Here is a 288,358-nt window from a genome sequence, read left to right on the forward strand (position 1 = left end):
CATTTAGGGAGGCAGTGAAATATAGAATTGTTTATGTTCATGCTTAACAGTTACATATTTTTTTACAAATATTTTATGATGCTATTTAATTGTGCTAAACAGATAAGTGTTGGACTGGGTTATGGATGTGAAAATCTCTTTATGAACATAATAAAAACGTTTTCCCCGCTGTATTTACAACTAGTATTTTACTTTATGTATATATTCTAGATAGAATATAGAATTGGCAATCCATGGAAGGTGAGCACATTCTTGCACATTTCTCGTTTTTTCTCGAGTCATTCCTATTAGTGGTACGTCTGTGAACACAAGCTCACAGGCCACACCTACTTTCTCCAGCGCGCGTTCAGTTTGTCTGTGTGCGCGCTCTCAGTCTGCTCGATACCCGATACGCACAGCTCAGCATCAGCAACGGTACGTCGGATCCGTCATTAATATTTTTAAATGTTTGTTTATTGGCATATGGTTCAAATATCTTTCTCTCTAACCGAGGTTATGCACTCATCAGAGATGCAGTAATGATCGTCTAGTCCTGTGTTAACCTCTAACATTGGTTGTCTTGGTATCGCCTTCTGGCTTCCATAAAGGTAGTCATCTGTCTTTCGTGAAGACTGTGTCGTTTAAAATGTTCGTTTGCATTCATTTTTGTAAGTAGTGGACAATGTATGATCGATCGGAAAATCAAGAAACAAGATTTACATATCAAGGTGATGAGGAAATATCTCCGACCGAGAACAATGTTTAGTTTATTTTCATACTTTTGCTATTTTATTGTTATTTTAGGTAGTTTCAGTGGACATACATATTTGCTTATTTTATCCCTTACATATCTCATGTATCAGTCTAGGCGTGTTGTCAGTAATGGGCATTGAATTTGGTGAAATTGGTCATATTGAAATAACAATGTGACCCAGATCTTAATTGTGACTCTTTGATTATTATGGGATGCAGGAAGCTGTGCACGTGTCGCATACGCATCCGTCTTTGAGATGAAGAAAAACTGAAATTTCACAGGCCATACATAAATCTCATAGATGCGTTTTTTAGATATCTTATGTCGTGTACACTATAAAATGTAAGCGTTGCATTTTGAGGGATGCTCATATATCCCAAATGATTATGCAAATGGTGTGAGCGCCTGGACTTCGGGATTTATCTTTGACATACAGTATTTCAATTGGACTGAGACATAACCAATCTTTGGTCATCTTTCTTTGTAATGCTTGTTTTGAGAATGTCATTGATTGAAATATATTTACTAGTTAAGATGTTTACTTTATGTGGAACGCTGTAAAGATGGCCTGGACATATTTGCTTTGATAAGGTCAGCTGTATTGATGGAGAGGAGGAGGGTTTGCTTCAGCACCACCCTGTGACTTAACTGTTGGTTTTGATGTAATCACTTCCTTGCTTGTCCTTTTCACCAGTTTATGTCAAGGTGTTTTTGTAAGAAGACCAATGCATAACATTTTTGTCATTGGTTATTTATGTAATTATGAATACAATTTATTTCTGTATAATGTTGTCTCTTGAAGCTCTGCACAAGCATGTTTTAACAAGTTATAAAATGGACAATTAAGGTACTGGTGCCCCTCTGTGTTTTGTTTATTCCTTTCTGTAATTTACTGCATTTAAATGAGGCATTTGTATAAACTGTACCCATTCTCCGTATTCATGCAGGCCAGCTGTTCATAGCATAATGGGTCCATTACACCACCGTAGCACATACATATAAATGAGAGCTATACCCTTGTCTTTGCTATAAAATGTTTTTTTTCTCAGTATGACCCTACTTGTTACCAAACAATTAGATTGACATAAACTTGTTACAGTGGTTTCACAGGTTGGAATTTCAGTGCTGATACATTTGAGAAGCTTTAATAAGATTAAATACAGAAGTCTACTGCTAACTAAATCACTACCATTAGATAACTGTTTAAAAAGTGGGACGCACCTCCTCTCTCTCTGTTTCTGTTCCTGTCACACACAGCGTGTTTTAAAGGCAGCTGAACTGTGGTCGGGGACAGGGAAAAGATAGAATGAGATAACATTGGCTCAATGATATGTAATACTTTTCTTGTACGATCTGTTCAAGGATTTGTGATGGACTGGAAATATAATTGCTCGCTCCAACTAACAATGATTTTTTGTAATAATGATGTGTTGCAGTGTTGGCATTCAGCCCTTAGATGATATAATCACATTTACACCTCATTTTTGCCATGAGTGAGAAATGAGCCATGCAAGTATAGTTTCAGCCGTCAGAATCAAGTGCCATTACAGTTTTATTCAGTGTGATAAAAGAATTTTAACTGCTTGCACAAAAAGGCATGTGTCAATGTTACAATATAAGAAGAAGCCTGTTCTGAATAACAGTTAGTGAGTTAAAAGGCAGATATTAAGAAAGACTTGAAGCAGAAGGCAGATATTAAAGGGATAGTTCATCCAAAAATGAAAGAAAAAATTCTGTCATCATTTACTCACGCTCATGTCATTTCATACCTGTATAAATTACTTTGTTCAAATGAACACAAAGAAAGATATTTGGAAGAATGTTAGCAATTTTCATTTCTGGGACATCATTGACTACCATAGTAGGAAGAATTAAATGGTAGTCTAAGGTGCCCCCGAACTCTTTGTTTTCCTAAATTCTTTGTTCAACAGAACAAAAAAGATGTTTTTCCTACTATGGTAAGGGATGATGTCACAACTGAAAATTGCTAACATTGAACAAAGAAATGTATACAGGTTTGAAACAACCTGAGGGTGAGTGAATGATGACAGATTTTTCATTTTTGGATGAACTATCCCTTTAATATCTGCCTTCTGCTTCAAGTCTTTCTTAATATCTGCCTTTTAACTCACTAACTGTTATTCAGAACAGGCTTCAACTTATATTGTAACATTGACACATGCCTTTATGTGCAAGCAGTTAAAATTCTAAAATCACACTGAATAAAACTGTAATGGCACTTGATTCTGACGGCTGAAACTATACTTGCATGGCTCATTTCTCACTCATGGCAAAAATGAGGTGTAAATGTGATTATATCATCTAAGGGCTGAATGCCAACACTGCAACACATCATTATTACAAAAAAAAAGATTGTTAGTTGGTGCAAGCAATTATATTTCCAGTCCATCACAAATCCTTGAACAGATCATACAAGAAAAGTATTACATATCATTGAGCCAATGTTATCTCATTCTATCTTCTACCAGATTTTTCATTTTTGGATGAACTATCCCTTTAAGAAAGACTTGAAGCAGTTTAAGCCTGTGAGGCAGTCAACCCCACACATTTTTTTCCACAAAAAAACATCTGTCGGTTGGCAGAATTTTGGGTATCATATAATTTAATCCCAAAGGCCAAAATTGCTTGTGAAGATTAAAATGCATAGATTAAAGGTCTTCCTGCGAATGTCATCAAATCTTAGACTATGCCAAGTTAGTCTCAACAAGTGTGAAATACATCTGACCACATTTGTCAGTGTTTTACATTCTCGGGTGACTTAGTGATACTCAATTTGCTAATTTTAGACACCATCTGCTGAGCTACTAAATATCCATGCACATGATTTAAATACATCAAAGCATCTATGTTGTATGATTCCCTGAAATTAATTACCTTTTAAAAAATATTTTTTCATGTTATTTTTGAGGAATGTATTGTTTTTAGCCCTTTTTAGCCCTTAAATAACAAAATTTCCTAACTTTCCTACAAGCAGAGCATATGTTCACTAGGGTTGGGAATCGAAAATCAATTCCAATTTGGAATCGAAATCAAAAGGCTAGGAATCGGATCGGAAACAAAAGGAATAGGAATCGGATACTTGAGATTAAAATTTGAATTCCTCTTATCAATTTCTGTGTGCATATTTTCAGAAAAGTACACGCGTTGCGTGATCTGCTGATATCTCTATAAAAGCCCTTTTAAATTAACAATATTTTAAAATTAGCAATATTTTTACTATAGTAAGCATAGTTTAACTATAGTATTTGCATTAAAAAGCACAGGAACCACAAATTAACCAAAGTTTCATTATAGGTACCACAATTTAACCATGATGCACTGCAAAAAATGACTTTCTTACTTAGTCTTTTTTTCTTGTTTTCCAGTGAAAATGTCTACAAATTCTTGAATCAAGATGCATTTTCTTGATGAGCAAAATGACCTAAGAAAATAAGTCTTGTTTTTAGTAAAAAAAATGAAATTTCAGTGAATTTGTGCTTAAAACAAGCAAAAAAATCTGCCAATGGGGTAAGAAAAATAAACTTGAATTGAGTGACTAAGAAAAAGGTCAACCTTAATTCAAGATTATTTTTCTTACCCCATTGGCAGATTTTTTTGCTTGTTTTAAGAACAAATTCACTGAAATTTCATTTTTTTTACTAAAAACAAGACTTATTTTCTTAGGTCATTTTGCTCATCAAGAAAATGCATCTTGATTCAAGAATTTGTAGACATTTTCACTGGAAAACAAGAAAAAAAGACTAAGTAAGAAAGTCATTTTTTGCAGTGTGTAGTTCAACTATGGCAAAACAAATTTGAATAAATCAGAAAAAACATGGTTCTATGTGTATATTTACACAACAGTGTAACACAACAGTGTTTTTGCAAACAGGTGGCTAAATGAACATACAGGTTGATATCTAAATGTTTTACTTCAACTGTGGAATCGAAACTGGGAATCGATAAGAATCCAAATCGATAAGCAGGATCGCAATTGGAACCGGAATCGATCAAATTAAAATGATTCCCAACCCTAATGTTCACTGCAGTGACCTGATTATTGTATCTATTCTTAACTAAATTTACTCCAAGCCAGCAACTTGCTGAATTCGTATGCAACAACAGTTTTTTCTTTAAAGGGACACTCCACCCAAAAATTACAATTCTGTCATAATTTACTCACCCTCAAGTTGTTCCAAACCTGTATGAATTTCTTTGTTCTTGTAAACACAAAGGAAGATATTTAGAAAGAATGTCAGTAACCAAACAGATCTCATCCCCCATTGACTCCCATAGTATTTATTTTCCCTACGAGATTTGGTTACTAACATTCTTCCATATATCTTCCTTAGTTTGGAACAACCTGAGGGTGAGTAAATGATGACAACATTTTTGGTGAACTATCCCTCACAAATGCAAATGTGCATTGAAGCAAAGCCAAACATTTCTATACTCCATGTATGTCAAAAAGCATTCAATCAAATGTAAACATCCATGAAAAACACAAATCCCCTGTTTACTTGTATGTGTTTATAGGGCTGTCTTGCTCAGTCTAAATGTTTATGCTAAATGTTCATGATTGCTTCGGCATGTTTTTTTGTATAATCATCAATGGGTCCTTCCTGGGATGATTTTTGTTAATATAAATAAATAAATATGCTTATTTGTGTCATTAGACATACTATTAGTGTTTTACCTATAGGAGAACATTTTCATATAAAACATAACCTATACCTAAGTAAAACTCACAAATCTCATCCTCACACAATTCCTTGTATGTTTATGGATTAATGTAAAGTGTATGACAGTAAGGTTAGACTGTCATAGAGCTATAATGGCAGTAAGGTGTAGATGAAGGTTTATGAAATATGGCCACACATATTGTCCATATGCTCAATGTCACAGGAGACCATGCAGCCAGATTTAGCTGCTCATAATATTTTCTCTTGTCCTTCTCGTAGTGAAAGCACATCTGAAGGTCATGTTGACAGCTGTCCCAAAGCTTCTTGTAACTGTACACAAATATTAATCCCACTTTTGGTTCAGAAGGAAAGGATGTCAGAATGTTCCACTGTTGGGATGTCAAAATGATGTCAGCTTCCTGGAGGGTCAAACTCAACACATAAAGGGCCAGATTTATTTAGAATGAAATATAACAAGCAGCTTCTTTTCTCTTAAAGCTTTCCAGTTTTAAATAGCCTAATCATATACAGTAAATAGTTTGAAAAACATTTGCAGTATTGCAATATTTTATTTTACATGAAAAAATGAGATCACCTTAATTAACCATGTGAGTGTGTATTGACCTAATAGTACAGTATGTTTTTCTTTCTCATTTCAGTTAAGACAAAATAAACACATATAAACACTGGATGAGATAAAAAAGGTTTTCAAAGAGAAAAATTGACTAAAAGATATAATATATTACAGACTTAATAACTACTCTAAACAAAAAGAATACAAATTATCGTATAGTGAATCAGATTTAAATAAATAAAATCAGCAGGCTTCTCTGGATTCCCACCAAGTGTTTGTGGTTGAACTGGGTTAGCATTGTTTTTAGTTCATTGCTTCCATCAGGAGTTCTTTATTTAATCTTGAAGACTTCTCAGCTAATAACCACCATATGTTAGATGTTTCTGTCAGTAAGCTACTGTCTCATCATCTTGCATTTTCATTCTTCCCCAGCAATTTATCATATTTTCAAATATTAAATTTAAAAAATATTTTTATGAATTGTAAAAATGCTTTTTCACACTGATCACACGTACCGTATGTTAAGATGCTGAGAGTGTGGGAGCATCTGCTATTGAATTCTCAATCCCCTTGTTCCTTTCTCACTGCTGTGAAAATGCTCCTCTATAGAAACCCCTAAAGAAAGATCTGAAGCAATTTAAACAGCCAATGAGAGATGTTTTCCTAATATAGCCGAATAATCCACTGGGTCATGAGTTGGTTTGTATGTTTCTACTGTGCACTGCTCGCATTTATATTTTAAGCGAGGGGATTTTTTCACTCTTTTCAGAAATGCTGCAATGCGTCGCACAGCATCAAGACTGGGTCAGTGTAACGCGGCTGGCGGCAATCGCCAGCTCACTGTCCCCATGGCAACAGCCAATATATTTGCTTGCAGGAGCTTTGCAATATTGTTTTGATTGCATGGAATTCAAATCCAGCGTTCACAGGATTAGTAATCTCTTGCACAGCAACAGGAAAAGACAAAAATTGTGATAAAACAAATGCAATGCAAAGAGGCAGGGAATTCATCATCCCAAATATGGTGCAAGTAACCCTATCTAATTATTCTCAAGTTAAGGAACAATATTCTTTAATGACTTGTATTGTCAATAAAAGTGTGTAGAATTAGGAAAATAGGAGTTGTATAACAAGGATGGAAAGTTAGACATGCATCTGGTCATATTTATGTGCATAATTTTTAGTCTTTTAACTATTCTTATCTTTTTTAGGACAAAGGCTTTTGCATTACAGGAGTGATATTCTCGAGACTGTCGTATTAGTGAACCCGTCTGAGGAGAATATTAACATAGAGGTGTTTTTTCTTTTTTATTTGCATGTAACAGCAATGTATGTAATAGACATTATTCTAATATTACATTTTAGAATAATTACAGTAATTATGTCAACTACAATTATAAATGCACTCTCTTCTATTTCATTGTAGATCAGAACACTACTCTGTGACTCAGCAGGGCACAAGTTGTTGATCTTTAGTGGACAGAGTACTGAACAGGGTGGTGACATTATCCTGAAAAGTGGAGTTTTTGGCTGGAAACAGTTCTCTGACATCATCTCAAGTCGTAGGGTAAGTGCATATTGCACTTTTACAGATCCCCCAAAAAATAAGCATTGCATTTTTACTGACACTTTTTTATTTATAAGGACATTTTTATTTCCTCATAGATTAAAGATCTCCTAAACCAGTCATCTACAACTCAGAAAGCCTGTTTGACTGTGTCCTGTAAAGGAGAGGGGGGCTGGAGCTCCCTAGGGTGCGTAGAGGAGCAGAACCTACTGGTGTACAAAGTGAACCCTGAGCCTGTGCTGGCTGAGATGGAAGGCGTGACCGAGTTCACAGATTATGTCTCTGAGACGGTGGACGTTCTCTCTCCTTTTGAGCTTCTGGAAGCACCAACCTCAGGAGGGTTCCTCAAATTATCCAAGCCGTGCTGCTACATCTTTCCTGGAGGGCGGGGAGACTCTGCTTTGTTTGCCGTCAATGGATTTAATATTTTGATCGATGGTGGATCTGACAGGAAGTCTTGCTTCTGGAAGCTGGTCCGACATTTGGACAGGATCGATTCTGTTCTCCTCACCCATATAGGAGCAGATAATCTCACTGGCATCAATGGACTGTTACAGAGAAAAATAGCAGAGCAGGAAGAAGAGAAGACGCATGAATCAAATGCCTATGGAGAATGGATGAAAAACCTGATCTCACCAGAACTTGGTGTTGTGTTCTTAAATGTTCCTGAGAAGCTAAAGACGCCGGATACCACACTGAAAGCAAAGAGAAGCATTGAGGAGGCCTCTCTCACATTGCAATACCTTCAGAAACTGGGCATCAAACCTGAACCTCTGTATAGAGTTGTGAGCAACACAATTGAGCCTTTAACACTCTTTCACAAACTGGGTGTTGGCAAATTAGATATGTATGTTCTAAATCCACTCAAGGACAGTAAAGAAATGCAATTCTTCATGCAAAAGTGGGCTGGTAACAGTAAAGCAAAGACTGGTATTGTTCTGGCCAATGGCAAAGAGGGTGAGATTTCTGTTCCTTACCTCACATCAGTAACAGCTCTGGTCGTCTGGGTACCTGCAAGTCCAACTGAAAAGATCGTCAGGGTACTGTTTCCCGGAAATGCCCCACAAAACAAGATATTTGAGGGACTGGAAAAACTGAGGCATCTCGATTTCTTGCGATATCCAGTAGCCACTCAGAAGGACATGTAATCTGGAGCTCCACCTCCACTCATCAAACAAACTAAGATGAAGCTGAGAACAGGTAGCAAAGAAAGTCTTAAATCCTCCCCTAAAATGTCTTCCACTACAAAAGCAAGCAAGAAAGAGGCAAATGAAGACATTGAGTCAAAGAGTGACTCAGTAATGGAAAACAAAGTGGAAAAGAAAGAGAAGAAAATTAAAGAGAGTGTTAAAGCACCAAAAACACTGAAACCCAAGACGCTGTCACCTGAAAAACAAGAGAAAAAGAAACTGCTGAGGGACAAATCTCCTAAAAAACTTTTCAAAGAGAAAGCTGCCAAGTTGGAGGAAAAGAAAGATCAAGAAAAGAAAGAAACAAAGAAAGAAAAGACAGATGTCAAGAAAGAGAACTTAGTTAAAAAAGAACCGAAAATTAAAGACGAGAAGAAAAAAGATAAACCTAAGCCAGAACTGAGAAAAATCACTAAACCTGACTTAAAGCCTTTCACCCCTGAGGTCAGGAAAACTTTGAACAAAGCAAAGGTTCAAGTAAAACCTAAAGCAGAAAAAACTAAAGCCGTAAAAGAACAAGAAAACAGACCGGCTGCCAAACAAGCTTCAGTCGAGAAACAGGAGAGTGACAGGTCCATAGTGTCCTCCCCAGAGGATCTAACCAAGGATTTTGAAGCCCTGCGACTGGAAGAGCAGCTTTCCAAACCCACAGAAAGCAACATTTTGTCTCTTCAGTCTTCTGATGCTGCTGTCCCTCACATTGAATCTCCAGATGATGGAATAACTGCAACGGATGTTGAGGCAGAATCCCCTCATGAGGAGAGGGTACCAAATGAAGAAAAGACCTCTAAAACTGATATATTTGAAGATGAAGGTGCCGGTACAGAAGATGACATAGAAGATGAATATACCACAAAACTAAAAAGTGCTAAAACGTCTGACTCCGTGGAGAGGCTGGATGATACAAAATGGCAAGAAAAGGCCAAAGAAGAAGAAAAGGAATTTGAAGTGAAACCCAAAAAAAGTGAGAGTGAAGAGGATGAGGATGTGATTGAGAAAGCAGAGCTAGAGGAAGCAGAAGATATAGTTCACGAGGAGGAGCTCAAGTACAAATCAGATGAAGCCAAGAAGGAGAAACTGGAAAAGGATTGGGAGATGAAGCAGAGTGAGGTGAAATCTGCCAAACCTGTGGGCGCTGCAGAGCATGTTTCTTTCATCCAAGATGAGACCATTCCAGGTTACTCTGAGACGGAGCAAACTCTCTCAGATGAGGAGATCAACGAGGAGACAGAAGAGCGTATCCCATATGACGTCAGCTCCTATGACATCTCTGTTCCTGATGAACTGGGGACTTTTGACAGCGTCCATGGTATGAAACCACCAACCATATCTGTTGCTTCTGAGTTATCCTCAAAAGGGTTTGCAATAGACCAAGAGCCAGTGCTGTCGGCTTATGCAACCAATATGGTTGCGGCTCCATTGGCTGAAGAAGAGCATATATCTTCAGCCACCTCGATTACTGAATATGACAAATTATCATCATTTCCAACATCCGTTACTGAAGACCAGTCTATAGCATCCGTGACAGCGCCACCTACTGAAGATGCAGGAAAAAGTTCTTTACTCTTGGATACCGTGAATAGCATACCATCCGTTCAGACAGATGCCACCCAAGGTAAAGAATACCTTCACTCAGCAGGAACTATTTCACCAACTTCTTCCCTAGAGGAGGACAAATGTTTTAAATCGCCTCCTTCAGAGGAATGCCAACCCATTGTGTCAGAACTGGAAACTAGTGGGAAGGCGGCCCCTCAAACAAATTATGAAGATGAAGAGGATGAGGAAGAGGATGAGACACCAAATGTTGACGTGCCGCTTGGAAAGCTCCATGAGGGTTATGCATCTGCTGCCTTGCTCCAAGACAAGGAAAAAGTTCCAGAGAAAGCTCCATCACCGACGTCACCTCTTTCTCCTTGCACACAACAAAAAGATGAAAGCGTTTTACTATCCAAGGATGAGCCTAAATTAGCCACATTTGACCATAGTTTGTCCTTCTCGCCACATTTGCCTTCCACTTCAGTGACAAGTGTTGCCTCAAAGAGTGATGAAAGGTGTGTCAGCCCAGATGACAGCACTATGAGGTTTGCCTCACCCACACCGTCAGGTCCGACCAGCAGTAGCTACTCTCCAACTGAGGAGAAGACACAAAAGCTACTAACTGGGGACAAAGACGACAAACTTGACAAAGAGAGTTCTGAATTTCAAAATTATTTGACTCAGGATGTTCCTGCTGACAAAAAGTCTATAAGGATAATTGATGATGAGGTGGACACTTTCAAAAAGGGATTCTCCAGCACAAAGGCAAAAATATGCGACTCGTATGAAGAAAAGGAAAGCGAAGATGATTCTTATGAAAAGGAGAGCAATAAAGTGTGTGGGAAAACTAAATACAAAGAGGAGAGAGAGAGCACTTTCCTGGATGAAGAAGACACCTGTAAAGCAGCCGATAAGAAAGATAATACACAAATTTTGTCTCAAGAGCACAAATCCCAGATGCAGAGCTCAGGAGAGGAAGATGAAAGTGAAACTGAGGATGATACTTACTCAAGTGTAAAAGCACCCCAGAGCACGTTAGATTCCACATTAGCAGACCAAGGCAAACAGGATGTTTCGTTCTCAGAGATAAATGACCCAAAACTGATCTCTAAAGATAGCGATAAGAACGTTCACTTCAACTTGTATTCCTTCCCTGAGTGTGACAAAGGCCTCAAAGGAGATTTTGAGAGAGTGGTTAGGCAAGATACACCATATGTTGGAAAGAGTTTTACATACGCTGATGTATACGACAGTAAATCAAGTTCAGTAGATTTGTACACTCCCAATCTGCCACCAGACAACACATTCGATGATACAGACATTGCTGTAAAGACAACAGAGAAAAGGGATTTTGTGGATACTTCTGCAGGAAAGACCCCTGACTTTAAAGCACCACAGGAAAAGGAAATATCTCCAGCTTTATATAGTGACAAACACAGTATCTTTGAGGCACCGCATATGTCTGGAGGAACGTTCTCTGAGAAAACAAATACAGTTGAACAGGAGACTGTTGAGAAAACCTCTTCTTCTATTTCAGCAGAGAAAAATCCATTTTCAGTTCAACTTGAAAAGCCTGATTTAAGTGCAATGGCAGCAGGTGGTGCAACACAATCGGTCCGTTATGCAGATGACAGCTTCATCTCTGAATACAGCATTAAAAGCACTGCGGTAGGCCAATCCACTCTTTGCACAAAGAAAGCAATGGCTGAAGACATGAACATGCTTGCTGATGGAGAGGATGAAGATGACGATGAGGAGGATGAGGATGAAGATGATGATGATGATGAGGATGATGTGTATGAGTATGGAGAGCATGGAAGTGATAATGAGATGGAGAAAGGAGCCAAAGACAGACAAGAGAAAGATCCCCAGAGCCCATTGAGTACCATCACATATACCGTACCAACTCAATTCCAGGATGAAAAGAAAGACACTGTTACACATGACTGTACATTTGGATCTGACACTTATGGCAAACTAAGTTCATTAACATTTGAATCAAGCCACGAGGACCCTAAGGAATCATTGCAAACTGCTAAAGGTGATACCCCGCCTACTGAAAGTCATGTTACAAGGTCTTTTAAATTTGAGAATTCCTCCAGTGAGGAGAAAGATGAGTTTGAAGAAAAATATGAGAAAGATGTTCAGTCATATTTGCCTTTATCAAGCAAGCCTGTTGAGGATAAATATCACTATGAAAGCAAAGATGTAGAGTTTGACAAGCAGAAGACACCGGAAGCTGTAGAGAAAAAAACAGATGACTCTGTTGCAGTGGGTTTTAGTTATACTACTATGTCAGCAACAGCATACTCGTCTTCTTCTTCCTACAGTCATTCCTCATCAGCATCAGCATCTCTGTCTACTAGCCGGCAGTTTGGAGATGAGTTAGAAACTCCAGCTAGTACTGGATTTGAGTATTCGTCTTTCAAAGATGAACATTCACCAGTAATAGACTCGTCATTCTCTACTTCAGGTGCGCATGTTAAAGATGAATATTTAGAAGTTTCAGAGAAGCTGACGCCCACCACCACAACAGCTGAATCCACCTCTAGCCTTGCAAGATTCTCACCATTATCACCCTTCGAGGAAAACAAACCATTCTCTCCTCAAACTGCTTCTTGTATAGTTGATAAGAAAGACCCGATTAACTCTACAAGTTCTGTTTCAGATCAAGGCCCACAGAGTCAGTGCTTTTATAAGCCGGAATGGGATGATGAATCAAGATTACTAGCTAAATTTGGGGCAACTGGACCGAGTTCTACTGTCCCTCAGGCCACACAGAAAGACTCCATTCCTGAAGGTCTATTTGGGGCTTCATCAACACTTCAATACGAGTGCCCTGAAAAACAATACTATGAAGACACCGAGAGTAGTGAAGAGGAGGAGGATGATTATATGAATGAAACTGAACAGGACAAACTGCAATACCAAAGATCTCCACTCGCAACCCTGACAGAAAAGAAAGATGCCACCTATTCCTTGAGTGAGAAACTAACAATGGACATGTCTTCTGCTATGGGAGGCACCATTCCCAATGTTTTAACCTCATACACCTCCTCTTTCCCCGAGCCCTCAAAACCAGACACAACAAATGGGCCCGCAAAAGTTAGTGTGAGTGCACCGGAGAGCTTTGGTGGAACCGTCAAAGTGGAAACAGGTCTGTCAAAAATAGAAATGAAGAGCCAAGAGTTTGACATCAAAACAATTCAAAGCCCAAATGAGTGGGAGATGCAGCAGCAACAAAACATCTCCCTGCCTCATTGCTGTCATGAGGATGTGTATGAAGAAGAAGAAGAAACTGAGTCGGAGCTCCCGGCACGTCCTCTTTCTCTCTCATCTACAGACCAACCTTTCCAATCCTCCTATTATGCAGACGACCCAAGCAGACACAGCGATGACTCTGACTATCCTTCAGATGTTGCCGTTCGTCCGCACTCATCCAAAGCTTCACCGGGTTATTCATCTAGTGAGTATAAACAGAGGAGAGGAGACACATCTCCATCCTTTATCAACCCAAGCTTTTGTCAACTTTCAAGCGATGAGGACAATGAAGAACAGAGAAGTCAAGGATCTGATCAACAGCAGCCGGCTGGTAAGACAAGATCTCAAAAACAACCTCTTCACTACTCTCACGGTTATCATGGCGAAGAAAGTGAATCTCAGCATCTCTCTGGAGCCATGGCTGCTGGAGTTAGGGCCAGCGGAGAGGACACGCCTCCAACCTCTATCAGTGAACCGTTACATTCCCAATCAGAAGAGTGTCCGTCAGTCAGGGCAGAAGGGAACTTTGATTCTGAGGAGGATGCAGACTACCTCCCTGTAGATAAATCATCTGGAGCCTTTGGGGGAAAACATTTCTCATCTAGGTCACCAAGCCACGATCCCTTCCCCTCACCGATGATGGACCCCGCCCCTTATCCCCCTCATCCTGATGTGTGTATGGTAGATCCTGAGGCTCTGTCAAGCCTGACAGACAAGAAAGACACCAAAACAAAGGGTTTACGTAAATTAGGTAAAACAAAGTCCTCATCTCCGGCTAGGAAGTCTGATCCAAGGCGGAAGAGGTCCCCGTCCAAGGACCCATCTTCCTCTAGGAAGAAGAAGGACATGGAGGACGATCTCTCAAGGTCAAGCCACAACACTGGTAAAGGGCTTGTCAATGGTCTTAAGAACAGTGCAGGTATGAATATGCATATTTGAATAAGCCAGTTTAAACAGATTATGATTTCCTGACTGTCTGTGAATTTTCAAATTCAGCTAAATCCAGTGCGGCTGTGCCACCCAGCCCTCCTATCTATGTGGATCTGGCCTACATTCCCAACCACTGCAGTGCTAAAAATGTAGACCAGGAATTCTTCAAACGTGTTCGTTCTGCATATTATGTAGTGAGCGGAAATGACTCCAGCAATGGAGAGCCAAGCCGAAGTGTACTAGATGCCTTGCTTGTAGGAAAGGCACAATGGGGATCCAATCTACAGGTATTTGTTGACATGATCTCTTTGGGGTAGACATCCACAGGGGTGGATTTTTGATGTTTCAGGTATACGGTATAGGATTTAGTTTAAATGTTTCTAAAAAAAAAGGTTTAACCCTCGTGTGGTGTTCAGGTATTTTCAATGTTTACTAAGTATGTTTGCTAATATTTTTCCGGACAAACATGTTTTTTTTCACTCATATCATAGATTTCTCCATTTAGTAGTTAAAAAAAAAAACGAATAGTACATTTTCATAATTTTGGTAAATTACAAAAATTAACCATATGTGACCCTGTCTGTGAAATCCAGACTGAAGTCTCATAATATGATTAATTTCTAATCTAAAGTCTAATTTCACTATAACTTCAGTCTTTGATATGGTTTTAATCAGTCAATATTAAAGATATATTTAAGAGGGTTATATTTTCACAGAATGTTAAACAGAAAGTTTGTGGCGAACAAATAAATGCAAATGTAATGTAAATGAAGACCATACAAGGGTTAAAAAGTAACGGACTATACCATACTGTATTATTAAAAGCATACCGTACAAATGTTTTACTTTGTCCTTATTTTAGGTGACGTTAATACCTACTCATGACACTGAAGTGACCCGTGAGTGGTATCAACAGACCCATGAGAAACAACAGGAGCTGAACATCATGGTCCTGGCCAGCAGCAGTACAGTAGTGATGCAGGACGAGTCATTCCCAGCCTGCAAAATAGAGTTCTAAATTCATCGTGGCTCCCAGGTTCACGTCTTTACTCTCAAATGGTCCATTACAGCCTTAAGTGTGGTTTTTAACCCTTTGATATTTAACTGCCCTTGTTTTAATGCAGCACATGTTATTTACTGTCCCAAAACCCCAATTCAATAGTGTAAGCATTGATGGTTGTTTCGCAGTGAGAGCAGGAGAACAGAAGGAACATGTGCCTTTCTCTGTGTATTTTTCAGGGTGGCTTTTCCCTTTAAGTTATACAACACACGCATACATACATAAACATACAAATGAGAATCTAGAATTCTTGACCCTTAGATTTCAGGTCTCATATTGTTTAACTTTCACATGGTCTCATTGCAAGCTGCAGTTTAATTTTGAGCGGAGTAAGTGAGCAACAATACAAACAGATCAATGTTATATATCCTTGTTAACAATGATATTTAACTAAAGCACAAGGATACCTCTTGACTTCATTTTAAACAAAAGCACCAGAAAGTCCCTGAATACTGCAGCTCACATGGATGAGAGTCTCCTGCTTTTAGCTGATCAGTTTATGTATCATTCTCATTTTACAGTTACTAACACATCTTGCACTCACACATTGTTATATAAATATCTGTTCATCAAATTAGGATGTCTACTGTGCAAAGGGCAACTGAGGTTATACTTCAGCACTGATATCAATAAATATGGGTGCCAGAAATAAGGGTGTAGTCAACAAAGCAGAAGAACATGTTATTTAAATGATTTGATAAAATTAATTTACATTCCAGCACTCAGAGATTAATGATATGAATTATAATTGCTATACATTTCATTTGTATAGTAGATAAGAACATCAACAACAATAACATTAATAATATTAAACATAAAGATCCAAATGCTGAGAAACAAAAGACAAAAGGATGGACTTGTTTTGTTGTACGAACATCCGTTTAGAAGGCGAGTTCGTTTATTATCAACATGCTAAAGAAATAGTGGAGTCGAATTTTATTTTTGTCATTAAATGATGTATAAAGTGTATGTTGACAAGAGTTTGAAATAATTTTTAGTGTTTTTCTTTTAGTTTAAAAGGATGTTTCATTACTGATGTCATCATATTTGCACTGTAATGATTTTCCCTAGTTTCAATTCCAAAACAATGTATATATAAGAAAGTGTAAGAGGATTACGGTTGATGACTGTAAAAGAATGGAAACAAGATGACTGAGATTATTTAAACCAAATTTGCCGGCAATAGAAATGCACGGTGTTCAGTGAATTACTGACTTAATGGAAAGTATGAAATGTGTGTATGAAAGGCTGACCGTGTTTACATTTTGAATAGGGTTACAGTACATATTAGAAAGATGTCAGATGTGAAATACTGTGTGAATAATGCACTTAAACCTACTCCATGCAAGTGAAGAATGGAAAGCTCATCTTTACCCTAAATCCTTTTTGAAACCTATTCTTATCCAAATATTCAAACAATTAGGCACAACTCATACTTTTTATATTTTTGTGTGTTTGTTGCTTTTGTCGATTTGCAATGATGTACAAGAAACATGTTGTCCTGATTCACTCAGAATAACAGATTTGTTCACTTTCAATAGTGTGTATGCAAGGCTTAAGTTTGATTACTCTCTGTAAAGAGTACTGTATGCACTGCATGGATGTTATCATAAGTTGAAGGCTGAACATGCATTTGAGTACTGCTATGCTTCGAAGTGCTTGGCAAAATGAACTCCTTGATTTTCAAAGGAAGGCTGCAGATGAAAATGAAAATGTTTTCATTTTAAATAGTCAAAATTCTTTTAATTCTTCATATTTCACATGCTTAAATATTGTTTTTTTATTAAACTTTACTTTAAAAGATCTTTATCTTACTATTGAAAAACAGTATTTATGTCTAGACAAGGTTACAGAATACTGAAAATGGTTCAGCATTGTCCTTCACTCTCCGAGGAAAGTAATACGGTCATTTAATGTTTGCCTCAGATGTTTTTAAAGTGCTGTAATTTGTGAGTTTCTGGTTATTTGGCTGTGCTGCAGAGATGTTCTGCCTGACATGGTGAAACCCAGATGTGACGTCACAGTACCACAGAATGAAACAAACATATTAACACACAAATACCAGACTGCAGACTGCCAGATCACGTGACTAGATCACTGATCACATTTTATAGATTTGTAATTGTCTTTGTGATTTTATTTTATTTTTTTGAAGACTAAATGTTTCAAAAATATACGAAAAATAAACTAGTCATGATGTGCTTTGCAAAACATCCCGTTAGTTATGAGCAATGAGTTTGATAGCGACAAATTTTGAAACATAGCATTCCATTGAGCCTAGCTACTGCATGTAATCTTAAGTTGGAACTTGTATCTAACAGTTCATAGTTCTATTAAATAAAGTAATATTTTAAACATATATATTTAGATGCTAAATGTCTTAATTGTACTGGAAGGCACATATTAGCAGGCTGCGCTATCATTTCCAGCTTGTAAAGCTGTGTTGTAAAATGATGTCCTTTGATTTCTGTTAAATTTGATTTCATTTTTGCTTTCTTTTTTATGTGCAATACTCTGTATCTTTCTTTAAGCTAAATGAGTGTCTTCGGATATGTTGTAGGTAAACCTGATAAACACTAATAAATAATGTTAATGGAAAACAAATACTTGATCTGTGAGTCAGTGGTCAATCACTAAATGCTGAGAATAGAGCTTCATTAACTAGAAAAAATTTGACCAAATAAAAGTAAAATTAATGTATATTCATTTATTACTTAGAACAGATGTCATTTTAATCAGATTCAATGTAGAAGTTGGTACAGTCAAGTAGTTTTATTTCTATAACTCTCTTTATAATACTTATGTAATGTTTTATGTCCTCAGTGAGCAAACTAAAGGCGACTGTGCCTAAAAAAACAGATTTTTTATATATGTACATATGAAAAATGTTATTAGGTTACATAATATATATAATACAGTCTGAAATAAAGCACTGTTCTGTGCAGCCTCAAATGAATTATATTAATATTTTTATGTAGCAAAGATTTTTCAATTCTTTAACTATGCACAGTAGATTTATCAACAGTCCTGCACAAAGTAAAAAAACATTTCTAGAATCATTCAACACATTCTTACAAAAGTTCTGATAAAATAACAGCACTGTTGCAAGGTTAAGATTCAGCAGGTTGCAGGCATTCTAAAGTGAGCAGAATTCACATGACTATGACATCACTGTCTGGGTCACATGCCTATTATCTATTAGTACCCGTCTTTTCTCCCCGCCATGTCTGTTCTTCACGAGAAAAGTAGCAGTGAACAATGCTCTTGTGTTAAAGAAAACAGAATGCACTGCTTGGCACAACAGCAGACAATGCCCCACTGTCCTGTGACCAAATCACGTGGAAATACATATCGCATAATAGTTGCTAGTGGGACTAAATTATAGATGAATTGTTTAATGCTAGCTGCATTTTCTGTCTATACGTGTTTTCTTTGGGCAACTGTGGCTGACAGAATGAAAACTCTCAAGGTGATTATAAGAAGCTTGTTGTCATGCCAACCCTTCACAGTTTTAAACCAGAGTGTGAGGATGAATAACAATAAGAGCTATAGATGCATATGCAAGTACACATATAACCATAAGAAAGATGTTATTGATATGTTTTGTGGTCAAGAAACATATTTGTACAAATAAACATCAAGGGAGTAAGACTGAGAAACAAACAAAAATGCTCAAAAAAGTGAAATATTGTTTTCTATAGACAAAGCCACTTTTATTGTCAACACTGTAAATCAAAGTGCCATTAATTACGACTGCACAGACTGCATACAGAGCACCGAACAGCACAACATATCTGAGCTGCTGAATCTATCCAAGGCAGACGCTTAATGTCAGTGAATACAAATGAAACTATTACAGAAACAGTTCTCAGTCAGTTCAGTGTACTTCACTGTACTCACAGTAAAGTAGAATTATTCACACACTGCTAAAGAGTGGAAATGAAATGCTCTTCTCTAGATTCTAGAGGTCTTACAGTTTAAATGTAGGATCAAAATGACAAGAATCTGATGCTGCACTAATATCAGAGTCTGAAACCTTTAGCCACAGCTTCTACAATGTCCACCATCAAGGTCAAAAATAATGACTGACTTTTCTCTAACAAATGTTTTCTATATCAATGGAGTAAACAGTACAGCATATTTCTCTGACCATTATGAAATAAAATCATTTGTCCTTATTAAATGTGCTCTGAAAACAAGAGGACAACGATAATGTCAGTATACTGCACTTTTCATTTGCTCAAACAGGGACGGTCACGGTACAAAAATAGTACGTCACTGTTAGAGGTGAATGCTACGAAGCAGAAGAGAAATGTTTGAAAAATAAGGTTCAATTTTTGAAAACCGTGACAGTATGCGTTACAAAAATAAAAACTAAAATATAAAAAATGAGACTGTTTATTCATTTGCCGTCTCACTGTTAAACAAGCTGCTTATTAGTCCATAAATATATATACCACATACATTTCATTATAAAATACATACATATGTAGTATATTATACATATATTTTATTATGACTTATTAAATTACGACAGTGGTGTATCAGGCTTTGGCAAATAGTAATAAAACCGTTAGCGTTTATTTAATATACATCTAGCTGTATAAATTATTCAAGAGTTTATCTTGCCTATTGCAGTCAAAGTCCTTCCCTAAACATAAGCTTGTATCAAACACGAAGTCCCTTAGAAAAATATTTTTTAGACTAGCCAATGATGAAAAATGCACACAGTAATAAGAAAGATAAAATGTGAACATAATAACTTGAATGTGGATCTTCAGTGCATCTACCAGCTTATGTTGGATCACTGGCCATTTCACTATTGCCAACTGCAACAGTAAGAAAAGGTCAACAGTTACACAGCAGACATCTCTGAATGACCACTACAGTATCACACACATAAATGTAACAAGTCAGGTAACAGGTGACAGATTGTATATAAGCAAGGCTTACATTTGCACAACGTTCTTTATGTACGCAAACCCCACTTTGTCCTTTGACTGGATTCGTTTGAGAAATAATAAAGGTCTCCAACGCACTACAGCGACAGCATGCTAGGTCACTACAGGGATGCACGGTTGACAAGATTTTCCTCATCTCCTTCAAGGCTCAGGCACATGCGGAGCTCCCACTTCAAGAGGAGTGCCGGGGTGAGGCAGTGCCCCTGGACTCACCCTCCACACCGCAACTGTTTCCTGGGTATCAAAGAACTCATCTGGCTCTTCAGGGGTGACAGGAGTTTGGGCACTGGAGCCTGCTTCAGAACTGCTCTCTCTGAGCTCGAGGAGCACGGGTAGGGATCTGGGCAGCCCACAGAAAGACTCCATCGGTGGGCTTTCTGCCAGGTGTGAACAGGGGAGACTGGACTCTTCGGGGGCTTCCTCGGCTTCACCACAACATGGGCTCTCTGTTAGACACTGGCCTGCAAAGTCTGTTCTGTCCACTGGTATCTCACTGGGTCTCTCCAGGATTGGAGATGGTGCTGAGGGATTTGTTTCCTCAGAGTGGAGGCTGTGTGCAGATGTGGAGGACACGCACTGGTTGGTGTTGTGCAGGGCCGGATGGATTTCCTCACTGCTCTGAGGGGTGAGGGTGACTTTCTCACTAAAGCTGAAGCGTGGGGAGGTGTCGGCCGTGGTGGGAGATGAGGGACCGGCGCTAGACACTGTACTGGAAGGACCACTGCTGTCTGTATGGAGAAATACACACACACATCAGGGTACATGAGCAGTTTGTGAAACTTGTAACACGTGGTACAAAGAAAGCAAGTGAAGTTGCAGCGATACTTACACCACGGTGGCCTATCAGAGCGCTGGCGCAGTGAAACAGATGAAGTCAGCACTCTCTGAGGAATGTATGAGTCCACTGAAGGTTGGATTTGGGAATCAAACATGGCTGAGAGAGCTGTAAATTTGGAGATGAGCACACACAGTATTACATGAACTGAAAGCATTCCAAAAGACTCTACCTTGCATGGTTTATGCGATGTCCCTCTATTTATAACTAATCCTAAAAATGTAAATTCTTTCATCATGAACTCATCATTGTGTCATTCCAACTCTGCATGACTTTCTTCTAAAGAACACACTGTGAAATATCCTTTAAATCAAACAAACTATCAAACAATATATAGTATGTATTGTGAAATAACTTTTGACTATGACTATGTATATTAGAGCTGAAGATCTTTGCCCGAACCAGACGGTTTCGGTCGGGTTCGGGCTTAATTTCTATCATTTTACACGGGCTCGGGCCGGGCTCGGGCTTGCGAGGTAAATGAGCAGTCATGTGATGCGTTCCGATTAGCACGAGAAAGATGCGAAAATGGATGCTGAGGAGGTGAAATGGAGGCTTGCCTCTGGCGATTACGTTTTGGTTGCACCAGCAACTAAAGCAAAGTCTGAGGTGAGGAAAAGTTTTGACCATGTGCATAATGAGCCAGTGGGATATGTGAGATGTTACGATGTTACAGAGGACTTATTTTATTTCTTTGTTCCAACTTCCAAGTGGCCTATAGCCTACGTTAGTCATTAATAAATTATGTTAAAACATGTATAAATGACGCATTCTTGACAAAAGCTGTGTGCGTGCGCACATTTGAATAGCCTAATGTCGGGCTGTAAACGGGTTCGGGCTTTTAAAAAGCTGTCAATCAAAATGTACTTGTCGGGCTCGGGCCGAATACTGTCGGGCTCGGACCCTGTCGGGCCTAACTTTTAAGGCCCGATTACAGCTCTAATGTATATACTGTATATATTATACATCATGCTGAAACTCATCTCTATTTAGATAATGTGTTTCAAAAAGTACTGCCATTTTATTACATTCATCCTACTGGATATTCATGAAATTTGCATTTCAAAGTCATCCAGCTTTTGAAAGGCATAAGGGTTTTGATGTGACTGGATGGTGGATGATTATGGTGCTGAAGGCATCACCTCTGGTTGTCCTAGTATGGGAATCCTCTGCATTCTCACACATGGCCGTCAGGAACTCATTCACCTGTTTCAGCGACAGGGAGTTGTGGAGGGTCTCGAGAGGGTAGATGGAGGGCACCATGGAGCAGCCTTCAAAACCTGCAGAGGAGATAAGTGATAAGAGCAAACAGTCCTGACATCAGTGTGCATCTAGACTGCCTGTTTCCTCATGTTCTGACACACAACAACAGTCTATAACCCGTGAAACAACGTGAATAGCCATTTCACCCATGGCCACACCCTTGTTAGTGATACAAGACACACGCGAATACATAAAAACACTTTTTTACCATTCATTCAATGGCACTCACTCATTATAACAGAAAACCACTGTGATCTAAATCACATTCAAAAATCAAGACAAACACAATATTGCCACATCCATACACACAACTGCTCACTATGGTTCCATTCATTAAGCAAAACAAAACAATAGGTTGCTCTCGTAACCCCGGTTCTCTGAAACATAGAGTGGAAAGATCCACCTATGGGAAGGGCATCCGTACCTGACCTCTGCAGATGCATCCAATTGAACCAAGTCTGGCTAGACAGACAGAAGCACGCAGCCAATGCCAGGTAAGGCCCTACCCCCTTACCTGAGAGCATATAAGGTCTGCCTGCGCTGCTGTTCTCCAGTAAGTATATTCGCTTCTGGTGCAGCAAGCGGGACAAAGCTGGTGGATCTCTCCACTCAATGTTTCAGAGAACCGGGGTTACAAGAGTAACCTTTTGTTCTCTTTCATCATCTCGTGTTCGAGATACACCTATGGGAGAGACATGGACAGCTCCCAGATTGCCCAATACACTCACAGTGAGGTTCTGTAAGCCAGAAAAAGACGGTCATCCCCAAGGGGGCGGTGCTCGACACGTCCCAAAATCATGCTCCTGGCAACCCTGATGCACACACATAGCTGCCGTGCACATGCAGGACAGGAAACATGTATGAGGCACACACATGTAATTAACCCAGCAACACATATATAAGACCCAGGCAGGAATGTGCATGGCCGGCCTGGAGTAAGCAAAGGAGAGAATGAAAAAATTGTTTTGTTTTGTTTTGTTTTAGACAGACAGACAGTTATTGGTTAGATACCGGAACAGGTATGTTTCAAGCTGTTCCTTATTACAATGTGTAAACAGAAGGTTAAAGAATGTAACAAGGAGGGGCTGCCTTTATCCATAATGTCCTGTAATAAACACAATATATCAGGAATTGAGCACTGATATCATGTGAGACCGCGCCCATCACACTACCCTTCAAACACTTGCCACTTACAACCATATAAGGACCGTGTAGAAATGGCCCTGGCAGTTTGTCCTCTCACGGGCCAGGCCCAGAGAGCCACCCTGTCTGGGTGTGGGTGATAAATTTCCCATTTCACCTGAGACAATAGGTCTGTGCGGAGGGGGAGGCGCCACGGTTGGGCATATAACAGAGGGATTATCTCTGCCAGCCACGGTGCTTTGGGCCATCTGGGAGCTCTCACACTCTGGCCAGTCTGGGAATTATCAGGCACAGAGGAGGAAAGGCATACAGCAGCACCTTGGGCCATGGATGGGCCAGTGCGTCCACCCCGAGGGGCTTCAGCCCTTCAGCGAGAAGAACATAGGACAATGGGTGTTTTCGCGTGAGGCGAATAGATCTACGGCAGCCTGTCCGACTCTCCTCCATGTCATTCCCACTATCTGAGGGTGTAGGCGCCAATCTCCGTAGAGTGGGTTCCCCCTCGATCTAAGGTTTGCGCCTCTGTTCAGAATGCCTGGAACATTAGTCGCGCAAAACTACAGGAAAAACCGCCCACTCAACACCAAAAGCTTGTGAGCTAGAGCGTGAAGTTTCGATGAGTGCAAACCGCCCTGGCGATTGATATATGCCACTGGTGTAGTATTGTCGCAGTGTACGAGCACATGAAGTCCTTGCTCAAAAAATAAAAGGAGCTCAAAATAAGTTTTGTGTTCTGAATGTAGTCTGCTCGGCCACAAACCGTTCACCATTCTGCCCTCCTGGGTTGCACCCCAGCCTGTTAAGGACGCATCTTTCATCACAACTTTCCGCATCACTACTGTCCCCAAACGGGTTCCCTGTGCGTAAAAGTCTGCGTCCCGGCACCACTGTTACAGAGCAGCAGAGATTGCGTAACAGGCTGAAATGTAGTGACTGAATGTTCATGAATGTTCTCATTTTCAGGAGTCCCAGAGGCAAAACCTGGATAGCTGAGCCATTAGAACCTGTAATCTGAGGCATGTGCGATACTGCACTCTCACCCCCTCTCTGAACTGTGACACACAGCTCATTAGAGAGAGAACGCTGTGCTCCTGGGAGAGACGCGCTCACACGGAGACCGAGTTCAGCTCCAAGCCCAAGAAAATCACACTCTGACTGGGTGTAAAATTGCTTTTGTTCACATTCACCCTGAACCCGAGGGATGTGATGTGAGTAAGCACACGGCAGGTGTCCTGCAGCACTCTCTCTTTCGACTCGGCTACGATGAGCCAATCGTCTATGCATGTCAAAATCCGCAGACCTGACATTCTCAGGGAAGCCAAGCCCACCTCCGCACACAGACAAAAAGTCAGAGGGCTGAGTATTCGTACATACAATACATATGCCTAGATAGTAAAAACTAAGAAACTTCCTGTGTGGCGGATAAATGCTTATGTGGAAAAAAGCATATTTTAGAACGACCGATGTGAACCAGTCATTCTGTTTTATGGCGCGGGCCAGAGTGCCGTGGGTTAGCATTCTGAAATTGTATTTCCTCAAATGTTTGTTCGACACTCAGAGGTCCAAGATGGGGTGGAGAGAACCGTCCCCTCCCTGAGAAAACCTCCATCTCTTGGAAAAGGGCTCTGGGGCAGAAAGGGAGACCGAAGAACTTGTGGCTTGCAAACGAGGACTCCGTGCCCCAATGGTCGAACATCAGGCCGGCCGCTTGCGTTTCGAGTCAGTGGGGGGGTTCTCCTCATCCTCTGAGACCCCAAGAAGGCCCACATCGTCATCATCGCCAGAACTGGCCGGTTCATCGGCAAACTGGAGGTTGCCCGTGAAGATATCCTCTTCAGGGAACGCAGGATTAGGCAAGTCAGCCCAATTAAGTGATGTCGCACCCCGGGAGCCCCCTGGAGGCGCGTCGCCATCACCGTGTCCCCCATCCGAGTCAGAAAGGCTGAGCTCGACACACTGGATCGAGGCAACTTTGAGACGACACCGCAGGAGCTTTTTAGGCAGCACAAGGCAATGGCTGCAATGCTCCGGGTTCTCCAAAGCCTCTTCTGCATGCTTGAGGCCCAAGCAGACCACACAGAACTCGTGAGAGTCCTAAGCGGCGATAAGAGCCCCACACACAGACATATTTGTGAGAAACTCGGAAAAATCAGTGGCGGGCAGCCGTGGAAAGGGGAGCAAGTGAGAAAATTACATGAGCGTGGGTGGCTCAGGATGCAAACACAGCTAACCTGGCCGAAGCAGTGACTATCCAACCAAACTGTGTCCGTGCAGAGATCGCGAGAAGCGAATGTCAACTGGAGAACAGCAGTGCAGGCAGACCTTATATGCTCTCAGGTAAGGGGGTGGGGCCTTACCTGGCATTGGCTGCGCGCTTCTGTCTGACTAGCCAGACTTTGCAATTGGATGCTTCTGCAGAGGTCAGGTACGGATGCCCTTCCCATAGGTGGATCTCGAACACGAGATGATGAAAGAGAACAATGTTAATAAGTTGTTAGAGTTTCTATGTGCGTCATTTAGTTGAAAAACCAAGCTCAATATGTGGATTAAAGCAACACATGTAAATTAGGAGGCAGAAACACATGTAACACGTCAGTAACGCATCTGTCAAATACTTGAAAAACAGCAAGAGAAATAATGAACACAATGAATGTGAGAACAGCACATACAATCATTGCATAATCAGCACATGAATTTTATATAAGGGTCCTATATGGCAATTCATGGCCAAACATTTTTATGTATTACTGATGAAAACAACTATGGATTCAAGAGGAAAAATAACACTACATATTATGCATGGAGTATGACAAATCATAGTGTCTGAACTTATAAAAGACGTAATAAACTAAACTTACACTGCCTCCTCATTTATGATATTCCTCATTTTGGGGCAATTTCTCTAAGTGACATTTGGAACAGATTTCCTTTTTTTTTTCGAAATCTCTCGAGGCCTGTGGCATGCAAACCATTTGCCACAATCATGCATGTCAGTCACTGTTTAATAGTTCACAGAGCTGTAAGCTGATGCCACTGGCATGCGTCTGCCACACCACATACCCCATCACATAGCAATACACTCTACATACTAATTCAACCATGACTGTACTCAGTGCTCACCATACAATGACAATAACATACTTTTAATTAAAAAATACTGTGGCTGCCATAATGTTAACCTTTGTGAATAAACACATGTAATTAGCGGTGGTTAATTTATTCAAATCAGTTAACACTAGGAGTGTTACAGTATTCCAGTACTGATAATAACGCTGATATTAATAACCGTAATTATCATACTACACATATGATAATATCGTAAATAATTTGGCGCCAGTGTCTGGTTGACAGAATGTAGTAGGTGGGGGTTTTTCACCCTATTTCCTTCAGAGCCACAAAGGTTGCACACTAAATTAAACATGAATTTGACTGATAGCATTATTTACTTGTATTTTTCCATGATAGATTCGAATCAACAGATATCGCATATCTATCGTGAAATCTTTCAGCCAAAATAATCCTAAACTGATATAGTAAAAAATTCAGTTATATTCAATAGCTGCTCTAAATTGCAAAAAGCCAGCACAGATATCTATATTTAGACACAACAATGCCTTTTATTATACACTTTTATTAAAAGCCAGCTGCAGTTTTAGTATTGTGGAATCTATTTTTCATCAACAGCTAAGCTAGTGCTTCACTACCACCAAATACTGCATATTATTTGGTTCCCCTTCATTAAAGGGACAGTTCACCCAAAAATGAAAATCCTTCCATCGTTTATTCAGCCTCTTGTCATTCCAAACCTGTATGACATTCATTTTTCTGCAGAACACCACAAAAGCTATTTTGAAGAATGTTGTTAACCGAAAAACACTGAACCCCTATTGACTTCCATTGTATGGACACAAATCCACACATTTCCTCAAAATTTCTGCTTTTGTGTTCCACAGAAGAAAGAGTCAGAAACAGATTTTAAACCCTATCAGGGTGAATAAATGATGGCAGAAATTTTATTTTGGGGTGAACTATACCTTTAAGAGAGAAGCTGAATGCATACTACTCTACGACATTTTGAAAAAGAAAACAGGCTCATTTAATATCAGCATTGCTGCCCAAAACACATGATTATTTGATTCTTTTTTTAGTTCATTGACAGCCCTCAAGCAACACTCTTCCTAAAGTTAAAGAAGTTAAAAAACATACAAGTGCCGAGTCAATGCAAGCTGCTTTTCCCAAAAACACAAGCATGCTTCAAACAGCTATAGCGAAGCCATTACTGCAGTCACGGCACAGCAGGGCATGGAGGGACCTCCGCAGGGCTGACCGTAGATGTACTCTAGCGAATCCTGGCCAGAGATTAACCAGTTGCGGAAGAGACGGAGATGATAGGAGCACTGATGAAGGTGGTGGGCAAAAGCGCTGTCCAAAGACAACGGGTGGCCAATATTGGGGTCGGTGGAAAAGCGCCTCAGCAGCTGGGCTACCTGATGGTCCTCCAGGGGCTCTGAGGAAGAAGAGGCAGAGCAGGGAAGAAAAGTGTGTGGAGTAGAAGATGGCAGGTCTACAAAACCGAGCCATGGGGCCAATGTGAGCAACACTTTTTTCATAATGTACTGTAGCATGCTATCAGGCTAAACTCCCCACAAACAGCAGCTTTTCCATATTCTACACTCTAAACAAAGATGAGTGACTCCTGACTCCAGTCACCGGCACGTGACCTTCCCAAGCAGACACACAGCGACACTTAAGTCTGTAATAGGGCTGGGCGATGTGACGATGTTATCGTATATCTCCGATGTCTCGCAAATATCCCGATGTCGATTACAACAAACAGATACCAGACGATAATCGATAATAATGGAAAATACGTGTTATATAACATTTTCATGCGATGTAGGCTTTAGCTCGAATGTTAATGTTTACATGCAGGCAGGCAGTAACAGTGACAGAATTTTTGAAGTGCTGTTTTGTTCGGTCAGTTGAAAGTGCTGCTGTTTTCTGGCGGTCGCTGCACAGATAGACCAAAAGAAAGACGAGCTGCATCGGCAAAGCAAAACCTCACGCTCGTGGGGCTGTACGGTGTTCGAATTGTCCTACCCTGTCAGATTTTCCAGACCGCAGGGCAAAACTTAATATGATCGAAACCACATCAACAAAATAAACAGGTAGGATGATTTCGCAATGCAAAATACCCTGTCAGACAGTCCTACCATCTTAAAATAAACACATAAAATAAATTTACAGTGTAAATACCCTGTCAAATTAATCTACCAGCATAAAAGAAACATGTAGGATTAATTTACAGCGCAACACCCAATCAAAGTGTACTAGTATTAGATAATATGTAGAATGATTTAACAACGAAAATATACTATCATATTCCCATAGCAGAATAAAATAAACAGGTAGAATGTGATTTTATAGCGCAAAATAATGACGTAACGTTGTGCGCATACCTGGTAGGACAATCTGACGGGTAGGATGACATTTCAGGACACCTGCAACATTTTTCTACTGCATAAAAGCTTTATGGTTTATCTACGTGCTTTACCTGATGAAAGACGTCACTGCAACACTGGTTTGTGTGCGTGGCGCGCCTGTGTGTGTTTGTGCGCGTGGCGCGCATGTGTGTGTTTGTGTGTGTGTGTGTGCGTGTGCATGCGTGCGTGTTTGTTTGGCACTTGGCGGGTCCGGAAAGAATTCCCTCCCAGTCCGTATCCGCAGATTGATCATCTGCGCAACGTTGCATGAAGTCAAACACACCCGATATTATCGGGTATCGCAATGATTTTAAAATCGATTATTATTTTTAAACACATCGCCCAGCCCTAGTCTGTAATCCACTGCCTTAATTCAGATAAGTATGCACATCCATCGATTAAGGCACAAGACCACAAGGACTCAAGGAAGTCATTAAACTGTAAATTCCCATGCTACATTCACACTGAACTGTTCCTGTTCACACTGACACTACATAGTACAGCGACGCCCAGTCGATTCATTCAATCGACCCGATTGGTTTAAAGCTGCAGTAGAACAGTACCTGAGCCAGACCACCACAGAGGAGGTTTAACCGCCACGGTAGAAATATCATCTTGTGTGCCTAAAGTGAACAAAGTGCTTTTGGAGTCAAACATTATACACTATTCTATATGGCGGCCACATCAATACAATTCTCATCAATACAACTTAACATGTGACGCTGAATGAACAAACTTGTGTCAACATAAAAATCACATTGAAACAACTGCAAAACCATTTTACAGTGTATCCAAAATAAGACCTGATGCACACAAGAATTTAAGCTTTACAATATTTTCAAACATACACACACATTTGTTTTTTTAGGGCTGTTAAACGATTAATCGTGATTAATCGCATTCAGAATAAATGTTTGTTTACATAATATATGTCTGTGTACTGTGCATATTAATTTTGTATTTACAAACACATACACATACATGCATATATTTATGAAAATAATAAATATAAAAAATAATAAACATTTATATATAATTTCAATTATTGGTAAATATGAATAAATCCATCTAAATATTTCCTAAATATATATACATGTATGTGTATGTTTTTGTGTTTATAAATATAAAATGTATATGCACAGTACATAGACATATCATGTAAACAAACTTCTGGATGCGATTAATCGCCATTAATCATTTGACAGCACTAGTTTTTTTTTTATCATGATGGGAAGTCACTCACTTCTAATGTTTACAAAACCAAGTGTGAATTCTGATATTTTAATGAGGAATCATTTAGATGATTTTAGGTTTGACCCTCATTGTGGGGACATTTGATCCCCACCAAAACAAACTCTCGCGCATACACACAATACACATGTGCACACACACAGTCACAGACAATTACTAGGAACACACAGAAATATAGGTAAAATCGACTGAATTTGTTTGAAAGAGTATTTTCAGAAATATTAAGTATTTCTTAGTAACTACAGAGACAGAATTAGCATGGCACTAGCATGGCTCCACCGTGAAAGGTTTTTGAGAGCTAAATGGCTAGGAATGTGTGGTGGGTGGAGTGTGTGGGATCCAGCAGGGAGTGTGTAGGTGGAAGTGGGACAATCTTGAAGCTTTCCCTAAGATGTACTGTGAACACATGCAATATTTGTCCAAATACACCTACATAAATATCCAGTACAGTTATTCAAATTGGTTTATGAGGATTTCAGTTGCATTGTTCTTAACCTGTGGTATCACATGTACGTTTTCTACAAACCAACAGCCTTTAGGCATCTCCTTATACAAACATTCAAACAAAACTGCGTGTTTGTGTCTGTATCGACAGACACACACATATACTGAAGGAATATAAACCCTCACTTCAATCAAGAATTCACCTGACATTCGCACCATACCAACATACACAACAATTCTGAAAATGAAAAACACTCGTCATCTCATCAAGCATTAAACCAGTTACACACAGCACATTTATTTATAAATGAAGACCAAAGGGCCACAAAAGACACCAAATTAAATAGAAAAGACTTTTTTGTCCTTTGTGGTGTTTCAAAATCCCAAAGCATCTTAATGAAACCTAACATCTACTTATACTGTATATATAGTTAAGATCTACACAAATATTTTAGGCTGGCTCCTGCAAAAGATTAAAAAAAAATTGTGTAAAACACTCGTTGGAGTAGTTTGTAGTTCGACATTTAAAACATTGAACATACAGTGATTTCAGTTAAAGGCACATGACGCAGAATTTCAACAGAAACTAGAGAAGAGTGATGGCGTAAAGGAGTGACGGATGAACCATTTCCCTGTAAACAATCACAGCTGCTAACATTCGAATGTTGTGTATAACATTCTCTCAATAACATTAGAGACATGAAAATTGCTAACAGGAGAAGGGTTTAATCACTGGCGTGTTGCCCAGTAGTGCTTCAGATTCATTCTCTTTAATGTAATACACCCACTTATCCGCTTGTGCATACAGTTTGTGCACATGAAACACAAACAGGTGCTCACATTCATCCATACAGACAGCCATCAGTAAACTGATCGACACTGGGTGATAGTGAGAGCTGTACGCAAGAAGTCACAGAATGTGGAGTGGATAGTGGAGAATGGGGAGGGGTCAAATGAAGAAAAAGCTGATGAAACTGGAAGGGTTGAAAGAAACAGTGGCAGTAATAACGTGAAAGAAAAGCAGGATTTTCCATCAACATGCAAAGTAAGGGAGGTGGAGAAACAGGAAATATACTTGAAGAGAAGCAGACGTACCATTAGTCGGATGCTTTGCAATCGACACAGAAAATCGTTTTACTGCCGGCATAGACAACAACTCTGAGGAAATAAAAAAGGTCACTAGAGTTACCATATTTGACAGTACACCTGTACAGGATGGGGATGGTGTTCTAGTGCTGAAGGGGTGTGATGTTTAAGCTGCTACTGTGCCTACAGTGGGACAGAGAGCAGGAAGAGCGGGGTCTGGTTTTGTGTTTTATTGTGTATTTGAAATTCAATATTCCCTAAATAACGGATGTCATAGTGCACTATATGGTGAAGGATTAAATGTAAATAAACAGATTCTCTGAGCCTATTTAGACAGAGAACACTAAAGCTGTTGTAGAAGTAACTTGAAAATTCTGTCATCATTTATACACCCTCAAGTTGTTCCGAACCTATGTAAATGTTGTTGTTCTGCTGAACACAAAGAAAAATAACTTAACATCAGTGCCCGTATTCACAAAACATCTTAAGGCTACGGCCCGATTCACATTTCGCGTCCTTTCCACGCGCATATTCGTTATTTTAAATGTAGGCACGCGCAAATAGTTGGGCGACGTGGTCCATGACATGGAGTGCATGTTAAAAGTGACCAATCAAAGGATCGGAGAAGTCTGCCATTGTCCCACCTCCAAAGTCTCAGAAGTCAACTCGACGAGCGAGAAAGTGTTGAGCAGTTGCGAGAGCATAGAGAGAATCGCACGCGTGCTCGTCAAAGCCTCTGCTCGCAGACTGCTCTCGCAAGGATTCTTTTCCGTGCGCGCATACTGTTCTGCGCGCATAAATGCATAAATGCGCTCTCGCGAGGGTGTGTTTACACTCGTGGAACTGTTCTACGCGCGTGTGTGGTTTTCTTACGCGCGAGTTTTGTGTCTGAATAAACTCCATATCTTTCTGTTCCTTAGTAAAAGTTGCTCTCAGCAGCGTTGTGAATAGGTTTTAAGTGGAAACTCTTAACTAAAAACTTTTACTGCTGTTTAGGAGAGCTCTTGGTGTTTACTGTTTAAGATAAAATGTTTTGTTAATACGGCCCTGGGCACTAGACATCCATAGAACAATGATTTTTATACAGTTTTGAAACAATTTGAGGTTGAGTAAATGATGAAAGAATTTCGATTTCTGGATTAACTTTAAATAATAACTTTACATTTACTTTATGTAACTCTACTTGAAGACTTATAGACAGATTTGTGGTTTTATTTATGATATGGTGACACAATAAATTGATCAAATTTAATCATAGTAAAAGTTCATTTTAAAGAGATACAACAATATTTACATAGAGAAATCTACAAACTTTCTCTTCCTCTTTTTAGCTTGGCATTTATTTATGCATTAGTTTATTGGCCATCTAGCTTTGGTGAGTATATGTGAATTGTACATTATAAATCAAAGTGCATTATGGCTTATAAAAAAAAAGAGTTAAATCTATTGAGATATAAGTTTGCTTAAAATTTAGATAAATGGCCAACACCCCATATAGTGCACTACTACATAGGGAATAGAGGGAGACACACTGAGTGCAGTCTGAGACTGTGTAAAATGCTCATCTCAAAGATGGGTCTACTGGGCTTATAATAATAATGAAGCAATCAAAAAAATCTTCTTAGCAAAATTGCTTTGCCTTGTGGGTTTATGGGCACTATATAGATGCAATATTATTAGACATTATCTCAGAGCAAACCAAAAAATGTATGAAGACCTAAAAGGCTGAGGTGGACATATTTCACTTTAGCAACATTAGCAACTCTTATTCCCTCGCAACACAACCACACAAAACACTGAAGACAAAGAGACTGAGGATTGTGTTCAATGACCGGCATGTCAAATCTACACATAAAAACAAATGAAGAGGTTTCAACTGAATGTAATAAAGTTAACTGATCTATGAAAAGCCCATGTATATGGTAGAAATGAGTGAGAGAAAAGGCGTTTATAATTAAAGAGCAGTAAACAAAAGACACAGTAAATGATAACTGAAACAGTGAGATCTCTGCACAGTGTCACACTGACACCTTGTGGGCAAAGGTTTTAACCATGAACATTCCAGAAGGATTCTAGATATCAAAGCGCTTCAGACCAGAAGGATAATACAAAAGTGCAATTTTCCAAATTATACTGAAATCTAATACAAATGGTCAATTATTCAATCTACTAATAACTGTACTTTCTAAATAATAATATAATGTTTTAAGAGTAGCAAATGTTGACCAATGCACATAATATAGAGCAGTGGTTCTGTGGTACACGTAGCACTATTGGTACTTGAAGAGACCTCAGTGGTACGTGACACGACAGAAAACTTTATAGGCTATATTAATTAATATTTCGTGTTTTAAATACAAATGTTTAATACATGATTGATAAATACGGAATACATCTCAGCCTATGTGCAATTTTAAAATAGTTGTATGACTTATTGTTATTTATCATTCATCGATGTAACTCAGGAGCGTGAAGGGCAGCTCAAACACAAAGCTGAAGCAGACAGGCGATTGTGAGCAGTGTTGGGTGTAACTAGTTACTAAGTAATTAGTTACTGTAATTTAATTACTTTTCCCTTGAAAAAGTAAAGTAAGGGATTACTCTTATTTTTTCTGTAATTTAATTACAGTTACATCTGATGTAATTAAACTAAATACTTTGTGTAATATGTGTGTGTGCAGAAAAGGAATTGACATCAAAATTCAAAGTCTAACTTTAAAATCCGTGCTTTAATGTATAATTCTCACATTTGTAATTAATAATACTACTTTATGTAGTTTTATATGATTTATTTGAATGAATTAAAAGAGCCGTTTCGTGTCTATCCTTGAATCACTTAACTCATCAAGGTTGATGTAGGATATAGAAAGTAATTAGTAATAAGTAATTAAATACTTTTCGAAGAGAGTAACTTGTACAGTAATCTAATTACATTATCGAATATGTAATTAGTAACTAGTAATTAATTACTTTTTCAGAGTAACTTACCCAACACTGATTGTGAGTCCCTCACTCTCTCTCTTTCGACGAGCTGCGTGCAAATGAAGTTTCTTTTGTATTTCTGCACTTGAATCGCTGTTTAAAGCTGTAGTTAGCGATTTTGCTAAAAGGCATTTTTTCAGATTTTTTAAAAATAGCACCATTAAAATAGCCGCTTTGTGTATTAATAAAACTTGTGTTTCCACTTCAATTATATCAAAACCAAAACAATGGTCACAAAATATGATGACAAAAAGAAACAAAGACAAAACTTCTGAAACACGGTAAATGGCACATAGGACTCCATGACCTTTCAGACACAGGACATTCACAACCGTGGAAATGAACCAGACGTGATACAACATCAGGAAATGATGCAACAAGAGTTCTTCATCTAAACTCTACATTACTCACATTTACAGGAAGTGCCCTGTTCCTATACTGTCTAAGCTCTCGTATTGGAGAGAAGGAGCTGGACAAAGCACATACCGTCTTTATAGGTCAAACTGCCCGAGGAGAATTTTTTGCGGTGTGTACGTGCGTAGTCCTGAAGGTTGGGGGCACTAGACGAGCCCCCCAGGACGGTGGTGCTGAAGAGACCAGCGCACTGTGAGCCTGCAGAGGGGGTTAGATCATGAAATCAGTGTGCACACCAACCACATGCATTTACTGATGTAAACAAAGCAGTTACTGCAGGGCCAGTGAGTAATTTGTAATTTATAAGTCATAACATATGACTCGTGCCAAAGCCAGTGAGGCTTGGCGGACATCAGTGGCAGAGGCTAGCCGAGCAAAAATCTAATTAACAAAACACAGAAGCAATGTTCTTGTCAGGGAAATGTTTATGAAAACATATATCCGTTATGAGCTATTATAAATAATGCCAGATGTGTGGAGTAAGATTTTATTAAACATTAGTGTGTTTACATTTCATGGATAAATAGTCAATCAATGTAATGACACAAATGAAAAACGTTTGAACGCTAAATGAATGGTTAGGAATAATTTCTGACTACATGCAGTATTATTTTGTTTATTTACACCCTTGTCCAAAAGCTTTAAAGGAATAGTTTAATGAAAATGTCTGTCATTAAATACACACACCCTCAAGTCCTTTCATTCAAATGCTAAAATGTTATACTGTTGTACTATACAGTATACTAGTCATAGATTTTTTGTGATTCTCCTTTGGAGTTCCACAAAAAAATATAGCAAATAACTTGTACTGTAAATGACATGAAGGTCAATGCAAAAAATGACAGAATTTACATTTTAGGGTAAACGATTCCTTTCGAGTTTCAATACCGCAAAAAATTATTTCCTACAAGCATTACCTTTGTGTACAGATGAAAAAACGAATGTCTAAAATTATGGTACTATGGATCTTGAACCAGAAACATAACAAAAATCAATTACATCCCACTACACACAATATCATCTAAATGTCATCGGCTTTACAATATACAGTTGCATTAGATGCAATAGACAATTTCTTGTCAGGGAATACAAATAAACCGCAGCTGTCAAAGCTGAGAGAAAAACAGACAAAAATACTAACCTAATCCACTCTGCTTCATCTCTGGAGACTGACGTGAGCAGGAGGGGAAGAGGCGATAGTTTCCCCCTTTATAGAATGAGCTCTCTGACAGGACCTACAAACACAAACATGGGTGCTGCTGAATCCCAACAAATAAAACCTAGTCTGATTCTGTCAATCTGACACTACCAGGATTTAAAGATGATGTAACATGCTATTTCATGCATTCTGACTTCTTCACACTGTTAAACGTGCTGGCTTCTCAAGTTTAACATGATCAACATGTCATAAAACGAGTTGAACGTATGACATAGTATTTCTGGGCTTGATTCACTCCGCCAGGGTTCGTACAGGTTTCGGAAAGTTTTTTTCGAACATGGATTCCCGTTTCGTAACAAGGGTTCTTACCCCCTTATTGGACAATTCTCCTGGAAAAGCACGCCCACGCGTCATCCAGCGAGCGTGAGAAAGAGCACGCCCATCAATGCCACTTCACTCGGCTGACAGAAGTTTAGCTGTGTTTGTTAGCTCACTGCATTTTGGTGATGAATCTTATATAAACGATGGATATAACGCTGGATTTGGAGATCGTTTGAAACTGATAGATGGCGCGGTGCCAGCGCTAAAAGATGCCGGACATTAACAGCACACGGTAAGACAAACAAAGTCATATGTTTGTGTTTTGTTGGCAATTGGCGTGTATGTGCATAATGTAAACAGCTCAAACTTATAGTGAATCAATGCGATGATTTATTGTGCGCTCCTGCTGTAGTTCTTTTATAAATTTGATCAAACATACGAAGTATGCAATACTACTGTATAGGTACTCAAGATTAATATGAGATTGGCAGAAACTGTGTGTTACCCCGTCTTTAATAAGTAATGCATTATATAACGTTCAAAACACAATGCACAATGGCTGGTGACTGTGGTACCTCCATGGAGCCAGTCTTGCGATTCCGGATCAGCGGGGATTTCCTCTGGGTGCTGATGGCATCTGAAAGAGGCAAGGCTCGGTCGGGTTCATCTTGTGCAAGGTTTTCCAAACTCCCAGGGTCTGTTTGCTTCTGGTCATTCTATGCCAAATACAAACATATGGATAAAAGAGCCAGCACAGATAGGGAAACTTGCAGGAATAAACACAAACTATTATTAATGATAAAATGGATCATGTGAAACTTTACATACTTCAGCTGAGGCTGGTCGAAAGCCAAAGCCCATCGGAGCACTCTCCTCCTCTGTTACTTTAACCCCCGGGCTGAAATGCAGCTCCACATGGAAGCGCTCCTCAGTGGATGGGTCCTGAGTTAACACAATGTCACACTACTCTCCTGAGACTGAACAGAAGCCTCTCAAACATAACACATTGCTCATTTAGGTCAGCTTAAACTTTCAGCGAAGAGTCAGCGAGAACAAGATGTACCTTATTGTTGTCTTCATAGAGCATGATGACAATCTGGGTCATGTAGTTGAGCTCAGACACTGCGGCTAGATAATCCATGGCTCTCTTCCACTGCTGATCTTTCTCCTCCTAAAACCCAAACAGAATCCAATGGTGAAATCTCTGGCTGTGACTCAAAACCTAGCGAGCTGCCTACCTAGACAGCATATTTGGCCGGATTCGTATGTCGGCAGCATACAGGAAGGCCTATGCTATGTTTTTGATCAGAGCTTCATTGTGCTTCACTCAAATCCTCCATTTTTGTCATCATCTCTTTTTCTATAGTGCCGTAATACTTACATTCAATAGGCCACCATAACGGAAGATGCTAAGAAGGGAGTGGACGTGACTCTCGCTCGTGAAATACAGCCGAGTTCGGACATGCCTGCCTGGAGACAGGACTCCACGTGAATATCTGGAAGACAAACAGATGGAGTATTGAGATCTCATACTCGATGGGGAAGACTAAAGAAGTGAAATAATAAGAGACGGTGAGAGAATCTCACAATGGATGCAGCTTGTTAACAGACTCGTCCTCGTGTGTCCTCTGTAGGTCCAGCTGAATCTTCTTCACTAAAGGCAGACAGTAGGCATACGCAATGTCCAGCTTCTCCACCTTATTAATGCCATACTCCTAAAGCACATATTTCACAATAACTTTTGTCCCCTGTACATTTTTTAGCAAGTAAAAAGTTCTTTAGTTCTTAAAGTGACAGTTCACGCAAAAGTGAAGTTTCTGTCATCATTTACTAACCTTCTTGTCATTTCAAGCCTGTATGACTTTCTTCTGCAGAACACAAAAGACATTTTTAAGAATATTGGTAACAAAACAACGGTGGTACCCATTGACGATTGATGTACTGGTTGTGTGTCCATACAATAGAAATGAATGGGTATCGCAGTTGTCCGGTTACCAACATTCTTCAACACATCTTCTTTTGTGTTCTGCAGAAGAACGAAAGTCATAAAGTTTGAAATGACAGAATTTTCGTTTTTGGGTGAACTATCCCTTTAAGACTGAGGACAGGGTACACAGGTCTACTTTTCTGAGTTTTGTCACAAACCTGTGGTATAACAATGTCAGCTAGCGCCCTGGAAAGCTTGAAGAGTTCCACCGTATCCTCCAGTACCAGGGAAGCATTGTGTTGCACGTCATACTTCACACAGTCGTAAATATCAGGAATTTTGCTTATGTCGTATCGGCCGCTCTTCATACGGAAGTCCCTTTCCAATTTTGACCAGCGCTGCAACATCATCTCCAGTGTCTCGCTGTGGTACAGCTGTAAATCTGAAAGAGCAAAAGATTTAACTTGGGTCATTCTTTCAAAGGTTTCTCAGTGTGAGCTTGCTTGAGGGGTTTCTGATGTAAGCACAAAACAATCACCTGCTGATTTGGGATCTTCAAGTCTTTTGCGGATCTGTGAGGTGAGGCTCTGGATAAGGGTGTAGACTTTATCACATGTACTCACTGGATTCTCCACAGTCTTCATAGAGTTCACCAGGGAATTACTGTTTGTTGGAGCCAGCTGAAGAAACAAGAGATAAATTGGGCACAGATGTGCGTTTCATATAGAGGTCCAAAAGTCAGCAAACATACAGCCTGCAGTTCAAAAGAAGCTTAACACTGCGGTTTACCCTGTCAAAGTCTTCTTCTGTGAAGGTTTGATCTTTCTGCATGGTCTCATGCAGTCTGGCCTTAACCCTCTGCTGACAGCCGCTGAGGGATTCAATATCATTATCCAACAGGCCGTTCATATTTGCACTTTTTACCATCTGGACCAGGATGGGTGTCAGCTCCCCTTCTAACGCCAAGAGACCCTGCCAGGCACACAACCAGCTGCAGTTTAGTAACTTCCAAAGACAACATTATACAATATAACTCAATCTTAGAATGCCCTGTATTAGTTAACAGGTTTGGGCTGTGTACCTTAGCGAATGCAGCAGCAGTCATTTGCACCCTGCCCTCATCAGAGGCGTAGATCTTGAGGTCATGCCGGTATGTGCTGTGTAGCCTGAGAAGACCGCAGCCTGGAAAGCCAGCGTAATCCCCTATAAACAGATAGAGCATAACATAATCGCATGCATGCAGAAACACAATACAGTCATGTGAACTACTACTAGAATTTTTTGTTTTTGTTTTGAGCATAACAGAAATCATCATACACTATTCCTGTATGGAAAAGAAGCGCAGATGTTCTGCCTCAGATCTTTGTGTTTCACAGAACAAAGAACAGCATGAACCACCTCTTCAATGAGGTCTCAGTATGCTTATTTGGTCCACTTTGGTGTGAACTCGAGTGCGATTACTGCATTCACACCTGCCCAAACGAACCGCACCAAGAAGAAATACGAACTCTAGTGCGATTCAACCGTACTAAATGAGTCAGGTGTGAAAGCACTCTTACTCTTATTTCAGAATAAGCATATTTGTCATATGTTTGTCATAGCTTTCCCGTGGCTCAGTGGTTAGAGCATGGCGTTAGCAAGGTCATGGGTTCGATCCTAGGGATTGCATATACTTAGAAACAAATGTATAGTATAAGTAAGGGATAATCCACAGCTAGCCGTGCCTTTAAAGGGTTTTAATGCACGACGTGGAGGCCAAGAACCACCCGACGCGAAGCGGACATGAAACGGCTTTACTTCATTCAAATAAATAATAAATAACTACATAAATTATTCTTATTAACTGACCAATGTATACAAATGTGAGAAGGATACATTACAGCATACATTTTAAAGTTAGCTTTATAATTTTTATATCGTTTCCACTAATGAATATATTACACAGTATTTAGTTTAATTACATCAGAAGTAACTGTAATTAAATTACAGAAAAATAAGAGTAATCCCTTACTTTACTTTTTCAAGGGAAAAGTAATTAAATTACAGTAACTAATTACTTAGTATCTAATTACACCCAACACTGTACGCTACTGTAATGAAAATGAATGTAACTCACTCTATATCTAATAAAACGGGAAAATTCACGACTTTAAATAGTTAACCATTTACATGCTTAAGACATTTGCTGTTGTACGAATGTACTGTGAGACTTTAGATATAAAAACGGGGACTGGTAAATTACTGTTTTATCATTCATATGTGATAACTCCCTATTCATTTAATAGAACGTTTGGGCATACCAACATGGCCGCGTGGTAGCTTCAGTGTAATGACGTCATGAGCGAGTCATTTATATAGATCAGTGGTTTGACCTATTAATGACTGTAAGAAAATGTATAGACGGTTTCATCTTAACAACATAAATAAACATTACTGCGCATGCGCACTTTTGTTACCCCAACTAAACTTACGGTATACATTCACAAACAAAGGTCCAGATTATTTCTGATAACAATCAAAAGAAACCGAGAAGAACCGTTACTTGGCTAAACTTGCCTCTCCAGTATTTAGTATTTAGACTGCGATACCAATCTCAACCGCTAGATGTCAATGTACCTTACGGTTTCTTTAAATACGACCAAACTACAGGACCCATTCAACAAATCGTTTATTTAAAGGGGTCAATACGTGTTTTTCTGTGTCTTTGGTGTGTTATAAGTTGCCCATGCATGTATTAGAGACGTAAAATTGCAAAAATTAAAGTGTCGGAACAAAAGATGTATTCTATCTAAAAGCGAATGCTCACCCAGACCTGCCTGAAACGCCTTGTGTAACCAAACCCCCACAAATCTACGTCAGTTCGTGGTATGATTTGACTAAGACTGCCCAATTGTATACGCAAGTAAGGTGGGCGTACCTGTCAGTACAATTGCTTTGGAACCTGATGTTCCAAATATGGTAAGAAGTGTTACATTTCCATCACACGCTTGCAGTATTCGACCAATCACTACGCACTGGTTAACTGGCCAATCATAGCACACCTCGCTTTTCAGAACGATGAGCTTTGTAAAAAATCTGTGCGTTTCAGAGAGCGTTTTTGAATCATGTATACACATTGCATTACATCTAAAACAAGCGATAATATTCATTTTAGCCGTGTCATATGACTCCTTTAATACAATTATTAAACAGTAAAATAATAATACAAATTAATATGAACATAAATAAAATAAAATATAAATAGTAATATTATTAGACACTAGCCAAACACAAACCGAAAGTTAACTGGGGGACATGCGCGTCTATAATGTATATAATAAACATGAATGTGTGTTCATAAATCAGTTTTGTAATGCCTATAGGATAGAGAAGTTTTGATATAGAGCTAAAAATACATTATTAGGGTTAGTTAGGGTTAGGGTTGCTGTTTTTCTTTTAATTTACAGAAACCCATGGAGCAAAACATGAAGTGTAAAATAATAGACACATCCAGTGATGAATGTCTGTGTCCTTACAGCTATAAAAGAGACTCAATACATTACAGTTTACAGGATGAATCAACAGAATAGAGTAGAACAGTCTACCTTGACCTCCAGGATACATGCAGCGGAAAGCTCTACCCAGTTCTTCAGCCTGAACTCTGCCAGCTGGAGTCAGCTCTCCTCCCCACTTAAGCACCAGCAGTATAGATGGGCCCTCCTTACGGGTATCTGTAAACAAAACAAACATTCACCAAGTATCATTTACCTTTAAAGTGGTAGAATGGGAGTGAATGGGGCAATTTTTTGAAGCTCCAAAAAGTGCATCCATCAATCAAATAACTGCTTGACACAGCTCCGTGGTCTTAACAAAGGTCTTCTGAAGCGAATCGATGCATTTGTTTAAGAGAAATATCCATATTGAGAGTGCTATTAACGTTAATCTCTAACTTCCGTTATCCTCGGCTGTGCGTGAACCTGAGGACAAGCACCGTCATTTGCCAGATAAATAAGCCTCTGGTTCACTCGCAGCCGAGGGATATGAATATTTCTCTTAAACAAACACATCGATTCGCTTCAGAAGACCTTTGTTAAGACCACGGAGTCGTGTCGAGCAGTTCTTTGATCGATGGATGCACTTTTGCATTATTCTTCAAGAAAGTCATATTCAGTCCGGATGCCTTGAGCGTGAGTAAAACATGGGGAAATTTTGTTTTGCCTCCGAAATATCCCATTAAATAACATCAAGCGTCCCATCAGGGTTTTACAGAATAGTTTTACATTGAGGTGTATCTGTGACCCCGCAGTGTTGTGATGATTCTAGAAAACCACATTCATATGTAGTCTTCATACCTTCCTCCTCACTGGATGTTTTGGGTTGTCCACGCGGAAGGTAGGTGAGCTGTACTTTCCTATTGATTCCGGAGAAATGGCCATACCTGAAAAAAACAACAACAGCATGACTATAGGGGAAATATTACACACTTTAAAAAAGCGTCCATCTTATTGTTCCTGATTGATGTCTATATTAACATGCCCCAAACAGCTGCCAGATCATCTGCTCTGAAATTCATCCAGTGTGTACTGTATATGCCATTCCTGTCTGCAGAAATGTGACACTGTTGTTATATTGTGTCAGAGAATGACTCTGAGTAATGAGATTCTAATAATACTGCATGTTGGAATCATCATTGTGCATAGCGTTCATATCCATTTACTGAGTCTCCTTTAAGACATCTACAGATACACTTGAAATCGAAAAATAGCACTCAACTGTATACATTAATGTAAAACTCTAAACAAGATTTATAAGTCGTGCTTAGCTATGTAAATGTTTCTGTAGAAAATGTCTGAAGACAGGCCACATAAGTACATTGCAAGTGTGCCCGTTAGCATGACCCAGTTACCATCCTACGTTCGCTTACATTTCTAAAACGGTCTTCAGTTGTTCAAGTTTGGACTTCTTCTCTTCAATTTCACAGTCAGTATGCTGTCCCATATCTGCCAACAGTGTTCTGGTAATGTCCAGAACTTCCTGTGGGAAATCACACAGACGTGGGGTGAATTTGACAATAAATTCAACATTTAACTGCAACAACATTATAAGAAAATGCAAGGAAATCGTTACCTGCAGTTGCTTGGGTTTCTTAAGCTTCAGTTTGCCAGTTTTATAGCCACCATATTTTTCAAAAATTTCAAAAAACCTGCAGAAAGAAAAATCAGTTTTTGTTCGCTATGTGAATCCACCAATGATGCTGTGACTGATGTTCTGATCAGGTGACAAGAGCTCACATGGGGTTCCGCACTTCCATCTTCATCTTCTGTTTTGGCGTTCGATCTCCATGACGGATCACAGCGATCACACAGCGCAGCTCCATCCTTACCAGAGAAAACCACAAAGTCATTCTGATATAACCCAACAACAGGAGTCATCTACAGAGGTTCAACAATGTCATGATAAAATGTGTACAAAATGAATACAAATATGCCATTTTTTTATCTAGTCCAATGAGATTAAAAATATTTCACAAATAGAGATTGCGTTAGTGTATTTGATAAAAATAAAACTGATATATAAGATGGGACCTAAATCATACTACCATTAATGAATAGCATAGACTAATTTAGTAAAACAAAGGTCAAAGTGTCAGAGTGGCATGTGATTATTACATAGTGCCTGATGTCGTAGGGACAATAGGAATATCCTCTGCCTCTGTAGGTATGGACCAGGGGATCTGGAACTGAGGAGCCAGCTCCCTCATCACAATATTTCTGAAAGAAAGTACATCAAGCCCTAAATCCACACAAATAATCAACTTGAAAAAATGTTAAACCTTATCTGATTATAATCACGCCTTACCCTAGAATCTTTGCACAGTCGTCATAGTATTTCATTGAATTCTTCACAAAGCTAAAGCCGTTGACATCACAGACATATGAATGACCGTTTGCTCTGAGGAGGTCGAATCCACACACTGTTTGCTACAAACAAGTTTTTGAGAATAAAATTAACATGGACAGTTTTAACTGTCCAAACAGTAATGACAAGTAATGCCTAAAGCCCAAGAAATACATAAAGCATAAACATGAACATTTTGTACTTCTAGAAGCAAGAACCAAGAAGTTTGTCTGACCTTGAATGCCAGACACACTTTACGGGCCACAAGTTTCTCCATAGCAGTGAGCATGACCGGGTAGCGAATTTCTTTGCCTTCACTGTCTCGCTCAACTTTGCCGTCGAGAGCAGGAGACTTACGAGCCTCTGCGTGAGCATAATCTGGCCCTACTGTGTACACCTGTACCAAAGAAAAATGAATATTTTCCAAAGTAAAACTGTAAAAGGCTATTTCTATCCCAGCCTATGAAATTATGCAAATTAATGAATAAAAAAAAAACATTTCTCAATAAAAGAAGACCATATACAGAACAGGGAAAACCAGTACCTTCACATCTGTGCCATCAGTTGGCATGAACTCTTCATAAATATAGGAGCCAGTTTTCCTCACACTGCTTTCTGGAGAGTAAACACTACTTCTGCTCCCAATCTGAAACAGTGAAGCATTCACATGTAAATAATGTTTCTCTACTGTTTTGTGTCAGTGTGCTATGAGTAATAAAATATTATTCACATTATTGTAGGCAGCATAAATGGCAACACTGTTACCATTTAAAGGGACAGTTCACCCAAAAAATGAATATTCTGTCATCATTTACTCACCATCAGATTGTTCCAAACCTGTATTCTGATGAACATAAAGGAAGATATCTGGAAGAATGTCAGTAACCAACAGATCTCTTCCCCTATTGACTGCCATAGCACAAAAAAAAATACTATGGAATTCAATGGGAAATGAGATCGGTTACTGACATTGTACCAAATTTCTTCCTCAATCTGAGGGTGAGTAAATTATGACAGAATTTTCATTTTTGGGTGAACTATCACTTTAACTATTGTATCAAATGATACAGCTAAATTATATACCCATCAAATGATATATCTTACTAAAAATTATACATACATATTAATAAACAGCAGTAGTTACCAAACAAAATACAAAAGAGAATATATCAACTACCATGCAGGGACTTCTTGGAACATAAAAACAATGATGAAGCCATTGGTCACACAATACTGCTACTTGTAAAAAAACATCCAGTGTAAAATCTCTGCTATTTTAAACACACATGAGCCACTGTCTTGCCTCTGAGAAGTTAGTAGCATATCTAATTATAGTTACTCCCCAACACTGATTGTAGGATAAACTCTGCAATTATGTCTTTATCTTTAAAAACAGCTGACAGACGCAGCCAGAACAAAAAGTCAGCATGCTCTTCTCTGCTTCCCAGCATCAAAGTCTCTATTTTGGGTCCAGGATCAAATGATATGCCTGTATGGGTTAAAGCATTACGTGTGGGATAATACGCAAAAACAAAGACCTTTCTGAAGAGGCGTTGGCTGCCTCCTCCAGCTGAAGTTGGGTAGTAGATGTACACATTATGGTCCTCTGCAGAAACTGGCTTCTCCACAAAGGGTTTGAGAAAGACTTCGCCATTAACTTCAACTTGGTCTTCTCCCTCAACCAGGCTGCATTCTGCATTCAAAACACAGAAACAATATCAGAACAGATGAACGCTACAACAGATTCCTTGTTTAAGATATGACTTTATACTTGGGTAAATATAACACTTTGAGTCACTGGGGTAGAGGAGAGTCAATTTGTTTAGCTATCCACCCTCAGAGGACTGTCAGTTGCCAGGATCATAATGCCTCAGCGGATGCCGAATGTTCACATCGCAGGCCTTAGAGTGATATTTGCATGTCTGGCCTCTAAAACATTTAAATTTGCTCTACATAAAGGGGCTACATTTACTCAGAGACTTAAATAAATCAGAGCAAAGACAAAGAACAACACTTGGCTAGGATAAAAGATTTGCAGGATGACAAGAAGACAAATGCTTGAATACATAAAAAATCTTTAATAACATACTAACAATACATCACATCAAGCTCTAACTGACCTTCAGGTTTGTCAGGGTCGCGATTTAACACAGCATAGCGTGGCAGATCTATTCCCTCCTCTTGCAGAATACGATATACCTCCCGCCTACAAATAATCATACAGGATGCTGAAATGTGTGTGTACACACAAGTGGAAATATGCAAAACTGTGGTTTGGCTTGTGAAGAACGTGGTGAGTTCCTCAATGGTGTACCTGTCCTGTATGTAATACTGCATATTAAGGTCATTGATGAGCAGCGGACTACGGAGTTTTGCATAACTCACTGCCTTATCCAGGGGGAAACCTAATTCAAGAGAAAGCATTGCTGTTGATTGTATGGAATAATAATAATAATACAGATATTAATATTCAAGTACAAAACACACAACCAAAAAAAGGGTAGACAGATTTATTTTAGTCAGGGGATGCAGGAACATGCACCTAGAGGAGCACCCTCTATCAAAGATCATCATACTGAAGCGAGTTCAACCACAAATGAACACTGACCTCTGTATGACTGTGGAACACAAAAGAAGATATTTTGAAGAATGCTGGTAACCTTTTGCGTTCCACAGAAGAAAGAGTCATATAAAGGTTGCAAACGACATAAATAATGACAATCCTTATATTTGGGTGAACTATCCTTTTAAAGCTGATTTATGAGCTGATTTAACTCATGTTATGGTTGGGGTTTCACTGAAGAAACCTGAACCAAGACCAGCTCAAAATGGCAAGCTCACACAGAGCACAAGGCGTACCTTTCGAGTGAAAAGAGATCAGGCAGTCACAGAGCGGCCACTTTTCCACCGGATCATTGAGTATGACGTCCTCAGGAAAGATGACCACGGTGATGTACTCAAACTTACATAGACGCTCCAAGATCTGAGTCATGGGTTTGGACTTTGATTTCTTCATCATACAGCAAATCCCCACCACGATCTGACACTCTGGAGGCTTGACAGAAATAGCAGGGGTTTAAGTGAGACATATCCGAACATACTCAACTCTGAAGAGTGAGGGCAGAAAGACTGAGCTGCCAGTTTAGAAAGGATTACAGGAAGACTCATTTTCTAAAACTGCATGGCTATGAAGTAGTTACTGTTTTTCTACTGTTGCATCGACTGGACACTTTTAAAATACTACACTGGCTTGGGCCCGGCAAAGGGCACATCTAGGGTTCACAGAGGCCATAAAGAGAGCACTCATGAGCACCCTTTCGAAACCTAAAACGACAAATGCGACACACTTTGGCCATATCAAGTGTGGCATTGGGACACTATCAATACCAAAGCTACTGTTCTCGGACTACTAAATATCCAGGCACATTAAGCACTTCCTGCGACATCCTACCATCAGAAACATCTGCGCTATATTCATACCGAGTTATTCTCCAGGTCATCTTCGTACAGCTCCATGTCTGTCCTCATGCTGGCGTAGTCGTCCAGGCCTTCGCTCTCATCCTCCGCGCAGCCCACGAAGAATCTGGGAGCGCCGCGCTGGCTCTCGCCGGGGCTGCTGGGCTCTGACATTACAGTCCGCAGCGGCAGCAACCCTCTGCTTCCTGCCGCCCCATCTCACACTAACACGCAGTGCTGGAGGGGCACGCGGCCAGACCAGCTCCGTACCCAGCCTGCAGGAACGACAGTGGGCTCACCGGCGGAGAGTGCGTGTGTCAGTTTGTTGAAAATGTGGCTGAATGAGGATTGGCCGGGTGCAGGTGAATGGTTATTGGAATGTATGAATACTGCTAGACTGGTTACACGGACTCATTTTTTTGGAAGTTGTTTATTTTTCAGTATAATTCAGAAGAACCTTTTTCCAGATCACAGAACGACCAAAACGAGGAAATGAAGCATCTTTCCTACGAGAAAAAATACTTGATCAATGAGTGATCCAGTGGACGCATAAACAGTATTGTATTGATATCTATGATAGAACTGGTGTTTATTATGCTGACTTGTGGCCAACATAGTCCTAGTAAACTAACAGAATTAAACAGCTAATTTTCATTATTATACTCACATTCATGTTACACCTCTAGCCCTAACGTCAGCAAATTTTCCAGACTGGCCACAGGCCACAGAGCTGTTCTCTATTGTGCCATGGCATCCAACTTGTGAGATGAGGCAATCAACACCCACTTCCACTAAATTTAGAATATAGATAACCATCTAAACATATTTTAAATTTGTGCAAGGAAAACGTCTCTAAACAATGCCCCAACAATAACCCTAACCCAACACCAACAAGTACCAATTTATTGTATGTCATAGTGCTTGAAAGAATTATGCCTCTTCCTCTCTTTACTAAACTGTAAAAAGTATGTTCTACTTAAACAGTAAATGTAATAAAGTTGGCAGCAAGAGTTAACAAATATGCAGACTTTGTAAGGTCTAATAAGCCTGAATAAGCAGAAAACCTCACATCAGTACAAATGAAAAATACGAGATTGAAGACATCTCTGAATTCAGATCACACTGTACATAAGTTTTAAAGGCATTGCTTAATGATATACTTGGGAACAGATAAACTAAGTAACAAATTCTCTTCTTTCTTCCCAAGCTTTAGAATAAATAAAACTTGTATTGTTTTTAATTATTTTGAACTGACAGTATGAATCCACTTTGGTCTTGGCACACTTTGGTAAAGCTAGCTCCATGCTTAGCACGATTATCCTTCAGGTACACAACGCATTAGACGTTCAGAAGCATTAGAAGCTCAAAATCTCCTACTTACACCTGTTCAATTGGTCATAGAATACTAATAAAAAAACAATACATAGAAGCCCTGCATGCTGTATTTATAAGCTATGTTCTTATCAAACAAATACTATATAAAACTTACACAAATATCACTCTGTGTCTACAAAAATTCACATTACAAATACGAGCAAAGCACAGCGATGATACAGCTTGAATAATAGTTAAAAATCAGTATTAAACATGTGCACGTCGTACGTGTCAAGTTCCTAGGTAACGTTAACAGTCTCAAAGCACTAACGTGAACACCACATGAGTAAACAGGCACATCAACTCAAATTACATAACAACGTGCACATCTAACCCTAAGAGCTACAAAGCAAAGGAGAAAAGAAACAATGCCACTTGAGATTTATAAACCTGCAAGAAATCACGTAACGTAAACGTCATTGTGGGCTTGTTAGTTAGCAACACGGCTATTCGTTAGCTCAATGTAAACACTTTCTGCAGCTGTTATAACCACAGAATGACAACCGCGGCTAGTTAACCTCAGTTTCAAAAATATTATTGCTTGTATGCAGTAACGCAGAGCTAAACGGCATTCATTGTGGTGACTAACGTTACTTACTAAGTGAAATGGGACGAGTTGACGGTTTCACAGCTGTCCTCGGATTTGACAGGTTGTTAATGAAACCGAACTTGACTTCGGAGGAAGAAAATAAACAAAAGGTTTAGCCAATCATAAAGCGCGATTTGAGGAGCGACAGCCTAAAATCATGCAAAGCGACAAGAAGGCGGGACATATTTGACAGCAGCAGCTAAACCCCGTAAATGTTTATGATGCGGTATTTTCAAGTACAGTTGTGCTCAAAATTATTCATACCCTAAGTAAATATGACCAAAGAAGGCTGTGAAAATAAACCTGCATCATTAAGCCTTTTATCTTTTATTTAAAAAAAATACGAAAATCGAACCTATTTTAAATGGTGTGGGGAATCTCATGAAATAAATGTTTTTCTCTAATACTCTAATTCTAATAAATAAATGTTTTTCTCTAATTCTCTAATAGCCTACTTATTGCAACCGTCTTTTTTGCCAAGATTACAGCTCTGAGTCTTCACCCATAATGCCTAATGAGTTTGGAGAATATCTGACAAGACAGAATCACTCCTCCAGGCCCTACAGATTTCTAGCGCCATATTGGTGCTTCTCGTCTGTGGTGTTTTTGTGAAAAACATTGAGATTCCCCCCATTTAAAATTCTTCTTCTCTAATGAAAGGTTAGATTTTTTGTAATAAAAAAAAAGATCATGTAACTTTCTATCTCATGGAACACAGGGTAACAGTATCTGACAGCAGAATTCTCAAATGTCAGATACCGTTCCCCCTGCTATAGCTGTCAAAATTTCGCCTTGTTGAGCTGCAGAATCAAAAAGGGTTGTCGAGTGGGCCAAGTGGTGTAGTGGTTAGTGCTTTTTGTTTGTGAGGGGCAGATCATTGGTGTGAGGCCTGCCTTCATTTTTTCTCACTGAACACAGGGGAACCTTATCTGACAGCTACATTCTTTTGTCAGAATATGTTCTCCTGCTTTGATTGAAATAAAATGTGAAAAATGCCTGAAACTCTGAGAACCTACTTCTTGTGGGTCTGAAAGACAGCAGAGTAAATGTGAGACAAGTATGAACTTTCTGTCTCATGGAACACAGGGGGAAATGTACAGTATATGACGGTATATAGCAGAGTTCCCTCTGCTATAGCTTACTAAATTTAGCCTTGATGAGCTTCAGGTTCAAGCTGGCCCATTCATAGGGTTGCCAACTTTGTTACTATGAAATACGGGACAAAATTTTATCTGTGCAGCAGTGCAAATTAGCATAGGCAAGACGTCATTGTGAGTGTGTGTGACGCAGAGGTCTGAGGAAGCGTGTGAGTGACTGATGCATGCTTTGCAGATTCAGAAACAATGCTGCATTTTGGCCTACTTTATGTAAACTGATGCGCGTCAGAGGGGCTGTGATTAAATGGCAGGTGTCAATATCATTCGCAAGTGTCTTGATCACCACCACTGCTGCTGCTGCTGCTGTTGCTTCAATCCGCGGAGCAGTCAATAAACGAGACATGGGAAGTCACGTACGGGACAAATCAGGCAGGCTCAATATATAGGACGTCCCGGCTAATACGGGATGGTTGGCAACCCTACCCATTCAGTAGGGCAAGTGGTGTAGTGGTTAGTGCTTTGGGTTTGTGAAAGACAAGTCGTTGTTTTGAGGCCAGCCCTTTTTTCTCATTGAACTCAGGCGAACCATATCTAACATTCTTCATTGACAGAATACGTTCTCCTCTTTGATTGAAAAATTCAGTGAAATAAGCCTGAAACTCTGAGAACCTAATTATTGTGGGTTTGAAAGTCAGCAGTGTAAATGTGAAACAAATATGAGCTTTCTGTCTCACGGTATGGAACATGGATGTCATGAATTAAGTGTTGAATGAGGATGGCAGGAAGTAAAGACAGTAATTAAATATTAAATTCTCATCGTACTTTAGTTTTGTTTTCATCACAATTTGTTAAAATGCATCAAATGAATAAACAATAAAACCAAACCCCGAAAAATAAACCTTTTTATTTAGTGTTTTAGTCCAATTAATACAATTTTCATCAAATAAACACACAGCAACATAAATGTCTTTACACTGATATAAATTAATAATTACGACTATTATTGTATTTTCATTTTAGAAACCATAATTTGCCTGAGCCACTGCAGCACTACCGTTTTTCTTTGATACCAGTTATTAACATTATTACATCACTGCAGCTGTTCTGACAGTTTGTGCTACCATCAGATTGTGCTGCCCTTTCATGCAAGTTATGTTTAGGGTTTGGGTTAGTCTTAAATTTTTTATGGGAAAATACAAAATATACTGCCACCAACAGTGGATCATGAGCCAATACTACAATACATGACATTAAATAAACCTATCAGAATCCTCTGGAGGTTTGTACAGCCCAATAGAAGCTAAAGTCACAACCACTTGCAGCTGACCCACCCATTTGCAGCGGGCTCCAACCTCCGTTTATAACTGACTCCGGCATTTTATCTCATTTAAACTAGTAACATTTTACACAACATAGACATTTATACAGAAATCAGAGAACATAGATCATTTCTAAAAACTTATCATAATAGTATGAAGTACAGTATCAAAAACTGAAAAATTTGTGTGCCGACATTGTGTCTAACATTTACTTATTGGTAAAAACAATAAAATGAAGCAATAAATCAAAGAAACTCAAAAAATCACCAAAACTCATTTTATTGTGTCCACATTCATTTACCAAACGACTGTATAAATGTGCAGAGTTTGGTAAATATATAGTCCGTTACTAAATACAACATTGTCTTAAAACAGACAAAAATGTTTTAATAGGAAGCAGCTGTTCAATACTTAATTGATCATTTCATGATTGAACTAATGCTACCCTTCAAAATGAAGTCTTATTCTGCAGCAGCGTGCTATTGTCCTGTCCTCCTGACAAATGAGTTCTTTCTTTATAACTTTGAAAGAGACAGGTGTCTGGGGATGGAGATTTCTTCAGCACACTCTGGTGGAGATATCCATTAAAGAAATCAGCTGCCGACAGTTTTTTCTTGAACTTCACTGATCTGAATCCAACCCAGCCATCCTAATAAAGAAATTACATGGAAAAGGAGATAATGCATTTCTTGTAATGAACCATGTAAATGTTGAACTCTGTATCACTTTAACACAAAATCAATAGATTGTACTATTTTAAACCATTAATCTAATCTAATACAGTGTAAGACAACACCTTAGTTACACCCACATACATAAATATATAGTACAGTGTCATATATCCTGAAACTCAATGCATGCGTGTCCACGGGTGAAAAGTAATTGGCACTTTCCAAATCGTTCTATAAATGAATTACAGAGTTTCAACACTGTGACATTAAAGCAATAGGCTGTGTGAGACCTTGCATTACAGTGATTTCAACACATGTAAAGGGAATGTTAGGCACAACATGGATTGGAGTGAACAATTCTACCTCAAGATAACACTGTTCATATACCTAACAATAATAGCAATGTTCAACTGTGAAAAATAAAAAAAAGGAACGCTTAAGAATTAAATGCTCAAACACACCTGAACAATAGTGACTAATACAGGCTATTGGGATTACTTGCATTTGTTTCAACTTTATTCCAGTATGAATGAAATTATTGACCATGTATTAACAGCATGGATAAATGTCAATAAAGAAAACTGCTCTACAATTTTGGGAGATATTGAAAGTATTACTGCTCCAGAAGACACATACAGTAATACATCTAATAACTTCATGGGCATACCTTGCAGCGAACAAGTAAAGCATTTGATTCTTTCTGATAAAGGACAGACCCTGGCACTGCAGTTAAGTATGGAGCAGCTGCAAAGAAAAATGCAAAAAAGCTTATTTTAGTCTTTTCAGTAGGACAACACAGTCATTTAATCACTGAGTATGTAATTCCTGTTACCTGGGAACATCACATTGCATTTGCCAATGAAGTCCAGAAGTTTAACAGGATTGCCAATCCACATGGTTTTCAACGGAAACTGATTCAACAGAAAAAAGTGCTGTTGATTAAAACAACATTATGGTCCGGTTTCACATACACGGCTTAGTTTAAGCCAGGACTATGCCTTGGCTGAATTAACATTTTTATGTTGCTTTTATAAAAATACCCTAGAAGAATACATTACTGGTGTGCATCTCGAGACAAAACAATGGCACTGATATATTTTAGGATATTTCTGGGCAAGTTATATTCAGTTAAGACAGGTCACACATTCATTTTAGTTTGGGACTAGCCTTAAGCCTGGTCTGTGAAACCAGGCCTATGGATATTAATATGCTGTAAAAAAATTACTTCTTACCCGAGATCCAATTGCACGAAACAGCCGATCAATATGCTCACAACTGTAGTCCTCCCATATTATCCAGGCCATTCTGGGACTAATTTTTGGGGCTGATGACAATTAGAATATTTGGTTATTGGGATGGTAGGTTTATGAAGATAAAATGTTTTATCATCATCCACAATACAAAGAACACACTTACCAAAGGTTGCACCCTCTTTAGATTGCTCTTTTTGGTTTGCTATCCTTTCTGGAAGATGTGCTAAAGTATCCATTAACTAATGATTAAAACATGACAAAATAAATAATAAAATGAATGTAAACTATTAATGGAACAATACTGTAAAGGAATAATGGAACAGTTTGAAATACATAAAACATCAGACTACTGTCTTATCTTAATGACATCCTTAAAAAAAATCAGTAGGTCGAGTTACACTTACTGATATGATAAATCTTAAAACTACAGATCTCAAAGGGGTGAGAGAAAGTTACCAGTCTGGCACCCACAACCGCCAAAGTTGCTCCCAGTTCATCTGCGGTACAGTTCTTTGGAACCTCACACAGCTCTTGATGGAGAATGGGGCCCACATCAAATCTGACATAAAACAAAAGCCACCAGACCATTTTTATCTAACATTTGTATTAGTACTGCTACAGTATACACAGTTATGTAAATTCTACCTCTTGGGTCTTATCTGCATAACAGTTACTCCAGTGACACTATCACCATGTAGAATTGTATGGAAGATCGGCGCTGGACCACGCCACCGTGGCAGGAGACTAGGGTGCACATTCAGGATTCCACTGAAGTAAATACAAACAAATCATTGGTTACTATGTGCTGAGGTCGCACTCTTAAAACATTTCAACACCAAAATCGTTCATTTGTTGCAAACAACCACTGTACCAAACAATGTATTTTCGGAATCATCATAGCTTACTATGCCATTTTGTTGATGAAGTTCTCCTTAATCAAACAGCCAAAGGACACCACAACGCCAACATCAAACCCTGAACTTAAATCCACATCAGGCCACTGGTGAAGTGGAAGTCTGTGCTGCTCTGCATACTTTCTGACTGGAGCATCTCTGGTCAAGGTCACAACCTCAATGGAATCTATGCTTTTGTATCCAGCTTTTGTGTCATCACTACGTGAAAACCAAAACAATAACATCAATAACAAAACACTCACAAATAGTGATTTATACCTGTAGATCTTAACCGTTTTCACATTAAGGACCCCATATTGTCAACATTACAATATTTCTACCTGATCAACTATTCTAGAGCTTGGCATAAATAGATGGGTGTACATTAGTTATAAAAACACACAAAAATATCTTAAGTCATCTTACGGCCCCATAGTGAGCCATGGCCGACGGTTAATTTTCTGTAACTGTTATTTCATTACCGGGATGCATGAAGTCGTTTCAATGACTCTACTGCGAATTCATCACTTCCAAAGAACAATATTCTCCAGGGTGGTTTAGAAGCAGACTGTAGGTGAGTTACAAAACGTCTCCCACGACTGGCATGACTTTGACAAAAACATGACGCCTCAGAACGTGTGATGCAGTATCCACGAAGTCTTTGGGATAGTAAACGTCCATGATTTATTACTTTTAAAGAGTTTAGATTCCGCATCCTCTGAAGGTAGGTTTCATTAATGCCACCAACGATCTTTAACAGTTGACAGTCAACACAAACATTGCCTCTCTATTAAGTTATCCGATAAGAAAGCAGTAGGCAGAAGACTCATTCACATTTCTTCCGTCATCCAAGCCAGTCCTTGCATAATCCGAAATAATACGTCCACATACTATTCACTAAATTAACCAGTTTTCGCAAACTAGCAGATCATTTTTGCAAGGTTACAGACAGGCGTTATAAACCCACAAACAGCAGCGTGTGTGCGCCGCCATGTTGAGAGTGACGTCATTTAACGCGTACATATAAAAAAAATGTTTTCTTTGTTTAGTAAAATTTCTGTAATTAACGACGTATTTAATGTTTAAGGTAAATGAAATAAACACATACGAATTGCGTTTATATTTCTATTATTGCCCATTGATAAGAACAGCATATCACCACAAGAGGGTGTTCTTCACCTAAAAACGTCAAATTGGTTGGAAAAAGGTCGAGTTAACGCTATTTCTGATCATATTATTGTTGTGAATCAACATGCCTTTTGCAAGTACAGAACGCTCGACTCGAATAAATGCGTTACAAAAGTTTATTACTGAATAAGACAAACAGTCTCTAAAAGACTCTACATTGCTTTCATTCTCGAGTAATGGAAGAAATGATCCTCTATCCAGGGTCCTATGAAATACGTAAACATGAAACAAAATCACTAAAATAATGAAAATAATAAAAACGTGAGGCATTTTACTGTTTAAAAGTACAGTATACTGAGAAATTGCTGAACTTGGTCTTTGTCCTATCAAAACCAAATCCAGTCCAAATACAGATCATAACTGTGGGGCAAAAAGATTTAAAACAATCATATGTATAAGAACATTCACAATCACTACCCTTGCAACACCGTTTCAGACTAGACACTGCATCTTAAAATTTATATAAGTACAGCAACATTAGACATAAGACTATTTACACAAACATAATGCTTTCATCTCATTTTGGATCCAGAATCGAAGTTCCTATTAATGTATATTTTATCAAAAATGGAAAGAGAGGCCACGAGAAACTCTGCTGCTTCTAGAGTCTTCCTGTGCTTCCAGAAATCCTTGTTCCTGTTTGTACTGGGTTACAGTTAACCATCTGTCTCCATTTGTGAGTTCTCAGTGGTGTTGTCCTCTAGGACCTTAGATGGTGTGAGGGGTTCCAGTTGTGAGTCCGTGTTCACAGACTCCGTTTCATCAGCTGTACACAGAAAGTCAGAGGGAGTTACCCCACCTTCATCAGTGAGGGAACGCACGGGGCTGACAGGAGCCTCAGAGGGTGAGTGAGGGGGAAGGCTCTTGGGTGATTTCTCTTCTGACACATTGGGTGTGGTCTCCACTGTCTCATCATTTAACTTATCCGAGTCCTTTTGCTCAGTTTCAAAAACCTGTGACCAATCATCTGCAGTCATGTTGTCCATGTTTGATATAGATTGTACATCAGTGATTTGAATAAACTCTGTCTCATCCTCCATTATCTCAGAATCTTTCTTTACGCAAAGTAGTTGGTCATAGTCTTTGGTCTCCAATGACCTGAATTATGGGTCAAACAAGAGAAAAATGAACAGAGATGAAAGGGAGAGTGATAAACAATGAATGCAACATTGCTATAAGCTTTTTAGATTCAATGTGTGGAAAATATCACAAACAAGATAAGGCCGCATTACACACAAAATAAAATAAACAAATTAAGAAAATGAAGCCTATGTCTCTGATCATTATATTTCTTGACTTAACTGACATGAAATAAAGTGTTTCACATTGTCACTTTAGCTTTTTTGTATTTGTGTAATTCCCACTGTTCTTCTGTGCAATTTTCATTAAAGTATCAAACGACTGTAATATTTTTAAGTGGCATAAATTAAAAGCAACATTATTAGTAACAAAGTATTACAACAAATACTGCAATTATATAAATGCTTAACAGTTTATTTATTTCATCCACATTACAGTAATAGTACAGGGGAAAAAACGTGTTTTTATTAAGAGTCTAAAGAATTAGAAAGAGGCAGAACAAACAGTAAGTAGTACAAATATTTTTATATGTCCCTCTCACAGCAACTCATAAGAACCCCTCTCCGTGGTCCACTCCACATTAATAAGAATGTGTTCTTCAGCCTTAATTAATGCCAAAACTCATGTTTTAATTTAAGCAAGGTCTCTCAAATACCACTTAATATGCATCCCAATTACACTAATGAAAAACAGACATCATTTTTTACAATAAATGATATTTCTAGACAATTCATAGGTCAGGGCCTCTCTATTCACACCCCTATTTCATCAGAAACGGTAATTTGTCTCAATCAGGCAAGCCACACTTCCCAGTCTATTTTTACTTCCCCTCTTTTTCAAAGCCCTAACCCCTACATTTAACAAAAATACAAATACGCATATGGTGTCATTGTACACCAATACATCATGTGCTATGCAACGAGAGCAAAGAAAAGCTGTACCAGAACTTCTTCAAAGAGACCCATATCAAGCTTAAACAATACACAAAACTAAGCAAGACAAATCAAACCCTTTTCCAATCTTATTACAACTAAACTTGTGCAAATAAACAAAAAACAGCATATTTTTATTTCACCTTCACAATAAATGGTGTATCAGAGCGTACTAAATGTTGCATATATTAATACAAACAAAGGATTTCTTACCTCTTGATTTCTGCTCCTCCATTGGCAACTTTAAAAAGCCAGAAATAAAACATTATAAAAGACCATTTAAAACACAAAAAAGAACTCTCTGTAGTTCCTTCATGGCCAAACATCATACCTGGCTCCATGATGACCTGGCAGGTGTGGTTTGGCCTGTTGAGCAAATGTTCAGTCATCTGGTCAGCGCCAGAGGCGTCTGCCAAAAAATCACACTTGAGACATACCAGCGTCAGATTCCTTGAACGGAGGAAAGAAAAAACTCTTTCACTTAAAGCAGTTAATAATCTTCAAACAAACTCTCAATCACTGTTAAACCGTGCACGCTGACAAATACACCTGAACTTACCGTAGACCATGCGGAGGCTTCCTCACTTTACCAAATCTTGTTTTTGAAGAACTGCTGTGAAACCTGCACATAAACATTGTATAAATGATCTAACCACTTTAATTTGTTACTATGAGTATATCCATGTTTTCTTATTTACCTGATCATGTGCTGTCCAAATGCATTCTGGCAACTTGTTCTGTACCTGCATATGGTGCACTTCAGTGTCAAAGGGTAATGAATGAAAGGATTCACAACCAAAGTGAGACACTCGGCACACGTATATTTCCCTTCTGGAAGTCTGTGTAAAATAAAAAAAAATGTTAATGTACATCTGAAGAAAATGAGTTTGGCTCACCACATTGAGACTAATAAGCACACTCACTTTAAACGTTTAAGCTCATTATTGTGAAGGGTTCGGTTCGACATTAATTGGTTTGTAGGTTGTTTTGTTTTTCCACCATTCAAGGTGGATTTGGCTGTCTTTGTTGTTGTTCTGCTGGAATGTTTGGTTGTTTCGGGACTTGTGGGCACGACGTAGGCCTTGCTCGAACTGTCGGAAAACATAGGCGTGCCAGTAAGTGAGGCCCGAACCGTCACCTAAAAAGATAAAGTAACACTAATGAAAAGTAGATTTTGAAAAATTGTAAATATAATTGAATCGCTAATCGTATTTTGTTTTAATGGGTGTGGTTTCAAACATACCTTGGTTCCTGGAGGCAGCCCTTCAAGTTTCCTTGGCTTCTTATGAGTTCGATGGAAATGTGTTTTGTGTTCCACTTTTTCCTTGTAGGTGAGAAAATTTAACCTGCACTTCCCACACCTTTGAATGCCTTTTTTCTACAAAACACAACCAGAAACATAGTACATTAATAAAAGTCACATTTAACTATAACTTATCCATGTATTTAATGTAAACACATACATTTTTCTTAGATCCATCTCTAATACACATCATTCCACACCATTGTTTTCAATTACAAGTCAGATCTGAAGTCTTTTTTTTCATCCTCCTGCCTGTCTTGTGGTTGGTCTGGTTTGCTGTTGCCAGGGAAAAGCCCTTAAGGAATAACCAAGGAAAGCGAAGAGAGTAGGCCGCCACTGTCAGATTGTTATATATTGCACCAAGGTGTTCGGCAGACAACCGAATCAATCCAACCTTGGCGTGAGAGCCAATGTGCTGACTTCATATCAGCGAAGTCTCGAGCCCCAAATCCATAGACAAGGAAACAGATGAAGCCTTGTCCAAAAGCATGTCAAAACGACATAACATACAGTCTTGGGTTCATAAGAGTATTCCTGTAGCTCAACTGGTAGAGCACGAGGTTTGCAGCTCAGAGGTCATGGGTTCAATTCCCCAGGCACACACAAATTGATCAAATGCATGCCTTGAGTCCACTGTAACTGGCTTTAGATAAAAGCATCTGCTAAATGCATAAATATAAAACTGTAGAATAGTAATTTCCAATTCCTAACCTGTTCCTAAAAAATTCAAATAAAAATGCATGAACTGAAACACTTACTTGATGCCTCATGTAGTGTTGCATGTACATATGGCCACTGCGAAGGACTTTCAGGCAAAAGGGACAAAGCAGGTCTTTAGTGTTTTCATGAACTGTGCGGAAATGGTTGTCCACATCAGAGAAGAAGGATGACCTGTAGTTGCAAACCTTTAAAAGAGAAGAAAAAATGTGAGAATCAAGTACGTGAATAACAATGTCACAGAACAATGAAAAAGCTTTACCTGACACATATAAGGCATTTCTCCAGGTTTGTGATTGTCCCTCATATGTTCCAGAAGAACTTGTTCCGTCTCAAAAGCCAATTCACATATTTTACAGTTTGCTTAGGAAAGAGAATATAACACATTTAAAACCTTCTTTTCAGCATTAACTTAACAAAAAGTGCAAAATATGCATATTGTGCGTAATGAACACGTTTCATCTATGCTTTTTATCACCATCTTGATTCCAAAGGAAATGATGGTAAAATGTACAGGGTGCCTGTAAAAACAAATTGCTTTGGTGGGACGCCAGTTAGGTTTCCCATCACCTGACAAGCTGTAAATGTGCTGGAATTGTAGTAGATTGTTGCCGACTTACTGGTGGACTCAAATGGACTGTGTGCACTCTCTATGTGACACTGGAGTTGAAATGGAGTTGAATACTGCCGGTAACAATGTTGACATGTAGTGTGACTCTCCCAGCTCTCACTGTTCTGCTTCTCCAACTCCAGGTGATGCTTCATGTGATTCATGAACCTGAGCGAGAAAGATGACAGCAGGACGAGTGTGTCAGTTAGTGAGACACGCTCAGCGACCAATGAGCTTCTCGCACTGAAAAACAGGCAAACTATTTGTTCTGCTGGATTTGAACTAAAACACAAAACCACATATGACAAAGAGTTTATTATCAATGTTAATTATGCATGTTGTCTCTTACAATTAATAGACTTTTTAAGAAAGTCGAGAAAATAAAGTTAGTGTTTATAAATGCATACCTTTAAGTAAACACATTTAAAAAACACACACACATTAAAGGTCCTGTGTTTGAAATTTAGCGGCATCTAGTGGTGAGGTTGTGAACTGCAACCAAAGGTTCACTCCTCACCCCTCCCCTCCCTTTCGAAGCACTACAGTGGCTGACACAGGACCAAGATGTCGTCACGTTTTCGCTTCTTTGCCAAAGGAGATAACGTATTTACGAATGCTCTGTAGAGCAGTTTGTCCGTTTAGGGCTGCTGTAGAACCAACATGGTGAATTCCATGTAAGGGGACCCGCAGTGTATGTAGATAAAAATTGCTCATTCTAAGGCTAATAAAACGCTTCATCATGTAAGGTCTTTATACACATCTGAAGACATAGTTATATATATATTATATTGCATTTCTGTCAATAGATCCTACAAGAAACTACACACTGGACCTTTAACTAAACTTGTTGAGTGTGACAAAAGTTTGTTAAACTGTAGCAAAAAAGCCAAAATGTCAGACATCCCCAAACAAAATGTAGTTGTTTCAAGACAGCTAGTGGGATGCCACCATAACAGAGAGTAAGAGTGACAAGCCATTGGGGACACCTGCAACCTGTGACATTAATGACACTGTGACTTAAATGACTCTCTCAACAGACACCTGCTGCCTGGAGCGAATTAGACACAAGCGACATAAGCGACACAAGCGGGACTGCTGTTGATGAAGGTGTTAGAACCAAACAAGCTTTTGATGTGTGAAAAGTGAACGTCAAACAGCTGTAGAACATTCAAACAGGTGAACCACTAAAAAGTGGAGTTTTTCCCAAAAGGCATCTAAAAACAAACACAGAGCATCCCCAGAGCACTGTGAATCATGCCGCCGTCTAAGTTCATGCCCTATTTTCTCAAACTCCAGCTTTGTCTATAAATTACATAGGAATCAGAGGGTACAAAAGAGCAGTGGCTTGAACTATCAACTCATATTCAAATATGTCTGAAGGGAGAGCGAAATGCCATGTAGATGCATAGCTAATGTGCAATGTCCTCTGAGAATACAACATAAAACGTATGTGCAATTTAAAGCAATTAGCCAGATTTCAAACATTCGCTGTTAAGTCACCTTTTAACAGTTCAAGGTCTGTGTTTGTGTGTACTCAAGAAGCACTTGAGCTCCCATGGGATTTAGAGAGACAAATTAGCAAATACTCTACTTAAAGTTCACATTCTAACTGTGCATAATAGGCATTATAATGCCAGCAATTATACTGCTCTTCTTCGTTTGTTTAATGATGTGATGCTCAGGCTGCCTCCAGCCTCTCTGCCTCGTCTGCCACTGGCGCCCTGACGTGAAGCGGCCCATTTTTCAGTCAGCACGTTCTGCAACCTCAGCTCCCCTAATAGGGATTTTTATGCGGCTGAACTGTGACCCCAGCTGCCAGAACTTGGGGTGCGCGGCGAACGCTCCTCCCCATTAAAAGAAGCTTACAGAGGCTTTTCTCACGCCGTGGCTGAGCAAAGTTATTTAATCACAGGAACAGTTCTTACAGCAGCCAAACTACCCTCCATTATTCATCTGGGGCCCCTAGAGGGAGTGGGGGTCTGATAATGTCATCCATCTGAGGGGGAATCCAGTGATGGGGTCTGAGAACGGCTGATTCTCCCTTGTCTCCAACTCATGTTCTCTCCATCTCTGGGCTCCTGTGGCTAATGGCTCTCATGAGCAATGTTTCCTCTAAGCTGCATGCATACTTGGCTGTACGGTGCTCCTGTGCAAACCCATAAACGATCTGCACAGAAGTTATCGAAACCAAGAAAACTTTCTTTGTGCGACAGAAAATAACAGACCGTGTACAGGAGATAACACAGTGGAGTGTTACGCATTGTGTTTTCGATAAAAATGAATACCTGATGTTGTTCTTGAGCATTTTTAAACAGCTGTTACACTTGAAGGTGGTTGTGGTTATCTTGACTTTTGGGATCAGAGATGAGTCCCCTTCACATCTCCCATAGTAGAAGTCTGAAACCAGCATTATAAGTTTGCCTTTGTCACATTCATTGACTTTTACTACAATTGCTGTGGCCGGTTTGTCGGGTTTTGACGTTGAAGGGAACACAGAGTCGAACAAATGAGGGCAGCAAATCTGAAAAATATAAAAGGGAGTTTGTCATAATATCTCAACGCTAAAGTTTCCTGCATATATCATAGTCTCTAGATGTTAATATTTAGATCTGGGCTTGCCTAACTGAACATGACAAACGTTACTATGGGCAAGATAGTAGCAGAAACAAGCAGAAACACAAGGAAACATACCAACCTTTATATGATTTTTTAAAGCCTGAAGCCCAAACATATTCTGACATCTCGGACATTTCTTTTTGAAGGGAAACTCAGAATCTGCAGTTGTCAATGACCAACAAGAGAAGAAAAGATTAAAGATCAGCTGATTTTGTTGTTTCTGGTAATACATAATTGACAAACGCTTACCTGTGTCGAGCTTTTCTATTCTGTTGTTTGTGTCATTTGTCACTGTGCCATTATCTGTGGATAACAAAAATGAAACATCACTTTAATGCAGGAGTGGGCAAACCTGGTCCTGGAGGGCTACAGCTCTGCAGAGTTTGGCTCCAACCGTAATCAAACACACCCGATCCAGCTAATCAAGGTCTTCAGCATTACTAGAAATTTCAAGACAGGTGTGTTGGAGCTGGTTGGAGCTAAACTGTGCAGAGCTGTGGCCCTCCAGGACCAGGATTGCCAACCTTGCTTTAATGTGTCAAAATGCCAAGGAAGTATATATATCATGGTTTCACTGTATTTTAGTCATGCATTTACAGCTCCAAATTGTGGTATATTTTAACTATTTGGGTAAAAGACAGACACTGAACATAAACCCGGTTTCACAGACAAGGCTTAATTTAGAACTTGACTATGCCGTAGTGCCTCAGACTGCAAAAATCTGAGCAGAAATTGTGCACTGTATGCCAGATTATCACCATTTTTTCTCTGTTATTGCCTGTGATTGTGGGCTGATGGATTAAAAGCATACATACCTCTGTTGTTCATAGTTTGTAGTGATGAGGTTTTCTGCTTGGCTAGACTTGCTGGAATAATACCCGGTTTGTTTTGCGAGGTACGAGCGGGCCGATGGTCTGGAGTGGTGTGGGATAGCTGAGAAATGTCAGCAGGAGCCCGTACATTGGACAAGGTCACCACATTGTCCTGGATAAGCTGCACCTGAGGCCTGTGAATGACCCCTGGCTTTGGTGCTGCAATGGCCTGCGGAATTATCTGCTGACCTGCTGCTCAAGAAATTAACATGCAATCACATAATTACCTTAGTTAAAAACTATGGTTTAGATATTTAAAACTGACATATTATCAATTAACAAAACAGCTCTACGGTGTACCTGGAACAACAGTGATAGTTGTTCCCACTGGATACTGTGACCCCAAAGAGGTGATGAATGAGCTGCTGTTGTTGAGATTGAGTGGTGATGCTACAATATAACCCTGGTGAAACAAACAAAATTTCACGACGTTACATTACCTGGGCCAAACAGTCCAGCCTCCAAAAAATCCTTTCTTTGGTCCAAAGACCGAAAAAAACAAGCTACACGTTTGAACTGTCTGTCACAGACAGAAGCTTCTTTGTGCTGCATCACTGTGAATAGCATTTACTTGGTACAAAACACTAATTCACATGGGAAATTTAAAAAAGCAGTGGCAGATAGATTGCATTAAAAAAATACCTGATTGTTAATAATGATGGGTTGCGGGGCTGTTTGAGAAGGGTTGATGGGTATGAGGATAGGGTTGCCTCCGGATGGGGCTGGACCTCTGAACATAATTGTAGGACCTGAAGCAACCCCAGACTGAGTCTGTGGAGTCTTTTGAGGCAATGCCAATGATGAGGGGCTTTGGATCGTCACATTACGCTGACTCTGCTGGTTACCAGCCCCTGATTATTACAAAAATGAGAAACACAATGATAAACATCATGAGTACAAGAGGAAAAGTTAAAGCAAGGAAAGTTAACTTTAAGGACATAAATGGCTGTGTGCAAATAAAATAAGAGCTATACTTGGCCTTGTGTTGACTGTAGGCTTAGAGCTACAGATTTCACCAACAAATATTGGTTCATCATCATCATCATCATCAATCAGATTGATTTCTGGTATCGCCTTCTGCCATGGCTCCAACTCCTCCTCCTCGCACTCCATAAACAGCTCAGACATCTGGTGGAAAGAGAGTTTTAGTGGCTTATATAACCATTTAAAAGGATAATTCACTCTAAAATGAAAATTGTCATATTTTTGCTCACCCTCATATCATCCAGAACCTGTACATGACTTGAAACACAAGAGAAGATATTTTAAGAAATGTATCAGTGGGTTTGTGTCCATACAATAGAAGTCAATGTGGGCAATGTTCTTTAAAATACCATTTGTGTTCTGCAGAAAAAAAGTCATATAGGCTTGGAATGACATGAGGGCGAGTACATGATTCACTTTTGGGTGAACTATCCCTTCAAGTTATCTACAAATGCCACAATGACAGTTTAACTAATACTGGGCCCAAACATACATAACTAAACCTAAACTAGATTACATTATTTGGGAAAACCAAGGTGCTATAAAGAATGTCACAAAATCTTGTGATTTTAACTGCACACAAAAGAGGATATAGATCAAGACTAGGTAGTGGGAAGTTTATAATCAAACAAACTATAGTGCTGCAGACCATGTGAAGCACCTCCAGCAAGCACACTATGAGACTGCAAGAGACTGGCTACTGCAGACTCAGACCGGCTAACTGGCTAATGCAGACACACCACGTTATCACTGAACTCTTTAACCACTAAAAAAATGTAATTTTAGGCAGGTGAGAAGCACATTAACGTTAAATCATCACAAACATTCATATATAGTCTCTATATTTGGTATGTTATTTAAAAATCTATTAAGCGGTCGGCTTTTCTGTCTAGCTGCTAACAGGCTAAAAAAACAAGAAAACTAGTAAGCGGCTTCGAAACGAAGCGAGGAAAAAGCTGTAAATGCTCACTGGTTTTGTTGCAACATAAAAAAGACAAACGACGAGAATTAAAAAGTGAAACTCGGCCTTACCTTCTAAAATCTTCGATTATTTATTTACAAACACCATCAGTGTGATTCAGAAACACACATAGCAGCATGAAGCGCTAAGGCTCATGGGAAAAAAAGAGAAGCTATTGTTGAGACCAGGAATCTATGATCTCCCCCAAAATTCAAGATTTCGTACTTCTGTAAGAAGACTGTCTTAGGTTATGTTGTTATTGTCTTAGGTTGTTATTAATACAAGTAATACGTTGGTAACTAAAAAATGGGGACAAAATGTATTCAAACAACGTTCGTACAGTATATCGATAGAGCACAGAGCATTTGCATTCATAATACACTATACATTTAAAGACAACTTTACGTTAAATCAGCTGATAATAATTAGTTAGCCTACATTTAAACAGTATGGGTAAATGTATGAATTCCAAAAAAAACATCAACAAATAACACTAAAATAACATTAATGAAGCAGTGATTGCTGGGGTGTGAAAATGATTGATGAGTTTACTGGATTGCCTTGTTTTTTTTTATAGAATCTATTTTATTATGTTATCCTGTTAATAAACAGGTCAATACAGCTTTTAATCTCGAAAGACTTCATTTAGGACTGTTTGTTTTGACCAACAGGTGGCACTATGAGTTTTGTGAAGCTTCATCTTTCGTTGTGACAATAAAATAATGTCATCATTAACCGGTCGAGTGTATGTATCCCTTTTCATTTAAAAGGTCAGAAGGGAAAGTCGTTTAGACCACTTTAGTCTATATTGTACGCTTTTCATAACTTTAGTCTAATAAAATTGGTAAAGTGAACATAATGATAAATATAATCACGCTCTTCAATAATCACGTTCCTGTGCAGCCCATGTACAATTTTATATACTTATTTACTCGTGTTTCGATATATATTGACAATACAGCTATGTCGTTGTAAATATGTGTACTATGTTATATGTGTAGGCAGCTACTGTAAGACCCATTGCTTTTGTTGAGCGCACATTTACTCCCAGTTTGCGCCAACAGTAGCGGATGAAAAAATAGATCCCCTGCAATGTGTTGTGTTGAGTTGACAGTTCCCATTCGATCACCTCCCGAATATATGTATTAACATTTTAATTATGTAAACGGTTTTTTTATGATTCAAATAATAAATAAATAGTTGTATATTAACTTTGTCAAACGTTATAATTGTCAAACTTCCGTTTACAATAATTTAACATATAAAGTGTATTTTATACATTTCGATGACAAACCTTGTGCAAGCACAAAACAATAATAACAAGTTAGGCAAGTATGCCAATATTAACACAATTAATAGAAACAAGTAAATGTCCAGGTTGATAATTAATATAAGGTTACGTCTATTTACGAAACGTCTATAAGGTTGACAGGTAGAATATAGTAAATCGCTGCCCATAAACCTATGTCATAGTTTGGGGAAAATATAAATGTTTGAAGTGTGTCCCCGCATGCATTTTAAGATGCTGCGTTTGTTTCAGTAGAACACCTAATGTAACTTTGTACCCGGCGTCTTTCTTTGGCGTTTATTTCAAATACCTAAACTCCCAATCCAACGACATTTGTGTGGCTGAACATGAGAGGTAAACCAAACTGATTTTAGGAGGCGCTCCAGTGGTCCTTTTCTCCCCAGCAAGGTTGTGTGTCAGGGTTTTGCCACTCACCATATCCATCCGCACCGTTGTGGAACAGTCAAGGACACGAGCGCTCGCGGAAGGATACAATTTTTAACGTCATCTCTGCGCTTTGGCTATCGCCAAGCAAAAATGTCTGCCTAAGGGAAACTCGCAAGTTACATAGTGGATATTTGCAAAATACAATCGCGAAAGAGAACGATTTCATTGTCTTTCAAACGCGAAACAAGGAAACATACGCCGTCACTGGCACACCAGATCGCCCTAGTTGGATTTATTACGGCAGAGGTAAAATATTGCCCAGAGTTTTTTGAGAGGTTTCGGACTGGGTGAAAGAAGTTGGGATAGAAGAAAAGACGGGAGCCGATTTTGGAGCTTTAGGGGTTGGCATTCGCTTAAACACTTTAGAAGGATGTCGCTTTATTCATTTATTGTGTTTAAATGTTTTTAATATCAGCTCTCGTGGTGGATTTTCGCTTACGTGCTGGTGAATTCGCACATTTATTATCAATAGGGTAACTGACAATTACCAACCGAGGAAAGCAGCATGTTGGTAAAGTGACCATTCTCCTGTAATGTAACAACAAAAGTGCGGCGTGTCAGATGTTTTGACAGCGCGTGTGTTTATTATGAGCTCATCATGACTTTTAAAACATTGTATCATTGGCGCATTGAGGAATCAAACACATTCAGTTGAAAAATGATGCTGCGGGTCCATGTGTGGTGACACCATCGAGCACAGCGTCTTTCTCAACATGTCCACGTTTGGTCATCACAAAAACCTATTAGGCCTGTTTATTACAGCAAAGTACAACCTGATTTTATTATGTCACTTGTCATGCGATTGCAATAGTTACCTTATCCCATGCTGCCAATAATGGTGGGGAGAGGAGGTCTTTGGGTATGCTGTCTCGATTTAGGATTATTCATTACTATTTGAATTGGGTTTCGTAAAGGGCAACAAAATTCTTCGATCGCCCTTGTAGTTTAAAGGTTTTAGAATAGCAAAAAGTTACGCTGCAGATGGGAATGTTTAGCAAATGTCAAACTGCGGATGTTCACAGATGTCATTTGCATAAACTGTGTTGGCTAGCATAAAGATACAGCACGCTCTCAGATTGAGGGGAATGATGTTTGTGTTTTGTAGGTTTAGTAAAGGATCGTAAGGATGAACCCTCAGCAGCGGATTGCCGCTATCGGGACGGATAAGGAGCTGAGTGATTTGCTGGATTTCAGCGCGGTAAGACAACCATCAATTCTTTTCATACCTTTTAAACAGCTCTCCTCCAACTGTTGTCATTATGTCACTCATTGCTAAAAATCTGTTATTCATTATAAAGTCATTTATAATATGTATATATATATTTATATATATATATATATATATAAATGTCTGTTTATTATAGTTTTTATTTTATCTTTATTTCTATTCATCTGGGAGTCAGTATGAACATTTTAATTAAATTTCTCCCTGGGATCAGTAAAGTATTAATATATCTAGCTCCAAAAGGTCTTAGTTTAAAAAATACTTTGTATTCATTAGAAATGTTTGTGTGTCTTCCTGTAGATGTTTTCTCCACCTGTAAACAATGGGAAAACCAGGCCGACCACCCTAGGAAGCAGCCAGTTCAGTGCACCAGGTAGGACTTCCCGTGGAAATCCTTTAATGAAAGATTGCCTTCCTCTCCTTGACCAACCACCTTATCTTGATTGCCACTAAAATCTGATGTTGCTGTTGTTTATGCTAACAAAAACCATCCAGAGATGTTTATCATTTTAGTCATATTCATTAATTTGTTTTAAATAGACAGAAATACAATATACCACTCTTGTCAGATATATGGCTGGAAACTTAACACTACCCATCTAGTACTGTATTTTATTTGATCATACGTATAATTTATTTCAGTGTTATTAAATAAGCTCCTTAGCTGAGCATTTCCTATGAGGTTGCACTGAGTTGTTTTGAGCATTGAGCATTCTTTTTAAGAAGACATTTTACTACTAGGTTTAGAGACATGTGATGAATTGCCTATATGTAAATCCTGACATAGGTGAACTGCTGCTGTAAAGTTCAACCATTGTCTAATCTGTCTGTAGAAGTAGGAAACAATCCAGCATTATTCCTTCTCAATGCTTGTTTTATTTAAAGTAACAATGCAGAGCCCTTGTTACACTCATTTCTATCTAGAGGACACCCTTTAGTGAAAGACTAGCAGCACAGAGTCTGCAATCGTTTGTAAACCTTTAAAAAAAGTTGATGAAAAAGTGAAAATCTTTTGTTTATTTTGAAAATCTGTTGTTTGCTTTGATTTGATATGATGCAGGATTTGATAAAAAACATAAAAAACAAACTTTTCTTGTTGCTTTTCCACGCAAAACAGCAGTTTTTTTAACATTAGTGTATATAAAGCATCAAGATTGTGGGGAAAAGGCATTTTGCTTTATTCCATGCTCTATTATTCAATTCAATATAGCTTGGCATTTCTGATTATCAAGTGACCTACATAGCCAGGGACTTGGGAACTATCTGATTCCTGAATTAGAGCATCAGGAGGACTATACTGTACTGTAGGAGGACTATACTGTTAAAATAAAACATGACCGATAATAAAAAATATTGATTTTCTAATAATAATAATTGACATATGTACAGTAAAAGGGTTTGATTGATGCACATGTATTAAGGGGCCAGCATTGAGTTTAGTTGTGTTTCTTGCTAATCTGTCACACCTTTGTAAAGAGCAGCCCTTGTGTGGGAATGGGAATATGCCCTCTGTTTCATCCACAGCCCACTGAGGCATGTATCACCTGTCTGATAACAAAATGTGCTTTTGTTGTCTGCAACACTGGTATTCCTCATTTTGTAGCTGCTGTGTAATACAGGCATGCAGCATTGTGCAAAGATAAATGTCCTTTGCTTTTGCATAAAAAAGGCTGTTGAAACGGACCCACCAAGAAGCATTTAAAACAATAGTGGAATAGTGCCATCAGAGGATATTTTTTCTCTGTTAAACCCAGAGCATCTTTATACATGAAGCTGTATAAAGCATAAATCAGATTAACTCATAAATTGTTAGAAATTTGACACATTTAATGTCCATCAAAAATGCGACATGTATAGCTCACTACTTGTCAATTATGTTGATTTAAAACAATGTTCTGTTTCTTTTTCTGCTTCATCCACAATTCTAGCTAGAGGATGGCTTCTTTTGAACTTGTATCTGAAGTCTTTCTCCGAGTGTGAGCTGAAAGTATACCTCAGTCATCACTGTCCTTATTGTCTGTGGATTAGGCTTTATCTTCTGATTAATAATTAATGAGAGGGAGAGAGTCTGAATAATTAGCATTCCCAGTTTTATTCTGCTCCAATATCCCTCTCTGTTAAAAGTCTCTGAACTCAGAAAAGCCTCAAATATTGAGATAATTTCAAGGTAGAGAAATAAAACTGCCCTGCTGTATAATGAAGATATTAAAGGTGACAAAACCTCACTTGAGCACAGCTTATCATCAAAGGCTTCTCTGCGGATTTGCGAGTTTTTAGGGCTTTTTTGTTTAAAACAATGACTGAGTCTCTCCCATTTAAGTATGTGTTTGTTTCTGAATGGATTATTATTTCAAATACTTGCAGCGTCTTCACCAGAAACTACTGAAAGCCACAGTTTGGTGGTTAAAGAAATGAACCTGTTTTGTTTCTCCGGAAGCCAATGTCTCTCGAGACTCCCTTAGCAAGCTTCTCTGTTTTTGGTGATTCTATATTCATATCTCACATATAGATTTATCCTTTTATAAAACTCTTATGCAAGTTGTAAGGTTTTGAAGATATGCATTAAAATTGTGCAACCATACATTATTCGACATAAAAGAATGTTCTTCTACTCTCTAAAAAATGCTGGTTTGTTTTCAATCCATGGTTGGGTAAAATATGAACAAAACCAATTTGGGGTTGTGTTGTAAATGACATATGTGGGGTTGTTGTTACCCAACCATGGGTAGAAACCGCTCAGCACTTTTTAGAATGTATCAAACCCCCTTTTCTGTCAGGAGTCTGTTTATTTTTAGCTAACCTGCTGGTAGCTGTGTGAACCGTTGGCCACATTGCGCATGTGATGTCGTCAGAACGGTGGCTTCCTCTGGCAGGCTGGTGCTTCCACAGCAGGGAGAATTCTGGGAGTTTTTTGGCTTGTGTCTTGTGCATGTATCACAGGTCAACTCATGGCTTGGTTATGGAAGATCATGCTGTTGCCATAGCCATCAAGGCCCTTTGAAGGAATGTTACTTGGCAGTGCGTGCATCTTTTGCAGCATTTCAGCAGATCTCCCTCAACAGCAGATTTGTTGGCGTTTTTGTTGATTGATTGTGAGTTTATAGAGAAAAAACAACTTTGATGTGACTTCAAAGAATGGGAATTAAACTAGGGCATATTTAGATTATAGTTATTCTTTCAATATATTTGAAAAAGCTGAGTTTATTCTGGCAGTGATGAATAAATATGTCTCTTGTGGGCGACAGCTGTGTTTGAAATAAAGAAGAGAAGTTGTAAACTTTCACATCTGTTGTGGAGCAGTCTGTGGATGTGGCAGGAGATGTCTCAGGTGTGTCAGCGGAAGTAAGATCAAAATAATAACAGGAAAACAATACAGAGCATTTCTACAAATTTGTTTATTTTGTGCTTTTGTAACAAATACACACCTTTAAATGCTAAATCCTTTCCGTTTGCTAATTAGTAGTAAATGTTCTTTTAAATATCCAGTGTGGTTTTGCACTAACCTTGTAACAGGAGAGCAAATGCATCTTTAAGTAATTTAGTCCATTTGATTCAATAAGACTGTTTGCATGTTTCATATTTTTGCTGTTCTTCTTTTATTTTTGATGGAAATCCCTTGTTGTGGGTGTAGTGAAACTACCAGCAACCTCCAGTTCTCTTTTTATACAGTGGCAAGAAAAAGTATGTGAACCTTTTGGAATTTCATGGTTTTCTGAATAAATTTGTCATAAAATGTGATCTGATCTTCATCTAAGTCAAGGGTATTGACAAATAAAATGTGTCTAAAATAATAACACAACTTTTTTTGATCTTTCATGTCTTTATTGAGAACAACCAAACAAACTCGTAGTGCTTGTGGAAAAAGTATGTGAACCCTTGAGTTAATGACCTCAAAAAAGCTAATTGGAGTCAGGTTTTAGCACACCTGGAGTCTCGTTAAGATAATAAGTTTGGAGGTGTGGACTACAGCTACTTTGACTGATAAAAAACCCTCAAACTTTTGGAGTTTGCGCTGCACAAGAAGAACACGCTTACGTGAGCCATGCCTCGCCAAAAAGAACGGTCAGAGGATCGACGGTCAAGAATTGTTGATTTACATAAAGCTGGCAAGGGTTACAAAGTTATTTCAAAGACTTTAGAAATTCACCAGTCTACAGTTTGGCAAACAATCTACAAATGGAGACACTTTGGGACTGTTGCTACTCTACCAAGAAGTGGGCGCCCAGTCAAAATGACACCAAGAGCACAACGAAGACTCATCAATGAGGTAAAGGAACAACCCCCGAATGACAGCCAAAGATTTGAAGGCATCATTGGAACTTGCTAACATCTCTGTTCATGAGTCTACAATACATAAAACACTGAATAAGCAGGGTATCCACGGCAGGACACCACTGCTTACTAAAAAGATCATTGCTGCACGCCTGAAGTTTGCAAAAGAGCACATTGACACTCCACAGCGGTATTGGCAAAATGTTTTGTGGACCGATGAAGCTAAGATTGAACTATTTGGAAAAAACACACAGCACTACATCTGGCGTAGAAAGGGCACGGCATATCATCATGAAAACATCATCCCAACTGTAAAGTATGGTGGAGGAAACATCATGATTTGGGCCTGCTTTGCTGCATCAGGGCCTGGCCAGTTTGGAATCATTGAGGGGAAGATGAATTCCCAAGTACGTATATCAGACAATTCTTCAGGATAATGTGAGAATGTCTGTATGTCAGCTGAAACTGTGTAGAAGGTGGGTGATGCAACAGGACAACGACCCAAAACACCGGAGCAAGTCCACAACAGAATGGCTTCAGAAAAACAAAATCCGCCTTTTGAGTGGCCAAGTCAGAGCCCAGACCTCAACCCAATAGAGATGCTATGGATTGACTTGAAGAGGGAGACGTCCAAAGAATATGACCGAGCTAAAGCAGTTCTGCCAGGAAGAATGGGCTAAAATTCCTCCTCAACGATGTGCAGGTCTGATCCACAGCTACAGGAAGCGCCTGGTTGAGGTTATTGCTGCCAAGGGGGGTCAACCAGTTAATTCTAAGGGTTCACTTACTTTTTCCACTGCCATATTGAACACACTCATTCAACATTCAAAAAAGACATGAAAGATCAGAATTTTTTTGTTATTTTTGTTAGACACATAATGTTTGTCAATACCCTTGACTTGGATGAAAATCAGATCACATTTTATGACAAATTTATTCAGAAAACAATGAAATTCCAAAAGGTTCACATACTTTCTTGCCACTGTATGTAGATGTCATATCAAAATTAAGCATTGATCGGGCAAGCGGTTTTCCTTTTTAAAAGACATATTCATAAATAAATAGATGTGCTATGTCTCTACATTTTATGATATTTTTTTTTCTCAAATTTTTGTAGTCAAAAATTAAAAATATATTAAATGACTAAAATGTCAAATTGGTGTAACCATTGAGTATGAAATAGTAGAATGTTTACCTTACATCTTAAACAAGCCTAATTTGTAAAAAAAAAAACTTTAAAATATTTTATAGTTATAGGGGATTATTTTATAAATGGTTTATACGTTTTTAGAATTTTAGACTTTACTACACTTTTTTTCTACAACAATATTCAGGGTGAGTTACCATATTTGTCGTTAAGTCTCATGTAATTTATTTTTCAGAAATTATTATTCCAAATTATTTGCTCAGGAATAAAAACGTTTTATTTTTGTAAGGCCGTTGTTCTCAAACGTTTTCGTTGTAAGGCCCCCTTTGTGTAGGGTACATCGCTTTGCGGCCCCCCAAATAAAGACTTATAATCTTAAACTTAGAATTTTAATTGAACCAAAAACATATTCAGTTATACAATGCTGGAACATCAATTATTTTGGTTGGTGGTCTTTTCTGATGTTTGATTGCTTAAAATATATAAATATAATTCATAAAATGCCACAAAATCTGTGGCTCCCCTAGATCCATCTTGGGGCCCCCAATTTGAGAAACGCTGTAATAAATAACCTGATAGATGCAAACAAAAAATTGAAATCACCTTATTGACCCCTGTTTTAATGGATCATTCTCTAAATTGTGTTTTTTTTTTCTCTCTCTTCGATATTTTGTTTTCTTCAGATGACACATTAAAGGGTTGTATAGCCTTACAATGACCAGGTAATTCTAACATCACCTTCATCTGCCCTCATTAGCTGTGCTACAAATGACCTTTGCCAACAATCCCATATGGAATTTTATCTTCACACATTATGACAAAGATATGTTACCTACTTATGATATACTCTATGATGGGGAGAAAGCTAGCACACAGTACTGGTTTGAGTTGTGAATGCATGTTGACAGTTGTGGCTGTATCCACCAGTGATTGTGCCCCAGGCCGAACACTAATGTCACTATAGGTGCAGTTGAGCTGATGGTGAGTCTCAGCAGGGGACATCTTTTAACATACCCTTTTCTGCTCCTTTTATAATCTTTGACGGATGTCGACTTCTAACGCTAAATCACAATAGCCTATTTACGGTGTTAGCAAATTAAAAGACTTACTTTCCACCACTGTTATTGTCAACGAGAGGCCAGGTTGTGAAATTCAGAACTACTGTTTAATTTGGGCAGTTATGAGAAACTGAAGGTGGTTTTGATATTGAGAAGTGGCGTTTGGGGGGAAATCCCTAGAGTTATTAATCCCAGTCAGAGCTGAGGGCTGTGGGCGGAGTCACATCATCCTTTCTTTATGAGAGATCAACTTTCCATCACATTCCAATTTCATTACATATCTGACCCATAAGTCCTTCTCTTTGTGGAAACAAGATTAGGGCACTGCGATCTTAAATCGTACCTCAGAATTCAATTTTAAAGTATTTGCCCGGGACTCTCTGATGCACCTGAAATATTTTGCAGGTGCATCCATGGCTCCCTGTGTGCCTATAAGTACTAATCTGAACAGCAGTTATTTTATAATCATGGACATGACATAAATCATGTCTCCTTTATCTCATTTTAGAATGTGTAACACCTTTAATTAAATATGTGCCCAAGTATAAGTGGTTTAGAAGGAATACATGCTGCATATTAATGTTGTTGTGCTGTGCCTCTGTTTTAAATAAGACATTTACTGTATTTTTTACATACTAAAGTAAACCTAATAATTTTTATTCACATGTGTAACCATGTTTTTAGATCCAGTGGTGCACAGAGGCTTTTGCCAGTGGACCCTTAGACGGTGCTGTGCAGAAAGACGCTCATGCAAACGTGCTTAACCCCGCAAACCTGCTCTAATGCCCAAACAGCCTGCGGCCGTTCACACTCCGCCTGGCCCAGTGCACACCAGCAGGGCTTCTTCTGAGAGTGAGCAGATTTGGATTGGGAATAAGAGAGCAGATATTTGGCATGAGTGGGTGCATAATGACCTTTTTGATCTCTCAGTGTCCCTGTGGTTTTCTGAGCTCTCTGCGGGGATGGCACAGCGTTGACTGGAGGAACTGGTCCATTTGGTCCACTCAGCGTGATCCAGTTATGAGATTGAAGTAATGTGAATAAAATTCCTGTTTAAATTGAGTATGAAGTTAACGGTTTCTCTTAATTTAACTTCAGGTGTGTTTGTGATTGAGGTGTGGTGTCTATTCAGGTGAATAGTTTGACATGTTGTGATCGCATTTCACATCTCTGTCTGCTCAGAATGTGCACAATTACAGATTTCAAAAATCAAGTAGTTGTGGATCTTTATTTATATATTATAATTGCAGCTCCACATAAAGTATTGCTTAGTTCAAATGCATACAGGTATTACATGACCTCAAATATGTGAGAAGTGTTTAGGGGGGCTTCTGTTCTGTTTCTGTTTACTTTCTTTCATCTCGCCTCTTCATTACACATCACTTTTCTTCGCCTCGCACGCTCGCTGAAAAACTTTCACCATGTTCAGGAATAAGTGGTGTGTTGGAGTGGTTCGACTGGGCCCAGGTCTGCCGCGCAGGTGGTGAAGTGGGCCAGAATAAGATGGTGCTTTACGCCGATCCGCACTCGGCCAATAAACCCAGAGTTCGTCACGTAAAGAACATACTGGAGTCGATGGGGTCACCAATATACACTCCAAACCTGGCGCGTGCGACAGGCGGAGTCAGCGAGCGAGTGGCGGGCTGTACGTGACCCATGCCCTGATACTTTTATCAGGATTTCCATTTTAGATACACAAAACGCTGATGGGGAGAAGCATTGTAGTGCGGCTCCTAATCCTCTGTAGTAGCCAGCTCAGCTTCTCTCTATGTATAGATTTAGTCGCAGGCGCATTTGCACTTAACATGGTCTGGTATTTTTAGGACCGGAATCTGAAATGATTTTTTCCGTCTCTATCCGACAAAATACCAAAATACCAATCAAATTGAAGTTCAATCTCTTCTCTTGAAAAAGACTTGAGGATTAGTGTGTACCACTGATTTGTTCCTCCTTTTTAATTTGTCTTTTGAAGGATTTGGAGTAATAAATTAAAGATGATGTACTCAGCTAAAGCTTCTGCAAAGCTCTCAGATTTGCATTGTGGAGACTCTTGTTTGTTACCATGGTAATTACGGCAATGACGTTGTTTTACTTCAGTGTATGGAAAGTAATTTTCCAAGTATCAAATCAACTACAATCAACTTATCCGTGTTGTTATTGTTTATCTGTTTGTGTGGTTTATCCAGCAGTTTAAAGCAAAGTTTGACTCATCCTAGACACCTAGTCATAATGATGATAAATGCTCGCTGTGTTTGCGGTTGTCGGGGAAAGACTGTAATAGTGAAGCACACTTGGCAGCTATGAGACACTTGTCTTTACCTTGCGATTAAGCCTCGGTGTGTTTTCCCCGCTCGGGCCTGAGAGAGTTAATCGATATAAAGCCAGCATGTGTTATGTAGCCTGTGTCATTTTGGCTCTGTTCTCGTCGTGACAGATGGGATCTCTGAGGGCAGTGGTCATATACTTCTATTGGCTATCAATCAGTTTATTACATCATTAATTTCTCCCTGTCGTTTCCTTTTACTCCTCTTCATGCGCAGATAAGTGTTTTTATGTAGGAGAACCCTTGACTCCCGCCTGACATGAAGAAGGATGAGCAGGGATGCTGGGTTTCTTTAGAGGACAGGAGAGGTATGAGGTTGCGCCTCTGGTTTTCCGGCTCTGTCTGTTCTTGCTTGGCTTTGGCTTGGCTTTTACATGCTCTCCTGCCCTGCCAGCCCTAGCAGAACCCTCTGCTTTACCAGAGGACGCCCGGGGAGAATGACGTCTAAGTGCCCTTCTGTGATGGCTTATCCTGATCCACACTGTGAGAATGGGGATTTTATTTATTCGCTTTAATTAGCACCATTACGGAGCATATTCCCTCAGAAATGCCTTTCTTTAGGCATTCTTAACAGATGCCTGCATTACATGTTTGTTTTTAAAGGGATAGTTCACCCAAAAATGAAAATTTATTATCATTTACTCCCTTTTTACCCTTTTGTCATTTCAAACTTGTATGACGTTCTTTCTTCTGCAGAACACAAAAGAAGATATTTTGAAAAATGTTGGTGACTGGCAATGGCGGTACCCATTGACTTGCATTGCTTTTGTGTCCATACAAAAGAGTAAATGATGACAGAATTCCCAGAACTATTCCTTTGAGGTTAGATGATAACAAAAAAATATGATTTAGAATACGTGTTGATTTATTTATGTGTTTAAAAAAATTACTTGAATTAAAACAGCCATACATATAGTACATAGTAGTGAAAAGCATTTTTTACACATATATTTTAACTAAAATATTTATTATATTTTAATACGACAACTGCGATTTTTGAGAGATGCCACAATACATTTTTTTAAATCATAAAAAAACAGATTGAACTGATTCATGCAAATGGATCAAATTTACCAGCTTGATTTGCTATTAAAGAGTACATAACTAGGGATTTTTAAGGTCCTACTTTGCTTTATGGAGTGTCCAACAACAAGTTTATTTACATAGAAGGTGTAAAAACACTATTATTTCGTAATAATAGGCAGTTATTCTTACCTTACTTCTTGACTGACTCTCAAATGATGCGTTCCGCGATTCATCTGTCTAATCCCCTCCTTTCCGCTAGCCTAGTCTGACTTGATTGGTCAGATGGTCTAGTCTGCTGTGATTGGTCTACCGCGAATGAGGCTCACGAGCTACAGTGTTTGGGGGAGAAGAGTGAAGTTTTCGTGGGCAGTCCTAGCAAAACGTAGGCGGGGACTATATGTAGTGACGTACATCCGCGGCGGTTCGCGAATCGGTTAGGGACGACTCGTTTGCGTGATTCAGAGTCGACTGCCTTTTTTCCAAGGCAATAGCTTTGTTATTCATTCACCTTCGGATTTACAACTTGGCAGACTGCTTACTTTCAAACACGCCAACATTACACACTGCATGAAATATGATTTTCATGATCTCATGTTATGTGCTCTTTAAGTTTAAATGAGAGACACGTAGTAATGACACAGTCAAAAAATCAAATAGAAAGTGCAATAATCCTACATGGGGATTTCACATGATCCAATCACATTGTCATGCCTGTGTGTGATGGAGAAGAATCTCAGAGTTTCAGAACAGTAAGATGCGAGTTTGTTTGCTTTTTCTCGGGCCGCTGATGAGTGATGTGATATCAGTGTTAGAACAGTCATAAGATAGCGCTCTGATTAAACCCTGCTAATGAGCAGCTCAATAAAAATAAATCTTCCTGATGCAATAAACACAGCCTTGATTGCAAGCACCCGGGGGTGTGACAGCGTAATCCTTTTGTGCACAGCGTGTTAGATGCATCCAGTGCATGCTTGAGAATCAGCGGCAATCATACGTACGTCTCGTCTGATAAAACAGGGGCTTACGTGCAGTCCTCTATCTTTTTTTTAAGTGCTAGGAGCATCACGGTTTTGATTTGGTATCAGGCTTATGCGAGCAGACAGTTGAGATCAGTTAACGCCACACATTGTCCTGTGAAACGCGAGGAGGGGGAAGTGGGAGAGATATGCAGTTTAATGTGCGCTCTAACACAACTCAATTTAATTATGTGTTAGAGGAAGGGAAATCTCTTGGATTTACTCAGCAAGCCCTGCAGCAGTCTGGCTCTTTTTTATGAGGAAGATAAATTTCTCATCTATTTGGCTTGTGTGCCTCAGTTCCTCAGATGAGGCTCAAGGTTGGAGGAAGAAGCAGCACAGGACAGCACAGGCAGGGCGCAGCACAGGAAGGAAGTGTGGAAATTGCAGAGAATGAGAGTTTGGATTAATGCATCTGAACTGGGCATGGCCAGACAAATCTGGCACAACTGCACTGCCCGGACCCCTTTACGGCCCCTCTGTTGGCTGGAATGGAGGGGGGGTGAGATAGGTAGAGGAACATTTAAACCCATGCCTTTTTTCAAAGGCACAGCATTATGAGCTGTAGCACTCTTTATTGATAGGAAATTGAGGGGCGGAGTGAAGTCCGCTCAGCGGGCATGCTGGGTAAATGAGGTAGTCGAGCTGGCTGGAACACAACTGTATGTATTCCTTTTTTCACATTTATACGAGGTTGTGTTTAATATCTGGGATTCTTAGGACAAAAGGGGATGAAGCGCTCCTTGAATATCTGGCTGGTGATAATATTTCCGTGGTCTTTTTCTGTTTGGCTACATCTCAGATAACGTGAACTATCTGGGCTGAAGGGCATGCCAGAATAAGTGCTGGTTGTCGGCACTCTGCGTATGTGACTAGGAATATGCAAACTAATGTGAGCCACAAATAAGTCAGTGCAAATCTGTAATTGGCATTTTGGAACGAATCGGTAACCGGGGTGTAATTTGCTTCATACTAATCCCCATACTGGTTTAATCCAACCATTAGGCATTAAAGCCATACTGTGTGTATTCCAAAACATCTGGTAAAGTCTATGAAACAATATGTTACAAAAGATGTATATGGTTTAAAGGTTGTAATCCTGTTTCCAAGATCCGGGACATCTACCTCAATAGAATGTCCCTTTTATTTAGAGGTGGGGCTATTTTGAGAGTCAAATTTTGTATATAGCTAGATTGTTGAAAACTCAAATCTCAAAACAGCTCCTCGTTTGCATGTAGGAAAACAAGCCCGGCCGCTCTACAGCCCTACATTTTCAGAATATGTGGTTTTATCAGGACTTTAAGCTGGTGTGATCTGTTCTTGTGTTGATCTCTCTATCTGTCCACCATTTTTTAATCTTTTAGCTATGAATGTGCCGGAGGTGTGCACGTGCGCTGAAGGTACACAGCAGAGAGTCGGTGGCATGATTTTGTGTGCGGAGGGGCTGTTGTGTTGATTTTTCAGCGTTCCCTGAGTGTGACAGATTCACTGTGGTTTGAAAGTGAGGAGGCTGCTCTAATGAAGATGCTTTTCCAGCCATGACAAACTCCCCTGTCACTACCATTGCGCTTCATGTTGCCTCAGTGCTACCAGCTTGTCTCATATTATGTCAAACTGCAGTAAACCTCTAATACAGGCGTGTAGGACATATGAGAGAGTGACAGTGGTGCCATCAGGTTCTTCAACTGATTCGGTAGCACCTTTGTTGGCAGGGGGTGGTAAAATGACAAGTTAAGGTACAGAAATCTAAAAATAGTGATATTATTGCATTGTTCAGGTGGAAAACTAAAAACTTGTTCCTTACTTTATTAAAGTCCAGGCTTTAAAGGGACAGTTCACTCAAAAATGAAAATTCTGTCTTCATTTACTGTATAAATTTGTATACGTTTCTTTGTTCTTCTGATGAACACAGAAAGATATTTGGAAGAATGCTTGTAACCAAACAGTTCTTGGCCACCATTGACTACTATAGTTGGAGAAAATGATTTGTAAATTTCTTTGTTTTGTTGAACACAGAAGATATTTTGAAGAATTTAGGAAATCAAACAGTTCTGGGGCACTTTTGACAATCTTTGTCATTTTTCCTACTATGATAGTCAATGGTGGCCAAGTACTGTTTGGTTACAAGCATTCTTCCAGATATCTTTCTCTTTGTTCATCAGATGTCACGACTCATGGCTTTGTCATGGCTCTGCTACAGGACCAAGAAAATCATGACTAAGTGAAGCAGAGCCATGACAGAAGCCCCCCCTTTAATGAACACCCCCAGGTGTTCACCAAGGGGTAGACTAACGAGACAGGGTAGACTGAGACAGAGACAATGGAGAACAAAATCAGGGGCAGACAAGACAAAACAACAATGGGACTTGGGTGGGAAAATAAAAATAACCAAACCAAAAACCAAACAAGGGCTCACAGGGGGCAGTCCATGGGGGTGGGGAGAAGGGGGAACAGTCTTAGTCCCCGGCTGCGCTCAAGGGCGCGGAGTCCTGGGGGACTTAGGGGAGGAAGTCCTGGGGGGGACCGTGAAGGATCAATGGGGCAAGGTTGGGCTCCGGCTGGAAGGCCGGCTGCACCGGACTGGACGCCGGCTGGATCACCAGACTGGACGCCGGCTGGACCACCGGACTGGATGCCGGCTGGACCACCGGACTGGACGCGGGACTAGACACGGGACTGGACACGGGACTGGCCATGGGACTGGACATGGGACTGGACACCGGCTGCACTGGACTGGGCACCGGCTGCACCGGACTGGGCGCCGGCTGCACCGGACTGGACGTCGGCTGCACCTGCTGGGTGCCGGACTCCGCCCCCGGATATCCGGGTATATAAGGGAGACTGCGTGCCTCATTCATTCACCTTTTGTTCTTCGGAGCCTTCGCTCGTGATCAACAGACTTCGCTACAAGACTGCCGGCTCTACAACATGGTGCAGCGGACTGTCCCTTCCAGTACGCTGGGGCAGATGTTGTGGATACGTCCTGCCCGCACTGCGGGCGGTTGACGATTCAGACGTTGCATCACGGGTGGCTGTGTTCCCACGGGACTCAGCCACCACCTCGTTTGCTCCCCGTTCCGTGGCGGCAGGACTACGGCCCTGCCGCCCGCTATGGCGAGCAGCGGGGGTGATATGAGGATTACTGTGAGCGCTAATCCATCAACCACTGGCTCGCGGACCGTTCGCACCTCGTCTTGCTCGTCTGACTGTTCCCCATGAGACGGTCCGCCGTCTTATTCCTCAAATCACGTATTGGACACGGTACGTGATGATGAGATGTCTGTTGCTGCATCGGAGGGTGACTTACTGGCATCAGACTCCGACGATTCCTTGAAGCTCCCTCCCTCGGGGGGTCGAGATCAGGAAGAAGCGGACGTTGAAATGTCAGCCATGCTTTCCCGGGCCGCCGGCATTGGGTTGCGGTGCACCGCACTGCCTCTCCCAACTCTCGCGGCTGGATACACGGTACATCGGGCTTGAGAGCGGCTCCAAGCCGCACTCGCCCTTAGTGCTGTGTTCTCCCGGAAGTGCATGAGGAACCTAGTACGACCTGGAATGCCCCCTTCGGCGCATACACGTCAACTAGTTCCATCACCCTTTCTTCCCTCGATGGTGGGGCAGCTAGAGGATACGTCGATGTCCCCAGGGGCTCGACCTAGACTCCCGTCCAAAGCACGTAGGCTTTTCGGCATCTGGGGTGTCGAGAGCTTACTCTGCTGCGGGCCAAGCTGTCCCCTCTCTCCACGCTATGGCCATCCTGCAGGCCAATGCGCGGAGAGAGCTCCACGAGGGTAAGACCGACCCAGCGATTATGCAGGAACTCCGCGGCTTCACCGACCTCGCTCTCGGGCGAACAAGGTGATCGCGCGGGCCCTGGGTCGGCGATGTCCACACTTGTGGTCCAGGAGAGACACCTCTGGCTGAACCTTGCACAGGTGAGTAACACTGAGAAAGTCCGCTTTCTCGCTGCACCCATCTCGCAAAGGGGGGCTGTTTGGTGATACTGTCTAGTTCGACAGTTAGGGAGCAGACAGAGGATATCAAGTATGTCCTCCCCAGCCGCGACTCGACCACCCTCTGGCTGCCGAGATCCCGTGCACCGTCTGCTTCCCAGCAGCCCTGGTCCTCTTCGAGACATCGAAGAGGAGACCACCACCACGTCAGCAGCCGCGGCGAAAGCCAAAGCGGCCCTCATGGGAAGACCCCAGGGAGATCGAGAATACCTTTCTAAAAGTTTTCTCCCTCTCTGGGCGTTTATCACAGCCGCTCTCACCCTCTACACGACGGTGTTCGGCAACTCGACGTTGCGTCACAACGAGACCCAATGTCGAGGATAATCAGCAGCCTAAGCACTCTCAATCGACGGTGCTTTGTGCCACAACATCGTCTGGGTATTATCACAGCCGCTCTCACCCTCTACACGACGGTGTTCAGCAACTCGACGTTGCGGCAAGACCCAATGTCGAGGATAATCATCAGCCTAAGCACTCTCATTCGATGGTGCGTTGTGCTACATCATTGCCAGACAGGTCAAACTGCAGAGCCGATCTCCTCCCCGGGGGTCCCCCCCACGGCGAGGGATCCGTACTGCCAGCCATCGAACCACCCCCGGGAGGTCGATGAAGCAGAACGTACCCCTAGCCTCCCTGTCGGTCCCTGGGAGCCTGACAAGAGCTTCCCAAACCGTCACGGTAACTACGGGATACGGTCCGTCTCGGCTACGCGATCCAACTCCCCGGACGCCCGCTCAAGTTTCGGGGCATCCTCTTAACCTCAGCAGAGGCAAGGATGCCCCGTACTTCGGGCCGAGGTCGCCACCCCTCTGGTGAGGAAGCGATCGTGCTCGTCTCTCTAGCCGAGATGTTCAACGGGGTTTACAGCCCGTACTTCATCGTCCCCAAAAGAGCGGGGGTCGCTAGATCTGCGTACCCTGAACAGGCACCTACTCAAGCTGCCATTCAGGATGCTCACGCAGAAGCGCATCCTGGCATCTATCAGATGTCAAGATGGATTCATGGCAATCGACCTGAAGGACGCTTACTCTCATGTCTCATTCTCCCTCGTCATCGCCCGTTCCTACGGTTCGCTTTCGAGGGTCAGGCATATTAGTACAGAGTCCTCCCCTTCGGTCTGTCCCTGTCCCCACGAGTCTTCACGAAGATCGTGGAAGCCGCCCTCACTCCCCTCAGGGAGAGAGGTGTGCGGGTACTAAACTATCTCGACGACTGGCTCATTTGACACACTCGTGAGATCTGTTATGTACACACAGGGACCTAGTGCTTCGGCACCTAGATCGATTGGGACCACAGGTCAACCGAAAAGGAGCAAGCTCTCCTCTGTGCAGAGCATACTCTTTTTTGGTATGGAACTCAATTCTGTCTCCATTACAGCGCGACTGCGCTCAGTCAGTGTTGAACTGCTTGGAATATTTCAAGCAGTCAGCGGGAGGAGGCTCCTGGGTACATGGCATCCTCGACGGTGGTGATACCCCTCAGGTTGATGCACATGAGACCGCTCCAACACTGGCTACAGAGTCGAGTTCCCTGGAGAGCATGGCACACCGGCAGCAGGCGGATGGTGATTACGCTTTTCTGCCGACGCACCCTAACCCCTTGGTCTTCAATGACCTTTCTATGGACGGGGGTCCCTCTCGGGCAGGCGAGACACGTCAGGGTCGACAGATGCCTCCCTGCAGGGTTGGGGTGCCGTGTGCAATGGGCACGCAGTGTCGGGGCGATGGACGGGCCCCCGCCTGCGCAGGCATATCAAATTGCCTAGAGTTGTTGGATGTGCTACCCGCACTGAAGGGGTTACAACCTCTCGTGCAGAACAAGAATGTGCTGGTCCGGTCGGACAGCACAACTGCCGTAGCATTTTTAACCGCCAGGGTGGCGTTCGCTTATGGCAGCTAACACGACTCGCCCGACGCCTCCTCCTGTGGAGTCCGCAGGTGAGCAGATCCCTGCGAGCCACACATATCCCAGGTGACCTGAACCAGACAGCCGATGTGCTCTCTCGTCAGTTGACGCCTCGCGGAGAGTGGCAACTCCACCGCCGTGTAGCCAGCTCATTGGGTACAGTCCGGGCGGGCTCAGGTAGACCCCTTCGCCTCCCTGGACACCACCCATTGCCCGCTAAGGTACTCCCTGCCTTGGCATGGATGCTCTAGCGCACAGATGGCCGTGGGACAAGCGGAAGTACGTCTTTCCCCCAGTGAGCCTCATTGCACAGACCCTGTGCAAGGTCAGGGAAGAGGAGCATCAAGTGTACTAGTTGCGCCATACTGGCCCAACCGGACTTGGTTCTCGGAGCTAATGCTCTTGACGGCAGCTCCCCCCTGGCCGATTCCCCTGACGAAGGACCTGCTTTCCCAGGGGAAGGGCACGTTATAGCATCACGGGCTAGACCTCTGGAACCTCCATGTCTGGCCCCTGGACGGAACGAGGAGATCCTGAGTGGCCTAACCCCTGCGGCGGTTAAGACCACTACTCAGGCTAGGGCCCTGGCCACTAGGCGACTATACGCCTATAGTGGTGCCTCTTCTCATCCTGGTGCTCTTCTCGAAGACCCGCGGAGTTGCTTGATCAAGGGGGTGCGGTCCTTCCAGAGACTCGAGAATAATCTCTCCCCTTCCACACTGAACGTGTATGTAGCCGCTGTTGCCGCTCATCACGACCCAGTTGCTGGTAGTCTCTAGGACAGCACAACCTGATCATGTGGTTCATGGGGGCGCGGAAAGGCTACCACCTCACCCATGCTCCGTACCCTCTTACGACCTTGATGCGGTCCTGGAGCCCCTCGGAGATGCCGCTCTTTCTCACTTCACGATGAAGACGGCTCTCGGGAGGATGCTCAAGAGGGTAGCGGACCTACAAGCATTCTCCGTGTCCACAGATTGCCTAGAACTCGGGCCCGGTTATTCTCACGCTATCCTGAGACCCGGCCCGGCTACGTGCCCAAAGTTCCCACCACTCCCCCGAGACACCAGGTGGTGAATTTACAGGCGCTCCCCACCGGGGAGGAAGACCCAACCCCATCCGTGTTGTGCCCAGTACGCGCATTGCGCCTATGCTTGGACCGCACGCAGAGCCGCAGAAGCTCTGAGCAGCTCTTTGTCTGTTTTGGAGATCAGCAGGGAGGGCTGTCTCAAACAGAGATTGGCGCAATGGATCATGGACGCCGTCACTATGGCGTACCTGTCCTAAGATCGCCTACACCCACTGGGTGAGAGCTCTCTCCACACGGAGTACAGCCTCCTCGTGGGCACTGGCTCGAGGCGCCTCTCTGGCAGACATCTGCAGAGCTGCGGGTTGGGCTACACCCATCATCTTTGCGTAAAACCGGTCAGCTCGAGTCTTGCGGGCATCAGGCAAGACCGGCGACCGGTAGGGTGTACGCCTATGACAGTACCTTCCCCCCCTTTCTACTAAGGGGGTCAGCGTACTACTAGCCTCCCTTCTTCCCCCACTGGGTGAAGAACAGGCACTCCATCCATCACTAAGCAAGCACCTCCTGTGGGCGGGCTGGGCAGAGCAGCCCTGCCCCTTAGGCCGGGTATCACCTGAGTTATTCGCAACATAGCTCTAACCGAACCTAGTGCTACCAGACGTTGCAACCCCCCAGCAGGGCGGTTCCATCTGATGTATCCTCATGCTGGTTCCCACCTTGGTAACCCATGACCTCCAAAGGTGGACCTCCACCTCGCGGTTAACTCCTTCAGTCCGCACTTTCTTCCCATGAGTTCTCCCCCGTCGGTGAGACCATGTTGGTATCTCCACTAGTCTCCTCCCTGCAGTAGGAAGTGGTCTCTATAGCGCATCCCCCGCTTGAGGAAGTAGCGCTTACCCAGTGGCCTTTATGGTTCCGGGCGGCTTCTTGCTGTTAGAGAAACAAGGCCGCCGCCTGTGAGGCCGAAGGTAGGGGCCTTCCCATCTTTCATGAAAGCTCTGGGACCCCCTACCTACCCACTGGTAGGTTACAATTTCGCGGTAGCGCTCACGGCTGACACGCCCAAGCCAGTCACCGTCGCTTCGTTAAGATTGTGACAGGGCACAGTGTTATGGCGTTTTCCATTGGAACCCCATCTGTCGGTTCGACACAACGTTGAGAGACCGACAGAAAGGGAACGTCACGGTTACGGTTGTAACCTCGGTTCCCTGATGGAGGGAACGAGACATTGTGTCCTCCTTGCCACAACACGTGCTGTCCACTGCAGCAGTCGTGAGAGGTCTCAGGCTCCTCAGAACTAAGGTGAATGAATGAGGCACGCCGTCTCCCTTATATACCCGGATATCCGGGGGAGGAGTCCGGCATGCAAATTTCATTCGCCAATTTTCATTGGCCTTTTCTAAGAAGTCGGAAGCGATTGGTTCTCAGGGACGAACCCCATCTGTCGGTTCGACATTCGACGTTTTCTCACATAAAACATAAGGCTTTGTCATGGCTCTGCTACAGGACCAAGAAAATCATGACTAAGTGAAGCAGAGCCATGACATCAGAACAAAGAAATTTATACAGATTTGCAACAACTCGAGGGTGAGGAAAAAATTACAGAATTTTTATTTTTGGGTGAGCTGTCCCTTTAACGGATAGTTCATCCAAAAAATTTTAATTCTTCGTTTTTTTCTGTAATTGTTTTGAATAGCCCTCCTTTGTCACCAGTGGATCTTTGTTATCACAGTTTTTCAGATGAGTAATTGTGTAAGTGTAGTTCCACTGTATTTTATCAGTCTTACTAATGAGAGCTGTGCAGACTCTCTCTCCCAGAGCACGTATCAGTCCTGGGATTTTATTGCCCCTCCTGATGAGGCCGGTGAGGAAAACACAACGTCACCTGCAGCCCTCTCTCACATCGTTTATCCACTCTGTGCTTCCTCCCCGCAGCTCCGTATCGATCGCACCTCTGTCGATTTGCCCCAGTGCAGCAGCCGTCTGCCCTGAGAGCAGAATATTAGGTTTCCGTGGCAATTTGGCAAGAGACAAATTCCACCGAACAACTCAGACCTCAAGCTCTGTGATATCATGTCTGGCGTGCTTGTTTTCCCAGCAGTGGCAGGCAACGGTCAATTGAAGTAATGAATGACACTCTTTTTTTCGGCCACCGTTGTTGCCAGAGCATATAAGTGAGTCTCCCGCATTGCCCTTCTTTCTACCCCTTCACTGTGCTTGTGTTGTAGAGAGGTGTAGACACCTGTTCAACAATTAAACTCCAGAAGCAAGCCAGACTCTGCCAAAATAAACGTTTGTGTCTTAGTCAAGGTTGCATTTAATGTGAAAAGCTATCGCTGTGTTTACATGTGCGTTTCTCATCATCAAGCTGTTTGCATGTTGTTCACCTTGTTTTAGAGATACAGAACTGTGACATGAAGGACGTTCAGACAACTTAACATGGACATGGACTAACTGAGCGTAAAGAATTATTGCATTAAAGGGTGTGTGCTATACATGTGTATAATGCAAAACGTCAATTTTTTTCTCATGTGGATTGTACAATGGCTACATTTGTCTATGACTTTATCTGTACATAGTCATACCAACATTTTTCCCCCCAATGCACTTTCACTCTGCTAGTCGTTTAGTTATTAACGCTGCAGTGCATTAACGGATTGTGTGACTAAACATTTTTGTCATGCTTTTTTCCTCATTAAAGCTGACACACAGAACAAAGACACCATTCAAATCCATGGTAATTCCATAAAAGCAAATTAGAGAAAGTGTCTTGATTATTCTGTAAATAGTAAAACAATGATAAAGAACACTTTCCTGTGGTTGCCAGACGTTAAAACACAAAGACAAAGATTCGCTCACAAGGCAGAGCCCATGCCAAGTTAAATCCTTCTCTGTACTGAAGCTGCATATAAATGAATGCACAGAATCCACAGCAGTTAGGTGGGAATGCATACGCGTGCATAATTTGCATTTATTGGGGGCTCATTTTCATAATCAAGCATAAAAAATTACCCCTCTGAAATAATTATAAGCTATATGATACATGGATTGGATGTAGCTGGTGGAGGTGGGAAGAGCAAACAAAATCAAGCAGGGCCTGTCAAAAGCCTTGATTTCAAAGCACCGGAATACTTCTGATGCACTTATGCGTTTAGTACTGCTGATAAATTCAGCTGAAAACAACCTCTGATGATAGTGTTTTGCAGCTCCAAGCTGGAGAAGATTGAACATAGAAGGTTTATTAAAGGGATAGTTCACCCAAAAATAAAAATTCAGTCATTTACTCACCTTGGAGTTGTTCCAAATTTCTTTGTTCTGATGAACACATAGAAAGATATTTGGAAGAATGCTTATAACCAAACAGTTCTTGGACCCCATTGACTACCCTAGTAGGAAAATTACTTTATCGTTTTTTGGTTCTGTTGAACACAAAAGAAGATATTTTGAAGAATGTAGGACAGCAAACAGTTCTGGGGCACTTTTGACAACCTTTGTCATTTTTCCTACTATGTTAGTCAATTGACCAAGAACTGTTTGCTTACAAGCATTCGTCCAAATATCTTTCTCTGTGTTCAACCAAACAGAGATATTTATACAGGTTTGGAACAATTAGAGAGTGAGTAATTCATGACAGAATTTTCATTTTTGGGTGAACTATACCTTTAACTGCTGGACAAGCCGGATAAATAAGCATAAAAGTTCATTTGAATAGTTGTTGCATTTGATTCTCCTCATCTTCACATTGGCTAGACGGATTTTAAACACATTCAGAGGCATTTGTGGATAATTGGCTCTCGATTTACCATTGACAGCGGAAAGGAAATTGTGCTGTATGTTCGGTAATATACAAGAGAGCTGGGTATTGTGAATAAATGTGCGATATGCTTGTGTAAGCTGCTGTGAACGGGGCCGTGGGCTCTGCGGCAGTAATGTTTCACACTGGCCAAATGGGAAGAGGCTATGTTTTATAAACCTCTCACACTCGGATTGTAGGGCGGACTACTGGTATAAAAGTGATGAATGGCCGTTAAGAGAAACAGTAGAGGCAGGTAAAGCTCAGCGCCGCTAAACCGGCTCAAGTATAAGAGCAGTTGTAAATTAGCCATTCGGGAAATGGCAAGTTTTTTCAATCACTGACCTTGACGTGGAACATCTCATGACATCGGTCCTCAGTGATTTGGCAGATGGTTAAATCAAGCAGCTGACTCATAACAAACTAAACCACGAAAAGGAGGAGGCTGTTTCTCTTTCACTCTCGCTCGCTCGCGCGCACACATTCACACGAACGCTGTTGTCTTTATGTAAACCTGTCAGCATAAGAAGAGAACGATTATTTGTTTGTTTGATATTTATACAGCTCGTGCTTATTTAATTATTTTTGCAATAAAATTGATGGATAGTGTCGTTAAGATACACAAAATTCCTGACTGGTCCTCAGAGAGGAACTTCCCTATGAAGTCATTTCCTATGTTGCAAATACTAAACACATGTCTCTCCCTTTACACATTCCAGCTCCTAGACTGAATGAATTACACCTCCCAGCCCTGTATCTGCCTCATAATCTAATATTTGCTTTTTTCATGTATTTATTTGTTTTATGCCTGCGCTCTGATTATAAGCCTTATCTTGTGCAAGAAATATGACACTGTTATCTAATATTGTGACTCTGAGTCAGTAATATTTTCTTTCATATTACCAAACGTTATCCAGAGACATGCTATTCCTGTGAATTACGGCCGTAATGTTTTATGGGTCATGTTAAGGCGAAGAGAAACAGCCCATGTTTCAATAGGTCCCTGTACTGACTGACCTACAGTGCCACACACACAGATTTGGTCTGTACACACATACTGATTATGTGTTAGATATTGCGTTAGTGTAAGTTTTTACTTTTGAAGCTATTTATGTGTCTGTATTATTAATCATGTGAGGTTTGAAAATTGCATTGAGGAAATAGTAGACGAACGAATGATAAATAGAATTAAGAAATAATTAATATATTTTATTTGAGCAGCGTTTCTAGATGTATTGTGGCCAATCCAGTCCAGTATCTGTTGATCAAACCTCAGGAGGGACATAAAGTCATCCTACAGCAATGTGAAAGACTGACAGCATGACAAGACACATGAAAACTATACCAAAAATCGAGGTTATCGCATAAAACAAAATTGTTGAACTAAATACAATATGTTTTCTATATTTTATAGAAATATAGTATATTTTCTATCAAAAGTGAATATAAACTTGTTTTGTTTGCAGTATTTGAGGTCTGAAAAAATACAGAGTATCTTTTCTGTTATTTTGACCTGTTTCTCCAGTTTTCATGTCTCCAAATAAATGCAAATAGAAACAATCTTTTTATTTGCAATTTTGGAGAAATATTGTTAGTTCACGAAATGAAACAAAAATGATAATTTTACCTAAACAAATAGGCCTACCTATAAATAGTAAATTCTGAAAACCTGAAAATAATTTTGAAACGGTCTCTTAATTTTTCCGCAGCTGTATGTATATGTTACAAATAATGGATCCATAAAAGACCAAATTGTCTCTCTTTGTTTTTGACTTTTTCAAAAAGTGCTAGGCAAAGTATATACAGTATATAACTAAAAATATGAAAATGCTTAGCTGATAGTTGTATTTCAGTCTTTAACATTCTAAGCCTGGCAGTACAAAGATCACTTATAGCTTTGCATTTTGTCATCATTATTATGAAAATAACGGCACATTATTTTACATGCTTTTTTAACAACCTCTGCTAAGTGTTTGGGCAAACATCACTGAAATTCTCCAAGATTGTTTACTTGCATTCCAGCCATGTTGAGTGTTCTAATAGTCTGAAATCAGATAAGAACAAATTGTCAAAATGACAAACATGGATTATCAATAGCGTGGAGAGATATTGATGTTTTCTTTCTGTGCAATTTTCTCTCATACATGAGACTGAGGAACGGAATGTTGTTACCTGCAAAACAATATTAGCTCAAACAGCCCGAAGAAGCCAGCAGTCATATATCTTTACTCAACAGCACCAGCGAAATGTAATTTTCAAAGCCAGATATTGTATTTGTTCATCACGGACCAGATGTTGAATCGAGTCAATTGCGTCAACTTTACGTTTTTTATTTATTGATATATTTCTGTTTTCAGTGGCTGTCTTTTGGAACTGAGAGGCGTCGTAAAATATGAGGTTTATCAAAGTTTCAGCGCTCAGCTGTTTTGACGAGCCGTGGCAATACATCACTGCCAACTCCGTGCGCCCCGGTAACACCGGCTCGGGCACGAGCGCGTCGGCTCAGGAAAGGGAGCGATGCGTTTTGAAAGTGATTTATGCGAAGCAAAATAAATGACGCTGTGTGGCTGAGCTGCTTGCTTGTTAAGTGCAGCTTTTGAATGGAGGTATAAGGGATTAACAGCTTCACTGCTTTCTGTCGTAACTTGTGCCAGGAAAGCCATGGTGAACGTGAGAGCGCTCACCATGAGCTCAACATTTCCACTCCTCACATACACTTGAATAACTTTAGAGATTTATTCAAAGCAACTTGATGAACAATCATTTTTATCGTCTCCGTCTGTTAGTGTGCTGAGTTTGTGCTGGGTGGAGCATGTTTTTGATGGAGTTGTGAATCTGTTTTTTGGACAGGTATGGATGAGAGGACAAGCCAGGCGTCTTGGGCCTCAGGTGGCCAGCCCAGCCCGTCCTATGACTCCTCCAGGGTAAGACTGATCTCTCCTCTGCAGTCACCAAATACATGCTTTCACACCATCAAGAGTGCAAAATATATATGCAACATGCAATGTGTTGTCATTGTTTGTTTGAGTTGTTGATCCCCCCCTGTTTAATATTACATTGTTTTGTGTCTAATTGACTCTTTATTTTACATGGTGGCTTTTCTACTCAAATAACACAGCAACAAAAGTCAGGTGTTTTTCTTTTATAATGCATTCAAGTAAATAAAAGCAAACATTTCCTTTTGTCCCAATATGCTTTAGTTTGTTAACAGAGCCAGATGAAAATGCAGCCATGTTTTTAGGCTCGACAGTGCATGGCCGAGCGCAGTTGGTGCGGGAACTACTGATGCGTTCCACACATACCATAAGCTCGGATAGATTTTCATGCATGCAAATGAAATCCACCTCATCAAAACCGAGGGAAAAATCAGCCATGGTTGAGATTTTTATTTATACGCTCAGGCTTGGCGTGGAGTGTGAAGATCTCTTCCTATTTGTTTGTTTGTCTTTTCCGTGGTGGTTTGTCCAGGGCGCCCTGTATGAATTTCATTTCATGTCAATCTTCTGTCACTTCCTATCAGAAATCAGTCAAATGTCAGAGGCTCTCACACTACATTGTCTTGTTTATTTCCGATGCCCTTCCCCACCGCACTTCTACAGGCGATGGCTTCGCTGCCGGTCTGATTTGAATTATAAGACGGAGACGCATGAGATATCTTTGCTCTAGGTGTGTGGAAATTAGTAGTTGTGACATGGGGATGGGCATCAGCAGACAGCTGTTTGCACCTTCATGCATTATGTAGAGAGACATATATATATGCATGAGATATGTGCACAGACAAAGCGTCACGGTATCACACTTAGTGAAAATCTCTGTGTGCTTGGGTACTTGGATTGGCAGCATTATCAACACAATGTGGGCGTGTCCAGTGAAACCACAAAGTTGAAAAAGATGCAAACTAGATGCAAATAAGCTTTTTTGCTGCAATTGATTTACAAATCTCCTTTCATGTTACAGTACTTATTAGCAGCAAAAACATTTCTAGTCAAAATATTGACAATGATTACATTTTCAAAAGTGATGAACAGTTTCCATCCATCAGTGATGACATGGCCGTCAATTGTGAACAGGGCCTTAAACATAAAAGTACTGTTTAAAGTACAAATCAATTCTGAATATTAATTTAATCAGTGTCTGTTATTTAATCACTGGTACGAAAAAAGTTAAGAGGCTGAAATGTTGCTTGAGGTTGTTGTAAGAATCTAGCAGAATCTTTTGCGGTTTGCCCATAAAAGAGCCACGAGAGCTACAAAAGGGTTGCAGTGAAACAGCCGGGTGCCTGCTAAAGATTTAATCGGCGTCTTCATCCGTCACATTACTTTTTCACAGGCTTGATGTACTCCGATCTCCTATCGGATAACCGAATAGAGGGTACGGCTTTTCTGTATTACGTGTTACCTGCAAAGTACACGGGATCCTATCGACTAATGTTTTCCTTGTTGTCTCACACAGAAACTGTGAAATATTTTACGCGGGCTCTCTTTCATTACTAGGACTCCCTCCCTCCCTCTCTCTATTTTCTGTTCGCGTGTGATTAGTGGACTGTGAACAGACTGGAGCCCCGACTAGCTGACCTTGGCCCATAGCCAGGCATCACATCCTGGGCAGCCGTGGCTTCAGGCCTCCCATCTGACAGCCCAGCCCGCATGCACCACCTCTACCGCGCACCCCGCTGTCCCACAATGCCCCACTCCTGTCCATCACGGCACTATCAACCATCCCCGATGCCTTAAAATGGGGCCGATGGCTCACCTGGGATGCAAAGGAGCATCTGAGACATGACTTCCTGAACGGGGGTGTCATTTAAAGAGACGACTCGCATGCTTAAGCAGCGATGTTATTTAGATGAGGCTAACCAGCGGCTCTCGTTCGCTGCTGACAGCGAGGACGTTCACAACAAGCCGTGCATTCAGAGATCACGAGACAGCTGTGATTGATGATCTAATGGTCTCAGTAGATTAGAGGTTCTCAAAGATCTCCTTTACCATTATTCCATCTCGTCCTCCCAGCCACTTGTCTTCCTATCTGCTGTCCTTTTACAACACTCCGGCAGCTGTCATTGAAAAGTTTCAAAAGGCCAGGAAGCAAAATATGGATGAGCTGATATATAACATCTCGGGGTTGATTATATTTTTGCATGCACATGCTGCTGTGTGAGCCACCCTGTAGTTCGAAAGCTTACTAAATCATGCTTATCAAATCGCTGGGAAGGGACGGTGTTCATGGGCTTGTTTTCTGACCATCCCCTCCCCCTGTCGTCTCTTGAGGGGTGAAGCTATTAGTCAAGAAGTTCATAGCGTTATTAACACAAACAACAGGGTCACAATAGGGACCCTCTCTGCATCGATTCAGCCTGGCACAACTTCACTGACTTTGAAATTACTCAATCCCTGCCCACTTTGAATACAAAAAATGCATAAAAACTTAAAGAGGCATATTAATACTGTGTGTGGGTTTATTTTTTGTTTTTAAAGAAGAGGTAAAGCGTATAGTAATTGATGTTGCAGTTGCAGGCCCCTCAGGAGAGAGTTAATATGGTTTGGGGGACACATTGGACTGTAGCGCCAGGCGGATTTTCAGCTGCTTCAGGATTAACACAGTCACAGAGTATCTTTTATTGCGGGGGACTCTGAGTTTTAAAGGCCCATACTGTGACCGATATTCAGACCTAAGCCCCCAAAGCTGATAACGGTCATGAAAGGGCAGACCTCAGCTGCCGAGGAGAGAACCTGACTTATTTATTCTAGCTTTTTTTAGTGTAGGCAGACTTTTGGAATAAGGAAACGATCTTTGTCAAGCACCAGCAAACACGTTACATCATCAATTTGATGTCAGTTTAGTTGTCGTACTCGTATCTCGTCTAAAGGAAGTGCACTGCACCGTATGCTTTACATGCACACAAATCTCTGCCAGTCTTGCACTTTTTGAAAACATACAACATAAAAACATTGTGTCACTGAAGGACAACAAAACTAGGATTAACACACAAAACCAATTTGTTGCCTAGCAACTGCATTTGGGAGCTAGAAATTTCTAGCACCATCTGTAAAGATTGTGCTTTGGTTGTAAGGCTGATCTTTACACAAAACACACTGAATTTAACTTTCTGTATTTCGTTATGTTCTAAAAATAAAAAGATGTCCAAATTATCATTATCATAAGATCCCTGTGTTGTACTGTGTTGTAATGTCATTGTGTTAACATTAAAGTCATCAATGAATGGAATGAAACAAATTTTAATGTGATGCATAATGAAGATGTCTCTTTTTTTTTTACCCCATTACCTTTATTACAATTACAAGATCGCAACACAAGCGACTTCTCTTCTGGGCACTGTTTGCCCTTTTAATGAAATTCATCAAAGACTTAAGAAAGTGCTTTTTAATGAGGAGAGTAGAGAAATATCGATTCGGGGGACAGTTGACCAATCGTGTGCCCCGCTTCCCCCCCAGTAATTAGAGGAGTGTCATAGCACTCAATTAGCAGGTCTGGCTAATAATGTGTTTAATGCTGTGATCTCTTTCCCCTAGGGCTTTCCAGACAGCACTCATTATCCTGATCACTTGAGTGACAGTCGATTAGTGTCCCATGAAGGATTGTCTCCAACACCTTTCATGAGCTCCAACATAATGGGTGAGTATCCAAGGTGATTCTGACCCCGTCTTGCTTTCGCACCCGTCTTTCTGTCATCAATTCATTTAGCACACAGATCACAGGCACTGCTATCTGAAGACAGTCACCATAGGAAGTGCCAACGATGAGTGGGGGTACTGATTATGTATGTATATACAGTGACGTCCAAAGGTTTTGTAATGTTTTTCAGTTTTTATCTCAGTTTTCAAACTGTATAAATTTGAGAGTTTCTTAAATTTTCTTGGTACATCTCCCATTTCATTTTTATTACAACAAATGTTTATACAATTTTATGCAAACCTGATAACCCGAAGACCATCCTGTGGGCTTTTATGGTCAGTGTCACAAATTTGCTTGCATTTTATTAGTGACACAACAATAGTGATGAACATAAAGCATTTCTCTTTCAGTTTGCGTTTACATTTACTTTTATTCCAAAACGGTTCATTGCCAGAGCAAGATTTTGAGTTTTTTGTATGGTCTCATTCTTTTGGACATCATTGTATATGTGCAGTCAGTCACACCACAGGATGATCCAGAAATATATGTGACCCTGGACCACAAAACCAGTCTTAAGTAGCACTGGAACATTTTAAGTAATAGCCATACATTTTATGGGTCAATAATCAAGATGTTTCTGTTATGCCAAAAATCATTAGGTTAATAAGTAAAGATCATGTTCCATGAAGATATTTTGTAAATTTCCTACCGTAAATAAATAAAGACTAATCAGTGTCTCTGATTAACAACTTCAAAGGTGATTTTCTCAATATTTTTATTTTTTGCACCCTCACGATTCCATAGTTTTAACAGTCGTATCTCCGCCAGATAATATCATATTCTAACAAACCATACATCAGTAGAAAAAAATCTAAATTTAGAAAAATTGACTCTTAAGACTGGTTTTGCTGTCCAGGGTCACATATGTTATATACTGTATGTATGTGTAATATATTGTGGCTGTAAAGCAGAAACCTTGTATCTCCAAAATGCTACTTTTCAGGAAATTAATAAAACACTGTATTTTTTATAATTTAAATAGCACTATTGTTTTAACATTTGCTTCTATTGTTATGCCTCATTTGTAAGTTGCTTTGGATAAAAGCGTCTGCTAAATGACTAAATATAAATGTATATTTTCATTAAGCATTTTGCAAAACCCTCAGACAAACATTAAGGGTGACTAGTAGTAATGATTTATGGAAAAAAATCAAAATCCGGAAATAGATACATTTTTGTTTGTTTTTTCCCACATTTGTCTCCACTTTCTGGATCCTCCTGTGGTGTGACTGACTTCAGGATCTGACCCTCCCCCAGGGTGGAAGTCACGCCATCAGTACAGTTTTCCATAACAAAAGACTGTCTTCTAGCTATCAGAAAAGCCACCGGCTACTTCCAGTGGCACACTGCATTTAAAAAAGGAGACTAGAAGGAAAGGGATGGAGAGAGAGGGAGAGAGAGAGAGAGAGAGAGAGAGAGAGAGAGAGAGAGAGGAGGGTGACTGGGTGGTGATGGTAGTAGTAGTGAAACAAACAGATGGGCCAAAGATCATTTTACACACACAAACCCCCTTAGCCACGAGTTCTCTCGAACCATTCTCTTCTTTCCGAAGAGGTGTGTGAAACTCTGCTGAACTCGCTCTACTTCCTCTTTTGCTCCAAAAATGCTTCAAATAATTTTCCATCTGTATCTGCTTATGAGTTTGTGCTTATTTGGGACCTGTTTTTACTGGTTGTTTGCTGACTCCACAGACAGAAAACGTATTACACATTATTCAGCAGCAAGATGATGTGCGGTGCAGATTCTTAAAGTTGCACACACTTATTTTGTTTTGTCTAATACTGGAACATTTTATGTTGTGGATAAATTGCGTAAATTTTTTTTGCGTAAAAAAAAAAGAGTAAATATTTTATAGCATTTATTATAATGCATTTTTGACCACTGTTCATTATGATAGAGGCAGTCTGGCCTTTGTTTTACATATGTGACCCTAGATTATAAAACCAGTCGTAAGTAGCACAAGAACATTTGTAGTAATAGCCAAAAATACATTGTATGGGTCAAAATTATCGATTTTTCTTTTATGCCCAAAATCATTAGGATATTAAGTAAAGTTCATGTTCCATGAAGATATTTTGTAAATTTCCAATATTAAATATATAAAAACTTTATTTTTGTGAGTGGATGGCCTGCTACAGTGCCTCTGATGGACAACTTTAAAGGCAATTTTCTCAATGTTTAGATTTTTTGGCACCCTCAGATTCAAGAGTTTTTAATAGTTATATCTCGGTCAAATATTGTCCTATACTAACAAAGCACATATCAATAGAAAGCTTATTTACACAAATCCCATTGACTGATTTTGTAGTCCATGGTCACATATTTATTTTTTAAATGCATTAGGCTAATTTATGAGAGAAGATGATGTTTAGCATTATTTTGTTAGATATTTATCAAGCGAAATGGCTTGATTAGAGTCACAATAGGGAATGTATTCCTTGCATGTGATTGATGAATGATTGTAGATCTAAGGCCTCTCTTTCTGTGCATCTATTGTGATGTGCATGCACATGACAGCTTTATGGGCTGCTGTACCCTGGCTCTTTGTAGCATCACCCTGGAGACCGGTTGCCATGTAAGGTGCAAATTTACGGATGGGTGCTGTTGCACGAAACCCACCAAAACAAAATGTTATCTCTCTAGTAATTGTTTGTGTGTGTGTGTGCGTGGTTGAGGTAGGGAGGATGTTTGCTTTTTCTGTGTCCTTGTTGATGCAGCACTAATTATGCCTATAAGTAGCAAAATATGGAAATGATCTGGAACAATGATGTGTCAGGGAATTAGACAATCTGATTGCACAGCTAAATTGTCTGCGCTATCTTCCTGGGATTGGATGAGAAGACCGAGTCTTATCAAATTGAATTTCGGCAGTAATATCTGGGATTTACATGGAATTACCCATTCCGGAGCAACCTCATTAAATCATCTCTGAAAGGTTATTACTCACCAATGAAAAAGGCCGAGCTTGAACGCGGATGTAATACAATTAAGCATTAACATCACACGAATGGCATTTCCGAGGGAACCCTGGCTCATGAGCTACTCGTGGGTTTATGTGACCCATTTCTTTCCGCGTGTGCCGTTTAAAAACAGAGCCGAGGTAATTTAAGTGGATTATCTCAAGACAATTCCTGGTGGTCTGCAGTTTCTTGAGGAAAATAGATATCGTAGGCTGACACTTGTTTGTTTACCCTGTCAAACTGTTCGCGGTGGCTAAAACCTACACATATCTCGCTTTAAAAAAGGTTCCCTTTAATTCCCTTTAAATTGTAAATCATCTGAGCTTTGTTAACAAGCCAACACAAGAGCCACACAAGAGCTCTATTGCATTTAGGTTTTCTTGCACCTGTTTTAAATATTTGCTAAGAATTTGTTTCTATTTGTTTTTTCTTTAAAAAAAAAATCCCATTAACCGCTTCATTCAGTGGTCCTAAATATGCCTGTAGGGGTTACATGCGTTGACCTGCTCCCATCCTCTCTCTAAGTGAAGTATGACATGTTGAGAGCAGCTTGGGGTTACCTGGGGTCAGCTATTGTGTATGATAACGAACTTGTTACAGTTTACAGTGTTAGGCAGATGGCTGGTAATGACTGTTTATTTGACATAACATTTTCATTACAGTAACCGCTGCTTGTTCTAAATAATAGAGATGCTTATTAAAACTCACACTCTATTCAGTCGCATTTGTAATGGATTTGTTTGAGCTTATGTACGCAGGACATGTTTGATGTTATTATTAAAAGCGGACAATGTAATGCGTATCAGTATTCACTTCTGTGCATTTTTTAGGTTTGTACCTGAACAGAAAGATATTTCCCCTTGTTGCATCATTTTGCTATATAGTGCATTTACACCCCAGGGATGGGTGTGTTTTTGTCCATGCGTCCGTATTTGCATGTGTATGTGTGTGTGTGCACGGATTTATGCATGAACAAAGCCCTTGAGAGTACTATGGGTCTGTGTCAGTGTTGGTCCAGGGGTCAGAGGTCAGTCAGTCTGCAGCACACGTGCCGGCGCTCTGTTCCAATCCTCTTACCCAGCATCCTTCTCGCCTTCCTGACTGCACGTGGCGCTCACCCTGACGGCTAAAGCGCTGTACGCAATCTTCACTCTGATGTTGCAGCTGATGACATCAAGTAACGTATAATCACACACCAACTTTAATATAAATTCAGTTTTGCATAACATAGTTTGATTTCCGGAACTGATTTTATACATTATTTGTACATACCATTTAACCCTTTAACACGTTTTAAATAACTTTGACATTGATCAGCCACCCTTAGCGTGCAGCCGGTGTAATTTAAAAGCATGCTTGTGTGTGCCAGCCTTCATGCGTGTCCGGTTTTAATATGAGGCCAGAGCGTGTTGCATAATGATGACTCCATGTTGAAGTTTGAAGCAATATTTAATAAGGCTTAATACAGCTTTAGATTAAGGAGAAATCTGCATGCACGTAGAGAATAGTGCTTCTTCAGCGTAGCCAGTATTTACTGGTCAAACAGATTACCATCACAAAAGACAAATTAGTTTAGTACTTTGTTGACATTCCAAGCTCCATGGGTAACAGTTGGCACAGAAAAAGCCGGCCTGGCTTTATACTTGATGAAACAGTCTACAACTAGACACGGTACATTTAAGTTTAAATTGAATGCTTGGGGGGGGGGGGGAAGCTGCAATCAGTTGTACATGTGTTTTGTTGTAAACTTCCTGAAATCTGATGTGAAGCTTGTTCTTATGCTTAGGGGGCGCTTGTGATTTTGGTTAAATGGGACTGGTGTGCATGCGTGTTCAGGAAGCTGCAATTTTTAAGGGGTCAGAGGAGTCATGCTCCTTTCCAGAGAACCTCTTTCGTGAAAGGGATCCTTTAAATAGTCAACACCCACCAGAACCTTGAGCCGCAGAACTGCGCTGATTTCTGCAGAATTGAAACCTCATTCACAAAAATCTATTTAAAGTATGTTTAAGGGAAGTGGGTTATATGTACAATATTCCGAATGTATATATAGAAGGTATAGATTATGCAACATTGTAAATTGTGCACATTTTTTAGCCATTCAGTTTCTTCAAGACCGCGTCGTTAAATTTTGCAATCCCTGTCTTCATAAATTTCATTTTAGCAGATATTTTTAAACGTCAGCGACATCTGTAGCATCTCTGATTTCAACTTCAGCAACAAATAAGCTGGTGTGACTCATTGCAATATTCAAAAATATTCCAAGGCATTCCTGCATTTTGATATGTTTTGGTATAAAAAGTGTTTTTAGCTGTTGTTATGAGAAAATTATTGCCCTGTTCATTTTTCTACATCGTTCATTTTTTCCCTTTAAATTGAACATTTGTTATCTAATCGGCTGTTTGGCCAAAACAACGGTTTCAAGTGAAATGCATGTTAAAATGTGTTAAAGGGATAGTTCACCCAAAAAAGAAAATTCTGTCATCATTTACACACCCTCTTGTCATTTCAAACCTGTATGACTTTCTTTCTTCTGCAGAACACAAAAGAAAATATTTAGAAGAATTTTGGTAACCGAACAACAGCGGTACCCATTGACTTGCGTTAGTTTTGTGTCCATACAATAAAAGTAATTAGGCACCGGTGGAGGGTGAGTAAATGATGACAGAATTTTCATTTTTGGGTGAACTTTCACTTTAAATTAAGTTTAGAGTACCAGGGCCCTATTGTACACCCGGCGCAACGTGGCGCAAGGCGCAGTGCAAGTGTTTTTGCTAGTTTCCGCCCAACGCAGTTCTCATCTTACCGTCCTGCGCCGCGTTGTTTAAATACCAAATGCATTTGCGCTCATTTGTGCGCCCATGGCCGTGTTGGTCTAAAAAAGAGGTGTGCTCAGGCGCATTGTTGGCACGTTGCTATAATAGACTGTGCCATAGACCAACTCAAACCTGGTCTAAAGTCAATGGCGCAATATTTTTTTGTTTAAAAAAACAAAAACCACGCCTCTGGGTGGGTCCAAATACAACGCGCTTTTACTTTACTTGTTACATAGAGGGAAGCGCAGCAGCACACAAACATGCCAAATATAAAAAATAAATGGATTACAGCGTAAACGATTATTATTGTGTACATGAAGATAAAAATCCGGCTTGTCATGTAGATGATCTGCTCGCGCGCTTTAACCTCAGGCACGAGCAGATGCGTTTCCTCTCTAGAGAAAAGTCTAGTCTTTGCTCTTGCAAATTCCATGTAGCGAATCCGCCACTAAAGGGAATGAGAGATGAGACTCTGATTGGTTTACTGCACGTTACGTCCAAAAACACCCATTACTCATTAAGAGAATCGGGACAACCCGTTTAGACCATGCGCCCGGGCGCGCCGACCGTTTTCCCGTCGTTAAATTAGCAAAAGTGGATTCGGACACGCCTTGAGTACACCTGCGCCCGTGCGCTTTAAACCATGCGCTTAGATCGTGATAATAGGGCCCCCAGACTCTATTTGCATGGTCCTACTAGTATAATTGTTAAAAATAAAAATAACCTCACAGTGTAAGACTGTGGAAATCGTTCAAATTCTGCATAAATCTTCCAAGCTTTCCTGCGTGCACAGATTCTTGTTCATCGGTTTAGTGATCAGTGACCCTTCATAAAGCCCTCACTTTGACTCATACCAGTCAAGCTTCCTGCTGATCTAACATTCATCCACTGCATTTGTTTCCTTTAACTGCGGTTTTCATAAAGCCTCCTGGCTCTGTGTCAAGATGACATGGATCAGACATTAGACTTCACACACTCTTTTTTTTATGGTGAAAATTTGATTGAAGATGAGAAGCAGAGAGGGTCTCTGATGAAGTCAGTGAAGTTACCATCTCCATGTTGAATTCTGGATTTATGTATTTGGCCACACTGATGGCTCAATATCAAAGACACAGAGGGTGAGAAAGAAGATGTAAGAAAGATGTTTCTGCACTCCCGATATTCATGAAGTTCTCTCTTATGCTATTCTGTTATGCTCATGAAAGATTTCAGCTGGTTTAAATTAGTCATGTTTATTTAATTACCATAAGCAAGCGTGCGTGTGTGTTTGACCATGTGACTGTGTGTTCATCACACATGGCCAGCGCTTTAATCCATGTGCCGGCCTTTATTTTTAACAATGCTGACTGGGTTGTTGACGTGCTCACGTTCCTGCGGCCTGCCGCACATCCTCTCTCTTCTATTAAATATAATCTGCTTATTATTAGCATCATGAACGCATGCACACAGCCCTGCTTGCTCACTAATTTAAGTGATTCAGGAGGACTTGGACTTCTGCTGGGTTCAGACCTTATGTACACATCTTTATTTAGCTGTGATAGTCAGAGCTGATCTCAGAAGACTCGTATCTCAGAATTACACAGAGCACAAGGACATGTGTGATATTTGCAGCTAGATGAAATCTATTATTAAGTGTAACCCAGGAGTTTGCGTTCCTCACCTGAGATGTTTTTAACCAATCCTCCTCCAGATACCCCTCTTATCCCCTGAGAGGAGGTCCATTGGTCAGTCTGACACCTCTCTCACTAGTGGCACCTTAATGTTCTTCTCACAGGTGCGAGTACAGAGATGACAGTAGATTTTATTCAGGTGATCTTCTTGTCCTTTCAGAACGTGTTGCTATTATAAGTATTCACAAGGTTTATCATTGCTCACTTTTTCATTCATACAATAGCTTTTATTCATAAATAGGTTTTATTTGTTTCATTTTAGTGAACTTAAATCAGACGTTTCTTCTAAAAATTTTAACAATTGTTCAAATACATCAAGCGTATGAGCTGTAAAGTGATTGTATAGACCTGTATTTATAGTGAATTGTCAAATATGTTGGCCATTCTTGTGTTTTTCTGAAATATTATTATTAATCTTAAAAAATATGTGCATTAGGTCACACTCAAATATTTCATGTCAACGAAATATTGTAACTATTGTACCAATTTTTTGATTAAATTGTGTAGAATAAATGTTCATTTAAGTCATTTGTGTGTGTCTCATAACTGAATTGTGTTTTATAAATACATTGAATCAGAGATCTTATTAGAGATCAGTATATCAGGAATGAAAGTGGATGGAATGAGACTTGAAGGCTAGAATTGCAATACTTAAAATATTACCTCACCATTTTATGTGAAAATGACTAGAAGTCTTATTTTGTAACTTAACCACCGTTAATACAATTCATTTCCCTCAGTGGAATTACACTGTACATTCTTCCCATTTTGCTCTATTTACTACAGTTGTGGCTGCAATGCTTGAAATAGCGCATTGTTTTGTGCCTCACACAGGTGGTTTGCAGTCATTTAATTTCTCTCAGTGTACTTACTGTCATGTGCAAAATAATTGTGGAACGGCGCACTAATTTCTAAAATTTGCATCCCAACTTTCTGCCCGCAGTGCGCGTGGTGTTAACGTGTCGCTCCCGCGCATGCCATGCCCCTAAATGCATTCTCCATAGGTGAGAGAATTGTTCTCATCTGTTTCTCATCTCCTTTCCATGAAACCTAATGGCTTTCCAGGAAATGAAATTATGCAGTCATTTAGTGACAATGCAAAGTGTGCAGAGCGTTTTGTAGCTCTCTTTTTTTCAGCTGTGCACGAATGCCAAGCGGCATCTCGCTATCCTTTTGTTCAGCCGAGGGATGAAAAGACGATTTGTCCCAGTGCGCGGCTTCTCTCTCTTTGTGTGTTATTTATTTATTTGCTTTTTAATTATTCCTTTAGGCTGTAGGTAGAGCTGTACGTGGTGCGCTGTCTCCCTGGTGTGCAGCAGTGGAGGCAGGTGTGTGTATGTGGGGCCTCTTAGGGCCGCTCCTCTGGCTGGCGCTCTGATTGTGACCAGGTGCTGCTCAGGTGCGCGATCCCGTAGAGCGGCTACACAGCACAGCAGGGCCGCAGGTGCAGCCGAGCATCTGCACTGTCACTCTCTCTCCCCCTCCCTCCCTGTACACCCCGTTTTATCCTCCTCCATTATGTCAGTCATTCAGTCTCCCTGCTAGCTAGCTAGTGCGCTTTTTTCAAGCATGAGTCTCTTCCATCTTCTACCTTATTGTCTCTCATTTTATACTATGACATCATGATCTCCACTGTGTTAACTCGCCCTGCATATCCTTATTCTCTTTGCATCAGATGAAAACATTTTTTTTTTAATCTAGAGATCATTTCTAAATACATTTGAATCCATTATGATATGGATTTATGATTTATAGATTTATAGATAGATGTGCATATGCTTTTTTTTTAAACAAAAACTGTACTTTTCTTTTGCAAAAAGTACAGTGACTTGCAGATATTTTACTTCTAGGCCTAGAAACCTTTTTTGAAGAAGGGCTTTTTGTTTTAAGACCCTTCGATCAATTCCTTTCTTTTCTGCATGCATGTCCTGTGTGAATTAGTTAAGCATCTGAATACTTCAAGACACTATACTTGACATGTGAGAAGCATCATCCTCAGCCACTCGCACACAGGAGCGTTTTAAGATGCTGGAAGCAATGTGTGCTGACACAGGCTCAGAGACGTCTGTACTCTGGTGGCACTAGTGTGAAGTATAGTGGATCTAGCTGGTCATTATGCAGAGCTCCGGGGCGCGCTTATCTGTTACTGCACTCAACCAAGCGTGAAGAGCCCGAGATGGCCTGAAAGGCCACAAATCCCTCTCCTGCGCTTCTTCCACCTCCGCCCCTCCTCCCATCCTTCCATCCGTGCATCTAGCCATCCACCCGTTATCCACCCTTGCCCTGCTTCCCCAGGCCCTGGCCCCTGCGTGGAGGGGGTGAGACGAGCAAGCGGGCGAGCAGGCCAGCTGCAGAGATCAGCTGGGGCCTGGTGTGCTTATATCTGCAGGGCTGCTGCAGAGGACCAGGAAAGCTCAGAGTGGCGAGGGGGAGGGCAGTAGGGCTGATAGAGTCCTGGTGATAGAGAGGTTCTGGAGGCCTGCTGTCACAGGCCATTGGGGGGAATCGAAATTACCACCTGAGTTAATCTGGCTATAATGTGCCTGTGCTGACTACAGATCTGCAGTCTGGGAAGTGATGTAAGTGTCACCACAGTGAAAGGAATATTCATGTTACATGTGGGTTCCAGAAATATGTATGAATATTTCTTTATGTGTGCCGCAGTCCAGGCTAAAGTCTCAAAATCTAATTATGAGGTAACAAGCATCAAAGTTTGATTTCAGTCAATAATTTCACTATGATTTCAACGTTGACATGGCCTTACTCATCAAGGTTACAGTATATTTTGGTAAGATGTGTTTGCGTTATAACTTATACCGGACTTTTATTTTGACGGGTCGCCGCAATAGGTGTTTGACAGTAGCTTTTCCCAAATGAAACATTTGCCAGATTCTGTGCCATTCTGTGTTATACCTCAAATTCCGTTTTTATGCCTGGATTCTGCAATTCCTTCCATTTTTTCAGCATTGAGGAAATCATAGGGCCCTATGTGTGTCTCCACCAATTAGATTATGAGAGAATTTCATTCTGGGTGAGCTATTCCTTAAAATGTCTTAGTGGTGGTTATTATTCAGGTAGGCTGTTATAAAATTATTGGGCTTAAATTGCTTAGTAAGTTCTCCCTTTTCAAGTACCTGAAAGAGAATATAGGCTTTAGAAGCAGAAATTTACACCAGAAACCACAATAATACGGACTTACAAACAAAAGCATCGCCTACATTCTGCGTCTGTGTATGGCACAGTTGGGTTTACTCAATAACATGAGCAGCATGTGGCACTTTGGGTTTTGATGACTGTATCATTAGCTGGCACCATTTAACCCAATCCTGTTATATGGATTTAAAAAAATCTGCTGAGAAGTCTGCACACATAATTGTAGGCTCTTTCATTCACATTTTCTGTGAGCTTATCTTCATTTAGATTTCTCCTTGTCTTATACATTTACCTTTGCTTTTTGACTAATCCCCCCCCCATATCCCTCTCTTTAACTCATCTATGACGATGTTTAATCTCTGTTCCTTCTCTTTTCTCTACCTCTCCCCAGTTCTGTCCCTTGGTACTCAGCAGAAGCTCCTGCCAATGAAAATGTTAGTGATTATTAAATGAAAATGAAAATGCAAAGTTGAAGGGCAGTGATTTATTAGGAAGGAATGCTGCCAGTGAAACAAATGCAGTCTGGACACAGAGCACCCTGCTGCTGTCAATGACTTTACCAGACTTCTGTCTATCGCTCTGTTTATGTCTCTCTCTCTCATTCTCTTTCCTTGGGTTTGTTCAAAAACCTAGTGGGCTGCCTACATAGACAGCATCCAATTCATCATGGAAGACGATTCCCACATGGGATTTAAGGGCTGTTGATTTCAATAGTTTCACATTACCATGTTGCTGACGTCAGCTAATAGTCTCAGCATAAACTTCTCAAAAGCAAAACTACATAGTTTATCCAAATTTTGCATAAAATAATACATTTTTTGTAATAAAATTGTAATCCTACTTTGGCTTTGACTGTTTTGGTGAAGATAAAATGTGATGCTGTCATACAGTTTGGCATAAATGAAGTATTTTAAAGGCTACGATGTCGTCACGTTTTCGCTTTTTGGCCGAAGGAGATAACGTATTCACAAAACATGCTCTGTAGAGCAGTTTGTCCTGTTAGGGCTACTGTAGAAACAACATGGTGAATTCCATGTAAAGGGACCCACGGTGTATGTAGATAGAAATAGCTCATTCTAAGGTAATAAAAACATAACGCTTCATGATGTAAGGTCTTTATACACCTCTGAAGACATAGTTATGTATACTATATTGCATTTTTGTCAATAGGGCCTCCAAAAAACTACACACTTGACCTTTAAAAGGCAGCAAAATTCAGATTTTCACCATTTACAACAACCTTCCCATCATGAGCACATCTTAAAATGCTGGCTACATAGACAGCAGTCAATGTTTTGGAACAGTGCAAAGCTTCAGTTTCCGGTTTCAGGTATTTTACTGCCATGAATCATTTATAGACAATATTGCCTAAGTATCAATACAAAAAAGACAAAAGTGCCAAATGCGTCTGCTTTGTCTCATACTTTTGTGAACGGTTATATCACTACCACTGAAGATATCTGCATTATCACAGCTTTGAACAACATTTTCTTGAAATCTCTAAAGCGGTGTTAAGGTATTTACAGCCACTGTAACCAGCCAAACGCATTTTCCCCCACAGTCTTTCATACGTAGGCATGCGGTGTGCAGCGATGCCGGAGCATATGTTCTTCTGAAGGCTGATGGCTAATGGGCTGTGTTGAATATAATTACCGAACGACCTGTTGAAATGAGAGGGGGCTCATGGGATGGACAGTGGGGCTTCTGGCTCCCACCTGTATGTAGCTGAGCTCCTGCTGTGTCCCACAGGTGCTGCTCTTACATATACACACGCACAGACACACACACCTGGCTTGGGGTCTCAGGTGGCAAGCGTTCAGTCAGTCTGTCTAGAAATAACCCATCCTCCCCCACATCTCACCTATAGATGAATCAGTGTCTGTGTGTAGGATTCTTGTAGATGTGCTCAGTGCAGCAGAGCTCTAGCATTATCTATACATAGAGTAAACATAAAGTTCATTTGAATTCAAGGATCTGTCATTGTGTGTGAAGGAAAACGGATGTTTTTTGCAGCATATAGCCCCCACAAAATGTGATATTGACAAAATTGAATACACTTGGAGTCACTTTGGATAAAAGCGTCTGCCAAGTGCGTAAATGGGTAGTTGACAAATAAACCGTAAATGTGTTCTATGGTGTGACAGCAAACATTTTGAACAAAAAAACTAACATTGAAGATAAATCTCTCTTATGCTATTTTATATTATAAATATAAATATTCATAACTGTTTGTTTTCTAAATGTCACCATAGTGCACATGTACAGTACGGCAAATTTGTCAGCCACCCATATGGGAATGTAAATATTTGTATTTTAATGCTAAAAATTGACATGAAATACTGTGTGACATTAGAAGTACTGACCAAAAAATACGTAAGGACAATATTTCTGATTTGTGACCATTCAAAATGATTCATGTCGGCTTTTGCATATGTGAATTTTGTGTAAACATTGTGTGAATCAATCTTAATTTAATTTCAAGTATTACAATTTCAACATTTAGTTGATTTATAAAATGTGGATGCTTTGGTCAATTGTGATATCACTGTACAATACAAACAGTGGATCGTTATTTTGTTGCATTGCAACGTTCATCATGTTGTATCGTCTAGCTGAAGGATGGCACGTAATGAATTAATTTAATTTCAGTAATGTTTAAATGAATATGTGTCCTTAACATTTGTATGCACTTAAGAAAACATTTGTATGCCGTTAAAAAAGCAACAAGGCACTCAAGGTCGTGCTGTAATGTGAATGAATTCTATCTCTAGCTATAGGGTTTGCATGCCTAAAAGTCCCATTTAACTATGACTTTTCACAGAAAAGCATAGCCTCTCGTGCCTTATTACTTAATTGCATTGTATGTATGTCATTGACTACGTTTACATGCACCTTCATAATGCGATTATAATAGGATTTTGGCAACTCTGCGATTACACTTTACCTCATGTAAACGCAATCATTCAGTTTAAATAATGTGATTAAGCTCATTATCGCAGTAAGCATAATCGAAGTAACAAATGTGGCGTATGTCGGTTTTAATCGCAATAAGAAGGCATGTAAACAGCTTAATCGCATTTATACTGCTCTGACCAAGGTGTGCTTGTGCTTCTGTCATGCATCTTAAGCGCAAATTCATGGTGTATAAATTCATCTTCACACAGAAACAACGCGAACATGATGACAGCGTACACCAACGTTGCGGAGGCATTTCCCATCATATTTCTATATTCATCATGGCACTAAATAACCATAAACGTCCACATAACGTGTTTAGCATTTGACGCGAATATACTAAAACTATAGCCAGTAATAACACAAACCTACTGTATTTGAGATCATCGTTTGTGCTGTGTATTATAGCAAATAATCAGACTCATAAGACTTTCATGTAAATGGGAACAAAGAGTTGTTCTCATATCATGTAAACTGAGATTAAGTCCTTACTCTGATTATTGGAAATAATCGCATTATTGGTGCGCATGTAAACGTAGTCATTTTCACTGTCTAGAAATCTGCATTAGCTATTGAAAGACCAGATTCTAACTTCCCATCATTTGTCATCTAGTGTCCATTTAAAGTTAGTTCATCAGAATCAGAAAGAGCTTTATTGCCAAGTGTGCTTGGACACACAAGGAATTTGTCTTAGTGACAGAAGCTTCCAGTGCACATACAGGTTAAAAAAGTGACAAGGCATAGGTAACAAAACGTAAAAAATAAATATGTGAAAGACAATACACATTTAACAAAAAGGACAATATTAGACAAAAGGACAATAGGCAGTATATTGTATGTACAGATGTGCTATATACAAATTATACTGTGTTATATACAAGTTATGCAGGGGAATGCGGATAGCTGAATATTATATCAATAACATGTATTTAAATATATCACTTGTGGGTTGATGCTGTCTAGACCCCCGACACACTTTCACACATCTAGAGAGCATTCGTTTCACACACTTTCTGTTCTGTGACACGTCTTGTCTCAGACAGATCCATGAAGAGTGTTACTAAACACATATCCAGAACGAAAAAGAGATATGTTTCAATACTGACAACTCTTTCATCCTGTCTGACATATGCATATTGTTTTTTTTCTGCTGTGTTTTCAAAATGTCTTTCGTGTGTGAGGTTGAGAATACGCCAGCAGCGCTGCCTGAATGGGATCAAAATTCCCCTCCTGCATTTATCCTGCTCCATCCTTCTAGTTGAGACACCATTGTTTAACAGTTGCTTGGCATCTGATACCAGCCGGCAACAACGCCTTTGATGTGGCTCAGACGATGCAATATCCATGCCGGGACAGGCCCCGCCCTCCCAATTTTCCAGCGTGATTTCATGCACGCCGTTGGCTCCAGTCGCGAGTGACTGTCTCACGGGCGTCAGTTTGCGTGGGTTAGCTTGAAGGGTAGTCATCGTCCAGCACGGCAAGATCTGTGATGGGTGCGTGAAAGAAATGGTTATTAGATAACTCATTGCACTCCTCCTCCGGGTGCGAGAAATGAGGGAGCAGAGAGAGAGAGAGAGAGGGATGTGTGATTATGAAGTCATCAGCCATGAACCAGTGGGGTAGGGGAGATGTGCACGTCCTCGGGGGGCCATTGATTGGTGACCATGTGTTTGTGGCCGATAGACTGTGAAATGGTGTGTTGCTGCACGGCTGTGATGCACCTGCGTCCCACCAAGGTGATTGATTGGTTTGGTCATGTGGAATGTTCCCATCTGGTCTGCAGTAATGCGTTTCTTTTTCTCCCTTCATCTTATATCAGAGAGTAGTGGGCACTGGCTTGAGAGGGTGGTTAGGTTAGGGACCGCAGAGGTCAAAAGAAAACGTTTTTCCACTTTTTTCCCCACGTAACAACAGAAAATCACATTGAACACAACAGAGCATCTCTGTGCTGGATGAGGGTGGTGGGGAGGTGTTTAGGACAAATCCAGCTGCTGTGTTTGTTGACAGGACCACACACCGCAAACCTGTTTGTAGGGTCCAAAATGAACTTTTTGTAACACCTGCCAAAAGCAATATTTGTGTGTTTAGTTTTGTTTAAATCATATTCATTCTCACTTTATTTCATATATTTTACACACTTCTTATTTCATTCCTCGTATTATGTTTCGGTGGTTTAAGAGAAGGAATGTGTTGCTACATGTACTTCTGGAGAAAAAAATATTTGGCTTGAAGATTAGTGTAAGACTACTAATGCATTATTGTTATTATATGCAGTAGGGTTATTATACGCATTATTGTGCAATTCCTAGAAAGTTACAAATCAGATATATATTTTAGCTGTATTTGACCATTGGTGTGTTACTGTTTACCTCTGTCAGTGAGATTCTGGTCGGGTCATTTTTTGGAAGAAAGGCGAAATCATTTTCTAAAAAAACATGTTTGCTCCATTAGAAGATGTTAAAGACATCTGGAACCAACTAGAATTACTTTTTGTTCGAGTCACCTTAAAATGACTGCTTCATTCTCCACTCCCATAATCCCTTTCAATCTTTTCCATTTTCGTTCTGATTCGTCCTTAATCTTGTTCTCTCTCCCTCTCTCTCTCTTTTTAATTGATCTATTCATTCCATCTAATGACTAATTACATATCAGAGTGCATCAGCAGAGGCATTCATCATCGTAGAACATAACAATCAATGACATTTCAACAAAGAAAAAATATAAATATGCAAATAAGAGCTCATTAACATTTGCGCTAGCTGTTTGAATAATGCCACTGCTGACAAGGCTGTAATTAACAGAAATTGATGCTGAGCTCAGGGGTAGCGTGTGTGAGATTGTGCCCCTCTGTGTGCCTCGCTGGCAAAGAACAGAACACCCCCCCACACACGCCCCTGCCCTCTTGGCACGTTGCCCTTCCTGCTCGTTTCTGGGTGGGATCGGTATGCCCAACGAGGGCGGGGACCCTCATTTCTAAGCCTGACCCAATCCGTGTCCTTGCTGACTTTCTTTGCTGTCAAACAGAACATCAAAAGCCTCAAAAACAACAGAGATACACAAACACTCCAGACAGAAACAAAAAGATCCATTTGAAGAGCCACAGAGCCAGTGAGTGAGTGGGTGTGCTGCTTTGTTTGGCATTGTGATGTCTGAGAGCGCCGCGTATGTTTGTGTGTGTTTGCTTGCTTTTTCGTGTGTGGGCATTGAGCGTTCAGAACTCAGCGCTGAAAGCTCAAGGTTCTTGGTGACACAAACAGACTACAGACAGCTGTAGTGTAAAGTGTGTGGATGGATAGTAGTGATTTCATCCTCACTCTTTCTTTCTTTCTTTCTTTCTTTCTTTCTTTCTTTCTTTCTTTCTTTCTTTCTTTCTTTCTTTCTTTCTTTCTTTACCTCGCCCTCCCTCCTTTTGCTGGCCTCCAAGTTTAGCTCCAGTCCCCCACTCCCCGTCTCGGCCTTTCCTGCCTCCTTTCCTGTTTTTGTCAGGGATTTTAAGAGAAAATGCAGCAAACACAATAAAGCTGTTTATGTCAGTTTTTGGACAGCCCAATGTGCTGATTATAACAAGTTGAAGGAATTTCCTTTATTGCGCGTGTTAGCCTTGCCATATGGCTCAACACGGAACATTAACTTGACAGGCGTAATGAATTACACCGGGGTTCCAAAACTCCGAACACGGAATTCAGACAGGGGAACACGGACGGGGCATATCTCGTGTTCTCGGGGGAAGAACGGGGCGTGAAGGTTCATTTGCATTTAGCGTTACTTGGAACAAGGTATAGAGTTCTTTGCCGTGTATGTACGTGTCTTGATTTGTTTACACAGAGTCTGCTTGGAAAAAAAACAACGGGCCCTCGAAATGTACTGGAAAGAGAGGGAGACTGAGGGGAGGGGTAAAGAGACAGAGAGTCTGTGAAGTGTGGCTACTAATTGGCTGTTTTTGTGGCTGCGCTTTTGAATTGATCCCATGAGATGCTTAGATCACTACCTATCTGAGTATCAAAACAAGAGCTCCAGTCTTGCCTGGCAGAGCTGTGATCAATAAGAAGCCACCCCGGGAGCCTCTCCGCACAGTCACATTTTAATTGTTCGCCGCCTCTGAATGTAATCTCAATATTTAATATTGCAGGGCTATTTTTACATCCCCGATTAACCCCTCGGCAGGCTTCGACGTGGACGTCGCGTGTTTTGGCACTTCAGAGCGAGCATCAGTGGTATTTACATACTCCAGCGACTGTTAAACAAATCACTGGGCTGTTTTATTCAAAGTGAGGTGACCTGGTGTTAAACATACTGATTTGTCAACAGCTCTTGTGTTGTCAAATATGAATTCACTGTTTTTGACTTGTCACTGGTGTAAAAGTAGGTCTTTTGTTGGTGAGTTAGAAAATCAAATTTGATATTTAAGAAAGGTTTGTTTGTTCAATATTTGCATTTTTTTAATTTAGCAAACACTTCTGCGGTCACCCATGGAATGTCACCTATCTGTAGACATGCCTACTTTCTGAAATTCCATTCTGTATACGTCACTCACGTTTAGAGCATCCGCTGTCATAGCTACTGTATTGTTGTTGCACTTTGTCCTGCAACATGTGCTCTCCCTACAGGTTTGTGCGCATAAATGCATGTGTACGCTGATGTCAGGCATGCTCTGTGCTGCGGACACACATGTCAACACCTGGATGTCTCATTGTCGTCTCGCGGGGAAATTGATGAATGTATTTTCATGTCCATCCATCACACTTCCTGTAAAGCCCCTGTTTTCCCCTGAGAGACAGAGCGAGTAACAACGATGCTGACAAGCATTGCCAAGCAACACAGCAGAAGTATATTGCTTTATTTTCTCTCTTTCCACTCAGCACTGCTTCAACAAAGGTCTGGGTTTAGTGTATTATATATTATACATTGACTTTGAAGTTTTTTTTTTAAATTGACAATGTACTCCCAATATTTAATATAGATAATCAATATTATGATAAGACATGTACATATAAAATAACACTACAATAATAGATTTCTATTTATGAATACAAATATGTTATATGAATGCATCTTTGTTAATGTAAGTTAATGCCAATGCAATCATTCATGTTAGTTCATTGTGCATTAAAGGAGCAATGTGGAGGTTTTAGCAGCATCTAGCGGTGAGGTTGCGAATTGCAAACAACGGCTCACTCCATCCCTCCCCCCTCTCTTTCGAAGCACTACGATGGCTGCACAGAACTAAGATGTTGTCACGTTTTCGCTTCTTTGCTGAAGGAGATAACATACTCACGAAACGCGCACTGTAGAGCTGTTTAGGGCTACTGTAGAAACAACATGGCGAATTCCATGTAAGGAGATCTGTGGTGTATGTAGATAGAAATAGCTCATTCTAAGGTAATAAAAACATAATGCTTCATTATAAAAGGTCTTTATACACCTCTGAAGACATTGTTACAGTATGTATATTATATTGCATTTATGTCAATAGATCTTCCAAAAAACTACACACTGGACCTTTAACTAATTTGAATTTAACAGTTATAACTTTTTCTTATAAAAATGTGTGAGTTAATGCTGAAATTAATTAACTAAGAGTGTACTATTGTTTATTGTTAGGTCATGTTAGCTGATGCATTAACGTATGTTAACAAATACAACCTTATTTTAAAGTGTTATAAATAAAATTTATTGTTTCATGCTTTCATGTGGCTCAGTGCATGGCGCTAGCAATGCCAAGGTCATGGGTTCGATCCCAGGGGATTGCACATAGTCAGAAACAAATGTATAATACAATGCAATGTAAGTCGATTTTAAGCATCTGCCAAATGCATAAATGTAAAATGTAACAGAGTGAAAAAAACTGGGCTTGTCAAGCAATTTAACATGGCTTTAATTGGCTTACAAGAGATCATATCCCTGTAAACTGTTATGCTAATCCAGCTGTCACACACACTCACAACACCTTGATAACAGTTGGGGGATGTTATAACTATCGACTGTTGTTGTCAAGATCTCACTACTCCTGCATTTCAGTTATTTAAAATGAAAGAAGATTATCAATTAACCCAGTGCCTCTGACATTTCTCACTGTTGTCTCATGTGTTGCAGACAGTGACTCATTTTGGCAGCCAATCAACACAAAGCTAACCAAAATAAGAACAGGGAGCACGACAAGAATATAAACAATTTGCGACTACAACAATCAACATCTTGCCATATCATCTTGACTTTGTACACTGACAAGAAAGACGAAAATGATGTGCCCAAAAGCTTGAACTAGACCACATTGTGCTAGTACAATATTGCTTCGGTTTTTCATTATGAATTGGAGGTGAGACGGAGTTACATGTTCATAACAGCTAGCATCTCTCACATGTGCCAGTGTCACAAAAACCCATCCGGCAACAGCCACCAAGATTTTCCAAAGTACTTGTTTTTTTCCCAGAGGCCATGAGGAGAGCTGGAAGAGCTTTTATCTCAGCGGGGCGTTGAGTTGCTGAGGCTGTTAACGTTTTTTTTTTTTTTTTTTACACACGATGTCACATGCACCAGAAATCCCTTAATTCCATCTTAATAAGACTAACGGGTAAAAATCGGTGGGAAAATCTGTTATTGGACGTCTAGCTATAGTATAGCAGCATTGATCTCATCTCATACTGTATTGTGGTCGTTCAGTTTATACGACATCTTATACGCCATTTTTAGCTGACGTAAACATCTTCAATTTTCTGTGTTTTTTCATCATACTTCAAATACTTCTTCAGTTTCCTTCTGTTGCACCAGTCCCCTGTAAACATACTCCAGTCCTCCACGTTCCCCAGTTACCCGTTTGATAGATTACGTGACTAGAACGCTCATTAGCTGTGAGTCAGCAGGGGCATCGATAACCTATAGCACGGTGGCTAACCCCGGTCCCGCTTTTCCTCGTGTGGTAGACCCGCCGCTGTCCCTCACATCAGCCGCCCCGGCACCACCCCTTCCCTTAAAGCCCAGCGAGGCCAGCACATTCATCATCCGCAGTCACATCCCGCTTCTATAATGTATGATGTGTCACGGTGCAGGGGTGAGCTGGAAGAGTAGGGAGACCAGGAGAAAAAGCTAGGCGGGTATTGATCAGAACCCCCCGGCCACTTTGCCTGTCTGTCAATGCTTCAGCAGAGAGAAGAGAGGGAGGGTGCGATGAGATAAAGGAGAAAAGGGGTCTCTGAGCCGGAGAGGACGTGGCTAATCGCAAGCTTCTCTACCCGCTTCATTTCTGGAGAGATTCCTTCTGATGACTGCTTCTCTCCCGCATGTCACTTCCTCTCACACGCTCTTTCTCTCTTCTCACCTGCAGTCTCACATATTCCCTGACTCCGTCCTCCTGCTTTTTTGGCCGAGGGAGTGAAGGCTAGGAAGGGGTGTGCGTGTTTGTGGGTGTAGAGGGTGGGGGCAGCGGCCTCACAGCTGCGCTAGCTGGCAGAACTTCTCGAACATCAGTACCGCGGCCAGCAGCCTGCTTGGCACAAACACTCACCAGTAACATTTAAACAAATTGCTGTAACAGTGAAAGAGCCGTCTTACATTGTTGATTTTTAACATTCCGAGAGACTTTTTTTCTCTTTTGCTTTCCTTTGCCTTCAGATGCTTTCAGCTTTTGGAACGCTCGGTGTTTTGAACGCACGCCACTAATTTTCCATCGCTCTCCGTTTCTCACTTTCTCTCTGAATATCATGCCCCCATGGGTCTGCTCTTCCTCCACAGCTCTACAAGCCATTCTTAATTTTTCTGCTCCTCTCACCCGGTTCATTTTTTCACACGTTTCTTCTTCAGCTCCTCCTACCGTTTTTCCATCATTATCAGATTATTTTTAATCTTTGCTTTTTATTACACTATTTCCCTTACCCAGACATTTTTTCTCTTACACTTCTTTTTTTATGTTTAAAATCATTTTGGAGATTTTTTTGTACAGCCCTATATACGTAGGCGACTTAAAGATCATGTAATGACTGTTAAAGCTCATTGACGTCTGTGTCATAATTTATGACTCTGACAGTATGTGGGTGTATGCGTGCAGTCAGGTGAATAGGTGCATCTCTTTGTTTGTTGCTGCCGGTGCTGTTAGCGCAGGTTGTCTATGCATGCTGGCACGCTAGACAGTTAAACGCATGTTTACCATTCAGATCCTCTGGGATGCCTCCTTAGTGGCTGAGGTTACGGCACTCATCGCATTAAGGTCCCTTGACATGTTACTATGCATGTCTGGGTTGTGCTGCAGAGGAGCAAACCAAACCATGTGTAGAGCCACTCGCTGCATATGAGAGACAGGGACCGAGGAAGGATTTTTTTCAGGAGTTGGGCTTCCAGATCTGCCAGGATCTAAAACAACAACCCGGTCTTATACATTATTCAGCGCGGACAGAGAGTGTGTGACAAAACACATGCTGTAAATGAATATTTCAATGCTGGACACGAGTGCATCTGTAGAGCAAAGACTGTGTGCGAGAGACAGAGAGAGAGAGAGTACGCCAAAACCCAGAAACTTCAACCTAGCAGCCAAGTATAAGTCAGGATGAGAGAAAAAACTTAAAAGTCAGTGAAAGACAGATGTTTTATTCTTTTGTGGTGACTAAGAGGGAGAGAGCAAAGTAGTTTACCCACAACTACACTCACTCTTCCTTTGCAGCAGAGCAAACCCTAAAATGTTATATCATGTCGATTGAGATCAGTTTGCACCACAAGGGAAGCAGCGTTTTCGGTTAAACCACTGTACCCGATCACTGCTGCGTCTCAGGAGGCTACGCCAGTGCAGGAACTGGCACGCTCGCAGACGATCGACCCCGTACACCTGGAACCAGAGGGGCTCTTCCTCTGCTCGAAAACATGCGCATCAGAGTAAAGTAACACAAATATTTACCTTTTCTCTGGAGTAAACAGAATTCAGCTACAGGCTGTGTTTGTTCTAATGTTTGAAAGTCTGACAAGCATAATATATGATGTTTTTAAAGTTGTTTATCATTTTCCGTTAGGAGTCTCTTGTTTTTTTTACGGAGGGGTTGAAACTGCTGAGTTTAAATATTGTGAAGTGCATGATTCATGCGGCTGAGCATTTTTTGTTTGGCCCTTGTAAATTTGTGGGCTGGTGCTGTGAGAGCAGAAGAGACTGATTAGTACCGCCAACGGAGACCCGAGTGACCTCTGGTTTACTGGAGAGTTGCTTTCTCTGAAATTGCAATTATTACATAATTTGCTGATGGCGGTTATTTGATCCAATTATGATTATTTGAGAGAACTTTTTATTGTGCGTCTAATCACATATTGCTGTTAAAATGAGGAAATTGTTACGTTCACATTTTTATATTTCTCTGTTTCACTATTGTGTTTATGCGAGTGCTCCAAATAAACTCACTGTCTCAGTGACTCGCAAAGCAGACTTGAGGTGTCTTTTTTTACATGTGTTTTAAGCTTATGCTGTAAGTGACATGAAAAATGGTCGGTTACATTGTTTACTGTAATTATTCACAGAAATAATCACACCTTTTTGATTCAATATACAGAAATAGATAAAAGCCTCATTGGCCTTTGCCGTAATATGAAAAGTGTTTTATTCTCATAAGAGAATGTGTGAGTTTTGTCAGCTATTGTTTATGATTTTATCTGATTTTCACATCTCCGATATTTTAACGATTATTGCTTTTATAGTAAATCTGTTTAGTAAATTAGTTTTTCTGTTTATTTACAGGAAAGTCTGCACGAGATCCCTTCTCTGGTTACGGGAGAGAGCCAGGAGTCTCCGGATGCCAGGTAAAAACCACAACCTGAAGTATATTTAAAGGACAGTTCACCCAAAGATGGCCTCTTGGCCACCATTGACTTACCATAGTAGGAAAAACAGTGGTAGTCATAAGTGCCCCAGAACTGTTTGGATTTTCTACATTCTTCAAAATATCTTCTTTTGTGTTCAACAGAGCAAAGAAATGTATAAAGCATTTTTCCTACTATGGTAGTTCAATGGTGGCCAAGAACTGTTTTGTTACAAGCATTCTTCCAAATATATTTCTCTGTGTTCATCAGAACAAAGAAATTTACACAGATTTGGAACAACTTGAGGGTGAGTAAATGAAGACCGAATTTTTATTTTTGGGTGAACTGTTCTTTTAAGTTATAATGTTAAATTTACTGCTGATGTAAATTGTCAATGCTTCTCTTATCCATTGCTTCCTTACAGCTACAATAGTGAAAATATCAATATTTTTACATTTTGATTTCTAGCCCTAAAAAACATGGAATTATCGCGAAAATACTTTATTGGCTAAAAATTGCTTTTGAGTATACTCTCTATATAGTAATAATTAAAAAAGAAATTATAAACCACTTTGGTAGACATAAACAACGCTGGTCCAGAAGAAATTCCTGTTTCAGTTTTTTAACACCACACAAAGGTTTAAACAAAATACAACGACAGAACATTTACAACCGAACAAAATGTTAAAGTAAGATTTTTAAGATGTAACTGTATATGTAAGATTTGAAATAATAATAATCAAAGAAAAAATGAAACTGTAAGTGCTTCTGGGCCAGTGTTTACATCTTGCGAAGTGGTCTATAAAAATTGTTATTCTGCCATAATGAGTGACTGGAAAATGATTGTCAGAGGGTGTGAGAACCCTGTAAGTTTGCAGTCAGTTTTTCCCATCAGGTGAAGTGAATGTGGATGAGTGTTTTCTAGTGTATGAATGTGTTTAATCAGGATGTGGTAGTGTGTGTGTGTGTTTAGTGTAGGGAGCAGCCCTTCAGAACACAGTAACATGACTTTCAGCACTTCCATTAAAGCAGGGTCACAGAACCCAGGCCTGCTCCACTCCCTCAGCCACACAGATGTTCCAGACAAAGACAGGATTGTGTGTGAACACACCACCCTTCTCTCTCTCTCTCTCTCTCTGTCTCTCTCTCTCGCTCTCTCTCGCTCTCGCTCTCTCTGTACTGCCTGTTCAGTCTTTGACATGGCTGATGTCAGTCAGTCAGAAAGTACACTTGCAGACCACCCTCACCCTTTTTTTCTTCCACATTTTTGTATCACCTGTTGCTTGCTCATTTGCTCTGTTTACATTTGGTTGGCCACCAACCAACCAATGTTTACATTGCCCACTGGGAAACCAAGAACGGTGCAGTCTCTTAGAGGCCTGCATTGCACATTCGTGCTATGCCTTCTGGTTATTAGCAAAAGGATTTAGTTGCGTGCAGAGTCTTTAAGATTAGATTTAATGCCACGTCTGAGAGGCGACATTAGAGGCAGACTATCTCTTCGGCTTAAGTGCAGGGTCGAAGAAGCCCTCGACCCCAAAGACCCTTTAATAACCTCATACTCCGAGCCCTACGCCCATCTCTGGAGAGAAGAAATACACAGTCGCACCTTTAAAAGCACCCCGTGCACCGTACGGTTAGCGGGCACTGAATGGCGCTAGTTAGAGCGAATGAAAACACGGACGGCACTTTGGCGCATTTGCTCATTCATAAAAGAGCTTTCTGAAAGGGAATGCCAGTTCAGACATTTTGTTAGGGAGCTGGGGAATTTATGCTGGCCTGCAGCTGCACAGATCAGAGCCTGGCAGAGACTCAGTTTGTCTAGTCGCTGAAGAAAAACAGGAAGAGCGAAAAAGGCGCTTGGATCCTGAGTGAATGTGGGAAGAATGCGGACTGCAGGACGGCTACATTAATATTCTAAACCCCACTTCTTAATGCGGCCGCCACGCGCATATAAACAGATGACTATCAGGTGCAAAGATTATCGGCAAAGCAGTGTTTTTAATACGTGAATCGGGCGCCTAATAACCCAGTCTGCTTCCAAAATTGAGAAATGCACATTGCGGAACCTAATAAAAGGTCCTATTTGTTCAGCGAGAGCCAAGAATGGAAATATCTGCACTAGTAATCTGTCAAGCATTTGGTGGTGATGGGAAGCGGTTGCAGGATTTTCCCAAAGCCAAACAGCCCGTCTTTTATGAGGTTTGTCATCATTTGCAGTCTAAACCTCTCCCTCAGCAAGGTATTATTGCATCATTTCAACCTGATGTGAATCTTTACATCTTTTATTAAATTAAATTTTCAAACAGTCTCAACCAGCTGTGGCCCCTGTACTGTACGTCTGCCTGCAAAGCATCCCATTGGCTGCTTCTATAACTGGGAAGTAGTTCAGTAACAAAAACTGTGAAATTGTTTGAATTGAAAGTATTCTTTTTAATGGCACCTTATGTAATTTTTCATTCCTTGCCGCAATTACATTTAGTTTGCTCACTGGGTAATAATTGTGCATAATGTTTTGGCCTAATTTTTAGATATTTACGTATTTGCGTACTTTTCCTGTAATGTTTTCTGTAAAGCTGCCTTGCAGCAATGCGAATTGGAAAAAAAGCTATAGAAACAACAATACATCTGTACGCATTCTGTAAAAATTTTCCAAACTTTAGGGTAATCGTAAAATCATCAATACAAAAAAATATTATATATATTGTATCCATGGAATTATTATTTTTTAATATTTTTAACATTATTTATATATTTGTAACATTATTATTGTTTATATTTTAACAATTATTTGCAAAAAAGTAGTCTTAACATTTTTTCATCAGGCTTCTTTTTCTTAAACAATATCGAAGAAGTGCTCATCTATGCTGGGCTTGTATCGGCTGCTTTTTGTTGATTTTTCTGTCAAAGCCATCCATTTCAATCATATTTTTTTCAAAAACATTGTATTTTATAATTAATGTATTGGCACAATTATATTTCTATAATTTTATGTTTACCAGTATCTTTCTAAAAACTGCTAAAATGTTTAAGCTTGTACCATCAAAAGGCATGATTCAAACATCAGAAATGTGAAAATAGTAAAGCGATAAGAGGTAGAGAGCTGCATTCAGCGGAGCGGTGGATGTAGGTAAGCTCTGTGTCTGTCCCCTGTGCAGAGGATTATTCTGATTGTTGCGGCAGGATGCGGTTGACAGATGACTGCTATTATCTCCACCAATCTGCCTGACATTTCACTCAGAAAGATGATTGTTCAGATGCGAGCGGGCTCAGAGAGAAGCCCCTGTGATTCTGTCAAGTGTTGTTATAATGAACACTGCTGCTCACTATCCACAAGATTGACCAGACTGTCATGTAAACTGAGGGCTTGGTTTAAAGGCTAAATCATGGTGGGCAGTTGTTTTCCTCACCTGCTGAATACAAAAGCGCGTTCACACTTGACTTAAACATAGCCTCGTGGGAATTGAACAGTGCTTATTTAGTATATCACCATGGCTCGTACTTAGGGATTTGAACAAATTCCACATATTAAATGTTGGACTACACGTCATCCCACACTGTTTTTATTCTACAGACATAAATGATGCCTCAAATTGTGCAGGTAGCTGTAGAAAGGTGTGCTTTTACTTCACTAAACAGGTAGGGGGAAACCCATATTTAAGGACCAGAACATCGTACAGAATTGGGCCGGTAGAGTTCATTCTCTTTTCATGTTGTATGTATTCATCTACTCTACTGTATAAAGTGTTCTATTGGTCATTTTATTTGACCTCAGTGCTTCCACAAGTTGATTTGGCATCGCAGCTAAAGTAAATATTGCTGTGAGGATTTCATATCATTGAACAAAGGCAACACTAGTCAGTCTGTTTTGCCATGTCAATGTCAATGATGCCACCTCCCTGACAGCCTGTCACTTTAGAGAGCTTGATTTCCCCCTTTTTCCTCCTGTAGTAAGGATGAAGCCAACCTGATTTTCACACGATCTGATCGGCTAAATTCAAGGAGGAGAATCTATTTTTAAACTCTTCCTACTGTGACTACGACTGGGGCTTTATGATTTCTATTTGACTTTGACATCAAATTAATATTAATTTGTATTAATATTAGTATTCTGTATGTTGCATTTTTCTTTAAAAGAATGTGAATAATGTCAGCTGAATATTACAGATGTCAAAGGAATCGTAAATGGGTAGTTGACAAATTTTACGTGAATGGTGTGACAGCAACAGTTAAGATAAATCTCTCTTATTATACACTCACCTAAAGGATTATTAGGAACACCTGTTCAATTTCTCATTAATGCAATTATCTAATCAACCAATCACATGGCAGTTGCTTCAATGCATTTAGGGGTGTGGTCCTGGTCAAGACAATCTCCTGAACTCCAAACTGAATGTCAGAATGGGAAAGAAAGGTGATTTAAGCAATTTTGAGCGTGGCATGGTTGTTGGTGCCAGACGGGCCGGTCTGAGTATTTCACAATCTGCTCAGTTACTGGGATTTTCACGCACAACCATTTCTAGGGTTTACAAAGAATGGTGTGAAAAGGGAAAAACATCCAGTATGCGGCAGTCCTGTGGGCGAAAATGCCTTGTTGATGCTAGAGGTCAGAGGAGAATGGGCCGACTGATTCAAGCTGATAGAAGAGCAACTTTGACTGAAATAACCACTCGTTACAACCGAGGTATGCAGCAAAGCATTTGTGAAGCCACAACACGCACAACCTTGAGGCAGATGGGCTACAACAGCAGAAGACCCCACCGGGTACCACTCATCTCCACTACAAATAGGAAAAAGAGGCTACAATTTGCACGAGCTCACCAAAATTGGACAGTTGAAGACTGGAAAAATGTTGCCTGGTCTGATGAGTCTCGATTTCTGTTGAGACATTCAAATGGTAGAGTCAGAATTTGGCGTAAACAGAATGAGAACATGGATCCATCATGCCTTGTTACCACTGTGCAGGCTGGTGGTGGTGGTGTAATGGTGTGGGGGATGTTTTCTTGGCACACTTTAGGCCCCTTAGTGCCAATTGGGCATCGTTTAAATGCCACGGCCTACCTGAGCATTGTTTCTGACCATGTCCATCCCTTTATGACCACCATGTACCCATCCTCTAATGGCTACTTCCAGCAGGATAATGCACCATGTCACAAAGCTCGAATCATTTCAAATTGGTTTCTTGAACATGACAATGAGTTCACTGTACTAGAATGGCCCCCACAGTCACCAGATCTCAACCCGATAGAACATCTTTGGGATGTGGTGGAACGGGAGCTTCGTGCCCTGGATGTGCATCCCACAAATCTCCATCAACTGCAAGATGCTATCCTATCAATATGGGCCAACATTTCTAAAGAATGCTTTCAGCACCTTGTTGAATCAATGCCACGTAGAATTAAGGCAGTTCTGAAGGCGAAAGGGGGTCAAACACCGTATTAGTATGGTGTTCCTAATAATCCTTTAGGTGAGTGTATATCATAAATATAAAGATTAATAGTAAAAAAATAGTTTGTTTATATATAGTATAAAATAGTTTGCTATGTCACAATTTATAAATAAAAAGCATAGATGGGTTTAGATTTTATTTAACTACTTTTTATTAAAAAAAAATGTAGCCTTATTTTTTAAAGACTGCCCTTTTAAAGATTTTAATGAAATAATTTTATTTCTGTCAAAATCTTTATCCATGAAGTATGTTTTTATTAGATTCCGTTTAACCCCACAAAACATTATTGAGTTAACACTATGAAAGAATATGTTTTTGGCCTTTTCCTCTAATTGGTTAGGACAGTGTATATGTGGCGAGAACAGCAAAGGACACGAGAATAAAGGGCGTACCAGATCTGATGGGACAGTTGGCCATTAGGCCATCTTCTCTAACATGAAAGAATTTGTAACAAAGTTAAATCAAATATAGTTTTATTTTTTAATTTTGTTTACCATATATTCTCACTACAAAAGCCAAACAAAAGCTGTAACACAAATAGAGACATGCTGAGAAATGTACTGGTGGCATTTTTTATTTCAAAATATTTGTTCCACAGACGTATAAGGGCCAGTGAATGATGACAGAATTTTATATCTTTAATATATTCTGCTGTCTCTATTTGTGCTGTGCTAAGTGATACAGTTACAGTACTGTAATTTACCGTGGCTCTCTGATGCAAGCTGGGTCTCCCACTGTAACCTGATTCTCTTTATTCTCAGTTACCCTTTCATCCTCCTCCCCACACTACTTTTTAACTCAGCAGACGATTAGCCTAATTGGGCTACTTCCCTAATTGGCCTCTTAACCCAGTTTGCTGGGGCAGACCGATCAAGTGGATATTGGCCAAGGGTACGATAGCCTCCGGGAAAACCATTGACAAAACCTGAAGCCTATGCTAATCTCCCGGTCATCAGATGCAGGTTTCGGGGCCACGGAGCTGTCCCGACTTTGTTTTCCTCACGTAATTGGCTTTCAAATGACAGTCTACTGGCCCCGTCCACTTTGTGACTTCTGTACCGGGTGTTTTGTGAAGTTAAGCCGGCACGTTTTTTATAGGAGAGCTGACAGCTCCTGAGATCAGACAGATGGTTTAATGAGGCTTGAGCCGGCCACTGTCGTGCACTCCCCCCCTCCACGTCTTTGGCTCTCATCCCTCACTCTCCTGGGCCCGCTGCTCCTTTAAGATACGACATGTCCCTGGCTGTGTGTGTATGCCCCAGGGCCGTCCGCGATCAGACCAGATCAATAGCGGTTCACAGTGAGCAGAAGGAGAGGAATCACTAGGTCAGGCTGATTGAATCGATTTTCCTTGGACTTCACCGGACTGTTGGCGCTCACACATCAATAACTGCACAATTGTGTTTAGTAAAGAGGGGAGGAAGCCGAAATACTTGTTTTTTCTGTATCCTGAGTTTAATTGTGTACTTTGTGACACAAAATTGTCATTCATGCGTCTGGCAGTTTACCAAATAAACATACATTCACAGTCATGTTTAATCGTTTCAGTTTGGTGATATTTATCTTATTTAAAGTTTTTTTTTAATTAATATTCGCTTGCCCACAATTACAGGTATACCAGTTTTGAATAAAAATGACAACGTACAGTACTGTATCAGATTTTCTTATTGATGTTTGGAATAATGTGTGCTGACCCGATGACCCATGTTATCCCAACATGGTATGAGAATGCCCCAAAGAGCATTCTTGTGTGCGTCTGTGGAAGTAAATAAATCTGACCTTTCATTCAAAGTAGTTAACATGTCACTGATTTCCTTATGTTCAATAAGTGTCCCGGAAATTATTCCAATTGTTTAACCTTTTTTGTTTGTTTGTTTTAAAACTGTTTTACATTTAAAAAAAATACCACTGCTGTCCTTCTGAAACCTTGTATCTCCAAATTTGGTGATTTTTATGTTTTTGCCATGAATTATTATTATTAGTCACCCTTTATGTTTGTCACTGGGTTTTGCAAAAATAACCAATAAAAAAAGAAAAAAAAAGTATTAAAAAGTGCTTGACAACAAGCAAAAGTGTTTTTCCATTTCCTGAAAAACTGTGAATTTGGATATACAAGGTTTCAGAAGGACAGCGATGGTATTTTGATTATTGTTTCAGACTTTATTTTTACAGACAATTTTGTAACCCTTCAAAATGTTAGTTTTGGTTAATCTTGTTTCAAGCTACAGTTGTTCTCTATTTAAAAAAAATACAGGTTTTTGATGAAGTGTATTGATGCTAGTACCCACAGCTAATATTCCTTAAAATCTTGAGCAATGAAGATGAACATATTTTAGACAAAAAGTATGAACTGTTCTTAAATTTTGATCTCCACTGCACTGTTATTTTCAACCCAGCGTTTGGTCAAAAAGGGACAAATGCAGTCTTTGGGTTAAATTAAGCCAGAAAATGTTTATATTCGTCCCTTTTTGACCTTTGTGCATTTTTACTATATATCCTTTTGCATTTGCCCCCTAATCTCTCCTTTTGTCTCTTTACAGTCCACTATGCGGTCGAACATGGGGCTGGCGAGCCCAGTGCCAGTCACCACCTCTGGGAAGTCACCGACTCAATTCTACCCCTTCACTAGCTCCAATCCACGAAAACGTTCCCATCAGGACTCAGCTTCACAGGGTCAGTAGCTATTTGATGCCCCAAAGGTCATGGTTATGATGTCTGATAAACACTAAAAAACGCTTTCTGCATTTGTACAGAACAAATCCTCTGGTTTTGTCTCTGCAAACCCTGTAATCAAAGAGACGTCTGACCGCGTGCTTGCTTGTTTATTCTTTCTTCCCCTCAAATGTCTCAAAAAGTTGTTTTTTGTCTCTCTACAGATCCTCTGCAGACAAACAAAGTGCGTAAGGTCCCGCCTGGCCTGCCTACATCTGTGAGTGCAGCATTTCATCTTCCTGCCATTGCTTTGGTTTAGAATGAGATGGTACACCCCAACAGGTTTAATGAAAGCGCTTGATACACCAGCACTCACATTTTGAAATGCACATGGTTGCACGGTTTCAAAGCCGTCCTCTGACAAGGTGGCAGTGTATATTCACGCGTGTGTCGAGTTTGTGCAGAGAGGATGTTGAACCTGCTTTTAGAATAAGCTTTGTTGTGTCTGTGAATTCGGCGTTCGGAGCGTGGCAGGCGTACGGTAGGTACGCGGTAACGACGGTTGATTGATTTGGGGGGCGCCCTCCTCTTCTCCCCTCTCCCAGGGGAACAAGGGCTCAGGGACACGAGCTGTCATGCCACATTCCCGGCACAGCTCTTTTGATGTTTAATTAGTCATTATGTAGCCAGAACAGGAGGACAGACAGAGATTAATAACGCAGAATTGGAGGAAAATTTCCATGGGCGATAATCCTGGTGGAGCGGCATACATTAGGATATAGAGAAAGTGTGGAGCTCAGCTTGACACCGCCTGTGACCCCCATTTCCCCAACCCCCCTCCAATTCCCACCGTAACGATATGCATTAATCGTTCATTCGAACATTCGTTTGGGGAAAAAGGAGGGGAAGATAGTGAAAGCCTCCTCAATCTGCAGTGCAGGTCGCAGTGTTCGCATCAGCACGTGCATCAGCTTCAGAACGGTGTATTTTCGTTCCCCACAACATTAATACAGCAGGATTCAATGTTTTTTCCACAGAACAAAAACAAGGTCTTTGAAGGCCGCGCTGCAGCGGGATTAGCGATGGCGAGCCTCAATAATCGCATGCCACGCAGACGAGAAATAAAGCGCGAGTCTTTTCACCAGACGTGCATGAGACGTTTTGTCTTTAAGTTTGTGTTTGAATCGTAGTTTGTCTGCAGCGCTCCAGTAATACCAGACCCAGGGGATCGGGAAGCGCGGTAGTTTTTTCTACTTATTCAAGAGGAAAAAACAGGGGGAAGGCAGAAACGATGGAGAGGTGGGGTGGTACAAGGGGCGAGGAGAGATTGGTAGCCTCGTGGGGTACATCTCTTTGTTGTGTAAATGGACATGGGGCTTTTATTTGTCAGTACTTAACACATGGCCGCAGGTGCACTCGCGTAACTCATAACTCAGAGCAGCTCAATTCAGCGCAGGGGAAGCAGTGACAGTGCAAACCGGGAATATGGCACTCGACGGTTATAAGTAAGAGCGTCCACCTCTGATTGCGCATGCAGCAGCTGTACGTAGCTTGTGTGTGTGTGTCACAAAGAACCTTTCACTGATAAAACAGAAGGTTATATGGGTTTGCTGACAGTAGGGGTGCACGATAAATTAATGGTAATTTTTTATGTTATCAGTATTGGCCGATAATAAAATTTAGGCCGATGTATTATAGCCGAGAAATCACAAATCATGTTTTCAATGTTTTCTGCACTGAATGTTTTCAAATAAAAGCAGTTGTCCACTTTTTGCCTTTTGTTTAAGTCTTAGGGAATTTATATGAATATTTAGATGCTGTCGGCCATATATCGGTTATCAGCTTCCAATGTTGAAGAATTATTGGTTATCGGCCAAAATGTTCATATCGGTGCATCCCTAGCTGACAGCATCAGTCATGATCAATGGAGATGAATCTGGGCACTGGTAGCCACCGCTGCACAGGTGCACCTGCAGAGCCACGTAAGGTTGCCGGGGGCAGCTGTGCGGACGCGTGCATGCAGTCTGCACCGCATGCAGGGTACCTGTACGATGGGCTCGCAGCTGCAGATGCCTCTGAAAGCTTTTGCTTGTGTAAGCAGACGTGCCCCACTAGAGGCCCGTAGAGCTGCTTGATAAACAAAATGAACACAATGCTTCCCATCATCAGAGCCTCCGTAGGGAATACAACCCCCAACTCACCTAAAAATAATTCAACTATTTACCTCTTACCAACTCAACACTTTTAATAACGCGGCTGATGGATCACCGTAGTTTACGTGCAAATGTAAATATTTATGCAATAACATCCGTTCTGCGTTCGAGAAGCAGGGGAGGACTTTTAAACACAGCTCCAGAAAAGACAGCGGCAGATCGAGAACGCGCCAATATTTATCATTTTGTTTGATTTGTGTACTTGGTTTCAGGAAGCGAAGGGAATCATGTTAACTGTAACTCAGTAAATTACAGGAGGATATAAAAAGGTTTTGTATAAAAATGTGCTAAGCTTTTCCATCAACTCTTGAATGTTAGTCTGAGGCTTCGCCGACCATACCAAGCCTGGCTCGGTATCTATTTTTTTGTTGTTGCTGCCAGCGTTTTTAGGAAACTCTGAAAGAAGATGAAGGTTAAAGCCACAGATCTGGGTGCTCGCTCAGACTTGGACTCTCCGCCGTGAGCGTGGCAGACGCGTGGCTCAGCAGCAGTTACGCTTTCAGGCAGCTGTGTGGGCACCTGTGCCGAAGGACCCCGGCTTGTCTGACAGCCGCTGTTGTTCGGAGGAAACAGTCGGCCCTGTGACTTCGGGCGAGTAACTACATCGTGTAGGAGATTTATACTTGGCTGTGAGCCTGGAGCTGCAGCCTATGTGTGGTAAATAGCCAGGCTTTTTTTAAACACCCTTGTCATGGGAACGACTGTTTGATGTGACAGTGCCTGCGCCGGGGCGCCGATGTTCAGCCCAGAAGAGATGAACTGAGACTGAGAGAGAGAGAAGGAAGAAAGGCAAGGAGAGAAAGCAGCAGGGAGCGCTCGCCTTCCTCCAGGGCCTTTTGCATGTGAGAACGCTGGCTGTGAGTGACAAAAAAGATTTGCTCTTGATGGATCGCTCGGGCGAAAGTTGCACTTAGCAGGAAACAAGCAGCCAGAGAAATGAGAAGAAGGTTATGATCTGCAGTGGAGAGTAGGACACCAGACTATCGCCCTGCTCGGAGGATATCAGCTCTCTGTTTCCTCCTGAATCAAACGAGCTTGACAAGAGATCATCCATTCACAAGATACAGCCTGCATTTTTGAGTAGACAGCCACCTACAGGCCATGCAAGCTGATGCAGTCCACAAACCTCACAGTGTCTCGTGTGTGTTTGTGGGGTTGTTTTGGATCGTTCCCCTTTCTCTTCTTTTTCAGCTCTCTTTGAACCCCCTGCCTCTAATGCAAGGTCATAACCTGGCAGCGAAGGCCCTGTGTAGATGAACATGCCTTGGGATAAAAGGCCCTACTAAAGCCCTGTAAAGAATAACAGTAGAGATTGAGGTTTGATGTAGGTCTTTCATGTGGCCACAGCTCTTTGTTCTGGAAAAAAGATCTCGGTTCTCTTTTGTGTTTTTCTTCAGCACTGTTTTTATGGTTTCACATCCCTGTTCTGTGAAGAGAACGTACAGGAACTAAAGATACAGAATGAAAGATTGTATATGATTTAAAATTTGTCAGCATTTCACATTCTTACTGTATGTTCTCTGTCATTCTTGCTCTTTATCTCCTCATGACCTGACGCTCAGACAGTGTCCTGTAGCTGTTGCTTTTAATAGCTGGCTTGATGTTCAGATGTCCCACTTCCTGGTAGACTCAATGTGTCCCGTGTAACTGTCTGAGGTTTGTCCTCTAGGTCATCAGGTCATAATCCTGCCACCAGGGGGCAGTGCGCTGGCTCAGCGTGTGATGTGTGCGAGCGTGTGTATGTGGGTTTGGCTATTCTTGCGAGGGCCAAAACTTGAAAAGTCCTCAAAAATCATGACTTTAAAAGTAATCCTTTGTTTTTTTTGACATTTTTTCAAACCATCAGGTGTCATCAGGTATTAATGTCGATTAGGGATAGTGAATAAGAATCTTTGTTTGAAAACCATTACAATAATTATGATTACGATTTATATTTAAATAATGCAAGTTTTGTGTGTCTGTAGTATTAAGATTTGTGTGTCTGAAAGAATGAGCTCATCAGATAAGTGATGCTTTTGGTTCAGTCTGATGCTGAACAGACATGCTCACCAACTTATTTACTGCAGACATTAGGGCTATAAATAAAAAGACATGTGGATTGATGAAGTTCAAAGAACAAGTGAAAAATAAAAATACAGCTGTGGAAAAAATCTGTTTTTCTGAATTTACAATTTATTGGTATGCGTTTAGGCAAAATGACCATTTTTGTTTCATTCTTGTTCTACTAACAATATTTCTCCCAAATTTCAAATAAGAGCAAAAGATGCTCTGTATTTCTTCAGAGCTCAAATACTGCAAACAAAACAAGTTCATATTCACTTTCAAGCAATACAACAATGTATTTAGGAAAAGTTAAAAATATATATATTTTATGTTATAACCTCGATTTTTTTGTCACAGTTTTCATGTGTCTTGTCACGCTGTCAGTCTTTCACATTGCTGTTGGATGACTTTGTCACTCCTGAGGTTTGATTCTGTTGAAATTCAACAGACAATGTAGATATGAACACTCTAGAAATGCTGATTAAATGAACATTTGGAATGCTCTCTTAATTTCTTAGCAGCTGTATGTGATCCATTTGATTTTCGAATTCAAACTGTTTCATTTGTATTGTTTGTGAATGTCCAGGTTGTATTCTTACACTTGTCGTCTCTTTAAGTGCGTGCTCTGTCTACAGTCAGAGCTGATAATCTTAAATGTAAAGCACAGTTAATCTAAGCCGCACTGGCATCGTTCACCTGAGTCCTGAGAACTCATGTTCTGAGAACTCACATGAGTCAGACGCAGCAGTTGTAGGTCAGCAGACAGCAAGTGTCACGCGTTGAGAAGGTGTCGCTGCAGGCTCTGGGTGCGGGTGCAAGTGGGGTAACTGGGTGAGACGCTTTGTTTTGGTTGATGTCAGGTGTGCCATGATTGGATGATGACCTGTTGCTTAGTCCCTTGGCCCAGACACGCAGGAAGGCTGGAAACCCGGAGCTCCTGTCTGGACTGATGAAAGAGGAGCACTGTGGATTTATGATGTCTGGAGGAGATGCCCTGTAAATACCAGTGTTATACTAATATAATGAACACGAGCAACGTGTTTTCCGTGTGTTTTGTCTAGGCTTCTTCCTCCGGCAGTGAGACATTAATCATTACGAGCACATAACAGAATGCTCATAAGCACACGAAACCCGTGGAGAGAGATTTTGCTCCTAATGTGTGGTGATGAATGGCCTCAGAGATACGTGAGGAAGTTAAATTAGCCTGTATGGGCTGAGAGGAGCTTTCTGTATGTTTGTAATTTGCAGGCGTGGGATATATGTGGGGATGTTGATTTAGAAGTGTCTAGATTGCAGATTGAATAGTGAGCCAGACTGTCTGCTGACGCTTCTGCATTAAACTACATAATATACAAAGAGTCAGGACAGGTGAATATCAGACCTGCCACGTCTGCGACGATAAAGAACTGGGTTGGTTTAACGCGGACTCAACAGGTTTCCAGGATACAATATTTGTTTTAATGTAATAATATTTTTGATACAGCATGAAACATTAAATGATAGTCAAAACAACTTAAATTGTTTAATATGCATATACGGTTTAAAAGTTTAAGGTCACTTAACTCAAAACGTTTCTCAGGATCTTAAAAGGTTAGTTCACACAAAAACAGAAGTTTGTTTCAACATTTACTCACCTTTATGTCATTCCAAACCTGTATGACTATCTTTGTTCTGCAGAACACAAAAGAAGATATTTTAAAGAACGTTGGTAACCAAACAACATTGGCCCCCATTGACTTCCATTGTATGAGATTTCTCAAAATATACTTTTGTGTTCCACTAAAGTAAGAGTCAAATAGAGGATTTGAGCGACATTAGAGCAAAATGATGACATTTATTATTTTTGGGTGCATTATCCCTTTTAAATGTATTTGATTAAAATTGTATGCAAACATGATTATAAAGTTAGTTTTAGAATAATTTTATCACGTAATTTTTTGTAAATAGTTTGGAAAATCGCATGATCAAGAAGATAGTTGTTAAAATGTATATAAAATATAAAAAAATATATATAACATAGTTTCACTTATTTGGGACCCATGTTTGCGTCTTTAAGTCCTTTATTTACATTTGTTTATTTCCATAGTTTTGTTGGGTTTACTATTATCGAAAAATAAAAAATGTGAGTAAGTGACCGTAAACTATTATGTAATATCAGATATTTCTAAGGTGGTGCAAAATTGTGTACCAGTGAAATTTTACTGTGGGTGGAGCCAGTCCATGTTTCCAGTGTCATGAGAAAGTTGTCATGAAACGTAGGGGAGGGAACCCAATTGCAGGCAGCGGGGATTAAGGGGTTAACAATACAGATTTTATTACAACAAAAGAAACACGCAAAACAAAGACCCACAATGGGGTAAAACTTAACAAACAGGATAATTAACAGGACGTAGACTGACTCACACTAAACTAAACTAAACATCACTTGACAAACTAAACTAAACACTTACTAGATTTGACGGGACAATCCAAACAGGAAAACGAACACGGGAGAAACAGGTAAGCACAGGATACATCAAAACATAGAACGCAACCAAAGACACCATATACAATGACCGAGCAACAAGACAATGAAACATGAGGGCATTTTAAAGGGAAGACAAACGAAGGGTAATCAACGAGGGCAGGTGGGAAACATTAGACACGGCAGGGAAGCAATACATGAAACGAGAGGGGCGGGGCCAATGACAAGACACAAGAAAGCACATGAGATGTTCTCTTTCTCACATAAAACTAGGGATCCTGCCGTGATTCTGCTACAAGATCAAGAAAGACATGACAAGATGGGGCAGAATCACGACAAAAGAATTGAACTAAGTCTTTAGCCATCAACTTTATGTAACAATTTCTGTAAGCACTCCAGTGAATGTCTTAAGAAATAGTTGATGTTCGCTCATGATGTTATTTTCAACAGCGATCATTATAATGAAGGTATGTGTGACAGCTGTGTGGAAGTCTCCTCATCAGCCCAGAGAGAACAAATCAAACTGCGTGATGAACTCTCTGGACATGTGTCCATGATTTTGTGATCCTTTCCTTTTCATTTCTCTCTTTCATAATTTTTTTCCTTGTTCTTTTCCTCCCAGCGTGCATTCTTTATCTGTTTTTATTTTATGAGGCCTTCAAACGTTTCTGTAGCATGGCCATCTCTCTTAAAGCATCGACTTGAAACGGCTCCAGGTTTAAAGTGGTACCAGCCTGTCGATCTCAGCCACCTTGGACACATTTGAAAGAGTCTCACTGCGAGACGGGAAGAGAATAAATAACAATAGAATTAGAGGAAAAGGCATAATAAAGTATAGTTTTCTAGGAGGGCTTTCATCTTTCCATAACAATAATGTTGTGAATGGGCCAAGGGGGAGACTGTGTTTGGACTGGGAAGCCTGCAGTGACAGACATGAAAGGCTTCGGGCCGGAGCGGGCTTTAAAGAGACCGATGGCGCTACAGGTCAGCGTGTTCGCAGCACGTGGACAACCTCTGCCGCTCCGTCCCTGTCTATTTTAGCACAGCTATCCATTCATACTCAATATCTGTGTCCAGCCTTTTGGTTTTTTCCCTCTTTGACTCCCCCCCACTTCCCTTCATTTTCCCTTCCTTCTCCCCAACACCCCACTGATCTCTCTGTCTGTGGGCAGGAGGCCCAGAAAGAGGAGCGGGTACAATGAGAGTGGGAGAGAGAGGTGGAGACGTGTGAGGAAATGGAGCGTCATTGCTCTCCGCACTTGACGTCAGGCTCGGCCCCCTTCTGCAGCTGTTGGATGTGTTTAACAGCTCTCGGTGTTTGCTGTCACGCCACAGTGGGGGGACATTAAAACAACAGCCACAGGTTGAAACACTTGCGACACAGGCGGAAGACTTGTTGCGACCAATCTATAAAATCCACAAATTCAATTATTTTACATGCTAAATCTCATTGTGCATTGCTATTTTGTGTGTTATTGCAAAACATTTTTGAGCTTTTTGCAAAACATAAAAAAGTACGAATTGAAAAGATTATGTACTGGGGAAATCCTCTCCATACCAATAACTGTTCAATGAAAAGAACTAGGGCCATCAAATGATTAATCGTGATTAATCGCATGCAGAATAAAGGTTTGTATTTACATAATATATGCCTGTGTACTGTGCATATTAATTTTGTATTTATAAACACATGCACACACATATAGTTAAGAAAAATATCAAATATGAAAATTCATGAACGTTTATATATAATTTTAATTATTGGTAAATACAAATAAATACATCTAAATATTTCCTAAATATATATACATGTATGTGTATGTTTTTGTGTTTATAAATAAAAAATGAATATGCACAGTACACAGGCATATATTATGTAAGCACAAACTTTTATTCTGGATGCGATTCATTGCGATAAATCGTTTGACAGCCCTAAAAAGAATACAATAAACAAAAATCATGTTTAGTCTTGGATATAGAATAGTGTGTGTTGTTCGATGTGTACCCCAACATCCAAATTGTTATAGTTAGTCAGTTTATTAATAACAATGTTTTGCTTCTATAGCATTTTATTTTTATCGCTGTTATGCATTCATCTTTTATACAGATTAAAATAATAAAACTTAAAAATATATATATTCATTTTATTCAATTTAAAATGTAATATTTAATTTTGTTCTCTTTTGAGAATAGTCGACAGTCAACAGGTACATCAACACGGTAGTCGTTCCATCTCCCTTCTCTCATAACGATTCTAATTTGCTTTCTTTCTCTTTCAAAGTACGAGTCAATCCACTTGTATGTTTTCCACCCCTCCCTATCGCTACATCCCCCATCACCGCCTCCACCCTTTTTTCGGTACTTATGAGGCTTTAGGGAAGCTCAACTATTGGGTATTGGTCCCTCCTCCTACTCCCATAAGCCACCCCCCTCACCGCCGGCTGAGTTGGTACAGTCCTGCTTTGCATAAGTTGTCTGTGAGTAGATCCATGTGTAAGGGGCCAGGACTGAAGGAATTATTCCCTTGTGCAGCGGGTGGATGTATGCGTAGGGAAAAGAGTTGCACTCTGTCAGGCTCCACATCTTTTCCAGTGTCAAGGCTTTTATCATGTATTGCGCTTACCCTGTGCCTGGAATGGGCAGCAACTCTCTAATGTATTACTACAACGGAAAATCGGTGAGTGCTTTTTTCTCTCTGGAGGAAGCGTGTGTAAGTAAACATGTTTTTCATGCACTCGGTGGGCTGTTGGGTGGTGAACCGTGTCCGTTCAGCGTACTGAAACTGTTGAGGGTCTGGCTGGTCCTTGCTTTGAGTGTGTGTGTGCGCGTATGACTGCTGTGTTTCCATTACCTCAGTCTGAAGGGGCCAACATTTACTTGATTTTCTGATTTAAACTAATGTAGAAAGTTAGGAAGCACTTTTTACATTGCTCAATGTTAACCAAACATCTGAACAAATAACTTTATGTAGAAAGTGACAGCAGATTTTATTTCCTTAATATACACATTTACATTTATTCATTTGGCAGACGCTTTTATCCAAAGAGCATATAAAGCATAAACACACAGAGCTCTTTTATAGATTTTTCATGCATGTTTTAATGTTGTCTGTAGTAGCGTTGAGTGTTGACTGACGCTGGCTGTGCTCGAGACTCAGCGCGGGTTCTGCACGGCAGCTCTGCCGAGCGCTGAGACAGGCTCACAATAATAACAAGTGGGAGTCTGGGAATGATTAAGGACGAGGGTCTGTCTGTTGAGGTTTGACTTTCCTGTTTGCAGATTGAGCTCAGAGCAGCAGCATCGCTGTTCCTGCATCTGTTTTTAATCAGCCAGGCATTCTTCTCGCTACAGGAATCCTGATGGGGCTCCTAAAGCTCTCCACCACAGGCCCTTTGATTTCTGTATGACTCTCATAATGTCTGTTTGCCCGGCTGTCCGTGCGAGCGCTCGCGTGCGTGTGGGCTGGACCTTTGTCAGGTGCTTGTTGATTGGATTGGTGGTACAGGTTTACGAGACATATGAGGTGGTGACTCAAGCCCGCTTTTGTGCCGAATGCACTGGAAGAGTTTGTGTTTTGTGTGTGTGTGTGTGTGGTGGAGTATTTGGCTATACTTTGGGGTCATAAATCTTTGTAAGAAATTGTGTTTGTTTTATCATGTAAATAATGTCATTTTATTTTTATAAATTCAATAAAAAGCCCTACAATTGGTTCACTGTAAAAAATGATGTGCTCAAATGACATTCCATTACTTTAACTCATGAAAAAATGAAGTCGATATTAGTAATTTTTTTGCAAATAATTGATTAATTAATTACTGTAACTAGACTTTTTATATTAAATTAAGTTTATTATAATTTTAAGTTAATTGTAATGTCAATTTAATTTAACTTAAAAGCTTAAGGCCACTGTTGAACTAAAGTTTTTAAGTAGTTTTAAAAATATATATAGTTTTTACAGTGTTACAGATTAAGTGTGGTTAAGAGTGCGCATGTGTGCGTGCGTGTGTGTGTGTGTGTGTGTGTGTGTGTGTGTGTGTGTGTGTGTGTGGTACAGAAATAGTATAAATTGTAAAATTTTAATATTTTATATTATATATAATATATTTTTCTTGTTGATGATACACTTGAGGATGTCTCATTTGAAAAAAACATTGTTGTGTTATTTTTAAAATCTAAACTTATATTAAAAGTATTTAATACATTTTAAATACTTAATATGAAATGTTCATAGTATATTTCCCTGTTGCATCTCTTTCTCTATCTCTCTCTCTCTGTCGCTCTCTCTTTCCATTCAGTGCTCTGGAGAATTCTCTATCTGTTTGCTGGTTTTAAGAATGAGTTGTTTCCTCCTATAAACTTGCTTATTACATTTATCTATTATTCATTGTTATTTTTGCTTTTTACTAGGGAGACACTAATCCTAACGTTAAGTAAAACTTCTAGGTCTTCATATCTCGCTGCCTTTGTAAGGATGAACATAAGACTACGGTTCGTGTTTTCACTTTTTTTCTGAGGTCATCTGACAGAGTCCAGAGTTAGCTTTCCTCATAGGCCATTATGACAGATGTCTTTGTTCCTGCACCACAAAGCTCACTTTGATCTTTTTATATTAAGTATTTCCAGCCTTGTAATGCAGGCTGGGAGGAAGGAGAAAATGAGGAGCATGTGGCTAACTCGGGTCATAGTTGAGCTTTATGATACAAAGCAGTGGGTAAATACTCAATAAACCCTTCCTTGTGTTGTTGTTTTATTTACATCTTGGCACAGATATATTATTTATTTATTAAATGTCAGATGCTGTGAGCATCAGCAAAGATAAAAGTCAAATTGATTTGTTTGAATGTCAAGCTGGAACCAATAGTTTAATGGCCGGGCCCTGGAGGGCAAGTGTTCTCCCCTGCTTTGATTTGGTCAGTTTATGATGTGTGAAGCGTTTTACTTCCTCTCTGCCATTCTGCGTTTAATTTACATATTTGTACGAAGCGGGCATGTGTTTTTCTAAGGTGTTGGTTTTTCCTGCCTCAAGTCTCATTTGTGAAAATTTCGACTTTTGACTTTAACACAAGCCAGAAGAAACCTGCACTTGATGTTCATTATCAAATACATGCAGATACATAATGGAGCCTTTTTTAAGGTTTTGTTTTGAAAGAAACTTTGCATAATGAGTCAGCGTCTGTAGTTTTTCAAAGCAGACGGCGGTGTTGTTTTTTCGCGCTTGAGAGCCTTTCACCAGTATCTAAAAAGGAACGAAGCTCTTTTAAGTTTCAAAGTTTTACCGTTCGCACTTTGTAAGCAGACTTGGCTTGCAAACTGGAAACGTGTCCCTTCAGGACAGAGATGCTGCGTTCAATAGAGGCTCATTGTCTGAGACTAGCGTGCCTTTTCGCCTTGATAAGTGTGTAAGATGGGAGTTGAAAAGGAAGGCCCTCGGGCTGCGATCTGACTCAAAACAAGCGACATGCAGAGGCAGGATATTTTCTTGTCACTCGCCGTCCCTCAGCTCTGAGCTCGTCCTTGTGGGTTACTCTGTTGTTTGGCCTTCTTTTCTCCTTCCATAGTCATTTATGCTATTTCTCTCTCTCTGTCTCTCTATTCCCTGCCTCTCACGGTTGTCTGTTGGCTTATCCTTGTGTTGACAGTTTGGTGGTTTTTCCGTGTGTTGTGATGAATGTGATTTTCAGATCAAAGGAAGGTGTGACATGCAAGCAGAGGAGAAAAACTCATTTCACTCATCAGCATGAGCTTTCGTCACAAGCACACATATTTATATTGCTTTTTGCGACTACAAACATCCTTTTTTGTTATAAATAAAACCTTGAGTTGGATTTTGTTTTGGAGACAAAAACACCTCTAATAACAAATTTCCTCCCTTAGTTTATTTTCTAATTGAATATTGAAAAAAGAACAATGAGGGGAAAAATCTTTTAAACATGTGACTATTTAGACCAGTGAGTCTGGAGTAACTGACAGCTCCCTAATTAAAGCCCCGGTCAAAGGAAGCATTTCCTTTGCTCTCTCACTTTGCCCACTGTCTCTCCATCTTCCTTTTATTCTGCGTCCTGGTGGTGGAGAGGGGCGCGGGTGTTTAGGAAGGTTTATTAACGGGTCGACTGGTTAGCTCGGGGTAAAGCGGACAATTAGCATTATCCGCTGCCATATGCTGCCCATTGAGCCATGAGGCGGAGACAAAGGGCCCTCTCCCACGCCGCCCTAACCTGAGATCACCAGGGGACTTCCAGCTCCGGGGTCACATGTGTGTGCCTCCACACCCACGGGAGCCCGCCTCAGCTTATGAACGTGCTCGCTGCCAATCACATGGGCACGCACTGCCGTCTCAGCAAGGTGCCCGGGCCGCACACAGCTGGCTTAACTGACTGAATGAGCTTTAGATGTTGATCGTAATGCAGCATGTGTAGGGACGTTCTGCAGGGGTGTGTTAGCGTGTGATGCAGATGATCTTTATAGGATATTTAAAAATATTGAATGTTATCTATTATATATATTGAACAAATATATTGAAATTGTTCAAATATTTGTAGCTTTACACCCTACTTATGAATCTGACAACGAAAAATGTATTATTATAATTGCTATAATGATGTGCCAGTGCATCCAATGATTATTATATTATATATTTTATATTCAAGACTTTACATTAAGGTTGTATTAATTGGGCATTGGCATTGATATGATACTGCCACGAACTAACAATGAACAATATATTTTTACAGCATTTATTGATCTCTGTTAGTTGTTACAAATAATTTGTTCATTATCTATTAACGTTACTTCATTTTTCATTGTGCTAATGTTAACAGAAGGGAATCGCAACAATAATCAGAGATAGCTTGGAAAAGAATTGGAATCAAGTTGTTATCTATAGAATTTGGTTGGACTTTATTTGGGAAAGGAAAGGCCACTGTGATGTAGAGCCGAGGGACAGATCGTGTTTAACTCAAGGTAATGTGAAACACATTGGGTTGCGCATCTGCTCAATGTTACAGTGATTAGCTCTTACAAACGTGTCGAAGCAATCCTGTCCTCGCAGGGAATTTACGTGCCAGGTGAAGAAAGGACACTTAAGCTGGGACTGGAGTGAATTATATCTCTCTGTCTTAATGAAGGATGTCCTCTTTTAACATATTTACCTCTCCTTCTCTCTTTTTCACTCTCTGGGAGGTGGTTTTGTCCCATCTGGTGCAGATGAACTAAGACTGGGCTGTAGCCTTACGTCTTTGATCTTCCTCTACTGGAATGGGCACTTTTGCAGCTGTAACCACTACTCCGCTGGCCCGACCCCATTTCACCCCGCAGCTCCTAAAATACACATACATAAACACATACACACCCCAACGCGCTTGCGTATTAATCCATTTGTTTTGATGCGTTGTTTGGCGGCTGTGCATGTCAACGTCATTATATTCTAATTAAGCATTGAAGCGCACAGCACTGCCGGTAATCCTCTCCTTTTTGTAATAAGACTTCCAAATTAGCCATCTGTTACATCAAAGAGTTTGAAAATTGGACATATGCGTTGTGATGCATTGTTTATGTTTTAGTATGCAGTCTGATTTCATTAGGCCAGAAGTTGTGATACTGCGGTACATGAGAATACGCTTGCAATGTGAGCGTGTCCTTTCGAGTCGCTCTCGTTTATAGTTTACAGAAAACACGTGTCCTCACACTAATGTATCACGCTTGTAATTTTAAAAAGGCGTTTCACTTTTAACTCTAAGTTATGAACGGTTGAATATATTTGTGTAGTTGACAAATATACTGTACATGAGTCCTATGGTGTGAATAAGCAGAAATGTAGAAAAAACGGTTAATGATCTATTATTTTATATTATCAATATTTATCATAGTTTTCTCATTTTTTTTCTAAATGAATTGATATTTGTTTTTGCCGTCACACTATAGGGCACATTTATTCATAGAAATGTATTTTATTTATTTTTTCACATTTAAGATGAAACAAAGCAGAACCTGTTAACCCATGGTTAAATATAAACATACCATATACGTGTACCATATATAACAATGTAACCCAGGATTACATTTATTTAGGATTAAGAATGCGTAAAAATCCTGATGGTGTTTTTTCCTTCTTCCAGGTGTACGCACCATCTCCCAACTCAGACGACTTCAACAGAGACTCTCCATCCTACCCGTCCCCCAAACCCCCCAGCAGTATGTTCACAAGCCCTTTCTTCGGTCAGTCATTTCATTCTGTTCATATTGTATGTAACATTACTTGTTATTGACCTATCGTTTACTTAATTTACTTAGTTATTATTTGCTATTTACTATTGTTGTTTTAATTTCATAATGGAAAGTAAACCGAATTAAGCATTTTTACTAGCTTTATATGCATTATATATTCATTGGCGTGTGACATGAAATTTAGAATCTTCTTCCCATTTATTTTCAATTGTATAAACATTTTCAAACTCAGAACACACAGTTCCTGGTACGTTCCTTCCCCCACACATTAAACCTTTTTTTTTTTTGAAAATGGGAACCTTTACGCATCAGCAACTGCCTATCGCACCGACTTCACAGATGTAGATAGTAAACCAACCAGGCAGATTCAAGCTCTGTCAACTTTGATCAAAGTTATACAGTCGCTCAGTCTGCGAGGAGTTCCTTTACATGTTGAGGCGGATGCAAGTGAACTGCGTCTGGCTGAATGTTATCTCAGCTGTGCTCAGGGCTTGGCTCGGGCTCAAGTGTAAAAAGCAGACTTAAAGGGAGGCCGGACTGTTTGACATCCTCGCCATCCAATATAAGGAGTGTGGGGGTCAGGCTTCAGCTCACATATCAAACTGTGTGTTGTGTTTTGCCTGGTTTATAAACTTTCCACAAGTTGAAGGCGAAGTAACTTGCTCTGAAGCCAGAAAATTTTTCATGTTTCTCATGTTTCAATGCACTTTGGTTTTTAATCAGATGGGAACCACAGTTCTTCTGACCCGTGGAACTCATCCAATGGGATCAGCCAGCCAGGTTATGGGGGAATGCTGGGAGGATCTTCATCTCACATGCCACAGTCTGGAAACTACACCAACCTGCACTCACACGACCGCATGGTGAGAACGCTGTGTATCTCTTTTTTCGTGGGTTCAGCCAAGTACAGCTGCCATTTTTTTTGTTTATGTGCAAGCTCACCGTAGCCTTTGAAGCATTAATAACATACACAGTTTTCACAATGCATTTTGTGTTTCAACATTTTTTATTTAGTTTTGTTAAAAAAACAACAATAGCATCAGGAATAAAACACCCTACTGTACCGTATAAATTGGGTGTTTCATTTCTTTACAGTTTAAACTAGTTGATTTAGTAAGATTAATACATTGCTCTCTACTTTTTTGTATTTCGTCATTTTTAGTCTGAAGTTTGTAACCCACACTTTTGTTCTTTTTCAGTCACAAAACTACCCGCCACACTCGGTGTCGCCCACAGACATCAACGCCAGCCTGCCACCCATGTCCAGCTTCCACCGCAATAGTGCCAGCACCTCGCCCTTTGTCACCGCATCTCACACCCCGCCTGTCAACACCGCAGAGGGAGTCATGGGTATGCTGTCCCGCTCGCGTCACATTCCTAGTGTTCCTCTCGAATTATTACACATTCTGTATTCATGTGGTTGTCTCACACATCTTTAAAGCTTCAGTGTGTAATTTCTACCATATAGAGTTACAAAAATGGCTTATAGGCTTTGTTTGCAAAGTGACACATTGCTGTTCATGTTTCAAAAAACAAAACTGATTTGAGTCGGTTGAACCAAGTAATCTAATTTATCTCGCCTTAACGTGAAACACAGCCATAGTTGTTTCTGCATATTAAAGATGGAATAGCTGAACTTATTTTAATAATAAAATAATGCTTCACTTCACAATAGTTGAAGTTTTCATATGCATTCAGTTTATAATACGTTACATTTTTTTAAATATCTCGAAACATTATTTTGTTACTATATTTTAGTGATAGTGATTTTTTCGTTTGGTCAATTCACACAACTAGGACCAATAAAAACATGACACTAATGTCTTTGTCAGCCCTGTTCTGATGTGAATGCCGTATCTCTGTGTGGTCTTTTGTGTAGCTGCTGCCAACCGAGGGAACGCCACTGGAAGCTCTCAGACTGGAGACGCACTGGGAAAAGCCCTGGCTTCGGTGAGGTCTTTCTCCGTTCAACCAGTTCAATCCATACTTTTACCAAACACCGATTGACTGCCATCTATATAAGTCCCTTCGTCTGCTGCAGGCAGTGGAACGGATCAAAAATGTTACGTTATTATTTTAACTAGTGAGCGATCCACGTTTTCCGGTATTGTAAACATAGCCCATGTTGTTCATCTTGATTCGGGAATCTCCATGTTAATGTGTTGTAGACATAAGCAAGATTACTCTACATAATGGCATAGGAAAGTCGGGACTTGTGCTCTTAGGCTGGGTATTAGTAGCAGTGCAGAAGGTTAAGAGATTGAATAAGGTCAGGGGATCTGTTTGTGGATGTTTCTGGACCTAAACCCGGATAATTGTGCTCTTAATCTTGCAGTATACAAGAAAAGGAGCTGTACATAAAAGCCTGTGGATTATGCATTGGTTTGGATAATGAGTGCTGGCGTTCATGCTGGTTCACAACGTGTCCTGAAACCGAAGCTCACAATAACCTCTAAAACTTGCCGAGCTTAACTTGAAGACTTATTTAGCTTCCAAAAATCCCGCAGTCTTGCTTATCCTACAGAAAGTCACAACAAGCCTTTTTTAAAAGTAGGAACACATCTGGACTGATTCAGCGTTTCAGATGAAAGCGCAGCGGAGTCACCTCTCCTCCAAGGACGAAGTTGCCGCTTTTTCTCGAGCTTTTGCCGTTTTCGATATCGGAAAGGTCGTAGCGCCCTCCCCTTCTGAGAAATTAGACGCCTAATCGGTCCTCTTTGATAGGAGAGAAGAAAAAATGTAATAAGATACTGGGTGAGGCCACAAGTGCACACTCTGCCACACACACAAACACATGACAGTGTCGCGGAAAGATAATCACAAATTAAGTCTTTTTGTATTTGCAGACTCAATTCTATTAGCATGATAAAGCCGCAGTGAAACGGACACGGTTGGGCTGCGGTGGAAGGACGGGAGAGAGAATGAAACGAGGGGTGGGGGAAACGTCCTAACTGCTGCGTCTCGGCTCCGCGGGCCGGCCATTGTGGCGCTTTTGTTCGGGTTCCTTTTGGACGGTTTGTGCTCATTGGGCCCCCGCTGGCAAAGAGCAGTGTGACTGATGAGGGGCGGAGATCCGTTTGTTGTTGGAAAAATGAGCGGTGTTACACTAAAAATAAGGCAGAAGTTGGACGGGATGCCCGAATGGACGGCCATAACTCATCGGGTCAGGAGTCAGAGACATCAGAGGCCATGAAGCTGGAGGACAGGGGACAATCGTTCATATGAAATAACTTTGATACTCTTTTGCTGGCTGAGCGTGGTTTTTTATCATCTAGGTAAAACAAATGAACTTTTCTGTATCAAGAAGAGCTTGGTCAATCTCTTCACAAAGGAGTTTTTTCTCTGTGTCCCTGTTTTTATCACTTACACCCTCACTTGCCCCCTCTCTCTCTCTCTCTCTCTCTGTCTATTCTGAGAGATGAATGTATTAAAGCCCCGGGCAGGATTTGCAGAGTTGATTGAAACACAAAAGTGTGGCATTCAGGGTTTAATAAGAAGATTAATAACGATAGTATCCGCATTTTGATGTGTTTTTAAGTGAAATGGACTTGATGATCCCCTGGAAGTGATGTCCCGCAAGTTTAGAGCCGTTTATTCTCCAATCCTCCCAGATAATTGGGATCAAAACCTGAATACTTCATAGTGGTTTCCAAACCATTTTAGCAAAACACAGGAAGTACATAGCTTAACAAAAAAAGGTTTTGTATTTTTTGTGTCATCTGATCTGTGTATAGTGACTAAAAGAATAACGTAATTAGAAAAAAATGAAGCTAAAAGTTACAAATTAAAAAAACAGAAATTTCAGAACTGTCGTTTCCTTGGCACATACAACATTAGTGTGGTGCAAAAACCTCATTGGCGGTGTCAGAATCTGGAGGTCTTTCTTCTATATGGCATCTGTTTGTTTATTGTGGTGTGGGCAGGGCTGTGGCCGTCCCGGCCCGGACGCTATTTATTGGGCAGCCAGCGAGAAGCTTTATTACCTCTCATCCATAACAGAAGATGAGCCCGAGACGCCCATCCACACAGCCACAGGCCAGACTCATTCAGTCTAATGAGCTCCAAAAAGAGAGATTAATGACCATGTCCTCTCTCTCTCTCTCTCTCTCTCTTCCTGCATCATCTGGCTTTTCTACATTCTGCTATGTCCTCTATGTATTAGAAGTGACATAATGGAGCATGATAAAGCCATTTAAATTAAGGCTGGGCCACACAACCACATATACTGTACAACAGTAGACATGTGTTAAATGATCAATGTTGGACATTTGGCCATATTGCCACCTCTAATCTGAATTCACCAGACAGTATTACTGCCACTATTTGTTTTTCTCCCCCTCCCTTGCCTTATAATGGCGGGGTTGTGATGTTTCGTGCTCATGTGGTTTCACTTGTGATGTGCAGTATGCAGCGGGTGTGTGGCACGGTCTCGGGCTTTGACTTAATAACAACCACAGATGTGTCGGAAAGCCAGCGAGCGCATGCTGGACGGCAGGTGTCACACAGCCGTCTGAGCGCAGGAGGGGCTGCGTGTGTTTTTCTGCAGACATTATAAAGGGTGGCGGTGGTTGTAAAAAGCCCATATGTATGCTGTGAGCATTTTTTATTGCCGCTCCGCTTGTAAAATCAGCAGAATTGATGAGGCAATTTTGGCTGAGGGATGCTAACCGTGATTGTAAAGCCAGGGAGGAAAACGACAGGTTGTGGGTTTTAACAGCGAGCTACCTCACAGTCTGATGTTGGTCTTTTCTCTCTCTCTTGTTTACAGATTTATTCTCCTGAACACACCAGCAGTAGTTTTCCCTCGAACCCTTCCACTCCAGTGGCCTCTCCCTCTCCTCTGACGGCCCAGGCGGGCGCTGCCTCAGCAGGTACAGTGGTGATGGCCAGCGGCCGCACAGGAAGGGCAGGTAGAGCACTAGTCTGCCTCTCTGACCCACACACACGTTATCATAGCTACACAGTCGTACACTGAACTGCCCCAAGAACTGTTTGCACTACAGCGGATGAATGTCATCGCATCAGATAACAAAATGTTATTTATTTAGAACTAACAAAGGTTTTCTTGGCCATTTTTTGAACTACAATATGTCAGATGTAGTTCATCATATGAATTAACATATCCCACTACGGTTTACTGTACAATATGAAAGAACTAATATTTTCGGATACTTCTTAGCCTATTGTTTTAGCCTACATTTTTGTTTGTTTTGTCATTTAAAACCCAACAAACATGTTGTGAAATGCTTGTAATGTGCTAAAAGTGTTTGAAGTAGAAATAAAAAAGAGATTTGGTTCATATCTTTAATGCAGCAGTTCTCAACTCGTGGCCCAAAGCCCCAACATTCATGTAACAGTCATTAATATTATTGTATGATATCTTCGTTTAGTTTTGTATTCCAGCACTTAATGTAAAAGCTGAATCCTAACACAGCCGTCTGAAGCATTCCAAATTTAGGGGTTTTGTGGTCCAAATCGTTTTTGGGGCGACTGACTCTTGCGTCACAGTAATGCCGTGTGGTTGTACACTCGCTCTCAGCCCTCCTCTTCCTCACGTAAATGAGCAAACACGTAGACAGAGATTGAAGGTGATGTCGGGGGAGCTGTGTTCTGGTTCGGCGTTGATAGATAACCAACCAGTGTGAAGATTTTACCCATGCTCGACAAGACTAACGCGCAGTCATTTTAAATGAAGAAATTTAGAAGCACAGGATGCAGAGAAACACACAGTAGTTTCTTCAAATGGAATGTTGTTGCAGTGAGCGGGCAGTTGTGTGTGTTCAGTGATATACTGGTGACAGCTGTGTCTGTGTCTGTCCCGCTCGTCGGCTTCAGCTGTTGCCCTGTTCCTCACACAGCTGTTGCCCGTGACAGACCAGCCTGCGAAGATCCTCATTTATTAGCCTGACTGACTGAGAGAAAGGGAGGGAGAGGATGACTCAGCTCAGAGAAAGTCTTCCTCTCTAGATAGCTTCCCGGACCTTTTGATGTCACTTTCTGTCCTTTTACTGTATGCAGTCTGGCTTGTCCTGGATTTTGTGATATTAAGAATGCTGTTTAGTTTACAATAACCTCAACCTCAAATATGCATCGTTAGCCTTTTTTTGCAGAAGCCAGTTGCTGATACCAAGAGAGACCCATACGAGACCCAGTCTGTGAAAATACAGCTAAAGTATTTTTTTGTGGTTTTCTACATAAAACTATCCTACATAATGTAAAGAACATCCTGTGAAAATATAACCTTCTAATTCTCTTTAATATTGAATGAATAATGCCACGTCAAAGATGCCAGCAGTATTGTAGTCATTGTAGTATTTATTGTATTATAAATGAAATTTTGAGACCTATATCATCTATTATGTACTGTAATGATATAAAAAATCATCTATAGCAAGAAATTGCCTGACTTCTTACCCCATAACTAGATTATGCGACTTTAACCTGGATTTCACAGACAGGGCACATTTATAATGCATTATATATGCACATGCATTTTAAAAATGATAGCAAATCACATACTATCCTGTTGCTTAATTGGTAGAGCATTACGCTAGCAACGCAAAGGTCATGGGTTTGATCCCCCGGGGAAGACACACGCTGATAAAATGTATACTTAATCATCTGATATTTGGCCGTTTTGCGATTATCAGCATTTTAATTGGCCTGGACGATATGTAAATCTAGTATACTTTTGGCACACGTACCATATCTTCTCTCCCTACGATTTTATCACAGCATTAAGTTGATTTACACTCCCAAGCAGGCAGTCAAAGCCCCCTTTGATATCTGGGGCCTTTTATACATTGAAGCGTTTTGATTAGGCTGTTCTTAGACGTCGGCGCACATAGTTTAATGATGTTATGATTAAGCCGAAACATATCCATCTGTTCCTCAGGATTCCTTCTTAAACCCAGCCATTAGACCCACTTATAGCCGGGCCTTTGCTGCCCATACCGGCCAATTAAAGCCCAGCACCGCATGCGGACCCCCACACAGGCCCACAATCATTTGTCAAGCCAGCCAACGGTACGGAGGGCTTATTAAACGCCGCACTCGCTTCACGTGGGGTGAGGAGAGAGAGCTCTCATTTCCTGCCCCAGAGTAATTCTTAATAGGCTGTTAATGACAGTCTGTTTCTGAGGGTTTCGCCTTTTAAGAAGCAGATTGCTTCCAATGAGGGTTGCTTACATTTTGGAGGGAATGAATGGTTGGAAAATCTACTTAAACAAGTTCCTTTCAGAGGAGAGGTGAAATGAACTCTGCATCCAGACGTATGACCGCAGAAGGTCCATCGCAACAGTTATGACAACCGGCAAAATAGGAAATCTGTGATGTAAACAAAGTACCTGAAGGTACAGTAATGCTTGGTTTGGTCTCAAAGAGTCGGTTTAATGACAGTGAATGGGGGTCTCCAAAAATAATAAGCCAAACATCTACATTTGGTTCGTACTACATTAAGCAAGTTTCCATGTAGGACTTTCTTTCCTGGATTGTTTGTCAGTTAGAGAGACTTAGTTTGGAATGAAGGGAGAGAAAGTAACCCCACCTCCCCCACACCATTTTTTGATTTGTGATTAGCAGATGTGCATTCTTTTCGAGCAGTATTGATTTACGGCCAGTCAGAATCGGCACGTTTAGGCCGAGACCAGACCAGAGTCATTTACATCCTTATAATAGTCCCTTCCAGTCTCACAAAAACACAGTCACTGAGTACTTCCAGCAGTGGACCGAGACTTAATGATAAAAAAACATTGAGTCTGGGGTCCGAGTATCTGACCAGTGTGCCTTTCCCTGTTTTTTTTATGAATTGATAAAACACAGTACTTTTTGCAGTCACCATACACTAACACCATCTTACATGAGATTGCTCACCATCCAGTAGGTTGTGAGTTTTGGTCTTATCCTGTCACGTCAGGCTTATCTGTTGGGATCAGTCAGTTTCAGAGTCGAGAGAAGACTTACCCGTATCTTGCATTGTCCTCGAAGCTTTTCTCATCATGACTTTATTAATGAAAGGGAGTACACTCTAAAAAAAAGCCGTAAAAATAGGGCACAATATACTGTATTAATATGAAGGAATTTTCCGTGTTCATTTTTACAGTTGTTTTACCTGTATTTTACATTTTGCACTGCATTCATTTGCATTTTAGCATTAATGGAAATGTCTGTAAAATAAAGGAAAATGTACTGGTAATTTTCTGCCAGTACTTTATCTGTTTTTTTACGGGATTTTTTTTACAGTGTAGGTGATGTCCCTCAATGCTGGTTTGTGTACGTTTGCGTGTAAGGCTCGACCACGCAACCTTCTCACGTTGCAGGATACGGCCCAGTCATAGGAAATGATGCGTCTGGAGACCTGGAGGAAAACAACCCACGTTGAGAATAGATGAAATCAGACTATATAGGAAATTAGTTTTAGTCTATTGTGACCTGAACCATGTGGAACATTTCCTAACAACATACTAAACTATGTGATATATCTAAACAGTGTTTATTAATCAAATTATATTTATTACAACAAAGTTCTTTTCTTAATGTGTTACTTTTAAAGAGAAAGTTAATTTAGTCGTCAACATTCAGTCATACCCTATGTGGTTCAAAACCCATATGACTGACTTTCTAGCGTTGAACAACAAATGAGTTCCCCCAAAAATAAGAGGTCTATCATTATTTATTCAACCTGTCATTTAAAACTTGTATGACTTTCTTTTGTGGAACACAAACAAAAATATTTTGAGAAATATAAGTGGTTCTGTGTCCACACAGTGGAAGTCAATGGGGGTCCAATTGGTTACCAACGTTCTTGAAAATGTCTTCTTACAGTATGTGTCCTGCAATAAAAAGAAACTCATGCAGGTTTAGAATGACATGAAAGTGAATAAATGAAAAGCATAGTTTAGGGTGAACCATCTGTTCAACTATACATTCTCATATTAACATTGCGTCAGTGAGTGAGTCATATCCAGAAACTGATTCAAAAGATTCAATGAGTCATTCAGACTGATGACCCGCGTTTGTGACTCATTTGTAACTGATTCATCAAACAAGCCAAACAAACACATTTTTATCTTTGTTTTTGTGTGCATCCAGCGAACAACAGTACACACAGCACTAACCACACAATAGAGGGAAACTGATGTGCATTGCTCATTCATTACAGACATTCAGCATCAGTTCTTATCTGTGTTAATGAAACTCAGGTGGCAGGTGTCTAAAACTCTCTCTCTCGCCACAGGTACAACTCAGTGGCCCCGTGCGACCGGACAGGCACCTTCCTCCCCGAACTACGAAAACTCCCTCCACTCTCTGGTAAGATGTCTCTCCTCCCCAGACACTGAACACTTTTAATGGACACTGTGTCCGTAGATGGCTCGCTCCTGGAGGGCAGGGGGTAGCTTTACTCGGACATTCCTGGCTGACAAATGTCAGAAGCGGGACAGGGAGTTGCACCGAACAATACACGTCCCTTGGGGCGTGTCTCCTGCCATCTGTCCTCTTTCGTCCGGGGTGGATGGAGATTGGCCGGGTTGGATGGATGAGGTGGTTGGGGATTGGTTAGGGTGTGTGATGGGGTGGGGTGCTGGCAGCTGCTGCGTTCAACCACTGCTACAAGATTCCAGGACTGACTGGGGATCTGAGCCACAACAGGAGATCAGTTTACACACACAAACACACACTTACAGTCCTTGCCACACCATACATTCACACTATGGGGTGTGTAGATAAATATTTACTCTCATGCTTGGTGTGCCAGCTGTGAGTGGATATTTGTTTTTGTGGTGCGTGTATAGAAATACATTTCGGGATTTTTTTGTTCGTTTTCTCCACTGTTAATGAAGTGTGTTTTGTTGGTTCACAAGTGTAGTAGAAATACCCAAAATACATTCCTGGACATCGTGCATCTGCAATACTGGCAATGTCATTGTACAAACAGCAACTCTAAAATACTTTGGTTGCCTGTTTATTATTCGAAAACTGTATCATGTATACCAAGTATTCAGACATCCTACTTCCCTGCTGAAAAAAAACTATAGAAACCCAATGGAAACCATTACAGGAATTCTAATAGTTTCCAATAAAATAGCATTATGAGCCATTAAAACAATTGCACAGTTCATTTTTGTCTTGTGTTTTGGGCATTATTCCAATAGGATTTAACATCCTACCAAGAGGATCCATCACACACCAGTAGACACCATTATAGTTTCTATCAAAACCAATACAGTTCCCATTAGAACCATTAAAACCATTAGATTTTCTATTGGGTTTTGGGCATGATTCTATTGTTTTTTCAGCAGGGTTGTTTGACATGCTTTTTTTTGCATACATAGAGGTGGAAGTTTGCATACTTGAAACCGAATATAAACAGTGGTTCTCCTAGATACAGGACATGAGCTGTGATTGGCGGAGTGGGCTGTCAGTCAAAGCGTGCTGCATCATAAGTAGTTACTTGAACAAACAGCAGGATTTTGATACTTGACAGGCTGGTTTGATGCTCTCTGCTGATCTCTCGAACTCCGCTTGCGTCTCTCTTGCCTGTCTGTCTCGTCTCAGAATGTACGTGTCTCACTGCTTTTCTCTTCCTGTCTGACTGTAGAAAACTCGTGTGCACCAGCAGCTTCATGAGCATCTGCAGGATGCCATGTCCTTCTTGAAGGATGTCTGCGAGGTATTCCCGCTCTTCAGATAGTCGCCTCCTCTTCTACTTTTCTTTAAGCCATCAGCGTTCTTCAGCTTTCTTTTCAGTCGTCATAACCGGAAAACTTCCCATTCATGTTGTTTATCGGCCACGCTTTTCTGTTTTGTGCTTTATTGTTTTGCCCTTTCATCTTTTCTTGATCTTCTTTTATGACTACAGAAAATCACAGTTAGTGGAAAACTGTCATTGATTTTCTTTGTTTATTCCGCCAGATGTTATGTAAATAGCTTTCACTTTTCACATGTTTTTTGTTTTGTTTTGTTCTATATGCTTTGTTTTTCTAATGTGCCTTTGTTTTATGATGCGTGCCATTCTGTGATTGCTTGTCAAAATCCACGTCATTCAAATCTCTGTTGGTATTTGTTTTCCTATTAAGCTTATGTTGTTTTCTCTCTCTCCTCTGCTTCCCCCTACTTCCCTTTTTTCTCAACCGCTGCTCGTTCCAGTCTCGAATGGAGGACAGGTTGGACAGGCTGGATGATGCGATCATTGTCCTCCGGAACCACGCCGTGGGTTCCACTGCCAACCTGTCGAGCGACATCCACAGCCTGTTGGGACAAGCACACAACGGGCCGGTCACCAATTTCTCCGCTTCCGGATTGGTCGCCGGCCGAACAGCACAGATGGTAATGAAAACTTTCCCCTTGTGAGGAAACCTTAGCTGATTTGTTTCAGTGCCCTCTGAATTTCTTTCGAGTTCAAAGTCCCTCGCAGTTATTAGAGGCAGGAGAACGAGAGAAGCATGTGTTTTTTCATTGTGCCTCTCCAAATAGGCTCATAAACAGATTTAAGCCACCTGTTTAAAATGAAGGCCTGGCCATGTGCTGAAACTGAACTATTTTCCAGTTTAACTTAAACCCACATACTTTCCATAAGTGTAATGGCTGGACCCAAGCTCGTTCTCCCTACGCGAGCTGCGTTCCACGGGGCTGAATGGGAAAAGCAGTCACAGTAGATTCTAGTAGATCAGTGTCGGTCTGGAAGACATTTCCGTTGCGTAGCACTCATTGGGGCTGTGGGGAGCTCTGTGTCGCTCCCACATCCCACGCCGTTCATTCCTCGCTACAGAGAGATTAGCACACAGCTGTAATTGAAGGAACAGCCGAGGGAGGCGTTTTCCCATCCGTTTCCCAATAATTCAAAATAATCTGGACATTTGTTTTGCTTCAGACCAGAATCACTAAAAACATGAGATTTGTAAATGCTCTTTCCTCTCAAATTAAATAATGCAGACATCTTTGTTGTTGGACAAAGACAATAGAAACACAAATGTTTTTAAGAATGACCACTATAAAGTTTTGCCTCACCACAAAAATGACCTTTGACCACATACAGTATGTCTTAAAGGGATAACATTTTAATTCTGTTATTTATTTACCCTCATGTTGCTTAAAATTTCATTTTTTTCTGTGGAACATATTTTGAGAAAGTGGTTTTGTTTCCATAAAATGGAAGTCAATGAAGGCCAGTGTTGTTTGGTCACCAACATTCCTCAAAATATCTTCTTTTGTGTTCTGCAGAAGAAAGAAAGTCATACAGGTTTGGAATAACATGAGGATGAGTAAATAATGAAAGAATTTTCGTTTTTGAGTAAGCTATGCCTTTAGGTATCTTGAACAACCCACTGTTTTCACCTAATATTTCTGACCACCAAGAAATGTCTGGAATGCTGTGTCAGATGTTAATAAAGCCCTTTCGATCCGTTTATTGACAGCACACATGTCAAACAAAATGAACAAATGCAAACTGCACAATTACAAAAATAGTCAGATTGATGCTCAATAGCTTATTAGTAGATTCCTTCCTTCCTTTTCACGGCAGCCGTGCAACTCCGTGCGCCAAAAATAATCCCCATCCTAAATGAAACACGTCAGGAAATCCAAATGAAACACAAACTCTCACGGCTCTGGTTTTGTTCTCTTCACACCGGCCCCGCAGCTCATCGACGTGCCAATAATAATTTATTGCCCAATCTAAATGAAACACGAGGATCCACACAGCTCTGCTTTGTAACACAAAGTGAGTTTTACCGTTTTTGGCCTAGACACCGCTTGTGTTTTAGTCATGATGAACGGTTTATTCAAGCGACAGTGACAGAGCAGTGCTGTGATAGTTCAGTCAGATCCTTCTTCTGTGTGGGAGCTGTTAGACTGATGTCAGTGGTCTATGTGTTCACGTGCACACAAACGGAGCTGTGTGAGAGAGACCGTCCTCGTACACACACCCAGACAAGGTCCTGATTCAACACGGCCAGCGTGCTTTTATTTTGGTGCACCCTTTTCTCTTTCTGTCTCTTTCTTAACAACTCGGCAAATCTGACGCTTTAGTCGTGTGTGTCTGAGCGCTTCAGCTGTATGGTAATCAAGCCCAGACAGGAAAATGGCCGCCTTCTTTGGTCGGCACCCCCCCCCGCCTTCGCCAGTCTTCTGCCACAGACAAAGAGTTGTTTAGACACCTGTTGGGAGTGGTGCTGAGATTAGAGCATGGGGGAAGGGGGTTCGAGGCTGGGCGGCAGAGAGGTTAACAGAGGCCAACAGTGACTTAGGAACGCATTCCTGAAGGAATAAGGGGCAAGACCTCCTCTACCCCCATTTCACCCCTTCTCCACCGAGTCACCCCCTAGTATTTCTGATCCGTGGCCGTCAATCTCGTGGCTTCACCGAAAAGAAACTAGATGGTGGGTTAACGTGCTCCTGCCCACTGTGGCGAGGGTGGAAGGATGAGAGAAGGGCAGCGTGGCAGAGAGTCAAAGGGGGGCTGTGCGGTTCACTAATCAAATGACAAGAGCTTGATCAAATCCAGATGCATTTAGAAGCCGCCAGTGACGAATGCTGGTCAAACAGCTATTTGATGTTCGGCTTTAGAGGCCAGATTGTTTATTGCTGTATCCATATATAAAAAGTCATTTTCCTTTGATGGGAAGTACGAACAGCAGACTTGAGTCGAAATAACACGACATGGCTTATTGTGAAAGATTTGCAAGTGCATGTTTTTCAGACTTCCACTGTTCTTTTACTCAGAAATATGTGCTATTAAAATAAAACCGTAAACATCATTTCATGTTACGTTTTTTAAAAGGATAGTTCAACTAAAAAAAGTGTTACATTTAGTCACCTTTATGTCGTTCAAAACCTGTACAGTCTTATTCTTCTGAGGAACGCAAATGAAGATATTTTAAGAAATGGTTTTGTGTCGATACTGTAGAGGTCAATGGTGTTGTTTGGTTACCAACATTCTTCACAATTTCTTCTTTTGTGTTCTGCAAAGTCATGCAGGTTTGAAATGACATGAGGATGAGTACATGAGGAGCATTTTTATTTTTGGCTATCATTTCCACCTATACCAAAGTATACCAAGAAAGTGAGCCTCACTTCTACTAAAACGTAATATTGTCTGAAAAGGGGCAGTCCATCCAGTCCAATGTTACATTTCAATCAACCTGCCCCTCAAAGTGTAGACAAAGGCTTTTAAAACGAAAACCAAAGGAAACATAATAGTCTTTTTTGCTGCCACAGAATTGAAGTGCTGTGTGTCTCTGAGTGCGAATTTGGGGCTGTGAAGGTCATTCTTTGTAGTGTGAATACCACTCTGTTGTTCAGAGAGGAGGTCATAGTCTACAGTAGGAACACAGAAACTCAGCTTTGAAGTCCAAGATCTGTCTCTTCCCCGATTTAATGTAAATCACTTTTGTTGTCTCGGCACTGATCAGATAGCTTCGTGATCAGAGGGACCCTTGATGTTTTGCTCTGTTCTCTGCCTCGTGTATTTATGGCTATCTGATCTGACAGGGCTCTGTTCACCGCGAAGAGACCGTCAGCCTGAACAACAACCATGGTGGCTTGCAGGCTAACGCTGGCCCCACCTCCAGTGCGGAGCTTAACCACCATGTGGAAACATTCAGAGGTTAGAAAGCTTTTTTACAGCTACTTCTTTTGTTTTTGTCACTCAGTGTAATACAGGTTGACTCTTATCGGTCTTCTATGCATCTTTGGTAATGAATTATAATCTGTTGTGTGTATGACAGCACTTGCTGGCAGTCTGGCTAGTCAGATCGCTCCTCTGGAGCTCAAAGTGGAAAATCACGACAAAGACGATATGCATGACAACTCTTCTGACGGCCTAAAATCAGACGACGAGAGCGACAAAAGAGATCTTAAGGGGACTAGGGCAGGAACTCGTCCTAGGCAAGGCCCTACATCACCAAAGTACTACCCTTAAAACATTCTACATTGAATTTTAAGACCATAAATCTATTAGTTTACATGCCTGTGTGAAGCTTTAGAACGTTTCACACCAAACTAAAATTTCTTCCGGACTGATTGTTCTGTACGTCTTGCCACAGCAGTAGTATTAACGATGACGAGGACCTGAATCCCGAGCAGAAGGCGGAGCGCGAGCGCGAGAGGAGGATGGCCAACAACGCTCGCGAGAGGCTGCGGGTCCGAGACATCAACGAGGCATTTAAAGAGCTGGGTCGCATGTGTCAGCTGCACCTGAAGAGCGAGAAGCCTCAGACCAAACTGCTCATCCTTCATCAGGCCGTCGCCGTCATTCTCAACCTCGAACAGCAAGTCAGAGGTCAGACGCTGTCCCGCACTAATGCACATATACAGCCACAGAAATAAATTGGAGACTGTTCCAAATTTTCGTTCAATCAGCATTTCTAGATGTATTGTGGCCATTCCAGTCCAGTGTCTGTTGAATTTCAACAAAATCAAACCTCAGGAGTGACGTAAAGTCATCCAACAGCAATGTGAAAGACTGACAGCATGACAAGACACATGAAAACTGTGATATTATCTGCGAGATTATCACATGAAAAAATATTTTTTGTACAAATATTGGTGTTGTATTGTTTAAAAGTGAATATGAACTAGGTATTTGAGGTCTGAAACAATACAGAGCGATCTTTTCTGTTATTTTGACCTGTTTCTCCAGTTTTCATTTTCTGCAAATAAATGCAAATAGAAACGATATTTATTGAAATTTTAGAGAAATATTGTTAGTAGTTCACAGAATGAAACGAAAATGATCATTTTACCTAAAAACATACCTATAATAAATTTATAAGTAAATTCAGTACTTTGCATTGTTAATGTAATGCAATTCTTCATGCTTATGTTATACAGTGAACTAAAATATCAAATAATATGAAATATGTCAGTTGTATAATGAAAATAAACAGATATAATTCCGGTACTGCTTTAATGGAGTAAAATCATTTATAATTTGGTGTGTACTTTTTTGGTTCATATTTCTGTGTGCAGAGAGGAATCTAAACCCCAAAGCAGCCTGCCTTAAAAGAAGGGAGGAGGAGAAGGTGTCAGGGGTTTCAGGTGACCCCCAGCAAGCCCACCCGCCTGTGCACCCAGGCCACACAGACGCATCCAACCCCATGGGCCATCTTTGAACACTGGCCAGGTAACCTACAGCTAGAATTAGTTACAGTAAACCTTAGTACATTAATACATTAGTTATTAGTAAACCATTTGGAGATATAATATGAGTAGGTGATAAAAACCACTATTAGCAAGATGTTCTTTGCTATTGCCGAGACATCGAGATCGATTCCCAGGAATATGTGTTCATAAAGTGTATACTTTGAATGCACTTTAAGTTGTGCTTTGGTTGAAAGCTTCTGCCAAAAGCATAGTTGTGTACTCCTGTTTAAACATGAGTAGGAAATCAGAACATTCCCACTAGGCTTTAACAACCGTGCTCGTCTTTCTCTCACTTTCAGATGAAATGGATCCTGATGGCATGTGTTAGACAGAGTTGGTGACCTTGCTTTCCACGGGCGGACAGGACTCACAGTTTGTGACACAGATTTGAAAAGACAGACCACTTGAAGCAAAATTCCACCGTTAAGCAATCCTGAGATTGAAGAAAACTGGCAAGTGCCCAGCTCCCTGTGAAGACATCCCGTTTCGATAAGCAACTTTCTGCCCACCAGAGAAAATCAAGCATAGAAGCCCCTCAGCAGCACATATCGCCGTCCGCAAGCCGTGTGCCGCAGCTGTACAATCAGAGACTGTCAGTCGCCACCCCCTCCACTCTATACGTGGAAGTTGCCTTGTGCCTAAACTGAATTGACGAATGCATTGTAACAGCTATTGTTTTTTTTTCTGTTTGTTTATTATTTTTTCCTATTTATTATGTTACTGAGCTGTAAGTCTGTGTTTAAAGGGAAAGTTCTGACATTGCTATGAAAAGCTGGTGGCGTTTCAGTAGATCTGCAGTTTGTCGCATGCCGTCCGCACACCTCTCCCGCATCGGTCTGTGGAAGGGCCTCTCCGCGAAGGGCCTCTCCGCTCAACATCCACTTTACGAGATTAATATATTTTTATCGCACTCGGATCAAATTCCATGCCCTCGAAAGAATTTGATGGTGTTCGAAGACTCGAGGATCCCATTGTCTAGAAAAATTTAAGAAATAATATATTATTTATATTTATCGTACATTCATTCCGCAAAAAAAAAACAGCATGAGAAACCAAAACTACCTAATTCTTTATTTTGTACGTCGATAGCGTACTTCAGAGTCCTCATCTAAGTCAGAGGTTAAAGAGAGGTAAGGAGTGAGGCCAGATGACATCAGACTACGTGTTTTCGGTTGGATTCCTTGGATTTGATGGTGGAACGGCAAACTCTGGCTTTACTGAAAGGTCAAAGATCAAACACAAACTGACATGTTTATACTCATTAGGAAGCAGTACAGATACAGAAAGCAGAAAGTTACAAGACCCCAGCATTCCCTGCATATTTCTTAGTGTCTTAAATGGAAAATGGGACACAGTCTCGTCCTTTTGATTCCTTTGCCATATAGTGTTAAGGTAAAAACATATTTCCGATGCGATGCAGTTTATTTGTATTCAGATGTTACATTATTGGGTTGAACAGCCATGGTAATGCCGAGGGCGTCTGTACCGAGGAACCTCTGATATACCGTTGGCCTGCATCAAAAGAGTTAGACATGGCACTGCGTGAGAGGAGTTGCATTTAAAACGAAGACCATTACTTCACCTGGCCTGAATTGAAATGTTGCTTTATGTTTGATTGTTTGTTTTTTACATTCTAAAACTATTAACAATTATAAATGAAAAGGAAAAAAATACTCAAAGTAACCACATGTTATATGTTTATTTGTACTTGTATACAAAGCATTTCTCTAGGCTTCATAGTAAAGCGTATATTTGTCGTGTGAAAATAGAAGGATGTTCTAAGTTACTTAGAATGGCTTTGTCTTTCTCCCCAATGCATTGAAGTACTTGATACTTGATCAGCAGAATGTGAGCGCAATGTCTGTTAGAAAAAGAGAAGCTCTATAAATTCAAATGCTGTGAAGCATCAAAATCAACAAACAGTGGAAATGATGAACAAAACCAGTTTTGATCAGGATTTTCTCTGCTGTTAATGCTTTTTTTTTTGTTTCTTTTCAGAGAGCAGCAGACACCACTTTAATTTTGTATGCTTTTTACTTTAAGACCAAAAAATTGTTTTTTAACACTCTTGCTTTGGATCTTTTTTCCCGGTCTGTTGTCTTCCATGCGTTCGCTCCATTAGAGCAGAGACGGCCACATTTTAATATTCATCGGTCCCTGAATTACAAAGTCAAAAGATCAAAAGCATAAAGAAACATTTATCAGAATATCAGCATTAATTTCCATCTGTGTTTTTTCTCTGTTTTGTTTTGTGGCATTACCTTCCTTAACAAAATTATTGTAAAATCCACTATAGTCTTTGTGGCCTTGTTATACATTTCAGTATTCAAGAGCATGTATTTTTGCCGGCTGCAAATGAATCAAGGTTATGAGTCATCTCTTTGTCTATTGTTTCGTTTCCTTGTTTTTTTTCCCTTTTATTCTGTGTTCTGTTTTTCTCTATGTTCGATTTTGCTGTATGCCCTGATGCTTTCCCTCATAACAAAAAATCTATGAAAAGGATAAAAAAAACATGTGGCTTATTTTTCACTATAGTTAGTCTTTTATACAATAATATTGTAAGAACATTTCTTGAATTCTAAATATTACTCTTTCTAGATTTTTGAAATCAAAAGTTTTGAGTAAAAAGTTTCTTACTTTATTTTACTATATTAGATAGTAAAAAAATGTACGGTTATTTACCATAACCTGTCCATTATTATAAAAAAGATTATTGATAGCCTCTTAAGAACATAAGTAGGATTGTAGCTTGCAGTCTAGTACATATGGGGTATTGTACGAGCTCGATGTTCCAGAAGATGTGCTCTCCATTTCTGTCTTCAGTCTGCATTGTTGGTTGATGAAAGATTTGTACCCATGTCAAAATTCAAGGTATTGTCCATGCACATCAGAAAACCAGCAGTAAGAAGTTCAGTTCTTTCTTTTTTTCTGTCTCTGTAACAGAAAACACAATATGTATATAACATTTATGTAGCAATAAATGTGCCATCTTTTTTAACTGAATTGTATGTGAGTTTATTTCCCTTCACAAGTGGTTGTTTTTATCCTTGGCTAAGAGCATCAAAAAATCTTTTTCATTTGTTTCACTCAAAGCTTGGCACAAATTTGCAGTGCTTACGTTTAACATCTGTTTAAAATGAGTTTTAACAACTCCATGTACACTGCAGTACATAGAAAAATCTTTAAAAAAAACAATTGAAAAATTACAGTTTACAGTAGTTTTAAAATGCTCTTTGCATTTTTTATTTGTTCAAAGAAAGTATTATTTTGCCTTTTTGAATGCTCTATTTGGCTTGTGTTTTAGCAAATATGTTTGCCTTCGTGAAACATCTGTATTTAACTTAACTAAGAGACAAAAATACTTTGCTTCTCGAGTGAATGATCGTGGGGAAATAAAATTCTGCTTCACTAAGGAACAACACGCTTGACTATTGCACTTTCATTTCAGGGTGTGTGCATATTCCCACATATTCCCACTGTTAACTGACTTTCCTTCCTAATTAAATTATTTTCTTTTCCATTTTGCTGTCGGTTATGAAAAATGGGAGCACCTGTTTTGTCCCAGCAGTGGTGAATGGTTCGCAGCCAAAGCCTTTCTGCACAATGCAACTTCCACATGAAACTCTAATAACAGTTTGGTCTATTTATTACTCATTTTTCATCTCAGCCGTACATTTTTATGCAATGACATCAGTCCTGGCTGTCCAATTAAAAGACTAAACTAAATCCCAGAACTCATCTTCCTGGCTCACACATCTGCTTTAAATTCTGTCTCTGTACATAAGTGTGAGCGACAGTTTCTCATTGGATTTGTCCTGTGCTGACAGATCTGCTGTGAGACAGGAGCAATGCTGGGAAGGAGTTGCTAAATGCTGAAGAGATCTCAGCCAATTCTGACTCTGTCAGCCTTCCAAACGACACCTCATCTGGAGTTTGCTCCAGCTCCACTGACTGGGTGGGAAGGCTTTGTTCCATTTCCTCCCAATGTGTGTGTTTTTGTGTGCCTGAGTGTACATATTCCTTCCTGCCTTTATCAAAACCGTGCCCTGGAGTGTTTACTTGCAGTCAACTAGAAAAATGGCCAATTTTTTATAAGCATGGGACCACCTTGTTTGAAAGCTAACTTCCTGTGGATCTGGCTGCCTGGGACAGCACAAAAAGGGAGTGTTATGGTGGGTTTGCTCACAGGAGCATCTTGAATTCTGCTGCCGGAATCTTCTCTAGGGTCCCTAGGAGTGATTCTATGAGACAAATGATATTTCTATACAGAAAATGTGATTAATTTTTATAGTACAAGAGCACAAGGTTTTAAAAAATTTTATCAGGTAAATAGTATAAGGAGTTGTGTGCCATCTCAATGTAAATCAATATAAGAGCATTTTATACAGTAAGCCATGCATCACATTTCAGCCTCACTTACTTTATCTGACTAGACCCATGTCTATATGAAGCAAATGAACGTGCAGTGTGAATGGCCTTTCGGATTACTTAACCATATTAATATTTGTTTTATGTAAGGGATAATGTACAGGCAGCCGGTTGTTAATAAGATTATTTTGCGATAACAGCCGGCTGCTTGTACATTATTCCGCCTATTACACGGCTACTTGCCACATGAGAAAAAATAGATATGAAATGTGAATTTGAAATATTTTATTAGCTCATTTTTACCAAATGCAGACCTTCCGCGAGGAAAAGCCGCGTTTATTTTCGGTTTTAAAGTAAGAAAGGACATTCAAATATCACGTAGCCTACGTCCAATTTGGTTTTATCATTTGTAAATATAATGTCATATGTTCTTAAAAGACATATTTTTATTTAATTTGTCAAAAAAAGTCCAAATGATTCGCAGCATCCGGGTTACCTTGTGTTATTAGTTTCGAGAGGTTATCTGGGTATAACCAGAGCCATTGAGAAAGAGAGTCGCGTCAACTCCGTTGACTCCAATGGAACAGTTTTTTCACAGCAATAGGCTCTCAATAGTTCTAGGAAATTACTAGTAATGCTTGGAGCTGCGACTAAACAGACCAACTGAGGTAAACTTCTAACCCATTTAAAGACGAAAGCCATTTAATGAATAAAATGAAAGAAATAAAGCATTTAAAGAGAAAACAACTTCCTGGAACCATCTGAAGGCCCCATGAATCACGTGACGCTCCAGCGTTTTGGACTTCCGTTGGCAGAACTCTCTCTCTCTCAATGGCTCTGGGTATAACGTCGGGTGGTTCTTCGCCTCCACGTCGTGCATTAAAATCCTTTAATGCACGGCTAGCCGTGGATTATCCCGCTTATATCATGGTTATTTGCCAAGTTAAAGAGACCATGGTATAAAATATTTTAACTGGATTTTTATTAGAATAATTAATTTAACATCATACACATAAAGTGCTTCTATTTGCCATGCCGTGTTTTTTGTAACAGTTATAACAATTTGTTCTAAAGACCCTCACAAAAAAGGACTGTTATATTTTCCATTTAAACTAAAGCAATACAATTCCCATTATGCACTTAGTAATTATGTGAGGGTCTTTTAGAACAAATTTGTATTACTGTTACAAAAAACACGTGCTTTTAGTAACAGTCGTGGTGGGTTCCGGTTGGTTTCCATTTGTGGAATGTCTGGTGTACTGTATATAGCCAAATTAATATATTTCAAATGGCGCGAAACACAATAGCCTACATGAAAACAATCATTTTGTAACAGTTTCCAGAAGGAACCAGATAGAATAAACTAGGCTATTTAATTTCTTCAAATGCACTTTATTGAATAAAACGTTTGAAATTAAGTTTATGTTCATAATACATCATAAGCCGCATGTACTATGATGCATTTTCGGCATGGAGTAAACGGCAATATCATCACTGATTCTCCGTTCACATCAGTGGCCCGGATCCCCAAACAGGGACAGAGAGCGCTCTCTGCTGAAGGGATGCAGCGTCTGTCAAGCTTATTGTTTTCTGTAACTTAACACAGCTACAAGACTTCATCTAGTGTACGCACACCCACACAGAGAAATGAAACCCAGAACTGTGGAGGCATCGGCGTTTTTTCACTAATGTCCGCGGGAAGATAGTGACTACCACGTGTACCTGTCATTGGTTGTTGTGCTTCTTGCGTAAAAAGATATGGATCTTTAAAGTTACTATTTAAAACGTTATATTTCCGTTTTTTCCGGTCGACAACATCTGGACATATTGTTTTATTTAACGGTGTTAAAATTGTCAAAGGGTCAATAGCCTAAATACATCTCTGTCTGACAAGAAAAGTAAGCGCCTCTCAAACCATTCTATTGTGGTATTGTTTTTCGTTAACGTTCTTTTCATGACAATGTAGACACCAATGTATACAATGTGTTTTATTGGGATTACAAAGAAATCCATCATGCAACTGATGATTTGTAATTTGCATTATGCAAATACTCCGTCTCTAGAGCTCTAGCGCTAGATGGCGCTGTCAGTCTGTTGTCATGTCATATAACAGTTTGCAACGCTGATGAGGTGGACTGAAACAAGTTGTGTGTCTGTCAACTTTTTAGAAAAAAGTACGCAATATGCAAGGCCTTGGTTAATCATAATGTTCTTTGACAATAATGTGCGATTGTATTACATCATCTTAAAACCGCACCTTTATTTCTATCCTACTTTTTAATATTTAAATTCTTTCTTCAAGATTCAACATGCAGTTAACTGGCATCAAAACCTCACGCAAAAATCAACTCACGCATGCACTCGATCATCTTATGAAAAAAACTCATTATCGCATGAAAACCCTTGAAATAACCGATACCGAAATCACAAGGGCCCGGGCGGCCTACACCCAGTTTCCACAGCATTGTGTTTTGAGATCAGTTGAAATGTAAAATGCGCTCTGGTCGCTTGTCATGTTAAAGAAATCAGCTGATCTGGAATCAGGTTGTAGGGGCAGATGGACAACCGAGCGGGTGGGCGGAGTGAAGTGGGCGGGCTTTACACTTCCCAATAGCCCGTGCGTGCTTGCAGTAAAACTAGTCTGAAAACAAGACCTGCAACAAGTGTCTGAACAATTGAAAGGAGAATGGATCTTTCGCTTTTTGTCACTGTTGTTTAGAGAACTTGAACGGCAAATTAACGCATCTTGTGGGATAAACGGCAGACGGCGGTAAGTTCTGCTTGACAATCCTGTTTTTTTATTTACTGTTATGTTAAAGTATGCGCAACTTAATAAAGTTAGTCTAGCAACATTTAGCGACGCGGTGGTAACGTTAGCTGTGCAGTAATAAACTTGAAGACAATGAAAGTAAATATAATAAACTTTAATGTAACGTTAACCGTAGACGGAAAGAAAAAAATACGTATAAAAATAATTTTGATAAATTGTTTTACAGTGATGCCCGGTGTTCGGGCGTCTTTTGGATAGTTTTTAGGATTAACAACATTAAATGTGGCAAAGGCAATGGATGCATATTGCAGAGTGAAATGCAGGCTTTAAAATGTTTAAGAAAATATTTCGTGCACTTACAAGTTGTCAACCTGCCCTTTGATTTCATTTTTTGTGTAGCAGATTTCATCATGTTTCCTTTGCATCCATGACAAATCCTAAAAAAATGACTGTCTATTACTCTGCTGAACCTTTTTTGTTGATACTGTAGCTGTACATATGTTTTGATTAGAAATAATGCCACAATGTAAGAGATTTGGAAAGGGTTATGATGAAATTTAGTCAGATTCACCAGAAACATCTTTTTCAAGTTTCCTGGGAAGAGAATACACACTTAAAGGCCTTAGATGAATTGCAGGTTAGACTCCATGCTGCAAGAGTCATAGCTTCCCTGTCAGATCCTCCACTCTTCCATTCGACACAATGAAAGGAAAGGATCTACATTAACACTTACAAGTCCTTGTGTGCTAGTACATGTGATACAGAAGCTGAAAGAGGCTATTGTGTTATATCTTTTCTTCTGTCCCAGAGCTCTGTTCCTTGTGGATAAGGGGGCTCGTTTTTATAACTCGCCCTTATTGTTCTTACTCATTCCCCTCTGAGGCGCTGGAAAGTTTGACTCCCTTCTAGTGGCCTAGTAAGGACCTTATCAGCATCTTTACTATGATATGTTCATTTCGAGTCTTTTCAATCTTATGCTCTGAGCTCGTAGTCTCTTTACACTTTTATTCTTGATTGAATTGATTATTTACTTGATTCCCATGGAAAATGAATCAACGTTGCTTGGGGTTTGTTCATTGCTAAGCCCTCAGGCATCTCACAGGTTGAACATTATTGCACGGCAAGCTCTGGTCAAAACCATTTGGTGAATGGCATCAATATGACTCACGAAATCTTTTGTTTTCTTAGAGGTGAAAGCATGTTATCAGTGGGGTCCAGACCAAACTGATAATAGCCTGTTGCCCAGTGTGGTGCCTGTAGCGGGGTGATATTTTTGCAGCTTTGTTTTGTTTTCCATTCTGTTCCTCACAATACTTGTGTTGGTCACATATTTCAAATGTGATTCCTTTTGAATTGATTCAGCATGATTGAACTTGTTGTTTTGCAGCCGTATTTAGCACCACTTGAATAATCAAATTAAATGAAAATGTCTTTGCATCACATGCTTTGGTTATTTCCAATACGTTGAACAGTTAGTGTCTTTTCATCTTGTTCGTTTCAAGATTCAATACTAAATCCAACCTCCTCTTTGTTTTACCCTGTTTTTTTTCTAACTTTGCCCCTATGTAGTGACATCATAACCCACACACTGAAGTCTCTGTTTTTCTTAGTCAGCAGTGTTAAGAATGTGCTGAAGATTATAAAGTCTGAGTCTCAACTGATATCGCAGTTACTTTAGCCTATTTGTCTAAACGTCTGGCATGCACTTATATAGTAAAAAGACATAAATGCACTTTGTTGTAGTTTATATATATATATATATATATATTATATGTCATATATGTGACCCTGGACAACAAAACCAGTCTTATGGGTCAATTTTTCGAAATTGCGATTTTTACATAATCTGAAAGCTGAATAAATAAACTTTCTATAGATATATGAGTTGTTAGAATAGGACAATATCTGGCTGAGATACAACCGTTTAAAACTCAGGAATCTGAGAGCGCAAAAAAATCAAAATATTGAGAAAATTGCCTTTGAAGTTGTTAATCAGGGGCACTGTGGCAGACCATCCACTCACAAAAATAAAGTTTTTATATATTTAAGGTAGGACATTTACAAAATATCTTCATGGAACATGATCTTTACTTAATGTCCTAATGATTTTTGGCATAAAAGAAAAATCGATCATTTTGACCCACACAATGTATTTTTGTCTTTTACTAAAAATGTTCCCGTGCTACTTAAGACTGGTTTTGTGATCCAGGGTCACATATAGTCAAATACATATTCAAATAGCTACAAAAACCAAATTACGATGTTTATCTCTGAATAAGTTCCTAAACATTAGCGATGGATCTGTTTAAAAGGCTTTCTAGGTCTTGTTTTTTTCCAAACAACTTTCATCCAGTAAAATGACTCAAAATTACCATTCACGACTGAAAGAAGACATAAACTGTATCTCATTCAGTCTCATTATGTTTTTTAATGCAAATATTTCCATTAAAAGATACTATAAGCATCACATACTATTTGTGTAATAATGATATTATGGCTTTGTTTTCACAGGTGAGCCTCATCCACAGAGAGGGATTTGGTAGTTTCTCTCAGTGTTCCTTATGGATTCTTATAGAGTTAGTGGGATACCAAACACTGGACTTGCACAGAGCTATACCCAGCCCTCTCACACAAGAGGCCAAAGCAATGGTACTTACGGCCTTAGTATCCGAGTTCAGGGCATAGATGGACACCCTTTCGTGGTACTCAATAACCAGGACAGAGGTCCGAACCCCTATGGAGCCCCCCTTAACAATAACGGATATGTAGATTCTGAAAACCCATTCCATCACAGTTATGAGGAATATGAATACAAAAATTTGTCAGAAGGCCCGTTTTTGGATTATAGACATCAGATGCCACATGGAGGTCCTCACAACGGGACTTCTGATGCTAAGAAGCAATCCTCTCTTTTAAACTTCCAAAAGCATCCTGAACTTCTCAAGCCATATGATCCTGAGAGCAATACTCTCGATAACTTTGGAAGACAGCCTACGGTTGAGATTAAAAATCCCTACGCATCACCCCTCCCTAGAGCCAACTCCCCTATTGTGAGCCAAACAAGAACCTCCAGCCTGGACCGATTGACATTCCCAGATGCATTTTTACCGAATGACAGGAGAAACACCCAACCTCAGGTTCGTCCTCAAACACTCCCAGTCAGTGTCCAATCTCAAACCAGATCGTCCAAAGACCATGTTCAGACCCAGCCTCAGGTCAAACCCCAGGGCCAAACACAACCTCAGGTCAAGCCAACATTGAAAACTCCACCGCCTTACCAGGCTCAACCCTCACAACGCCTTCCAGTTCCACAGGCATCTACAACCGCCATCAGCCCTTATGACCACACCAGGGCATCCTCCAGACCCCCCAGCTCAATGAGTAGCACAAACTCCAGTTTGGAGCGAAGTCGACGTGAACCTGACATCCTGCCCTTGCGGCGTGTTGACTCCAGCGGGCCCGTTCTACAGTCCTCCTCCTCCCGTAAGTCATCTTTGAGCTCCACCACACCAACCAAGGAAGACCAGTTGGACCAGCTTTACGCAGATAATATCAACCGCCATGAAAACCGGCGCTACATCCCTTTTCTGCCTGGTACAGGGCGTGATATCGATACTGGTTCCATCCCTGGTGTGGATGAGCTCATCAAAAAGTTTGACAGCAAAGATACTTATCAACGCAGGGGTCGATCAGGACGGAGGAATCGACTTAACCCAGAAGACCGGAAGCGGTCCCGTAGTGTGGACAGCGCCCTGCCGTTCGGTCTTGAGGGTGATGACAACTATTTGGATGAGGTTAGCCGCAATCGAGGCCGGTCCACAGAGCATCTCCTTCGCCCATCCCTGCTTCTACAGAAGGGTGCTGGAGCGAAAACCTCCACCATTTCTCCACCCTCAACCAGACCCAGGATGAACCTTAGAGACGCAGCACAAGTCAGCAGTGCTCCTGGTTTTCCTCAGGACACAGATTCAAACTCTTCAGCTGCTATTTTGGGGTACAAAAATCCCCCAAATCGTCCCTCCGTAGTGCCTGTAGAGAACAAAAATGAAGAGGTCAGACCGTCACCGAGCAGAAGGACCTTGTTGAGTGTGTCAACGGGATCAATTTCTCGTCCTGCTGTCAATGGAAAAACACCAAACAGTGAAGTTGATGCTCAGGTAGTAAAGGATGGTCTCTTGGCAAAATTATTTGATCTTTTATGATATTGTTGTAACATTATGCATGTTGGCATGAAAATAACTTGTTGTTAGTGTAAACTGTATTCCTTCTTTCCGTCCAGGTGACGCCTGATCTTCTAAGAGGTCAACAAGAGCTTTCACAACAAACAAATGAAGAGACTGCCAAGCAGATTTTATTTAGTTACCTCAAAGATGGGTAAGTACACTTCACAAATGGTTTTAATGTTTGTTAGATAGGAATTCAATAAAAACATTCACCAAATCAGCAACCAGTTTAATTTCTTTGTTTCTCTAGGTTGTTTTCCACTAAGTAGTGTTCGCCCTTTGTTCTTTGAGAATTTTTTTAAATACAAAACATACAAACCAAAATCTTTAAGACTTATGCAGAAACTATCAAGGAGGGTTTGTTTGGAATTCAAAATGGTTTCCATTATCTTTGAGTCATAATGATAATAGTACATAAATTAACACTCCCTTACAGTTGTGTACAGCACACTCATCTACTCACAACTCTCACCCTAATCTCTTTTCTCAGAATAAAAACACATTATTCACGTTCCTTTCCAATGACTCACTACATGCTAAACTGTGGGTCATATTTACTATAGTAAACTCTAGTAGTAGTCATTTATTAAACTCTCAATAGGCAATACAGTATACATCAAGAATATAAAAACAAGACAAAGTACTAAACAATAAAACAAAATATGAACAGTTAATTCGTGAGAATAACGTCATCCATTAGCTGTTAAATGGATATAAAGTAACTTGCAACTCTAGTTAGTTTTCACTGCAGTTTCACAGATACCAGAGGGAAAGGATGTAAAATCACTATGAAGTGGGTGGTTATAATCACCAAGAAACTGAAAAACAAATTTCTCAAAAACATTCAACCATCTGTTTTGATCCTACATTGCCACAATAGAACTAATGCATTAATTATATACAGTGCTTATCAAATTTATTAGACCATCTGTCTGTCATAATAAAAAGAAAATAAATATTGTTGAAATCTGTCCAAATAAAAAGGTTTAAAACTAAAATTGTATTGTAATTTATTTGGCAAATACCAATGGAAACAACTAAATAGTCTTTATTCAAGTTTTAAACCCAAATTTGAGCCGGCACATTCAACTTCTTTAATAAGTCAGAAATTAATCAAGTGTAACATTTAACCATTAAAACATACTTTTTATTAAGGACTGCAAGTAAATAATTGTAATGTTGCGCTAGCAACGCCAAGGTCTTGGGTTCGATCCCAGGGATTGCACATACTTAGAAACAAATGTATAGTATAATGCAATGTACGTCGCTTTGGAAAAAAGCATCTGCCAAATGCGTAAATGTAAAGTGCTTTTCTATTTCTTCTGCCTATATTGTAAAACGCTACATTTGAAATTTCATGAATATCAACAATAATTATATTTTAGCATTAGAAATACTATTGTGACTAAAGAGATTACACGTACTGTACTGGTGGATTAACCATCACCAGTACTGTTAGTTTAGGGCAGCTGTGACACAAACTTTACATTGGGTGGTGGTGGTCTAATAAATTTGTTAAGCATTTTATAGGCAAGGCAAGATTATTTATAAAGCACATTTGTGACCCTGGATCACAAAAACAGTCTTAAGTAGCACGGGAAAATTTTTAGTAAAAGACAAAAACACATCTTGTGGGTCAAAATTATCGATTTTTCTTTTATGCCAAAAATCATTAGGATATTAAGTAAAGATCATGTTCCATGAAGATATTTTGTAAATTTCCTACCTTAAATATATAAAAAATTTATTTTTGTGAGTGGATGGTCTGCCACAGTGCCCCTGATTAACAACTTCAAAGGCAATTTTCTCAATATTTTGATTTTTTTGCGCTCTCAGGACTAGAGTTTTAAACGGTTGTATCTCAGCCAGATATTGTCCTATTCTAACAACTCATATATCTATAGAAAGTTTATTTATTCAGCTTTCAGATAATGTACAAATCTCAATTTCGAAAAATTGACTCATAAGACTGGTTTTGTTGTCCAGGGTCACATTTCATACACGAAGGTAATTCGAAGTGCTTTACATAAAAATAATTCGCAAAGAAAAAAGGTTTCATAAAAGATCTCTTATTCATTATTCATCATCGTAAAATTAAACAAGTATATTAAAAAAACGTCCTTGCTCAGCTTTGCCAACAAAAACAGTTTCAGCTCACTGCAACTGGGTGAGGCAACAATGTCTTCAGTTTTTGCTCAGTTTTGCTCCACTGTTTAAAGTTGCACCCAAAACAGGGCTGTTTCCTACTCTCGTCTAATCCTGCATGATCGCTGTACAGCTTCAAAAGCGTGCTGTAGGTGCCCAAAAACCCAGCCTGCTCTGGTGAATAGCTGAACCCGTGTCCTACCCGAACTCCATATTCTTGATGTCAAAAGGTCTGCCCTCTGCATTCCTCATGTGCTGCGCGGAGGGAGGAGAGGTGAGCGGATTATACACCGCTGTCTGTGAACCCTGTGAAGTCATGCAGATCTAGGATCAGATATCTTCTGGTCAATGGCAACCTTTATTACAAGCCTCATAGTCAGCGTCTCATTCAATGACGCGTGCCGTAGCCACGGCAGGTTAAGGGTCGTGGTGGTTGTAATTAAGGTAGGTCACATTAATGCCGTTGTCAGCAGTGTTCTGAAACGTCTGTTGGCGACATCAGCTTACGTCATGAAACCAATAATAACAGTGTCCTCTGTGGTAGGTGTGTGTGTGTGAAAGAGAGGCTATGCTGGGCTGTTTCTCTCATTGTTACCTCATGGCAGTAACCCAATGTTCTGTGCTTTTCCCTCATGTATCACTTGAGCGCCCTGGGAACATGCGGGCATCCGCTACCCCGCTCAGACACGCATTCCTAGACATGTGACTTGTTAAAAGAAAGCAGTCATTAGGGTGGGCAGGTCATAAGGTGATGCATCAAAGTTTGTGTGCTCCACGCAGGCAAAGAGCCAGAGTGTTTTTCTCAGAAATCTCAGGGATTATACTCTGATCCAAACCACACATACACATGAGCTCAAAGAAGGGGCTTGAGATTTTCAAACCATCCAAGTAAATACATGCACTTGTGTTTTGCTTTGCAGGAGCAACGATAATGACGACACAACTAAGAGGAAGGTCAACCTGGTGTTTGAAAAAATCCAGACGTTGAAGTCACGGGCCGCAGGGAGCGTGCAAGGGGACAACAATGTGAGTCGGTGTTGTGGCATTGAAATCGGGCTCAACAAACGGCTAAGACCGTGAGCCTCTTACGAGGAAGCCTCTTGGAGAAAGTATAAAGACCTTCAGGGGTTATTTACTGAGCGAATGGCATATTCATGGCTAATGTTTAAACGTGTGCAAGCGAGTCAGAGCGCACCGTGCCCCAAACATACCAACTTTCTTCTACCATTCAAAATTCCAACTAACATACTTGCTTGACAAAGAAAAACTAGTCTGAATTGTTTCTATTATTTTTATGGTTACATAAACCCAGAAAATCTTGTTTTTATACTTTGAGTTATAGATAATAAGTATTAAAACCCACCCTTGTTTGTAATACTACTAGTTGCCACTACCGTTAGTATTACGAATAGGAACTCACTATTTCTGTATCTGTATTCTGTATCAAATCATCGTGCCTTGCTGTGAAATTATTTGGAGGATCTGTTGCACATAAATAAATATGAAATATGAATGTCTCTCTCAGTCTCCAGATCTTTCCACCCATGCTCGAGTCCTTCAGGAGCAGAAAGCAGAACTGGAAAAAGAGATTGTAAATCTTAAGAAACAGCTTGAAGATGAAAGCAAGGTAATATGTTTTCTCTGAGCTTACCAGCGCATTCTTAAAGTCTACTCTCTCTCTCTCTACTAATACCGCAACAACTTGTCAACTGTACCTTCGACCCCTGCTCTGTCTGTTTAGCCAGTCTGTTAGAAGCGTCCACATGAACTGAAAATCCCATTCCTGTCACCCATTAAGATCAATAATCAAATTAACTAATTACTGGCTTATTATAAGGACTAGACCTGCTATCCAAAAAAAGGAGATTTACAGGGCCGTAGACCGACCGTGGGTTTGGCTATAGTGTGGGGTGAAAGGTTCAATGAGGATCTTGCCATGTCATGTACTTAATGTCACGTCTTATTACGTTTCTCCCTGCAGAGGTGCAGAGAACTGAGCGAGACTCGACAGAAGGCGGGAACGGGAATGAAAGACTCGAGGAGAGAGTTGGAGCAGAGTCAAGCAGAGTGTGCCAAACTGCAGGACAAGCTTAGTAAAACAGAGGCTGATCTGCGCACTACACTCGAAGAGTAAGTAACTATTTATGGACTTAGGACAAAGGTTCACAACCTTGGGGGTGTAACCCCGTCGTTTTGTTAAATCTAAATGAAGTTCTTGGGAGTTTTATACTGTATGACGTATATCATTTTTGTTTCTTTTTTTATTCAACAATTGTATATATCTACCTTTCCTTTTGGGAAGAAACCTCGCATCTCCATATTTTATTGATTTTTTTTCCATAAACTAATTCTATTGGTCACCCTTCATGTTTGCCTGTGGGTTTAACAAATATTTAATCAATGAAAAGTATAAAAACACTTTTTTTTAAACGTAGACCTTCGCAAAAATCAATAAATGTAGTGTTAATGTAATTTTATACAAATAATACACATTAAAATATGAAAATAAATTAATATTAATATACATTTAATATAATTAAATACCAAACACAGACCAGAGGTTAACTTCGGGCCAGGGGTGTGCGTCTGATGAAACTGTCTAAACATTTCTCACATTATCACAGTTTATTCGTTAAAGTTATAAATGTAAATTAAGGGAGTAAATGTAAAAAGAAAAAAACGTAAAAAGGTCACATTAGCAATTAAAGAAAAAAACACTCAAGCAAAACATGGTCAGGTCAAAGTGTCTGAATAATTTGTCCCAGATTTTTATCAATTTTAACGGTAGTCCACTGTATGAAGAATTTTTGGGTATAATCACAGTTTACTTTATTTTGCTATCCTCAATTAGATAAATACACTACAGTGTCCTGCACCCACTAGTAAAAAATCTCTGTCTGAATAATGTTTGGTTTGACTGCATTCATCCAGCCTTGTGCATTGCTGGCATTTTGAATCTTTGAATCAAATCAAAAAACCTTTCTTATTGTTTGTTTATTAAATGAATCTCGAAGAAACGACTCTTAAAATCTGATTGTGTTTGTGTGGGTCAGACTCTTCCAGGTGAAGATGGAGAAAGAGCAGTACCAGACTGAGATCAGAGACCTGCAGGACCAGCTCTCAGAAATGCATGATGAGCTGGATGGAGCCAAACAATCTCAAACAGACAGCAGCGAGAAAGAGGACATAATGAAGGTATATCACTGAAACCATACAAAGCATATCACATTTGTATGCCCTGCTGAAAAGATCTGCTTAGGTAAGCATGAATGTTCATGCTGGTTAGTGCTGGTTTCATCTTTAGCACCATTCTTTCTGATGAAACTGGTTGGGTAAAAAACGGTGACCAGCATCCAAAACACAACAGTTCTGGTCTTTTCAACAGTTTCTATGGAACAGAAATAAATGCTAATATTTACATTACATGGATGACATTTATAGAGGCACATAAAATGCATCTTACATGCATATGCATGCATATTACACTGCAATAATGTGCAGCGTTACAGGTCCGACACATTTGCATCTTCTGGATATATAAGACCTGAGGCTAACGGTGACATATCTAACGCAGTATAACCATGAACTATGCTCTCTAGGAGATGATGCAGATAAGACTGGACCTGCAGGACCTGCTCCTTGCCAGAGAGGAGCAGGAGGAGTTGCTGAGGAGGCGTGAAAGGGAGCTGACAGCCCTCAAGGGAGCTCTGAAAGAAGAGGTGGCCACTCACGATCATGAGGTGGACAAACTTAGGGAACAGTATGAGAAGGAGCTCGGTAAACTCCAGACGGCTGCGGAGGAGGCCAAACAGGTGATAAACTTCACATTCTTCACCAAAACAATCCACAGCAGTGTTACTGTGTGATAAATGGAAGAACATATTATTTCATGTCTCCTTTGTCCCGTGTAAATAGACAAGTTTGTTTGTTTGTTTTTAGCATTGTCTTTAGTTTTCACAGAAATGATTTTTTATTTTTGTGTTAAAGAGTTTTATTAAAGTGATTCCGGATTTGCTGTATCTACACAGCAAGACGACATCATCCTCATATCTCATTTTTTTCTGTTAAGACAAATTTTCGGTTAGGGAATGTTACTAGTTATTTACAGAATTTTCACATTTCTTAGTGTATTCATTGAATAAATTAATTGTAATTAATCGTTGTAATTGTCAAAGCCATCGGCATAGTCACAATTATTTAATAGACAGTTAATTGTCAGCCAAATTTCATAATCGTGACAGCCCTGGTAATTAGTTCTTATCGTTTACAAAAAATGTATTGTTTGACAAACCACATTTTTGTTTAATGTGTTTGAAAGGTTTTCATAAGCAAACAGATGAAACGTCTCATAAGGCCAGAGTTTAAGCAACAAGATTGAGTGCACGTGTAAGCAGTAAGTAGGAGTGAGACTTCAGGTGCAGGACTGGAAAAACCATTTGAGATTTTAATTTATAAAAAATAAGAATCACAATAGAATCGACAGGAAGAGAAACAGTGAGGCAATATGAAGACATATGGCTGTCCACAGGTGTCCTGTCCTGTGTTGTTTAGAGCGTCCTCAACTCTCTAAATGAGGCAATGGCATTACATTTATATCAGCCTCTTAACTCACTTCCTTTTTGCAACAAAGGTACTTCCTGTCCAGAGGAGACCATTGTCGTCTCAGTTTAGATTTATTTTAAATGAGTAAACGGACAAACTGGTCAGGTGCCATTGTAAATCTGATGCAACATTAGCTCGCCTTATTTATTTTGGTGAAAGCACTGCACACCGTAACCACATGTCAATGATGTCATAAGAGAAGAGTGGAGGGTTTTATTAGCATATATTCAAGAAAGGGACAAAAAAGAGAGCGAAAGAGGGTTTTGATTACTTACAAAGACCGGGTTACTGGGCGTTTTAGGGCAGAAGCAAGCCGTCAAGCTAAACAGGCATTACCATGCGCCTCTTCTTTATGGTTTTAGTGTTGATGGGAAGACCCCGTGTGGAGGAACTGAAGGGTAAAGCAGTAAATGGAGTTTAGTGTTTAATTGCTGTGGCAGGCCGTCACTAATCTAATGAGGCATTGATGGGGTGGCTGGCTGGTATCTCTCTCTCTCTTTTTCTCTCTTTCTTTAAAAATGTGAATGATGGGTTTGTTTCATATGTAAATAGCACATGGTCAATAAGTGGGTCACTGTGTAGACGAGGGGTATTACAATGGGGGGAGGTCTATACAAAATAGTTTGTTTAATTGTTTGTCTTTGTTTGTATTTCTGCACATGTGCTAACACTTTATTCCAGGTGTCATAATGAATCAGAAGTTTCCAAAAGCTGTTTGTTATCAGCATCTTGAGTTGATAATGTCTGTAGTGAATACAACTCGGGGTTCCTGTCTACTTTTACTGCTGCATAAAGGTACAGTTGTTTTGCCCCTAACTGTAGAAAAGGGACCAGAAAGGGGGTGGGGGGCTGTAGTGTCCCCTTCTCAGCAAGAGATTCCTGATTCTTAACGGTTAGACGTCTTTGTGCAAAGGATTCTCTCACCATTCCAATAGCTGTCTTTTTCCCTCTTTCTTATTCGTAACTGTCTTTAAAAAACCGGACCGTCAACATTATAACTGAAAATAGGTGGATTAATGAAGCATCAACTCCACCTGGTATCATTTCCAACTGGCATTCCATAAATATTTTTTAAAGATGGGTTTTATCTGATGTCTTTATTTGATGTCATTCTTTCATTATTTGCTTTTAAGTATGGCTTTCTTTTTTCTGTGGTACACAAAAGAAGATATTTTGAAGAACGTTGGTTACCAAACAACATTGGCCCCCATTGACTTCCATTGTGTGGACACAAAACCACTAAGACATTTCTCAAAATATCTTCTTTTGTGTTCGGCAGAAGAAAGAAAGTCATGCAGTTTTTGAACAACATAATTTAATCAGGCGAACAGTCCCTTTAATTTTGCATCTTAGATATGCTGGTCTCTAGATATCAAATCGGCCATCGACAAACCCATGTCAGTCAAGCGCTGCAAACAACCCAAAACAGATCTTGTCGGTATCTGGATATTTTGTCTTTGTGCGTTTGAATCCAGTGCAGTGTGATGTATTTGTTTTTCGGGTTGGGCTCATGTAGAGCTATGACTGTCTCCTTGAGGCTGTTTGGGGAGCAGATAGTCTCACAGGACGTGGTGTGTTTCCTCAGGTGATGATAGCAAACTGTGTCGGGCTACTCTGTGGCGGTTCAGCTGGACGCTTGGAGTGGAAAAGAGAAGTAGAGATAGATTTGTAACGTGAAACATAAAAAACTGCCGTATGAAAGCAAATACATGCACGCATCAAAGAGATTTGGTGCATCTGGATTCTATGAAGGTGTTAGTCTTCACCTTGGCCTTTAGCTTAATAACAGTAAGTCTTGGTGGACAGTGACCGTGATTATAGCTGTTTCAGATTCTGCATAAACAACAGTACTTGTGATTGATGGAGACTGTGACTGTAACTAGGCCATGGCGGGCATCTCTCACTACAGAGTGTGAGATGGCTCCAGCATTGGCCTGCATTCTTTTGCCATTGTTCTCGCCATCCTGCAGAGCCAAAGTCCCCCACCGTCAGATGATGTGTTCGGTCCTGGAACCCAACAAAATCCCCCACCGTGAGCTCAGGGGTCAGACCCTCACAGAGCTCCTGCCTGCAAGAGATTAAAAGCAGAGGCACAAAGCTAGGGATTTAGTTGAGGCTTAAATTGAGTTTAAACTTTTTGGCTGCGGTTTTCAAGCTGGGAGAAAGTGGAACATGATGGCAGATCTTAAGACATCTGTACTGTTCATTCATAGTATCGACGTGCATCTTTATGTTCAGAATACATTAAAAGAGCTGCTTTAAGATGTAACCACACCTGAGTAGATCTTAACCTACCATCAACTGTAAGCAAACCGGTGGAAATCCATTCTAACTTTTGCCAACAATGTAGAAGTTTTTTAAATGAATTCAAACTGTCATTGTGAATGACTAAATTCCATCTCCCACTAACTGGCATTGGAATCATTAAAACCGTGTGCTCTTCAACCTCTGCAACAGCTGCTTAGTATCTACAAAACCCTCCTCGTTCTGATAAAAAATTCCCTCGAAGGACGAGAGGAGGCGGTTACAACCGGCTCATGCAACTGGACAGAAGCCAGTGCTTTTCATACAGCGCTTTTTCATTTCCAGCTCGAGCACCTCTCTCCCGTCCTCAGCGTCGCGTCCTGCTCCGGCACATTTGTGTCTTTGAGTTCTTTGTTCGACGCAAAGCTATTGTAACGTATACCTCCAAGATGGAGAAACAGACCCAGTGTTGTTTGGAGCTCAATTAAAGCTCAAGTCTTTGTGGTATTCAAAGGCTGAACGCTTTGTGCTGGCCTGATAAAGTTTCAAGAACCTCGGATGACCTGTCACTTAAGTTTCTATGGTTGTGTATTCTTATCTTTCCGTCGAGTCACGCTGCTTTTCTTGAAAGGTTGGCCATAGGAATAAATGAGTAATTGGTCTTGGCTGTTGCAGTGACAACATGAGCTTTGTTGTTTTCCGGGTGGTAAGGTTTGGACACTAGGAAAGCAGGATTTCCTGTAGTTTTGCTCATTCTGAGAATAATGTGGATGAAATCACTTCCTGTAACTGTTTGCTGAGGTAAACTCGTTGTGTTTGATACTAGTTATTTATCTGTGGAGGTTGAAAACATCAAGTAGTTCACTTTAACAATTTTACTAAGAGCTGAAAAATTGCTTTAAAAAATCCAGTGGTGTAAAGTATTGGAGTAAATGTACTTAGTTACTGTACTTAAGTATCTTTTTGGCTACTTTGTAGTTGTACTGAGTATTAAAGATATTAGCAACTTTTACTCTCTACTTGACTACATTTTTGAACAAGTATATGTACTCTTTACTCCACTACATTTGTAATGACTAATGCAATTACACATTACATTTCACCTGGTACCCATCATTCTTTTGCGGCAGTTTATTTTTGATACAGAAGAATTAATATAGCCATTTACAAGGCATTGAAGGTACTATATCTTGTGGGTTTTGCTCTTACTTACTAAAACTTGTCAACATGGCTTCTTTATGTGAATAAAGAGTGCATTATCAATTAGGGTTAGGATAGGGTTATCAATGTCAATCGCTGGTGGTTTATGTGAAATGAGGACATGACAGCAGCTGATGATGAGGCCAAAACCAGCATGCCCAGTTTAAAAAGGCTTTGACTTTTTAATTGGACTTAACATTATTTTATTTATCCGTTATATTGAAGAAACCTTTTGAAAGAGTTTGGTTTATTATGATCACTTGAGCTTAAATGAGACTTGAGTGTTATGGTGTCCACCATGATTTGTTGCAATTTTGAGGTGTTCAGTCTTATTTTGATTTAAGAAAATAAATGTGATTGCTCTCCTCATGAATCAACTGTTTCTAGTTGTTCACTGACATGTCTCTTAAGTGTTCAAGGACTAGTGCTGCTTTGAGCCTACATTCAGTACGAGTAAAATACTCAAGTACTGTTAAATTCAGATACTCTAAGACTTTTACTGAAGTCATTTTTGAATTGGTGACTTGTAACTTGTAATGGAGTAGTTTTCGCTGCAAGGTATCTGTACTTTTACTTAAGTATGGTTTTCAGGTACTCTTTACACCACTGAAAAAATCTGGAAGAATGTGGGAAAGCAAGTTCTGGTGCACTTTTGACTACCATTGTAATTTTCCCTACTGTGGTAGTCAAAAGGGTCCAAGAACTGTTTGGATATAAGTTTTCTTCCAAATATCTTTCTCTGTGTTCATTAGAACAAAGACATTTATACCAATTTGGAACAAGTAGAGGGTAAGTAAATAATGATGATAGAATTTTTAATTTTGGGTTAACTGCCCCTTTAAGCAAAATTCAGTCACTAGCAATTGAATTAGATCAATCAAACACATTAAAGGGGCGGTTTCCCGGACAGGGATTATGTTAAATCCAGACTAGGCGTTACTTAAGTACCACACCCCGAGGTGGTAATGCGGCCACGACGCGAAGCGGAGTAACTTTCAATAACTTTCGATAATTGAAAGGACCGGGGTCAATTATTCCGCTTATACCACAGTTACCACATCACAAGTAATTTTTCAGGTGTTTTATTTCAAGAGATTTGTTATGTTTGCCGCGCTTATAATGCTACTGTGAGTGGGGGACTATTTTCTCATCCGAAGCCAATGGTAATTCCAAGACGTCATTTTAAAGGTTTGAGAGAGAGCGAGAGCACGCATGCACATGTGATTGTAGTAATGACAAAACCCTGTGAACAAGTAGGCTTGTCAAAATTTATAAATTACTTTGTTGGTATTTTATAGTTATAAGCATGATGTAAAAAAAACGGAACAAGTATTCAATCGATGTTTATTTATTCATTTAGTGCCAACTGCAGTTCTCACAGTTGCATAGAAAGCTCGCATGTGGTTGTTTAAAGCGTTTGCCCCCCTCTTTCTACCTCTTCAGCAAACTTATTTTTTGTTTTAAGCCAGTCGTTGAACACATTTACTGCCCAAGCTGGATAAAAATTTTGGTGTTTTTCATCTTCAGTCTTGTCTAGTTGATCTTCAGTGACCGTTTTATGACGTTTGCTAATGCTGGCTGCCTTTGATGTTCGCTTTCTTTTTTTTTCATTTTCTTTTTTTTTCATTTTCTTGACTGTCAAGTACAGCTTTCGCCCAATTGTCGAAATTTTCGTACCTTCCATAATTATGCAAAGTTGTTTCTGGAAATTTAAATCGTCTTCCATGTTGTTTGTGGTGGACTGTAGCTACAGTATAAATCCGTTATAATGGTAAAACTTGGCGCAGTGATATCGAACTGTAATTCGGTCAACAGATCTGGAGTTACTTCATAGGTGTGCGTTTGACTGAAAAATAATGCACACCTGTAGAACCTTCGGCAGCCAATCAGAATCAAGCATTCCACAGCCCCGTGGTATAAATTAAGATATTTAAGTCATTTAAAAAAAACATACTAAAAAAACGTGTGCATCTTGAGACAAAACAATTTCACTGATATATTTTAAGATATGTCAGTGTAAATTGTTTTTGATCAAGGATTATTTGAGAGTGGATTAAAGAGATTTAGCTCTTCGAAGGTACCACGGTGCATGTAAAGGAGAAAATAATTTCACATAGTAAATTTAGGATGGGTTTACTCGTTTCTGTGATTGTTTGGGCAATGGAGATTTTAGGGCTGTAAAGCTTGGGGACGCTTGGCAGTTTTGAGTTCATGAACCGAATGTGATTCTCCTGCCATTGTTATTCCTAAACACGCTCACAAATACTGGTTAATGCCCAACTATAGACAAACAGCCCGAGCCGGCTGGAGCCCCATTCAGATGGCACAGGTCTTTCCAATCTCTCTAAGCCTTTATAATGCCGCTGTCAAGGAAAAAAAACCAGCAAAACATAGAGAGCTCTGTATGTGTGCTGCACCACTCGGCCCTTCTCTCTCTCTTTCTGACCGGGCAGAAGGTCTTCAAAGAGCTGACTGCAGGAACTGGGGCATGGAGAGAAAAGAGGATATGTGAATGTTCATTACATCCCAACACTGGAGTTTCACAACAGTTTCTCAGCACCAGCCCCCAGTCCTGTGTGTTATCAGTGATAAAATGTTTTCGGACATTCTCACTCCACGTGAGGAAGAGAATATTTCCACAATGAAACTGTGTTAACCTTCTCTGAAGGACATACACATGTGATAAGACGCCTCGGGTCACTGTGTGGCTTTTTTACACAAAGGCTTTGATATTTATCATTTTAAAAGGTCATTTTTCACTACAAGTTGAGTGTTTGTGCAGTTTTGCAAGCACAGATAAGTGATCGAGCTTGGGTACGTTGTCTCAGGCTAGATACATATTAGCGAGGCACTCCCCACCGTGACCTCCAGAAGACTGGGTTTAATGTTACAGCGGTTTTAAAAAGTAGCTAATATTCCGAATTATTTTAGGTTTGCACAAAAAGGACAGTTTTCAAAATGCATTTTGATTGTTTGAAACTGTTACATATTTGAGGTGAAGTATGACAAAAGTAAAACATTTTGGCTAAAGTTGTATCTGTTATAATTTGACATTTCAGGATTTGCACATATCAACTAAAATATGCAGTTCATCAACTAAACTGATATGCTATTTTAATATCATTTAGTCTCCTTGAAGTTGTTCCAAAGCTGTATTCCTTTGTTTGTTTTGTGAACACAAACGATGTTTTGAAGACCGTGGAAAACCAAACAATTCTGGGTCACCATTGACTTCCATAGTTTTCCCCTACTATTGAAGTGAATAGTGCCCCAGAACTGTTTGATTACAAACATTCTTCCAAATATCTTTCTTTGTGTTCAGAAGACTTTATACAGGTTTAAAACAACTTTAGGGTGAGCAAATGATGACAGAATTACATTTTTGGGGGCTCATCACAATACTACAACAAAAAATATATTAACTCAATATAAATTACATTTTTATCAAATATATATTTTGTATCATATAAAAGAAATGTATATGTAAATGTATTTCAGTTGTGTTAAGCTGTTAATAAGTAAATCATTACTGAGCACTGAGGCCTGCAGAGAGAGATGTATTTCTCAGAGGGGCTTCGGGACTTTGAACTGAGAGCAGAGCAGACATAAATCCACCCTTTTCTGCCAATGAGTCACTGCTATGTTACACTTCAAGTGACCTTACAAGAACACACAAACACAGAGTTGATGTGTAGTCGTGCACCGGATGTCAGCTAATCACAGTGTTTTCAATTACAGTTCCACTCTCATAGCTCTCAGGTATTTCAGACATTGTCTTGTATAGTTGAACTGTACACTGCGTCTCTTAACTCTTTTATTAATCTGGTAAACATGTAATGCTCGCTTTGATGGTCAGTTTCACAGAGTGAAAATACATGAAATGAAAATTTTCACAGAATGAAAATACATTGTTGACATGTCTGGTAGGCTTTTTGTTTAGCTAGAAATCGAGTATTGTCTTCCTCTGAAGTCGCTCGCGGCGGACGGCCAAACCTGTTGTGTGACATTCCCTCATGCATAGCAAGCTATCAACCTGCTCATCCAGTTCTGGAACCTTGTTGGGTGAAATCTTTCAGCTGTCATCAAAAGCATAAAGAGACTGTTGTTGCATGACAACTGTCTCCGCTTTTAAGACCTTTCCATTTGTTAGCATAAAAGCCCCACAAAGACCTCTTTGTCGTGTTGTCTGGTACACAGACAACCAAGTACGAGGGGTCAAAATTGCAGAATACGTTTGGAATTGCACAATATTTTCATAACGTCCACATGCACAGCAGCAGAACAGAGCCGCCCCCTACCCTATTCAGAAAACCTTGTGCAGAAGAACGTCAATCCTGACAAAAAGATGACCACAAAGACAGCACAATCTTTTTTAAGAAATTCCTTCATGTTTAGAGATAACCGCTAAACCCGTAACTTTTCAAAAGGCTTAAAGAATTAAGCAAATGTACAGTGTTCTAGGGAGAGTCATTTAGAAAGGAGACATGCTTTACTGACTCTAAACGGACTGGACTAATAAATAGGACAGGGTCGTTCAGTTTAACCTCACCGCTATTGGCTGCGACTCGCGGCATTTATATTGGCCCACATCATTTAAGCAGGTGTCAAAAGGTCAGGGGCCTGTTGCCCGACAGTCACTTTTCCATTAGGACTGATTCATTTGTAAGCACCAGCACTAGAATGCAACCAGTGTCCAAAAATGTGATTTGGCACACCTGCCAATTACATGTTAAACCTATATTTTGATCATTTAGCTGTGAGTCTCCGAAATGAAAAAAGCTGTCTCTAAAACCTGTTCTGTGTCATATGTAAAGTACACACAGTTTTAATGTGTATGTTTATGCTCCGTTCTAGAACAATGCCACAGCCAACAAGCAGAAGGAGGAAGTGGAGGCAGCACGTCAGGTGTCTGATGGCAAGACGAGCCGTTTGACTCAAGAGGTGGAGAGGCTGCGCAGAAGGGTGCAGGAGCTGGAGAATGAGGTGGCCAAACTCAACTGCATCACTGATGATGCCAAACTACAGGAGAACAGGCTGAGCGAGCGAGCCAACCGTCTGGAGGTACTTTCAGCTCTCTGTTTGACTGTGACGTGCTTACAGTACATTAAACACATACACAGCCCCAGAACGATAGGTACACGTGAAGTTCCATCTCTCTAATGCCAATTCGTTTTCTCATAGGGAGACTCAGACAAAGATTAAGATTGTTGTGTCTGGCATTTCATCAGCAGGGATTCTTCTTTTAGTCTGAGGAAATACTTTAATCTGTGTCTAGAAAACCCATCGTGCGAGATTTTAAACATCTGGAATGTGTTTGTTTGTGTGACCATAGAAAGAGAAAAGGCAGTTGGAAGAGTCTCTCGCTGAGGTCAAGGAACAGGAAGAGGAAATGACCCGAGCAAACCGGGCACTTAGCACTCGCCTGGAGGATGTGCAGGTGAGACCTTAAATTGGATTTACCAAATTTATCAGGGCTGAGATGAGGTCGCAAATGACCATATGTTCTGAATTCTTTTGTCGGAAGATTTATGTATTCATTTAAATGACAAAATTCAACAGTCCTGTTGAATAATGTTATGTTTAATCCTTTAGATAGGTACATGTTGTTTTTGTTGCATGTTGTGAAAACTGTGGCGTTAAAATTTGCTAGGAAATATAAACCAAATAGTCAGCATTGTATTACTGCAGTATTTTCATAATAGGCCTAAGGGAACTCGTGCCGTGTTAAATGACATTTTCCCATCTGCAGAGAAACTTGACCAAAATGACTCATGAGCACCATGAGCTGCAGGAGCGTCTAAAAGAGGAAAGGAGTCAGAAAGAACAATTTAAAAGCACCAAGAATGAGATCGAAGATGAGAGGAGGCTGCTTGACCGGACTGTTGAGAAACTACAACGGGAGGTGAGACAAAGCGGGATAAAACCACAGTGATAGTGTTTTTAATCTAGTAGTACGCTTATTAAAGGGATAGTTCACACAAAAATGACAATTATTTACACGTCATTCTGAAGCTGTATCACTTACTTTCTTCAGGCATATTCACGCTAATCAGACAAACGCCAACAAACACAGACAACTAGCAACAAACGTGTCAATTGTACAGAGAACTTAAATTGTTGGTGTTTGTTGGCAGTTGTCGGATCCGTGTGAATTAGCCTTAAGGTGATTTTTCTGGGTTGTCAAGTGTCACAAAAATGTCCAAATGGTTGTCATTATCAGTGTGTTCACACAATGTTTTTGTATGACTTTAAAAAACTATAATGTGTATAGTGTGTAGAATATAATGTGAGGATTTTTGAATATACAGCCATGGAAAAAAATAAGAGACCATTTTAAAATAAGTTTTTCTGAATTTAAAATGTACTATTTACAGGCATGTGATTAGGTAAAATGTCCATTTTTGTTTCATTCTGTGAACTACTAACAATATTTCTCCCAAATTTCAAATAAGAACATTGTTACTATTTGCATTTATTTGCAGAAAAAGAAAACTGGAGAAACCGATCAAAATAAAATAAAAAATGCTCTTTTTCAGACCTCAAATACTGCAAAGAAAACAAGTTCATATTCACTTCTAAGCAACAAGTAATATTTGTACATGTTTTTAGGAAAAGTACAAAATGTGTCTTGTGCTGTCAGTCTTTCACATTGCTGTTGGGTGACTTTATGTCACTCCTGAGGTTTGATTTTTCAACAAAATTTAACAGTCCACTGGACTTTAATGGCCACAATACATCTAGAAATGCTGATTAATTGAAAATTTGGAATGCTCCCTTAATTTTTTCTGTGGCTGTAGTTGTTTTATGATGCAACATGAGAATGTGTAAATAATTGACTTATCATTTTCATGAACTGTCCCTTTAATAACTGTATCCTGCTTTCAGTATAAACAATATAAGCTGGTTATGCTACTTTACTGTGACGTGTGCCACATTTCTGAGGAACTGTCAACTTGTTCTTTGCCTCACTGGTTTTTCAATGTTTGGTATCTCTCTTTCTGTAGATGTATGAGATAGTAGAGGCGTCTCAAAGCTCAACTCAGGAGCTGCAGGAACAGATAGACATGTATAAAGAGAAGAACCGGAGGGAGATGGCCGAGCTGCAGAAACAGCTGAGAGATGGAGGACTGGAGCTGGAGAAAACACGTCTTACCACCAAGACCCTTCAGGAGGAGGTGAGTGGAGGAGGACAAACGTGAACAAAGTTGGTTCAAAAAACCAGTTGCAAAAAACACAGCAGAATATTTCTACATTCAGCACTTGAAGTTCACAAACTGGGTTTTTTGTGAACTACATATTTCAAGTAAATCACATAAACATAGTTTGCATTATTTTTTGCAAAGTTCTCTCCAGATTAATATCAGCATATCAGGTCTCTCGTGTTAAATAAACATTCCTCACGGTCATTAATCATCGCCCGACATTCTTTTGGCAGATCAGATTTTTCAATAACAGCTCTTATTCACAGTGTATATCCAACCATTCCGTTTATATACTCAACAACCCCAAGTGGGACTGACCTTTGACCTCTACTGTTTGGATGCAATTATGCGCTTTAACCCTGTCAGCACTGTGGCATTTGAGGAATGTTATTGTTGATATGGGAATCGGGCATTATTGGTCAGTCATGTGGAACAGTGGGAAACCCATCCCCCTCCCCTCAATCTCATTAACACATTATGAGCTGAGAACAAGAGTGAATCCAACCCACTTTCACACTGTAACTCAAGTCAAGTCCCGTCTATTGGATGCCTTTATTTCACACATTTTGATAGGAAGCATAGATTCATCCTTTGAAATCTATGACATCCCACAATCCTCTGCATGCAGATGAGTGCCTAAACACAACTCGTGTATAAAATGTCTAAACATTGTAGTCACTTAACACGTGCTTGGTTTTGTCCAAAGCTCACTTAGATTTGTAGGAGATCAGTAGATGTGATGTTATAGTGCATTAAACGCTTGTCTTTGGAGGTCCAGTGTATGGAATTTGGCGGCATCCAGCTGTGAGGTTGCGAATTGCAACCAACGGCTCACTTCACCCCTCCCTTTCAAAGCGCTACGGTGGCTGACACAGAACTAAGATGTCGTCAGATTTTTGCTTCTTTGCTGGAGGTGATAACGTATTTACGAAACACGCTCTGTAGAGCAGTTAGTCCGTTTAGGGCTACTGTAGAAACTACATGGCAAATTCCATGTAAGGGGACCAGCAGCATTTGTAGATAGAAATAGCTCATTCTAAGGTAAAAAAAAAAAGCTAATTATGTAACCTCTGAAGACATAGTTATTCTGTCAGTAGATCCTCCAAAAAATTTAACATTGGTTCTTTAAGGCAAAACTCAAAAACACCATAGAAAAACCCAATAGAGAGATTTAAAGGAAAAACAAACAAAAGAATAAAAGACATGTAACATTGAGACATCCTCCCCTGCACAGCTGTGTGTGTGTATATATATTTTGTGTGTGTGAAGGAAAAGAAGGATTTTGTGTTCCTGTGGAGAGTACAGGCTGTGAGTGATGACCTAACGGCACCTCATCCTCCCAGAATTCCCTCTGGCACATGCTTTTCTCTCTGACAGGCTCTCCTCATATAATACATGACCTCAGTCACACAGCTGTTTCCTCTTATACACCTCTCAAAAAAACCATCACACACTTCAAGTCACCTTAAGTGAACCTGTTCTACCTTTTACATGCAGTTAAAACTAAGTCCTTAAATATTTATTACCCAGTTCCCGCTTGCAAACAAGCACGTTTTGTTTTACTGTTCAAATGTATTAGAAGATCACTCTTGACAAAGGCAACATCTAGTGGCCACAACTGTAACTGCAGGAACAGATCAGGGAAAAGTATGAGCATAGCATTACGTCAATGTGCAAAATAAATGTTAAAGATGTTTAGCTGGATGAAGTTCAACACGATATGTGTGTTATGTTCTTTAAGTTTAGAATAATTTCATGGCTGCAGAAGCCAGTGTGATGCAATATTTAATGCTGTATGAAGGCTCACATCTTGGTGAATTTTGTTTTTCTAAAGTCTAAACTGTGGATTTGTTTGTTTGTTTTTTAGCTGGTGCACATGCAGGAGGAACTGCGGCAGTGCCAGAGAGACAGAGATGAAGCGCTGCAGAAAGCAAAAGACTTGGAGAACAAGGTTTTCGAACTGGAGGTCGAGGCAGATACCAAAGCCCACTCAAATGACAAATCCAGACAGCTCAAGCTCCTTGAGGTACATTTCATCTGTTTGCTGTCTTTCTCAATGAAACCCAGTCTGTTCTGTTCTGTTCTGATCAATGTTTTTAATAAGTTGCTTCTATCTTCCTAAAGGACAAAGTGTCACAATTAGAAATGGAATTGGAGGAGGAGAGGCAGAGTGGAGACATGATGACGGAGAGAATAGAAAGAGGGAGAGAACAGGTGAGAATTTGCCTCTGATCTATTTAGGATTAAGTAACCTTGTGAGGTTCAATGCATCTTTACAATAGTTGTATTTTGTAAGCTTTATTATTTCATTTTTTACCTAAAAATCGATTCTATTTCAATTTATGAATCTATTCTGAATCTCCGCAGCACTCACAAAGGGGAAGGTAGTGTTTTTAAATAGGACAAAAGTACTAGCTTCCACACACACAGTTAAATCCTACACGCAACAGAATGAAACTAAACCAGCCACTTGATCAGTGTTCAGCTCTGCCTTTAAAAGTTGCACTAAAGGTTCAGAGTTTATTCACAGCAGAGCGAGAGAAAGATGGAGTGGTCAAAAGAGAAAAGAGCCAAGCATATGGTGCATTGTAAATGAAAGTTGCATAATCATTCTCATTGGCAACTTGCCTCCTGGTGAAAGAGCGCCTGTCCAAATTTCAACAATTAAGACATCTTTCTAAAGCGCTGCTTCGGCCAAAATATGCAAGCGACCTGGCATCTCAAGTCAGCGAGTGACAGAGCTTTTGAAATGGTCCCAAATCCAGCAAGCAAAGGATGAAAACAATCTTCCTTCCTGACTGATACGGCCGGGAACATTTTGCAATCTGCGGCACAGATGATACATGTTTCCTGAGAAACAGGGCTTGGCTTCTACATTTTCAGTGTGAAAAGTGTTGCTTCAAAGTTTTTTATGGAAGCAAAACAGTTTTTTATGTGTACTTGGAGAAGTTTATTCTTGAAATGGATCATGCATCAAATGATCGGACCTTTGACTCTTTAAACTCGGACCTTTTTAAATCTTTCAGCGCAAGCAGCCTACATTTCTCTTCTTGCTAATTGTTTCAAACTTAACTTTCCCAAATGCTATTCTGGTGCATTGTCCAATTGCACCTGTCGCACCACATTTAGACCCCTTAAAAAAAAACAGTGAATCTGGATCAGGGATGAAGAGGAGATTAATGGATTGTGAAGGAGAACAGCGCGGGAGCTTTTTTTAATTGTCTGGAAATAGAGAATCAAGGCAAACATAGCGACACAATAGTGTTACGCTAAGGCCAAGGTGAGTTTCCACGGAAACAGCAGAGGGCTCTGTGGAGACAAGGGTGGGTTACAGAAATGGGCAGGAGGAGCGTCAGGATGGGCACACCTGCGTCCGTGGCAGCAGGTGCAGGAGCGGCTGTCTAAATGAGAGTAATCTCTGGCTCTTTGCTCACACGCTCTCTCTCTCTCACTGGTTCTCTTGCTTTGATTAGTTTCCGTGTGTTTTCTGCTCTGCTGACGCAGCACCCTGCAGGGGAGAGCGGCACACGCAGCCCATCCCTCATCCCTGAGCCCTAGTCACACGCTAATTGGCGTAAAATATCATCCACTCTTACCGGCTGACACCAGACAGAAAGAGACATCTCTTCATCGATCGCTTTCTTTTTCTTCTTCTCAGTTGTATCCCTTTATCTATATCTGTCTTCGCTTTCACTGTCTGAAGGCAATTTCTTGAGTTAGGAGTATGTGAGTTCTGCTATATGAAGGCCTAGTTTCAAACTTCTTACAAATTTTACAGATGTTTGTATTGATGTAAGAAAAGCATTGCTTGCAAAGATCCGCTTGTTCGGATCATTTAGGGATCAGCGCATGTCCTCTGTCACTATTTAAATATGCAAAATGCATTTTTTTAACAATGGCTACACAGCATTTATAGCTTTGTGACAACAATTACTTAAGGACGTTGTTTATGAGAAATAGTCTTGTGTTGGAGAATTTTAGGGAGGTGTTTATGAAGGTTAGGGTCAAATTATAGGAAGGTGTGTATGTTTAACTCAAGTTACCAAAAATAACATCTGTATGTGGTTTTACTTGTGTCTACACCTCTCACTACTCCATTGTCATGACCAAAAGAATGCACAATAACAATCTAATTGCTATACCTATTGAAATAAAAAATGCTGTCAAATTCATCCTTAATTTTGCATTTTTGCTTTTTCTTACTCAAAATATATGTAAACAGGCAGAGAGACATATTATAACAATTGTGGCAAGATGCAAATCTGCTATTTATTATATTGAAATGTCAACCAAAAACTTGTACGGAATTATTTATATTAGTATGAATATACGTTTATCCCTAGAACCCTAAATCCTTTTAGAATCCCTAAAATAAATTGAAAGAAAAATTGCATAAGATGAAAGAACTTATTTTTACAGAAAATCTCTTTGATATATTCAGTTTTTTCCTGCCCCAATTTGTTTTCTTTGTAAATTTAACAACATTTAGAGAGGTATATAATTATAACAAGAAGACTTGGGGTACGAAAATGCTGTAAAAAAACAGTATATAACATTTTGAGCAAAAAAAATAAGATCAAACTAATAATTCCGTGGTCTTGTGCCAAGACCCTATTGTAATAGTGCAAAGCTAGTTGTGGTTGTGGTGGTGGTGTTAATTTTGGTGTTGTTATTTGCTGGTGTGTTGTGTTCGGGAGGTTTACTATAAATGTTTGTACTGTCTGTTGTGTGATAGCTGGAGCAGATGAGGAGTGAGCTCATGCAGGAAAGAGCCAGCAGACAGGATTTGGAATGTGACAAGATTTCCATAGAGAGACAGGTAACAAAACCATCAGCATCCTCTCTTGACATCTCTAACAAACATAAGTCTGTGTAAGAATTAGTCAGTAACTTTTTACCTATATATTAACCATTCCTTTATCTCTCTGTGGATGTCTGGAGCAGAATAAAGATCTGAAGAGCAGGATCGCATATTTAGAGGGATCCCAGAAGCCCAGTAAAGAAGGACTTGTGGCACAGCTGGAGAATCGCATCCAAGAACTGGAAGAAAGACTGGAAGCAGAGGAAAGGTAAACAGTGAATACATTGTGGTATACAAATATGTACGTTTAAAGAGAAATAAAACTTTTATCGTTTTGTCAATTTTAACTTTTGTAACGTGTAGGGAACGTGCAAACCTGCAGCTGGCGAACCGTCGGCTGGAGCGTAAGGTGAAGGAGACGATGATGCAAGTGGATGAAGAGCATCAATCACTGCAGGATCAGAAAGATCAGGTTAGCAAAGATCTCTTCGCTCAGAAAGAAAAACAAAAAAAGTCAGATAGAGGGTAATAATGTGATGTTGTCTGTGTAGCTGAACCTGCGTCTGAAGGCTCTGAAGAGGCAGATGGATGAGGCAGAGGAGGAGATCGACCGACTGGAGCACAACAAAAAGAAACTGCACAGAGACCTGGAGGAGCAACAGGAGGCCAACGAACAACTCCAGACTCAGGTCAAGTCACTGCGCAGTGAGATGAGGTAAACTGTCTATTACAACCATACTGCTTGACTGAAGAGTCAACTTCAAATATTTCTTACTGCTGATCTAGGTTGAGCATCATGTTGTAGGCTAAACCGATTTAATACTTATTACTGATAGAATGACATGGCATAATGAGATGATGTAAACACACTTAATTAATTTGATGATCTTAAATCAGTCTCAAATAAATATGTTTGTTTTTGGTTAAGGCGTAAGAACAACTCTGCACCAATACTGAATGCTGCTGATGATGATGACGATGATGATGATGTCAGCACCGATGGCGAGACTTACTTCAGCTCTTCATCTGGCTTCAAGCGCTCTGGCAGTCAGGATATCATCAGTTCCAATTTCGCTCTGTGAAACACTACTGGAAACTAGAAGGGAGTTGTAGATGAAGGAGAGATGCACAGAAGAATTTGTGCTCTCAGTTATGAACGTTTTAAGCTTTTGTGACTTGTCATGTAACCATGAGACCAATACTAATGCCTTCTTTACAATCTTCTATGTGTTCAAATCTGTTTGATAGCACTGTATATCTGCAGCAAAATGCTATGCTTTCAAATATATTTTCGTATTCCTTTTTTATGAAACATTCTTAATTCTGCTATTTTACTAAACTCACAGATATAAAAGTTACCTATCCGGAATGTGAAGGACTGACAACACTTAAAAACAACACACATGAAGGGAAGTATTTATGAGGGACAGTTAATAAAATAAAACACAAGTTATGTCGGACAGTTTTTTTACTTAATGAACAAGTAGACGTAATTGTGATTTTCTAACTATTCATGTCAAGCTGCTCTCACTTCTGTATATTTTTTGCTCATTTTCAACATTTATACCAAGCGCCTTCAGAATGTAAAGAAATGCACTGTTGCGACTGGCTACACCAATTACCACAAATATATGTTACATTGTATTGACATTTATGTTACCAAGTCTTTTCTCTCTTCAACACAAGACAGTGTTATATATAAATTGTATGAGCCTGTTGTAGGTATCAGTTCACCTGCATGTTGTTACCTGTGGAAATGCATCCTGTACTTGCATATACTGTAAAACATTTGTGTGCCTGTCTTTATGCAAATTTTGTATATTACTGTTCTGACAATCACCCTTTTGTAATACACTGTGATGATTTGCACTGTATGTGGAACTGAACAAGAAAGATTGAAGAAAGATCCTGTCTCTACCTCTCTGTGCACAACTACAAATTTATGTAAAAGAAGAAAACTGGAAATAAACTCAGTTAATCTCATGTGTCTGCTGTCTGATTTTTTGGGGGTGTCCACATTTTTCCATAGAGACCAATCAGTGGCAACAACGTAATCGTTGTGACCCAAACTAACTTCCGGTAGACCTCCGCAAAAAACAGTAGCTGTTAAGTAATTTAACACAATTAAATATAAACATTAAATAAATAGTTATATTATAGATTCGAACACAGACCGCAAGTAAATGTCGGGCCAGCGCGTATATGTGCATCCGATGAATTCAATTCAATTTTATTTATATAGCGCTTTTCGCAATTTTCATTGTTGAAAAGCACTTTTACATGCATATGAGTTGTTAAAGGCGAATTGTTATATTTATGGATTAAACTAAATCAGCAGTCTCCCAGTGAGTAAGCCAGTGGCAAGGAACCAAAACTCCACCATAGATGTGTGTATAAGAGTGGAGAAAAAAAAACCTTGGGAGAGGCCAGACTCAACCGGGAGAGCCAGTTCTCCTCTGGCATATTAGAATAGCACTGCTGCAACTACAGCAGAGTTTGGTTCCAAAATGAGATAACTCCATTTTTATTATTATTATTATGTTTTTATTGTGTTAGTTAGCTGTATTTTGTTAGTTATTATGGCTTATATCAAAACCAACCAACTGCAGTTTGATTGATATTAATTGGAATGCACAATAAAAAAACATGATTTTTGAAAAAATTTAAAAACGGAGTTATCTCATTTTGGAACCAAACTGCTTGTGAAAACCCAGCAAAAGTATTTTAACTGTTTTCTACATAAAATCATCCAACAGAATATTCAGTGAAAATATAACAACAAAATATTCAATACTGACTGAATAATGCCATTTCAAAGATTGAAATTAATCTTTGAAGCTTGTTATTTTATAATTAATTAGATTATTTATGAGTCTGTAGCCTGGGTTTTCACAGGGTCACAAATGCTTACATGCCGTCATCAATGCTGCATCAATACTGCTAGTGCTAAATGTAGATCAAAACGTTATGGTTCATAAAATATCACAAATCTGGTCTAAAGGTTGGAGACATCTAGAAAACAGTAAACAGACTGACAGATACAAATACTTTAATGTTGCTGCATTTTGTTTACTGTTGTGTGTCCATTTATCTGCTCTGCGTTTCTGCACTACTGTTGTCAAAATAAGCACGTGTCTGCTGCTCTTCATGCGGCGCGTCTTTGGCGGGAGAGAAGCAGGAAATGGTTCAAATGAAGCGCGTTTGGCGCTAGATAAATATATAGCGGCAAAAGATCAATTACATAAATATTCCTGAGAGCGCGTGTGATGCGATTCTCCGTTGTGTAGACACGTGCCTCAATTTAAACAACCGAAATAGTCAACCCTGATAGCACACATACATCTGGTTTACATCTATTTGATGTCTGCATTTACATCTGCAAGACATCTGCAATACATAGTTTGCTCATCTGCAATACGTCTCGGAGACGTCTGAACGTCTGTAATATGTCTGCTAAAGATCTGGAGATCTGCTTCTTATAAACATCTGCTAAACATCTTAGAAAGAGCTGTTGTACATCCATTCTAAATCATAAACATCTTACAGACATCTTCTAGATGTCTATATGACGTCTGACAGCAGACATCTCCGAGACGTATTGCAGATGAGCAAACTGTGTATTGTAGATGTCTTGCAGATGTAAATACAGACGTCAAATAGACGTAAACCAGATGTATGTGTGCTATCAGGGAAATGTTTTAAATGGTTTATTAGGATATGTCCGGACCGGATGGAACGAAGCCAAGGTCCGGATCAGGTGGTGTGCCGAGAAATGCACCCCCCCAGATTATGCACCTCCTCCAATAACACGATGTCCGATTGGCTAATTCTAACCCCTCCCCTAACACCTAATCCTCACCCTAACCATTGTGGGGAGGATGGGTGCATAATCTGGCAGGGGTACATTTCTCGGCATTACACCGGCCCGTAGTCCGCCAATTGAGGATGACTGATGTAAAGTGAAAAAAGGATGCGCCCTAAAACTGATCCCTGTTGTGGCACTCCAAATTTAACCCCAGATTTATGTGACATTTCATCATTTACATATAGGTTAAATAGGATTTAAACCAGGCTAATGCCTGACCACCAATGCCAACATTAGAATGGCATGTGGTCTATAGGATCAAAAGCGGCACTCAGGTCCAGTGGGACAAAAAGAGATGCCGCCGCTATCAGATGCTACAAGAAGATAATTTGTCACTTTAAGTAGTGCTGTCTCTGTGCTGGTTGGGCCTAAATCCTGACTGAAATTTTTCATACAAATTGTAGGAATGTGCATAATTGGCTTGAGACTACTTTTTCGAGTATTTTGGATAAAAAAGGTAGGTTTGAGATTGGTATAAAGTTAGTTAATTCTACCGGACAGAGTTGTGGCTTTCTTATAAGGGGCCTGATGACTGCTAGCTTGAAAGCTTCTGGGACATCCTAACGCAAGTGATGAGTTTATAATATTGAGCAGAAACGTCTATTGCCACAAAGGAAGTTATTTATTATCGGTTGACAAAAATATTATTCATATAATTATGTAATTACTCATCTCATTTTACCTCCTATTTATTCATTTTGCATGACGTTTGCCGTAGCCTACCCTGCCAAATTTGTTGCTTCGTCATCTTGCTAAAACTGTCTCAACAGTGGCGCTTATTTTTTTGGATAAACATTTTGAGTATCTTTGTTTTCATTCCTCTAGTCTAGATCCTGTTTCCTGCCAGGACACAATATTTCTCTTCCTTTAGCCAGAGAAACCAAACAAACTCACACACACACAACAGGAGCAGGAAGAGACATTGTGAGGTTGACTCCCCAGTGTTATAGGCTACATGATTGCATGTAGAAATCTGAGTGTGCAGATCTTCATATGCCTTTACAGCTGAGAACTAGAGAAGAATGCATGAGAGGCCCACAATCCTTCAACAAATCTCCCCCAGCTATTATCTATGAGTCTGGTGCATAGTGATGAAGCACAAAACAAATTTAACCTTCCAATGTGAGAGGAGTATCTCTGAGTCCGTGGAGTAGGGATTATTGGCAGACCCTTCACTCTTTGGGTGGGGCAGAAACGGATTTGTATAGGGACCCATTACTGAAATTCCAATCCCACTCCTAAGAAACACACACACTAAACGATTAAAGAAAGACAAATGTTTCTTTTAAAAGGTGTGGGTATTCTTTTATTTCATATTTTAGTCCAAAGTGTTAGAAGTAAGATATCATTTCTTCAAGTTATTTTTTTACTTTACTGTAGTTCAGATTTGGGGATTTACAGCTCTCTTCTGCCCTCTTCTGTCAATAAGCGGTAACACATGTTTTAAAATGTAAATTGTGACGACAGTAGCAGAATGCAGATGATCTAACTATGACCTCAGCTTCTGGCCATTAGTCACATTACTCATTCATTACTCATCAGAGTAACTTAATTAAACAGACAGACTGCAATAATCGAAAAAAACAGATTTACAAACATTCATCATCAACAATTTGCAAAACAATTTGAGGTATTTATAGCACAAATTGTGTTATGGAGAACAGTTAAAGGGATAGTTCACCTAAAGATGAAAACTCTTTCATTATCTACTTAACCTCATGTCATTTCAAGCCTGTATGACTTTATTCTGCAGAACACAAAAGAAGATATTTTGAAGAACGTTGGTAACCAAACAACATTGTCCCCCCTTTCATATGGAAACAAAAGCACTGAGATATTTATCAAAATATCTTCTTTTGTTTTCCACAGAACCTTAGCAAACACCACTTATAAATACAAAGATTTAAGATAAACAGGGTTAGTTATGATTGATTTAGTCTCTGATGTCACGCCCACATGCTGGGCATGACTCAGACTCCAAAAATGATCTCTGATGTTTACCCTAAATACCCTGATCATGGATATCACATTCCTGTGTACGCAGAACTCATAAATGTGAAATAACCCGTTCTCTGAGCTCATTCATTGTCTTCCGTGTGGACATTATTATGTTGTTAGAGTCAGATAGCTGTTATTACTCACCTGGCCACTTGAGGTGAAGGTGGAGCGACGCTGTAGTACAAAACAACTCCAACTTCAAACAACTTAAGCTCTCTGGCACTGTTTCTTTAAAAAATGTAAGTAGGAAGTGAAGTTCAAGCATTTCTAATCTGACCACATTTGTATTTCACAAAATAGACAACGTAAGAGCACAGAGAACCTAGACACCTGAACACAATTAAACATAACCCTCAGACTCTCTTAAAAATCAAATAAATCAACAACAAAGTGCCATAAAATGTTTAAAATCATAATTTTATTACTACAGGCAACCTAAATTAATTTATTCATAATTTATTTTTGCATTTTTAGAATTCAGCATTGTTTCTTTGCATGTGTGAATCATTTTTACGTTTAAGAAGCTATTATCAGACTGAGCTGGTTTCTGAAGACAATTATCTTAAATAAACACAGACACATACAAATCCCTGTCTTTAATATTTTTTTTGAATTATGTTGTGTGTCTCTTATTGGTAACACTTTGAAAGGTCTCCCAATACCTTCTAGTAAAACCACCTTTTGTTTGTTTTGCTATTTAACACAAAAGGGAAGGGAAAAAAGAAAATCACAAAAGAAAACAAAATCCATTTTCTCCGAAGTCTCTATTGAAAAAAATGTGTTTCTAGAATGCCTTGAATATAAATAAAAAAATAAAGAATAGCTCTTTTTAGGTCTAAACATGTAATTTCTTCTAAAGACATCCGCAAACACACACACATTATTTGTTGCATATATTTCAGCCGCTTTTCTAGCTGTTTGTTTCTTGTCTCTTTCCTGTTGTCACTCCCCATTGCATCTTTGAAACATGAGTCTTCTTCTCTGATATGCACCTCAGGGAATCTAACTTATCAGGTAAGACCAGGTTAAAGTGACAATGCCCAAATACTGTAGCACAATGAACTTACACATAGGTCCCTAGCTCACGTTTTCTCTTCCTTATGCAGGGTGTGGGGTAAACAGACTAAACTGTGGCTGGGTGCACCAATTTGTCGTTGTTTGTTTTTCGAGTAATGATTTTTTAAATTTTAGTAATATCTCACGTGGAAAGCCCAAGCAGATGTTTTCTTTAGATAAAAGGGGGATTTCATCAGCTAGATGGTACATCCTGTTGTAGCATTAATGTGGAAAAACGTGTGTTGTTCCCAAAATCAGTCAATAGTTTTCCTGAATAATTGATGTGAAAAATTGAAATTGATTCTGCAGCCATTCAATCTGATGCTGGCATTGGTACTTAAATAAACACTTTCTTTGTAAGTTAATGCATGCACCGATGGAAGAAAGGCCTTGCCAATGGAAGCTGTCAGACAAATCACAAGGCAATCACCGATTGAGGTGCACTAATTCAGTCATTTTTGTACCCAAATCAGTCGCAGCATCAAGCAAGTAAATATTTCCAGCTATGCCATTGTAAAAATTAAATATTCGTTATTAATATATGTTATTTTATATATTATTATATGAGCGGAAGTGTTTACTGGGGCTACATAGAGATGGTCGATAGGTCACGTGATCTCAATATGGCGGCAGTCCAGGTCCACCTTAGGTCCACCTTTAGATTTTATTAAGGGCCTGATATAACTGGACTCGTTGCATGTGAGTGTACATGGTTTTAATAACATTTTCCAAAATATATGCTTATTTCTTTAGCAGCAGGCTTTCTTAATGGAGGAAATCTGCGGTTATGTTTTTGGTTATCCTTGTGTTAAAGTATAGTATTACTAGATACGATCTGATCAATTGTACATGTATTATTCGTAGATTGGGCATATAAATACATTTTTACACCACATAAAAACCTTTATAAATTAGTGAATAAATGAATTGCGTCAGACAACAAATTATATACGCCGACATAAAAGCACGTTGAACGAGCTGCAAGATACAGTTTAAACATTCAGTCGCAGATTCGCGACTGATGCGAAACTAAAAGCTACGATGTTTTATATAGTTAGCGATTTGTAGCAAATAACCTTTTAAATACGTGAAACTCGGATGAGAAAGTCTGATAAACTTATAAAAAAATCCTGCAAGGTCACGTCGTTCGTTCGTTTATTTCTTTAACAAATTATTGTTGTTCAGTAATCGGAAAATTAGACATGGTTTAAAAGTAAAGTAAGCATGTTTTTGGCAGATTACCATTCGGTCATTTATATATATATATGGTTAAATTGTGCTACCTGTTGTGTGACCATGAAAAATGTGTGGTTACTACAAATAAAACTATGTTTAGCCTACTATTGTTAAACATGGTTCATTTTCATAGGGGGAGCATAAACAATTAATGTCAGGCATAGTTCAAATGGTGCAAAATAGTTTTTAAGTACCTTAGTCCCTCACTGAGCATTGTTGAACTGAACAGAACTGTCACAAATACTTAGTATTTAGGTATTTAAAATAAGTATTTAAAATACGTAGTATGTTAGTAAGGGTACGACTCCAAAGATCTGGAGCATAATCCTATTGACCTTTCACAATCTGCTTCATTTCCCTGCTCTAGGATTTCTACATGTTCCAGAGGTTTGTTATCTTCAAAGAACTAATTTGGTAATTAAGATTACCAAATTATCCATGTCTTAAAGATGATATCTAGTTGGCCAAATGTCAAGAGAATCCCAGTTCGTGTTTTCATCCGGTGAATCAAACAAATACATAGAAAAGTGAAAACGGTAGAAGAGTTAATCATTAAACTGGGACGTGTTTTAAAAATGAATGATTGACCTACAACGTGTGCACTTTGAAATATCTTAAGTAAACGAAATCACACTGATTAAAGATGTCATGCACGTTATTACAGTTATTTTGTGCTATTTCCTTTATTTTCTTTTTTACTCACTGTTATGATCATGCTGCCATTTTAAATGACTAAATTCACTTGTGAATGACTGCAAATGTGTAATTCTAAACAAAGCAAAAACAGTCACATTGCAAGCAGAAGTAGAATAAGCTCTCTAAGGTGTAACGCCTCCACTACAGTGAATATGAAGAGGGCTCCACCCTGATGACATCAGACCCACCCCACGAAAGCAGCTGGCGACAGGTAGGTGCTCGAGAGAGCATACAGGTAAAATGTGGCTGGACGGGTTTGATGGGAAACTAGGCTTACGTAGCCAGAACAGATAATGAACGGCTGACAGCTCTCTCTCTTTCTCTCAGTCAGGAGGAGTCTATATGGAACACTGTCACTCAGGACTTATCTGCCTGCTGGAGTGCTGTTTTTCTACTGACCTATGCACATTGGAATACTGAGCCTCGTTTTCCCCGATACTCTCTCTCTCTCCCTTCCCTCTCATCCGGGGGAAGGAATTCTGGCAGAGCTGTTGAGGGGAACTTTTTCCATTCTTCCTCTCTTTGACACCGTGTAGCCTGCAGCGGAGGGAGTGGACATCGATAGTGTTTGTGTGGATGTGTGGCGTGTACAGAAAGGGACATTGAAGAAGGAGGCATGCTGCGAAATGGCACGGCCGGTGCCACCAGCACCAGAACCACCACTGAGATATCGGACCTCAATGAGGTAAGAAATACAGATGAATGCAAAAAAACAGAAGACGGGGGGCTCTTGCTCATCTTTGAACTTTGTTTCCCTGCGCGTTTTCCTCTGTCCCTAGAATTCTCATTCAGTGTCATTTGTTCACGTTTGCTCGTTCCAGCTCACACGCCGTTCCTCACACTGTGTTTTGGACTGTGCTCTAATGGCTGTATCCAGGCTCATCAGTGGCACATAGTCGTGCTGTTGACGTGTGCATGTGAGAGTTTCCACATCGACTCAGGGTTCTGTTTTTTCGTGAGGGCCTGTAATAAGAGCTGCCGTCCTGGGAGGCAGGGCCCTGTCATGTTTATTTTATCAGGGCCTGGCACTCAGCCGTCACTGCTGTGGTCAGCTGCCATTCACCGACAGTCTTACAGCTAATCAACTGACACCCACTCAGATGCAGCTTCAATAACCAGCGGAGAGGGCATCAAAACATAGTGAACCACATTTGTAGACTGTGGTCTTTGACTGTATGTATGTACATATCGGAAATGGTTAATCATTGGAAGGATTATTATATAAAATATAACAATAAAAGTCACTACTAGTAAGATAAATGTTATGTTTGGCAGGGCTTGTGATACTGTCATGTCTTGGTGCTTTTGTGAAACATCAAGTGTTTGTTGTTCTGTGGACAGTGTATAGATTCCCTACATGAGAAATTACGTTCTTTCATTTGAATTAAATGTATATTTTTATAACGAATATCTATTGTGTCTTCTCATTGTTTCTCATGGTATCTTTATCAGTTTCTACTGGGTGTTTTACATCATTTGAATAGCTGCCACGGGGTGACTACATTGTGACTAATGCTTGTTTGTTTGTTTGTTTGTTTGTCTGTTTTGTTTGTTTATCTGTGACCACGTCCACCAGAGGGGAATTAGGCGTCTGAGACTCACTCTGCGACCCGATGACAATCCTAAAACTCAGAATGAAATGGCCAACTCTGTAAGTATCATTTTCCGTGTCTATTCCACACGGATTGACGCTAAACATGTCATCACGTCATTATAACAGACTTCCTCTTTCTCAATGACTTTGGTATCTTCAAGTTGTTTGGGGAGCGCCACAAATGGCATAATGGCCTGATAACAGAAAATAGATAAACAGGATACATTTCTGATTGGTTTGTGTCATGATTCAACAGCTCTAGGTGTAGTATGTAATAATAATGTTGCAGTACTGAAATATCACAGAACTCTTTGTAAGTTGCTTTAGATGAAAGTGTCTGCTAAATGGATTAATGTAAATGTTTTTACGCTACTGTTAAAAAAGTTTCGGCATTTTAATTCCCTAAATAGATACTCCTAAAAATCCCACATTGCTCCTTTAATGCACCATGAACTAACATGAACAGTTGTATTGACAATATCTGACGTTAAATAACTATTTTCATAATTGTTTGCGAATACTTTTACTAATGTTATAAAAATACAACCTTATTGTCAAGAATCTCAATTTATTACGGCCTGCATTTTCTTCATTATTTGGTTTATTATTCAATTAGTCCAATTTTTTGCAAACACTTTAAATAAATAAATTTAGTTTATTTAGTGATAAATATGTTAGCACAATTTTTTTATTTATTAAGACATGATGAGAAACATTTCAGTCATGCATTTCAGAACTTTTACACTATAACTTTTAAATTGTGTAAAATATATTTGTGGTAAAACCATGCATACAAACTCTGTGGTTGCCTGTTGTGCTTAATTATCATGTGCAAATGTAAACATCACTTTATAGACCACTACAGGCAATATATTAAAAACAAATTAGGCTTTATGCTGATTTCTTGTTCATACATCCTTGAGCTGTCTTAGGAGAGTCACATGAAACAAAGTTAATGGAATTAGTCACTTGTTTATCTAAGGAGGCGAAGTTACATTTTGAGCTTGTTTACCACCCTCATATCATACTTAGTCTACTGTATGTGATAAATGAATGTATAAGTTGCCATAAGCCCTCCACAGACAGTGTGCTGGAAAAGTAGTCAAGAGAGGTGTGTCATGAGAGTTTCTGTACCTTGGCTTAGGAGCTTTTAGAACTTGAAGGTAAACTGTTGGGTCTCTGATAGCAGCTGCGTTGGGAACATCTAGCACTTTCATAAGCCAGATACCAGTAAGAAATAGAAATCCAGGAGTTCTGCCAACAGAAAACTGTTGAAGGCCTTATCAGTGTCTCTCTCAGGAGAGGCCAGCTGTAGACTGTCATTGTGTTGTGTGCAACGTCAGTTAACACATCTCAGGATCTCCTAATGAGCTGTCGATGGCCATTTGCAGTAGAAGAGCAATTTTCTTTATACAGAATGTGCTGCGGTAAATAGATATTAAAAAGTGTGGAAAACTGTTAAGCACAGCAAAAAAGACTACTGGTATTACTGTGCCAGTGTGTACTATTTGAAGAGTTTATTTGCAAAAACAGATACAGAATTTAATTTTTTTCCTTAGAATGTTATTAGTTTTATTGTGTTAGTTAGTTAGCTGTATTTTTATTAAGTTACTATTATTACTACCAAATGTAGTTGAATTGATATTAATCGGAATGCACAATAAAAAAAACAGATTTTTGAAAATGATAAAAAACTGAGTTCTCTTCATTTGCGATTGGTAGTGACACAGCCATACAAAATTTAAACCAGGTCAGAGAAAGACAAAAAGGTGAAAAGAGGAAGGTGAGTAAAATATTTTGAGATATTCTATTACTTTTATACTTTTGTGACAAAAAAAACATAGCAAAATTGTAGAAGGGCGTGTTTGGTAATCTTATCCACCGTGGGAGACAGGTCTACCTGTGGTCTGCATTACCCGAGTTACACCTGTTGGATTACAAGAAAGCCAGAAATGTACACTGATCCAGGATCACCTTTTCTTGTAAAGACATTAAGCGTAACCTCTCAGAATGACCGCATTACTGGTCTCAGCAAAGCCAGAGTGAGCAGTTCTTCACCTACTGTAACCCACACAAACAGATATACTGTATTCTGTGAAACAGGTGCTAGACAGGATCAAACAGCTGCCGGCACGTCTTTGTACAACAACAATAGAGCTTACAGATGGAGCATAGAGAGGAGAGAGCATGCAATTCAATCAGTAAGACTATACAGAAGCAATGGAGAATATGAAAGGGGTAAAAATGTACACACCGAGCTTTTATTCCAAGGTGTTAACGTGGTTGAAGAGATAAAGTGCAATATCAGCAAAATATTTGTAAGATAAGTAGAGATCTCAGTGCAGCTTTGTTGTTAGTGTTGTCTGTCATTGTTTGGATAGATACTTTTATGCAGTCAGGTAGAAATGTGTCTGAAAAATGTCCAGTGAATGTACTATTCTTATCTCCACCAACTCCCTCACTATCTCCCACTCAGTCAGAGTCGGCGGTAAATCATTAATCTTACTCCCACTCTCTATTTCAAAATATTTGACTTTCTACCTTAATAAAGGGATGTTCACATGCTCTAATAAAGAGTTTTTCCCACCCTTAGCTTGAGAAAAATCTGTAGGAGGTTTTAAATAGACCGTTTATCGAAAACAAAAATCCTGTCATCATTAAAGTCCATACATTGGAAGTCAGTGCGGGTCAGTGTTGTTATGTTACCAACATTCTTCAAAATATCTTGTGTTCTGCAGAAGAAAGAAAGTCATACAGGTTTGAAATGAAATGAGGGTCAGTAAATAATGAAATCATTTTCTTTTTTGGGTGAACTGTCCCTTTAACGGCCATTCCTTATATAATTCCTTACATAAGTTTCATATTATTCACTGTGTCTCATTGGGAAGCTGCTGTATATTTTTGGGGGGATGGAGCTGTAAAGAGGTGTGGTCAAAACATGAATGAGATTACAGTTCTGTGAAACTTTGTCCTGAGAAAAGAGAGTACCACACCCTCAGTGTGTGATCACAGCTGGAGTTGATCAATATTGTTTCACCTCAGTACAATGTGAAACCTGTCTCACCGAGTATAACAATACTGTTTGTCATAAACAAGAACACTTGTTATGATTTGTCTTTAACAAAAAGCATGCTAAACTTTTAAAATGGTCAAAACCTGTTATGCCTGACCCAAACTTAACCTTAATCAATATATGTTTTTAACATTAAACCCTAAGATTAAATCATTAAGAATATATCAACTGACAGACACTCTGTTACATCACAGAAAGAAAAAGTGGTCAATGGAACCTGGAAAAGGAAAAATGGACTCATGCAGAGAGAGAGACCACCTGGTAGAGAATCATCTGAACAGGAAGACAAGGTACAGCACCTTAACAAGCAAACCTAAATAAATATCAACTAACTTATAACTTAAATATAATTCAAACACACATATTAAAATATGCATCCCAATAGAAACAGGAACAGTATTTTTACGTCATATCCATTACAGTGCCATATGCTTTTAAAACATGTTTTTGTCCATGTGTGTGTTCATGACACCTGGTAATATTGAGTAATTCTGTCTATGATACTGCTTGAATAATGGTAAAGTGTACAACACAGGTGCTTGTTTTCCACAAGGTATTTGAGCATATGCGTTATTGTTTGCAAAGCAAGCATGAGCTGAATTATGGTGTATGACCTTAGGGCTTTCGTTACACAACATGTTTGTTCGCTTATAACTAATAACAAAAGTGCATGCAACTCCTTTGTGAGTGCTTCAGTGTGATACTTTTTTAAAAATAAACATATTTTTACAACATGTAAGGTATGGTGCTAACAGGGAGAGGGTTTACTGCATTTGCAGAGTATTTACTCACTGAGTAAAGCTGGATACATGCAATAATGGCATAAATGTGCTCGTCCCCAACCTAAGTAAAACCTTTACTCTTCACCACTATGGTAACCCCCCAAAAAGTCACAGACAACAGAAAATCTTCTGAATTTTAACTTTAAAGAACAGAAATCTGCACAAAAACACAAATACAATAGCACTTTAACAATTTTAAAATCTAAATCCAGTCATAAGAGCATAGCATGCTGGGAACTCAATCCGCTGTGTAGTTTCAGTTAGTCAATGAAAATGATTCATGTTGTCCCAACACAAACGGACTAAGTCAGTAGTTCTCAAACTGGGGGCCGTGGCCCCTGGGGGGGCCCCGAGATGGATCCAGGGAGCCACAGATTTTGTGGCATTTTATGAAATATAGAAATTGATCATAGATTTTATGCAATCAAACATCAGAAAAATAAGACCACCAGACAAAAGAATTGATGTTTCAGCATTGTATAACCGAATATGTTTTTGTTTAAATAAAAATGTTAAATTTAAGATTATAAGTCTTTATTTGGGGGGCCGCAAAGCAATGCACTCTACACAAAGGGGGCCTTACAACGAAAACGTTTGAGAACCACTGGACTAAGTTATGTCAAAGAGTTGCCTATTTATGTCACTATTACACATTGAAATTGTGCTTGAACAAGAAACCAATACAAATGTGTTATCAAACTATATTGATTAAGTGAAACAAACAACCTTTAAAAATCTTTTTTTTTTTAGTGCAGTAGATTTTAACATTTGCTCCGGGGGTAAAGCGTTATGACACCTTTATCAGTTTATCTTCCTTTGCCCTAGGCTTTCTCATGGAATGCATGTTCTAGATGTACTTTCAATAGGTGTTTTTTTAGCATTCCATGTTTCATGTGCCTTTGAATATGTGGCGTAAAACTCCACATTGATTCAGGTTGAGACTGTTTAGCGTGTTGACAAAATGTTTATATGCTCTCCTACTTGTAAGTCGCTTTGGATAAAAGCGTCTGCCAAGTTAATAAATGTAAATGTGACAGTATTTATGGTTTTAAATAAAACAAAAAATAAACAGGACTGAGTTTTTAATTCTTTGTTCTGCGTTGCAGAAATATGACACGCTCACTGAGGGCAGTTCAGACTGTCTGCATTCCAACCTCTCATTCTGAACCCTCCACAGCAATGCTTAAAATACCCCAGCATGCAGATGCTCTTCTTACTCTTAAATATTTACTCATAACAGCGACAGTCTTATTTTGTCAACCAGAATGCACTAATATACATATAGCAGTGGGATCGGTACTCATAGCATTTAACACACCTACGACCTGAAATCTGACCCCTGTGGTCCTTTTCCCTCAGCGCCCTGTATCCAATGGCATCAATAAGGAACAGCCTGCTCAGCACGGGCCCAGAGTCTATGACGTAGTGCAGAGCACAGCCTCCAACCACCAACAGGAAGTGATGGCACGCGAGGGGTCTGTCAGTCAACTGAGGGATGAAATGAAGTACATCAGAGAGGTAAGCACAGAAAGAGATTCCTTTCTGCTTATTAGAAGACAATAGCGCGACAAAATATCAAGATTTATGAAGGATCTTTATACATAAACTCTGTGGTACTCTGTGTACCTTCCTGCGACCTTATCCAGCGACTTTACTTTGTATTGAAGCAATGCATTATATCAGTTTGTGTGTTCTCTGAGAATTGAAGCCATGACCTTGACGTTGCACATTCTAGCAGTTGAGCTACAGAAACCCGCTGTACGTGAGCTACAGGAAAATTATTTTTAAATTAACCAGAAAACCTTGATTAACTAGTTCAGAGTTTTGATGAACTATTCTGGAAGCAAAATCCAGAAAGATGATATTTCCTGGGGAGATTTTAATGAAAAACACACTTCCTTTTTTCCCCACAGGTACGTGACTCTTTGGAAAAAGTCAGAGAGCGGATGTACGGCCAGTTCGGAGGGATGCAGCAGTCAATGCAAAAATTATCTCAGGAATTAAGGGTGAGTAAAAAACCACATGACAGGTGACTCATATCTAAGAATATCGTCGTGCTTTTATTAAACACAAAAACAGTTTCTCAATTAAAGAACAATAAGAGCCCAGCCTTACGTGTCATAATGGTAAGACAATGTGCTGACTATGGTTTTTCCCAGGTGGCCAACTCTCATAAGCGGCATTTAGAGTCAGAGGTGAGGACAAGGAGGGCAGCTATGGACAGCTTTGACCAGATGAACAGCACCCTCATATCAGCAAACATTGATCTGCAGGTACAAGATCAATGCGGTCATTGCCACCTGACAAAGGCACGATCTCTTCAGAAAAACTTGTTGCTACCAATGTTGGATATCATACATGTATTTGTATGTATCATACAAATGTCTTACTGTTATCAGAAGTTGATAATATTGTTCATAATATTACACTTTTTAAATAATGGATATAGAAATCTGAAATTGATGATATGAAATTATATATTTTTTGACGATGACAAAAACAGAGTAAGAGGTTGCTCAGCACAGCTTTTTATGCGGCCTTGTGTCTTTACACACAATTTTTAGCAGGCAAAGCACAGCCTTAACAAGTCACTGTAAAAGTTGCTGTTGAGCCGTTAATGGAAAACTTTATTGAAAGAGTTCATGTTTTTGCAAATACATTTAATGCAAATGTCGTACGTGAAATATACAAGGTTACAAAAAGTTTTCAGTTTTGTTTGAGAATTTGCCTTTGTGCAGTGTAATTATTATAAAGATGTCTGTGCGTTGCCGTTTTAGAAATCATTGCTGGAAAGCTGTCAAAACCGAGTGGGGAACAGGGATGAGAAGAGATCTCTGCGCAGCTCCTTAGAAAAGACTGAGGAGAAACTGAGGGAGACAGAGAGACAACTACAAGCAGCACAGGCTGAAAATCTCTCTCTGAAACATCAGGTGCACTACCACACACACACACAAAACTATTATTATTATTAGGTAAAACTTTACCCTACAGTAATGGTATCAGATAATAATACTTGGTACTAATTGGATACACAATTCAGGTACTGCCATGGTATTTTATTTGTGACAGAGTAAAACATAGTAATAGCACTTTGGTACTTTCTGTGAGTAAAATTGTATTTTTAATATCCAAAATATTACAAAATAACATTACTTAGAACATTATTGAGACTAGAGAACTGTTGGCTGGTACAAACTCTATATATTAATGTTAAAAACGCTTGTCTAGATGCATGTTTCAATATTGTAGTAATCCATTACTTTTGTGCGTGTAGGTGGAGACGTCTCAGGAGGCCAAAACTCAAGCATTGAAGGAGTTGAGTGCAAAGCTACAGAAGGAATATGAAGAACAACTGCAGGAACAGCAGAAGAAATACATAGAAGATATAGAGGCTCTGCAGGTACACGACTATACAGACTCTTTTCAGTTAGTTAAGACTGTATGTAATTACGTGCATCACTTGGTTATATTTTAAGATTGTTATCTTCTAACACACTGTAAAAAGTCTGGAGTGGCTTTGTTTAATTCTTCACAAGGAGGGTGGGAGGATTCCAGTCTCATAACAGGAAACATCTGTAATTACACACCAGGGAAAAGAGAAAAATGTCTATTGTTTAAGATAGAGGTTCCACCTAGTGGTAGAAGTAGAGACTTCAGTGATGGTAAAAACCCTGAATGAAGATGTTCCTAAGAACACGGTTGACTTTTAACACAGGCGCAGCTGGACGACTACATGAGGAGGCTTGAAGAGGCAGAGAGGAATGCAAAAATAGCCGAGGCCAAGATCGCCGAAAGGGACCAAAGAATCGCGGAGGTGGAACGGTTACTAAACTGTATGGCTCAGGTAAATAATATCGCTTAAATCATTCCTTGCCTTTTCCACTGAAGTCATTTTATTGTATTAATATAACTCTGCTGTTTGTAACAGGAGAAGGGGGACCTGATAAAAAAGCTTTATGACTGTGAACAACGCTTACTTGGTTTGGACCAAATTGACCATGCAGACATTGCTGTGACGAAACAGTAAGACAACCAGCAATACGTTTTTCAACTGAGACCTGTGATACTATTGTGTTTAAAAGAGGATGCTTCAAATCTTTTGGTTTCATGGGATAGCCCACAGGCCCTAAAAACCAGCAACATAATTATATTTCAAGACAATATATTGCACACGCATAGCACTAACAAATAAAGAAGCGTCTTAACATTCTCTGCTCCGAGAGAAAATTCCTAAAAACTGCCAGGAGTTTAATTTTATTTTAGAATAATAGTTTTTATAGCATATATTATCACTTGTATACAACGTGTCTCCTCAGATCTGAGCAGCTAAAGGAGGAAGCGACAGAACTGAGAGAGAGAATAAAGCACCTCAATGATATGGTGTTTTCTCAGCAGAGGAAGGTCAAGTCCATGATAGAAGAGGTAAAGATGCAATGTACCATATACACCGAATTGATCAGAAATCACTTCAAAGTCTTGATATGATGTGTCCTAACCAAAATTCCACAGGTTGAAACACTGAGAGCTAAAGTTGCACAGAAGGACATGTTCATCGCTGAGCTGCTGGACAGGATTGCCATTGTGGAGTGTGAGGTAGGACCAATCAGATTTTTGCATGCCCCTTCACCAATCAACAAAAGGCACAGAATGGTCGGAAAAAGAATGCTGAATGTGAACACTTCACATTCCACTGCTATTCTGTCAGCTGGAATTTTGAGTTTGATTCCTTTTGATTGTCGTTTCAAATCTCTCGTACATCTACGTCGAGTCAAACCTAGCTCAACAGTCTGTCTGTATATCTGTCAGTTTTCTATGCCTCTGATCTGACTCTGTCCTTTGCCTTGCTTCTCCTAGAATAATGAGTTAGAAGACAAGCTGAAGTATTTTATGTCTGTACAGCGAAATTCTGAAACTAAAGTATCCTCCAGGGAAATTGGAGTTGGCTGTGACCTGCCCATTAGGTAATGAGCGCAACATTGGCTTGCCATTAGAAATGAAAGATCACTTTCGAAGCAGCGTCTACACACATTGTCTTCTGTTTTCTTAGATCTGAAGAGCAGCCGTATGTAGCGCCTGTCCAACCCAGTTCTTTCTCAACAGTCCCACGAGTTAGCAGACTGAACGGTAGTCTTCTTAGATATTCTCCTGGTCAGTACACCACAATGCTGCGGTCCAATAACGTATATACACAGGACAGCGTGACAAGCACCACACAAACTGCATCATCTTCAAGTTACATTCCGACCAGTCATGAGAATGAGGAGTCTGAGTGCACACTATCTCCAACCTCAGAACTGTCCACTACCAGTCCCAGAGCAAGAACCAGTCCGTCACAGATCTACACTCCGTTTATGAGGCTGATGGAGACAACTCCTCAAATTAACTTTGATTAAGTGAAATACTGCATAAACTGAAGCCGATATTCTGGAACAGAAAGTATTCTTGTTTTGTTACTGCTCATGTAGTAACATTAGTGTATGCCGTAATTGCCCACTGATCTGTGAATAACTTATTTTACAAGTGTATGTTGATCCAATCTATTTTGCTTTATTTACTAAAAAGCTAGCAATTGTTTTATGTGATGCAATAACTCATAGTTTACTATTGTGTATTTATATTTCCTTTTTCTGAGCACATTTTGATTAGGTTATTTTCTAAACTGTATTATCCAAATATTATTTTGTTATAAAAGTGAACTTGATAGGATTTATATATGAGGGGTTTTTCAGTAATAGAGTGATGATATTTTATCAACTGTGATACATCAAGACTTGTACACTTCCGTGTGTATTAATGTGTATAAATGCATATCTTTATTTGTATAAGGAGATTTGTTCAAATAACTGGACTTGTACTCCCTGTTGCACTTTTGCCCTGGATGCACCAACTACAGTTTATTCACCTCTGTAGATTTTTTACAGGTCTATTAAACTTTAAAAGAACGAGCCATGTAAAAGAAATTGTGTTATTTTGTTCTAGAGTACCTTCAAAGATAAATCTGATTACCCAGATACAGTGTGAAAATTGCAACATGAATGCTTACAGACTTGTTCACAGGATTATTGTGTTCTTGTGGTTTTCTGACTCGGATGCCAAAATCACATGATCGTGAAGAGTATGCCTGCATATTAAGCTTTATAAAGCACTTGTGAATCAGTGTCTGTTTTACAAAACACTGAAATATATTTGGTATTTTCACAAATATTTCTATTCTCCGAGTGCTATATTTACATATCTCTGGGTATATTGTTCAATAAATTAAATATGACCAAACCTACAACTCAGTGGGTTTTACGGAAAATGATTGGCTTCTGTGGCGAGTCTGTTTTACAGATAATGTTCAGAGTGCACAAACCTATGCTGGGACAGGGTTGGAAAGACCAAAAGGTAGTAGAGAAGTACTGAAGTACATAGCCTGTTGCTTTAATCTACACAGCCAAATGTATTTTAGAGCATATCAACAGGTATTTTATTTATTAAATGAATCACCTGTATTCAAAGCAGTACTTCTCAATCTTGAGTTTTAACTTTGAAATAGATGTGGAGACAGGTAATATGGCATTATATAGTCAGGAAAAAAGTTCTCTCACGTTCAGCTGCTTCTCTTTTCAAATTCTGTTAATGTCTCAAGGACTGTTCCACAAGTGCATGTACATTAATTGTTTATGGTTCATTGAACACTGATTCACTGCTGGCCATCCTGCCAGGGTGTTTCCCGCCTGCCGAGATGCTGGGATAAGCTAAGATTTGGCCCCTGTGATCCTGCATGACACATAAATCAAACCAAAATGGGTTGATGAAAATGTCACTACACATTCATTATGTTCTGTGCTCACCATTGCTGGTGCTCATTATGACATCATCGCTGTTTGACATCATAACATTGAATGAAAAATCACTGGATCAATGTGACATCATCATTCCTTATGACATCACTCATGGTGACATCATTATTTTTGATAGTTGTGACAGCTAATTATGATGCCTTAACTCATTATGACATCACACTGTGGGCCATTACATCATCATTAACATTTATTATGTTGCCAGCCAGTATGTCATAATGAGAGATGAGTGAAAAGACACAACATTATTTAAGTAGTATTCATATTAAATACCAAACAACCCACATGAATTTTCAATATAAATAATTTGCTGGTGGTCATTATGATTATCCCTTACAAAAAACAACAATGGTTTTACTACACATGGTTTTTGTGGTAATTGTAATGGTAATTTCATGGTAATTAATACACGAAAAACATGGTTACTACTACACTTTCTCCACAGAATAATCATTGTTAATGTTGGTAAAAGGTCGTTTTGTTAAGCTGAAACGGTGGACGCTCCTCCCAGAGGTCAAACACTGCTAAAACCTGATTTCAATATCTTACATGGTGTAATATCTTTTCATCCAAGTGACACAAAACATTTTGCTCATAATAAAGATTTATTAGTAACATACAAATTCTGGGGCCTAATCCTATTGATCGATGGGAATCGCTTTATATTTAGATATCTTCACAAGCTTGAGCTCACTGACTGATCGCGACCTTAAAACGTTGTCATGACAACCTAACACTCCGGAAGCGCTCCAGTGGAGTGTCGGCGGTGAGGTGCTGTGTTAAAAATGTTAAAGATGTGTTACGATTGGATTAGACTTTTTTCACATAAATAGTTAATCCCATCCGAAGCCAACAAATTTCAAACAATTTTATTTGCTCATCGCAAGGAGATCCAAGTAGCAAAGAACTCCAGGTGACTTTACCTTTAACGTTAAGTATTAACACCACAATGAATGTGCTATCCGTTAAACCTTTATGATAGTTTAACTTAATGATTTATATTATTTAAGTTTAACGGTTTCCTAACTAAACAGCTTGTGTAACCCACTTTTTTCCTGGTATTGTACTGTAAATACACCGCAGTAAGTTATGTGACAAAAATAATTTATTTGACGTGTCTGCGCGTTTGGTTTGTGCCGCGAAAAATAAGAGACGCCAGTGTGTAACTTACTAACGTTACCATGCATACTGTATCATGTACAGTACAAATGTACATGTCAATGTATATGGCAAAACCATACAGGGTTACTTTTAAAAACGTTTATCAGCTGACATGTTTATATGCAAAGTGTGCATATGTTTATTTGACCGTGGAGCAGTTTCAGTGTAATACTGTTACGTGGTCATTTTTTAGAATACAGAATGGCTTTGTACAGCAGAAAAGGCCTTGAGATTCCAGAGCCGTCAGACTGCAGCAGCAGTGAAGATGATGACATTACTTATTTGACAGATCTGTACCAGCCCGAACATCAGTTACCTGAGTCTGTCAGGGTGAGCAATAAATTGTTGAACAGTCTTGTTGACAGAGCATGGGAAGTTATATCAAAGCAGGACAGCATCAGAAAGGATGCAGAGGGAATGAGAAAGGTCCCTGTGCTAAACCCTAAAGAAATGAAGGTATGTTTAATATTACTTCAACTGGGATGTCGCATTATGGGTGCATGTGTCCAAAATGTACATTTTCTCTCTTGAAATATCTTTTAAACTGTCTTTTTTTGTCCTTAGCTTCCTGGCAGAACGAATAGTGTTGTGTGCTCGGATGATGGAGTTTACTTGTTTCTGGGTCACACTCATGGCCTGTCAGTCATCAGTACATCCACTCTCACTAGTGTAAGAACATGGCAGGGTGAAAAAGTGGAGCTTACCAGCATCTCTTGTGCCTCTTTGGAAAACTGCACACACCTTCTATGTACAGTGGACGATATGGGTAATTTCTAGAGAGTAGAGGATGATTATGTGACAGATTGCTTTTAAAATCAGTATTAAGTATTCATTTTTTCTCTCTTGTAAGGTATTGCCAGACTGTTTGTTCATCACAAAGAGAATATTTACTTGATTAAAGTCCTGAATGAAACTGTAAGTGCACTATACATTTAAAATAGTATTGCGTGTGTTTGTTTTTGTTGTTTGTAATAGAGATGCACGGCATTATGTTTCATTTTGTGCAGGATGATATAAACCAAAGAAACATCTGTACAAAATTTGAAGTGTCCAGAAGTGGAGACTTTGGAGCTGCAGTCATGACCTGTAAGTTGTAAATGTATTTTATCTCTTATCTCACTAAATTCAATGTACAATAAACTATACATTTTAAAACGTTTCCAATAGAAAACTAAGATCGCCGTTAAACATAAAGCCAACAATGCATAAATTCTGTTGTTGTACATGGTCAATATCATGGAAGCCGGTAGATCTGTTTGGTTGGATGTTTATCGTTTCCCAAGAGATTTGTGGCTTAAAGAGCTGGAAACCAAACAGGTAACTGTTTTAATTACATTGAGAAAAAATATTCTTGGTATAAAACATATTCTTTACTATATGAATCTTATAATAAATACTGAGCATGGTCATTTGTTAATGTTAATTTCAAATGCACGTTTTTTTGGAGGCACATCTTCAATTTCCATGTAATTACGTTTGCTGGCACTGTTTCCTGAGTTGCTTTAATGAGACGATAATGTTCTGCTGTCTTTTCTGGAGGCCACACAAACCTCAGGCTCCACAGAGGCCAAACTGTCTCCCACAGTCTTACTCATGAAGATTAAACCTCCAGAAATCCCTGCAGGTATCTCATTTAAAGCATTGATGCATTATCTAATTTCTTCAGTATCTTCACTGAACAGCTCAGTTTATAAATGTATAATTTTGCTTGCTCTGGTTGCTTTGAAAATGTTCTGAATCATGTTGTATCTTCTTCTGACAAATGTCTGTAAGGAACCTCTCTGAAAAGTCCATCTGAAGTCCTGCAAAAAACAGATGGTGGAACCATAATAGGCTCAGGCCAGAATCACATGATTAGCAGTTCGCAATGGGAAAATCAGGATGCGGCATTCAGGAAAATGTTTGCAAAGTACCTCAGCTCCAGTCCAATGACACCCTCACAGCAGAGATCAGAAGGTCCCAGGTAAGATAGTTGAAAGACTTTTAGAAGCAACATTTTTCTTGTTCGAGTGTTTATCTTATTACATCACAGAGCACAATTTCAAATTTATCTTTAGAAATGCAACATTTGTTTCTGCCTGTCAACTTTTTTCATTGCAGCAACTGTACTTTTCACTTCTTGCTGCGTGAAGGGTTTTGTCCATTGCCTGGGGGAGCAAAGCCAACTAGAGGTGAAGAGAGTTTATTTCACACAAAGAGTTTATTTCACACAAAACTGCAAAAGTAATCTGCCAGAACAAAGAATCAGTGTTTGTAGTCTTCCCTTACAGAGTTCTATAAAAGTGTATGTTCATTTTTTACTATTGTGAAAGAATTTCGCTGTATGTCTATTTCTGGTATTTCATGTTATTATTTCTGTAGATATTCCCATTGCTCTATGTCTGTGGTGGAGTGGCAGTCATAATTTTTTACATTATATTCTAAAGACTTCAAAGGAAAAAACAGGTATTTCAGACCTCAACTCATAAATGAATGATTTATATCTAAAAAAAAAATATGCCGCTACATTACATTTCTTCTGGATCAGATGGTGAGCCCAGGCCAGATGTGTTGTGGCCAAACTCTCAGGAAATCCTCTGCTCTGCTGTCAGTGCCTGCACAAGGTTCATTGTTCTAGGACTTGTCAGTCAGCTGGTGACCATATGGGACCGGAGATTTGGTAAGATTGCTTTAGTTTTCAGTCTTTGTAGATGCTGTGCCAATTTAATGGTGTTAAATGATAGAATCAAACCTGATATAATGTCACAATACATTCCTCACTGACTGTAATCAGACTTTACCCCTAATTATCTTCTGGTGGTGTAGGGTGTCCATACGCCAATATTGTGATCCCTGGAGACAGTGCAATATGCAGACTGAAGTTCATTTTGCAGAGTGCTGAGCGACAGCAGGTCAACACGCCTCTTCAACAAGGCCCCTTTTCACCCAAACTACAGTTAGTGGTCACATGCAGAAATGGGTCATGCTACAGTGTGACAGCAGGGTGTGGAGGAGACACACCGATTGTTGCGTTTATTGAGAGGTACAAAACACCCAGAGTCAATGAGTTTGCCATGAGAAATACTTAACATTAAAAATATATAATTTATTTTATCAGACCAGCAGACCAAGGCGGTTTTGCCACTGTTGCTGAACCTGTGCCCTTTCTAAAGTGTCTGGTAAAGGACTCAAAAATGAAAATTCTTTCATCATTTACTCACTGTCATGTCATTCCTAACATGTATGACTTCTGCGAAACATAAAAGAAGATATTTTGAATAACATTGGTAACAAAAAACCATTACCCCGTTCATTTCCAGGCTTTGTTGATGCAAAGAGATGGGCAAGTATCTGTATGGGACACTAAGGATGCAGCACCAGTGTTTATCTTAACCCTGCCTCAGACCCATGTGCTGGGCCCGCTCTGGGACCCTGTATATGTGCTGGATGCGGTCCAGCAAAATCTGTATATTAGAGGTAAGCTTCACATTGTCATCTAGTTGAACATTTTTAAGATTACTCAACTGGTAAAACTTATTTTGAACTCATTTAAAAGCATCGTTTAATGTTTTACTAAATTAGTTGTCAGATGAATGACTTTATACTGTTCTACTTTTTCAAATGTTGTTATTTATTCGGCGAGTTACATTTTTCACCTTTAATGCTTTATATATGATTTGTGTTTATTAGGTGACAGTAAAACCCATTTGAAAAAGGTGACAGATGAAGAAGAGGATGAGAATTCTCTTTTCATCTTCAGCTTTTCACAATGTTCAGTAATGGATCTGTATAGGATAACATGGCCAGCTGCCACAGAGAAAGAGACGAGAGTCCCACTCTCAGGTTTGGAGGAGGCCTGTAACCTTTACATTCAGGAAAGGTTTGTGAACTGTAGTTAACAGTATGCATATACTGTATAACTGAATATTAAACTTTCAGCTGTTATAAACTTAATATAAAGTTTAGTCATTAGGTAAGATTCTACAGTATAATAACAGATCATGCCTTTATCAAAAAACAGTATGTATACTTTCTATGTTTGTGTCTGTAGGTTGGACACTTTGGAAGAGAGAAACAGAAATTTGGCTATCCAATGGGAACAGCTTCAGCAGCGTGCTGTTAAATGAACCATCAATGTTCAGACACAACATACTTGACAAAGAGGGAGTGCTTTTTACTTCTGTATTTATGTCGATCAAATGCATTGAAATCTTGAGTATCATTCTGTGCTTCTTTATCTGTATGTATGGTTTAATTCTAGGATATGGTTAGAATTCATGATTTATAAGGGTAGTATACTCCAGTTTTGAACAAGGATTTGATTGCTCAGATAGCACGAAAATCTCTTCTTAAGAATTTTGCGGATGGGTAAAGAGGCACGATTGAGTTAATTTTTATTGCAGCACTTTTTATATTACAACTAAATGACCGCATTAAATTGATAATCCTAGTCAGAACTTGTTCATTAGATATGACCACAGCTAATTATTATACTTAATGTCAAAACCTTTTTCCTGGATGTATTGTTATTATTCATTTCATTTGACAGCCATAGGCATTAGTCTAAAGCTTGTACGATGTTTTTTCTCTAAGTCTAGCAAATCTTTTCATGATTTGTGGATGTTGTACTGAATATCAGTTTAAATAAATTTGGGCCGCAACGTTCATCAATGTAGCCAGTTTACTTGTCCTCAGGCTTGTCCTCTAAGTTATTACAAGTTATGCATGTCATTATTTTGTTTATTTAATTCATTTTAGTCACATTGTGTACTTGCTCACTTCGACTGCCGTGGGCAGATGAGAGATTTTGATATGATTTATGTTAAGATGTGGTACATATAATGATGTGAGTCACAGCTTATCCACGTTGAGTTATATGAAATAATGATCTCTGCTGAGCTATCAAAAGCTTTGATTTCCAATTAATTTATTGTCATTTTACGTTTGACCACAAGACAAAAATCTGTTACTCTGAAAAAAATCAAGACATATCTTGTTTAGACATGTAAACGCATACTATACACTCATGCTGGGTTGTTATCAACCCATGGTTGAGTCAAAAATGGACAAACCCAACCACTAGCTTAAATGAATGTAGAAAATAACCATATTTTACCCAGGCATAGGTTGAAACAACCCAGCATAGGTTAATTTAAACCCAACAGCTGGGTTTGTTCCTTCTTGACCTAACCATGGGTTGAAAATAACCCAGTAGTTTTGAGATTGTAGATTTACAGTGTGTAAGATCCAAGTGCTCATAATAGAATTAGCTTTAACTAAAATGATTACATTAAAAAACAAATATTACACAAACATTTATTATTATACAAAAATCTGCCCCAGTCATCTTTTTACAAGCTCTTCGTCTAATTCTAGCATTTCCCTAGAAGTGTGCTGAACTGCCAGTCTTTTTAAGGTAAAAGAGGAGGCAGAGCATCTGAGGGAAGTCATCAGAGAGTTATTAGTGTTCTCTAGCTCTAAGGTTACCATGTTACTGTCATGCCGTCGCTGCCTCTTGTCTCTACACAGTGGAATGGTGAAGAGACCGTAGATGATGGGGTCCAAACATGCGTTTAACAACCCAAAGACAAAAAGCATGTGTGAGAGGGAGTGCGACACGGTTTCCTCCAGTCCAGCAGGATAGAACCAGTACCAAAGACCAAGCATGTAGTAGGGTGTCCAACACACCGTGAATGACAGCACAATGACCACGCTCATCTTCAGTGTACGCATACGTGCCTTTGGGATGTTGTTCTTTGACCTCCGCAGCTGGACTCTGTTGGACAGCACTGGATGTCACAAAGACAAAAAGAAGTAGCCTGATGGACAATATATTTTAAGGTCATGGTCGTCATTTTTTTTATATTTTTATAATCATACATCACGAGAATAAAAAAAATGGCTCAATCATGACTTACAGTCGTCTTTCATTTTCTTAGAGATCTCAAACAGTATCCTGGTGTAGCAAGAGATCATGATGAGGAGGGGTATGAGGAAGAGAAAGGTGAAGGTAAGCATGTTGTAAAGAGTCTCCTGCCACCGTGAGCTAAAACTGCCGTGGGTTGTGCACTGGATAAACTGCTCGGGGAAATCAATCACCACCACGTGGAAAACAAACACCTGGAAAAGAGAGGACAGCTCAAGCATAGATGTTACATAATTACTGGTAGGTAACTATTAGTAGTTGATGTTGCTATCAGTGTTGGGTGTAACTAGTTACCAAGTACTTAGTAACTGTAATTTAATTACTTTTCCCTTGAAAAAGTAAAGTAAGGGATTACTCTTGTTTTTTTCTGTAATTTAATTACAGTTACTTCTGAAGTAATTAAACTAAATTCTGTGTGTAATATATGTGTGTGCAATAGTGGAATTGACATAAAAATTCAAAGTCTAACTTTAGAATCCGTGCTAAAGTTGAAAATACAATCAAATACATAAAACTGACAGTTTAATCCTTTTGTCATTTACACAATTGTCAAACTTCTTTTCAAAACCGTATACCATTCTTTTTTAAATGGAAGTGGAAATTTTTAAAGAATATTGAGGCTGTTTAATAATGTTATTTTATCATGCGCTATAAAATAGAATGAGGACTGCTGCCACATTATACCCATGTCATTTTGTTTAGGAAGTAATATGATATTGGGTGAGTTTTGGTTGACAAAATGTTTTTTTCTTGGGTGAAGTATCCGTTTAAGGCAATCATATTATGTAGATAGATTTTGAGGTTCAACAATATTTTCACGACTAATTTACAATATTTTTTCATATATTTGATGTTTAATAAAAATATATAAAATAGCTGCCTGGATGTGTTTAAAATATAGAGAAACAATAGAGAATACAATTTATAAATAGAGAAGCGCGTTTACTGCAGTATTTGTTTGTTGCCTACTTTATGACGGTGTTTAATTTACCTGTGGTACGGATAACACGACACTCATGGTCCACGCCACACTCAGCAGAACTTTATTCCTCCTCCTAGCTTGGTTGATGGAAAGAGGATTTAGAATAGCAGCCTGTCGGTCCAAACTTATCACCACAGTCATGAAAGCGCACGAGTACATGGCCACGAGTTTGAGGAACATCAGTGATCGACACGCGACATCTCCCGCAAGCCACTGTACCGTTATATTCCACGCGGCATCCAGCGGCATGACGACAAACGTGACCAGTAAATCCGCAACAGCCAGATTGGTAATGATAACTCGGACGTGTGATTGTTTTCTGCGGTTATGTTTGGCTGAGTAAAGCACGGCGAGGTTGCAGCAGGCAGACAGTGCGCACAGGATGAGGGTGACGGTGACTCGGACCTGAGCCGCGGTGGTGAAGCGCGGCAGGAGATGATGATGGTGATTTTCTGTGTGGTTTGTGTTGCAGTTACTTGCATCAGAACTACATGTGAAGTTCAGCAGAGAAGTGTCCTCGCTGTGATATGTGGAGTTCATTTTTAGTCCTAAAGATCACCAAAACGATGTGGAAGTCCGTACAGACTTCAAGAGACCTGAAATGCACTGAAGCTAAAAATGATTCTGAAAATGTCATTTTAAAAAATGCATTAATTTATAGGCTACCAAACATTTGTTTATATGGATGGAAGAGTAAAGCAATAATTACCTTAAAATGCTTCTTTTAAATGAACATGCCCAGTTTGTCACTCCAGAGATCTTCCGTCACTTTTGATGATGAGTTGGCCAGTTGTAAGTGAATCAAATATTATGAGTATGAATCTCATCATCACCATAGAGGGGCGTGGCTTTTCCATGCGATTTTTCTATAATTTTTCTAGTGGTGTGGGTACCCCCACATCACCACCAAGATCAAAAAGGCTTTCTATTTTAAAATGTATTGTACCATTTCGCATTATCATTCTTTTTAATCATTTAAAAGGGCTGCTATTAACATAGCACACTTTCTAAATAGTTTACATTGTGTTCTTTCCTTTGAAAGGAACTGAAAAAAGTCATTAAAATAATCAGGATTGCTTATTTTAATATGTTTTATGCTTAATAGGTTTAACAAAGCAAATTTGGATCCAAGGACCATACACATTGCGAATGTGACCTGTTTAAAGGACCCTGTTCATTTCGAGGCTTAAGGTTAGTTTGCTAGTGCATTTTTAAGATGGGGGGGATGCTTATTTGATGTAAACAGCTATAAACTTTACAAAAAAATAGTAGAAATTAAGATGAGCTCCTTTGTTTGTTCAATCTAACTCTAAATTAGAACCCGAATACATCTGTATATTATATTAAGTACTAAGTAAATAAGTATTATGTCTGGAGGCAACAAACACATGTGATGTCAAAGAGAATTGTCAGGAAGGTCACTGTGTCCCACAGAGGGACAAACTCAATCCTTGCTCTGAGCTCGGAAGTGCTACCAACTCCACTCTGAAAGCCTCATAGCCTTACTGTGGTTTAATTTCAGGGACAACAGAACAGAGCCTACATGATAATGTAAAAACGAAATCCTTTAATTTTATTAAACTGTTTCTGCACTTGTTGTCTCAGACACACATCTTTTAGTTTATTCATTTAAAATGTAAAGATGTTACATAAAGGAAAAAAATCAGCATGTAAAACATTTTTCATTTATATTTACTGCCTTTTCATATAGATGGAAACAACAGGATTGAAGATGATTTTGTAACTTTCTTTTTATAGACAATTTGTTGCTAAAGTATGCATTACTTTATTATGCACAGGTGGATTTAGTGAACTTGGATGTGCAGTTCTTCTTCACATAACAATCGTCTCAATAACACATAAATTGAGACTTTTTTCAAATATATTAAAAATCTTAGATTTATACAAAACATTTTATAATCAATTTGATACACAATATCAGCTAATTTAGAATATATTTAATATCACACGAAGCAAAGAGATCGTTTTTACGCTTCTTCTGTTCCCCACCTTCTGAGAGGTTATGTGGTTATTTTTCTCAATAAAGACCAGTATCCGTGTGCTGTTGATTTTGCCCACTAGATGTCGCCATCCACTTTTTTATTTAAGGCATACAGGTTGGGAGTCCTATGTCAAGGCACACTGAACTACGTTTCACCTTTATGTCCAGTTTAGTATATTGTTGAGGAGCTTGTAACTTTAGCTACAATTCCATTTAATTTAATTCATCGTATAAAATTTATGAAAATCTGAAAACAAACAAATGACAAAGTGACTAAAAAACCCCAATAAGAAAACTAAAGAGAACAGTGGTAAAGAAAACTACTTTAGGAGGAGCCAAGACTCAGCTACAGGTTGATTTTCCATCATTTTCAAATCCCACACTAAGGGATGCAGGCTTTAGGGTGGAGATGAGATTTTATACAAGTAATTTCAATTTTCTTGCATTAAAACTAAAGGGACATACAAGGTAAAGTTCTTCCTTGTTTTCATCTCGATTTACTGCTCTTTTTGTCATCATTATCGAGATAATTAAGCCAATTAAAGCAATTGATATTGAATTCAGCTTCATAGCTTTAAACTATCAAATTGTTTTAGTAAAACAATATACTGTATATTTTACTTACAATTAGTACAAAACTGTAACATTCCTTAATATAGCACCCAAGGAATAACGTAATATGGACCCTGTAGCAAAGGAAGAATAATCTCAGTATTGGAAAATGCCATATTTCATTTAGCATGTAGTTATCTGCTACATTATTGTGTGTAATGTTTCATTTTAATAATAGACCTAGACAACAAAGGTAAACAAAAAAGTGATGCAAGCCTTAGAAAAAGAGAGGGATCTGTGATGCTATAATCGAGTACAGTCCTGTTTGGCTCAATATGAATCACTGCAAGGGCCCAGTAGAGCCATAGACAGATGGGAAAACACAAGGAGTGGTGAGTCTTGCTCTGTAGGGCGGATAAAAAAACAACCAGTCAATACTCTCTCTCTCTCTCCCTCTCTGTCTCTCTCTCTCTCTGTGTGTGTGTGTGTGTGTGTGCGTGCGTGCGTGCGTGCGTATGTGTGTGTGTGTGTGTGTGTGCGTAAATCAACTCTGCCTCTAAAGACAGTCTGAGATATACTGTTATGCTATTGCTGAGTCCATTCTTTAGGCAGCAGTAAATTGTCTTTGCTTCAGAGTATTGAAACCCAGAGACCTTCAGTGAAAAACTAGTGATTACCTGCAATCACACTCACTGTGAATATAGACACATTAAATGAGCACTGCATGATGCAGTCAACAGTGTTATCTTTTGTGAGTTACTCAAAATGAACACAGAAATGATCCTTTAGTAAATTTAAACGTGTATACTGTATACATAATAAGAACTGGAACAGTGGCTTAAATTAACACAAAATTCTGTACTGATACATTTTTACCAATAGGCATGATTTAGAAAAAAATTAACTGTTGCATTATACTGCTATCAAGAACACAATAAATGCATATAAAAGATAGAAACAACACCATTGCGCGTCCTGAAATTAATATAGGCCCGTATGATCTTTTGGTCAGCAGCAGCTCAAATATCCCTAGTTTGGCGCGTAGCTCTCAGCAGGACACAGTGAGTGTTATTTTTAGGCTTGTAATACAATTCACTTTGACATTTCACAAATAACTGCTCAGTGCTCTCCTATTTAAAAATGTAAGTTCAGCAGTGCAACCCCCCTTTTTTACATGAAGGAATTTTCAAATAATCGACCAATTGATAAGACAAAGACAAGAATGAGGTGGAAAGGAAGTAGAACTACAGAGAGAGCTGTTATTACAGAGGACTTAGACAAACAGATATTTTAGATAATGTTTTTAATTCTTATTTGTCTATCTTTACCTGATCCTGATGTTGCTGAACTGAACAAACCATGCATTCTTAAAGGGATAGTTCACCCAAAAAAATGAAAATTCTGTTTACTCGTCATTTCAAACCTGTACGACTTTCTGCAGAACGCCAAAGAAAATATTTTGAAGAATGTTGGTAACCAAACAACGGCGCATTCACTTGCATTGGTTTTGTGTCTTTAATGCATGCAAGTGAATGGGTACCGCCATTGTTTGGTTACCAACATTCTTCAAAATATCTTCTTCTATGTTCTAGATTGTTGCGATTAATATATTTTCTGCTGTTTTTAATTCCAATGTTATTGTACGTGATGTCTTAATACATTTTATTGAAAAATTCAACAACTGTTACATTTTTATCTGAAAGAAACAATTTGGATTAGAACGCTTTGAATATGAACAGGACGGGGGACGCTGAATGAAAACAGATGTCATTCTACAAACATGTGACCTTGTGAAAATAAAGACATTTCTTGACACCGCCTAGACCTCACTAATTTTCCAGCCCTGGTTACGGCCATGTTTCCACTTATATGCTGTTATCCATCCAGCCAGCCGTCCAGTGGGAGGGGGATGATCTTAGGACAGAAGTAGAGAGTAAAGGAGAGAGAGAGGTCATCATTTGGTGCAGACTGTGGTGGTCGCGCAACACACGTAACACCCAGACCTGAACCCCCTACACCGGCAAACTCTCACCACCAATGAAGAGCAACGGACGACTGTGACAGCCTCACGTATTTGATAGCATCGCCGTTTCCGTGTGTCGGTGATGTTCACGGTTATTAATAGGCTGCCGTGGCTTTCCGACGGTGTCTACGGACCATTCAGATGCAGAGATATAAATGCGTAGTCGGAGCTGGCGATACAAAACGGCAGCTAGAGAAATCATTTCGTACGACTCGATCCCAACGCATCTCATCCTCACCGGACCGGAACCGGAGGCGAAGTTAACGGACCCGTGCACGTCTCGCTGAGGATCCATCTGAGCACTCGTCCTCAATGGTCACTTTCTGTCCGAGCTTTGCTGCAGTCCGCATCGGAGGATGCAGGTGAAACACTCGATGTACGCGGAGGGAAGCACGCCAGACACTGAGCCAGACGAGTACCAGAAGAAGACATCATGCTTCTCCAACATCAAAATATTTCTCGTTTCAGAATGTGCCTTGATGTTGGCACAGGGCACTGTAGGAGCATATCTGGTGAGTTAAAACACGCAGTTTATGCTATACCGTAATGACATTGAATCCAGTATGCATAACCTGCGATTTTCCCTCTAATGCAAGATAAACAGCATCATGAGGTGGCGTTTCTTCTCGCGCGCGGTATTGCGACTGCTTTATTTCCACATGATTTAGAGGCGGTGTGATAGGAAATGATCATCAGTCCAGTGAATGGCCCACTGGTCAAGGATAAACAGATTATCGTATTTGGTCGTTGGGCCACTGAGCCACGTAATCTTGTAAAATCAGATGCCAGGATGGTCAGACCTTCACGTTCAGCACGAGCTGGACAGCAGAGCGCATATGCATGCGCAGTTACATCGTTACATGAACGCATCTGCTCTGTAGGGTTTAGAGTAAGGTGAAGTAATTGATACGATGTCTCTAGGGATTTTTATTATTACCCCTTGTTTTGAATAAAAGGTCTTGGCCTGGATGGGAAATTTGATTGCCTGGAAACATGCCTGCCATATGCACAGTATGCAGCATCATGAGGACACACCAAAATAAATCTATTTTGTTATCAATTTCAAAGCAAGCACACAAAACGAAATATTTAAAGTTAAAAAGATATGTTTTTGATGCTGTGAAAGTGGCGTTTAACAGAGGTTGTCCTGGATGTAACTACTCGCAAACATTTTTTGCAGACTTTTGTGTCAATTTAAAAGCACAATAGATAACCGTGTCCTGCTCTTTATGTTTTAGGTAAGTGTCCTCACCACCCTAGAGCGACGCTTCAACTTGCAGAGCGCTGATGTGGGTGTGATTGCCAGCAGCTTTGAGATTGGCAACCTTGCCCTCATCCTATTCGTCAGCTACTTTGGGGCTAGCGCCCATCGGCCACGGCTGATAGGTTGTGGGGGGATCGTAATGGCGTTGGGAGCCCTCCTGTCAGCGCTACCAGAGTTTTTGACCCACCAGTATGAATATCAGTCTGGAGAGTCCCGACCTATAGGACAGGGAAGGGATGTGTGCTCCAATACTAGTCGACCCGGACTGTCCGATCCTAGTTATTTCTGTGGGAATAGAACCAATACCAACATGATGTATCTGATGCTGATCGGAGCTCAGATGCTTCTGGGAGTCGGGGCTACACCTCTTCAGCCGCTGGGTGTGTCATACATTGATGATCACGTCAGGCGAGAAGACTCGTCCCTTTATATTGGTGAGAGTGACCTGTTTTTATCATTTTGTGTTACAGTATGTGACCCCCAGAATTATCAGAAAAACTCAATTATGTTTTTATCAACATCAAGCAAAAAAAATGTATTTTAACTCACCATATATTCACCAAAATGCTGATATTATGATAAAAAGCAGAGGACTAGAGGCGTGATGGCCTAAAGAGTTTCAGTTTGTCACCACAGTAACCTGAAAAAAGCAAATTTTATATCTCAGTGCATTCTAGGACTAAATTAGCTATTTATTTCAATTTTTAAAGTGTTACAATTTGAGACAATTAGAAGTTAAAAATAGTCTGAATTAGTAGAGATAGTTCGGCCAAAAATCAAAATTTCTGCCATCATCTATTCCCATTAATGTCATTTAAAACCTGTGAATGACTCTTTCTTCTGTGAAACACAAAAAATGTATATTTAATTTCTTAGTTGTTTTGTCTCCATACAATGGAAGTCAATAGGAGCCAATGTTGTTTGGTTACCAACATTCCTCAAAATATCTTCTGTTGTGTTCTGCAGAAGAAACAAAGTCATACAGGTTTGGACTAACACAATGGTGAGTAATTGATAAAATAAATAATTTTGGGTGGACTATCCCTTTAAATGGCACGACTTGAACCTTTGGTGAAGTGTTTGCAAATGTAGGGGTCAGGATGTAGAAATATAAGACAGCACTGTTGTCGTTTTAGTGCATATCATGTAGCAGTGCCGCCAATCTCCTGCCAGTTTCAGCAAATTACAGCACTTTTTATTATTAATCATTTACAAACCGCTGCTCTTTACTGCTGTCCTGATGGACTCCCTGGCAGACTTCTGAATGAATGTACACACATCATTTAAAAAGGAAAGCTCTGTACAGTAGCTGGGATTGTATATGGCCCAAGTATTGGGTTTAAATCCACGGCTTTAGTTTAGATACTGTCTTCGTCTCCTGTTGCTATGTTGTTAAGGGGTAAACAAGATACAATGATGGCCTTCAGTGCCTGTTATTACTCATGTGAAGCTAATGTGTCCTGGCTGCTCTGTCATCCCTCAGGCAGCTCACTTTCTCTCTCTTTCTCTCTTTCTTCTTCTCATTCTCTCTCTCTATCACTACGACAACAGTTCTGTACACCACATCTGATGCAAACTCGGAATAGCTCCGAACCCACACTAAAATGTGGTAATGGGTTGGTTACTTCACCCAAAAATATCCATTTCAAATATGTATGAGTTTATTTTATGTGGAACACAAAAGGAGACATTTAGAAGAATATTGACCTTGCTTTTTTATTTCATGATATAAAGTGGTGGCTGGGGCTGACAGTCCATAACATTCTATTTTGTGTTTCGCAGAGAAAAATAAAATGGGTTTGGAACAACATAACTATAATAGAGAGTGTATTTAGAGGAAAGTACAACTTTACAATTTCATTGTAAATCATGGTATGTGTGCTCATTTCACAGCATTCCTGCTATCTTCAGTTTTCTGCAGCGTGTCTGACATCTCTAGCATAGCGCCGACATGTCTGTCTACAGACATTAATGTCTGGAAAACTTGCACGCTTCTTTCAAGATTGTCTTTCTCTGTCTCTCTTCTTTTGGTAACTCATATCTAACCTTCAAAACCTATTGTGTTTAGATTTTTTTTAAATGCATTAAGGACAAAGGATTTGAGTTATCCTGAATCTCTATTAACAAAACCCAGGATTAAATTCTCTTTTTAACGGTGTGTGGAATGCATGATATAATACACAGAGGAAATTTCAAGATCAGACAGCAGAAATAAAATTAAAGGTCATAGTTACAGATCCTCGGGCCTTGGGTCACAGAGAGTTTGCCTCCGTGAGCACTGTTTTACATTTATTGACAGATACTTTTATTAAAAACAACTTACAGCATTGGGGTATTCATTTTAATGAAGCCATTTTTTTCCCTGGGAATCAAACCTCTGACCTTTGCATTGTTAGCTCAATGCTGTACCAGTTAGGTGACAGGAACACCTGTTTTACGTCATGGGGTGAATATTTATCCACTCATGAAGCATTCAGTTCATTCAAGCATCAGCATGTGGCTGTTTGTGTTTAGTAAGTATTCAGTGTTCTTTGATTATGCTGTGCTTCATCTCTGTCTGGACAAATAATTACTCGCTGAGGGATAAAGTAGCTCATAGTACCAGCTTATACAAATGTGTGCACTATCTGTGAGCTTTAATAACATTTTTGTATTAGCATAAGGTCTAATCTATGTGTGTTTATCAGGTTTAATACAACAAACACATTAGATGCCAGTTGTTGTGCCAAAATGGTGTCGGTATAGCAAGTTAAAGTGATAGTTAGCCCAAAAATGAAAATTCTGTCATCCTTTACGCACCCTCTTGTCATTTCAAACCTGTATCGCTTTCTTTCTTCCGCAGAACACAAAAAAGATATTTTGAAGAATGTTGTTAACTGGCCCCATTTACTTGCATTGGTTTTGTTTCCATACAATAGAAGTGAATGGGGTCCAGTACTGTTCGGTTATTTCTTCAAAATATCTGCTTTTGTGTTCCGCGGAAGAAAGAAAGTCATACAGGTTTGAAATGACAAGAGGGTGAGTAAATGATGACAGAATTTTCATTTTTGGGTGAACTATCAGTTTAAGTATATTTTCCACACTGAAAGCTACTTTATTATCCATATAACCCGAATTAATGCTTTTTCATACGGAATATTCAAGGTTAAATACAGGTTAAGCTCAATTTAATGTTGGCATAATGTTGATTACCACAAAAAAATATTTTGAATCCTCTTCCGTTTTTTATTCAAAAAGGTGAAGTTACGTTGAAGTACTTAAAACGAAAGTGAAGAGACAAAGTTTGTTTATGCTCAAAATAAATTTGATTGAATGATAATTTGTTTTTTTTATTTATTTAAATTTAAACTCATAGTTCACCAAAAAAAAACAAATTCTGTTATCATTTATTTACCTTCATGTCATTTCTGTATATGACTCTTTCTTTTGTGAAACACAAACTATTTTGAGTGGTTTTTTTTGTGTCATAGTGGCGTAGTGCAAGTGAAATGTTTGTGGGACTACAAGTAAATATTTTTAGGCTGTTTTACGAAATCTTATGTATACATTTATCTGTCGGCTTAATGAGTCAAAAAATGAAATTATTGAGGGCCTAACTAATATAAATGTAAGTTCTACACGGTATCAATCCCGGCTGTGGAGGCATTGGTATCACTGTATTTTTGTAATACATTGACTTCTTATGTGGTTACTATTGTACAGTTTTTTTATGTTTTTATGTGCTTTATGTCATTTGTTTGTTTGTAATTTTTTGAATTGGACTTCGAGTCTGTAATAAAAGTGATGATGATGATGATGATGATGTCAATACAATGGAAATCAATGCATTCCAGTGTTGTTTGGTTACCAAAATTCTTCAAAATATTATAATATAATATTATAATAATATCAAATATTTTCTTTTTTTTTGACAACAGATGCACGAATGAAAACAATCTTGCATAACCATTTTATTCTGTTGCATTACAGGAATCTTATTCTCAACATTGGTCTTTGGACCAGCATGTGGTTTCATTCTTGGCTCTCTCTGCACCAAAGTTTATGTCGATGCAGTCTTCATTGACACATGTGAGTATGAGAATAAAAAATCTACACATCAAACTGAAAAATGACGAGAACAAAGAAGTTTGCGATTTTTTAAATGAGTCCAGTCATCACTCCTGCAAAGTGGCAGAAGCATTAGTCTGGCTTCTTATGATTAATCACCTGTGTTTGTGTGTTTGTAAGTCACTTTGGATAAAAGCGTCTGCTAAGTGAATAAACATAATGGAATGTAATAGAACACCATACCTTAATCATTTCTCATCGCATCTCTGTTCACTCATAACAGCCACGCTGGACATTACTCCCGACGACCCGCGCTGGATAGGCGCCTGGTGGGGTGGCTTTATCATCTGTGGCCTTTTCCTCTTCGTCTCCTCGTTTTTCATGTTTGGCTTCCCGCAGTCGTTGAACGAGCCTGGAGAAGATCCAAGGGGTGAGAGTGAACAGGCCATGCTTCCCGCTGAGCTGGTGCAGGAATATGAAGGAGTCAAAACCTCAGATGGCCCCGAGATCAACTCTGGCCTCACCTGCTGCCAGCACCTGCAGGGTGAGAGAGAGGACGAGACAAAAAAATGCGCAGATGCTGTTAAGAATAAGTTAATCGGAAGATTAGAGCACATTACAGCATTCTCTGTAATGTTTATCTTCTCTAAAAATGCCATTTTCTTCACATTAGCCATCTAATTTCAGTCTCATTTCCCATTAGTTATCCCTAAGGTGACTAAGCATCTGCTGTCCAACCCGGTTTTCACCTGTGTCATTCTTGCGGCCTGTATGGAAATCGGTGTGGTGGCTGGATTTGCTGCCTTTCTGGGGAAATATCTAGAACAGCAGTTCAACCTCTCAACCTCCTCCGCCAATCAGCTTCTAGGTATACAAATAAAAATGCCTTGCTTTTTTAAAATGCACATGATCAAATCAATAAAAGCTGTGGCATGTACTTCCATATTGTGACATCATGTCAACTGATTAAAAGCTGCATGTTTTTGATGGTGTTTTTAGGGATGACAGCAATCCCCTGTGCTTGTTTGGGTATTTTTCTGGGAGGGCTCCTGGTGAAAAAGTTGGATCTGTCAGCGTTAGGGGCTATCCGCCTCTCAATGATAGTAAATATCATCTCTACGGCCTGCTACGTCTCCTTCCTTTTCCTTGGCTGTGATACGGGCCCAGTCGCCGGGGTTACTGTTGCTTATGGCAACGAGTGAGTAGAGCGCTTCAACATAAAAGTCTCACACAGATTTTTAATCACAGTGATGGTCTACAAGAAATAAATAAAAGCACAATCACTTATGGCATAAACGAGTGTGTTCACGAGATAAGATGTTTATTTATAGTGTTTATTTTACAGATGTGTATGACTTTGCTCTCTAGGATTTGAAGTCATGTCATTGCTCCCTCATCCTGCTTAGACAAAAAAGTTGTTGTAGTTTTTTATTAATATTTTGAATGACCTTTTTTTCATGTTAATTTTAATTATTAGTAATTATTATCAAGTTTAACTATAAACATGTTTGTTGTGCCTTCGTTAGTTTATTATTTATTCATACATTTTTAACATTTCCATTAATTCATTTTCATATTCATATTTCATAATCATATTCTTGCCTCAACTTAACTTATTTTAGTTTATTACCAACGCAACATTTCTAATTTTCATTTGTTTTTCAAATAATATTTAGGCATATTTTATTTTATTTACATTAGCAGAAATATTATGATAGTTTTAGTTTAGTAAAGTAAGATAGCTGCTCGCGAGTCATGGTGAGGCTCTTAATTGACCCTTCGCTAAGCCACGCCCGAAAACCGCCACAGGCCAATCGTGGTTTAGCAACCGTAACTGGGCGCGGGAGGTCTGTCAAGCTTTCGAGCGAGAGAAACATGCTGAAGCGTTGTGCGTATGGATTGTGTGAATCTGATAGCCAGTATCCTTAAAGTATGGACGGGGTGGCGGAATTTTTTACCTTCCCGAAACCTAAAACCCAAGGGGAGAAATGTCGGAAGTGGATCAAGCAGTGTGGAAGGCCTCATTCACAACTAAATGTGGGACATTCTAAAACGCTTAACGTACCCAAACAGCGATCAAGGAAAACCAAATTTCTGTCAAACCTTCCTTGTATTAAACACTTGCTGCTGTAAAAAGAACGAGCTCTTGTTCCGCGGATAAAGTGAATATCACGTTAAGCGTTTTCTCCCCCATAGAAGTCCATTATAAGGAAACAGATTAACGTGGCGTAACGTACCCAAACAAAGCACTGTATCATCTCATTTATATTTCTGTCCCTTTTTATCAGAGCTTTTAGAAACATTTGTGCTGTTTTGTTCTAGTTTGCTCCACAGGCTATTCAGCTGGATGTAACAACAGTGAAGCCAGGAGTTAGCAACTTTATTGCCTTTCAGCCTCATTTCTTAATATTGGTTTCAGACAGGGCATAAAGAGGCCCCTACTGCACTTTTTAACACAATGCACGGTGGCTTTTGAAGTATTAATTACAACTAAAATAACAGAAATTTGTCTAAGCCAAGTTAAGCTGTTTTCTCTTATAATGGACTTCTATGGTGAGAACGCTTAACGTGATATTCACTTTATCCGCGGACCAAGAGCTCGTTCTTTTGACAGCAGCATGTGTTTATTAGAAGTAAAATTTGACAGAAACTTGGTTCTCCTTTATCGCTGTTTAGGTACGTTAAGCGTTTTTCACGTTAAGCGTTTTAGAATGTCCCACTAAAGGTCGACAGGATTAACAAAAACACCAATGTTTGCTCCAAAGTAAGAGCACGCTAATGTTAGCTAGCTAGCTAACTCAGCACATCATTGCTTGGAAATAATGACGGTTCTTTGTTCATAATGCATATATTTGAACGTAAAATAAGATGATTAAAGGCTAGACGGAAATGTGTTTGTGTTGTTGATGATGTATGGCTCAGCTCAGCATCTCTGGCTCTTGCCAGGTCCAAGGCGTAGATTAGACCCACGACGTGTAAGCAGTAGCCTGGCGCGCTACTAAAATATAAGCGGGAGAGTGTTATCATTCATAGGCTTTAGCTTCAATTTTGATTAAATTATTTTCTAATAGATTGCATATTATGTCGTGGATATATCCCTCGAATGCACACTGCAGTCCCTTTTGTCTTGCTCTCTCAGATATTTCACATGTTCGCCAAAAATTACAAATTATCTCCTTGGGAATGTCAGACACCGGTGCATACACACTGTAATACACTTGCCAGGCGTGAAAGCTTGACAGGCGTAGCAACAGTAACTAAGGAGGGCGGGGCTTAGCGAAGGGTCAATTATATTTAATTGAAATAACTTTGTCACAGTTGTTTTTATTTACATTTTTTGATATACAGCAAGTGTATACTGTATAGAACTACAAAATTAAAACAGTTTGGGACTTTCATTTTTTTTAGATCTAGAGAAATCACATGTGAGATTACTGTGGTCTTTTTCTCTGAAGAAAAAACTGTAAAGCACTTTACAGAATATCTCAGTTTGCTCTCCTGTAAACTCATCATTGTCTAGGTGAAGCAATTGCCATAATACAAAGCTTTCATGTATGAATTCTTCTTTCCAATGGGTCACTTCTCTCCATTTAGGAGTCTTGGGTCATGGGAGCGGGGCGAGGCTGAGTGTGTGTCAGGTTGTAATTGTTACACATCTTATCTAAGCCCCGTCTGCGGCTCCAACGGCATCACCTACCTCTCAGCCTGTCTGGCTGGCTGCACTAGATCCGTAAGTTTCCACTCACATTATTCATAGACAGAATTATTCCTGCATTGAAACACTCGCCACTTCATACAGATCAACAGAGAGACATCAACTTAAATGCTCATAGTGGTAAGACTTAAGTTCTTCTAGAGTTCAATTCCTTGTTAATTAGGAATACTTGTTTTTTACTCTTTCAGATACAGTAGATCATGTAATCTCAACTCTTATGGCTTTTTTTGCCTGACTGGATGCCTGGAAATCTCCAGTGTAGCACTTGGGAATAAGACTCATCATGAAGTATCCACTCAGCTTTTTTTCTCTTTCTCAGAATCTGACAGGATGTAAGTGCATCAGCCATGCAGATGGGCCGGGCACAGTTTCACCAGGAAAGTGTCCCAGCCCCGGCTGTCAGCAGGCCTTCCTCACGTTTCTTGCAGTCGTGTGCGCGTGCAGCATGATCGGAGCCATGGCCCAGACTCCATCCGTCATCATTCTGATCAGGTAATGCTGCTGACCCCTTCAGGACTCTTGTATTATCGCCATTAACACTTGTAGGTCATTTAAGGTTCATGTCACAGGTATTGCCGTATTAATCCATCCTGATCGCTTTGAAAAGTTTTTAAACTCGTACATTAGTACTAAACTAAATGTTGTTGTTGTCTGTAGAACCGTAAGCCCAGAGCTGAAGTCATATGCTCTAGGAGTTCTCTTTCTGCTGCTCCGGTTGTTAGGTAAGATATTGTCATAAGCAAGATTTATGGTGTTCCTGCTGGTATTGGTTAGTGCTATTTTTTCAGCCTGTATTTAAAGTAATAGGGCCTGATTAATATTGATATGCTTAAATTGCATATGTAACTTTATATAACTTATAAATTTGTTTTAGATTTTTTTTTTCAGTTTGTCAAGCACATTGAATACACTGGTGATGTTTTATTTGAATTTTGTGCATTTTTGTTATTTTAATTTTGTGAAATTTTAAATTTGTGCATTTTTTATTTGAATTTTGTGCATTACATTTCATCTGTGTGCATTTGAGATAAGACACACAATGTCATACAGTGCATACAGCGGCATCCGTTTGGACATTAAGTCACATTTAAAAATCAGACCTTAGATTTTCCCTGAATCCTTTCAGGTTTCATTCCCCCACCTCTGATCTTTGGCATTGGGATCGATTCCACCTGCCTACTGTGGAGCTCCGTGTGCGGCACAAAGGGAGCCTGCATGCTTTACGACAACATCTCGTACCGCTACCTTTACGTCAGCATCGCCATTGTCCTCAAATCCAGCGCCTTCATTCTCTACGCCGTCACTTGGCAGTGCCTGCGTCAGAATTACTCCAAGTACATTAAAAACAGTGAGGATTACCTGACCCCAAGCCAACTGTTCGCCTCCAACCTCACGCTGGACAACCTGGGCAAGGACATCGCACAGAACCCTTCCAATCGTTCCAAGTTCATTTACAACCTAGATGACCACGCCTGGAGTGAGAACATGGAGTCAGCCATATAGTCCCGCCCCAAAGATGGCCAGATGGCCCATATGCACATGCTAATTTAGTCTCATTAATGCATTTATTCAAAAGAGAGTTCACGTTTCCGCACATTTTCCGCTGCCTGGGGGAAACCGGCACTCTTACAGCGTATCCAGGGTTTATTTTAACTAAATGGAGCCAAATGAAATTGACTGTTACTGTAGTCAGGAGTTAGAGCTATACAGTATATGCTGGATTTATGATATATGGAGGTGAAATACATCTGTAATGTTAGGGAACGTATTAGGTTGCAGTTCAAAAACTGAACAATTAATCTTCCATAGGTCAAAACTATCCCCCAATTACACACAAGCACCTTTTTTAGGTTTCATTTTGGATGGTCTTTTTAGTATTTTTTAAAAAATGTATAAAGAATACAAGTTCTATGAATATTAGCTAATGTTTACTTGAATATTGTGAGGCATTTATGTATATTTTTACAGAGGGTTCTGTGGAAAACCAGGAAACTTAGAAAGCTTGATGTTATTATTAATCCTCAGTCTCAGTTGTACAGGTATTAGACTATAAGAGACATATAGATACAGTGCAGAGTTCACGTCATATAATCAAATAATCAATTTAAATAGTGAACATTTAAGGGCCGCGTCTATAAAAATGTATTGCTTGAATAGGCAAAGGTTATTAATTAGTTTTGCTTCTTTATTTGTCACCTGCAGTGGTCCTGAGCAACATCTAAAGCAACATGAAACATTAGTTAGTTGTGGCAATTAAGCAGTGGACACTGAAGCAATGAAGATTGGATTTATTTAAATGCATGCAGGTATTGCATGTTGATGCATCAGAGTAGGTGCATGGGAATTTACGAGATAAGAGAGGGCAGACATTTTTCTTCTACACTCCAGCATTCTCTTAAGTGCTATTTTATGCTGTTACTCTGCATTATGTATAAGCAATGCAATAACAGCGCCATACGTCATCTATGAGTTTGAGACCAAACGTAAGGATTAACGGTTTTAAAACAGCAAGTTTTTGCTACTCGTCTCCTCTTTATCATGAACGACTGAAACATTGAAATCACAGTCAAAACGCAGAATCATGAAAGTTACATAATAAAGATTGCTTTCAAGTTAATCCAGTTACTTTGTACATTTTTCTACGACATTGGACCTAAGAATTTGTTTCATATACTTATTATTTTTATGAGTTTTTAAAAAATAAATAAAAAATAAAATAAAAACGGACTGGCAGACATGGAATGAAATGGAAGATGTGTGGTGATATGACGATGCTAAATGCTTTTTACAGATGAAATGACATTAAGTTTCTGCTGCTTTTTAAGGATGGTTTACTGAATGCAAGTACACTGAGGAAACCCAGAGAGGGAAAACCCAAATCCATTATCACTCTTCATGTAAATGGCCTCCCAAGCACATTATTTTAATGCAATGCAATATACAGAGACGCTTGATCACTTGAATGTTGAGACCGGTGTCAATACAAATGGGATGATACAAGAATGATGTCATTGTTTATATAATCATTCCTCTCTAGAGATAATTCATTGCCGTTTAAGTGCCAAAGTGATGCCATTTAAGTGTTCTAGAGTTCTCTTCGAGAGGCAGTTTTTCATAATGCTGGAACTGTATATGACTGCAAGATGCTTTACTGTATTGTATGTAGACATATGTGATATCTTAAGCAGCCATTACACCTTGTACATAGTAAAATTCAAGTCTGTTCTCTCCAGAATGTAGAACATAGCGATGCTTAGGCTTTTACAGGTGATGTTACTTAAAAGTCTTAACTTTGGACGAAGTCAAAATATATATATTATTGTTAAATGCAGGGGGAGATTATGTTATGCTTACAGAAGAATGTTGTGGTATATTTTTCTACCCATGTCTGTATTCTGAAGCTTACGTGTAACAACCATAAAAGGTGTATACGTTTAAAAAAAAATACACTAACAACTATCTGCACTACAAATATTGTCCTTGTATTTTTTTCAGAAATGATTATCTCTATACTGAATACACCCTTTTGTCTCGTAAAGGATTTTTAAAGAGCATTATGAGAGAATTATGATGCATAATCATGTACCTTTTGAAGAGCAGTGTTATGTCACTGCCATTTACAAGCAACACATTTAGCATTATATCTTAAACTTGTATCACACCATGCATGTGTTGCAAAAATGCAGACTTATGCAGTTCACACTGAAGGTGTTGATCTCTAACCATCACATACATATTACACATCGCACTGATTTGTGTCTGCAGTATTCAGGTTCAAAATAACATATGATCCCAACTGTCTGAAAGCCTTAAGGTAAGACTTTTCTACTCATGTTCACATTAACATGCAGGAAAGTTTGGATCTAAATAGATCAGCCATTTTCTGGAGTTAGATTTTTTTCATTGTGCATTCTAACTAATACGTATTTAATTATACAAATGGTACATGCTTATTGTTTAACTACATAAAATAGTATTTTTGTTTTAAATGACTGGATTTATCATCTTGGATCTTAATCACATTGTATTTATATCTATATACACTGTTAAAAAAAATCAAGGGAACACTTGATCATCACAGCATAACACAAAGTCAGTTAACCGTAAGGAATATCTATCAACCCGGTAAGGAAGCATAAGTGATTGTGAAACATTTTTACTTGTTTTGGTTCAAATGAAAGTGACAACAGGTACACTGGAGAGGCAACAGCAAGAGTGGTCTGGGGAGGTCTTGCAGACCTCCACGTGCCATGAAGTATCGGGATGAAATCCTCAGATCTATTGTCTGATCTTATGCTGGTTCAGTGCAGACCCCTCCTGGTGCATGATAATGCCTGGCCTCATGTAACCAGAGTCTGTAGGCAGTTTCTGGATGATGAAGGCATTGATGCCATTAACTGGCCCTCACGTCACCCAGACCTTAATCCAGTTGAGAATCTCTAGGATCTCATGCATTTGAAGCCGTCAAGTAGCACCATAGTCTGTCCAGAAGCTCACTTATGCTCTGATCCAGGTCTGGGAGGAGATCCCACAGAACACCATGTGCCATCTCATCAGGAGTATGCCCAGACATTGTTGGGAGTTCATATCGGCACGTGGGGCTATTCACATTACTGACTAACATTGCGTTACTGTAATGAAATTCAAACAAGTGGAATCTGCCAGTATTTTCTTTTTTTTACTGTAATTCCTGCCCTGAATGCGTTTATGATTTTGGCTTTCATTGACCATTTGTTCTCACAACATTATGCAAAGTATATAATTGAAGAGTTTTAGCTTGAATATTTCGTGCATTGAGATCTAATACAGTGTGATTTAAGTATTCCCTTAATTTTTTGAGCAGTGTATACAGTATATGATTATCTACTAACTTCTGGTCAAGTTCAAATAAGTAAATTAACCGACATACAATTTGAATTTAACTATTTTTATATGAAAAGACTAAATTTATTGTTGACAGTGTTTAGGAAAACATTCCAAAAGTGGAACTGTTGAGAAAGAAATGAAATTACAGCCACTAAGAAACAAGTGTGAAAAACCTACACAAATACTTCAAAGTGTGTTTGTCCATGAGAACACACATACAAGTGCCAAGTGAATTGTCCGATCAGTCAAGTGCAGTCAGTATTTTACTCATTATGGACACATTCTGAGCTTTGTGTTGAAACAGAAATGCATCTGTGTTTGTCAGTAGTCCAGTGGGGCCATAAGTAGTTGTAGCTCTTTAAAAGTGCTGCCATGACGACCGACTTGCTCCGCCCGGTTCTTCACCACATTACTAAGGTTCTTTAGCTGCTTATAGCACGCTTTACATTTCTGATGCCTGAAAGAACAATGTAAACATTGTTATTCTCAAATATATTGGTTAGTTATACCTCAACCAATATCTGCCTAATAAAAAAAAAGAAGCATTTAAGGGAGGGATTCAAGAATTTCAGGCACTAACCTCTCCTCTCGTGTAATGTCCACACCTACAGAAGGAGGGGCAGTCAGTGTGTCCGAGATCAACGGCCAAAAACGCTTAAGAATCAACTTCAAAGAGGTACAACCAGTCTGCACGTAACTACAGAAGACAAGGAGCATGTGATATTTGATCCTTCCGTATGTAGCTAGACAAAGCAGTTTCTGAAAACCGAGTGAACCAACTCGCTCTCTACATGTCAATAAATACATAATCACACACAAGAATATACAGAACTGGTTAATATAATAATACCAAACCACTTTCGTGTCAGACTTTGGCTAAAGCATTTTAGAACAGCATTCCAGATGGTGTACAAGGAGACCGGGCCGATGGTTAGTCCAGTTATGCCATCAATTGAGGAAAGGCAGATTCATTTTTGGATGCGCATCGAGAATTTTTTTCAGTAAATGTGTTTCTATCATATTTAATTGCGCATATCTTCTTGTCGGATTAAAATTAACCACTCAATTCATCGGTATAGCCCAAACGTCATTCATGTGCAGCTTTTATTTGTTGAGCCCTGTGCTTGGCGGGCACCTCACAAAGTTCACATGGGCTACCACGTTAGAGACCACTGGCCTAAGGCATGTTTACGGTTTACCTTTCATACTTGCTCTGCAGCAATTCCTCAATCTGTGGTAGTATAGAAGTGCACAGGTCCAACTTCCACAGAGATCTAAACAGGAAAGTTTATTTCCAATAAAATGAAAAATAACACCAACTGGCACAGAGACATTCAATTAGATTAAATAATGCATCACGTCATACTTACGGTTTAAGATTAATTATGTTAAGGATGTCCACCACAATAGAGAGGTCATTCATAGAAACAGCAGAATCCAGGGAAATCTGTGCAACATTAAAGGGAGTTTTTAGTTTCCAATAGCATATAAGTTAATACAACAGCCTTTAATAATAACCTATTATAGAACTACATTTTAGATCATCAGCATTAACGTATCTTTCCACCGGTAACAGATCTCTCCTATAGTTCCATCTGTTCTGCTGTTTATCAAAGCTCATCAGCTTGAGTGCTGTTGCAGTTACCTTAACATCGCCACTGGCCCAGACTGAGCGTACTGTGTCCAGGTTTTTGTATCGACTGGTCAGCATTACGCACATGGTGTCATGCCCCTTCCTGATCTGTGCTAATGCCTCTTCATCTCCCATCACACTGGCTTTACTGTTTCGTGCATGCTATTAAACAGAAAAAGAACAAGAATGAGCTGAATGTGTGTACAGACTGTGCACCCCCTATTTTTTTTTTACAGGCATGCTTCTGTTACACAACTGAGAGAAACACAAGATTACAATTATAAAAATGGCCAAACATATTTATAAAGATTTTCCAAGATATCAGCCTAGCCAATGTAGCTGTATAATGCTAATCTATAATGTAATTTTTCTGGCGTGCTATTCATTGCATAGAACAAAAACAAATAAACATTTAAATGCATTTGGCAGCAAGAATAATGCTTTGTTCATTTTAAGTGGGAATGAAAAAAAACATTAAAATCTCAGGAGTTGGCATCTCATAATTCAAGTTATTCTGACATAAGTAAATGTTCATCAAACCTTCATAAGAAAACAATAACGCTCCTCGGAGTTAAACAGCCATTTAACTCACAGAAAGGAAGTCCCCGGCATTAAGGCCAATGGGCTCATTGCGTGTTGACAGGATGATTCCTGGTCCGGGTTTAGGTTTGGTGATGGTAACCACAGGACGAGATGGAGAGGGCACAGATGTGGTAACCACGGGACGTGCAGCAGTGATTACAGTAGGTTCCACTCTTTGAACTGGAGTAGAGGAGATGATGGGAGCTTTTAACTGTCCTGCCTACAAAAATAAAACACATAACAGTCACATCCTAAAATGTTCTTTATTCTTGATGGAGCCAAGTTAAAACAACATAAATATTCAGAAGATTTACTCTGTCTATAACTGGAGTTACGATCTTGACTGTAGGTCCGGGCTTCTCTAGTACACTCTCAGAGAAAGAATGCTCTAGGGGTGCTGGGAAAGGTTCCGTCTTTTTTGGAGGCGTCCGTGCTACACGAACATAATAAAAAGCCCCAAAGAGAGATAAATAAATAAAAGAACATACACCATAGCACAATAAAGAAGGCTTGAACAAAATTGTCAAGATTTAACAATTTGTATGACTAAGAGACGGAAAGAGATAGAAAATGTTTCTTACAGATGACACTCCTAGGCTGAAAAATTTCTTTGAAATCTTCATGGTTTGTGATTTCTGCACTGCTCTCTTTATCGTCTTTCTCATCCTCACTACTGGGACTTCTCCGCTCACCTTCTGGACTGCGGCGATCGGCCTCTGAACTCTGCTTCATCCTACACAAACACAAGAGGTCATTAAAACTGACGTGCCACCAATGTTTCAACCAAATTAACCTTCTCCACCACTCCAAACAGATTGCAACTTCAAAATTATAATAGAATTATTAATATAATAACATTTCTCCCTTAAATTATAAGGAGGTCATTTCAAAACATTACTAAAAATTGTGAGCGAGAAAAACTAACTCTTGTCCAGAGCAGGATGTAGTTGGTCGCTCATAATTTCTGCGAAGCGTAGTTCCCAGTGCAGATGTGGGCACTGGAATCGGCTTGTCCTGAATCAGCCCTTGAATCACAGATCCTGACTTCTTAACTCGGTTGAGATCCACAACATACCAGCTCACATTAGTTTGACTGTTCGACACTGCAATCTATTTAGAAAACAGAAGACCGAGCGAAACAGTTTAATAGCTTTGATCAGTCTTCTTTCATTTGTTCATTTTCTCTGGAAGTGTTTTTGGTCAGATGGCCCCTGTACATGTCTTCAGAGATCAGAGTGGAAATGGTCACAACGGAGCCTCTCCCACCAAACAGGTTCATTTAATCATCCCAGAAAATGTGAGAATGTATAGTTCATGTAAGATTTAGTGAAAGCATCACAAACCATTTGGTTATTGCTGATGGCCAGATCAGCCACTTTGCCCCAGCCTACATGAACGACATCAAAGCAGCGGTCCGGCTCCCAACCGTACACTCGTAGCGTGTTCTCAGAGCCGCTGTACAAGCAGCTGCCGTCAGGATTAAACAATATACTTCTGCAAACAAAGAGAAAAGAGAATTCAGCTGGGCTCATGCATTTAACACCAAAGAAGAAAAACAAACATTTTTAGATTGAAAAACCACCTCACAGCTCCCGTCTCGGCCTCTGAAGAACCAATCATGTTAAACTTCTCCAGGTCCCACAGCTTTACGCTCCTAAAGCAAATGCACACAGAATGCCACACATGTAAAACACATGGGGTTCAAACAAAAAAAAAAAAAACTCACCTCAAAAATATTATGACCCTATGAATATTATATACTTTCTATACATGAACGACTGGCTAGACAAAAGTCCTAATACACAGAAAAACAATTCTGAGAGAATTCGTCAGTACCGATCTGCACTCCCAGATGCGAGCAGGTACTCATTCGGGTGGAACTGCACAACATTGACTGCTGATGTGTGTGATGTGAATTCTGTGATCATTTTGCCGGCTATAAGATCCCACAGCTAGAAGGAAAACAGATTGAAAGCAAAATATGTAACTTTACTTTATAAAAAAATAATAATAATTCGACAAATATAATTACACTGCAAAGTATTTGCATTGTGTTTAGGGCTGTTAAACAATTAATCATGATTAATCGCATCCAGAATAAAAGGTTGCGTTTACACAATAATATGTCTGTGTACTGTGCACATTAATTTTGTATTTATAGACACACAGACATGTACATATTTAAGAAGAATATAAAAATTAAATCAATAAATGTTTATGTATCATTTAAATTATATATAAATATGAAAAAATACATGTAAATATTTCCAAAACGTAATATATATATATATATATATATATATGCATATATGTACATGTACGTACAGTATGTGTTTACAAACACAAAATAAATATGCACAGTACACAAACATATATTATGTAAACACAAACTTTTAATCTGGATGCAATTAATCGTTTAACAGGCCTAATTGTGTTATATAAAATATAATATAAGAAACAAGAAATTGAGTGGAAGTCTTACCTTTACTGTGCTGTCATCACTGGCCGAGGCAAGCCATTTCCCATCAGGACTAAAGGCTAGACAGCGCACGGCCTGGGAATGACCCTTCAAACAAGAAAACATTTGTATACATTCAAACAATATGAACGAATTAGCGAAGTCAAGTCAACTTTATTTATACAGCGCTTTTTACCATTTTCATTGTTACAAAGCAGCTGTACATGAAATATATTGACTAAGCAAAACATTAAAGTTATACAAAAAAAAAAAAGTGAACACACACAAACAGACGAGCACACAGGTTCATACACACCCACATGCATAAAACAACTCCACACGCAGAGCACAAAATACACACGCAAGCATGCACACACTTAAAGAGTAAGTAGCATGAGATCATGAAAATTACATTTCATGCCGTGTGTAATGTTGGCGTGTTTGAAAGTAAGCAGTCTGCCAAATTGTAAATCCAAAGGTGAATGAATAAAGTTAATGGCTTGGAAAAAAGGGAGTCGACTCTGAATCACGCAAACGAGTCGTCACATTCACGAACCGCCGCGGATTTACGTCACTACATATAGTCCCCGCCTACGTTTTGCTAGGACTGCCCACGAAAACTTCACTCTTTTCCCCAAACACTGTAGCTCGTGAGCCTCATTCACGGTAGACCAATCACAGCAGACTAGGCTAGCGGAAAGGAGGGGATTAGACAGATGAATCGCAGAACGAATCATTTGAGAGTCAGTCAAGAAGTAAGGTAAGAATAACTGCCTATTATTACGAAATAATAGTATTTTACACCCATGTACAAAAACTTGTTGTTGGACACTCCATAAACCAAAGTAGGACCTTAAAAATCCCTAGTTATGTACTCTTTAAGATAAAAGAGAAAAACAGGTCAAATATTATGCAGACTATAAATTCCTATATGTAATAATAAATAAATTAAGCAGAATGTTACGTTTTAAAGTTGATGTCAACAGCCCCCCCGGTCAGGCAAAACAGTATGCAAACGGTGGCGAGGAACCCAAAACTCCAATGGATTAGAAAATTTTGATTTTTAAATCCACCCACAAAATAAACACTTGCCATACTAAAGCAGCAAAGACAGAGATGGAGGCTGACACTTCCCCAGTAATCCACAACTTAATCATCTACTCAGACACAACGGAGCGTTAAGTGTGATTAGCCTGGCTTCTGATGGCACAAACACACAAATCATAAGAGTAAAGCATCCGTGCTCACCTTATATCGAAACACACATCCTTTCCTTCTTACATCCCATAGCTAAGTGAGACAAACAACAAGAGAAAGAAAATATGCAGTTATTCTCAAATCTTTGATGAGTTGTAAAGCCACAAGATCTAAAGAACAACTTCACCTTAATATTACTATCCACAGATCCAGACGCCAAGTACTCTCCCATAGGGTGGAAATCCAGACTGCTTATATTGGCCTTGTGGCCCATCAGAGTGCGAAGAACTGAAAATAAATAAAAATGAATTCAGCTGTCGGTAACAAGGAGACTTTGAACAATATCCTTTTTTGGTTCAAAAGTGTTTCTGGTCAGATGGCCCCTGTGTATGTCCTCAGAGATCAGAGTGAGAGTGATCACTACAGGATCTCTCCCACCAAACAGGTTCATATAATCATTCCAGACAGCAAGAGAAATTGCTCAACCAGGCATGCATAAACGTTTCATATTCATCAAATCACAAACAGGAGCAGTGATCTCGCAACTCACTTTTAGCAGCCTCCAAATCCCAGAGCCGCAGGGAACCGGACAGAGAGCCCGCCACCACACGCTCTTCAGAACTGTTAAACTGAATGCATTCCACAGGACTGGTGTGGCCCGTCAAACTCTATAGTACAGATATGGACTAACTAGATCAAGTTTGTTAAACACTTATTTCTCTCAGATAAACACTGCTAGATGAGAAAATAGTACCATGATGCAGTTAGGTTTGCTGACTGCCCAGATATTGACTCTGCAGTCCTCGCCACCTGTGGCCAGCAGACGACCAGATGATTTCCCCAGCACCAGTGAGGACACATTGCTGGAGTGAGCCACAATCTCCTCTAAATAACAGAGGACAAAGTTGAAAAGTGGGTCGCCGTTCAATATTAAATAAAATAAACATTCCAAACTAGAAATAATTCTGAAGGAATCACGTATACTCACGCAATTTCCAGGATGTTATAGTGGTGTTGGTAAGAGCCATTGTGATGACTGTGCCTGGAGTCACCTCACTTCACCAACACATGAGTATTGTTAGGCATGTAATGATGTAAATTTATATTCTCTCTCCATCTGTTAAATAAAAAGAACGAGCAGTTGATCCAACTAACTTAGCAACGTAACGTTATATGAATCACTTAACGGAGCTAACTAATATAAAACACATCGAGTTCGTTAATAATGCATTATGTAAAAAAAAATTGTTTTAACACACAGTGCTCTGAACGTGCATTAAATCGAACATAAGCGACATATATCTTTACATGCAAAAAGACCACTTAGCCAAAAACAAATTTCCAGTTCTAGCAACTTTGCTACGCTAACGTTACTTGATGTTAGATATCAGTCACCTCTTTCATTTGTTCTGTGAAATTTTCATAAGATCGATTTATCTTCTTTACTAATTTCTCGGTTAAAAGCCATGTTACAAACGTTTGTTACCGTTTATAGCAGAAATAAACGAAGTTATTCTCAAAAACTTGTTGTATCTGGGTCACTTTTCGTTAGCTTCACAAGGTAGCTAACACGCTCACCTGAACTGTAAACAAATGACCCGTAACTGTTAACTTACTTAACTCATTGTCTGACTTGCTCTGCGATGTTCCTGAAGTCCACGAGTTTTTAAATTGTGTGTTTGAGTTGAATACCAATACAAAATAAGCTATACTGACAAACACCGTTCGGCTTTACTCACTTAAAATTCGCTGGAGTCTTGTTTTTATTGGTTGCTAACTAGCGGTAACTTAGCAACAGTTCCTCTTACCTACGTCGTGTTGGTGACGATAGGTCTGGGTTAAATGGGGACTCATGACTGCAGTCTGATGCTACATAGACCAGATCAACAGCACAAACGATTAGCTCAGAAGAAATGCGCTCGTTCTTTATTACAGTATGCGCGCATGCGCAGTTAAATAGCAAGTCTAGGCGGTATTAGCACTAACTGGCTAATAAACACTTAACAGAAGCTTGGAATTGAAGGATTCACGCCGTTGCATGAATTTGTAACAGTTTATTTATATCACATAATTCGCTATGCGTACATTTACTCTGAAAAAAAAAAGTTTACCTGCTTGTTATGGTGCAGCAGGTAAGATGTAAAAAATAATATTTCTGGTCCTAAAACGGACACTTTTTGAGTCCAATAAAGTGTCAAGTTTATCAAGGCCAGTCAATACTGAGAGGTCATGAGTGTTACAAATTGTTCTTTATACCAAAATCACAAAGCTGAACAGTTTTAGCAACCAAATTAAAAAAATAGATGTCATTTATATAAAGTCCTTTAATTCCACAGAAGGTCAATCATAATCTTTCATTCTGTATTCGTCCCTCAAGGCAGCAGGCCACACTAAGCTTTTTCAGAACAACTCGTGGGAAATCATTCATTATCAAAATCGAAATTACTTTTGATACATAACCATGCACATTCAAAACAATAAGCCTAATTTTAAAGGGCTGAGAGTGAATTCTAAAAGCCACAATGAAGTGATGTGTAAGTTTAAGTGGCTGTTGAACTTTACTCCTTGTGCAACGTCGAGTCTAAAGAGCAGTTGTCTGTTAAAGCAATAGCTATACCTGCAACTGATGAGTGGACCTCGTGAAAGTAGTAATCATGATAAAACACAAAACAGTTGTAAGCTCAGTCAGCAGGCAGATACGACTATGGCACCCCTGAGCTGAAAAAAATAAGAAGGAAGCCGGAGAACCAAGAAGGACGGAACAGTAGATGACACGTGTGAAAGATAAAAAGCAAAGACTCTTTACAGTGTCCATAATTTTTCTGAACTAATCTGTCATATCAAATCTTTCATAATAACTTAGATTGTTATTGAATAATAAAATGTAAAAAAAAATGCGGACAGATCTAGAATCTTTTCATTTGACGTCTCTCCTGTCGCCTCTGTTTCTTATCATTCTTTTCGTTCTCTTCAGGGGCCGCCTGTGAATCAGCAGAAAACCAGGGGCCAAGGAAGGTCACCCACAGCAAGTGCAATGCTCTCGCAGGTGCCTGGATGAATAGAAAACATAATGGTTGACAAATAGCATGGATTAATGGAAGTTCCAAGGTGTTACAATCAGAGTGATATATTAGTCTCACCAGGAGCCAGAAGTACCAGAAGTAGGATGACAGTGTGCTAAGGACTTGAACAATAGCAGTTAGAAGAATCACATCCTTAAGGTGTCTGCATATACAAATGTGAAGTCACTTATGGCATAAGGGAATATTTATTACCAACAGGAAAGACACATATACAAAGAAAAAGGAATATTACGATAAACACAACTCACTCTGCCATGCCCTGTTCCATATTAAGGTCTATTCCTCCATCCAGCAAGCTACCATCATCAGCAAATGCAGGTTTGGCCATTGCTGACATAGATTTGTAGCTGCCAATATAAATAGCCACTGCAAACAGTAGCAAGAACTAATGCGAAAGAGAGAATAATATTGAACAAAAGGTATGAAATCACACTAAAATACCAGTTCACCATAACACAAATGACTACAAACTCAGACAGTGAAATAAAACCTCTGAAAATTCCTAAAAAAACTGGGAGCTGTGAAACTTATTAAATATTCTCATGGCAAAATAGATTAAATTGTATAGAATCATTAAATGTAAAATAAAACAAAAATACATAGTTCTTTTTTGTTATATGTGGAAAATTGGATTGAAATATAAGCCAAGATGGTAGTGCTTTTATTCATATTTTACTGTCACTTACCCATGTCCAAAATGTAGATGAGCTGTAAAAGAGTAAAAGATTTGTGGCTACATAAATAGCCTGGGTTGAGGGAAGAGGAAAACAGACATTTAAGATGATCAACAAACATAAAATAGTGAAATAAGACAACGTTCAAATAAACATATAAAATGTAAACCACATAATAGAAACTGTCTTACATTTGCACCAAGGATGATTCTGGAGTAAAATTTCAGAGTATCCTGATTTTCGTCATGGATTTGTTTTTTGCCTTTGGTTCCTACTTTTCCTTTAGGCTAAAGAGAGATGTGGAATTCTTAATAATTATCCAGTCAAAATATTAAGTTATTACATAAATAAACTTTAAGAACAAGTGAATTAATTAGGGTTTCCTTTGACAGATTTAAATTAGTCAGCAAGATTCTCGCATACCGCCATCTCCTCTGAATCCTCCTTCACGTGCGTCTATTTTCACCGGATAGCCCCTCTCCCTATAAGCATTTAAATATATTAATGGTGCCTATTTTTTAAGAATTATCTTGAAAACTAAACATCTACCAAAGCAAAATAACAGTAACACATCAGCATTCCAAAGAAGGCTTCCGGCGCTTGGAAAATACGTCACGCATACTAGCTACGGCTGTTCGCTGACAGCCACCTGGTGCTGTGTTTATGTAATGACTACTGCAAAAACAAATGTGTTTCGTGTGTTGAACGTTTAGATGTCTGTGAGCAATAAAAATCCCTACAATAAAAAGAATGTTTTATGGTAAAAAATGCATTCACCGTGAGCTTTTGGCTATTTTTATTTTACTACAAATACCATGGTACTATAAATATTGCTGCTATAGAAAATTTCCACTTACTGCTCAAACTTTATCTTTCTAATGTTTGACCAATAAAATATTATTACAAATACCATAATTAAACTATGGCCCATCTGGAGCAAAAGTTAATGCTCTAGTCAGACTCAAAAATTAGGAGAATCTTAAAGGACAGTCCTGTGGGAAAATATCAAACTAGGTAAAACGATGAATGCATAATTGACCTTAAGGAAGACATTTATCAATAGTACTGTCAATGCCCTCTTGCACATTTGATAGAAGTATCACTATAGCATACCTCATCATTATTGATTAGTTAATTTTTAACCAATAATACTTTTTCTCCAGACTCCAGTTCAACAGAGATTAAAAGAGTTGTTTTTGTGTGCACTAGATAGCAGTTGTTTTCGAAGGATGGTCCAGTAGAACAGAAACCATGTTGACTGCAATGGTTCTTTTGTGGCTCAGAGCTTTTCTTCTGTTCTTCCAGCTCAGAAGTCGGTGACCCAAAGACTTCCCCCCTGGACCTACTCCTGTTCCATTATTTGGAAATTTGCTACAACTGGACCGCACAGACCCATTAAAGGACCTGGACAAGGTAAGCACACATTAGTCTGTCTCAAACAGACAACACAGACTGCTTTAAGAATCCATTTTTTCATCAATTTTATGCATAAAATGCTTAGACTAGTAGTACAAGTTAGTCGAATCTAATTGTCATAACTTTAAGCCAGTTACATGAAAAGGTCTAATTAATTAGTCCTAACTTTGAGGCACAGTATTACCTTGGCTATGTTTATGCAGCTCGCCCTGGTTGCTCTTAACATAAATATGTCTTTTTTGTGTAGTTTGCTCAGCGTTATGGATCGGTCTACAGTCTGTATATTGGTAGTCAACCAGCAGTAGTGTTGACAGGTCACAAAGCGATCAGGGAGGCACTGGTTGCACAGGGGTTGGAGTTTGCTGGCAGACCACACACCATCTTAGTCAGTCATTTAACACAGAACAAAGGTAATGAAACATACAAAAAAACCCCATCAAACTCCCCTTGCTAGGTTCAGAAGGCCTCCTTACCAGAATGGTTTGTTTGCTTAGGGGTTGATCATGGCGGATTTTGAGACGGGAGCATTTTGGTTGGCGGGAACATCGGCACTTTGGCCTTGGAAAGAGAAGCATGGAGCAGAGGATTCTGGAAGAAGTCAAATATATCTGCTCACGTCTGGAGGAATCTGTTGGTACATTCCCTCTGATAAAACAATGTTTATTTAATGTGTTCATATTTATGCAGTAATTCATAGTCCACTATGAGAAACAACTTTCCTCTACTTTCTCTGTAGGTGGAAAGGCAATTGACCCTCAATATCTTTTTCACCAAGCTGCTTCAAACATAATTGCCTCTATCATTTTTGGATCACGTTTTAGTTATCAGGATGAATATTTCCAAACATTGGCACGATGGAACAATTAGCCAAGGTTGCGTTTGGACCATGGGCCATGGTAAATAGCCTATAACAAAAACGACATCCATTATATGAGTGGATGGTATACTCAGATTTTATGGCCGATTTCACAGATAAGAGCTTAGGCCTTAATTAAATTAGGATATCTTAGCTTTTATAAATAAATGTGCCTTGGAAAAACCATTAAAATCATACCGGTGTGCATCTTGAGGCAACACACCTCAATCATGCATTTTAGTCTGGGAACAGGCTTAAAGAGATAGTTTACCCAAAAATTAAAATTCTGTCCTCATTGTCGTGCCATAGAAATGTTTGGTTTCTCCCATTCTTCAAAACATCTTCTTCTGTGGTTTACAGAACAAAGAAATCAAAACAAAGATTTGAAACAACTTTAGGAGGAGTAAATGATGATCAAATTTAATTTTTGCCTCCCTTAAAGCCTCCTCTGTGAAAGCAGCAGAGTTCCATTATTAAAAATTGCAGAAATATAAAAAAGAGACAAAAATCAAGTTTACTAAGGCCAGTTTAACTATTTTGCACAGCTTAACACCTAATCTAGTCAAACTTTGCCTTCTTATGTTTGTATTGCAGCTCTATGAAGTAGCTCCAGCAGTAAGGATTCTTCCGCTGCCATTCAGAAAATGTTTTGAGTATTTTGAGGTAATCAAAGAACACATTCTCAAAGCTGTTGGTAAGCACAAGATGTCAAGCGTACCTGGGGAGACCAGAGACTTAATTGACTGTTACCTGGAGGAGATGGAGAAGGTCAGAGATGTTTGTGGGTTTTATTATGCATTTTAGTTTAATTTGCCAGCAGCATATTAGGTTTACATCCTTTGATTTACTTTTTGTGTAATCTGCAACGAGCAGATCAATGCACAACATTTGAAGATTGGCAGATGGTCACTATGCTTTTTGACTAGTTTATGGCCGGTACTGACACAACCTCTAACACGCTCCGCACCTTAACCCTCTATTTGATGACCCACACTTATAAGACATGACTGATGAATGAAGAGTGAAGTAAAATGTGTCTATCCATTTGTGTCAATATTTATTAGGAAACAATTTTTGGAAATGGCTCATAATATGCAGATGAATGTAAAGCATTAAATTAGTTCTGCTACAGAGGAGCGATCAGTATGCAAACATTTTTTCTCTATATATGTATCTTAAGAGCGATGTCAGCAAGAGATCGATGAAGTCCTTGGGGCTCGTGAACATGTCACATTTGAGGACAGAAGTGCCATGCCTTACGTTCAGGCCGTGATTCATGAAGCTCAACGCGTTGGTGACATGGTTCCTCTCAGTCTGTTTCACACTACCACTGTACCACAACCAGCACCCAACTTGAGGGCTACAGCATCCCAAATGTGAATATGCTGTGATTTTAACCAGATTTCTCTTAAACATACAACTGACATTAAAGGCTAAAAAAAACTTACCATTGACTTTTCAATTTATCATCAAATTTGCTATCATTTTTGAAACCCCTCAACAGCATCTTGACTATCCTTTGCTCTTTTAGGGGACTATAATAGTCATACCTTATCTGTCATCTGCTCTCAGAGAGAAAAGTCAGTGGAAATTTCCCCACGAGTTCAAGCCTCAGAATTTATTTAATGAAAAGAGGGAATTTGTGAAACCTGATGCATTTATGCCTATTTCTACAGGTGTGTTCTACAATTCGTATTTGAGGTCTTCACACTGTAACCATGGACAGTATAAATATACTCATTTAGCTTATTACACTACACACAATCCAAAAGTGGAACAGTTCGATCACTCGTACAGTAAACAGAAGGCTCCTCAGCATGACCAAAACAGTAAATGGATAGTCATAACAATAATGCATTTCACACAACATGGCACACCTTTCTCGTGGTGTTGTAAATGTTGTTCTCAATCTCCCAGGATCCCGTGTGTGTTTAGGAAGAGTCTAGATCGCATGGAGCCTTTTCTCATCCTGGTCACAGTACTGTGCCGATTCCGTCTAATCTGGCCAGAGGATGCAGGAGTTTTATATACCAGACTTCAGTTTTATATGTGGGGCAACGCAGTCAGTAAAACCTTAACTTTCCGCCTGTGTGTACACCAGAGACGACTAACAAATCTTAATGATGGCATGCAGTTCAGTCGGTTTTAATCATACATATAGGACAAGTCACATTAAAAGATTTGCATAAGCTTTATACACTTTTGTGCTTTACTCTTTTTTTCTTTTACACAAACAGCACACAACTTCTTAACAGAACTACGGTTTAATTATCCATTGAAATTGAGTACATTGTATGATGCTAGAAAGCTACTACATTATTATATAGAAACAATAAGTAATTGTACAAATAAAAAATAAAACTAGGGCAAAAGCACCATTCACACTGTTCCTCTTGTAGATGAACGTAGTCTTCCTGTAACGTTAAAGAAAAAAAATAATTTGAGTTGACACGTGCTAAACACTCTTTCGATGCTATTTTTACATTATCAAATGTTTTATTAAGTACATCTTATTTACTCCCATTGGAGCGAGCTTTTATCTTCACTGCACTAATAACAAGGTAAGCGTTGTTCCTCTATTCAAAAGAGCAGAACCAGTTCATATAGTAAAGCCCAAACGTTTGAAGAGAGAAATACTGTCGCACCGTAGCGTAGCTTCCAGAATCACAGAGAAACGAAAGCTTAAACACGATGCAGGTGAACACGAGCCCACAAAACATGAATGTTAGTGATGTTACGTTCTGAGCCGAGGGTTCGGAGCGTGTGTCGAGAAATCCTGGAAGCTTTCAGTGAAGCGCGTATCGAGGCTTGTATCGCTTTAGACCAATGACGTCATAGATGACGTCTGAAGCCTCGCTTCCGCCCGAGTGGTTCAGTAAGCGGTTCGAATCTTGCCGCGACATTTTGACAGCTATATAAACCAAGTACCACAGCACATTCACTGCCCTCTGCCCAGTTAAACCCAGACACTTTCCAGTTTTACAATAATAATATTGCCCCTTCTGCCTATTATGACCAGTTACCAGATAATTACACAATTACGTTATACAACTTTCCTGTAGCTCAGTGGTAAGAGCATTGCGTTAACAACGCAAGGTTGTGCATTCGATCCCAGGGGATTGCACATACCTGTGTATAAATGTATAGGATAATGCTATGCAAGTCGCTTTGGATAAAAGCGTCTGCCAAATGCATAAATGTAAATACAAGAATTACATTATATACCACCAGAAAATACACATTATATTCATATAGATGAGTCTATGTGGAATTTTTTTTCCTTCACCGTTATTTCTAAGCCTTAACTGGCGCAAAATGCAGTGTATCACAGACCACATCAGGCACATCTGTAATGTATCTGCCTGTTTTACACTCTTTGGCCACCAGATGGTATTGTGAGAAAATGAAGCCTCGAGAAATGAACCCTTTTGTGAACCACTTGGCTGAAAAGCTTCAATGCTTCATGAGGCTTCATCTCGCCATCACTAATGAATGTAACAAAGCAGTGTCTCAACACAACACTTATTTGAGTGCCGGATAAAATAAAATATGCTGTAAACTAAATCCAAATGAACAATATCAAATAATTTACCTTACTAGGAGTACTAGGAACCTCCGAAGCGATGTAGGCTACGTAATCTCATAGCAGCAAGTGTCGCGTTCATATATCATGCCGTTTTCTTCGTCTGCATCTTTGGTTTGCAACCAAGCATTTACCGCCACCTATTGATTGGTTCGACAACCAACTCAACTCAGCGGTCCCAGTAAGTATCCTCATCCTAGTTTTACTTATAAATTGCTGCCCAAACTATAAGGTAATTTTAACATAATTTACTTTGGGTGTATTGCAGACTTATCTTCAGAACTCCGCACTTTAACAAATCTAACATTTCACCTTGGGTTTCCATTACATGCGGTCCATAAACACACTCCCTGTTCTTTACATGCAGCACACCATGCATTCTTGCAATGGAAAATGTCCAATTACTGCTCACACTTTATCTTTATAATATTTGACCAATAAAATAGTTACAATAGCATGGTTAAACTATGGCTACTGAAAAAAAACATTCATTTTCATAAAATAAACAGATAAGTAATAATCAGAATCAGAAAGAGCTTTATTGCCATACAAGGAATTTGTTTTGGTGACAGGAGCATCCAGTACACAGAAACAGCAACAACAGTACACAGAGACCATAATACAATAGAATACAGTACACAGATGATTTAAATAAGGGCCTATGGGTATAAAAAATTAAGAAATACAATACAATAAACATAAGATAAAGATATAGATAGTAAAGCTATGTGTGTATGTAAATATGTACAAGTAAAAAATAAGAATAGACTATTGTATCTACAAGGTATGTGCTATATACAGCAGAATGAAATATAATTTACAGAAAAAGTTGTATAAAAATAGATAGTGTATTATCTGGAGGATATAATTAATATTGCACTTAATTATATTATTGCACAGTTATTAATTGCACGGTGGGTAAAAAAACATTTAACTGTTCAAGAGGTAGATGGCCTGAGGGAAGAAACTGTTTCTGTGTCTGGTTGTTTTGGTGCTCTGTAGCGCCGACCAGACGGCAGCATTGTGAAGAGATGATGGCTTGGATGTGAGAGGTCCAGGGTGATTTTCTGAGCCCTTTTCCTCACTCTGGATGTATACAGTTCTTGGAGGGTGGGCAGGGGAGCACCAATGATCTTCTCAGCAGTCCGAACCGTCCTCTGTAGTCTTCTGATGAGTCATACCTAACCCAGCATATGCTGTTTTTTTCAACAGGGATATGGTACAAAGTGCATAAAAATGCAATGTCATCAGTTTGTCTAAAATAATACAGAACATTCAAACAACTTTTTTTTTATTTGTACAGACTGTAGTGTCAAATGTGTCGAACACACCTCAGGAGTCACGGAGGAGTCCAGGTGCAGTCGGTCGTTCATATTTATCAAATAGCCTAAAGCATAAAATGTTTTCTTTTCGTGGGTTATTTGGTCTTCTTGCCGTGTTTGCGTATGATGTGCGGGATGTAACGTTACGATCCAGATGAGATGCTGTACGTTATCTGGCATGTCTTTTAAACCCAAGCATCGCCAATGGTCAGGATATCCGAGGGCCAGTTCTGGTAAAAAAAAAATGTTTTGCATTATTGGTGAGTTACAGTTAGGGCCATAAATATTTGGACAGAGGCACATTTTTTGTTATTTTAGCTGTGTATCAATATGTTTTCGAGTTACAGTTTTATAATAGATATTGTCTTAAAGTGCACACTCTCAGCTTTATTTAGAGTGTATTCACATCCAGATTAGCTGAAGGATTTAGGAATTACAGCTCTTTAATATGAAGCGCCCCCCTCTTTCAAGGGACCAAAAGTAATTGGACAGTTGAATAAAAAGCTGTTTTATTCACATGTATGGGCTTTTCCTTAAATAATTTTGTCATAAATTAAGCATGTTAAAGTTCTGGAGTTGATTCTACATGTGGTGTTTGCATTTGGAAGCTGTTGCTGTGAATCCACATCATGGGGTTCAGGGAGATCTCCATGCAAGTGAAACAGACCATAGTTAGATTTTAAAAACACTACACATCCGTCAGAAAGATGCCAGGAACATTAAGAGCGGCCAAATCAACAATTTGGGACATTCTAAGAAAAAAACAACACACCGCTGAGCTCAGTAACAACACAATCCTGGGCGTCCATATGAGATAAAAGTGGTGGATGATGACATTATCCTTTCCATGATGAAGAAAAACACCTTCACAACGTCCGGACAAGTGAAGAACACTCTCCAAGAGGTAAATATGTCAATGTTTGTCAATCAAAACAATAAAGAGAATACAAGGAAAAAATAGAGAGGGTTCACAACAAGGTGCAAAAGCCTCAAGAATAGGATGGGTTCATTAGACTTCTGAAATAGCCGAACAAGCTCTAGAAAGCATTTTTTTGGAGAGATCAAATTAATTTCAGCCTGCATAAGACTAAAAAGAATAAAAGATATGGAGAAGGCTTGGAATATCTCATGATATGAGCATACAACATCTTCAGTAAAATAGTGTTCAGGCAGTGTGATTCCATTTCCATGCATGACGTCCTCAGGCACTGGGTCACTGGTGTTTTTTGGTGATGTAACAGAAAACAGAAGCATTCGGATTAATTCTTCACTTGTCTGGAAGTTGTGAAGATGTTTTTCTTCATCATGGAGAGGATAATGTCATCATCCACCACTTTGATCTCATATGGACGCCCAGGATTGTTTTCTTACTGAGCTCAGCGGTGTGTTTTTTTCTCACCCAGAATGTCCCAAATTGTTGATTTGGCCGCTCTTAATGTTCCTGGCATCTTTCTGACGGATGTGTAGTGTTTTTAAAATCTAACTATGGTCTGTTTCACTTGCATGGAGATCTCCCTGAACCCCATGATGTGGGTTCACAGCAACAGCTTCCAAATGCAAACACCACATGTAGAATCAACTCCAGACCTTTAACATGCTTCATTTATGACAAAATTATTTAAGGAAAAGCCCATACATGTGAATAAAACAGCTTTTTATTCAACAGTCCAATTACTTTTGGTCCGTTGAAAAAGGGGGGCGCGTCATATTAAAGAGCTGTAATTCCTAAATCCTTCAGCTAATCTGGATGTGAATACACTCTAAATAAAGCTGAGAGTGTGCACTTTAAGACAATATCTATTATAAAACTGTAACTCGAAAACATATTGATACACAGCTAAAATAACAAAAAATGTGCCTCTGTCCAAATATTTATGGCCCTAACTGTACATGTCTTCATGTCTAACAAAGTTAAAACAACCGAACTACGGGACGCGTGAAGGGACAAACTGTTCGTGCTTTTTCAAACCGCGTTTAGATGCAAGTTATTTCATGTCTGACGTGGAGATCTCTGGCAAAATCTAAATGTTAAATTAAGATGATACCTTGCTGATATACCATTCATGGCCCTGTGAGCTGTATTAAACAGTCTCTTAGATTTACATTTAAGAAGTTGACATGAAAATTATGTTATGTTAGATATAAAGTAACTAAAAGATTTAAAACGATTTATAACAGACAGAGGGGTGCCTTATTTGCCCTTCATAACCAACCAGCCCCCCAACTCCAAATACCACCCACAACCTCCCCCCTTCGGCGGGTCTCCCGGATGTTGGTACACAAATGTTGACAGGTATTGTATAATGTACAACGAGTTCGCCAGTATGAAGTTGGCTGAAAACCGGTTTTCCAACTTTTTAGAGTAGTTTCTCATACTCAGATNTTTTATTTGTACAGACTGTAGTGTCAAATGTGTCGAACACACCTCAGGAGTCACGGAGGAGTCCAGGTGCAGTCGGTCGTTCATATTTATCAAATAGCCTAAAGCATAAAATGTTTTCTTTTCGTGGGTTATTTGGTCTTCTTGCCGTGTTTGCGTATGATGTGCGGGATGTAACGTTACGATCCAGATGAGATGCTGTACGTTATCTGGCATGTCTTTTAAACCCAAGCATCGCCAATGGTCAGGATATCCGAGGGCCAGTTCTGGTAAAAAAAAAATGTTTTGCATTATTGGTGAGTTACATGTCTTAACTCGAACAAAGTTAAAACAACCGAACTACGGGACGCGTGAAGGGACAAACTGTTCGTGCTTTTTCAAACCGCGTTTAGATGCAAGTTATTTCATGTCTGACGTGGAGATCTCTGGCAAAATCTAAATGTTAAATTAAGATGATACCTTGCTGATATACCATTCATGGCCCTGTGAGCTGTATTAAACAGTCTCTTAGATTTACATTTAAGAAGTTGACATGAAAATTATGTTATGTTAGATATAAAGTAACTAAAAGATTTAAAACGATTTATAACAGACAGAGGGGTGCCTTATTTGCCCTTCATAACCAACCAGCCCCCCAACTCCAAATACCACCCACAACCTCCCCCCTTCGGCGGGTCTCCCGGATGTTGGTACACAAATGTTGACAGGTATTGTATAATGTACAACGAGTTCGCCAGTATGAAGTTGGCTGAAAACCGGTTTTCCAACTTTTTAGAGTAGTTTCTCATACTCAGATCTCCTTTGTCAATGTGTACTAGGTCAACGATAATGGAGCTACCCTTTATGAAAATGAATTCAGCTGGAAAAAAACTGCCAATGTTCTGAACCTCGAGTCACCCGTTGGAGTAGGTTATTCCTGCTCGGATGAATATAAGAGAATCATTTAAAGTGAACCACAGAGAGTGCAAGATGTGAATGAGCTTTGCTCATTTAGTAATACTGGTTAATTCAGTTGGCTATTGTGGGCTAAAAAGTTCATTGAAAATGATAAAAAAAGCTTTATTTGATAAAAAAAAGTCTGTTTGGTTGAATAAAAGTAATGTTTTATATAACTTAATAATTGTCCTTTTCATCTAATTTTATTAGAACTTTTAATATGTCAGAGTCACTTTGGTTAAGCCACTTAAAGGTACGGTAGGCCTGTGTGTGTGTGTGTGTGTGTGTGTGTGTGTGTACAAGATCAGGATGGCACCACCTCCGCCTCATTTTGAGCCAGGAAAAACCCTGGTTACAGGTTTGTGACTTCTCAGAGGGACCCCTTAAAGATCCAGTCGTGCTGTGGCTAAATGGAGGGCCAGGTTGCAGCTCTTTGGATGGGTTTCTGTCAGAAAATGGCCCATTTCATGTAGGTTGATGACCTGATATAAGTTTTATCAGATATTGAAGTCTTCTTAAAGTTTGTCTGAAAATAGTATTTGCTATTTATAAAATGATGGATGAATATATTTGTTAATTTAAAAACTTAAGAGAAGCAAATCTTACAAAGGGAAAATGTGTTTTTAGTATTTGATCACTAAATTGCCATTCTACACAGCACAAAGCAATAACCATCTTAAGCATGTGACATGCAAGTCCTATTTTATTTGTTTGTCCTAGGTCAACGATAATGGAGCTACCCTTTATGAAAATGAATTCAGCTGGAATAAAATTGCCAATGTTCTGTATCTTGAGTCACCCGTTGGAGTAGGTTATTCCTACTCGGATGACCAAAAATACGCAACCAATGATGACGAGGTAAATTATACACATTCATATGCATGCATCTATACAAAAATAACACCTGAAAGATCTAATGTGTACTTTTTCTTTAGGTGGCAGATAACAACTACCTGGCTTTGCAGAGCTTTTTCACCAAGTTTCCAAATTTCACCCAGAATGAGTTTTACATTTTTGGCGAAAGTTACGGAGGCATCTATGCACCCACACTCAGTCTGAGAGTTGCTACTGGTGGTCAGCTTAAAGTAAACTTCAAGGTGATTATCAGTTTTAATGCTTATGGAGACGTATTGTTTTTCACATGTAGTTAACCATAATTGTTTATCACATTTATTTATTTATTTTTTTAAAGCCTTGCATGTTTGTCTCTGTTGCAGGGTTTTGCTGTGGGAAATGGCATTAGTAGTTTTGCACTAAATGACCAGTCGTTTATCTACTTTGGTTACTATCATGGCCTATTTGGAGAACAGTATGCAAAATCTATTATATTTATAAGTGAATTGTTAAGTTTGTGATTTTTGTAAACCGCATAAAAAACAATATATTGATGGATATTTGGACCTTTTGCATACAGGTTGTGGAAGGACCTGAATTACAATTGTTGTGAAAATGGAGTCTGTAACTTCTACAACAATTCTAAAAAGTCTTGCTCTGTTCTGGTAACATGGATGCATTCACATACATGCACACTACTGTTTACTGTTGACAAATTGTTACAGGTAGTTAAAGTAACTCGTTTTTTTTTTTTTGGAGGTATCACATGCATTTAATATAGTGTATAATTCTGGGTTGAATGAATATGCGCTGTATCTTGATTGCGCTGGAGGTGTTGGATCTCAGAAGAGCTATCAGAGAACCATGATCCATCTGTTTAGAAACTTCAGGAAGCTTTGGGAATCTAATTATGTAAGGCCTGATCCTTTTATTTAAGCATAACAGTAAAACCCACACAATGAATTGTGAGAATTAAAATATAACTTTTACTTCTTTGTGTTCAGTTAGTGGAAAATTCTCCAATGATTAAGGGAGTGCCTCCGTGTATAAATAGTACTGCACAGATTAACTGGCTTAACCGAGGGGATGTGAGAAAGGCGCTGCACATCCCTGATGTACTACCACCATGGGACATCTGCAGGTACTTTGTAAACTGATGCCAGTCTACGTTTACCGTTTTACTCTGTCTGCATGTAGGTGATGTGTTTTTTTCTTTCATACAGTGATGAAGTGGGTGCCCAGTATCGTACAATCTATGAAACTGTCAAGGATGTCTATAAAAAGCTACTGGCTTCAGAGCTAAGAGCTTTGGTTTATAATGGAGACACTGAAATGGCTTGAAACTTCCTTGGAGACCAGTGGTTTGTCGAAGACCTTGGACAGAAGGTAAGTCCTTTGTATTTTGAGAGTTTAGGATTTATTGAACTTCAGTTTTTCTGGGTGTAATGTTTGGTTGTTTTTCCTCAAGGCAACCACAAAGTACCAGCGCTGGTTGTATGATAACCAGATTGCAGGATTTTACCAACAATTTGGCAACATCACTTTCCTAACGGTCAAGGTACGTGGCAGGAATGTTGGAGCCCCATACAGCTTTTTCTGTTTGAGGTCTGTCACAGTAAATAAATGACAAGGGAGCCCATTTCCATTTTACATTTTGTTACCGTTATCCGCTTATTTTTAGTCAAAGGAGACTAATGGATGTCTGTGTCTGAAACAAAAAAGTGAAAGTAGGTGAATAACATACAACTCTCTTTTCAGGGTGCTGGTCACATGGTTCCTCAGTGGGCTCCTGGTCCATCTCTCCACATGCTTGAACGTTTCTTGTCCAGTAAGCCTTACTGATTTTCCTCCAGACCACGTTCTGTCTCAAAGCACCTCATCGGTTTTTCAGAGGTGGTTCTGGATGTGTTCTTAACTGTGTGAAAATATGAATTAATTGGACATGAAGTTGAGCCTTCATTTTCTCAGGGACTGTAGGTATATCTGTTTTTGAATATGATTGGAATTTGTTTAAATGCCTTTATATTGTTGATTGTTTTACCATCTTACAATGCCATACCATGGTGATGCAGATCATAATTTTCTATTCCAGAAATGTCCCCATCAACAGCACTTTTTAAACTTTTCAATCTTAGTTTAGTTAGTACATACCGTTTGTTCTTTTAAAAGCAGCATTGATTTCACATAGGTAAAAACGTCTTCCTTGCGCAGTCTACTTTTATAGGATTTTTGATTATTGTGATATGCTATTTGTAAATTTTGTGAAATAAATTTCTGAATGAATGTTTTATTCTTCAATGTACAGTATATATTCAAGACTTTGTGACTATTCTGAGAGGGGGGAAATCGAGGCAAAAAAGAAATGGCCTACATTGCTTAATGGCACCAATCATAATCAATCTAGACCTATTTTAGTTTCCAATATTTGTGTACTTTGTAGTTATTTCAGAACAGGTAACAGCTCTAATGGGTTGCTGTTGTTAATAAAAGTGTGTAAGTAGACATAGACAGGATAAGAATGTAGGACTAAGTGGAAATCCAATTTAAAATGTTACATTTGTTAAAATAAACAGTGTAGAATTCTGGACACAAGTTTGCAAAGCAGCCAAGAACAGCATCAAGATGAGGCTATTTGTACCAAATTGTACTTAATCATAAGTGGTTGTTAAGTAGGTGGATGAAGAATCAGATGGCGGTAAATGGTTGGTTGCAAACTAGCTATGCAGACGAAGAATCCCTGTTGAAAAAACCAGCTTTTGATGATTTGGTATGTTTTAATGCTGGTTTGGGCTGGTTTAAGCTAGTCTTGTGCTGGTCCTAAAATGGTCAAACCAGCATATGCTGTTTTATTTCAACAGGGATATGGTACAAAGTGCATCAAAATGCAATGTCATCAGTTTGTCTACAATAATACAGAACATTACGTGTGGTTTTAAGCACCATTTACACGTGGTATAGAGCAGGTGTACATTTCTTTAGTACCACCTAACATTTTGAAAATACAAATATTTTCATGAATCCGAAAATTTACGTTAGAATGACTTTACGAACGATTCACACAAAAAATTGTTCTACTCATGTTTCAAGAATGAGAACCTAGTATGTGTGCTGTTGTGCAAAAGGGGCAAAATAAAGCTCCCAAATTTAGTGTCTGTTTATATTATATATTTTTAAGGTACATTTAAGTCTTCTAACATTACTCTGCTCGTATATGTAAAATTAAACCAGCGCATATTATCCACTTTAAGATCTTCCCTAGTGTAACGTGTCCGTTAAAAAATGCATCTAACCGTTACCAGGGATTTCCTCTTCAGCACGTTCATTTCTCCGGTTATAAAAAAAAGGTGGCGGGGCGCAGTGAGACTTCGACCGACCCATTGTAATGGTATAACTTGGGGGGAGGCCCTGGCCCCGCCAAGATAGCGACGTCATCGAGATCTATTTATACTGCCAAACGGATACAGCACTTGAGACGGTGGTAAGTTTCAAAATTTCCGTTAACGTTCAACGTTGAGAATTATGAGTTAGAAATTGTTTATTAAACACATTATTGCTCAAAACCTAACTCGAAACACAATTATATTTATATAGATGACTAATATAAACATCGCCAAAATGCCAGTTAATCCTTACGCACACATACCTAATTCATTATTCGAAAACAACAGCCAATGGCAAGTCTCCAATGGCAGACCATGCAATATTTTTATCATTAATATATTGTTTGTAGTTAATACATCATTTTGTTGGTTTTATAATCATTTTACGTCGTTGGAAGCATTCGCTGATACACAATGTATACAATTAGTGTGTAAGCTGTAGTTGCGAGCTCCACCGTTTAAATACATACTTGGCTGTGGTTCCTTCAGGCACGGCTGTGTCCGTAAGGATTTCAACACTGAACCTAACACTACAGCATTGCACATGTGGTCGAGCCACAGCTAAGTGAGCTCCCGAAGAACCAGGTGAAAGCGCTAGCATTAGCTAATGCTAAAGATTACACGTGCACAGTGGAAACAATCGTTTGGTTTTATTTGTACAGACTGTAGTGTCAAATGTGTCGAACACACCTCAGGAGTCACGGAGGAGTCCAGGTGCAGTCGGTCGTTCATATTTATCAAATAGCCTAAAGCATAAAATGTTTTCTTTTCGTGGGTTATTTGGTCTTCTTGCCGTGTTTGCGTATGATGTGCGGGATGTAACGTTACGATCCAGATGAGATGCTGTACGTTATCTGGCATGTCCTTTAAACCGAAGCATCGCTAATGGTCAGGATATCCGAGGGCCAGTTCTGGTAAAAAAAAATGTTTTGCATTATTGGTGAGTTACATGTCTTAACGTCTAACAAAGTTAAAACAACCGAACTACGGGACGCGTGAAGGGACAAACTGCTCGTGCTTTTTCAAACCGCGTTTAGATGCAAGTTATTTCATGTCTGACGTGGAGATCTCTGGCAAAATCTAAATGTTAAATTAAGATGATACCTTGCAGATATACCATTCATGGCCCTGTGAGCTGTATTAAACAGTCTCTTAGATTTACATTTAAGAAGTTGACATGAAAATTATGTTATGTTAGATATAAAGTAACTAAAAGATTTAAAACGATTTATAACAGACAGAGGGGTGCCCTATTTGCCCTTCACAACCAACCAGCCCCCCAACTCCAAATACCACCCACAACCTCCCCCCCTCGGCGGGTCTCCCGGATTTTGGTACACAAATGTTGACAGGTATGGTATAATGTACAGCGAGTTCGCCAGTATGAACTGACATTGCGTTCAGAACGACTCGCACACGAATGACTCATTTGAACCGATTCATTTAAACAATGAACTTTTCAGTCACCAGCGAATATAATCAGAAAGAATCAGAAAGAGCTTTATTGCCAAGTATGTTTGCACATACAAGGAATTTGTTTTGGTGACAGGAGCATCCAGTACACAGAAACAGCAACAACAGTACACAGAGACCATAACACAATAGAATACAGTACGCAGATGATTTAAATGAGGGCCTATGGGTATAAAAAATTAAGAAATACAATACAATAAACATAAGATAAAGATATAGATAGTAAAGCTATGTGTGTATGTAAATATGTACAAGTAAAAAATAAGAATAGACTATTGTATCTACAAGGTATGTGCTATATACAGCTGAATGAAATATAATTTACAGAAAAAGATGTATAAAAATAGATAGTGTGTTATCTGGAGGATACAATTAATATTGCACTTAATTATTATTGCACAGAGTTATTAATTGCACGGTGGGTAAAAAAACATTTAACTGTTCAAGAGATAGATGGCCTGAGGGAAGAAGCGGTTTCTGTGTCTGGTTGTTTTGGTGCTCTGTAGCGCCAACCAGACGGCAGCATTGTGAAGAGATGATGGTTTGGATGTGAGAGGTCCAGGGTGATTTTCTGAGCCCTTTTCCTCACTCTGGATGTATACAGTTCATGGAGGGTTGGCAGGGGAGCACCAATGATCTTCTCAGCAGTCCGAACCGTCCTCTGTAGTCTTCTGATGTCTGACCTTGTGGCTGAGCCAAACCAGACAGTGATGAATGTGCAGAGGACAGACTCTATGACTGCTGAGTAAAACTGTTTTAACAGAGTTTGTGGTAGGTTGAACTTCTTCAGCTGATGTAAGAAGTACAACCTCTGCTGGGCTTTTTTAGTAATGGAGCCAATGTGATTGTCCCACTTCAGGTCCTGAGAGATGGTGGTGCCCAGGAACCTGAATGACTCCACTGCTACCACAGTGCTGCTACCACTGCTAGCACAGTGCTCTCATGATGGTGAGAGGGGGGAGTGCAGGGGGGTTTCTCCTGAAGTCCACAATCGTCTCCACTGTTTTAAGCGTGTTCAGCTCCAAGTTGTTATGACTGCACCAGACAGCCAGCTGCGCAACCTCCTGTCTGTACGCAGACTCATGACCATCCTGGATGAGGCCAATGAGTGTGGCGTCGTCTGCAAACTTCAGAAGTCTGACAGAAGGGTCCTGGGCAGTGCAGTCATTGGTGTACAGGGAGAAAAGCAGTGGGGAGAGACACACCATGCTATCATTGTTGAAACTCCTGAACAGCATCTTTACTGTCTTTTGCTCTTTTAGAGGACTATTATCATACCTTATCTGTCATCTGCTCTCAGAGAGAAAAGTCAGTGGAAATTTACCCACAAGGTCAATCCTCAGAACTTATTTAATAAAAAGGGGGAATTTTGTGAAACCCGATGCATTTATGCCTTTTTCTGCAGGTGTGTTCTACAATTATTATTTGAGGTCTTCACACTGTAACTATTACGAATAGCTAGGAGGACTATATGTTGTCTCAGGTGGATTCGCTGGAAGACCTCATCCACACAGACACTCTGATTAGAGAGCGAGACCGGACACAGTAGAACAGTTGACGTGGCTTTAATGATGAATTACCACTCCAAATTACACACAGCACGGTGTTTACTGCTTACAGTTTGAATCTTTACATTGATCTGATTGACTTCTGTAATGTACTGGTATCTGCAATGAACAAATATATATATATATATATGAGAAGGTGTGCTATCTTAATGGCACATCTAACTTGAACTTAGCTACAACTTAGTCAACAGTTGCCAGTGAGTTAGCACATTAAACATCAAATAAAACACTGCTACACAAGTAACGTTAGCTTATATTAGCGCCGAAAATCGCCGCTGCCTTTACATATCAAAGAACTAATTAGCGATCGTTATAACCCACCTTCATTACAAACTCAGACAGGTATCAATGTAAAATGAGCTAGAAGTCCGTGAACAGCTCAATATTATGTTTCCAAGGACCCCTTAGCTGCCCAACGAGGTGCCTGATGTAAAACACTAAATTCAGCACTGAACAGTCTTTCACAATAAAACAGTAATAGTAATAGGGAATTTACAACAGTAACCATGGACAGTATAAATATACTCATTTATCTATTTTACTACACCCGATCCAAAGGTGGAAATCATGAACTGTTTTGTCACACTTATAGTAAACAGAACGCTCCTTAGTCATATTTCACACAACATGGCATGACCTTTCCCATGGTGTTGTAAATGTTATGGTTTAACTTTACGTACTGTATACGACCAGAGTAATGTTAGAAAACTTAAATGTACCTTAAAAATATATAATATAAACACAGACACTAAAACATACACTTTTGTGTGCTTTATTTTCCCCCTTTTACACAACTAGCACAACAGCACATATTTGCTAAACACAAAAAAAGATATTCGTAAAAATGTCAGTAACCAAACCGATCTCATCCCCCATATACTGTCATAGTAGGGAAAATATATACCATGGGAGTCAATGGGGAATGAGATCTGTTTCGTTACTGAGATTTTTCAAATATCTTTGTGTCAGTGTTGGGTAAATTACTCTGAAAAAGTAATTAATTACTAGTTACTAGTTACTTATTACATATTCAATAGTATAATTGGATTACTGTACAAATTACTCTCTCCAAAAAGTATTTAATTACTTACTACTAATTACTTTCTATATCCTATATCAACCTTGATTAGTTAAGTGATTCAAGGATAGGCAAGAAACGACTGTTAATTCAATTAAATCAATTATATAAAACTACATAAAGTACTCTTATTAACTGACTAAAGTATTACAAACGTGAGAAATATACATTAATGCATGCATTTTAAAGTTAGACTTTTAATTTTAAAGGTGTCCTGAACTGGGCTTGTTTATTGTTTTATACTGTTGTATGAGGTCTACTTATGATGTTTGCGTGGTTTTTACATTCGAAAACATCAAAATCAATAAGTAGGCCTAATAGGCTATTTTCTACCCGGGTTTTGAAGCCGTCTCGACAAACGCTCTGTTTTAATGGGCGTGCCGCATTGAAGACTTGGAAGTAAACGCCCACTGCTATGATTAGATAGCAGTTTGCATAGTAAACTTAGTTGGAGCCTTCTGTGAATTTGGTTAGACACGTAATGTTAGGTTATACATTATCAGGACATATCAAGCGATCTCTAACAAAGCAATAGTGACGCATAGTACAAATATGTTTTACTCACATAAGATTGCTGCGCCATTCCTGCCGGATCCTATATTGACTGCACAGCAATGCTTTTTAATTTTAGTCTCTCCGCAAATCCAGCGCCTTGTTCACAAAGGAATCCATGGTGAAATGACGCGAGCAAATGCTCAATGTTTCACCCACGTGAGCAGGAACGTACTTAAAAATAAACTTCAACCACGCATTCCTATATCAGAATCCGAACGAAGCGACTGTGTTCTTTCACAACCAGGCGCTGCACAATGTTGCATGTTTGTTGCTTGGTCGCTCTAAATAAAAATAACAGTGAAACAAGTCCTCACTTTTGCACATATGACACGGGGCTAGCCGCTCTCAAGAGCCCTTCGCTAAAGTGACAGGTTTGCCAGAACTTCACAGAAAAAATAAGCAAATAAAGACAAGAAAGAAACGAACCTTAAAATGCAAATTGTTTATATATTTTATAAGACCAAAAATTCTTAAAATCTGAAACAGACAGAAAGTGCCGAGGCTTTTTGATCTAAGACCAAACAACAAGCATAAAAGCGCTTATTAATAACAAACATGGCCACACAGCAAAAGAGCGCATATCAGCAGTTTAGTTTAAACTGACGGACAAAACGAATCTTTAGCCGAAAAATATGTCGCTATGGTTACCAGTTTGTCAATCATCACAAATACGCAAGTGTGTACTATGTGTGGCTAAAGTCATTCGCAAACCAGTGGGCAGGGCTAGAGAAGTAGATGTTGATATTTTTCTGTGGAGGCGGTGTTCAACCTATCTATGACAGGTGCTTTCCAGGACATGCCGTTCGCTGGGCCTGGTGTCAATAACAGTTGTAATTTCAGTAACAAGGGCATTTTCAGTTCTGACACTTACAGGATGTTCCCTTGAATACGATTCCCTCTTATACAGCTCGGGTTAAAATTGAGGTCTTAATTCATGGCCCCTTTAATGTCAATTCCACTATTGTATACATTACACAGTATTCAAAGTATTTAGTTCAATTACATCCGAAGTAATTGTTTTAAGGGGAAAGTAATTAACTCAGTAACTAGTTAACACCCAACACTGCTTTGTGTTTAGCAAAACAAAGAAATTGATACATGTTTGGAACAATCTGATGGTGATGATGACAGAATCTTTATTTTTGGGTGAACTATCCCTTTAAATACACTTGAAAATAGATACAATGTTTGATGCTAGAAAGCCATTACATTATTTTAGAAACTACAATAAGTAATTGTACAAATTACTTTAAAAATCAGTGTTTCAGTACAAAACTGGAGCATAAGCACCACTACCACTGTTCCTCCTGTAGATGAAGGTAGTCTTGCCCAAATTTACAATATCAAAGTACTGACCTGATTAAAAACCTTCGAAGTACAACACGTCTCACTCGAGTCGCATGTGGCTCGCAGCTACTGTAAGTATGGTACTTTATTTTTCGTCTTCATAGCTAGTTGGCAACCAACCATTTACCGCCATCTACTGATTCATCTTCCAGCTACTTAACAACCACTTACGATTAAGTACAATTTGGTACAAATAGCCTCATCTTGATGCTGTTCTTGGCTGCTTTGCAAACTTGTGTCCAGAATTCTACACTGTTTATTTTAACAAATGTAACATTTTAAATTGGAATTCCACTTAGACCTACATTCTTATACTGTCTATGTCTACTTACACACTTTTATTAACAACAGCAACCCATTAGAGCTGTTACCTGTTCTGAAATAACTACAAAGTACACAAATATTGGAAACTAAAATAGGTCTAGATTGATTATGATTGGTGCCATTAAGCAATGTAGGCCATTTCTTTTTTGCCTCGATTTCCCCCCTCTCAGAATAGTCACAAAGTCTTGAATATATACTGTACATTGAAGAATAAAACACATTCATTCAGAAATTTATTTCACAAAATTGACAAATAGCATATCACAATAATCAAAAATCCTATAAAAGTAGACTGCGCAAGGAAGCCGTTTTTACCTATGTGAAATCAATGCTGCTTTTAAAAGAACAAACGGTATGTACTAACTAAACTAAGATTGAAAAGTTTAAAAAGTGCTGTTGATGGGGACATTTCTGGAATAGAAAATTATGATCTGCATCACCATGGTATGGCATTGTAAGATGGTAAAACAATCAACAATATAAAGGCATTTAAACAAATTCCAATCATATTCAAAAACAGATATACCTACAGTCCCTGAGAAAATGAAGGCTCAACTTCATGTCCAATTAATTCATATTTTCACACAGTTAAGAACACATCCAGAACCACCTCTGAAAAACCAACGAGGTGCTTTGAGACAGAACGTGGTCTGGAGGAAAATCAGTAAGGCTTACTGGACAAGAAACGTTCAAGCATGTGGAGAGATGGACCAGGAGCCCACTGAGGAACCATGTGACCAGCACCCTGAAAAGAGAGTTGTATGTTATTCACCTACTTTCACTTTTTTGTTTCAGACACAGACATCCATTAGTCTCCTTTGACTAAAAATAAGCGGATAACGGTAACAAAATGTAAAATGGAAATGGGCTCCCTTGTCATTTATTTACTGTGACAGACCTCAAACAGAAAAAGCTGTATGGGGCTCCAACATTCCTGCCACGTACCTTGACCGTTAGGAAAGTGATGTTGCCAAATTGTTGGTAAAATCCTGCAATCTGGTTATCATACAACCAGCGCTGGTACTTTGTGGTTGCCTTGAGGAAAAACAACCCAACATTACACCCAGAAAAACTGAAGTTCAATAAATCCTAAACTCTCAAAATACAAAGGACTTACCTTCTGTCCAAGGTCTTCGACAAACCACTGGTCTCCAAGGAAGTTTCAAGCCATTTCAGTGTCTCCATTATAAACCAAAGCTCTTAGCTCTGAAGCCAGTAGCTTTTTATAGACATCCTTGACAGTTTCATAGATTGTACGATACTGGGCACCCACTTCATCACTGTATGAAAGAAAAAAACACATCACCTACATGCAGACAGAGTAAAACGGTAAACGTAGACTGGCATCAGTTTACAAAGTACCTGCAGATGTCCCATGGTGGTAGTACATCAGGGATGTGCAGCGCCTTTCTCACATCCCCTCGGTTAAGCCAGTTAATCTGTGCAGTACTATTTATACACGGAGGCACTCCCTTAATCATTGGAGAATTTTCCACTAACTGAACACAAAGAAGTAAAAGTTATATTTTAATTCTCACAATTCATTGTGTGGGTTTTACTGTTATGCTTAAATAAAAGGATCAGGCCTTACATAATTAGATTCCCAAAGCTTCCTGAAGTTTCTAAACAGATGGATCATGGTTCTCTGATAGCTCTTCTGAGATCCAACACCTCCAGCGCAATCAAGATACAGCGCATATTCATTCAACCCAGAATTATACACTATATTAAATGCATGTGATACCTCCAAAAAAAAAAAAACGAGTTACTTTAACTACCTGTAACAATTTGTCAACAGTAAACAGTAGTGTGCATGTATGTGAATGCATCCATGTTACCAGAACAGAGCAAGACTTTTTAGAATTGTTGTAGAAGTTACAGACTCCATTTTCACAACAATTGTAATTCAGGTCCTTCCACAACCTGTATGCAAAAGGTCCAAATATCCATCAATATATTGTTTTTTATGCGGTTTACAAAAATCACAAACTTAACAATTCACTTATAAATATAATAGATTTTGCATACTGTTCTCCAAATAGGCCATGATAGTAACCAAAGTAGATAAACGACTGGTCATTTAGTGCAAAACTACTAATGCCATTTCCCACAGCAAAACCCTGCAACAGAGACAAACATGCAAGGCTTTAAAAAAATAAATAAATAAATGTGATAAACAATTATGGTTAACTACATGTGAAAAACAATACGTCTCCATAAGCATTAAAACTGATAATCACCTTGAAGTTTACTTTAAGCTGACCACCAGTAGCAACTCTCAGACTGAGTGTGGGTGCATAGATGCCTCCGTAACTTTCGCCAAAAATGTAAAACTCATTCTGGGTGAAATTTGGAAACTTGGTGAAAAAGCTCTGCAAAGCCAGGTAGTTGTTATCTGCCACCTAAAGAAAAAGTACACATTAGATCTTTCAGGTGTTATTTTTGTATAGATGCATGCATATGAATGTGTATAATTTACCTCGTCATCATTGGTTGCGTATTTTTGGTCATCCGAGTAGGAATAACCTACTCCAACGGGTGACTCAAGATACAGAACATTGGCAATTTTATTCCAGCTGAATTCATTTTCATAAAGGGTAGCTCCATTATCGTTGACCTAGGACAAACAAATAAAATAGGACTTGCATGTCACATGCTTAAGATGGTTATTGCTTTGTGCTGTGTAGAATGGCAATTTAGTGATCAAATACTAAAAACACATTTTCCCTTTGTAAGATTTGCTTCTCTTAAGTTTTTAAATTAACAAATATATTCATCCATCATTTTATAAATAGCACATACTATTTTCAGGGCAACTTTAAAAAGACCATATTAAAACTTCAGTATCTGATAAAAATAAAATGGGCCATTTTCTGACAGAAACCCATCCAAAGAGCTGCAACCTGGCCCTCCATTTAGCCACAGCACGACTGGATCTCTAATGGGGTCCCTCTGAGAAGTCACAAACCTGTAACATACACACTTTATATGTACCTGATCATTGCTGAATCATTGTACAGACCACTAAAGTACTTTTTCAATGGTGGTGTATTAGTAATTTATTTATTTAATCACAAAATAAGCTTGAAAATGGTCATTTTAGAGTTTCCATTTTAGGAAAAATGGAAACAGAGCGGCTCAAAATAAACTTGTGTTGCTGCTGTAAACTGAATTTAGCGTCCTGTTAAAACAACAAAGCACATTCAGATATATTAATGCGAAAACAACAAGCTGTGTAAAACAACTTACAAAAACGTTACAGAAGTTATGAAACACATACAGAATACCTGTAACTCACCAATAATGCAAATATTTCCCAGAACTAGCCTTCAGATATCCTGACCACTGGCGATAGTTGGGTTTAAAAGACATGCCTGGCAGATCCACCACCTCATCAGGATCGTACATCCCGCGGACATCATATACAAACAAGGCGAGAAGACAACATAACACACGCAAAGAAAACATTTTAGGCTCTGTTTGATGAAAATTAACGACCGGAATGAACCTGAACTTCTCCGTAACTCCTTTGAGTTCCCGTCCGTCCACTGGCGGTCATATGACTTCAAATTCAAAGTGATCAGGTGATACTACAAAAACCCGCAGCACTTCCGCATTGATTCACGTGTCTGTCGTTCAACGCCCTCGACCTTCTACTACATCAATGGTCACCAACCCTGCTCCTGGAGATCAGTGGAAACTATGGAAGGCCGTTTTATCAAAAATGTCTTTAGACGTAACGTGTACAGACGATATAACGCGTGGACGCGTTTTTGCGCCTAAAGACGTAATTTCGTCTACAGATGTATTGGTTTTAGCCAATGGAAAGTCACAAAACGGAAAGATTTGCATAAAATTGATTAAGCATATAGTCGTGACGTCATCATTAGCGTAACCACGTGTCATTCATGAATTATACATATAAACGTGATGCTCCCTCATGCGTGGCATTGCATATGGTCCTAGTAATGAATACGTCAGCGTATACGTGATTTTACGACAGGGGAGAAGAGGGCATTTCAAAATACAAGCGGTACAGACAGACCATCGAAAGCATGGCTTTGCGAAATTTTCTTAACAACTGCCGACGCGTTTTTCAAGAATGTGTGCATTTGTAAAATTATATGTATTATGCCGTCAACCCAATGGGCAACATGGGCTGCTGCCGAGAGTCCCGAATACTAAGGGATCCCGAGAGAGTTCTCATTTGCATTTTAACATTACACATAACACATATTTGTCCAGTATTATGCATATCCGAATCACTACGGAGTACATGAAGATTAAAATCATGTTAAAAACACGAAAAATGTCAGAAAACCAGTAAACGAGGAAGCTGCGTTTTTATTTTTTTATATGAAGCATAAATTATGTTTCATTAACAAAGTTCGGGAGAAGCCGGAACACATAATCATCTCGGCTGGTTCGCTATCAGCAATCCTATCAGCTCAAGCCTGAGTCCTTATAAATAAGACCAGAAATCTCACCTGCGCCATCTCTACAATTCAACACCCCTCCACCTCCCCGTCTCATCTCCCCGTTTCCGAGCTCGGCGCACTCGCCCACATCAGGGGGAGAGTGTTCCGGGTTCGGAAGGAACCGGCGAGCTCGGAGCCCGCTCCCTGGACAGCACGCCATACGCATATTTTACCTACCCCTGCTATCAGCATTATCCCTGCCATCATTATTATTTACTCGTGAATAACGTTTACATTTCTCAACTAATTTCAATGGGTTACAGTATTGTGGACCCACATTAAAATATGTAAAGGAAAAACTGCTGCTACTGGAGCATTTGTTCAATTAAATTCTATGTAGTGCTTTTTTTGCAACGTTCCAAGTGTTTCAATGCCGCTTTACAGGAAAACACACAGGAGGAAAATAAATGTAACTTAAGAAAAGGCACACTGATGCGCACGGGCTTATGCAATCTTGAACATAATTACTATATAAGGAATGGCAGATTTTTTAATATTATTTTCGAAGATTTAAGCTCATGAAACTACACTGTAAAAAAAAAATTCCGTTAAAAAACGGATAATGTACTGGCAGAAAATTACCAGTACATTTTCCGTTATGTTTACGGACATTTCCTTCAACCCTTAAACGGATATTTCAGTACATTTACAGAACATCCTCTGTACTCCTTACGGACACTACCGTTATTCGCTTAAACGGATATTTCCGTACATTTACAGAACAGCCTCTGTACTCCTTACGGACACTCCGTCAATCCTTCGGCAGAAATCACTATCATATCTGTACCGGTTTTAAAGACCGTATCGTTGTAAAAAACTGGAGAGACATTATACTAGCCCGTATTTCCTGGTACTTATAGATGTAGGTAAGTTTCAACTAAGGAACACTTAAATTGTCTTTAAGGGTAAAACCAATGCTAAAATGCAATAATGACAGTAACCCATCACCAGGCCATTCTGTATACAACAGAATGATCAAATAAATTTACCACGATACATGCAAACTGAACGTTTATTTTGATCTCATGTAAACATATTCATACTTTTAATGTCATTTGTTTGCTTTAAACATGATGACAGTACAAAACAATGAAATGACATTCAACAATGAAGATACAATTCATTTAACACTTTTATAAGCACAGTTTCAAAACTGCTTTTTTAGTTAGACAATTTATTTTTGCTACAAAGATTAAATTAAATTATTAGTGGTTGCAAGCTTCTAAAGTGAAAACTTGATTTAAAACCAGGCACAAAAACAAATTACAGGCATCAACCCAAACCTGTCATACAAAGACTGATGCTTCCATCACTCAAATATTGAACTAACAGTTCATATAAAGATACGCAAGGGTCTCTAAAAGTAATTGTTTGCTGCATTACACAGCAAAAAGTCATACAAAAACAAACATGAACAAATACTTTTAAAATAAATGTCAAACACGTATTTTACAAGCACCAACTCAAACAAAGACAGGACAGAAGCATCATCAAAATCATCAATAACAACTGCAATGTTTACATAAACCACTCTCGCAATTGAACTCTTCAATGCAGTCATTTTTTTAAAAACAAAAACGGGTTAACTGTCTATGGCAGTATTAAACACTTTCTGGCTGATCTAAAAAATGCCTTCTTATATTGTTGTCCCACATTTCTCATGAACTCATCAAATTAAACTCATGAAATGAAAAAAAAAAAAGTACAATCACAGGAGGAAGAGCAGGCACAAAGTGGTTCAATGACATGCAAGGTGGCCTGTGTGCATGTGCATTCTGTGTACCTTACTCCAAGTGTGAGTTTAGACATAAAACTCTAATTTTCTATGGGTTTTCAAAGTTGTTTAGTTCATAAAGGAACTTCAGCAGTCTGGGAGGGATGCGTTGGTGCTTTGTTCCCTTCATCTCAGCCTTAGACCCTCGCTCGGGATTTATTCCAAGGAAAACTCTTAAAGAAAAGGATATGTTTTTTAGTAGACAAGTAATAAAATCAATGACACTGAAATGCAGACCAAACACGTTAATGCATCGTGATCTGAATGCAGGGAAATATGCAGAAGTCGATCGCCATCATTTAGAAATTAGATAGCATTTATGTATGAATCGAGATCGATTTTTCGATTAAGCATGCAAACCTAGTAATATGTCTGTTTTTTTGTTGGCAATGGGCGCATACGTGCATTATGTAAACAACACAAACTTCTAGTGAATCAACAGTTATGCAGGAGTAAAGTGATGATGTATTGTGTGCTCATGCTTCAGTTCCGCCTCCCCTGCACGCCTCCAGGAGCTTGGTTGTTTTTTTATAAATGTGATCAAACTAAATACTCTTCGAAGATATGAAGTATGCAATACTACTGTATAGGTACTCAAGATTAACATGAGATTGGCAGAAACTGCGTGTTACCCCTGCTTTAACAACAGATTTTAGTAGATGGCAGTTATCAGCTAAACTGTCTTTAAAGTATTTTATCCTGGAAACAGCAAGATTCAAAAATGTTGAATTTAATAAACAGCAACACAGCAATATGGTCTACACACAACAATTCAAAACAAACTGTGTTGCATACCTTTGTATGAATTCCAGGGTAAGTCCCATCTCTTTTGGGTATTTTATGTTCAAGACATAAAACAAACAAAAAGCGTAGCTCAGGGCCACAATAGGGGAGGTGATGTGGTCATTAACAACCTCTTGATCGACAGCAATCTTAAACAGACCATTTGCTTAAACATAAGACAACAGTATTACAAATGGAAAACATTACATGTCATCTCAGAAAACCACTCTAAACACAGTTATTTTAATCTTTTATACTCAAACAATTGGGTTCTCTACTGATGATGTATGTTGTTGGTAGTAACAGAAAAAAATATGCCTTCATCTTCAGCAATGTTTTAAAATTATGAAATTGTTTAAACAGCTAAATTAAGAGAAAACATCACAAATAAGCTGGTGCAAGAAAATATGTTAATATGATAATAGACTACAAACCCATAATAAGAATGCAGGGTGTGCTTGGAATGCTAGCAAAAGTTGAGTCCTGTTGTTGGAAAAGAAAACATCAACGAAACACTATAAATGTTATGAACTGTTTCCGATGTATAAACTGCTTCCCTAAACATGGTTACATCATAACGGAGTAAGGGGCAGATCAGACAGACTTTTTGAAAACAGCAGTGTTTTTTATGTTGACTAGTCATGTCAGTCAGGGATTTTAGCGCAAGAACTCTAGTTGCTGTTAACTGTCATAATAGCAGAAACCTTTTAAAAAATGTGCAATAATCTGCTCGCACTGACTTTGCTCAGTTAACCCCGCGAGAGCAACCACAAGTTCCTCTTCATCACTGCAGTCTCTGGACGTTTAAAGCAACTAAAGTTCCATCACCACAACGGACAGCCCACCTCTCCATTTGATTGGACAATGGGAAAAAATGTGCATGACATAAAGATCTTTTCTGCTCAGAGTTCATTTTTTACATGGTGCTAACCATGTAAACCACCAATTATGATGCTAACCATCGATTTTTGCTACACGACTGGCTGCTTGGCTGTATAGAGCTTTTCATCTCAGGTGGTGTGCTACAAGTGTAAAGGGACAACTTAGGACAATGCCCAAAGGGTCTAAGATTAATATTAATATTGCATTAATATTTCTAAAGCATGAACAATCTAAACCTACCTCATGTTGGGAAAAGAGGCAATCAGGGTTTTCTTGAAGAATTTGGCAATGGCAGAGATCAGTTGTACTGGATTTTCAACTAGTTGCATCTTCATGCCTTTTGAGTCAAGAAAATCTATGATGGTCTTTCCTTTTTTTGACAATTCCTCAGCCAGCTTTTGTTGCACCGGAAAGCCAAGAAGAGTACATGTGTGATCAAATAGGTAAACTGCTTCAAAAAGGAAGGGCCACTCTTCCATTACTGTGTTGACAGTGCTTCCTTTGTTGATCGTTGCACGCTGGATGGAATATGTTTCCGCCATCAGTTTTCGAACACTTGACTCATGCAGATGATTGGTTCTAAAGGCATTTTTCAATTCATTGTGCTTAGATTCTAGTTCAGGTGTACACTCAATATCAGGCTGCCACTCTACACATCCATAACGATCTGAATGGGTGGACTTTTTCCTAATTGCATTTTCATCCTCTGCCAGCCTTTTTTTGGAACTGATGGTTAATGGCCTACGAACATTTTCAACTCTGTTTTCTAACTGTAAAAAAAGAGCATCGTATCCTGTTCCTATGACTTTAGTTCCATTGAGCTCTCTGTCTTGGAAAGAGCAGGGATATTGCTGTACAATCTCCTTGGCAATGTCCCGCAGCTTTGCTCTTCCAGGCCTCCCATGCTCTTTACTGAGAACATCATCAATGACTATGCGGACCAGCTCTCTTCTTTCTTTAGGCTTTGGTCTTTTCTTTTCACTTAAGGCAACAATAAGGTTTGCTGGCATTTTGTGCCATGGTACAGCATACGCCTCCCAAGATGGGGAGTTCTCCACAGGACTAGATGACGATGGCATAGTTTGGGGCAGATGTACATCCACTGGTGAAGTTTTCAAAGCAGGACCAAGTACATCTTGTGATTCTATAAAATATATATATAACAAAAAATGAACATGACAAAGGTTACGTTACACAAGAATCAAGCTAGCACAATCCACCTCATGGTACAACCACGTGCTGTGACAATTTCATTGATACAAATAAAATCTAGATGATTGTAAATTCTTGGTAAATAATAAAAGAGAATCATTACATTTTAATTATTAAAGTATTTGCTGACAAATCTAAAAACTTGCCTGCATTGAAAGCTTGAATTAGTCTTCTACATTGAATGGGTGGCAGAATTCCATCAATGTCCTCAGTCTTGACAAATCTAAGGTCATCTACACCATTCACGCCAATCACCTCCAGTCTAGCCATAAGTGATTCCATCAGATCATTACTGATTGATGGCATAGCTTTCCGCACTAATTCTTTTACAGGCTCCATAGTGGCATATGCTTAAGTGCAAGAAGTAACCTAGCACCTCTGTGGTAAAAAGGAAGTGGAGAAAAATCATTTAGCTTGTCAATAGTTTGGCAAATAAACTGATCTGAACTATTTTTATCAATTTCATAGACTCCAAGCTCAGGCACCCAGCTGGCAGTTTTTTCCCTCAGCAAAAGTAGGACAGTTTTTTCACTTCGGATAAAAATGCTTGCTATTTGCCCTAACTGTAGCTGTCCTTTGGTATATCTCAGTAAAACAAGCATACCATTTACATATGAAGTGCCTCTAACTTGGACTTTATTTGTGATAACTGAGTTACACGAGGTAAGTGCGAAGTCTGCAACTGCTGCCCTTAAGTCCCCATCATAGAGCTCTGGATAAAAGCAAGTGGAGTCTGAAACCTGAACTTGGGGTTTAAATAAACCTCCTTGACTCTGATAGGATTGAAACAACTGATGTCTCTCAGCCAATGACTTAGTCACATTTCTGAAGTTTTTACTTGACCTGATGCATCTTTTAAAATAGCTATGCTTACTTTCGAAGCGCATGGTCCAAGTATGTATAAGTGGACCAAACTGTAATGTCAAGTCAGCATAGTGAAGCAGATAGTGGTGCTTTGGTCTAAGGCTTACATGTGGGAATAACTCTTGCCTCATTTCCACATACTCTTCGATCAGTATCTTCATGTAAGCAACCTGAGAATCTGAAAGTCTAGGAGCACAGACAAATTCAACCAACTCCCTCAGGAGAAGTACGAGCTTCCAAACAGCATTGTCAGCATCTTTAATTCTGTCGTGCAGTAAAATAGGCAAAAACCTTAATAGCCACCTGTTCTGGGCTGCCTGGCCTCCAAGCTTTGCTCCCTTGTTGGGAATAGCATTTGGCTTGTTGTTGCTTTCACCAGGAAGTGATTTGACTCTGTCATTGAGTGACTCATAACTAAACCATTTTTCTGTTTTGCTTAGGAACTGCAAGCACATTGCTGTGTCATAATCAACAACGCCTTCAAACAGGTCATGTGCTATACACGGTGGTAATCCAGGCTGACACACATGGAAATTAGACAGTTTGTTGAAAACACTGTTGCCTTTAATTCCCTGATGCATTGTCACTTCAGGGTGACTCTCCAAAAACTGCACAGACTCATTATAATTACCACAGTCTCTATGAGTGGCAACTGTCAGGGGGTTAGACTGAAATTCATGTTTTGTGATGAGACAGTACCTACAGAAATACTCGCCACAGCTAAAATTTTCTGTAAACCCACCAATTATGTGAGAGCCCAGGTTATCTCCCATTATGCATGCAACAGTACCAGTATGCATCATACCCTCAAACGATACGCCATTTACCTCCAGCTCACACAAGTCTGACACAAGCTTACTGAAAACTTTATCCACTCCAAAATATTTACAGTCTTTCTCTGGACATAGCAGCACCAACTGTATTTGATCAACAGTTGACCGGTTGTGTGGACACACATTACCCAGAGTAAAATAGACAGCTAAAACTTTGTGCTTTTTCTTGGCAGATCCAAGCGGATTAGCCACCTCAAAAGCGTCTTGAAAAAGCATCACCTTTAAAGAACCTGGATCTGATGCAAACAAGGCATTAGATGTAATGACACGTCCATCAGTGAAATCACAGAATGTACCATCTTTGACAAAACAGCAATTGAAACTATGCTGAGGTGCACTACTTTCTTTTAGCATTGCTTTGAGGCTTTCCAGTACTGGAATGTAATGATAGTGCTTCTTCTGACCCCTATCATTGTACCCAAGCGTGACTTCAATAGGCTGAACATAGTTATAGTGGGTCTTGTAATACTTAAGCCTTCGATGGTGCGTAGTTAAAGGACCATCTGCGTGTAAAGCCTCATGCATGGGGCTCTGCTCATATACATGTCTCCCAACACATCTTAATGTCTCTGGTGGAACACCATAATGTTCAAGTTCTTGAGATAGCATGTCCATTGTATACTCCTGATGAATGTCTTGAAGTGTTTTAATTTCATTTGCTATCTCTGTAATAGTGGAGGCTGGGACAAAATACTTTGCCTGCAAACCCAAGTAAAAAAGAGCTAGATTTTCTGTGTTAGCACACTGCACTTTATGACTCCCAACATCTTGACTTTGGTCTGCATCAGTGACATTAATGTCTTCAACATGTGCTCGCTCACCTGGAAAAGACTGTTCTCCAGCTTCACATGCATGAACAGGTGTTATCTGTGTGACAGTCCACGCTCTATGGTATCTAGAAATATGAGAAGAAAATGAAGTCTTTACATTAAAGGTTTTAGAACATCCATCAAAGGGACAAGTTACAGCCAGGCCCTCCTGGATATGACCACTTAAGTGAACACAAGTGCTTTAACATCAGCACATTCTATGCTGCAAAAAGTAAATGAACACTTAGTCTGAACAGACACATTGTGGTTCCAGGTTTGTCTGGTCCTTGTGTGTGTTCATGACATATGAACAGCAAAGCAGTTGAATGAGGAAAACCTTTTCCCACAATCTGTATGGCCACATCGGAAAATTGCATTGTTAACATGTCTGTGTGATCTGCAGTGCTTCAGGTATTCAGGCAATGAACATTTAAATCCACAAATATTACAAGTCAACATAACAGCAAGACTCACGTCAGCTACAGCAACAGTCAAGTACAGGCTCGTTTTTAGCCTCAGTCGTTGTTTCAGTCAATATCATGAACACGCAGCACCATGCTGTTTACTGATGAAGTCACTAAACCGATCTATACACACTAGTATTTCAGTCAAACATTTTAACACAATTGCTCAACGACGTAATAACAGCAACAATACGCATGGTTATTAAAAAGATAACCTCAGCATTACATAATCCGCATTGCAAACAATAAAAAGTTAACCGAATTAAAGACACAAACACAGTGATGGCACATTCGCGAAAACCAGCTCTTCCAACGTGACAAAAAAAGCACCCGATGATAAATGCACCAGTGTTCAGAAATATGTCAGATAAATCTGACTAATTATTAAAACGTTAATTAGACTAATGGTTATACTTAAATTTTTCAATGAGCGTATCTGGTAACGTTGGCGGTAGAAGATCGGGTTAACCAAAGCTGATCAACCCGTTAAATAAAAAACACATAAAGTTATGCCTTTAAGATTAAAATAATAATTTCATTTTAAAATAAAATACAATTAATATTAGTTCAAAATATAATTACTTTTTAACCACAGAGGTACGACCACTGATGCGAAGAGCCCTGTGATGGCGCCTGCCCTGCCCTGCCCCCAGAGAGATACTCTTATGTAGGGAGATGGAAGGGTCTGTAAACTTACCATAGGAGAAAGCGTAAAAACAAGAAAGGTTTAAAAACATCTCGTTATAAAATAAATATTGGATAGACTGCAAGATCATTTAATTATCTTGAAAATGATCAATGTATAATATGTATAACAATTATTTTTCTTTTCTCTATTGTTTAGTTTTATGTATGTATGTGTATGTAGTAGGATCTGTTATGTATCCCCCTTTTATTTTATGTTATTCGTTTTGTGTTGTCTGTTTTCTAGAAGGCAAAAAAAAAGCGTAACGGCTACCATGGATCATGTGAGGCACCCTCAGCCAAGCATATAGGCTTGTTCGACTTGATGCGGCGCCAAAACATCCGACAGGCGGATGACATCGAAGTACCGCGAGAGCGATTCGAAAAAGAAGTTTGGTTTCGAATCGCTCTCGCGGTACTTTGATGTCATCCGCCTGTCGGATCTTGCGGCGCCACATCAAGTCGAACAAGCCCGAAGAAGCCTGTTGACTCGGATGTGCGCGTCATTGCTTACGTTGCACGAGTGCCCACTACAGGCGGAACTCGTGAATAAGGTTTAAATGGAACGCACTAAGCCCTTGATCACTTGGTATTCACTTTGAAGCTGAATTATTAAATAAACCATTATTCGCTTATGTATATAATATATAGAATGGTGCATGAAACAAATTCATATCAGTTGTTGTAGAAAATATAAAAAAATCCTCTAGATATATCTTATACAGCATAAGCTATTGGAGAAAAATAAAATTACACATTCATAACATCAGTAGTATAAACTTTGACTGTAAACATAGGCTAAGCTAGCTAGACGTATTATGCAATTAAATCTCACAATATCTGTAATACAGGTTATTATGAGTTTCATTCACAAAAAAAAATGAATACACCATAGACTACAGTTGAGCGATCTGCTGTGACGTCACATCAAGTTGAATTGTGGGATATAGAGCAGCTTGAAGTGTACATGTGAAGTAGATTCGCTTCCTCTGTGTAAATCGAGGGAATGAGGGTATGTCCATATAAACTTACCTTTCACTTAAGGAAGTGGAACGCACTTCAAAATGGCGGCGGGGATTCGCCGAGGGGAAGTGCTTAGGGAAGTTCGCGAGGGTCTGTCTAAAAGTGAAGTGGAAGGCACCCCGGAAGGTTGCGCTTGCTTTCCTTCTTTAAAGGGCTTTGCTGCCTCTCTTCACCTTTGGCGGTTAACACGGTTGGCGGTTTGGAGTTCCTCCCAGAATGCAACGCGTTTTTAAAAACACGGAAAAACACTTGTAAAAACCAAATACGGAAAATTCCTTCATTTTAATACAGTAAATTAACCCCTATTTTTACGGATTTTTTTTAGAGTGTAGCTACTTCAAATGGTTTGTTCTTCCCCCAAATATATTGTGTAAAGCAGTTTTGCTTTTTTGTGCCAAAGGCGGGAAGTGGTCCCTACTGATAGGTGGAATGTGAAATTGTATGCTGTCGAATTAAAAAAATGAAGAATCCCTTTAAGACCTATTTACACAGAGTGAATATTCTCCACGATTAATTCTTATGGTACTTAATCACATCTGAAATTCATCCAACGACAAAGCATGTCTTTTGATTTGTCCCATAGGACGATTTTTCTTCATTCTTGGAATTAGACTAAACGATCAATGAAATGTATATTTTCATGAGTCAGTCTCAAATCCTGGTCTCATATTATCCGAATATTATCCGAATATAGCTTAATCTTTCAGAGAGCTCAGAATGAAAATGATCATGTTGATTATTTTCTGCCATTCTAACAGTCAGACAAACATTTGATTGACAACTTTAACTTCTACACCATGATTAGTGCCAGTCTCCTTTGGTGCCGTATTGTAATCAGATTGATTTCACATTCCTTTGATACTAAAGCTGGGTGCACGCTGTAGTTTTTTTCCTGTCCTTTACAATTGTTGCTTGTCAGATTGTATGATATGACCCCGGTGAGATCTTGCATCAAAGTCAAGGCAGACTGTGCAAAATCAATGTAGGCTGTATTATATGCATCTTAGGACCTTCATAATAGTTGACATTCTTATATGACATAATTATATCACACAAACCCAAGCGAAACCTTATTTTGGCAGAAAAGAAGTTAGAATTTCTGGAGTCTGTTGGGTGAAAGAGTGAATTTGTAGACTGATTATTCTTAACTATTCTTTTCTTTTAGTGGTAATTTTGGTTAATAACAAAATGTAAAGGTTCAATATCACATACAGTAGACAAGCTATATCAACATATCTGAATGTCTCTGTCCTCTCTCTCTCTGTCTTTCACACAGACACTTGCCATCATTTGCTGTGCTCTTATTGGCTCTTCATTAGTTGGTCTTTGTCTTGCAATAACACTGCAGGACTGTGTTCCAAAAATCCCGACACCGGCAGAACGCTGTTGGTCATCACAGAGGTAATTAATTGCATTTCACACCATGCAAAAGAGACCCTTGTCTTATATTTTGGAAGTTCAATACTGTTTTGAGATTTTAGTTCATGGGGATGTGTGAACATTACATATACTGTATGTTCCATAGCTTGCTGTCTACTTGCATCAATAGTCTCTCATTAAAGGCATGGTTCATCCAAAATAAAAAATTCTGCCATCATTTGTTCACCCTCATGTCATTCCAAACCTGTATATGACTCTTTCTATGACACAAAAGAAGATATTTGAGAAATGTCTCTGTGGTTTTGTGTGCACACACTGGAGATCAATGGGGGCCAATGTTGTTTGTTACCAGCATATCTTCTTTTGTGTTCTGCAAAAGAAAGAAAGTCATACAGATGACATGAGAGTGAGTAAATGATGGAAGAATTTTCATTTTGCCGTGAACTATCCCTACTGATGTCATCAGAATGCATGTAACAGGTTAAGGATGCTTGCATAAGGCTGAAGTCTATAAGCGTGTGCGAGATTTTTATCTCGGAATATGTGTGCGGTCATGAAAGAGACTAATGTGTCTGCTGAGCCCAACCCCTGACACAGGCGTCCGACAGGAATTGTGAAATCCTATTGTAAATTTGCCTACTCTGTGATGATAATTGGTTTATTCCTGTGTTAAATTGGCCTGTTCTACAGGATGTTGAGTGGGCTTAACACGCTCTCACTGCAGACACCGTGTGTCAGTTTCCATGCTTCTCTGGGACTTAGAAGGGTATTACACGCAGAATTATTGTATGACAATGATGGACTGATAGCTGTGGAGGGCCTGAAGCACGGGAAGAGCGCACCATGGCACATGGACTGGCATCCGCTTTATCAGACAGACAGACAGATGTATTCTCCCTCACACAGTCATGCACTGCCTTTCAGCAGGAGCACAAATCACCAG

At 39.5% G+C, this 288,358-nt stretch overlaps 14 protein-coding genes and 2 pseudogenes across 32 annotated transcripts; 8 read left to right on the forward strand and 8 right to left on the reverse strand.

Annotated features, from left to right (window-relative positions):
• The first annotated feature begins 334 nt into the window (after nt 1–334).
• Nucleotides 335–17,735, forward strand: map1aa (microtubule-associated protein 1Aa). The gene is given in 6 exon segments (XM_057332281.1): nt 335–414; nt 7,201–7,283; nt 7,416–7,556; nt 7,655–14,462; nt 14,540–14,760; nt 15,336–17,735. Coding segments are annotated over 3 exon segments (7,035 nt in total). The 5' UTR covers nt 335–414; nt 7,201–7,283; nt 7,416–7,556; nt 7,655–7,804; the 3' UTR covers nt 15,492–17,735.
• A 594-nt stretch (nt 17,736–18,329) lies between these two features.
• On the reverse strand, nt 18,330–50,168 carry ppip5k1a (diphosphoinositol pentakisphosphate kinase 1a). 8 transcript variants are annotated; one of them, XR_008964793.1, is made up of 32 exons: nt 50,108–50,168; nt 48,160–48,641; nt 47,539–47,734; nt 46,994–47,084; nt 46,800–46,885; nt 46,218–46,372; nt 45,224–45,325; nt 44,915–45,076; nt 44,641–44,762; nt 44,451–44,552; nt 44,073–44,159; nt 43,909–43,984; nt 43,706–43,815; nt 43,134–43,219; nt 42,387–42,512; nt 39,884–40,005; nt 39,592–39,774; nt 39,341–39,482; nt 39,021–39,244; nt 38,463–38,590; nt 38,257–38,371; nt 37,939–38,046; nt 37,704–37,817; nt 37,451–37,591; nt 36,537–36,630; nt 35,468–35,593; nt 32,009–32,071; nt 28,063–28,242; nt 22,472–22,609; nt 21,324–21,437; nt 20,487–21,222; nt 18,330–20,362 (listed from the first exon to the last, which is right to left on the reverse strand). XR_008964793.1 is itself a non-coding variant. In XM_057358533.1 (31 exons), exons 2-31 carry the CDS (start codon nt 48,307–48,309, stop codon nt 20,636–20,638), a joined length of 4,230 nt encoding a protein of 1,409 aa, XP_057214516.1. In that variant the 5' UTR covers nt 48,310–48,641; nt 50,108–50,168; the 3' UTR covers nt 18,331–20,635. The 8 variants fall into 8 exon arrangements, 5 of the variants coding, with proteins under 5 accessions (XP_057214516.1, XP_057214643.1, XP_057214729.1 ...); XM_057358533.1 differs by having other exon boundaries at nt 18,331–21,222; XR_008964810.1 differs by lacking the exons at nt 18,330–20,362; nt 20,487–21,222 and adding an exon at nt 26,093–26,187.
• Nucleotides 50,169–52,087: 1,919 nt separating this feature from the next.
• mtfmt (mitochondrial methionyl-tRNA formyltransferase) lies at nt 52,088–56,446 on the reverse strand. Its single transcript, XM_057337359.1, has 9 exons — nt 55,814–56,446; nt 55,344–55,550; nt 55,084–55,206; nt 54,895–54,997; nt 54,602–54,677; nt 54,418–54,509; nt 54,018–54,096; nt 53,853–53,929; nt 52,088–53,163 (listed from the first exon to the last, which is right to left on the reverse strand). The coding sequence occupies exons 1-9, from the start codon at nt 56,044–56,046 to the stop codon at nt 52,963–52,965; spliced, it is 1,191 nt and encodes a 396-aa protein (XP_057193342.1). The 5' UTR covers nt 56,047–56,446; the 3' UTR covers nt 52,088–52,962.
• A 181-nt stretch (nt 56,447–56,627) lies between these two features.
• znf280d (zinc finger protein 280D) lies at nt 56,628–66,752 on the reverse strand. 2 transcript variants are annotated; one of them, XM_057345934.1, is made up of 19 exons: nt 66,666–66,752; nt 65,864–65,891; nt 65,624–65,777; nt 65,292–65,500; nt 64,950–65,052; nt 64,593–64,841; nt 64,027–64,080; nt 63,857–63,936; nt 63,447–63,682; nt 61,172–61,329; nt 60,814–60,914; nt 60,593–60,739; nt 59,775–59,909; nt 59,455–59,669; nt 59,230–59,370; nt 59,091–59,153; nt 58,863–58,981; nt 58,745–58,772; nt 56,628–57,617 (listed from the first exon to the last, which is right to left on the reverse strand). In XM_057345934.1, the coding sequence occupies exons 2-19, from the start codon at nt 65,867–65,869 to the stop codon at nt 57,176–57,178; spliced, it is 2,640 nt and encodes an 879-aa protein (XP_057201917.1). In that variant the 5' UTR covers nt 65,870–65,891; nt 66,666–66,752; the 3' UTR covers nt 56,628–57,175. The 2 variants fall into 2 exon arrangements, with proteins under 2 accessions (XP_057201917.1, XP_057201926.1); XM_057345943.1 differs by lacking the exon at nt 65,864–65,891 and having other exon boundaries at nt 66,666–66,748.
• A 1,633-nt stretch (nt 66,753–68,385) lies between these two features.
• On the forward strand, nt 68,386–163,662 carry tcf12 (transcription factor 12). Of its 8 annotated transcripts, none has more exons than XM_057359243.1 (21): nt 68,386–68,575; nt 69,435–69,527; nt 69,855–69,927; nt 93,988–94,061; nt 97,668–97,770; nt 121,088–121,149; nt 129,139–129,271; nt 129,475–129,527; nt 144,085–144,184; nt 144,917–145,056; nt 145,393–145,543; nt 146,073–146,143; nt 148,962–149,103; nt 153,429–153,502; nt 154,791–154,862; nt 155,339–155,518; nt 158,681–158,795; nt 158,917–159,097; nt 159,238–159,470; nt 160,160–160,313; nt 160,633–163,662. In XM_057359243.1, the coding sequence occupies exons 2-20, from the start codon at nt 69,456–69,458 to the stop codon at nt 160,300–160,302; spliced, it is 2,172 nt and encodes a 723-aa protein (XP_057215226.1). In that variant the 5' UTR covers nt 68,386–68,575; nt 69,435–69,455; the 3' UTR covers nt 160,303–160,313; nt 160,633–163,662. The 8 variants fall into 8 exon arrangements, with proteins under 8 accessions (XP_057215226.1, XP_057215085.1, XP_057215303.1 ...); XM_057359102.1 differs by having other exon boundaries at nt 159,235–159,470; nt 160,633–163,659; XM_057359320.1 differs by having other exon boundaries at nt 68,387–68,575; nt 148,962–149,064; nt 159,235–159,470; nt 160,633–163,657.
• A 3,689-nt stretch (nt 163,663–167,351) lies between these two features.
• On the forward strand, nt 167,352–195,865 carry cgnl1 (cingulin-like 1). The gene is made up of 19 exons (XM_057337989.1): nt 167,352–167,471; nt 169,983–171,628; nt 171,751–171,845; nt 174,760–174,865; nt 175,365–175,466; nt 175,821–175,969; nt 176,893–177,034; nt 177,439–177,651; nt 186,740–186,946; nt 187,218–187,322; nt 187,635–187,787; nt 188,890–189,060; nt 190,955–191,113; nt 191,212–191,301; nt 193,823–193,906; nt 194,032–194,156; nt 194,252–194,360; nt 194,440–194,603; nt 194,817–195,865. Exons 2-19 carry the CDS (start codon nt 170,033–170,035, stop codon nt 194,968–194,970), a joined length of 3,924 nt encoding a protein of 1,307 aa, XP_057193972.1. The 5' UTR covers nt 167,352–167,471; nt 169,983–170,032; the 3' UTR covers nt 194,971–195,865.
• Nucleotides 195,866–202,933: 7,068 nt separating this feature from the next.
• Nucleotides 202,934–214,130, forward strand: myzap (myocardial zonula adherens protein). Of its 3 annotated transcripts, XM_057338047.1 has the most exons (15): nt 202,934–202,950; nt 203,067–203,424; nt 204,316–204,390; nt 207,601–207,696; nt 209,548–209,706; nt 210,102–210,194; nt 210,348–210,497; nt 210,966–211,118; nt 211,463–211,588; nt 211,904–212,032; nt 212,117–212,211; nt 212,505–212,610; nt 212,698–212,781; nt 213,043–213,149; nt 213,236–214,130. In XM_057338047.1, the coding sequence occupies exons 2-15, from the start codon at nt 203,356–203,358 to the stop codon at nt 213,579–213,581; spliced, it is 1,788 nt and encodes a 595-aa protein (XP_057194030.1). In that variant the 5' UTR covers nt 202,934–202,950; nt 203,067–203,355; the 3' UTR covers nt 213,582–214,130. The 3 variants fall into 3 exon arrangements, with proteins under 3 accessions (XP_057194030.1, XP_057194047.1, XP_057194039.1); XM_057338064.1 differs by lacking the exon at nt 202,934–202,950 and having other exon boundaries at nt 203,011–203,424; nt 213,088–213,149; XM_057338056.1 differs by lacking the exon at nt 202,934–202,950 and having other exon boundaries at nt 203,014–203,424; nt 210,348–210,461.
• A 1,673-nt stretch (nt 214,131–215,803) lies between these two features.
• Nucleotides 215,804–220,790, forward strand: wdr93 (WD repeat domain 93). Its single transcript, XM_057338036.1, has 16 exons — nt 215,804–215,946; nt 216,388–216,650; nt 216,759–216,960; nt 217,045–217,109; nt 217,202–217,280; nt 217,438–217,511; nt 217,734–217,818; nt 217,968–218,157; nt 218,295–218,365; nt 218,556–218,639; nt 218,722–218,853; nt 219,000–219,216; nt 219,292–219,352; nt 219,494–219,650; nt 219,864–220,053; nt 220,225–220,790. Exons 2-16 carry the CDS (start codon nt 216,396–216,398, stop codon nt 220,298–220,300), a joined length of 1,938 nt encoding a protein of 645 aa, XP_057194019.1. The 5' UTR covers nt 215,804–215,946; nt 216,388–216,395; the 3' UTR covers nt 220,301–220,790.
• Nucleotides 220,791–221,443: 653 nt separating this feature from the next.
• Nucleotides 221,444–223,621, reverse strand: gnrhr2 (gonadotropin releasing hormone receptor 2). The gene is made up of 3 exons (XM_057338088.1): nt 223,091–223,621; nt 222,092–222,293; nt 221,444–221,962 (listed from the first exon to the last, which is right to left on the reverse strand). The coding sequence occupies exons 1-3, from the start codon at nt 223,619–223,621 to the stop codon at nt 221,517–221,519; spliced, it is 1,179 nt and encodes a 392-aa protein (XP_057194071.1). The 3' UTR covers nt 221,444–221,516.
• Nucleotides 223,622–227,202: 3,581 nt separating this feature from the next.
• Nucleotides 227,203–240,156, forward strand: slco3a1b (solute carrier organic anion transporter family member 3A1b). The gene is made up of 10 exons (XM_057338000.1): nt 227,203–228,170; nt 228,897–229,356; nt 232,892–232,990; nt 233,253–233,513; nt 233,673–233,837; nt 233,969–234,167; nt 236,564–236,699; nt 237,004–237,176; nt 237,342–237,406; nt 237,811–240,156. Exons 1-10 carry the CDS (start codon nt 228,015–228,017, stop codon nt 238,185–238,187), a joined length of 2,091 nt encoding a protein of 696 aa, XP_057193983.1. The 5' UTR covers nt 227,203–228,014; the 3' UTR covers nt 238,188–240,156.
• Nucleotides 240,157–241,630: 1,474 nt separating this feature from the next.
• Nucleotides 241,631–249,350, reverse strand: katnb1 (katanin p80 (WD repeat containing) subunit B 1). 2 transcript variants are annotated; one of them, XM_057338013.1, is made up of 19 exons: nt 249,229–249,350; nt 248,409–248,537; nt 248,175–248,305; nt 247,971–248,088; nt 247,608–247,708; nt 247,472–247,513; nt 246,248–246,331; nt 245,602–245,717; nt 245,348–245,419; nt 245,109–245,259; nt 244,691–244,875; nt 244,347–244,498; nt 244,080–244,198; nt 243,776–243,985; nt 243,196–243,345; nt 242,921–242,997; nt 242,750–242,824; nt 242,131–242,247; nt 241,631–242,007 (listed from the first exon to the last, which is right to left on the reverse strand). In XM_057338013.1, exons 2-19 carry the CDS (start codon nt 248,446–248,448, stop codon nt 241,872–241,874), a joined length of 2,076 nt encoding a protein of 691 aa, XP_057193996.1. In that variant the 5' UTR covers nt 248,449–248,537; nt 249,229–249,350; the 3' UTR covers nt 241,631–241,871. The 2 variants fall into 2 exon arrangements, with proteins under 2 accessions (XP_057193996.1, XP_057194006.1); XM_057338023.1 differs by lacking the exon at nt 249,229–249,350 and adding an exon at nt 249,037–249,185.
• Nucleotides 249,351–249,482: 132 nt separating this feature from the next.
• Nucleotides 249,483–251,785, reverse strand: tmem208 (transmembrane protein 208). Its single transcript, XM_057338101.1, has 6 exons — nt 251,601–251,785; nt 251,369–251,464; nt 251,190–251,249; nt 250,752–250,888; nt 250,561–250,645; nt 249,483–250,470 (listed from the first exon to the last, which is right to left on the reverse strand). The coding sequence occupies exons 1-6, from the start codon at nt 251,604–251,606 to the stop codon at nt 250,327–250,329; spliced, it is 528 nt and encodes a 175-aa protein (XP_057194084.1). The 5' UTR covers nt 251,607–251,785; the 3' UTR covers nt 249,483–250,326.
• A 643-nt stretch (nt 251,786–252,428) lies between these two features.
• LOC130556781 (cytochrome P450 2F2-like) lies at nt 252,429–255,527 on the forward strand (annotated as a pseudogene).
• A 2,739-nt stretch (nt 255,528–258,266) lies between these two features.
• LOC130549076 (lysosomal protective protein-like) lies at nt 258,267–264,787 on the forward strand (annotated as a pseudogene).
• Nucleotides 264,788–271,652: 6,865 nt separating this feature from the next.
• On the reverse strand, nt 271,653–275,778 carry si:ch211-122f10.4 (cathepsin A-like). Its single transcript, XM_057338112.1, is given in 11 exon segments — nt 271,653–272,974; nt 273,175–273,264; nt 273,347–273,509; nt 273,592–273,728; nt 273,821–273,973; nt 274,068–274,152; nt 274,258–274,349; nt 274,470–274,631; nt 274,709–274,846; nt 275,086–275,197; nt 275,528–275,778. Coding segments are annotated over 11 exon segments (1,386 nt in total). The 5' UTR covers nt 275,698–275,778; the 3' UTR covers nt 271,653–272,890.
• A 4,604-nt stretch (nt 275,779–280,382) lies between these two features.
• LOC130549154 (uncharacterized) lies at nt 280,383–286,175 on the reverse strand. The gene is made up of 3 exons (XM_057326382.1): nt 286,045–286,175; nt 283,877–283,950; nt 280,383–281,290 (listed from the first exon to the last, which is right to left on the reverse strand). The coding sequence occupies exon 3, from the start codon at nt 281,223–281,225 to the stop codon at nt 280,383–280,385; it is 843 nt and encodes a 280-aa protein (XP_057182365.1). The 5' UTR covers nt 281,226–281,290; nt 283,877–283,950; nt 286,045–286,175.
• Between the last annotated feature and the right edge of the window lie 2,183 nt (nt 286,176–288,358).

The sequence above is a fragment of the Triplophysa rosa genome, linkage group LG1, assembly GCF_024868665.1.
Source record: "Triplophysa rosa linkage group LG1, Trosa_1v2, whole genome shotgun sequence".
NCBI classification, from domain to species: Eukaryota; Metazoa; Chordata; class Actinopteri; order Cypriniformes; family Nemacheilidae; genus Triplophysa; species Triplophysa rosa.

What these genes read in the sequence shown, in the direction of transcription:
- cgnl1 (XM_057337989.1), top strand. Translation starts at nt 170,033, where the DNA reads ATGGATTCTTATAGAGTTAGTGGGATACCAAACACTGGACTTGCACAG. An exon ending in TTGAGAAACTACAACGGGAG is followed by an intron (nt 187,788 to 188,889) that starts GTGAGACAAAGC and finishes CTCTTTCTGTAG; the next exon opens with ATGTATGAGATAGTAGAGGC. An exon ending in AGATTTCCATAGAGAGACAG is followed by an intron (nt 193,907 to 194,031) that starts GTAACAAAACCA and finishes TGTCTGGAGCAG; the next exon opens with AATAAAGATCTGAAGAGCAG.
- LOC130549154 (XM_057326382.1), bottom strand. Translation starts at nt 281,225, where the DNA reads ATGCCATCGTCATCTAGTCCTGTGGAGAACTCCCCATCTTGGGAGGCG.
- ppip5k1a (XM_057358533.1), bottom strand. Translation starts at nt 48,309, where the DNA reads ATGTCAGAGCCCAGCAGCCCCGGCGAGAGCCAGCGCGGCGCTCCCAGA. An exon ending in ATGGAAGTGCGGAACCCCAT is followed by an intron (nt 43,985 to 44,072) that starts GTGAGCTCTTGT and finishes TTCTTTCTGCAG; the next exon opens with GTTTTTTGAAATTTTTGAAA. An exon ending in GTTAACAAGCTGCATCCATT is followed by an intron (nt 38,372 to 38,462) that starts GTGAGATTCTCT and finishes TTTGTCTTCCAG; the next exon opens with ATATTCACGTGGAGTCCTGT.
- gnrhr2 (XM_057338088.1), bottom strand. Translation starts at nt 223,621, where the DNA reads ATGAACTCCACATATCACAGCGAGGACACTTCTCTGCTGAACTTCACA. An exon ending in TCGTGTTATCCGTACCACAG is followed by an intron (nt 222,294 to 223,090) that starts GTAAATTAAACA and finishes TCTCTTTTCCAG; the next exon opens with GTGTTTGTTTTCCACGTGGT. An exon ending in TAAGAAAATGAAAGACGACT is followed by an intron (nt 221,963 to 222,091) that starts GTAAGTCATGAT and finishes TGTGACATCCAG; the next exon opens with TGCTGTCCAACAGAGTCCAG.
- katnb1 (XM_057338013.1), bottom strand. Translation starts at nt 248,448, where the DNA reads ATGGCTCTTACCAACACCACTATAACATCCTGGAAATTGC. An exon ending in ATGCCGGGGACTTCCTTTCT is followed by an intron (nt 243,346 to 243,775) that starts GTGAGTTAAATG and finishes TCTGTTTAATAG; the next exon opens with CATGCACGAAACAGTAAAGC. An exon ending in AACATAATTAATCTTAAACC is followed by an intron (nt 242,825 to 242,920) that starts GTAAGTATGACG and finishes TTTCCTGTTTAG; the next exon opens with ATCTCTGTGGAAGTTGGACC.
- tmem208 (XM_057338101.1), bottom strand. An exon ending in GAATCATCCTTGGTGCAAAT is followed by an intron (nt 251,250 to 251,368) that starts GTAAGACAGTTT and finishes CCCTCAACCCAG; the next exon opens with GCTATTTATGTAGCCACAAA. An exon ending in CATCTACATTTTGGACATGG is followed by an intron (nt 250,889 to 251,189) that starts GTAAGTGACAGT and finishes CTTTCGCATTAG; the next exon opens with TTCTTGCTACTGTTTGCAGT.
- tcf12 (XM_057359102.1), top strand. Translation starts at nt 69,456, where the DNA reads ATGAACCCTCAGCAGCGGATTGCCGCTATCGGGACGGATAAGGAGCTG. An exon ending in TGCACTCACACGACCGCATG is followed by an intron (nt 145,057 to 145,392) that starts GTGAGAACGCTG and finishes GTTCTTTTTCAG; the next exon opens with TCACAAAACTACCCGCCACA. An exon ending in CAAGGCCCTACATCACCAAA is followed by an intron (nt 159,098 to 159,234) that starts GTACTACCCTTA and finishes GTCTTGCCACAG; the next exon opens with CAGTAGTATTAACGATGACG.
- slco3a1b (XM_057338000.1), top strand. Translation starts at nt 228,015, where the DNA reads ATGCAGGTGAAACACTCGATGTACGCGGAGGGAAGCACGCCAGACACT. An exon ending in TGGCTGGCTGCACTAGATCC is followed by an intron (nt 236,700 to 237,003) that starts GTAAGTTTCCAC and finishes TCTCTTTCTCAG; the next exon opens with AATCTGACAGGATGTAAGTG. An exon ending in TCTGCTGCTCCGGTTGTTAG is followed by an intron (nt 237,407 to 237,810) that starts GTAAGATATTGT and finishes GAATCCTTTCAG; the next exon opens with GTTTCATTCCCCCACCTCTG.
- myzap (XM_057338047.1), top strand. Translation starts at nt 203,356, where the DNA reads ATGCTGCGAAATGGCACGGCCGGTGCCACCAGCACCAGAACCACCACT. An exon ending in AGATATCGGACCTCAATGAG is followed by an intron (nt 203,425 to 204,315) that starts GTAAGAAATACA and finishes CACGTCCACCAG; the next exon opens with AGGGGAATTAGGCGTCTGAG. An exon ending in CATCTGAACAGGAAGACAAG is followed by an intron (nt 207,697 to 209,547) that starts GTACAGCACCTT and finishes CTTTTCCCTCAG; the next exon opens with CGCCCTGTATCCAATGGCAT.
- mtfmt (XM_057337359.1), bottom strand. Translation starts at nt 56,046, where the DNA reads ATGCGGAATCTAAACTCTTTAAAAGTAATAAATCATGGACGTTTACTA. An exon ending in TTCATCAACAAAATGGCATA is followed by an intron (nt 55,207 to 55,343) that starts GTAAGCTATGAT and finishes TATTTACTTCAG; the next exon opens with TGGAATCCTGAATGTGCACC. An exon ending in CGGTTGTGGGTGCCAGACTG is followed by an intron (nt 54,678 to 54,894) that starts GTAACTTTCTCT and finishes TTTAATCATTAG; the next exon opens with TTAATGGATACTTTAGCACA.
- znf280d (XM_057345934.1), bottom strand. An exon ending in AATAGAAAAGCTCGACACAG is followed by an intron (nt 63,937 to 64,026) that starts GTAAGCGTTTGT and finishes TGACAACTGCAG; the next exon opens with ATTCTGAGTTTCCCTTCAAA. An exon ending in CAGTCCATTTGAGTCCACCA is followed by an intron (nt 60,915 to 61,171) that starts GTAAGTCGGCAA and finishes CTCTTTCCTAAG; the next exon opens with CAAACTGTAAAATATGTGAA.
- wdr93 (XM_057338036.1), top strand. Translation starts at nt 216,396, where the DNA reads ATGGCTTTGTACAGCAGAAAAGGCCTTGAGATTCCAGAGCCGTCAGAC. An exon ending in TAAACCCTAAAGAAATGAAG is followed by an intron (nt 216,651 to 216,758) that starts GTATGTTTAATA and finishes TTTTGTCCTTAG; the next exon opens with CTTCCTGGCAGAACGAATAG. An exon ending in GGGAGCAAAGCCAACTAGAG is followed by an intron (nt 218,366 to 218,555) that starts GTGAAGAGAGTT and finishes TTATTTCTGTAG; the next exon opens with ATATTCCCATTGCTCTATGT.